The 277,320-nt window shown below is 40.6% G+C and overlaps 1 protein-coding gene and 2 pseudogenes across 11 annotated transcripts; 2 read left to right on the top strand and 1 right to left on the bottom strand.

The window, feature by feature from the left end:
• Positions 55,883–56,206, bottom strand: LOC102183167 (annotated as a pseudogene).
• LOC102182896 lies at positions 57,651–63,386 on the top strand (annotated as a pseudogene). The gene is made up of 2 exons (XR_001296624.2): positions 57,651–57,718; positions 62,955–63,386. The product of XR_001296624.2 is annotated as a cytochrome c pseudogene (transcript).
• Positions 106,604–268,364, top strand: ENAH (enabled homolog (Drosophila)). Of its 10 annotated transcripts, none has more exons than XM_018060211.1 (17): positions 106,604–107,047; positions 186,215–186,380; positions 195,280–195,457; positions 216,230–216,286; positions 220,664–220,675; positions 221,085–221,169; positions 237,029–237,333; positions 238,503–239,303; positions 241,237–241,541; positions 242,459–242,604; positions 242,769–242,826; positions 243,651–243,699; positions 246,530–246,596; positions 249,112–249,174; positions 252,319–252,397; positions 258,442–258,499; positions 259,065–268,364. In XM_018060211.1, the coding sequence occupies exons 1-17, from the start codon at positions 107,043–107,045 to the stop codon at positions 259,100–259,102; spliced, it is 2,472 nt and encodes an 823-aa protein (XP_017915700.1). In that variant the 5' UTR covers positions 106,604–107,042; the 3' UTR covers positions 259,103–268,364. The 10 variants fall into 10 exon arrangements, with proteins under 10 accessions (XP_017915700.1, XP_017915701.1, XP_017915702.1 ...); XM_018060217.1 differs by having other exon boundaries at positions 106,615–107,047; positions 239,193–239,303; XM_018060212.1 differs by lacking the exon at positions 220,664–220,675.

Raw genomic sequence — 277,320 nt, 5'->3', positions numbered from 1 at the left:
AAGAGGCTTTTTAGCTCCTCTTCACTTTCTGCCATAAAGGTGGTGTCATCTGCATATCTGAGGTTATTGATATTTCTCTCAGCAAGCTTGATTCCAGCTTGTGCTTCTTCCAGTCCAGCGTTTCTCATGATGTATTCTGCATATAAGTGAAATAAGCAGGGTGACAATATACAGCCTTGACGTACTCCTTTTCCTATTTGGAACCAGTCTGTTGTTCCATGTCCAGTTCTAACTGTTGCTTCCTGACCTGCATATAGATTTCTCAAGAGGCAGGTCAGGTCAGGTTTCTCCATTGCTGCCCCACAAATAAACTCTTTGGTACCATCTTTCTAGATTCCGTATATATGCATTAGTATATGATACTTATCGTTCTCTTTCTGACTTACTTCAGTCTGTATAATAGGCTCTAGGTTCATCCACCTCATTAGAACTGACTCAAATGCATTCCTTTTAATGGCTGAGTAATATTCCACTGTATATACGTACCACAACTTCTTTATCCACTCATCTGTTGATGGACATCTAGGTTGCATCCATGTTCTAGCTATTGTAAACAGTGCTGCAGTGAACAATGGGATACGTCTGTCTTTTTCAGTTTTGGTTTCCTCAGGGTATATGCCTAGGTGTAGGATTGCTGGGTCATATGGTGGTTTTATTCCTAGTTTTTTAAGGACTCTCCATACCGTCTTCCATAGTGGCTGTATCAATTTACATTCCCACCAACAGTGCAAGAGGGCTCCCTTTTCTCCACACCCTCTCCAGCATTTATTGTTTATAGACTTTTTGATGATGGCCATTCTGATCGGTGTGAGGTGATATCTCATTGTAGTTTAGATTTGCATTTCTCTAATAATGAGTGATGTTGAGCATCTTTTAAATATTTTAAAAATAGAATTATAATTGATTTATAGTATTGTGTTTTAGGTATACAGCAAAGTGATTCAGTTTTACATATATATGTATGTATATTTTTCTTTGATTCTTTTCCATTATAGTTTCTTATGAGATATTGAATATAGTTCTCTATGCTGTACAGTAAATTCTCATTGTTTGTGTATTTTATATATGGCCATGTGCATGTTAATCTCATACTCCCAGTTTATCCCTCTCTCTTCCCCTTTGATAGCCATAAATTCACTTTCTATGTCAGTGAATTTATTTTTGTTTTGTAAGTAAGTTCTTTGACTATTTTGTAAATATTCCACACATAAGTAATATCGTATGATTTTTGTCTTCCTGTGTCTGACTTACTCCACTTAGTAGTATAATCTCTAGGTCCGTCTGTGTGGTTGCAAGAGGCACTGTTCACTCTTTTTGTGGCTGATGTTCCACTGTGTATAGATATACCACACCTTCTTTTCCCATTCGTCTGTCAATGTACTGTTAAGCTGCTTCCATGTCTTGGCTACTGGATATAGTGCTACTATGAATAGTGGGATGCACATGTCTGTTTTAATTAGAGCTTTCATCTTTTCTGGATATATGACCAGGAGTGGGGTTGAAGGATCATATGGTAACTCTGTTGATCGTTTTTTAAGGAAACTCCATACTGTTTTCCATAGTGACTGCACCAGTTTACATTCCAAACAGTGTAAGACAGTTCCCTTTCTCTACATCCTGTCCAGAATTTATTGTTCCACTAAGAGTCGGACACGACTGAGCGACTTCACTTTGACTTTTCACTTGGAGAAGGAAATGGCAATCCACTCCAGTATTCTTGCTTAGAGAATCCCAGGGATGGGGGAGCCCGGTGGGCTGCCGTCTATGGGGTCGCACAGAGTCGGACACAACTGAAGTGACTTAGCAGCAGCAGCAGATTTTTTGATAATAGCCGTTCTGACCGGTGTGAGGTGATACTTCATTGTAGTTTTGATTTACATTTCTCTAATAATTACCAATGTTGAGCATATTTTCATGTGCCTATTGGCCATCTGTATGTCTTCTTTGGAGAAATGTCTATTTCTCTGGTCGTTTTTTAATTGGGCTTTTTGTTCTTTTGCTATTGAGTGGTATGATCTATTTTTCTATTCTGGAAATTAAGCCCAGTTGTCAGTTGCATCATTTGCAAATGTTTTCTGCTAGTTTTAGGTTGTCTTTTTGTTTTTGTTTATGGTTTCCTTTGCTGTGCAAAATCTTATAAGTTTGATTAGGTCTAATTTGTTTCTTATTGCTTTTATTTCTATTATCTTGGGAGACTGACCTAAGAAAACACTGCTACAGTTTATGTCAGAGAATGTTTTGCCTATGTTCTGTTCTAGGAATTTTATGGCATCATGTCATATTTAAGTCTTTAAGCCATTTTGAGTTTATTTTTGTATATGTTGTGAGGCAGTGTTCTAACTTCATTAATTTACATGCAGCTGTCCAGCTTTCCCAGCAGCGCTTGCTGAAGAGACTGTCTTTTCTCTATTGTATATTCTTGCCTCCTCTGTCAAAGATGTATTGGCCATGGGTGTGAGGATTCATTTCTGGGATCTTTATTCTATTCTGTTGATCTCTTTGTCTGTCTTTGTGCCAGGGCCACTGTTTTGATTACTGTTGCTTTGCAGTATTGTTTGAAGCCTGAAAGCATTATGCCTCCATGTTTGTTCTTTTTCCCCAGGACTCCTTTGACAATTTTGGATCTTCTGTGGTTCCTTATAAATTTTAGGATTACTTATTCTACTTCTGTGAAAAATGTGATGGGTAATTTGATAGAGATCACATTAAATCTGGAGATTGCTTTGGGTAGTATAGCCATTTTTACCTATATTAATTCATCCAATCCAAGAGCGTGGGAAATCTTTCCATTTTTTAAAAATCATCTTTGATTTCCTTTATAGATGTTTTATAGTTCTCAGCATATAAGGTCTTTCACTCCATGGTTAGGTTTATTCACAAGCAAGGAATTTTTTAATGCTTTTTTAAATGAGATTTTTTTTTACTTTCTCTTCCTCATATTCCATTGTTAGTGTACAATATATGTATGTGTATATATACACATATATGTATATATATGTACACATATATATAATCTTGAATAATTATGGCCTTGGTTTGTTCCTTTGCAGAGTGGGGATAATAATATCTTCCCTTCCAACCTCAGAAAAACCAGTATTTGAATCTACTATGTACCAGAAAGTCTTCTCTCTACCAGCCCTCCCCACTTCTTACCAACCAATAGCCTGGGTAACTGGAAGATGATGGAGAAGGCAGCACTTGTGTCTGACTTTAATAACAGCAGATATTGCTCTGCTCCTGTTTTACCTCCGTGTGATTCATCTCATTTCCATGCTGTTTGGTTCCTGGTTATTAAAGCCTTGTGACCCCATGGGAGGCTGGTGATTTCCCCAGAAGGAGGATCTGGGAGTGGTAAGAAGCGTCGTGAGAAAAGCTGAACTGCTCAGAGGCAGAGTTTCCTGGATGATATGATACAATAGGTTGAGCACACATATTCCCCTGTGCAGACTGGTCCCTCCGGATCCTGGAGAAACTTCTGGCTTCAAGGAGCTTGTCTGTGCCTCGGGGCTTCTTGTGAGGCAGGATGCATAGGACACAAGCTTGTAAATGAAGGTGGGTGGGGAGCATTCACAACCCTTCACTGAGGGGAGAGGCCGGATTGGGGGTTGGTAGTGCAGGGAGTATGGGAGCCTCGCTGTTATAATAATATTATAGTGAGCCTCTCTCATTATCATGAGCTGCCTTCATGTGTCCTGGAGAGACTTCTTGGCGAGGTTTCAGAGCTTGCCACCAAGACTGCGCCCCGGCTGGCCTGGCAGCCGTGTGGGGGAGGAGGAAGTCTGCCGCAGATCGAGCATTCTGGCCTGATTGGGAGACTGGCCAACTCTAACGGGATTACCATCCGCTGCCCTGATATCTGCCAGGAAGTTGTGAAATGAAATCTCAAGTCCCCTACCACAGAGTGTGTGGGATGACTTGGCTGAAGCAAGAATCCTTGGGGAAATCGGTCTATTTCCCTGGCAATCCATTAGTCTCTTTTCCAGAACAGAAGCTCTGCCTCAGAGACTAGCATTGGGCAACTCTTAGCTCCCTGAGCTGTTTCTTCTCCGCATGGCAGCCTGTGGCACGGGGGAGGAGAGAGATGGTACCCTGGCGGGGTGATGGAGGTGGTGTGGTGACATGAAGAAATGCTTAGGCCGGACCCCAGGAACCAGAAAGCGATGCCCGGCTCTCTTCTCAGCCTCTCCCACACCTCTGACAACCCCCATGCTGTAAGGTCAAGAAGGACTACCTAGGAGCAGTCATCCAGCCCTCTGCATGGATGAAGAAAAGGAACCCTGAGCTTGGTGTCCACATTCCGGGTTGGAGGTCCTGCCAGGTCACTTAATCTATCAGTTAACCTACAAGGCCTCAGTGTAATCTGCTTCTCTTGAAAGGTTCTTGTGAGGATATATTGAAACCCTGAACGTGGAAATTCTTTGTCAACTTTAAAGTGCCTTGGCAGTGGTTTAGTTGCTGAGTCTTGTCTGACTCTTGTGACCTCATAGATTGTAGACCGCCAGGCTCCTCTGTATTCCATGGGATTTCCCAGGCAAGAATACTGGAGTGGGTTGCCATTTCCTTCTCTAGGGGATCTTCCTAATCCAGGGATCGAACCCTTGTCTCCCGCACTGCAGACAGTCTCCTGATGCAGGTGAATTCTTTAGCGTCTGAGCCCCCAGGGAAGCCCATAAAGTACCTTAATCAGAAGGAATTGTTCCAGGCACAGAATCCTCTAGGAGTTGCTCCCAGGGGCTCAGAGGAGCTGAGTGGAGCCTTTTGGGCCTGAGTAGTTCTCTTCTACTGAAGACAGGGAGAAAGGACCTTTCCACATAGCCCTTCTTTCTGCTTTGTCTGATAGGGACATCCCAGCTCTTGCTGGTAGTCTAGGGTCTTAGAGAATAAGAGTTTCTGTGCAAAGATCACAGAGCTGACTGGTTTTCCTGTGAGTACAGGTTTACCTGAGATGCCACCATCACTCGTCTTGGGGCAGCCTGGAGGCTCCCCAGCCCAGGAACCCACAGGGGTCCTGTTTTCAGCAGGGTTTGTGTTTATACATGACAATGTCTTTACCTTTTATCTAGCAAGAGTGAGTAATCTATTTGGGATATTTAACAAAAACCAGACATTACCTCACTGGTGTCTTATCCAGAGCTGTTCCAGTCTTCCCATTAATTCCAGCGACTCGGGGTCCTTGCTGTGTTGAGCAGTATAGAGAGAAATCCGTAGACTCTTTTTCTCTGAGTAAAGGGATTCACAGAACACACTGTTCTGGTAGTTGTATTCATGCCCTTTCTTTCCCCAGTGAACGTCTGTTTTCTTTATTCCGAGAACATAGCGGAGGAATTAACCCAGCTCATCCTCCAAACCGTACTGACTCTGGGCAGCTTTCTCTGGCTCCCCTCTCCCCTCAGGAATATGAAGAATTTATGTGTGAAATCACAGCAGCCTCACAGAGGAGCATCGGGAAATGCTAGAAGCAGGCAGCCCACCTTCTCTGAGGTTGATGGCTGTTTTCTAACAGAGGTGTCAGAGACAGTGGCTCAAGTCACCACAGCCTTGTGAGCAGCTCCAAGAGTACAGCCTGACAGTGCTCACATCTCCTCCAGGTGTGCAAAGGCCTGCTTGCTCCTGAAGGACCTGCCATCGGTCAGCATGGAACCCCTCATGGGTCATTCTCACACAGGAAAGACAGCTATCATAACACCAGGCCAGGCAATGGTACATCTGTGTCTTGCAGTAGAAAAATTGAGGCCCAATTAAAAACTTCCATGTATCCAAAATCAGCATATATTAGATGATATGAAAGAATGATCGTTAATTTTGATAGGTATCATATCATGGCATGATAACATAAGAAAATGTCCATAAGATTGCCCTGGTCTGGTGGTTAAAACCCCAAGTTTCCAGTGCAGGTGGTCCAGGTTTAATCTCTGGTTGGGGAACTAAGATCCTACAGGCCACATGGCCCAAGAAATAAAAATAAATACAATTTTTTAAACAAGGAAAATACCATAGTTGTGTAGATGCTTACTGAAGTATGTAGTAGTGAAATGACGTACCATCTTGGCTTTGCTATAAAATATGTTAGCAAAAACATATATAAAATGGATAATCAACAAGGACCTGCTGTATAGCACATGGATCTCTGCTCAAAGTTATGTGGCAGCCTGGATGGGAGAGGAGTTTGGGGTAGAATGGATACATGTATATATATGGCTGAATCTCTTTGCTATGCACCTGAAACTATCACAACGTTGTTTACTAATCCACTATATCCCAATGCAACATAAAAAGTGTAAAAAATGTTAGTAGAAATATAAGAAAGAAAAAAAGATTTATGATGAAGAACACAAAACCCTTTTAATGGTTGAGTATTTTCTTTTAATTTTTATGGGTGATTGGACATTTTCATAATTAAAAAATTAAAGATACTGTGAACAGTGTTAAAAGACAAGACATAGACTGGAGAAGATATTTAGAACACAAGCTAAATAAAAGGATTTATTATCCAAAGGATTCCTATCCAAATAAAAGGATTCCTATCCAAAATATACAAAGGACCACAAAGCAGTTTTAAAAAAATCATCAACCTCATAGGAAAAAAGGGCATAAGTTAGAACAAGCAATTCCATTCCCAGAAGGGAACACTTGGATGACCAATGCCTACACTCTTTGGTGATCAGAAAAATGCAAATTAGAAAACAAGACACCAATTTATGCCCATTAGATGAGCAAAATATTTTTAAGTCTGGTAATACCGAGTATTAGTTTGTCAACAAAGGTCCGTCTAGTCAAGACTATGGTTTTTCCAGAGGTTATGTATGGATGTGACAGTTGGACTATAAAGAAAGCTGAGCGCAGAAGAATTGACGCTTTTGAACTGTAGTGTTGGAGAAGACTCTTGAGAGTCCCTTGGACTGCAAGGAGATCCAACCAGTGCATCCTAAAGGAGATCAGTCCTGGGTGTTCATTGGAAGGACTGATGTTGAAGCTGAAACTCCAATACTTAGGCCATCAGATGCAAAGAGCTGACTCATTTGAAAAGACCCTGATACTGGGAAAGATTGAGGGCAGGAGGAGAAGGGGACGATGGAGGATGAGATGACTGGATGGCATCACCAACTCAATGGACATGGGTTTGGGTGGACTCCGGGAGTTGGTGATGGACAGGGAGGCCTGGTGTGCTGTGATTCATGGGGTCGCAAAGAGTTGGACACGACTGAGCGACTGAACTGAACTGAATACCAAGTATTAGTTGCTGTGTAGTTTAATACATATACTTAGAAAGCAGTTTGGCAATATCTGCTAGAAATGTTTATATTAATATTCTACAACCTAGGATTCTGCTTCTAAATATATACCCCTCAGAAAGTCTTGGGCAAGTGCACAACATATACCTGGAACACACACTTGGATGTCCATTACAGCATTGTTTATAATAGTTAAAACTAGAAAAAAAATGGAGAAATAATTCATGACATATTCATATTAATGGCACACTACACAAAAGTTTAATGAATGTATTCCATTATTATATATATATAATTATACATAATTCATAAATATAAGTCACATATATACTCATAACTATATGTAATTATGGATAAATTTCCAAAACATAATATGAGTGTTGAATGAAATGAAAATTGCAAAAGGACATGTATGTTATTATATCATGTATATAAATAAAACATCTAACATAATATTTTTGGCTCTCTCATCCTATGCCATAAAAGTATAGAAATAATTAGAAGGGCTTCAGAGCAATAGGAGAAGAGAGCTTGTCTCCAGGAAAGAAGAGAAGCAGTGAGGATGATCTCAGTTGTATCTGTCTGGCTTTTCTTTAGGAGAAATGTTAAAAAAGAATCTGAGCAAATATATAAAAAATTGACTTTTGAAATATTTGGGAGGTGGGTAAGACGTCTGTATTATATTATTATTTGTACTCTGAATATTTCAAATATTTTCTAATTTAAAAAACAATTTCTTTTTTCAAATTGAATTATAGTTAATTTCCAGTGTTGTGTTTCTGATATACAGCAAAGTGATTCAGATATATACATATATGTATATGTATTCTTTCTCAGATTCTTTTCCATTATAGGTTACATGATACGTGAAGTCGCTCAGTCGTGTCCGACTCTTTGCAACCCCATGAACTGTAGCCTGCCAGGCTCCTCCCTCCATGGGATTCTCCAGGCAAGAGTACTGGAGTGGGTTGCCGTTTCCTTCTCCAGGGGATCTTCCCGACCCAGGGATCGAACCCGGATCTCCCGCATTCCAGGCAGACACTTTAACCTCTGAGCCACCAGGGAAGCCCTTATTACAAGATAATGAACATAGTTCCTTACGCTATACAGTAGGACCTTGTTGTTTATCTATTTTATATACAGTAGTTTGTATTTGCTAATTCCATACCCCTAATTTATTCCTCTTTTCCCCTTTCCCTTTGGTTACCATAAGTTTATTTTCTATATCTGAGTCTATTTCTGCAAAAAACAATTTATTAATTAAGATCCTAAAGTGCCTCCTTTCTAAATATTACCTTTTCTTTTTTCTTCCCCTCCCCCAATATCGTCTATTTTAACCAACTTATGAGTGATTTAGACATCTGTGGACGCCTGTGGAACTCCAACCAACGTTTATGTTTGACTCTGGGGGACAAAGCATCCCAGAATTTAAACAACCCACTTCCTGTGTTCTTTTGGAGCTCCTCATTTCTAAGTTGGGAAGTGTCTAAATTCTATCTTTTTCCCATGACTTCAGAACACCCTGACTCAACCTGCACTTCTATGAAAAGGATTCCCAAATGTGATCGAAATCCTTTCTTTCCCCAGTCATTTCTGTGTCTCCAATTTACTTTGTGGCTATTTCTTCCATTATCTCAAGTTCATCCTCCAACTCAATTATCTCTACCACTGCTGTCTCCAAACAGCTCTTTCCTTTAATTTCCTGTTTCTGTCAATAGTGCACTCAATAAATGTTAGTTTTCAGAACCAGACTCACAGACACAGACCGGTGGTCGCCAAGGGGCAGGTGGGGTGGGAGAGCAATGGCCTGGGAATTTGGGATTAGTAGATACAAACTATTACATGCAGAATGGATAAACAACAAGGTCTAACTGTATAGCACAGAGAACTATTCTCAATGTCCTGGGATAAGCCATAGTGGAAAAGAATTTTTTTAAAAAATGTATATATGTGTGTGATGGAGTCACTTTGCTGTGCAGCAGAAATTAATACAACACTGTGAATCAATTACACTTCAATAAAAAATAAAATTTTAAAAAGGTGACTTTTAAAATTTTCATTGGTTCTTTCTACTTTTACCTTTTCAAATTTGTCACCTACAAATTTGTCATCTAAAATTCTGCTTTTTTTCCCTGAAATACTGTTTTTCCGCCCCTGAAATGTTATTTTGTATCAATTATTCCCAAGCTCAAAAACCTTATGGTGGCCCATGGCCAGCCTAAAAAGGGCCAAAATTCTTAACCCTTCGTGTGCTGCTTTGAGCCTGCTGCCTTCCTTTTTCTCCAGCTTTGTTGCCTACTGTCTGCTGTCACCAACGAGGTGGAACCAAGCGCCCAGCCATGCCACGTGTCTTCCTGTCTTCCTGTATTTTTAGTCTTGAGATGCTTTTACCTTCAAGCTCTGATCAGATGCCTTCACCACAAAGCTTTCATCCGGCTTGACTGCCGGAACCATTCCCGTAGCACAGCCCACACGCCGCCCTGGGTAGAGGCAAATCTTTTTGTAGAAAACAAGTCAAGAAGGCACCTCCTTTCCTTTCGTCAGATCCCTTTCCATTAATGCTGAGTTCAATTATTTGGCAGACCCAGAAAGCAGAGGTGGGATGAATAGACATGCTTATCCGTCTAGTATCTCATCCATAGAAACATTAAATTCATCTTTCCCCCTTCCTTCCTCCTGGTTTTTCTTCGGTGAGATTAACCATAAAGCAGGCTGGCCTTGCATTGAATTTGCTCAGAGAGTGAGGTGTGTTTCTCTGACGTACGGCAAGAAGCTGATAAAAATGAGGTTTCGTTAAGCCTAATATTGTATCAGGTCTAATATTGTATCAGATGCATGTTTTTTTCACATGTTGATATCTCTGAAATCAAGGTGTATTTTTCAATCAGAAGTTTTTTTCTTCCTTTCTGGTATACAAAAATAAAAGTGCACCTTCTATTGATGGTATCCACAATCAGATGAAATAAGATATATGCTGCTGCTGCTCCTAAGTCGCTTCAGTCATGTCCGACTCTGTGCGACCCCATAGACGGCAGCCCACCAGTTCTATGGGAGGGTATTTAAAATGCATATAAAAGCAAACAAACAGCTTTTACCATTTGATGTGAATATTAACTAGAAATGTTAAAAAGAGACTTTTGAGCACTGTTCTAGGGGTACACACTTTTGTAAAAATGACTCCAGAAAAGCATTCTAGTACATTCCCTCACAACAGCAGCACTGTGTACATGTCTTATCTATTCTGCCATATTTTGTAAGCTGTTGGAGGGCAGAGACCCAGAGGAAGTTATTTCTTGAAATTCTCTGTGTAACGAGCAATAAAAAGCAGACACAAAGACCTGCAAGCAAAAATCCTGAACAAAAGGTTCCTATGAAGGAAGTGACTGACCAGTCCCCAGGTAATATCTGGCACTCCAGATAATAAGCTGGTGATAAAGAACAGAATCCGAGGTGTTCATGGCCTTAGTCTTAGGCTAGACCTCTTTATACATCTTGTTCTCCCAGAGCCCAAGTTTGGGTTATCAGGAAGCCACTCCAGGCATGTGTTGTCATAACAGAGGCTGCCTGATAGCTTGGTCAGGAATTCACTGTTTATAGTTCTCTACCTTCCTGGCATCCCTCCCACTGGCTTCCTTATCACTACTACTGGTAAGTTAGGCAGACCAGACTCTCCCATTGTCCTCTGTGACCTCCTCAGACCACTTCTTCCCAAGCCCTGATGAAGCTCAGAGTACCATCTTAGGTCACTGTCTCTTACTGTTCACCTATGACTTACGTGCCCATTCAGTCCCAACGACGTAGGCAATAGTCTCCCCGGAGCGGTAACAATCCAGGTGATCATGGGAGACTCTGAATGCAGTGTGGTACTCCATAAATTAGGTACCCAGGGGGAGCAGTAGTAAATAATCTGCCTGCCAATGCAGGAGATGCAAGAGAGACGGGTTTGATTCCTGGGTCAGGAAGATCCCTTGGAGAAGGAAATGGCAATCCACTCCAGTATTCTTGCCTGGGAAATCCCATGGACAGAGGCGCCTTGCAGGCCACAGTCCATGGGGGTCACAAAGAGTCAGACACGACTGAGCAGGCGTGCACCCCATAAATTATTAGCTGTTAGAAGCAAGGAGCTCTGAGTATCTGGAGAGGGAGGGCAGAGAGAGGTTGGAAAACACACACACACACATTGACACACATCCAGGATGAATTTCTTCATTGAGCTTTGTTACATGGTTTTCTGACTTTTCTGTTTTGCTTTTTCCTGAGCCTAACTGCTTTTGCAGTCATAAATAGGGCTGTCGCCAACTCGGCCGCAGGATGTTCAGGCTGCTGAGAACTTTTCCTGCTTTTGGAAGCAGCGAAGGCATTGCGGGGTCCTTCCAAGGAGCTAGTGTGACTGCTGTGATGGCAGGAGGCAGCCAAGGTTGAGAAGGTGTTGATGCAGAAAGGTCTGAGGTCAGGGAGCCGCTTTCTGCCTGTCCGCCCTTCCAGCGGCATTTCCAGCGCTCCCTCTCTTCCTCTCACTGGCTTATCCTGGTGAATGGAGGTCAGGGAATACTATTTTGAGTGCTTAGAGAAGGACAGGAGGCTGCTGGATATATCAGCCTGCTTGTGGGAGGATGAAGGAACAAAAGCATCATCAAGGCTGGGCTAAACACAGATGCTGTTCTTTGACCTTCACTCCAGTTGCTACATCACTCCTATGTGTTTTATCTTTGCCAAAACCACATTGGGAGGAAGCTAGTGAGACAAAGAGGTGATCGTGGAGCCAATTTCTATTTCTAGCCTGTGGTTGACCCGGGCAAGTAACCTTGAGCAGGTCATTAACCCCTCCCGAGGTTGATTATATTGGATTCCAACTTATGGCAAGGAACTCCTGTGAAAATTGATAAGTTGAGATTTTAAAGTACTTCAAGATCTTAGCAGAGATAAACAATATCACTGTGTTTGGGGCCAGTGTTACGAGCTGCCATTGACATCTAGCCCTCCATGCACTGGCCAGGCTCTCTCCTTTGCTTGGTGACCAAGTGCAGAACACACTTAGGACTAGTAACAAAAATAGCTAACGTTGATTAAATGTTGACTGTGTGCTGGGCACTTTAGTCTAATGTTCACAGCAACCTCATGAGGTACTGAAGGAAAAGAAAAAGTCCAGAGAGGTGAAGTAACCTTCCCAAGGTTACACAGTCAATAAGCCACCACGAGTTTCTGAACTCTGGCCCCTGAGTCTAGAGTCTGCTTTTATCCACGACATTGAAGGGTATTTAATAAGAAGGCAATTCCTTCAGTTCAGTTCAGTCCCTCAGTCGTGTCCGACTTTGCGACCCCATGAATCGCAGCACACCAGGCCTCCCTGTCCATCACCAACTCCCGGAGTTCACTCAGACTCACGTCCATCGAGTCAGTGATGCCATCCAGCCATCTTATCCTCTGCCATCCCCTTCTCCTCCTGCCCCCAATCCCTCCCAGCATCAGAGTCTTTTCCAATGAGTCAACTCTTTGCATGAGGTGGCCAAAGTACTGGAGCTTCAGCTTTAGCATCGTTCCTTCCAAAGAAATCCCAGGGCTGATTTCCTTCAGAATGAACTGGTTGGATCTTCTTGCAGTCCAAGGGACTCTCAAGAGTCTTCTCCAACACCACAGTTCAAAAGCATCAATTCTTCGGGCTCAACCTTCTTCACAGTCCAACTCTCACATACATACATGACTACTGGAAAAACCATATCCTTGACTAGATGGACCTTTGTTGGCAAAGTAATGTTTCTGCTTTTGAATATGCTATCTAGTTTGGTCATAACTTTTCTTCCAAGGAGTAAGCATCTTTTAATTTCATGGCTGCAGTCACCATCTGCAGTGATTTTGGAGCCCAAAAAAATAAAGTCTGACACTGTTTCCACTGTTTCCCCATCTATTTGCCATGAAGTGATGGGATCGGATGCCATGATCTTCGTTTTCTGAATGTTGAGCTTTAAGCCAACTTTTTCACTCTCCTCTTTCACTTTCATCAAGAGGCTCTTTAGTTCCTCTTCACTTTCTGCTATTAGTGAGCATTTGCTATATATTCTGCACAAGCTGAGTGGTGTGAAGTACGGGACTGTACAAAGAGACAGGAAACACCTGAAGGTGGTTGGGTGCTGAACTAGTGACATGGAAGTGTTTTTGGCCGTTTGGGCAAAGAGGGATCATACGGGCTGAACTTGCAGGGGAAAATTCATAGACAGAATGAGGTATGAACTTTTTTCTTGGCCTTCTAAACAGGGTTAGAAGTTCTTGGGCTCAGCAGTAAGGGGACCTTATACAACATTATATGTCAGTTGCATCTCAATTGCAAAAAAAGGAAATCTGCATGTCTCCCAAATGTTTTTGGCCAATGGAACACCTTTTTCACAGAATTAGTGTCATTACTGCATAGACTTTCAAGTTTGGGAACCACTGATGTAAAGGAAAGCTTCTCCTTGGAAACAGAAGTCGCTGACAACCCTCAAGCAACTGTAAAGCAAACTCCCTGAACACTGAGTGTGAAGCTTGCCTTTTCAGAGCCAGCATTCATCACACAGCACTTTGGCCATTTGGTTTTTTTCCCTGTGTGTACAGTGTTACTACCCTAGCCAGACTAGGAATCTCTCAAAAGCAAACACTTGGCTGCTGTATCTTTTTAAGATACAGTCCCATAACTTCATGGCAAATAGATGGGGAAAAAGTGGAAACAGTGACAGATTTTATTTTCTTGGGCTCCAAAATCACTGTGGACGGTAACTGCAGCCATGAAATTAAAAGATTCTTGCTCCTCAGAAAAAAAGGCTATGACAAACCTAGACAGTGTATTCAAAAACAGAGACATCACTTTGCCAACAAAAGTCCATATACTTAAAGCTATGATTTTTCCAGTAGTCATGTACAGATATGAGAGTTGGACGATATAGAAGGCTGAGTGCTGAAGAACTGATGCTTTCAAATTGTTGTGCTGGAGAAAATTCTTGAGAGTCTCTTGGACAGCAAGGAGATCAAACCAGCCAATCCTAAAGGAAATCAACCCTGAATATTCACTGGAAGGACTGATGCTGAAGCTGAACCTCCAATACTTTGGCCACTTGATGTGAAGAGCTGACTCACTGGAAAAGACCTCAATGCTGGGAAAAATTGAGGGCAGGAAAAGGGGTGACAGAAGATAAGGTGCTTGGATGACATCACCGACTCAGTGAACATGAGTTTGAGCAAACTCCAGGAGATAGTGAAGGACAGCAAAGCTTGGCGTGCTGCAGTCCATGGGGTCGCAAAGAGTCAGGCACGACATAGCAACTGAACAATAACAAATGCAAACACTTGGCTGGTGTATCTGTTTATGCTCTGTGGCTCCTAGCCCACTTTGACTAAAGAAGGTCAATAAATATATGTTGGTTTAAAAACAGAGACAGAGAGCACAGAGGAGAAAATGAAGAAGGAAAAAAATGCGCACTTGAAATGGTAGCATTTATTGGCGATTTACAACTGATTACTGAGCTGTTAATTGCTGCTCATTAATCAGTACTCTTTGAAAGACTAGTAGATTGTTTAAACTGCACAATAATATTAATTTTTATCTCAGCCTTGGTCAGAGCTGGATCTGCAGTTGAATGGAGCCAACTTTGGGGCATGACCTCTAAAATACATCTTCCTTTATTAGCTTCGGCTGCTTTCCACTGAACTGAGTGTGCCTACGGTGAGACTCCAACCCTAAGGGGTTTGATGCCTGGTCCGAGAATCTCATAAAGCCTGAGTATCCCCAGGTCAGCATGACTACAGATACCAACCGAAAGACTGCTGGTAATACCACTGCTTGAGGAACGACTAACCCGTGGAAGGGTCATGGGGGTGGTACTGCAATGAAAAGTGCAAGTGACACTTTGATCTCAGGCATGGTCCCAGTCTGAACATGCCTCGTGCTCTCCCTACCCTCGCACCCAGTGCCCAGGCTTAAAGAGGGCACTGTTTGTGAGGTTTGTGACTTTTAGTCTCTAAAGATACATGTCTTTTTTTTTTTTTACAAAAATTTTTTTATTATTGATTTATAACTGACCCACAGTGTTATATCAGTTTCAGGCATATAACATAGTGATGCAATATTTTTATACATTATGAAAGGATCACCAAGATAAGTCTAGTTATTACAGTCTTATTGAATACACATTTCTCATCCTAACTCCAGTTTTTTCTTATTTGCTGAATGACTTTCCATCTATTTTATTTTATTTTGAAGTATAATTGATTTATAATGGTGTATTAGTTTCAGGTGTACAGCTAAGTGATTCTGTTTTTTATACATAGTATAAATATATATAATATTCTTTTTCAGATGCTTTTCCATTATAGGCTATTACAAGATATTGCACATAGTTCCCTGTGCTTTACAGTAGTTCCTTGTTGTTATCCTAACAGGAGTTTTGAAACTAGCTCACAATGGGAGAAGTAATTCATAAGCCATTTATTGCTGATACCTGTGGCTCAGCAGGTAAAGAATCCGCCTGCAATGTGGGAGACCTGGGTTGGATCCCTGGGTTGGGACGATCCCCTGGAGAAGGGAAAGGCTCCCCACTCCAGTATTCTGGCCTGGAGAGTTCCACGGACTGTATAGTCCATGGGGTCGCAAAGAGTCAGACACGACTTTCAATTCAAGTTCAATTTAGGAGGGTTTCAGCATGAATGGGGAGGGACTTATCTCCTTTTTTTTTCCCCAGGAGGAAGGGGAAAGAAGACTACTAAAGAGGGTGGGGTCCTTGCACAGGATAAAGGTGTCTCTGAACACATAAACTTTGGCTGATGAAAATTCTGTCTTCTGGAGGAGTAGGGGGAATTGATTTTGTTTGCTTTTTTGTTCTTCTTGGTTGAGTTCCTGGTGTGGATTTTGCAGGTGCTTTGTCCTTGGAGTCAGAACCATCTAGGCTTGCTCCTCAGAACACCTGGAGGCTCCTACAGACTCCTCTGTCTCCCCGACTAAGGAAAGTCAGGGCTGCTCCCAGGCCCCACCAGCAGTGGGAGCTGGGTGGGGCTCCGAGAGGTTCCTGCCCTTTGTGCTGAGGGCAGGTGGCCACCTCCCCTCTGGGGTTCCTGTTCCTGCAGCTATTGAGAAAACACTGGAAGTAGGAGGTGGAAACCCAAAGCCTTGAAATCTGATCTGTGGTTGTTTTTCTGCTAACAACAAAGGATCCCCGCCCACCACCTGGCTCACTGGTGCTCTTTAAGGCAGGGCCGCAGTGACCCCTGAGGAGAGCCTACTGATGGTTGGGCAGGGTGAGCCTGTGGATCAACGTGAACTCTGTATAGCCAGGGACCAGCCCCGACTTGGTTCCCCATTTAACCTCCCGCTGGCTCCCCAGGGTCCAACGCAGTGGGCCTCCAGTGAAGGCTGCTGATGGGGCGGGGGAGGCTGTTTGAGCCTGTGGATCAATGTGAACCCTGTACAGCCAGGGACCAGCCCCGACTTGGTTTCCCGTTTAACCTCCCGCTGGTTCCCCAGGGTCTACGCAGTGGGCCTCCAGTGAAGACAGCTGATGGGGCGGGGTAGGCTGTTTTGAGGGGTGTGTCAGAATTCTCAACCCTGTCCTTAATTTCTCTGATGCCTGCTAAGAAGCCAGGGTGTGCACAGATCAATTTCTGTTCCTAGCCCCCTGGCCAACTGTCACACCCACTGGAGCAAAGAAAAGCAGCCCTCGGGGTTGTGTGTGGAGGGCTTGGCCTCTGAGGTTTTGGCCTCACCCTTGGAGCCCCAAGCTCTCTTTCTTGTGACGCCCCTCATCACTGGTTCCATCTGGTTGCCTCCACTTCTCCTGCCTGGAAGGGAAATGCTCTCTGGTAGGGGTAGTGTCTCCCTGGCATTAAAGTTTGAGGCCAACGGGCTGGGGAAGCAGGTGGCCAAATGGGCAGGGTTCAAACAGCACCATCGGTGAACTCAAGGGGGCCTAGCTTCCCACCCAAGAGCCCCAGGGCAATGGGACCAGACAGACAGGCTGGGACCTGAGACCTGGGGCCTTTTGCTGCTATGCTTGTACCTGGACACATGTCTCCTTGAGCAACAAAATACAAAGAAATTATGAGGAACTAAAAATAACTGCGTGCATGAGCAGTGAGGGCAAATATATCTTGGACCACAAGATATAAAAAGACCAAAAACCCAACTGCCATTTCTGAAGAGCTGGGAACAAAAAAGCAGGACGTTGGGAGTGAAGGAAGAGTACTGCGCATGTCCCCTGCACTCATCACCACCGAAGGAGTGAGCAAACCACCTAAGCCACCCCTCTGGACTGACCCCTGGACACACCTCATATGAGGAACCAGCTTGCCCCCACTCAGGGAGCAAGCAAAAGAAACTGTTATTTGTTTTTGCTCCCTCCTGCTGCAACAGGGACCCCAATAAAGCGTTTCCTGAATTTCTTGTCTGGCTTCTAATCAATTTCTGTGGATTAAGGAGGCCAGAAGCCCTGGTCAGTAACAATATGAACTGCAGTCAGTGTTTGTAGCCCACATGCATCCAGAGACTTCCCAGACTGAGCAAAATTATTTGACCCCTGCCTCATCTTGGAATTACAATGGTTTCAACCTTGATAGTGTGATTAACCAGACATCTTTCTCACAATTCCTTTACTTAAAATATGTATAGAGGCCCAAGTTTACCGTGATCTTCCTGTGTGGCCAGCAGTATGCTGAGTGCTTACAATGTGTTATCTCATTTAGTCCTCACAACAACTCTACGAGGAAGGTTCAGTTATCACCCCAATTTACTGATGAGCTAACTGGGGATAGGGAAGCTAAGTAACTTGTCTAAGGTTATACACCCAGTGAAAGTAGCTCGGTTGTGTCTGACTCTTTGTGACCCCATGGACTGTAGCCCACCAGGCTCTTCTGTTCACGGGATTTCCCAGGCAAAAATACTGGAGTGGGCTGCCATTTCCTTCTCTAGGGGATCTTCCTGACCCAGGGATCGAACCCTGGTCTCCTGCCTCCGAGGCAGATTCTTTACCATCTGACCCACATTATATACCCAGCATGTGGCTATAAGTCTGTCTAAGGCACCAGTCTTAACAACCACACTATTATCTCAAGTATATGATGATTCTCCTTTGTCCTGCCTTAAAGCCTTTACATTTTACCAAATCTGGGTCTTATGTGTATTGATCCTGCAGGGAGGGTCAGCAAACTATGTCCTATGGGTCAAATTTAGTTACAGCCTGTTTTATACATAAAGCTTGCACACCAGGGATGGCTTTTTACATTCTTAAAGGGTTGTTACACATGTGCACATGCACACTAAATTGTACACTTAAATGGGTCAAACTAGTTAAAAAATTTTTTCTGGCAGGTCCTTTAAATTATTATTTTTTAACTGTGGTAAAAAGACATAACATACAATTTACTACCTTAACCATTTTAAGCTTTCATCTCTTGAGTATTGTGAATAGTGCTGCTATCAACATGGGTATGCAAATATCCCTTTGAGATCCTGCTTCAATTTTTTTGGATAAAGGAGCCTGCTGGGCTATAGTCCATGGGGTTGCAAAGAGTTAGACAGAACTGAGAGATTAACACTTTCATATCAAAAAATGAGATTTCTGGGTCTATTTTAAGCTTTTAAACTTCTTTTTAAAAAACAGCAATAGGACAAATCAGCCTTATTAGCATCTGTTTACTCTTGGGCTTGACTCCGAAGAAGCATTGGGTGGTATGTTTCTGGACCAGAAGAACCTAGAAGCTGCCTCCTATGTTTGAAGGCAATTCATGACTTAATTTCACAGAAGCTCAATAGTTGTAGCGAATGGGCTTAGTGGCTTCATGACATGTGGGATCTTCCCAGATCGGAGATCCAACCCATGTCTTCTTCTGCAGGTGGATTCTTTGCCACTGAGCCACCAGGGAAGCCCCTGCAGGTTTTTTGAGTAATAATTATTCTAATGAGTGGCTTCCCTGGTGGCTCAGCGGCAAAGAATCCCCCTGCAGTGCAGGAGATGTGGGTTTTACCCCTGGGTCAGGAAAATCCCCCAGAGAAGGAAATGGCAGCCTACTCCAGTATTCTTGCCTGGGAAATCCCATTGACAGAAGAACCTGGCAGGCTACAGTCTATGAGGTCACAAAAGAATCAGACATGATTTAGCTACTAAATAGCAACAATATTCTAATGAGTGAGGTGGTATCTCATTGTGGTTTTTAATTTCCATTTCTTTGATAATTGGTGAAGTCGAGTATTTTTTTCATATGTTTGTTGGCCACTTATATATCATCTTTGGAAAAATGTCTATTCAAGTCCTTTACCTATTTTTAATTGGGTTATTTGATTTTTTGTTGTTGAATTCTAGCATTTCTTTATATATCCACCCTTTATCAGGAACGTGACTTGCAAATATTTTCTCCCACTTCATAGGTTGCCTTTTTAATTTGCTGATGTGTCCTTTGACGTATAAAAGCTTTCAGGTTTGATGTCATCCCATTTGTGTACCGTTGCTTCTGTTGCCTCTACTTTTGGAATTATAACCAAGAAACCATTGCAAGTCCAATGTCAAGAAGCTTTCCCTTATGTTTTTTCCTAAGGATTTTATAGTTTTGGGTCTTATGTTTAGGTTTTTAATCCATTTTGAGTTCATTTTTGTGTATATAAAAGACGCTTACTCCTTGGAAGAAAAGGTATGACCAACCTAGATAGCATATTCAAAAGCAGAGACATTACTTTGCCGACTAAGGTCCGTCTAGTCAAGGCTATGGTTTTTCCAGTAGTCATGTATGGATGTGAGAGTTGGACTGTGAAGAAGGCTGAGCGCCAAAGAATTGATGCTTTTGAACTGTGGTGTTGGAGAAGACTCTTGAGAGTCCCTTGGACTGCAAGGAGATCCAACCAGTCCATTCTGAGGGAGATCAGCCCTGGGATTTCTTTGGAAGGAATGATGCTGAAGCTGAAACTCCAGTACTTTGGCCACCTCATGCGAAGAGTTGACTCATTAGAAAAGACTCTGATGGTGGGAGGGATTGAGGGCAGGAGAAGGGGACGGCGGAGGATGAGATGGCTGGATGGCATCATTGACTCAATGGACGTGAGTCTGAGTGAACTCCGGGAGTTGGTGATGGACAGGGAGGCCTGGCGTGCTACAGTTCATGGGGTCACAAAGAGTCGGACACGACTGAGCGACTGAACTGAACTGAACTGAAGTTAAGGATACAACTTCATTCTTTTGCATAGAGATATCCAATTTTCCCAACAGTATTTTTTGAAGAGAGTATCTTTCCCCCTTGGGAAAGATGGTGAATTTTATGTTATGTGTTTTTTAACACATTTTTAGCGTGTTGAAAAAATAATATGCAGTAGAGTTAGTATTTGGCCAACAAAGCCTACAATATTTGCTGTTTGCTGTTTGACTTTTTATAAAAGTGTTGGTTGACACCAGAGCTATCTCCCATGGCATCATAGTACAGTATACCAGTGTTCTCTGTGTTGATGGTAAGCCCCAGTGTGACGCCTATTGTTCTCGAATTCTCTGATTCTCCTTGGATTATGCCTCTTCTCAAAGTGCACTTAACAATTGAAAACTTAATGAATTTACTGTGTGCATGACGATGGGGGTGCCAGTGTCTGCACCTTTGAGTCTGTGTAGACCTGGGGCTGGTTGCAAGGCAGGCCAACCAGCGGCCTGTGTCTTAACTTTCCTGGTTGTTAAATGAGGATGAGAAATTTTGCCCTTGTTAAGGAGGAAATGAAAGAGGAGAATCTGACCAAATCTCACTGAGACATTGTCAGGGAGCTCTGAAGTCTTCTTAGAAGGAAGAACCAATATAAATCATGGGCAACATTGTTGTCTTAGCAAGTCTTTGGGCTCCTGGTCTACATGTGTAAAGTGATCTGCTTAGGCTCAAGAAGATGCCTTTTCTCCTTTTACACTGAAGGTGTGAATGCATCTGTGTTAGTCACTCAGCCATGTCCAACCCTTTGTGACCCCGTGGACTGTATGAATGCATGACCAACAGACTACCAAATTCATTCTTGTGTTCCTGTCTCACTTCTCTACCCAGGTGGTGAGTTCCCCAAGGCTTGGTCAAGATACAGATTTCACTTGTATCTTCTCTGAGCACTTGGCACCATACTTAGCAACAAAGAGCGGCTCTTCTTATTTGTTTACTGCCTGACTCACTTGTTATGAAAAGCCCCTAAATGGAAACAGGCCTCCAGAAGAGTCTCTTAAGGAAAGAATGGCCTTCTGCCTGCCTCTCAGAGCAGTCTTGAGGCCCTGAGAGCAGGTTCTAGCTAACTGGGAGGGCTCTGACTGCCCAAGCATTCCCTCCCTCACCTTCAGAAGACTTCATCACTCCCTGCATCTTCAACATTAAACCCAATTCGGTGCTCCAGAAAACATCCGGAGGGTTAATTATTTCTGAGGGCTGACTCAGAAGGCATTTTTCTGCCAAAGGATTCTGTCAGCCAAGTGCGGTCCTGCTGTTACCCCTGGTGAGGGAGCCTTTGTGAGTCCTGTCAGGGAGGAAGCCCCACTGGCTGGGAGGCCCCAGGCCCTGTCGCTTGTGGAGTCCGGACCTGATCACCGCCCAGGGCGGGCGGGGCTGGTTGCTGGGGAGGGGGCTGTCGCTGGGAGTGAGGGAGGCCCCGCGTGTGAGAAGCTGAATCCAGAACATTCTCACCAACTGGCTGCCTTTCAGTCGGTCCCCGTGGGGCCACCGCTTGCCTTTCATTTTGTTGATTGGAGATTGTGTCCCTGAATAGAGCTTAATGTCCTTTTGAAATTATCTGTTCTTTTTTTTTCTCTGTTAAAAATTTCTCTGGTATTCTCCATTGGGTTCAGATTGTCACTGTGTCCCTAAGGGCTGGAGGTGGATAATGGAACATCCAGAGGAGAGGGATGACTCTCAAACACAAACTGGCTGCCCTGTGAGGCCAAACTGAGGGACGGAGGGAGGGAGGGTAGCGGGGAGTCTCTGGGGGAGCAGGGCCTGGGACACATGTTTCTCAGGCCAGTGTAGGATGAGGGGGTGGGGTGGGGGTGGTGAGCCCTGGGAGAGTTGGGAGCAGGGCATCAAAACCAAAACAGAAGAGGCAGTGAGGCTGTGGAAGGAGGGGAGGCAGGAAGGCAGGTCTGAAGGGAATCTGAGGGATGGAGGTGGCAGGATCGGGGTCACAGAGGGAGATTCAGAGAGGCTGAACTAAGCTTGAGAATCCTGGGACCAGAAGCCAGGTGGGGAGGAGACAGAGTGAATGAGGCCAGGAACTTGCTCCATAGGCGCCGTTAGCTCCTGTCTGCCCTCTGCCCACACTGTGGGTAGGAAGGAATCTGTGGGCAAGACAAATGCCATCATCCCCCTCACATGGCGCATGCTGCGTTTAGGGCTCCTGCTGACGGACCAAAGCTTTGCCTTCATTCAGAAAGAACAGCATTTCCACAAAAGGAATCAGGTGAAGGCAGGGCTATTCTGTGTGAGAAATGCTAATTATACCAGTCAATTCCATCTCCTCTAAGAACCCAAGGCCTATAGTAAATTACATAGCTACTGTTCTACCCTATTCCCAATTTACCCACCACGAAACAACACAAAACCCAACACCATGTTTTGCAAGAGTCAATAAATATTTATAGAACTGCTTGCATGCAGTACGTACAAGGCAGTATTTAATATGTTAAATAGTTTTATCTCAATAACCTGGTGGTCTATTTACTAGTAAACTATTTTAAGCCTCAGAGAGGCTTAAAGGTAGCCAGGAATCACAGGACCAAAGAAATAGTAAACTTAGGCCTGTCAATGCTGACACAGGTTTGGCATCTAGCAAATGGTGTTTACCTTCTCAGAGATCAGGACTTGTGTGCTGCTTCATAACCACATTCAGAGCCCAGAAACTGGGTAGGTCAGTGCCTCCAGCAGGGCCACTTTCAGAGATTCTGTTCTGATCTTCTCTCCTGTGCATGCCACTCCTTGGCTGTCATCCTGTCCCCCTTCCCCTTCCAGGAATGGAGATGTTAATTTCATTATTTGATGTCCCATGTGCTTGAGTGCCTCCCAAGGTGCCAAGCATTATTCTAATTTCTGGGATTAAGTGAACAGGACGGATTGAAACCTCTGTCCTTATAGAGCTCATATTCTAACCAGGGTACAGACATTTGTCTGAGAGATCAGGTCCTGACTGCATGGATCAGAGAGGACTTACACAAGAAAAGTAGGTTCTGGGACCCCTAGGCTGCCCTGCAGAGACTGGAGTTGATATGTGCCGGGCTGTGTGCTGACCTTCCTCACCAACACTGCCTGTGCCCCAGACGGGGACTCTGCAGCTCTGCCTGTGGCCCCCTTCCCTGGTTCTCATCCTAGGATGGGCTCCTAAGCCATGCTGTGCTAATTAGTGTCACTGCCAGGGGGTTTAGAATTGAGACTAAAAGAGTCAATCTGGGCTGAGCTCCTGAACCTGTGAAATAACCAGGAGCTAAGGCAAGGCCTTTGGGGTATTTCTTATTACTTTATTCTTTTTTTCTTCTCTTTAAACAATGTTTATTTCTCACAATTCTGGATGCCGAAAAGTCCAAGATCAGGTCTTCAGCAGATCCAGTGTGTGGTGAGGGCTCTCTTCCTGGTTTGTGAATGGCTGTCTTCTCCTTATATCTTTACATGGCAGAGAGCAGACAGAGATCCACCTGCCATCTCCTCTGTCTGCTTCTTGTTTGTAGAAAAAAAAAATGTAGTCTCCTAGGCTTTCCTTAAGTCCCAAAGAATAGATTTAATCAGAGAAGTGAGAAAATGCAGAACCAAAGAAAAACAGTCAAGCAAGACAAATAATCGTGTGTGTGTGTGCAAGCGCTCAGTTGCTCAGTTGTGTCCAACTCTTTGCGACCCCAGGCTCCTCTTCCCGTGGAATTTTCCAGGCAAGAATACTGGAATGTACTTTTTTTTTCTTTTACCATGTGAACTGGAGAGCATAAAAAGTCTATTATAGAGTAAGAGGACAGAAATGGACATATTCATAGAGGTGGGTGGCTCAGATGGTAAAATTCTGCCTGCAATGCAGGAGACCTGGGTTCAATCTCTGGGTAGGGGAGATCCTCTGGAGAAGGGAATGGCAACCCACTCCAGTATTCTTGCCTGGGAAATCCCATAGAGGAGCCAGGCAGGCGATCATCCATGGGGTCACAAAGAGTAGGACACAACTGAGCGACTAACACTTCCACTTCTTCCATAGAAAGGTGACATGGACAGATAGATATCCCAATAACTTCTAGGCCCCAGTGTTAGGGGTTTTCCTAAGACCCGGCTGATCTCCTGCAGGGACTGTAAAAAGAAAACCTCCCTCATTCAATGACTTACCCTTCTGTGCTTAAGCTGGCTTGAGTTATTTCTCCTAAGTGAAAGTGGAGAGTGAAAAAGTTGGCTTAAACTCAACATTCAGAAAATGAAGATCATGGCATGTGGTCCCATCACTTCATGGGAAATAGATGGGGAAACAGTGGAAACAGTGTCAGACTTTATTTTTCTGGGCTCCAAAATCACTGCAGATTGTGACTGCAGCCATGAAATTAAAAGACGCTTACTCCTTGGAAAAAAAGTTATGACCAACCTAGATAGCATATTCAAAAGCAGAGACATTACTTTGCTGACTAAAGTCTGTCTAGTCAAGGCTATGGTTTTTCCTGTGGCCATGTATGGATGTGAGAGTTGGACTGCGAAGAAGGCTGAGCACTGAAGAATTGATGCTTTTGAACTGTGGTGTTGGAGAAGACTCTTGAGAGTCCCTTGGACTGCAGGGAGTCCAACCAGTCCATTCTGAAGGAGATCAGCTCTGGGATTTCTTTGGAAGGAATGATGCTACAGCTGAAACTCCAGTACTTTGGCCACCTCATGTGAAGAGTTGACTCATTAGAAAAGACTCTGATGGTGAGAGGGACTGGGGGCAGGAGGAGAAGGGGACGACAGAGGATGAGATGGCTGGATGGCATCACTGGCCATCCAGTGATGGCCACTCACGACTCGATGGCCATGAGTCTGAATGAACTCCAGGAGTTGGTCATGGACAGGGAGGCCTGGCGTGCTGCGATTCCTGGGGTCGCAAAGAGTCGGACACGACTGAGCGACTGAACTGAACTGAAGACCAATTCAGTCTCACCTTCAATGTAAACAAAAACTCTGAACTTCTGTTAAAGGCAGAAGCAGCAGACTTAGAACTTGCCTGAGAAGACCAGGTCTGGGAGTGATGATCAAACTGATCCCTGGAGACCGTGGATCACTCGGGAGGCTTTCCTGCCTGGCACCACCACTCTTCTAAGGTCAGGGCTAAGAGCACAGAGTGAACGTGCAAGTCGATCTGGATACAACCAGAATCTGACCTTCCCCCAAATCTACTCTCAGTAAAGGATCAGATTTCTGATCCACATGCATTTTCCCCCCTAGGCCCTAGAAGGGAGAAAAGACTGTGGTAAAAGAAAAATAAGGAAAATGATGAACTACCTTTTAAACTGTCGGTCCAGTAATGGAGTGGCTGTCAGTATTGATCATTGCAAGATCGCTGCAAGCTTAGCAAGAATCAGCTGCTGGGTCACAGCCTGTTTGGAAAGACAAATGTAGTCCATTAAAAGGGATTGCATATCCGCTATAGAAAGCTTCTTATTTGACTATCTTTACTCCTAACTGGTTTCCACTAGCCCTGCAAGGCCCCAGTTCTCCCTGGGAAGCCTTCCCCAAGGTTAGATGAGGGATCTCCTCTCTGTTATAGGGCTTCCTTAAAGTACACAATTTAAGTTGCCTGTTTAAATTCCTAAGACTAGAGGCCATGTCGCGTCGCTGGTGGTTCAGCAGTAAAGAATCTGCCTCATAGCTGGCTGGCTATGTGGATTCGATCCCTGAGTCAGGAAGATCCCTGAAGTGGGTAAATGACAACCCACTCCAGTATTCTTGGCTGGAAAATTCCACGGACAGAGGAGCCTGGTGGGCTATAGTCCACGGGGTTGCAAAGAGTTGGACACAACATAGTGACTAAACAACAGAGACCATGTGTTTTAGCTCAGTACCTGGTGCATGGTAGATATTTAATACAAATGTATACAGTAAATGATTGAATTCAAGCCCCAAAGTCTCATTACCTAAGCTTTTATAGATAGCCACATACTCTGTGATTTATCAGGCTTCTCAGATGACTCAGTGGTAAAGAATCTGCCTGAGATGCAGGTCATGTGGGTTCGATTCCTGAGTTGGGAAGATCCCCTGGAGAAGGAAGTGGCAACCCGCTCCAGTATTCTTGCCTGGATAATCTCATGGACAGAGTAGCCTGGTGGACTACTTCCCTTCAGGTCGCAGAGTCGGCACGACTGAAGCTAAGCAACTGAAGTTCACTAAGCCACTGTGATTCATCGTGGTATAAGGTAGACTTGAAAGTAAAGTCGCTCAGTCGTGTCCGACTCTTTGTGACCCTGTGGACTGTAGCCCACCAGGCTCCTCCTCCATGGGATTCTCCAGGCAAGAATACTAGAGTGGGTTGCCATTTCCTTCTCCAGGGGATCTTCCCGACCCAGGGATTGAACCCAGGTCTCCTGCATTGCAGACAGATGCTTTAACCTCTGAGCCACCAGGGACTTCAGTTCAGTTCAGTTCAGTTCAGTCGCTCAGTCGTGTCCCACTCTTTGCGACCCCATGAATCGCAGCACGCCAGGCCTCCCTGTCCATCACTAACTCCCGGAGTTCACTCAGACTCACATCCATCGAGTCAGTGATGCCATCCAGCCATCTCATCCTCTGTCGTCCCCTTCTCCTCCTGCCCCCAGTCCCTCCCAGCATCAGAGTCTTTTCTAATGAGTCAACTCTTCGCATGAGTTGGCCAAAGTACTGGAACTTCAGCTTTAGCATCATTCCTTCCAAAGAAATCCCAGGGCTGATCTCCTTCAGAACGGACTGGTTGGATCTCCTTGCAGTCCAAGGGACTCTCAAGAGTCTTCTCCAACACCACAGTTCAAAAGCATCAATTCTTCTGTGCTCAGCCTTCTTCACAGTCCAACTCTCACATCCATACATGACCACTGGAAAAACCATAGCCTTGACTAGACGGACCTTAGTCGGCAAAGTAATGTCTCTGCTTTTGAATATACTATCTAGGTTGGTCATAACTTTTCTTCCAAGGAGTAAGCGTCTTTTAATTTCATGGCTGCAGTCACCATCTGCAGTGATTTTGGAGCCCCCAAAAATAAAGTCTGACACTGTTTCTACTGTTTCCCCATCTATTTCCCATGAAGTGATGGGACCAGGGACTTAGGCATGTTTATTTAGGAGGTAGATAGAGCAGACGGGGCTCAGGGCCCTTGACTAGCTAGAAATTCTATTAAATAGGATCCATCAGTTAGAATTAAGTTAGACTTTATGCAACAGAAAACTAGCGTTCATTTTCTCCTGAGAAAGAAGTCCAGAGGAATTCAGTCCTGGGCAGTTACCAGTCCCGACATTACCAGGAACCCCAAGATACTCTGACTTTCTCCAGCACCATCCTTAGCACTTTCCAAGGTCACTTCATGATCCAAGGTCTATTCATGGTCCAAGAGGACTGTGGCATGTCAGCCATCACATCTGCACCCAGGCAGCAGGACAGAAGGAGAAAGCCAATGGGCAACAAAAGGACTTCTGGCCCATCTGAGTCTAGGCAGGCTTTCTGGAAATGGTACACATGACATCCTCATTTATCTAATTGGTCAGGAAAGTTTGGAAATGTGGACTGTAGCTGGGCACGTTGCTGCTGCAAATAAGCTTGGAGTTTTATAATTAAGGGGGAAGAGGAGAACAGATAGTATGCAGGAACCTGAAGCCTCTGCCCCAGTCTCCAAGCAAAACTGTCAAAACACCCCCCCTCCACCTTTAATATGTTAAAATATCAACAGATCTATAGGCAGCTCCACTTTGCTCTGTATCTCAGTTCCTTTTGTTAGAGAGGCTAGTAATCAAACTTTTCATCTCTTTGTAGAGAACTAAGAGAAGCATGGACAGGGCCATCTCCTGTGCTCTAGTTTTCATTTGCACCCATCGCTTGCCTTCGCTATGAGATGGCACTCCATGAAGGGGTCACCATAAACAAGCTGCAGAAAGGCTCTCTAGCAAGTGGGCAGATCTCACAAGCCTGGATGACTCAGCTGAAATGGGAATTGCCGACAACATTGAAACATAGGCCACTGGGGGCCCTGCTATGGGGTTGACAGCCTGGATGCTTTGTATTTCAGATCTGAAGCTTATAGAAAGTGCTCTCACTGCCTGCAGGTCTGTGCACTGGCCTCCAGGACAAGAAGGAGGAGGAGGGAAAATTTTCCTCCACCCTCATCCCCCAAGGCAGATGGTTCCCAGAGGCCACACTTAGCGTACCCTCACCAGGACCTGGGCAGAAGGCCCCGCTACCTTGCGCTCTCTAATTAGCGTGCTCTCCAACTGCAGCTTGATTTTCTCTTACATTGGAACCATCTGAATGCAGGACAACCGATAAAGGAAACATGGGAAGTCATAACGTGTGCTGGGGTGGAGTCCTGGCCCTGCCCCTTGCTTTCTGTGCTATTTTGCTGACTTGTGTGACTACCTCCAACATGCCTACTTCCTGAGGTGAAATAGGAGTGGCAACACCACACCTGCCTCACCAAGGGGCTCTGAGGAGTAAGCTAGATAATGTTGGTGAGTTTATTTAGAATAGTGCCTGAGTACAATAGGTTCTCAACAGAAGATAGTTAAGTTTACATCTGAGGATGCAGAATGGAAATAGATGACCAAAGTCATTGTAGAGACTCAACCCCTGAACAAAGCTTCCTCTGAAGCTAGAGAAATATGCAATCCTGGTATCTGGGCTGGAATTCCAGGAAGGGATGGGCAGTTAACCTTGGAAAGCCAGCCCCAGTCCCAGACACCAGGCTCCAAAGGGCAGGGGCCCCTCCCTAGCGCCCAGAGAATGGATTCATATCTTGTTCTGGTGACACTGCACTTGGAAAAACATGATTGATTCTGTGGTTCAGGTTGAAAAGGGAGGAGACAAGGACTGAGTGCCCTTGCATAAAGCGTGTATCCTCCCTGTACTTTCTGGTTAGGCACTTGGTAATCATCTCATTAGTGTCTCTTAAAACAAGAGATAGCTTATCCCTATTGATGAAGGCAGAATATAGAAGTAACAAGCTGAAGAGCATGAGATGGAGCAGCAAAAGCTGAGTTGATGACTCCCAGATTTCCAGGATGTTGCTTACTTAACTCAGCAAGCTCCAGCCATCCACTGGGTGAATGCCTGGTAGGGCCTCTGCGGTCCGTGCACTCACCGCTCACAACAGCCACTCATAATCCCAGAAAAAATGCACACGTGGAATTCTAGTATATGGGACTGTTTTCACTCACAGCTTAGGACAAGAGGTGAAAAATGACTCATCCAACCAGATCACAAGCGGATCTGACTGCCAGCAAGTCCTGGAGCGGGCAGGTGGGATCTCTTCCAGGACAAATGTCACACTATAGAGCCCTGGAGATGCAGTGGGACTGGGATAGGGTTAAGAGAGCCAGATGCAGCCCCATGTTTTCAGCACCTACAAGGAATCATGGCTGGAGTGTGGCCCCAGTGCTGAGGAGGTTGAGGCAAATCTGGGTGTCGAGATAAAGGCAGTTCACGCTTACGCTGCACCTACCGTGAGCTGAGCCCTGTCTCATTACATACATTAGCTCATTCTTGGCTATGACTCTAGAAGCAGGTATGATCATTATCGTCTTTACAGAGGCTGGGCCTTGAGCTCAGACAATCAGGCTCCTGATTCTGGAATCTCCACTGTTCTTCCTTAAGCTGCCTCTCAGGACACAATTAGTGTGAGCTGAGTGTTGGGCTCTGGCTCCGGGGACATGTACCTCTCAGGGACGAGGCCTAGCCTGCTCCCAGTGGGGGCCAGTCTGCCCCCTCACCCAGGAGTCTCAGGTCTTCAATCAAGGCAGGCAGTGTCACGCTCTGTCACTGGCACCACAAGCAGAATCACTCCTGGCACACGTCCTCCTGGTCGGGTCAGTTTTCAGGGGACAGGAGGCTTCATGAGCTTGTCTGAAACTGTGCCAAAAATGTGGTGAGCCCATTTGGCCTGATGGGTGAGGGAATTAGGAGCAGGGGGCCAATGGCTTTTCCTTCTTTACTGAAGCCTGTGGGCACTTGAAACCAGCCCCAAAGCTCAAGCCTGACTTCATGCCTTCCTGGTCCTGGGGAACAGAGCTTACAGATTCCGGAGAGCACATCTCATTTCGTTTGAATTCAAACACTGAAGTAGCTCCCTCTGCTCATTGAGGCAGAACTCCTTCCTTTTGCTTCTCCAGAAACCCCCAGAGCTGTTATGGATTACTAAGCTGAATCAGCATGGAAGCTGCTGGTGTGGCCCCACTCACTACGGGTGTTCGGACAAGGAGGCCGCCTGAGCTGGAGCTTCTGGGAGGACTCCGAGCGGTGGCAGGTCTGCCTCGGCTGCGTGTTCATTGACTCCTGGGGGAAAACTGACTAGTCACAACCATCCCATGCCAGTTGTCAAGACAGGCCTCAGCAAGCAGGCAGCATGGTGGGAGGCGTCCTGAGTCAGCTGGGAGGGGAAAGCTACCTGACGGCTGACCTAAGTCAGCGTGTGTCATGCCCTTTCTGCCCTCTGGCATCCTCTGCTTCATCCTAACGCCTTTTCTCCACCAGGTGCCCTGCGGGGTGTGGACAGCGAGCAGGACAGGAGGATAAGAGCCCCTCAGCAGAGCGGGCAGCAGTCCCTTCCTCCCACCACACCCACTGGCTTACACGTCCAGACGCAGGTGACTGCCCCTCCCAGGGGGACACCACCAGCTCTTTTGTGACATTTTAAAGCAGCCATGGAAGTGCCAGATGACAACATTTCCCTTGGAGATTGAGAAATTGTGATTTGGGTGATGGCAGGATTCTGAAACTTGGGACAGTTTGGCTTCCCAGGGGCAGAGAGGGTGAGGTCAACCAGGCCCGCTTCCTAGGTTAGCCAGAGGACCTCGACCCTCTTGTTTTCTATACTGAGGTTGGGTAAAGATTTCATCTGAAAGAGTTCCTTTTCTTCAAAAATGTTGACAGCAGGGGACTTCCTGGGTTGGTGCAGTGGCTAAGACTCTGCACTCCCAATGCAGAGGGCCCAGGTTTGATCCCTGGTCAGGGACCTAGATTTACACACACCACAACTAAAGAGTTCACATGCTGCAACTAAAGTTCCTGTGTGCCACAGTGAAGGTTGAAGATTTCAAGCACTGCAATTAAGACCAAGCACAGCCAAGTAAATCAGTATTTTTAAATGTTGATAGTGGGACTTCTCTGGTGGTCCAGTGGCTAAGACTCTGTGCTTCCACCGTAGGAGACACAGGTTCGATCCGTGGCCAGGGAACTAAGATGCTGCACGCCATGTGGCATGGCCAAAACAGAAAATAAATAAGTAAGACTTTTTAAATGTTGACAGAGCCCTGATGTACATTATCCTCACCCTATTCCTTAGTAGCTGTGAAGAGTTTTGAAAAAGGAAAAAGCAAAGAGGGAGAGACAGTCCCTGGGTGTGAGGAAAGGTGACAAAATCATTCAGGCCACAGCAGGGCACCTGTGAAGGAGTCTCTACACCTCCCTCTAAAAGACACAGATCCTGGCCTAACAGGCTCCTCAAACTCTCTTTTTTGAGACATATTTATTATTTTAGTCGCTCAGTCGTGTCTGCCTCTTTGTGACCCCATGGACGGTAGCCTCTGTCCATGGAATTCTCCAGACAAGAATATTGAAGTGGGTTGCCATTCCCTCCTCCAGGGGATCTTCCCGACCCAGGGATTGAACCCAGGTCTTCTGCATTGCGGGCAGATTCTTTAGCGTCTGAGCCATCTCCAAGGAATAGTAAGATCACAATATGAAATAGTAATCTGAGGTAACAATCACAGAGGATTTCTACATAATCCAGAGCTTAAAAGAGAATGTGAAATTAAGTCATGAATGCCTTCAAACACAGGAAGCAGCTTCTAGACTCCTCCGGTCCTGACAGATACCACCCAATACTGCTTCAGAGTGAAGCCCAAGAGTAAACAGATGCTAATTCCGCTGATTTGTCCTTTTCTCTCGTTTCCTGCGCATTTGAACCTCTGAATACAGAGAAGCAGAAAGGAGCATCTCAACCCATTTAGGTGATGGCCTCCTTTGGAGTGAAATGTGAGGCCAGGGCTCCAGCCTGCTGCAGTCCTGAGAATTCCCATGAAGGTTTTGTGCTCTGACCTGGATGCCTGTCCAGAGCACCTTGGCTGGGCTTCCCCTCCCTTGGGGTCATGCAGCTATCAATTCACTGGAAATGTTTCCTTTCACGGCCTTTTTCAAAGTGCCAGGTGAATGCCAAGCGCTAATTTTGCAACGTTCATTCACCCCCGGGCTGAAGCTTTTCAAGCAGTGTAGGAAGGTTATGTGTTTGCAAACCAGCATAGTAGGGCAGAGTGATTTGGAAGCCATTTCATTTTTTCAGTTCATCAAACTCCTACTCACTGGGAAACTAAACCAGCGATACGAAACCTTTCTGGAGTTGTGACACCCTATTGTCACTCATTTCATCTCGTCAAACACCCACCCCTCTTAAAAATGCCATGAGGCACGTATTTATTTTTAAGATGAAGGTGAATTAAAATTGGAAAATTACCCAAGAATTTTCTGGCACTCTAGCAAAAAAAAAGGTTTACCAGAGATGTTTGGATATCAGAACTAGGGATCAGTACTATATACAGGGAAGACCTTTGACCAAACTGAGAAGTTGGAGGCGTTTTTCTTTGCTGCCTCCCCCCTCCCACTACACAATTCCTTTCCCCTGTGGACATCTCCTCCACAACATACGTGTTCTCTTACCGCCCTGCGCCTCACGCAGGACTGGCCTTTACCACCCCCTTCACCCGCTGCTTTCAATGTCCTCTACTGTTTCGGTCAGCATTTATCTAGTGCCAAAACCTGCAGGTTTCTCTTGTAGGCTAGTCGTTGGGAAAGAAAAACCAATAACTTCAAGTTCTCTTCCAGCGTGAAAATTTTAGTAGAGTTAATTTTGGTAAAATGCATCTCTCTCGGGGATAATTGTAATATAACTAGAGCTAGTATCATACACAAAAGAATTCATTTCCAGTGGAATTTTAACAGGTAATATTGATAGAAATGGCTGTTGGAGAGTTGAGAGATTAGCCCATTCTAGTCATGCCAACCTTTGCTTTGGAATAGTATAAAAGGCCCTGGATAAGAGGTGACCTGAGTCTATTTCTGACTGCATCCAACTCAACCAATATTTACTAAGCACCTACGATATTCCTGGCATTAGGCTAGGTCCCGGGAATCCAAAGATGAATGAGACATACTCCGTGTCCTCAGTGAACTTTTAGTCCATTAAGAGACAGCTAATATCATGATGAATGTTTCCCCGGCAGTACAGACAAAACACTATGGGAACACCAAGAGAGGATAATTAATTCTGCCTGGAGAAAGCTACAGAGAATTAATGTTTGCATAGGATCTTTAAGGATGAGAAGGACTTCAGCAGACTGAGCAAGAGAGTGAGGACAGTGAGGGAAAAACGCTGAAACAAAAGCATGAGGAGGAGGCGACTGGGGTGGGGGTGGGGGTGGGGGTCCAGACACGTGTCTCAGGAAGGGAAGGGGCAGGGGTGACGCTGAAAAGCAAGGAATGGGTCAGATTTTGGAAGGGCTGTCAGGAGTGGAAATGTTACTCTGCAGCCTGTGTGGAGCCATGACAAGCTGTTTGAATGTTCATGGAGAGACCATTCAGGACGCTGCCACCTCCTCATAGGCAAGAGGCATGGCAGTTTTACCCAGGGCTATGAGGATGGAGTGGAGAAGGCAATGGCACCCCACTCCAGTACTCTTGTCTAGAAAATCCCATGGACAGAGGAGCCTGGTAGGCTGCAGTCCATGGGGTTGCTAAGAGTCGGACACAACTGAGAAACTTCACTTTCAATTTTCACTTTCATGCATTGGAGAAGGAAATGGCAACCCACTCCAGTGTTCTTGCCTGGAGAATCCCAGGGACGGAGCCTGGTGGTCTGCCGTCTCTGGGGTCGCACAGAGTTGGACATGACTGAAGCGACTTAGCAGCAGCAGCAGTAGCATGAGGATGGAGAGGAGGGAAAAAGATGCTCTGAGGATGGAATGACTGCAAACAATTGGCAGCTTAGATGCTTGAGGTCAAGGTGAGGGAGCAGTCATGAGTGACAGATGAGGCTTCCTGCACAGGCTTCAACGTGGTGGCAATGCCAGTACGTGAAGACAAGTGTGGGAAATAATAATGAGCTTGGTTTGGTGCCTGTTGGGTTAACAGACCAGGGTGTGGAGTGAGGGTGGTGATTGGTATTCTTGCAGAGGATTCTTCTGTTGTTTATGATTCAGGTCTTCCTAAGAGGACACCAAGTTCTCTTGGTGTCTGTGCCAGCCACATGTCCACACACATCCATCTTTGATGTGTGATATGTGGCATCTTCTTCCGATGTCATCACATCTTCTGTCAGTCAGCAGGAATTTTGTGTGCTGGAAGGGAACTTAGAAGGTATTATCTCCTTCCCAAAGCAACAACAAGCCAAAGAGAACCACCTGGACAAGGAGTTGGCATTGGATAAGTGTTAACAAGAGTGTTGGAAGGAGACAGGCATAAATGTAGACAGGTGCAAACAAGACCCCTGGGACTGCTGCTACCATTAACCAGAGTCAAGGCCAGATAGAAGCTTCTGGAAGCTCAGTTCCCCCTTGAGGACAGACCTGCTTCTCCACTTTCTAGATGTTAATATATGCCCTCTTCCTTTATCTCTTGTTTTCACTTCATCTTTCTTAAGTAACATCCTTGCCTGGGGAACTATCTTTCCAAAGAAAACTTGTGACTTCCTTCTGATTATTTCAGCAGGAACATTGTATAGTGAAAAACCAATGTTCATTTATGAGCTAGAACTCTGTTGTGATGATAAAGTGGTTTGGGAAATGTTTGGACAATTAGAAATACATCTTGAAAATCCTAAAAATGCGCATGCTCTTTGACCTGGTAACCCTTCTTTGACTTTACACTAAAGTAATAGTGGATGAGTGTAAAAATATGTATATGTAGAATTATGGATCTTGCTTGTTATAATATTAAAAAAACTAAGAAATAAGAGATTAAATAAATTGATCACAATTATCCACATAACAAAATTTTATAAAAATTAACTTATCAAAAATGACAATATATCGAAGTTTATTGACAACTAGAAAGCTTAGAAAGATGTTCAAGTTTCATTCATTGAAAATAACAGCTTACATAAATATATTATGTAAAATTTTAATAAAACTATCTGGAAACAAAAATCAGGAAAATGTAAATAATAATTATCTAAGAGAATGGTGGGAGGAATTTCTATTGGTTTAATTATTTTTCTTTCTGCTTGTCTTTATTTCTTAATCTTTTTACAACTAGTATTGCTGGCATGACTAAGTATCTATACTTCTCTCAAATATGCAACAGCCAGTTTAATCAGCTGTCTTTCCAGATGGAAGAGCAAAGGAAGAACAGAAAAGCTTTTGGAAAAAAACTCTATTGAAAAAAAAGTGGCTGACTTGGAAATTATGGGCTACAAAGTATATTTTACAAGGAGATCTCCTTTCTTTTGCCCATGCACCGTCTGGGGGATTCTTTGGCACCCTCTGAAGAGGAACTAAAAAGCCTCTTGATGAAAGTGAAAGGGGAGAGTGAAAAAGTTGGCTTAAAGCTCAACATTCATGGCATCTGGTCCCATCACTTCATGGGAAATAGATGGGGAAACAGTGGAAACAGTGTCAGACTTTATTTTGGGGGGCTCCAAAATCACTGCAGATGGTGATTGCAGCCATGAAATTAAAAGATACGTACTCTTTGGAAGAAAAAGTTATGACCAACCTAGATAGCATATTGAAAAGCAGAGACATTATTTTGCCAACAAAGGTCCGTCTAGTCAAGGCTATGGTTTTTCCTGTGGTCATGTATGGATGTGAGAGTTGGACTGTGAGGAAAGCTGAGCGCCGAAGAATTGATGCTTTTGAACTGTGGTGTTGGAGAAGACTCTTGAGAGTCCCTTGGACTGCAAGGAGATCCAACCAGTCCATTCTGAAGGAGATCAGCCCTGGGATTTCTTTGGAAGGAATGATGCTAAAGCTGAAACTCCAGTACTTTGGCCACCTCATGCGAAGAGTTGACTCATTGGAAAAGACTCTGATGGTGGGAGGGATTGGGGGCAGGAGGAGAAGGGGACGACAGAGGATGAGATGGCTGGATAGCATCACCGACTCGATGGACGTGAGTCTGAGTGAATTCTGGGAGTTGGTGATGGACAGAGAGGCCTGGCGTGCTGTAATTCATGGGCTCACAAAGAGTCGACTGAGCGACCGAACTGAACTGAACTGGGGGATTTTTTGGCACTGGGTACTCTCATGTCATAGTCACATACGATATAAAAGGTCATCTATAGGGTCCTGTTGGGAGAAGGAAATGGCAACCCACTCCAATATTCTCAATATTGCCTAGGGAATCCTGTGGACAGCGGAGCCTGGTGGGCTGCCGTCTATGGGGTTGCACAGTCGGATACGACTGAAGCGACTTAGTATGCATGCATTGGAGAAGGAAATGGCAACCCACTCTAGTATTCTTGCCTGCAGAATCCCAGGGACAGAGGAGCCTGGTGGGCTGCCGTCAATGGGGTCACACAGAGTGGGACACAACTGAAGCGACTTAGTGGCATAGGATCCTGTTAGCACACAGTCCCACCTTGTCCTCCAACTTTTCCTAATATATTAGCTCTTCCAGAGTCTCTCAGATAAAAAAACAAAAACCACCCAAGAGTTAATTTCTAAGCTATTATTAACTTTTAATTCTATTTTCTCTGTGCAGTTTACATTCTAAACTGGACACGTTGCCACAAAGGATAAGTATTCATGATGAGAGTGGTCAGATGAGGGTGACCAGTTCTGAGAATGATAAACCTCAACAGAAGCCAAGGAGATGCTGGGAAATGGACTTGTAGAACATGGTCAGTTCTAACTGGTAATCATACAGATGCAAAATAAGATATTATTATTCTTACCTCTACCACTGAGGGAGAGAGCAAAGATAGGATCCAGTGTTGGCAATAATACAGGGAAACAGACTTCATAGGCTGCTGATGAAAATGTAACCCTCCATAACATTTTTTTTCAGGGCTTTGGCAATGCAGATTCAAAGCTATGCTCAGGTACCTACCTTTTGACCCAGGATTTCTACCCCTAGAAATTTATTTTAAGGAAATAATCAGAGATGTGATTATATGCTTATCTATAAGAATATTGATCAGCTCTATTAAGAATAAGTAAGCTTCTATCACACAGGTCTGTGCTCAAATCACAACTTACTAGCTGAATGAATCTAAGTAATTTCCTCAACTTCTTTAAACCTCAGTTTCGTCGTCTGTAAAATGGGCACAATAATATAGTACCTTCTCCTAACTATTTCCTGTGCCACTCCTCACCATTTTTTTAACTTTTCTTGTTAACAAAACTCCTTAAAGGAGTAGTCTATCTGCACTCTCTTTGAAATTCACTCCCACCCATTTCTTGCCCCTGCCACTTCAGTGAAACTGATATTGTCAAAGTTACCAACACTGACTAAATTCAAAGAATAATTCATAGCTGTCAGTATATTTACCCTTTGGGCATAATTTGACACAGTCGGCCCCTCCTTCTTGGACATACATTTTTCTCTTAGCTTCCAGGACCCTGTACACTCTTGATTTTCCTACTGCTTCACATTGCTCACTCCTCCGTTTCCTTGGCTGGATCTTCCCTTTTCCCTGCCCTGTTAAGGATGGAGCACCTGCAACTCAGTCCTTGGTCTTCTCCGCCTACACCCCTTCACCTCGCCTGATGGTCTCATCCAATTTCAGTAATATCTGTATGCTGATGATTCTAAAGTATTTCTCCCTCCTGATCTCTCCCCTGATTTTTCCAACTGATGACACAACATCTTAGGGTGTCTAATAGTCATCTCAAAATGAATATACAAAATAAAATTGACATCTTTATTTTCACTCCCCAGTTTGTTCCTCTCCCTGGTATTCCTACCTCGATTCCGCTCTTCAGGTTGTTCAGAACAAAAACTTTAGAGTCATCCTTAACTTCATTTTTCTTTCCTTGTACCCTCCTACATCCTATCTTAGAAAATCTGTTGACTCTACCTACAGAACATACCTGAAATCAGATCAGTTTTTACCACTGTCTCTGCTACTAGCCTGGTCTGAGTTACTGAAATAGACTCCTAACTAGCTGCCCTGTAACCATCCTTACTCTCCACCACTTTTTTAAAAAATTTGTTATTTATTGATTTATTTATATGGCTGCGCCGGATCTTCATTGCTGCTTGCAGGATCTTTCATCTTCATTGTGGCATGTGGGATCTTTAGTTGGCATGCGGGATCTGGTTCCTTGACCAAGGATCGAACTGGGCACTCCTGCATTGGGAGCACGGAGTCCCAGCCACTGGACCACCAGTGAAGTCCCCTCACCACTCTTTTCTCAAGACAGCAGCTTGAATGATTCTTTCATGTTTTAAGTTAGAGTATGGCACTTTTCATATCAAGTCCTTGAAGTGGTGCCCTCTTGGAGTAAAAAGTCAAATCCCAATGAAGGTTCTCACGGTCCTCCATGATCTGGTTTCTTACGATCACTCTCATCTCATCTTTCACGACCCTCCCATTCATGCCCTCCGTCACAGCCACTTTGGTCTTTTTGCTGTTTCATTACCACAGATAGTCCTGTCTTCAGGGCTTTTGAATTAGTCACACTTTTGCCTGGAATGATCTTCATTTTTCTTCTTTTCAAGTCTGCTCAGATATCAGTGTCACAGGTTGGGTTCCCTGGAGGCAGCCTTGGAAATGGAAATTGGTCTTTTTGTTGTTGTTCAATTGCTAGGTCCTGTCCGACTCTTTGTGCCTCTATGGACTGCAGCACTCCAGGCTTCCCTGTCCTTCACTGTCTCCCGGAGCTTGTTCAAATTCACATCTGTTGAGTCGGTGATCATCAAACCATCTCATTCTCTGTCATTTCCTTCTCCTCCTGCCTTCAATCTTTCCCAACATCAGGGTCTTAGCCAATGAATCGACTCTTTGCATCAGGTGGCCAAAGTATTGGAGCTTCAGCTTCAGCATCAGTCCTTCCAATGAATATTCAGGATGGACTTCCTTTAGGACTGACTAATTTGATCTCCTTGCAGTCCAAGGGACTCTCAAGAGTCTTTTCCAACACCACAGTTCAAAAGCATCAGTTCTTCAGTGCTCAGCCTTCTTTATGGTTCAATTCTCACATCCATACATGACTGCTGGAAAAATCATAGCTTTGACTAGACAGACCTTTGTTGGCAAAGTAATGTCTCTGCTTTTGGAATACGCTGTCAAAGTTTGTCATAGCTTTTCTTCCAAGGAGCAAACGTCTTTTAATTGCACGACTGCAATCACCATCTGCAGTGATTTTGGAGCCCAAGAAAATAAAATCTGTCACTGTTTCCCTCGTTTCCCCATCTATTTGCCATGAAACGATGGGACTGGATGCCATGATCTTCCTTTATTGAATGTAGAGTTTTAAGCCAGCTTTTTCACTCTCCTCTTTCACTTTCATCAAGAGGTTCATTAGTTCCTCTTTACTTTCTGCCATAAGGGTGGTGTCATCTGCATATCTGATATTTCTCCCAGCAATCTTGATTCCAGCTTGTGATTCATCCAGCTCAGCATTTCGCAAAATGTGCTCTGCACACAAGTTAAGTAAACAGGGTGACAATATACAGCCTTCATGCACTCCTTTCCCAATTTTGAACCAGTCTGCTGTTCTACGTGTGGTTCTAACTGTCGCTTCTTGACAAACTGGTCTGCAGCAAGTTTATTAAGGAGTGTCCTTTGGGTCAACTCCCACATCAGGGAGAGGAAGAAGCAGGGTTTATGTGTTTCAACAATGCTGTCAGCCAACCCCATGTGGAGTTCTGAAGCCTGCAGGCCTTTTGGAGCTGGTTGGGTTAGGATAAGGGGCTAGGATAGTCTTTCCCTGATTCACCTAGTTGTTGGATTGAACTGCCCTTTGGTGGGCAGCTGTAGGGAAGGGACCATGTGACTCTCCTCAGCAGAGGCACTTCCAGGGCATAGCTGACAGCTGAGGCCTGTCTGCTGGCCGCACTCCCAATAGGGTGAATAAGGTCATCAGCTCTGATGGGGATCATGGGCAGTGCATTATAACATCCATTATAATCCAACCCTTCTGTGCTAGATCTACTGCTTTGTAGAATTTTGGGGAGCAGCTCTTCCAGAATTCCAGGGGCCTTCTTTCCAAGAGGAAACTTACAATAGGAAGGTTAAGGGGATAAACTATAGCCCTTGACATGGCAGACCGCCTGGGGGCAACAGTTGAAATGTATTTTCTCTCCTTCCCCCTGTTATCCATTCTAGACCCCAGTCATGCACAAATAGCACTTCTGCTGGTCTAGGTGGTTGACCCGGTGGGTGACCCAGACCCTCGTTTCCGAGGGATATGTTCCCTGTAACCATGTCCTTCTCATGCAGAACTTCTGGATTTGTCCCTATCAAAATTGGCTGGGGAGTACCAAGGGTCACCCAAATGGATCTCCTGCATGCCACACATGTTCTTTCTTTCTTGCCCCAAATGTGTAACAGCCATCCAGCCTTTTCCGCTGATCAGTGTCTGTCACCCCTGCCGAGACAGTGACTCCTCTTCTCGCATGCTTGTCATTCGGCACCAAAAAACCAAACTCCCTGAGTGGCAGCCATAGCTTATAGTTCAGGGAGAATTGTTTATGCCCCTAGTAGAAGTATTTCTTCTTTTATATTCAAGATCTCTAACCCTGCAGAGTCCAGCATTGCAGAGACAGGAAGCATATATTCTCTTTCTGCTTCAAATTCTCTTGTGCTTTGTGGATCATTGAGGCTGATGGTAAAGGGAGTCATTCTTGCTTCTACTTTTTGGTTCTTAGACCAAGAAAGTTTGTTGCCATCCTCACCATGCCTCCAAGTTGATGCCCCAACAGCCTATTTCTTCACTCTCTCTGATTAGATAGTATGATGTATGTATACGGTCATGGGTCTTCAGTATCTCTTTTGCTATAAAGTGAGCCCCTTGGTCTAATACAATGTTATGTGGGATCTGATGCTGATGGGTTGGAATACTCTAGAAGACTTGGCTAGCAGTACTGGCTCTGCATGGAGAAAAGGTAAAGATATTCCATCACTGGACTATCTAGTTCTTGCAACATTAATTGAAAATAAAGAAGAAGAAAGAAAGAAAACTTTCAGTAAAATAGAGTGTATTTCCTCACCAATAAAATACTTTGCAACTACTAAAAACTATGTTCTAGAGACTGGTTAGTAACACAGTCTGTGCTGTCCTGTGAAAAAAAGCTGTTTATAAAACATTTTATGCACAAAACAACCCATACCATCTTATTTTATAAATCTATGTTAGCATAGAAAAAAATTCAATAAATGGTAGTTGTCATATTCTACATTTATCTATTAGAGTCCCAGCACTTTTCTTATATAATGAGTAAGTTATATATTAAAGTCATAACATATTAATCATTTTTGTGTCATAATTTAATGCAAATTTCCCCAGTCTGTTGTTCCCTCATTTGCATAAAAGTTTTAAATTTTAAAAATTCAAATCTGTTCATCTTTTCTTCACTGATAACGTCTCTTGCTTTAAAGCCATGAGAATTGTCAATCCTGCTCAGACTTCATAAATATCATATTTTCTGCTAGTTTTTCTACTTAAAAAATTTAATTGCTACTTCTCGCAAAGTAGCTAGTTGGTTTCCTCAAGGATGAGAGCAAAAATAAGACTCAGAGTTGGTCTCTGTGGCTGGCTCTGATGTTGGACATGCAGCTCAGTAGCTAGATCAGCTTTGGTGAGGGGGAGCCCAAGCTTCTGGACTCAGTAACAGCCTCTCTCCCCCCGTATGTTTCCTCTACTCATGCAGCCAGCGTCCCAGTACATATGACAGACGTGGGTTGACTCAGCTGGCTGAGTCATTCACTTACCTGGTTGTTTAGTACTTCTTTGTAGAAGAAGGTATTATTGTGCTAGCCAGTCCTTGAGTAGAAACGGCAACCCGCTCCAGTATTCTTGCCTGGAAAATTCCGTGGACAAAGGAGCCTGGCGGGCTACAGTCCATGGGGCTGCAGAGAGTTGGACATGACTGAGCGACTAAGCACGCACACACCACCTTTACACTGCCTGCCAGCTCCCAAATGTCCATCCAAGCGTCTCCGCCACAGGCTTCCTTGTCCTAATCTTCAGCTCTTTCTCTTTCAAGGCCAGTGACCAAGCCATTCACCACAGCCCACGAGTTTTTATTTATTCCAAAACCCAAAGCCACGTTTTTTTCCACACAAGTTGGATGACAGATTCAGTGCCTGCAGGTCTGGCCACGAAGAGGACTTTTGCCTCCGTTGTCTCTGGAGATCACCCTGAATGATGCTGTAGTACAGCTAGCATCCATTCTCAGCTTGCACCCACGTATCACGAACCTCACTAGGGATTGTCCCTCTTCCGTTAGCCAGTCATCGCTAGCTCTCCAGAGATCTGCATGGAGCCATGGGAATGAGCTGAGAGAGAGGGGCTGATGCAGCAGGGATGGGCAGCCTGTGTGTGTGTGTCACTAACTTGAGTAGATCACTGATACCCATCAATCCTTCCCATGGCTGATTCTGCATGGAGCATTTCTGTCTTATGATGAACTACTTCTGGGACTGCCTGACCTTATGATTCCAATGGCTCTGGCAGAACCCAGCTCATTCTGAGCAGTTCTGGCTGCCTGGACACTCGTTGTCCCATGGTCAGGTGCTCTGTCTCTATTAGGGCCTAGTAGCCTGCCAGAAGCTTTCTAGAAAGGTATTTAATTCTCTACTGCAGATGGCATGGCCTTGCTCCAGAACCTTGTGGACTGGCATTGTGATTCTCCCATCGGGACTTGTCATAAATTCCACATGACATCTTTTTCTAGCACTGATGCTGCTAGGAACCCAGGGTCTACCAAATCATATGGCCCAAGCAGCAGGACTGCCTGCATGGCAGCCTTGACACTCTCTGCAGAGCCCTTTCCTGCCCTTAGCTGCACTTAAAGTTGACAGGCTTTTGTGTCACCCAGTATATGGGTTGAAGTGACATTTCCAGGTTTGGAACATGCTGCCTGTAAAACTCAAAGAGGGCTACCAAGTATTGGATTTCCTTCTTTGTGGTGGGAAATGTAAGAGCCAAAATTACATCTTTTACTGTGGGGGAGACGGAATGTCTCAGCATGCCCCAGGCCACTGGACCCCAAAAAAGATTCACACCTCTGAATCTTACAAGGTTTTTCTCCCACTCTCTGGAATACATGTGTTACAGAGGTCTCTAAAATGCTAGTCACTTCTGGCTCAGCGGCTCCAATTAGCATGATGTCATCAATATCCAACCAGTCCAGGTCTTTTGGGAAGACATTATACCAAGAGTGGGAGCATTAACATAGCCCTGAAGCAAGATTGTAAATGTATATGTTATCTGTTCCAAGTGAACCAACTGCTCTGATTCTCCTTCCGGTAGGGGTAGAAACACGTGTGCTCATTGGTTCACTGGACACAGATTACGGACCCGAGGACAAGACAGTCTGCTCCAGCGAAGATAGCACACCTGGCCCGGCAGCTGCAGACAGATCTACTCTACTACAGTAATCTCTTGTGATCCTCCAGGATCTGTCTGACTTTTTGCAGGGTGTAGACTAATGAACAAATGGAGACGTGATGGGGACTGCCAGCCATATAGCCCTTAAGATTCTGAATTATTGTACTTTCATAATTACTTTGTATGAATTGCTCTCATCCTCCCTGGGATGTGCCGTTGCTTTTGATTTACTATCTTGGCTCCTGGGGGCAGGAGTGGTACAAGAAAGGGAGTTTCAAAGACTTTTTCACTAAATAACTTTTATTCCACAGGCCAAGAAACCAAGATATGAGCATTCTAGGGAAACGAACACTTGGTGGGCCCACAAGCCCAGTGGACACACCGAGTGCCAGACCTGACCCAGTCTCCACTTACTAACTGGCGCCTATATGTACCCACTGTAAGAGGGGTCTCATGATGATACTTCAGCATCTCAACTCGGCCCCCATACTCAACTGTCCTTGAAAGAGTATTCACTTTACTCAGTATCTGATGACCCAAATAAGCAGCCACAGTTCCTATTAGGGAAAGACTTGGGAAACGCCTACCATGTACATCATCATGGCGTTACAGGGTACTTCCTACTGGGGACCTGACCTCTCTTTCAACCTCTGAGTTCTAGATCTAAAAACTAGTTCCTTCCTGGAAACTGAGCAAAGGATCGTGCCTTTTATTGGGACCCTGTCCTTGGATTACTGATCATCAGAACAAGTGGAACGCTTGTGCCAAACCAGCTCCACAACTCTCTGAGGGCCAGGGTCCCCTGGCTGCAGCTCCAGCCTTGCTGCTCATCACAATAATCGCATCCACCTGGTCACTGAGGGTGACATACCACCCCTGGCCCCTGCTGTTTCAGGGCTCTCATCCCCGTTATCATGAGTAAGCCTGGTTCTGTAACAGCATCTCCTACCGTTAGCCCCGGCCTGTAGACTCTTAGTGACGCTGGTACCCTCCTTTCACTCGCCATACACTTCTTACACTTTGAGGTGTGCCCCAGGCCTCCGGTGGGACATAGCCACCTGGTAGGCTTTTCTGTTGCACATAGCATAGCAACTCTAGCGTGCCACCTTCTCCGAGCCTTTTTATTTTCTTCTTCCATCATCTGCCAGGACCATCCTGGCATTTCTACCTCACTTAGTGAGGGCCATCATTTTTCCCATGCTTCTAAGAACTGTCCTAGGGATGTCCCTGGTGGTCGAGCGGTTAAGACTCTGTGCTTCCACTGCAAGGGGCACAGATTTGATCCCCAGCTGGGGAACTAAGATTCCCCCATACCATGTGGCCAAAAAGAAAAAAAAAAAAGGAAGAACCATCCCAGCTAATCAACAAGGACCTACAGTATAGCACAGGGAACTCAGCACAATAGTATGTGACAGCCGGGATGGGAGGAGAGTTTAGGGGAGAATGGTGAAACTATCACAACGTTGTTAATCAGCTACGCTAGAATATAAAATAAAAAGTTGAAAGAAAAAAATGTTCTTTTTGTTTTTAGCAGTGTGTTCACACTGTCACTCTGGAATCTTGCCGGGTATTAAATCTTACGTCCTGAAAGTCTGCTCCCAAATTAAAAATCAGTCTCGTTTGCAACTTCCTGTGCTGCCCCTGTTGATCCCACGGCTTCAGGATGCAGTTAGTCTCCTGTGTCCTCTCACAGCAGCTCCTGCCATGTGTTGGGAGCTTTGGCTGCTTCTCTGGAGTAGGAGCCCTTTCCTTCCTCATCAGGCCCAGCTTGTCTCTGTCCATGTTACGCTGTGACCGTACCTTGGGTATTGGCTTAGTGATCAGGAGGGCAGGTAGTGGCAGATTCTAGAGCAGGTTTGTGTCCTGCTGGAGAGAGTCCCCTGCATCTTCTGTAAGCATGGGGGCAGGACCAGCCCTTCCTTGGGAAAGGCGGGCCATTTCTGCAAGCTCAGAGGGTTCAGGTAACCTGAAAATTTAAATTTATGGGGATATATCAACTCAGATATTCACATTACATCTATGGAATTTCCATTCTTCCCCAGTCGGGGCTCTGTCCTACCCAGGCTGGGAGCCTGATCATCTTTAGTGCTCTGCTACTCTTGTGATTAAGATCCTCTGCTTTCCCCGTCCTCCAAGCATAAGGGAGTGTCTCCTCATACGCTCCCAAGGAGGTCCTCTGGCCTTTGCGCTAGGCTTTAAATTGCTGATTATTGCTGTTCAGTTGCTAAGTTGTGTCCGACTTCTTGTGATCCCATGGACTGCAGCACACCAGGCTTCCCTGTTCTTCATTGATTCCGAGTTTGCTCAAACGCATGTTCATTGAGTTAGTGATGCCATCCAGCCATCTTATCCTCTGTAGTCCCCTTCTTCTCCTGCCCTCAGTCTTTCCCATCATCAGGGTCTTTTCAAACGAGTAGGCTCTTTGCATCAGGTCATCAAAGTGCTGGAGCTTCAGCTTCAGCATCAGTCTTTCCAATGAATATTCGGAGTTGATTTCCTTTAGGATTGACTGGTTTGATCTCCTTGCTGTCCAAGGGACTCTCAAGAGTCTTTGTAAGCATACATAACTCAAAAGTATCACCAAAGAAATTACTGATTACTCCTTCTCAAAACTGTGAAGTGTTAATTATTCTAATTCCACTGTCCTTGCGATTATTATGTCTCCCATATTTCTCAAATGCCTGATTTATCACACCCACTAGTGCATTCCCCTCCACCAGAACACTATCCCAGTTTTACAACAGTGAAAAATGTTAAAAAGGTCACTGTTACCTCCTACCAGGGCCTACCTGTATTCTACCACTGATATCAATAGGGTTCTTTCTGTCAAACTGGATGATGGGTGATCAAATTCCAAAATCCCATCTTAGCACCTTCTTTCTTTAACCACTGCTGGTACCAATAGTCCCAGGGAAGAAGATTCTGAGGCAAACATCCGCAGAGAAGAAAAGAAGTGCTCTTGATATCAACACCTGTGGATGGGAAGTGAAGAGGCAGGGTTGTGTACAGGGAGAAGTTGTTTGGAGCACAGTGCAGCCTGAATGAGGCCTCAGCCAGGCCCATGAGAAGAGTTAAAGCAGGGGTGACCCTTCACAGTAGTGTCAAGTAGGGGCAAGGAGGCAGGTCTTTGAACACCCGTATTAACCAGCCATTGGATATGGGCTGCCCCAGAAGACTTGGGTGAGATGATTTTCTTCACCCAAGGCAATTTCTACAAAAGATTGACAGCTGAAGGCTGTCAACACTCTGAGCAGCTGGGGGAAAATCTTCAGTCCTGAAGGGATATCTGGACAGCATCAGAACATCAGCTATAATCACAACAAATAGATAAACAGACCTGATTATCCTATTTACATACTCAGTGAGCAACCCATGCCACTTCTCCATAGGCTGTGCCTGCATCCCAAGCACCTAGAGTAGGAGCAGAGACCACATAACAGGGGCTGAAAAGATATTTATTGGACAAATGAACAATTAATACCTAACTCATTGGGTTATTGTGAAGATTAAATTGAGATGATAAATGTGAAATATTTAAACAGGTCAGACATGCAATAATCACCATGTTACCTACTATTATACAGTTATTAATAGTAAATTTTCCCTTCTCCAGGGGATCTTCCCAACCCAGAGGTTGAACCCGCATCGCAGGCAGATTCTTTACCAGCTGAGCCACCAGGGAAGCCCAAGAATACTGGAGTGGGTAGCCTATCCCTTCTCCTGCAGATCTTCTCTACCCAGGAATCAAACCAGGATCTCCTGGATTGCAGGCGGATTCTTTACCAACTGAGCTATTAGGGAATCCCTGCTATTATGGAGCTAAGGATCTTAGACCAGGCTGGTAATCATGATTGTCTCTTACTAGCAGGATTATGGGTAATTTTTATTTGTTATTCAGAATTTCTAAATTTCCCATATTTTTATGATGAACACATTTAATTTTTTTCAACAATTTCAATTTTTAGTACAAGATTATTTAACTTATTTTCAATATAGAGTCATTCAGTTCAGTCGTTCAGTCATGTCCGACTCTTTGCAATCCCAAGGACTGCAGCACGCCAGGCCTCCCTGTCCATCACCAATTCCCGGAGCTTACTCAAACTCTTGTCCATTGAGTCAGTGATGACATCCAACCATCTCATCCTGTCATCCCCTTCTCTTCCCGCCATCAATCTTTCCCAGCATCAGGGTCTTTTTAAATGAGTAAGTTCTTCGCACAAGGTGGCCAAAGTATTGGAGCTTCAGCTTCAACATCGGTCCTTCCAATGAACACCCAGGACTGATTTCCTTTAGGATGGACTGGTTTGATCTCCTTGCTGTCCAAGGGACTCTCAAGAGTCTTCTCCAACACCACAGTTCAAAAACATCAATTCTTCAGTGTTCAGCTTTCTTTATAGTCCAACTCTCACATCCATACATGACCACTGGAAAAACCATAGCCTCGACTAGATGGACCTTTGTTGGCAAAGTAATGTTTCTGCTTTTTAATATGCTGTCTAGGTTGGTCATAACTTTTCTTCCAAGGAGTAAGTGTCTTTTAATTTCATGGCTGCAATCACCATCTGCAGTGATTTTGGAGCCCCCCAAAATAGTCTATCACTGTTTCCACTGTTTCCCCATCTATTCACCATGAAGTGATGGGACCAGATGCCATGATCTTAGTTTTCTGAATGTTGAGCTTTAAGCCAACTTTTTCACTCTCCTCTTTCACTTTCAAGAGTCTCTTTAATTCTTTGCTTTCTGCCATAAGGGTGGTGTCATCTGCATATCTGAGGTTATTGATATGTCTCCTGGCAATCTTGATTCCAGCTTGTGCTTCATCCAGCCCAGCATTTCTCATGATGTACTCTACATAGAAGTTAAATAAACTGAGTGACAATATACAGCCTTGAGGTACTCTTTCCCTTATTTGGAACCAGTCTGTTGTTCCATATCCATTTCTAACTATTGCTTCCTGACCTGCATACAGATTTCTCAAGAGTCAGATCAGGTGGTCTGGTATTCCCATCTCTTTCAAAAATTTCCACAGTTTATTGTGGTCCACACAGTCAAAGGCTTTGGCATAGTCAATAAAGCAGAAATAGATGTTTTTCTGGAACTCTCTTGCTTTTTTGATGATCCAATGGATGTTGGCAATTTGATCTCTGGTTCCTTTGCCTTTTCAAAATCCAGCTTGAACATCTGGAAGTTCTCAGTTCACATAGTGTTGAAGCCTGGGCTTGGACAATTTTGAGCATTGCTTTACTAGCGTGTGAGATGAGCGCAATTGTGTGGTAGTTTGAGCATTTTTTGGCATTGCCTTTCTTTGGGATTGGAATGAAAACTGACTTTTCCAGTCCTGTGGCCACTGCTGAGTTTTCCAAATTTGCTGGCATATTGAGTGCAGCACTTTCACAGCATGACCTTTTAGGATTTGAAACAGCTCAACTGGAATTCCATCATCTCCACTAGCTTTGTTTGTAGTGATGCTTCCCAAGGTCCACTTGACTTCATTTTCCAGAATGTCTGGCTCTAGTTGAATGATCATACCATCGTGATTATCTGGGTTGTGAAGATCTTTTTTGTATAGTTCTTCTGTGTATTCTTGCCACCTCTTCCTAATATCTTCTGCTTCTGTTGCTGCTGCTGCTGCTAAGTCACTTCAGTCGTGTCCGACTCTGTGTGATCCCATAGATGGCAGCCCACCAGACTCCCCCGTCCCTGGGATTCTCCAGGCAAGAACACTGGAGTGGGTTGCCATTTCCTTCTCCAATACATGAAAGTGAAAAGTGAAAAATGAAAGTGAAGTCACTCAGTCGTGTCCAACCCTCAGCTACCTCATGGACTACAGCCTACCAGACTCCTCCATCCATGGGATTTTCCAGGCAAGAGTACTGGAGTGGGGTGCCATTGCCGTCTCCATCTGCTTCTGTTAGGTCCATACTATTTCTGTCCTTTATTGTGCCCATCTCTGCGTGAAATGTTCCCTTGGTATCTGTAATTTTCTTGAAGAGATCCCTAGTCTTTTCCATCCTATTGTTTTCCTCTATTTCTTTGCATTCAGTTCAGTTTAGTTCAGTCGCTCAGTTGTGTCCCACTCTCTGCGACCCCATGAATCGCAGCACGCCAGGCCTCCCTGTCCATCACCAACACCTGGAGTTCACTCAGACTTACGTCCATTGAGTCAGTGATGCCATCCAGCCATCTCATCCTCTGCCGTCCCCTTCTCCTCCTGCCCCCAATCCCCCACCAGCATCAGAGTCTTTTCCAATGAGTCAACTCTTCGCATGAGGTGGCCAAAGTACTGGAGTTTCAGCTGTAGCATCATTCCTTCCAAAGAAATCCCAGGGCTGATCTCCTTCAGAATGGACTGGTTGGATCTCCTTGCAGTCCAAGGGACTCGCAAGAGTCTTCTCCAACACCACAGTTCAAAAGCATCAATTCTTCGGCGCTCATCCTTCTTCAGTCCAACTCTCATATCCATACATGACCAATGGAAAAACCATAGCCTTGACTAAACGGACCTTAGTCGGCAAGTAATGTCTCTGCTCTTGAATATGCTATCTAGGTTGGTCATAACTTTTCTTCCAAGGAGTAAGCGTCTTTTAATTTCATGGCTGCAGTCACCATCTGCAGTGATTTTGGAGCCCAAAAAATAAAGTCTGACACTGTTTCCACTGTTTCCCCATCTACTTCCCATGAAGTGATGGGACCGGATGCCATGATCTTCGTTTTCTGAATGATGAGCTTTAAGCCAACTTTTTCACTCTCCTCTTTCACTTTCATCAAGAGGCTTTTTAGTTCCTCTTCACTTTCTGCCATAAGGGTGGCGTCATCTGCATATCTGAGGTGATTGATATTTCTCCCGCAATCTTGATTCCAGCTTGTGTTTCTTCCAGCCCAGTGTTTCTCATGATGTACTCTGCATATAAGTTAAATAAGCAGGGTGACAATATACAGCCTTGACGTACTCCTTTTCCTATTTGGAATCAGTCTGTTCCATGTCCAGTTCTAACTGTTGCTTCCTGACCTGCATACAGATTTCTCAAGAGGTAGGTCAGGTGGTCTATTATTCCCATCTCTTTCAGAATTTTCCACAGTTTATTGTGATCCACACAGTCAAAGGCTTTGGCGTAGTCAATAAAGCAGAAGTAAATGTTTTCCTGAACTCCCTTGCTTTTTCGGTGATCCAGCAGATGTTGGCAATTTGATCTCTGGTTCCTCTGCCTTTTCTAAAACCAGCTTGAACATCAGGAAGTTCATGGTTCATCTATTGTTGAAGCCTGGCTTGAAATAGAAACAATAGAGACAAGTTATAGTATATACATTAGCAAATTGGTTTAACACTTACATCCAGACTTGAACAGCACTGGAAAGTCCCAAATGACAGCAACCTGGAGTTCCAATGGGAAAGGGTCCCAGGCAGTGAGTCCACTCCGTGGGTAAGACTTTAAATAGTAATTTGGGGGGCTCCCACATATAATACCAGGCCACAAACTGATATCATCACCCACTTACTTGCAAAAATGCAGCTGGTTTTTCTTTAACTTTTACAAAGTTTCACCTTGTGAGTCATAAGATTACTTAGACCCCATGGGACAAGCAAGGTCCCCAGAAGCTTAAGAAATTCCAAGACCCAGTGCTTTTCTTATCTAAAGTGAGCAGATATAATTTTGCAATCAGGAAAACAACGGTAACTTTTTAAATTAAAAGAAAATTTAGTTGGGATTTTCTGTATGGCACAGAGCATGAAAATGGCTTGGACATCACGTCTCTGTATCAAAAATAACAATTGGTTTGACTGCAAACTTCAGATGGTTCTCTCTTAAGCTTGACTTCTAAATTTTTGCATACCTAGAACTGTGCCTGGCACAGAGCAAGCACTAAGTAAATATTTGAACATTAACAGAGAAGAACAGAGAAGGAGATAGGCACCACGGGGATTAGGAGGTATCCGTTCCTAATAGGTAGCATTGTCAAAGTGAGGAGTTTTTTAAATGCACTGTTTTGGTTCCAATTTTCCTGTCTGTCAAGTAGATAATAAACACCTATGCCCTTCTTTGACCTTTTAGTGAGCTCATGAAACTACTTCAAGGATAAATGACTGCTGTGACATCCCTGTTAAAATTGCAACTGCCTTTTTTTTGCAGAAATTAACAAGCTGGTCCTAAAATTCATATGGAAATCCAAGGAACCCAGAATTTAAAACAATCTTGAAAAAGAACAAAGTTGGAGGATTCCCACTTCCTGATTTCCAAACTACTACAAAGATCAAGAAAATGGAGTATTGATATAAGAATAGAAATATAGACCAATGGAACAGAACTGAGGGTCCAGAAATAAACCTTCACATATGGTTAATTGATTTTCAAAATGAATGCCAAAAACTCAAGGGGGAAATAAAGAGTATTTCCAACAAATAGTATAGGACAACTGTATATCCTCATGAAAAGAATGAAGTTGACCCCCTGTATCACACCATATAAAAATTAATCCAAAGTGGATCATAATCTAAATGTAAGAGCTAAACTATAAAACTCTTAGAAGATATATAAATAAGTTTTCATTTTCTTGGATTAGGCAATGATTTCTTAAATACACACAAGCACAATTAACAAGAGAAAAAAAATAGATAAATTCATCAAAAGGAAAAACTTCTGTGTTTCAAAAAGATGCCATCAAGAAAGTGAAAAGACAGCTGCAGAATGGGCCATATATCTGATAAGGGATTTATATCTAGAACATATAAGGAAGTCTTATAACTTGACAGTAAAAGACAACTGAAAAATGGGCACAGGATTTGAATAGACATTTCTCCAAAGAAAATATACATATGGCTGATAAGCTCATGAAAAGATGCTCAATGTCATTAGTCATAATGGAGATGCAAATCAACACAATGATGTACCACTCCACCTTTGGATGAAGCTGTAATGAAAACAAGGTAAAAAATAAGTGTTGGAGAGGATGTGAAGAAATCAGAACTGCTGCACTGCTGATGGGAATATAAAATGGGCCAATCGCGTTGGAAAACAGTGTGGCAGTTCCTCAAAAAGTTAAACATATAGTTACCACATGACCCATAAATTCTGCTCCAACATATATACCCAAGAGAATTTAAAGCCCGTGTTTACACAGACACTGATACACAATGTTCATAGCTGCATTATTCCTAACATTCAAAAGATAGAAACAATCCAAATGTCTGTCAACTGAATAATTGATAAACAAACCTATCCAACGGAATATTCTTGAACCATCAAAAGGAATGAAGTACCAATACATACTTCAACACGGATGAACCTTGAAAACATGCTATGAAAAGGCCACATATAGTATGACTACAGTTATATGAAATATACAGACACGTTTATCGAGAGAAACCAGACTGGCGATGGCTGGGGGATGGGGAGAGAGGCAAGAGTAGGGGAAAGAGGGGATGAGAAGTGACTTCTAATGGGGTCAAGTTTCTTTCAGGAGAGATGAAAATATTCTAAAATTAGATAATGGTGATGGCTGCACAGCTCTGTGAATATATTGAAAACCACTGAATTATATATTAAAAGAATGAATTTTACTGTATTGGCCAAAATGTTTGTTGATTTTTTTCTGTAAGAGGCTCTAGTAGCGCTTACTTGGTGGTGCTCAGTTGTGTCCGGCTCTTTGTAGCCCCATGGACTGTAGCCCGCCAGGCTCTTCTGCCCATGGAATTTTCCAGACAAAAATACTGGAGTGGGATGCCATTTCCTACTCCAGGGGATCTTCCCAACCCAGGGATCGAACCCACACTCTTGGATCTCCTGCATTGGCAGGAAGATTCTTTACCACTTGTGCCACCTGGGCAGCCTCCTAGTAGCACTTAGTTGTCTTTAGCTTCATTCGAAACGATTTTTGTTAGAATGTGTTATGACAGCTCTTATATCAGCGTGCAGTAAAAAAAAAAAAAACACATCAAAATTGGTGAATTTTTGTGTAGCTGTTTTAATATAGAAGATGGAAGAAAGAAAGCAATATTTTTGACATATTATGCTTTATTATTTGAAGAAAGGTAAAAATGCACCTGGAATGCAAAAAAAAAAAGCTTTGTGCAGTGTATGGAGAAGGTGCTGTGATTGATTGAACGTGTCAAAATTAGTTTACATAGTTTCATATGGAGATTACAAACTTATGTATGGAGATTTTTCTCTGGATGATGCTCCATAGTCAGGTAGAGCAATTGAAGTTGAGCGAGATCAAATCAAGATATTAATTGAAAACAGTCAACTTTATCATGTGAGAGAGAGCCAATGTATTAAAAATATTCAAATCAAGATCTGAAAATCATTTGCACCATCTTGGTTATGTTAGTTGCTTCAATGTTTGGGTTCCACATTAAGCTAAACACAAAAAACCTTGACCCTTTTCTCACATGCGATTCTCTACTGAAATGAAATGACAATGTTCTGTTTTTAAAGCAAATTGTGATGGGCAATGAAAAGTGGCTGCTGCACAATAATGTGGAATGGAAGAGACTGGGGGGTAAGTGAAATGAACCACTACTGCTTTTGCTTGTCACACTGCTCCCCAGTTAGACCAGCTGAAAGCAGCACTGGACAAACAGCATCTGTAATTTGTCAATAGAAAATGTATAACTTTCCAGCAGGATAACATAAGATCACACATTTCTTTGATGACCAGGCAAAACTGTTATGTCTTGGCTGGGAAGTTCTGATGCATCCACCATGTTCTCTAGACACTGCACCCTCGATTTCCATTTATTTCAGTCTTTACAAAATTCTCTTAATAGAAGAAAATTTCAACTCCCTGGAAGACTGTAAAAGACAGCTGGAACAATTTTTTGCTCAAAGAGATAAAAAGTTTTGGGAAGACGAAATTATGAAGTTGCCTGAAAAACGGCAGAGGGTAGTGGAACAAAACGGCGAACAGGTTGTTCATAAAGGTTCTTGGTGAAAATGAAAAATGTGTCTTTTAGTTTAACTTTAAAACCAAAGGAAATTTTTGGCCAAGCCAAGTGAAAAAGTGAAAGCTGCTCAGTCGTGTCCGACTCACTGCGATCCCATGGACTATACAGTCCATGGAATTTTCCAGGCCAGAATACTGGAGTGGGTAGCCGTTCCCTTCTCCAGGGGATCTTCCCAACCCAAGGATTGAACCCAGGTCTCCCGCATTGCCGGCAGATTCTTTACCAGCTGAGCCACAAGGGAAGTAAACTATAATTCAACAAAATAAAGGGAGAGATTTGGAAGCAATTAAATTTGAGGCCCTGAGCAAGAAACAAATCTATCAATAACCAAAATCCTGGCTCTGTGAGCCTAGAGTGTCCTTTTCCTCTTTAGAGTAGAAAGATGGACACAGAAAGTATTAAAAAACATACAATCTAATAAATGTACTGCAATTTTAGGAAACAAAAATACAAATAATAAATAGAAATCCATGTTATTAGCAATTCTGTAACCAGTTTGGCCCTAAATATAGCAGTCGGTTTTGGGATTTAAGGTTTGATGTCTACTTCTTAAGGCATTTAAAACACTGAGAAGGTGATAACAAGACTGCTAACTTTAATTAAATACTCAGGATAAATTTCGATTAAATAAGTTTGCAATTAACAGTTAAATACTGAAGGGCATCTAATGTACTAAACTAATAAGTTTTACTTTATTAGTTGTACAAACAATGTAAATATTAAAGAGTGTTGGCTGATGGTAGGAGAACATCAATTGCCCAATAAACATCAAAGAGGAAGAACAGGCCCTTAAACAGGATGCACTCAGTGATGGATACTCCTGTCCACACACAGCATGGGCAGAATTTGGACATCCTGGACATCAAGGAGTTAATCTGCTGACTGGGAGGCGGGCTATACTTCTGATCCCCTGGGCAGACACCCTTATTAAAGGGTCAGCTTTCCACCACACCGGCCGAGACCCTCAGGACACACAGTTCACATTCGCAGCTGGGAATACGCCCTGGGCAGTAAAGCACGCAGACGCTGACGCAGCTGGGCCATCCTGGCCTTAGTCCCGCCAGCGGTGTCCACACTGAACGTCGCCGCACTTGTAGCAGGTGGTCATGGGCTCATCTGCAGAGCGGGTCTGAAGCTGCATGAAATAGGCTCGAGGATGTTCACACTTGGGACACGGCTCTGCAGTAGAGTCAACATTCTCCCAGGCAGCGGCTCCACCAAGCACATCATCCGCTTCTTTCAGCTTTGGATACTTCCGATTTGTTACCTTGCGCGTGACGTTGGGCACGTAGGGGCAGGTGTTGCAGGCGAAGCGATGGCAGCACTGCCGTTCCTCGACGATCAGCCGGTTCCCGCAGCCCAGGCAGAAGAGCCAAAATATGAGTTAAATCTAAGTAATGTTTTTGTTTTTGTCTTAAGGTAAATGACACAAGGAACTACCTCTTAAACTAGGAGAATTGGAGGCGAGACTAAGGCCAAACTTTGGGGGATGGCATGTCCCTGCAGGGTCATAGGGCAGCCTGAGCCTTCTCCTTCCTGCTCATACACAGGTACTCACACACCTGTTCCCTGCAAAACACACCTGGCTCTGTGCCTTCTGTCAGGTTGTTAAATGGCTTTCAGAGTCTGAGTTAGCTGGCGGCCTTATGGACTGCCAGCTACGCTGAGTGACTTCTAAAAGGGCCTGTAATCTGTTCAAACAGTCCGTCTAGGAGGCTTTTGTTTCCTTGCCCGAAACATCCCCTCTGCCTGCCTCCATCCTCAGCTCCTCCATCTCATGCAGTCTCCACCATAGGACCTTCCCTGTCCCTGCAGGCTCTTTATGCCTCCCTACCATCACAAAGATCATTCACTTCACCAGATCCGGCTGATCAAAAACACGGCCAGGTTGTGGTGTTGTTATAAAAGACAGATTCCTGAGGTTCACCCCACTGAAATTCTGAGTCACTAGGTCTGGGGTGGGCCTGGATGTCTCAAAGCTGCCCCAGGTGATGTGATGATAAGCCTGACTTGGGAACTTTTGATCCAGTTCACCCTCTCCCAACCCCCACCCAGACAGCTTCCACATCCCTGCCAAGCGGTTGACTCAGCTTTTCCAAAGAACTTTCCCTGACTCGCCTCCAGAGTTAGGTGCTCCACCCAAGTGCTTCGAAAATGCTGTGCTCATCACCACCCCCATCTTAGTACGAATCTTGGATTGTCATTGCCTATTTAAATGTCTCACTTCCCCATGAGCCTAAAAGCTCTTTGAAGAAGGGGACTGTGTCTTGTTTAATGTTTTACCCCCCAGTGCCTGACTCATAGTAAAGATTCAATACGTTTATTGAATGAATGAACAAACGAATGAATGACCACCACCAGAAATCTAATAATAAAACCATTAGCTAAGGTGTAATGATTCTGTTTGTAAAGCAACTAGTAAAGAACTTGGCGGTGACAATATTTATTTGGCTGTTATGTATAGGGTATTAGAACTTGATGGCTATATCAGCTCTAAAGATGTGATTGGAAGCTCGCTGCCCTTTGGTGAGAAGTCTCACAAGAGCATCATTTAGGAAGACGAGCCATTTACTAGCAGGGTCTGATGTCTTCCCTGGGACCAAAAATAAGGTATGAACTTAACTCTATTGTCCATAAGAACTAAAGACAAGTAAAGTAGGAGCTCATTATTTCTCAACCCAAGAGAACTTAGATTGACCCTTTCATCTACCCAAGGGCAGATCCACATTTTGAGGGGCCTGAAACAATTTTAGAGGCCCCCTTTAAGGAAGACCTTCTTTCTCTACCACATACAACTTCCAGTGCCAGGAGCCTAGGGCATGGTCGTTTTTGTGACACCACATCAGACTCTGCTCCTTTGTGACATGCTGGGCAAGTCTTCAGAGTGGTTGGTGGGAGTGTTCCTCGAAGCTGTTCCTATACTAGGACAGCTAGCAATAATTCCACACTTAAATGACAGCATACCATATAACTGTGTCCCCCACACCCCATACTAAATGTATTTCCAGCACAGCTTCCTCTTAGCCCAATCCCCAAATGCCTGTGGCCATTCCAATATCCCTTGACAGGAGGGAAAGGTGATGGAGGGCAAGTTGGAGTAGAAATAGGTCTTAAGGAGTTAAAATATCTTTCTTTGGTAACTTTAATAAAAACTTATAACTACAAAAGCACATAGTAGGGTACCTCCCAGAGCCTTGGAAGGGACCAGTGAAGGAAGGGGCTTAAGCTTCAACTTCTTTTCCTCCACAGTTAAAAGTGCTTCTGAATCCAACACCTGTTAGTTGATTATCTATTGCATGCCAGGCACTGTTGCCAATACAGTGGTGAGCAAAATAATCAATCCCTGACCTTGCGGCACTTACACTCTGGTTAAAATAGGTTTGTTTCTCTGGCTTTGGAGGACAGGGAAAATGGATGTGTTGGCCACTACTGCTTCCCTGGTTGCCCAACTGGTGAAGAATCTGTCTGCGATGCAGAAGACCCCGTTTGATTCCTGGGTCGGGAAGATTCCTCTGGAGAAGGGATAGGCTACCCACCCCGGTATTCTTGCCTGGAGAATCCTCATGGACAGAAGTGCCCGGCGGGCTACAGTCCATGGGGTGGCAAAGAGCTGGACACGACTGAGCAACTAAGCACAGCCTGACTTTCAATCAATATTTGTGGAATGAATAAATGAATGATGAAATAAAGGAAACATCTGAGAACTAAAAACTGTTATGCTACTGAGACTTAGTACCTCAAAAATGAAATTGAAATGAAAGTTGCTCCAAAAGCCAATGAAAAATTATAGGGGTGGTAATGACATGGGCGTTGCACCACGATTTTCCAGACCTGGCAGGACTATTGTTCTGACATGCCTTGGCAGGTAACCAGAGATTCCTGCCCCTTTCTCTCTACATTGGCAGTCTGGCTAGTACACCTCCAAGGCAGGTCCTCCCTCAGGTCTGAAAGGTGAAAAGGGAGAGACAAGTGAGAACCACTCCTGTGTGGCCGCTGCCTCTGCTTCTGTTCCCTGGCTTCCAGGAGCTGCTGAAGACATGGCCCTATCACAGCTGCTTATCTGTCACAGAGCTCACAGAGGCGGGCAACCTCTCCCTCCCCTCTGGCCCTTCCACGGCCCTTCCCCCGCCTCCAATTCATAAAGATGGAAGACAATGCACACGGATTCCTGTCACCAAATCTGCCTGCATCTGAGTCCATGTTCTCCTCTTCCATTCCTGTTGAGACTGAAGTCCCAGCTCCGTCACTAACTAGCTCTAAGGCAAATTATGTGGGCCTCAGTGAAACACTGGTCCCCACTTTAAAAATCGGGATAATGATAGTACCTATTTTACTGGATGATTATGGGCATTAAATGAGATAATGGACATAAAAGGCTCAGCAGAGGGCCTGCCATTGTGAGCATCAGTCCAGGCCCCTCCTTGTTGTCCTGAGTTCTATTCCGTCCTGCCTCCTCAGGAACTGCTTTTCTATCAGTTAGTCACTCTCTCTACTTCTTCAGCGTTTCTTGTACAGGCTCCTATCCATCAGCATTTTTTAAAACTCAATTTATCCCAATTTTTAAAAATGACAATGAAATTAAAAACTTTCCTTGAGCCCACATGCCCCTCCATCTGTCATTCTATTTTATCCTCTACTTAACCTTCTTTAACAGTGGTCCCCTCTCACTGTCTTCCCTTCCTCCTTTTTTTTCCTGAATCCACCCATCACTCCTCCAAGCCAGTCTTACCAAGATCACTAAAATCTTCCTGTGGCTGCAAGACCCAACAGACAGTCTTGAGTCTTTTCTTCCTTGACTTCTCCTTGGCTTCTAACACCCTTGATTGTCCCTTCCTTGAAATGCCTTTTCTTCCCTTGAATTCTGTAACTTCACACTCTTTCAACTTTGCCTCCTATTTTCCCTTGTCGGTCTCCTGTGTGAGTTCCTCTTCTGCGGGTCCTTCAGCCTCTGCCCTCCCCAAGTGGTTAGATTCTCTCCTAGTCTAGGCTCTGTCTGCTTCTCTTCTTATCCTCCTCTCTCCCTTGGTTCAGCCCAGTGACTCTGTGACTTTCTTTATCATCCAGTTCAGTTCAGTTCAGTTCAGTTCATTTCAGTCGCTCAGTCGTGTCCGACTCTTTGCAACCCCATGGATTGCAGCACGCCAGGCCTCTCTGTCCATCACCAACTCCCGGAGTTCACTCAGACTCACGTCCATCGAGTCAGTGATGCCATCCAGCCATCTCATCCTCTGTCGTCCCCTTCTCCTCGTGCCCCCAATCCCTCCCACCATCAGAGTCTTTTCCAATGAGTCAACTCTTCACATGAGGTGGCCAAAGTACTGGAGTTTCAGCTTTAGCATCATTCCTTCCAAAGAAATCCCAGGGCTGATCTCCTTCAGAATGGACTGGTTGGATCTCCTTGCAGTCCAAGGGACTCTCAAGAGTCTTCTCCAACACCACAGTTCAAAAGCATCAATTCTTCAGCGCTCAGCCTTCTTCACAGTCCAACTCTCACATCCATACATGACCACTGGAAAAACCATAACCTTGACTAGACGGACCTTAGTCGGCAAAGTAATGTCTCTGCTTTTACTGAGGACCAATAATCTAGTGTCTCTAGGCCAGACCTCCAGATGCATATACTATGCATTGCCTTTTCCACTTGCATTTCCCACAGGCCTCTCAAAGTCCATATGTTCAAAAACAAGCTTATCATCATTCCCCATAAACTAACTTTGCCTACTGTTTCCTCTTTGAGTGAGTGACCTCACTGTACCCAGTTGTCCAAGCTAGAAACTTGAGAATCTTTCATTTCTCCCTTATCCAATCAATCAACAAGCCTTGTCAATTAGTCCTCCTATAAATCCCTTGAAGCTATTCATTTTTTTCATTTCCACCGTCACTACTTTCTTAACTGGCCTGTTTCCAAACTCCCTCCCTGCTTGCAGGATAAAACCAGACTCTGGAGCGTGTTGGGTGGACACTGGTGGGATAGTTTGGGCTCTTCGTGATCTGGCTCCTCCCACTTCCCTGACTTTTCCACTCTGTTCATCTTCTCTTCCCTCCAGGTACATTCGGTTCCACTTTCAGTTTCCAAAAATGTGGGGCTCTTTCTTGCCTTTGGGTCTTTGATCCTGCCACTCACCAAGGCTGGAAAAATCTTCATAGCCTTTGCATGTGTGTGCTTAGTCGTGTCCAACTCTTTGCAACCCTATGGATGATAGCCCGCCAGGCTCTTCTGTCCATGGGATTTTCCAGGCAAGAATATTGGAATGGGTTGCCACTTTCTTCTCCAGGGATCGAATTTCTTGCATCTCCTGCATTTGCAGGTGGCTTCTTTACCACTAGTGCCAGTTCTCTATTAAGACTGGAGTTATCTCCACACAGTCTCCATATTGATCCCCATTGTAACATTCCCCACGTTCTATCCACAAACTACCTATTTGCTTGTCTGTCTCCCCTCCAGCCTACAAACTCCTTGAGAACAGAGTGGAATCTCCTTGCTCACAGCTGTATCCCTAAAGATTTAAGTAAGGCCAGCAGAAGATAGATACCAGACACATAACTGCCGGATGGATTAGGGACCCACTGGGTCTGACGCACACCTCTGGCAGCCAGTTAAAGCAGGGTCCTCAGAGTCTCTGAGTAAACATTTAAAACACCTCTTTGCTGACATTTCAGCACCAGCTTCAACATTCTTTCTACTATTATAAAGCCCCAAACTGTAGGATAGAGGTGAGAAGAGGTGAGATGCTCTCCCTTGAAGGGGACCTAGATCCTCAATTTTTTCCTAAATTTACTTATTTTAATTGGAGGATAATTACTGTATTGTGGTGGATTTTGCATTATGAAGAAACCATCAGTATCAGTATGAATTGGCCATAGGTATACATGTGTCCCCTCCATCCTGAACCCCTCCCTCACTCCCCACCCCTTCCCTCCTGGTTGTCCCAGAGCACTGGTTTTGGGTGCCCTGCACCATACTTCAAACTGACACTAGTTATCTGTTTTACATACGGCAATATATATGTTTCAAAGCTGTTCTCTCAAATTGTCTCACCCTCTCCTCCCACTGAGCCCCAAAGTCTGTTCTTTACATCTGTGTCTCCTTTGCCGCCCCACACGTGGGTTCATCGGTACCATCTTTCTAGATTCCATATATATGCGTTAATATATGGTATTTTTGTTTCTCTGTCTGACTTACTTCACTCTGTTTAATAGTCTCTAGGTTCATCCACCTTATTAGAACTGACTCAAATGCATTCCTTTTTACAGCTGAGTAATATTCCATCATGTATAAATATTGCAACTTCCTCATCCATTCGTCTGCTAATGGACATCTAGGTTGCTCCCATGTCCTAACTATTGATCCCCTATTTTTTAAGAAGATCAAGTCGGCCAGCTCCTTCCCTCATCCATTTGCTTTTCCACCTCTCGGTGTTTCTATGTCCTCATTTACCCACTTTTCCTTCCCTTCTGTCTCAGAAGAACAGGGGTTGCTCCTTTTAATCAAAATGAACCCCTCTGTTGAGACCCTTGATTCCATACCTTTTGGGGACTGTATTTCGCCAACTCTCCCTTTCTCTTCACCTACAAATGCTCCTTCTCTGTGGTCTCGTTCCTTCCTGCTGTCTTTTCTCTTGAAAACATCCCTGTTTTTGGTCTCTTCTAATCACCTTTACTGAGGAACTCTTTTTAAAAGGGGCTATCTATTATCAAAAAGAAACAACAGGTGTTGGTGAGGAGAAACAGGAACACTTGCGCACTGTTGATGGGAATGTAAATCGGGGCAGCCACCATGTAAAACAGTATGGAAGTTTCTCAAAAAATTAAAAATTTCGATTTTTAACTGAAAATCAAATTTTGATGATATAATCCAGCAATTCCACTTCTGGACGTTTATCCGAAGAAAATGAAAACACAATTTGAAAAAATATTGGTACCCTCATGTTCACTGTAGCATTATTTACAACAGCCAGGATATGGAGACAACTAAAGTGTCCACAGAGGACGAATGGATAAAGAAGCTGTCGTGTATATGTACAATGGAATATTATTCAGTCATAAGACAGAATGAAAACTTGACATTAGGTACAACATGAATAGACCTCAAAGGTACTGTGCTAGGTGGGGGAACTTCTCAGTCGCGCACAGAAAAAGAACGATTTAAAAGTAGGTGATATTGAGAAGGGCAAGAAGATTTTTGTTCAGAAGTGTGCCCAGTGCCATACTGTGGAAAAGGGAGGGAAGCACAAGACTGGGCCAAACCTCCATGGTCTGTTTGGACGGAAGACAGGTCAGGCTGCTGGATTCTCTTACACAGATGCCAACAAAAACAAAGGTATCACCTGGGGAGAGGAGACGCTGATGGAGTACTTGGAGAATCCCAAGAAGTACATCCCTGGAACCAAGATGATCTTTGCTGGCATTAAGAAGAAGGGAGAGAGGGAGGACTTGATAGCTTACCTCAAAAAAGCTACCAATGAGTAATAGTTGGTCACTGCCTTATTTATTATGAAACAGAAGTGTCTCATGACTTTTTATGTGTACCATATTTAAACTGATCTCATACACTAGAATTCAGATCATGAACGGCTAATGGAATAATTCTGTTGGACAGTCCTGATTTAAATAAGATTGGTCTGTGGCTAAACAAATATGGTCAGCTTTTTAAATTTGGGTAGTAATTCCGGTTCAACAAGTACTATCACTTTTCCCATTCTAAAGAGATGATTGAACTTGAATAAGGAACATTAAACTTTCTAGGGAGATGGTGCATTCCTTCTCAAAACCTATAAGAGATTGGTTTTGTATTTAGATTTCTATAACTGGCTACATTAACATATTTAAATACTGAAACAGTCCCTTCACTGTCTCATAGAGCAGAGGAGGATTCACACGTGTTTCAAGTTGTGTTCATTAGCCTGTTAAGGCAAGGATTGAAAATACACTGACAAAGTCCACTTTATCTGTTTGGTTTTATAAACTATGCCAATTTAATTTAAATTCTCTATCTAAAAAAAAAAAAAAAGGTACTGAGCTAGGTGAAGTAAGCCAGAGAAAGACAAATAATGTGTGCTGTCTCATATATGAAATTTCAAAAGACCCAAGCTCATAAAAAGAGATCACACTGTGGTTACCAGAGGCAGGAGGTGAGGGAATTGGAAGAAGGTGATCAAAAGGGAACTTCCAGTCATAAGTACTATGTAATGTACAACATGATGGTTATAGTTAATACTGCTATGTGGTATATTTGAAAGTTGCTAAGAGAGTAAATCCTAAAAGTTCTAATTACCAGGGGAAATTTGTATCTATATGAGATGACAGATAACTGTGGCAATCATTTCACAATATTATAATTCAAGTCATTATACTGTATACATTAAACTTGTATAGTGCTATATGTCAATTGTATCACAATAAAACTGAAAGGAAAAAAATAAACAGAAAGGAGTCAGCAAAAAAGACACAGGAATAAAATGACTTTCTGTTACACATCTTGCCTCCATTGTATCCTCCATCCTTGTGCTCCTTTCTCCTAGCCCCCAGCTTCATCTCCCACTGACAATGCTCTTTAAGGCGACAACTACCTCGTGCAGCTCCAGATCCAAGGCTTATCCTACACTCTACTGACACAGACGTCCCAGGTTTTCTACCTCACCTTCCTTGTGATCCAACAAGAGTCTATGGAGGACCATCCAGGTGATGCTAGTGGTAAATAATCTGCCTGCCAGTGCAGGAGATGTAAGAGACACAAGTTCCACCCCTGGGTCAAGAAGATCTCCTGGAGGAGGAAATGACAATACACTGCAGTATTCTTGCCTGGAGAATTCCATGTACAGAGGAGCCCAGTGGGCTACAGTCCATGGGATAGCAAGGAGTGACCAAAGTCACTTAACAAGCATACATTCTGTGTGCAGCCCTGTTTGGAGGAAGGAGGGGCAACCCAAAGTATAAGACGTGGTCCCTGAACTTGGAGATTCGATTAAGATAAATGCCTTAAAACAGCATGGAACAGTGCATGGCAGAATTTAAACAAACAAGTGCTCAATTTTGTGGCACAGCCTGTATCTCCTATCAGGAAAGTGGGAGAACAGCGAGGCTGGACAGCCAAGAAAGTGTTCAAATTTAAGCACTGAGCAAGGCTACACGGTGCATAATGGGCAAGATTTGCTGATGGGAGCAAGGGCCAGATTAGGATAAGACATGAGCAAAGGGATCCCATCCAAGCTCCATTCAGATTTTTATTTCATACTAAAGTATAGAGAAATATCAATAACCTCAGATATGCAGATGACACCACCCTTACGGCAGACAGTGAAGAGGAACTAAAAAGCCTCTTGATGAAAGTGAAAGAGGAGAGTGAAAAAGTTGGCTTAAAGCTCATCATTCAGAAAACGAAGATCATGGCATCTGGTCCCATCACTTCATGGGAAATAGATGGGGAAACAGTGGAAACAGTGTCAGACTTTATTTTTTGGGCTCCAAAATCACTGCAGATGGTGACTGCAGCCATGAAATTAAAAGACGCTTACTTCTTGGAAGAAAAGTTATGACCAACCTAGACAGCATATTCAAAAGCAGAGACATTACTTTGCCGACTAAGGTCTGTCTAGTCAAGGCTATGGTTTTTCCAGTAGTCATGTATGGATGTGAGAGTTCGACTGTGAAGAAGGCTGAGCGCTGAAGAATTGATGCTTTTGAACTGTGGTGTTGGAGAAGACTCTTGCGAGTCCCTTGGACTGCAAGGAGATCCAACCAGTCCATTCTGAAGGAGATCAGCCCTGGGATTTCTTTGGAAGGAATGATGCTACAGCTGAAATTCCAGTACTTTGGCCACCTCATGTGAAGAGTTGACTCATTGGAAAAGACTCTGATGCTGGGAGGGATTGGGGGCAGGAGGAGAAGGGGACGACAGAGGATGAGATGGCTGGATGGCATCACTGACTCGATGGATGCGAGTCTGAGTGAACTCCGGGAGCTGGTGATGGACAGGGAGACCTGGCGTGCTGCGATTCATGGGGTCACAAAGAGTCGGACACGACTGAGCGACTGAACTGAACTGAACTGAACTGAAAGTGTAAATGACTGATGAGAGCTTGAAAAGTAACCTATCAACTGTATTTGCATTTTACTCTAAAGCCTTCAAACTAAGAGGCTGCAGCCTCATGATACAATTCATCCACCCTGAGTTGGAGCAGAATATTAGAGTAAAAAACATAAACTCATCCCTGCTCCCTGACTGTTCCATTTGCACGTCTTCCTGTATAGGAACCACGCGTGAATATGCCAGCTCCGCTGTGCAAATATTTTCCTTGATCTGAGGTCAGAGCCCGGTCTCAGCCTGCCTCAGGCACACACAGCCTCACATCCTCCCAGCGGGCTGTTTGTTCTCAGTGTTTGATATCAATCTCTGTTCAGTGTGCTTTTATATCCCAAGTGTTATTTTAATCCAAACCGGGTTTTATTTTTTAAGAAATCTCTCTTTTTTTTTTTTTGCAAAATGGCTTTCTCATTTTATTATTGCAAGTAATAATGATAATATCATATACTCATGAAAGTGACTGCAAATTCTTGGCATATAATTGCAGAGCTTAGTCTTTCACAGCAACCCCATGAAGTAGATTCTGTCCTTATCCCCATTTCCAAATGAGGAAACTGAGGCACAAATGATGAAAGACTGTGTTCAAATTAAATAACTTGCTGTGATGTTAGGGAGACAGGGTTTCTCTTAGGAGGTGGAGGCGGGGTTGTATGGCCTTCTTGCTGGCAATTCACGCTGATCTGCCTGCTTGATGGCTGCTGGCATAAGCTGTGGAGCTCCTGTGCCTTCATTTTATCTTATATTTTATTTTTTCTAAGGTGAAGTATAGTTGATTTACAATGTTGCGTTAGTTTCAGGTATGCTGCTGTTGCTGCTAAGTTGCTTCAGTCGTGTCCAATTCTGTTCGACCCCGTAGACAGCAGCCCACCAGTTTCCGCCATCCCTGGGATTCTCCAGGCAAGAACACTGGAGTGGGTTGCCATTTCCTTCTCCAATGCATGAAGGTAGAAAGTGAAGAGTGAAAATGAAGTTGCTCGGTCGTGTCCAACTCTTAGCGACCCCATGGACTGCAGCCTACCAGGCTCCTCTGTCCATGAGATTTTCCAGGCAAGAGTACTGGAGTGGGTCACCAGTGCCTTCTCCGAAAGTTTCAGGTATATGGCAAAGCAATTCAAGTCTATATATATATATTTTTTATTTCAGATTCTTTTCCCTTATAGGTTATAACAAGGTGTTGAATATAGTTTCCTGTGCTAGACAGGAGGTCCTTGTTGGTTATCTATTTTATGCAGTCTGCCTCCAGCTTTAGAAATGCTTGCCTTTTTACTAGTGTAATGACAGTTTGTAGTATAACCTATAACAGAGCTTCTCAAACCATCTGTGTTGAAGGACAAGCTTTATTTTTTTAAAATTTTCAAACCATTGAGTGACAACATTTTTTAAATTGCTATAAAGTTTCTAAACACTGACTTTCAATTTCTATAGTTGTGGTGGATTAACAAGGAACAACTTGCAGATTAGCACCAGTTTGAGGACTATATTTTGAGTAGCGCAAGTACATATTATCAGCAAATTCAGTTTCATGCTTTTAGAATTTCATCTCATTCATTCAGTTATATTTGCTAAATGCTTACTACACAGCAGGCAATAAACAAAGTGAAGTAAATAAGAACATTAGGGCCTTCTCAAAGCTAACATTCTAGCAGGGGAAGCAAACTTGGAACAACTCACTCCAAATTAGTTTTTAATTTTTTAAATTTATTGTCGGCGGCACTGGGTCTTCATCTCTGCGTGCCAAGTTTGTCTAGTTGCTGTGAGCAGGGGCTTCTCTCTTGTTGCGGTGTGTGGGCTTCTCATTACAGTGGTTTTTCTGTCTGCGGAGCATGGGCTCTAGGGCATGTGGGCTGCAATTGTTGTGGCTCGTGGACTTAGTTGCCCTGAAGCATGAGGGGTCTCCCTGGACCAGGGACTGAACCGGTGTCCCCTGGCATTGGCATGCAGATTCTTAGCCACTGGACCACCAAGAAAGGCCCAATTCATTGGTTTTTTTAGATAAATGCTAAGAAGAAAGTTAAAATGCTTGGAATTCATATCAGAGTGTCCTAAGCTAGCCTGACAGGCTAGGGAATGTTTCTCCAGAGACTCTTCAATCTTAGAGCAGAGCAATGAGCAGAGGGTGCTAAGCTCATAGTGGAGGAAAAAGATTTCTGGGCAGAAGAAAGGGTATGCAAGGGTCCTGAGGCAGAGAGAGGCTGCAGAAATAGACAGACTGTGTCTTGTAGGTCTCTAAAGGTCAAGGCATGGGTTTAACACTTTATCTTAAGAGCTCTAAGAAGAAAGCTCTAGAAGAGTTTTAAGCAGGGTGGTAAAATGGTCAGATTAACCTTTTAAAAAGGACAGGTTCCTTTCTTTTTTTCTATTTATGGCTGTGCCATTTGGGATCTTAGTCCCCCGCCCAGGGATCAAACCCATGCCCCCCTGAATTGGGAACATGCGATCTCAACCACTGAACCACCAGGGAAGTCCCTAAAAAGAACACTCTTACTTTTCCATTAATTTAAATACAGTGAGTTTTCATAAGAATTGCAATGGGGAATTACCATTGAATTTGGTAATTGAAATTACCAAATTTCACATATGAACAATAAGTTTGGGGCTGTTCTCATATAGCAAGTGTTATTGTGATGCCTTTGCCTAGAAGAACACGACACGGGGACAGTCACATCTCCAAAGAGGTCAGTATGTTCTATCTCTGGGCCCTTCCTTCAGCCATGCCACCCTCTAAGGAAGATCTTAAGGCAAGCAGCTGTGTGAGGTGTGTGACTAAGCTGCACCCATTCCTCCCTCTTCTGGACTAACACAATCACACTGTAGGTCAAATCAGCCACGCTCTCAGCTAAAACTCATTTTTCAAGCCTACTGAGAGTGACCATGTGACCCTGTTCTGGCCAATGAGAAGATAGCAGAGATCTGCTGATTTTCCAGGTAGAAGAAGACCACCTGGCTGGTATGGCCCTTTTCACTTCATCCTACATTAAAAATGAGTCCCAGAGGTGCTGCAGCTACTTTGCCACCATGAGGCAACAAGCACATGGAAGAAATCCAACATTTGGTAAGTTTGGTGGAGCAGAAAGGAAAACCTGAGCCTGGGATGACTTGGCCTGCACAGCCCACTTTTGGTCACCTGGTTCTGTGAGAAAAATAAAGCTCTATATGTCGATGCCACTAGGAGTCTGGTTTTTTGATTCTTGCAATTGAAAATAATTGAGCTTTCCAATTGGACACGGATGGTCCACAGAATCAGATCAAACGGCATAGCACAGTATTCTCCCTGCTGTGGCTGTTCCCATCTTTGGACATTTAGATATTTCAAATGAAAAAGGCTTTTCTTTTTCTTTCTGACATCTCATCACCCTTCTCACCGGGAGCTGTAACAGGATAAGTTGCTCTGCTTTGGATCCTTTGTTTCTTAAAAGGGGAAGGGCAGGCAGCAAGGCTTCGGTGGAAAATGGTGATATACTACACCACATCAGAATGTGCTGTTCTCATTTATTTTTTAATACAAACCCGTCTTTGCATGTGGGTACTGGCAAAGAGTTGATGGTTACGAAATATTGGGCGACAGTGGTAATATAGGAGGTAAGTGACACACAGCAAAGGAATCTTGTCTTCAAATTACACAGAACGCAAACCCATTGTGGTTCATGACATAGTTCCCACATTTTTTCCATATTTATCCAACAAGGCCCCAGTCAAATAGATCGTGTGTTCCGTTTGTTAAGTGAATATGTAAAAATACTGGACGAGTTTTGTAAAGCAGCATGTAAAATCATGGGAAGGTACAGCTGCTACTGCTGTCTGCTGATCGCTTCCTGTGGCACCATCGAGCTCTGGTGAGAACCAATAAAAATGGTGTGTACAGCATTCAGGGATGAAGTTCAGGAAGCGGTTGTCACAAGTGATGGATGCAACAGTTACCGTATTTAGCACCAAAGCAATTCATTTATCTTTACACACATACAGGAGCAGAAAGGGTGAATTCAAAGGTAGTCTTCTGGGCAGCGAGGATGTTGCCACTCTAGACACAAACTGTCAAGAAACCTATATGCCTACAGTGTAAAGAGCTTTTTTAAGATTATAAGCGGTCTTCCAAGCAAAGCAGTCTCTACTAAAAATAGCTCTATTTGATCAGACAGCGTAGGAAGAGTGCTACGGGTTGGTCTCTTGGGGGCAAAGATAGAATAAAAACACAGTATAACCTCTCATAGCCACAAAAGGACCCCCCATGATGGGCTGTCTGGCAAAGGAGAGATGTTTTAAAGGAACACATACATTACTGGGGCTGAAAATACAAACTGAAAATACAAAATACTCAAATATATCTAAAAGGAAGTCTCCTTGGCTTATAATGAGGGTGAAATCCCCCTGAAGGGGTCTGGCTGAAACTCCAAATTAAGAGACTGAAGCTGAAATCCCGATGACCTTGAAGAAGCAGCTGAAGACTTGAATGTATGTTCATTTTCAGTCACTAAATTTCTGTAACATCTGGAGCATGATTAAGGCCTAAAAAGATTGAAGAACTCCTAATGACACCAGTAGCCATTGGTTACAGTGAAGAATGGTCCTGCTGCCAGAAAAACAAATGACCAGGCACTTAAAGCCTCTATCAGGGTGGAAAAAGGCATTTTGCCAACTTTAGTCATGTCTTGGAAACTGTGTGGTCAGTTTTCTGAACTACATTTGAACTTCAGAAGTCCACAGTTGCTTCCCTGGGTGCAACAGGCTTCCTGGTATTTCAAGGAAACTTAAACATCTTTGGAAAGTCTAAAAAGTTTGAAGATCCCAGTTTGGAAAAGGAGAAATACTGTAAATATATATACAGAAAAACATATTAGGAAAAAATTTTAAGTTAACAGTAGTTATATAGGGTAGTAGAATTGCTACTTTTTAATGCATCTCATATTTTCTGAATTTCCTAATATAAACATATATTATTGTATAACCAGAGAAGTTTATAAACCATTAAAGGAGAAAAATGACTCCTTGTAAAACCTTCTACAGAGGTGAAAGATGAGTTTGTTCAGCTTGCAAGATTGAGATGTCTGTGCAGCACTACAGTACTTGGAGGCATATAGTAGATCCTTCATAAGTGGCAGTTTGCATCATTATTCCTGCTCAAACCATATTCAGTGTTCAAAACTATATTCAGATAGCACCAGGCATAAAATTGTACTTTGATGAGAAATTTACCTGAACTTCACAGTGAAAGAATATTGTCCTGAAAACAGGGTGAAGGGATACAGTATTCCTTGTGTAGCTCCAAAGCCTGGAATTCCATGGCAAGGAGAGAGATCACTGGAGGCAGATGTGACCGGAGGGTGCCAGTTTGGGGGAGCAGGATCTGGCTCCCTTTCACCTCTCACTGGCTTCCAGACAGAGGAGAACCACGAGGCTCTCGTGACCATTTGTCAGGGATCCCCGTGCCTGGGGTCAGGTGCAGTGACGTGGGACACAGCAACTGCCATGGCTGCAGCTGTTGGCCATCAGCCCTGGCAGGGCTATTTCAGGTTTTGACAAGCGTTCCGTGCCCCACTAGCATAGCTTCCAGAAATGCTTTGAACTATTCAAGGACCAAAAGGCCATGACGGCCTCCATTCCTAGGAGGCCAGCCTTCTGCTAACCTGGCTACAGTGAGGTAGGGTTTCTCTCCCGGGTGCGGATAGGCTGTCTATGCCCCTAGGCCACAGCTTTCAGGGAAGAAAAACTTAAACATCCCCTCCCCCAACTCTAAGCCTTCAGTGAAGATTTTCTGCTCAAATTTTCCCATCGTTTCAGCTAAGTATGTCTAGTATGTACTCTTTCCTTGCAGTGCAGGTAATGAGACAGTATCTCCAAAGCTAAGTAATAGTAATACTGATGGATTGCCCCTTATGGAGTGCTAAGCAGCTTCCATATTACTGCATTTATTTCTCACGACAAACTTGTGAGGTCAGTACAATTATTGTTACTCTGATCACTGGCCCCAAATTACTGTCAGCCCACAGTCACCTTGTAATGCATATATGCCTGGAAGCATCCTCAGTTTACTTTCTCTTCTAAAATTTCTCAAATGATTACCAGTTTAAAATGTGCACAGTGGGGACTTCCCCAGTGGTTAAGGATCCACCTTGCAATGCAGGGGACGCAGGTTTGACCCCTGGTTGGGAAACTAAGAGCTCACATGCTGGAGAGCAACTATGCCCATGCCGCACCCAGAGAGTCCGTACGCTGCGCTAGAGAGCCCACAGGATGCAAGAAAGACTTAACACAGTCAAATAAATAAATATTTTCTAAAATAAAATATGCACAATTGGGTCTTTATGGATTCCAAAGAACAATCTCTGTTAGTGTCTTCTTTTTCTCAACAACCCTGCCCTACTGAGCCCGAGTACTTTCCTCAATGACCCTGCATCCAGGGTTCAGATATGAGTTCTTTATATCATGTCCCTCAAGACTGAATCTCTAACTTGTTGGCCTCAATTCTCTTCTAAAAGCTGTAATACCCTTTTTTTATGGCCCAGGGAACAAATGTACTTCCATAATGACCAAAAGATAGGATGGGAGCGAGAACCAGCCAGAACCATATGCACTGAATTTTTTAGTGTAAGAAGAAGCCCGTGGCACCATTATTCATTTATCATGCAGGCGTCCACCCGGCAACAGCTGACAAGCGCAAAACGATGCTCTGCCTATTCCCAGACTGTCGGGACACTCAATGCAGACTGTCCACGGCGGCCCCTCCTCTGTTCTCCCTTCTACCCCCACCCCCAAAGGCTGCTCTCAGCAAACATATGGGAGCCATTGGGGCTTACTCCTTCCCTTCCGTTGTCCAAGTCACGTTGATAACTGGGGATTTACGACTGCCCAAAATGGAGCGCTTTGCTTTCTTTTGGGTTATTCCAAGTTTGGGGCCTGTTGAAAGTTTTGTAACTACATAAATATTTATCCATAGCTTTTGGTTACTATATTAACATAACAAACATGACACCGGACCCAAACACTGTAAGTCACACCAAAGTCTTCCAATTAAGAAGCGGGGGAATGAATAAAGGACTTCAGAACTGATTGTTTTTATCATGAAATATTCTTACTGCTATTTTTACGCCGGGCTTTTAAAGTACCAAAATGTATTCATCTTTGACTCTATAAATGTTCAGACTTCATTTATTGTCCTTCAGCCAACTTGCTGAAACATGTCCCTGGATCACAGAGACCTGTGGGAGAAAGTGCATGGTGCAATACAAGGTTTCACCTTTATTTTACTGTATTATCCAAAAGTTTCTAACAAACCTAACAAGAAAGTTTTGTTAGAAGCTTTTGGTCAACCCAATATTTTATTTTGTGCTGTGAGGCTTGTGGGATGTTAGTCTGCTAACCAGAGATTGAACCCATGCCCTCAGCAGTGAAAACTCAGAGTCCTAACCACCGGATCACCAGGGGATTCCCAAGCCCTCACCTTTTTAAACAAACTTGCTAACGATAGAAAGCTGAGGATGAAACATGCTACTCTGAGCTTTGTCACCTGTGAAGGCAAGAGGTATGACTTTGTGTTCAAGTCTCACCAGTTTACATTTGTTAATGGGTTCTGGCTGACACAACAGATACCAGGTAGAAAGAGCTGAAACGTTTAATTTCCCGGACAGTAATTATTCAGGGAAGGCACTAAAGTACTCAGACTTCAGAAGGGACAGCGTTGCTAATGAAAAATGTGTGTGTGGGGGAAGATATTATTGTGAATTCTTTTCTTAACCCTTTGTTTGCCATGAAGTTAACCCTCTACATCCAAGGGGTGAAGCTTATACTTTATGCTCTTCAGAGTTGTGGTCTTGGGAGGGGGTCTTTGGCAGGGCTCCCAACTCTTCTGTGGGAAGCACTTGGTCTCTGGAGAGGGTAATCTGAAGGTTAGAGCCTGATTCCTCTGCCCTGGCTTGAATCCATCTCCTCCATCTTTCTCGGACTCCTTGTCACCACATCCTGTGGACAGAGCAAGGCAGGAAGCTTTTTACTGCTTTGCAGATGATCAGACTGGAACCAGTTTTTCTGTATTTGATGGTGTATCATCAAAGGGAGCAAACTCTGCAGCTTTAGCTCAAGGTGAAATGGAGCAGGTTTGTTGGCTTCATAAATTCTGGCACAATTTTATGTATTGTCCCAAGAAGGAGATAACAGAGCAAGCCCTGGAAATTTTTTAGAACACTGCTCTGGTAAAGCTTATAATGGCTGTACTGGGTCTTCCTTTCTTTAAGGGACTGAGCCAGTGGGCAATTGGTGTTCTTGGAATGTGATCATCCCCATTCTGTACATAAGTAAATGTTGACAGCAAATGGTTTAACGACTTGCTCCGAATTTCATAGCATGCCAAGAATATAGTTAGAGAAAAAAAATAGTTGGAATTTCTGATTTTCAAACCCTTGCTTTAGCCAGGAGACTCAGCTCTAAATAGACATGCTTTAAATGCACACTAGCAAAATCTGACAGAAATAATGTTACAGAATCTAGTATCCTTTAGAACCTTTGGCTGGAAGTTATCAAAGCTCACTAACATTCTAAGTCTCTTCCCTCTGCAATGGACCTCCTAGGAGGTGATGAATCACCTTTTCCCATCTGTGGACCTGCCAGGCAGAGAGGTCAAGCAACCTAGCTAAGGACAGATATTTAGAGGTAGAACCATCCCCGACTCATCTCTTGACTCTAGATTAGAACTTTCCCAGTGATGCCAGAAACTGACCCGATGAGTTCAAAGAGACTATTGCGCATCTGTGATAACTCTGTACTGCATTGTGTAACTTGGTTCAGCTGGAGGGGTTTCCCAGAATCCCCTTCCCTGTATGATTCTGGGTTAGAGTTGACCCAAAGAGAAATGGGGGAAAGATTTGGACGGTGGAAGTAGAGCGATAGCCACTACTTTTTGAAGGTTATTGTGGTTTTATGTGGTAACACACAGATGCAAAAGTGCTGTTGGGCTCCAGTTTGTCCTTGGTCTTTTCCATTCCACATCCAGCAAATCTCTCTTCCTTCCTTTCTTTCCTTCTTTCTTTCACCATTTTATTGAGGTAAGAAAGTGAAAGTGAAAGAAAGTGAAGTTGCTCAGTCCTGTCCGACTCTTTGCTACCCCGTGGAGTATAGCCCACCAGGTTCCTCTGTCCATGGGATTTTCAAGGCAAGAATACTGGAGTGGGTTGCCATTTCCTTCATCCAGGGGATCTTCCCAAGCCAGGAATCGAACCTAGCTCTCCCACATTGCAGGCAGATGCTTTAACCTCTGAGCTACAAGGGAAGCCCTATTGAGGTATGATTAACATACAAAAATCTGTACATATTTAATGTATACAACTTGATGAGTGTAAGAGTAAGTATATAACTGTGAAACCTTCCCAATAAGTGATGTCATAAACACATCCATCCCCTCCAAAAGTTTCCTCCCACCCTCTTTATTAGTAGTAGTAGCAGTGTTGTTTTATGTGATATTTGTACCTTTTGGCTAATGTCAGCCACCAGCCCCTGGCAACTACCATTGGACTTGCTCTAGTAATTCTTCTGACAGTTGGTCCAGTGGTCCCAGGCCCACCACCAGATTCAAAGGCAATGGTTTTCCATGGACTTCTCTACCAACTTTGCTTTCACAGTCCCACCCCAGCAACTGGATGTGCCTGGCTATTCTTGGCAGACTCTGACTGTTCCATTCATGCCAGGGCTTCAAGAGAACTGGTTAATCACCAGTCCTCCAGCTCCCAGTTAGGCATCTCTACTTGCCCAGCTTCTCCCACAATTGCCTGATACATCCTGTGATACTCATAGTGGTTCTGCTCTCCCCAGTGAACGCTGGCTAATGGAAAGTCAACATGGCCCAACACAGGAGCTGCAGAGGAATATGAGGGAGTCCTTGACTTCAAGGGACTTCCAGCTCAGTGGGAAGGTAGGACATTTTCACATAACCAGCTAGCTGGGGACTCGTGGCAGCTCACGAATTAAGTGACAAGTTCATGATGTTGCTTGAAGCCCTTGCAGCCAGAGATGTCCAGTGTCTTTTAGCACTAGGCACGAGGAGCTGACGGGGAATGGCCACAGTCAGCATTCTTAATGACCAGTGGCCACATTTAGTCCAAGAGAATACAGACCTTTTTCTCTGTTCCATTCAGGCTCTAGGCTCCTGATTAACATAAGAATGGAAAGAAAGTTACTTACATACTGGGTTAAAGTGTTGAGTACAGTTGAACATGAATGCTGACCTTGAAGATTTCCCATCCAACCAACAGAAATTCCCCTGGCCTGCCACAGTTGGGTAACTTGAGTTCTGGAATTCCAGCCTCGGTTAACCCCAATCCACAAATTTGCTGGAGTTATGAAACTTAGTGAGAGTACTGTTTTTCTATTATTCATTCCCAATATGTTCTGTCCTGAACCAACACCACTAAATTTATTTCCCCCACATGTTTAACCCTCTGCATGTTGATCCCCTTTTGGTATCAACCAAAAGAAAAAGAGATCAAAGCATGTGTTCCTGGTTTTTACTCAAAATGAATTTTATTTCTAACTTGGCTGGACACTTCCCCATCCACTCAGTCTATTGTCTTTTTTGTTGTTGTTGTTGGACCTCAGTTTCCTTCTGTTAAAAGTAATTACTGGTGGCTCTGTGGGGAGGTACGAGCATCAATGCTGGGCTAGAAACTCCGGTAAGATCCCTGGATGAAAGGTGATAGGGAACACAGGAGCAATCTGGATGAACAACCCCTGGAAAAGTCCAGTCCTCAGCCCAAAGCAATACCACAAGCTTCCAGAAACTGCCTGTGAGCTGAGGTTTTATTTTGCAAATGTGTATCTACATGCCCGTGTGTCAGCAGTGTCGACTCCAGAGACCTAGGAATACAGTAAATGACATTGTAGGTAGCTCTGGAAAATGAGGATTTCTTTTCAGTTCTGACCCTTGTCTGTTAAATGATCTGATATAAAAATGAGGAGGAAAAAGAGAGAAGAGACTGAAATCTAGGAGGCAACGAAAGGATGTGGAATTTCTGCTGGATCTTAAAAAGGATCAGTGTGAAACTCAAGTACAGTTTTCCCATTTCTTTTCAATCCGAAAGGTGTTGACAGGAAAAATGGATGAAGAGTGGAGGATGTGACTTCTTAGGAGACTTTGGTCCTTTCCCTGCAGTCATTCATTTTGAGACCCTGGCTCTAGGTGCCTACGGTGGAGGTGGTGGTCTTTTTCAGATATGGAGCCTTTAGCTTGTCACTCATTTAATCCCTGAATATTATAAGATTGTACTTCCAAGAGATCTGTCCTGTTTGTCTTGATGTTTTATGGGCTGTCTTCCAAAGGGCTCCTGCCTAGTCTCTGTTTCTATGCTCTGCTGAAATGGAGCAAAAAGAGAAAAGAGGCCAAAGAGTAGGATCGGACAGAAAGCTGAGTCTGCTCAGTAAAGAGAGGGAAATCGTAGAGATGCAGAAGGATGGAGAAGGTGAACTCTCAGATAAGGACAGGGCTTGAGCTAAGAGACTTAAGAAGGAAAGCAGGAATCTGATCAGCAGCACAAGAACAGACAAGAAGCCAAGATCAAGAGACATAACTCTTCATTTCTATTGTAAAATGTGGTCAAACATTTTGTCATGGTGCATGGACAGTCTTATGCTTTAGGGATATCTGAATTCTAGTCCCGGCTTTGCCACCATATCTCTGTGTGACCTTGAAGAAGACACCTGAGCACAGTTTTCTTCTCTATAAGCCACTGAGGTTGAATTAGAATGGGGTCTCCAGGGAATTCTCTGGCAGTCCAGTGTTTAGGACTCAACGCTTCCACTGCCGGGGCACGAGTTCGATCTCTGGTTGAGGAACTAATATCCTGCATGCTGCAAGGTGCAGTGAAAGAAAAAGATGGGGTCCCCAAAGTAGAGACCCCCAGAAGAGTCAAGACAGAGCTAAGACTTGTGTGAGAACCTAAGATGGTTGCTTCCAGCAAGCCAAGCCCTCCCTCTGTCCTTCCAACACCCAGAGCTGTCGGCTGGAAATCCTGGAGGGGAGGGGTGCTCTCTCCAAGGCAGTCTGCCTTCTCAGTCTCTACGTAAAACGTGTTCCCACCCCATACCCCAACTCCCTGTGATCTCAGGACCTCAGAAATCCAAAATAACTTCTCTCTCTGAAGGGATGTAAATCCTAGAACTGGTTTCAATGATTCTTACTCTTCTCTCAACTCCGAAGCTCTTAGATTTGGAGATTCTATTACAGAATAAGGTTGCAGACCACTTACACAGCAGTTAACTATAGACCCTTATCACAGTCTGGAGGCAAGCTGTCCCACCTGTTGGGACACTGAGCTTCACCCAGGCCTAGGTCCTGGGCCCTTTCTATCTGCTGCTCTATCTTCCCCCAGAGTTGTCCTTATCTGCACGTGGGATTCAGGGTCATCATCACATCTGTGCTCAGCTGGTGGGAGAGGGGAAGAATGAAAGAAAACTCCTGGATAAGCAGTTTCCTTTTAAACAAGTGATGGGAGAATTACACACATCACTGGTGCTCACAGTCCACTGTGAAAGCATGGCCACAGAGCCATATTGCACCATAGGGAGCTGGGAAATGAAACCCTTGGCTGGGTGAGGGTGTGTGGATTGAAATTCCATTACCAGAGGAGAAGAGAAACACAGATTTGGGAAGACAAGGTCAGTCTGATGCAATAAGGAACCAGAAGACCACACTAGCCGGTGAAGCGAGGAGTTATGGATGCTTGACCAGCCATCAGAAATGTCATGGGAAGGGAAAAGAAAAAAAGATGTTATCCTTAGGAACTGTGTGTCCATTTGAAGGAAAAGACACGGTCAGCAAATACCAGCCTGCCCTTCCTCTTTGGCTACAACCCACTATTTAAGTTTTGCTTCAGTGTTAACTGTTGCAGTGGTTTCCAAACTTCTAGAAAAGAAGTTGCATTTATAAATGCATTATTACATGGGATTCTAATTATAAATAAGAAAACAAAAAGACTGCTCTGGCTGAAACAGAGGAGAGGGCCTAGAATTCTGGCCACCTGCTCTGGTGGTCTTTGCACATTAGAGGCGGACACATTAGAGGGGTTTGACGTCCACTTGAAGGTTTTCCCCCAGAACAGTGAGGCTCCAAGAAACCTAATCTGAGGATCCCTGATCTGTGAGAAGGAGGTCAAAGCTACTATCAAGGATAATGTCATCAAAGCCAAACTAGGACCACTCTGAACCTTGTAACAATGAAATCATGCTCCAGATCCTAAAAGTGAGAAATCTGAACTTCACTCATTCCCTAAGTAAGGCCATTCCATAAACCCTATTCTGTGATAAAATGACTCATTTCATTTATTATTACAGAGCCTTGTGCATTTTAAAATTTTTATAATATTCAGGTGGCTATATTCATGATTGATTTAGTCAATGACACAAACCCCAACTATGACCTGGTTACTGTGTGGAAATTTCATCCGCTAGATGAAGTGGTTTCATGGACTACACTGCTACAAAAACCCTCACAGGACAAGGCCCACCCTGACTGAGAGGCAGGAGCAGATTCAGGCAAAGGACATGAGCTCCCTGGTCAGAGCATCATAATTACCAATACCCAGTGGCCAGCGATTCTCTTACCTCTTGTGATGAATATCACGGAAGAGAGGGATGTGTGAAAGAGAAGATCCAGAATTTCAACTCAGGATTACATTATGAAAGTGTAAAAGTGTTAGTTGCTCAGTCGTGTCTGACTCTTTGTGACCCCATGGACTGTAGCCCACCAGGCTCCTCTGTCCATGGAATTCTCCAGGCAATACTGGAGAGGGTTGCTATTTCCTTCTCCAGGGGATCTTCCCGATCCAGGGAACGAACACTGGGTCTCTTGCATTGCCAGCGGATTCTTTACCATCTGAGCCACCAGGACTACATTATGGATGACCTCAAAAGAAGCTTCCAGAATGTGCAGGAGCCCCAGATCCCAATGCCAGATCGGCAGAAATGCAAGCCATCCAGTTAGGGTAGAAGAGAAACACAGCAGGGAAGGGGGAGATGGACTGGCATTCCTCCAGCAGTGTCAGTGAGGAATGACACCCGCATCCCGAATGTCTGCAAGGCTATTACACATTGAAGAAAGCAGGGAAGAGGTCCTGAACCTAGCTGAGAGAGCGGGGTATTCCTGATGCAGGTTTACTCCTGACAAGGGCAAACAGGAGGTCTCAGTAGTAAACCAAAAATAAGGTACCAATTTTCTCCTTACACCTCCTTCATACCAGATAAAGTTTCTTGAATCTCAATCCATTCTTAAAGAAATAATCTTCCCATTTAAGCCCTGCATTAAATGAACAAAACATTATAGAGTGTGTTGCAAATTGTTCAATAAGCACCTTGTAAAAAACCCAACGGAAATATGGGCAAAAGACATGAACAGGCAGTTCACTGAGACTGTGAAAATGTAATCAAAAAGGAGTCCAGGCTAATTATTCCTCAGGAAATTGCAAGTGCAGACCACACTGAGATACCTTTTTATACACACCAGATTAGCAAGAATGAAGAATTGTAACAACACCGAGCGTGGGAGAGAAGAGGTAAAGCTGCAGGAATTCTTTCACATTCCTAGTGGGAGTGTAAACTGCTATAATCACTTTGGAAAACCATTTGGCGTTTCCTTGTAAAGTCAAACATTCATATAACTGGCACTTAGTAGTTTCACTCCTGAGTACCTATTCTAGATCAGGTTTTTCTCAAAGTTGCACTTTTCCTGGGTCATGAACTTATTTTAGTGGCATACAACGGACATTTTTAATAAACAAAATAGAATACAGCGACTTCCCTGGTGGTCCAGTGGCTAAGACTCTGCACTCCCAATGCAGGGGACCTGGGTTTGACCCCTGGTCAGGGGACTAGATCCCACCTGCTGCAACTAAGAGTTCACAGGCTGCAACAAAAATCAAAGATCCTGAATACAGCAGCTAAGACCCAGCACAGCCAAATAAATATTTTTTAAAGAATACAATCGAGTAGAAAAACTTAAAGGACATTGTAGTAAGGAGAGGTTTTGTTTCATAAATTGTTTCATGTATGTGTGTATGCCCGTGTGTGTGTGAGTTGTGGTATAATTTTCACGGTTGCTAAATGAGTCCCCTGGGGAGGAGCAGAATATTTATTCCTGGGATCAGCCTTTGAATGTTAAAGCAGAAAAGGTTTCCAAAAAAAAAAAAAGGTTTCCAGAATAAATTCACCCAAGTTAGTACCAGGTCACATTCCCTGATTTTCTTGACTAAAATAAATTATTTTCTTCAAACTGTATTTTTGCACAAACCCCTTTTGACCAGGGGACAGCTTGTGCCATCTGGACCAGGCTCTTCAGTGGACACAATTCATTAGCTGCCCTCACTCTCAAAATGCAATTGAAATGGATGCATCCTTTAAACTGAATACAAACAATGGGTTCTCCACACTCATTTGACTCAATAATTCATGTAGTACTCATGATTACTTACTGAGAATAAAGTAAAATTAGCCACATAGCAGCCCAGGAAATGTATCTGCCCTAAGGCATTAAGTGTCTGTGTGTGTGTGTACTCAGTTGTGCCCAACTCTCTGCGACCCGGTGGACTGTAGCCCGCCAGGCTCCCCTGTCCATGGGATTCTCCAGGCAAGAGTACTGGCGTGGGTTGCCATTTCCTCCTCCAGGGGAGCTTCCTGAACCAGGGATTGAACCTATGTCTCTCGCATCTCCTGCTTTGGCAGGTGGATTCTTTACCACTAGTGCCACCTAGAAAGCCCATTAAGTGTCTCTATACAACAGCAAATTTTACTGTCTTAAAAACCATTCTTTGTCCCAAGGACTACTGGGAACAAAAGCATCAATTACGAACTGTTGGGCTTGCAAAGGTGGAACAAATTTTCTTATCTTTGTGCTGCTATAGGTTGAATTGATCCCCCTCAGAATGTATGTGCTAAGCCCTACTGCCTCACAAATGTGACCTTATTTGGAAACAGAGTCACTGTAGACATAATTTGTTAAAAGTCATACTGGAATTGGTAGGACCTTTGTTCAATATGACTTTGTTCAATATAAAGTTTCCTTTTGTAAAGGGAAATTTTGGACACAGGCGTGTACACAGGCAGAATACCACGTGAACATGAAGGCATGAATTGGAGTGATGCAGAAATACTAAAAATTCCAGGAAACCACCAGACGCTAAGCAAGAGTCATGGACTAGATCCCCACTTACAGACCTCAAAAGGACTCAACCCTGCTGACATCCTGATGTTTGGATTTTAAGTCTCCAGAAAACGACAATGATTTCTGTCATTCTAAACCACCAAGTAGTGGTATTGTTATAGTAGTCCTAGCAAACTAATACACATTAAATCATTAAGATTTAGGCAAATGCTTTATATCCTATTTAAATACTAAATATTATAATTATGATTCTAGGTTTACACTTCCCTGGTGGCTCAGTTGGCAATGCAGGAGACCCAGTTTCGATCCGTGGGTTGGGAAGATCCCCTGGAGGAGGAAATGGCAACCCACTCCAGTATTCTTGTCTGAGAAATCCCATAGAAGAGGAACCTGGGCTACAGCCCACCAGGTCACAAGTGCAACATGACTGAATGACTAAACCACTGATGGTTTACAGTCAACATGTGATATCAGGAAACTTGGAATTAAGATTCCACTTTGCATATTAATGGGCTGTTTAACCTCAAATATGTCACTTACCCTCTTTGGGCTTGCATTTTCATGTGTGACATAGTCATGACAACAACATTTACCCTACTTACCTCTCACAGTGGCAAATGGGCCCAGTGAGATAATACATGGGAAAGTGAAAGTTGCTCAGTTGTGTCCAGACTCTTCACTACCCCATGGACTATACGTACAGTCCATGGAATTCTCCAGGCCAGAATACTGGAGTAGGTAGCCTTTCCCTTCTCCAGGGGATCTTCCCAACCCAGGGATTGAACCCAAGTCTCCTGCATTGCAGATGAATTCTTTACCAGCTGAGCTACAAGGGAAGCTCATACATGGGGAAGTCTTTGGTAAATTGTAAAGCGTTAGATAACTCTGCAAAACATTGTATTTCCCATCCATTAAAATGACAATAGTGATTATTGACTAACCTTGTAATGTAGATTGTATGTTAGTATGTCCAGAGCTGGATCCCCACATAACACCAGCACAACCTGTTGATAAGACAAAGTTGAGCTGATTACTCACTGTTGAAAGGGAGGACACCACCACACAGAGTTTCAGTAGGGATTAGAGGGGAAAAGGCAAGGTTGAAATTTATTGAGAACTTGAAATTTGGTCTAAGGCCAGTCTTTCAGTATAGAGGCTTGAGGATGGTTAACAAAGACTGGCATATAACGGTGGACACAGCAAGGCAAGGATTTTGACACTGGATGTCAAAGAGTCTTTGAGCATGAACAGTTGATGTTTTCTAACTGAAAGAGCTGGAATTTCTTCTATTGAACAATAAGGCTATTTGCCTGTAAAAGTGGCTCCTGGAATAGTAAATTATATAAATAGTAAATTATTCAATTATGATAAACACATTGAATAACAAAGTCATACTAAGGCAGATGGGTAGGTGGTTTTGGTTCTTGTGTCCAGCGTGGATGGGAATGGGGAGAGATGGGCTCAGCTCTCAAGCATAAAATGTGGGTAAAGTGCTGGACTTCGTGGCTGATGTCCTCTCATTCCCTCTCCTTCGGGCAGGCTCATGCTGCTCTTCTCCATCTGTGTTCTTTCTCCCAAGGTCAGTTCCTCATTTAAACTGGCTCTCTGCCAGCACTGTCCCTCACTGTCATCCAAAAACGAATTTCTTCCTAGCCTAAAACTCATTGCTAATTTTCAATTTGGTTAATCCGTGTAATATTACGGATTTCTCGTTGCTCTAAGTCCCCCTGCACAGAGTTGCCTAATTTTAAGGAGAATTCAACCCACAGGAACAAGGCAGTGGAGACAATTCCAGAGGAAAAATTGTCTTCTGAAGAGGTGATTAGATATTCTCCTTCCACCACCTCCATGCCTATTTCCACCATGGTCTCAAACAGAGGGCAGATGGTCACTTGGCCCACTAGCTTTTGCTGCTTCTGTTGAGATGATCAGATAAAGTCTCTATCAGCATCAGCTGCTTTCAATGTGCTAGAAATTTCTTTGCATTCAAAATAGACATAGAGCCAGCAGTTTAGAACTCAGATTGTTGTTGTTGCTGTTGTTGTTTGGTCGCTAAGAGGTGTCCAACTCTTTTGTGAACCTGTGGACTGTACATCGCCAGCCTCTTCTGTCCATGGGATTCTCCAGGCAAGAATACTGGAGTTAAAAAAAAAGAATACTGGAGTGGGTTGCCATTTCCATCTCCAGGGGATCTTCCCGACCCAGGGATCAAACCCATGTCTCCTGCATTGCCAGGCAGATTCTTTACTGCTGAGCCACAATTTGGAACTGGCTTCTTGGTCCTGGGTGGCCCAGGTTGAATTAATCTAGATCCATTTTCCTACCCCCTGCCTGTTCCCAGCCTTCCTCACCCCCAAAAGGCTAATTTCTTGCTTTCAAAAGCTACTTGGAAGAACTGGTAATTCTCTTCTGGTGCAATCACAAGGGAATGAATGGTTCATTGTTAAAGAAGTCATTCCCCTGAATAAGGCGATCTTTCCTTCAAACAAGGTTAGGGGTGTTGGACCAAATGTTATAATTAAGCCAAGTATTTGTCTGCACTTCTTGCTATGCAGCCCAATGTATATAGACGTTTCAAATAACTGAATTTAGGGTTCCATTATGTTATTTGCTATTAAGACAAATCAGTTTAGAGACAGGCATGTAGTAAAGCACAATAGCTATCTTATTTTTAAAAGGTTCAAAGATATCTGAGATTTTTGAAAACTTAGACATTTTATAGGGCATAGAAAAAGCAACTAGCAATTTCCTGAATTGCAAAGAGTATTTTATAGAGTTAAGTTACAACAATTATGCTTTCACTAGATGCCCAAATTCTACTTATCTGCTTAGAATTTCTGTTGATTTGTGAGTAAGAAATAAAGATATAATTTACTGGCTAAGCCAGTCCTATAATGAATGGAATAAAACAGGATACGCTTGAGAAGTAATAAGCACTGTTGTTGATTTCTAACACTCTGGTCAGGAAATTTGAACTGTCTGTGTGAGTTAGGTCTTTTGGGAAAAAAAAAAAAAAGTCACTAGGGTTGCCTAAACTTTCTGAAGAGAGACGTTGGTTGGTTGGTTTGTGGTAAAATATATATAAAATTTACCATCGAAACCATTTTTAAGTGATAGCTCAGTAGCATTAAATAATGCATACAATCACATTGTCGTACAACTATCACCCCCAGCCATCGACTGAACTTTTTTATCTTGCAAAATCGAAATTCCCTATGCATTAACAATAACCCCTCATTCCCTCCTTCCTCTAGCTCCAATAATCTCTATTCTACTTTCTATGCCTGTGAATTTGACTATTCTAGATACCTTTTATAAGTGGAATCGTACAATATTTGTCCTTCTGTGATTAGCTTATTACTTGGCACAATGCTTTCCAGTTTCATTCATGCTATATGTGTCCGAATATATATGCGTGTGTTAGAATTCCCTTCCTTTTAAAGGCTGAATAATATTTCACTGCATCTAGATGCTGTATTTTGCTTATCCATCTATCTGTCAATGGACCCTTGGGTTGCTTCCACCTGAGTTGTTATTTTTCATATCTTGTCATTTTCTGACAACTCCCATCTTTGGAGCACTGGAGAAAGTCAGACACAGTTGGAGAGGGGGCAGGTGATGGGCTTACCTGCCTCCTGAGAAACCTGTATGCAGTTAGAACCGAACACGGAATAACAGACTGGAGGTGAGGCAGGTGAGGGGAAAGATGAGGCAGAGTGGGCAGCCCAGGGCCTGTGCAGAGGGAGGCAGAGGGCCAGGTGGCTTCCCCAGAGGCCAGGCAGACAGCAGCATCATCTGCCAGAAAAGTTCTACCAGCAGTGCTTCTTCTTGGTTTCAGGTGTCCTTTGACCCCTGTATTTAGAACCCCTGGTCAGGTACAGCCTCTGGTGTAATCAGGTAGGTGATTCTAGAATGACACTAACATTTCTAAATCAACATTCACTAAGGCTTAACAGGAAGACCCTTACCAGAACTAAGCAAGCCAGGGAGATCATTTTTGATCAGATGAGTATTTAGGAAGTCTTCGTGTGTGCTCGCACGCGCTCAGTTATGTCGAACTCTTTGTAACCCCATAGACTGTAGCCTGCCAGGCTACTCTGTCCATGGAATTTTCCAGGCAAGAATATTGGAGTGGTATACCATTTCCTACTTCAGGGGATCTTCCGTCAGGAATCCAACCTACATCTCCTGCATTGGCAGGCGGATTCTTTACTGCTAGCACCATCTCATAGGAAAAGGGAGCTCCAAATTCCCTACTAACTCCAAACAGCAGTTTTAAACCTGGGTTTTACAAACTTATGGTTGCCTGGTGGAAGGCGGAGGAGGGGGAGGGAAGGGATAGTTAGGAAGTTTGAAAAGTTCATGTACACACTGCTATATTCAAAATGGATAACCAACAAAGACCTACTTTATAGCACATGGAACTCTGCTCAATGTTATGTGCCAGCCTGGATGGGAGGGGGTGCTGGGGGGAGAATGGATACATGCATGTATGTATGGCTGAGTCCCTTCACTGTTCACCTGAAACATCACAACATTGTTATACCACAATACAAAATAAAAAGTTTAAAGTTTAAGAAAAAATAACCCGAGTTTTAAGTTTGATTGACATGGGATCACATGACAAGTTCTTCCTGAATTAAAAATAAAAGGGAGTATCTGGTCTTGGGCAAATTAGGCTGTAAGACTAAGTAGAAATATTGATAATTTCAGTACTTCGACATATTCAACATTAATATTTAAAAATTTAAACACAAAAACTGAGTCATCATTTGGTTTTTCATACTAATGCTGAAGAGAGGTTAAGGCATATATTAACAATTGTACATGTGAGTAAACAAAATTTCAGGAAAGCTATGTGACATACCGAAGAAGTAGCAGTATTGAAACTGGAAACCAGGTTTTCTGAATTTAAATTTTAAGTTGTTTCTTTAAGTCAGAGGTGTTTAATCTCTGGAAATGAGATAGAGGTAGACTGAGTCGCACTGTGGACTGGATAAAATTTTAATAACTTACAGTATGCCAGTTCTGGCTTTGCTATTAACAAGTTACCTCATGTGAGAGAAAGAACATTGTCACAATTTCTCCTTCTAAGAAACTAGGATTCAAGTCGGTGACTTGTCCAGGGACTCATGAGTGTAGGATTTGATCCCAATGATTTCATTTGATATGGTTTTTCCAGTAGTCACATATGGATGTGAGAATTGGACCGTAAAGAAAGCTGAGCACTGAAGAATTGATGCTTTTGAACTATGGTGTTGGAGAAGACTCTTGAGAGTGCCTAGAACTGCAAGGAGATCAAATCAGTCAATCCTAAAGGAAATCAGTCTTGAATATTCATTGAAAGGACTGATGCTGAAGCTAAAGCTCCAATATTTTGACCACCTGACGTAAAGAACTGATTCATTGGAAAAGACCCTGACGCTGGGAAAGATTGAAGGCAGGAGGAGAAGGGGATGACAAATGATGAGATGGTTGGATGGCATCACCAACTCAGTGGACATGAGTTTGAGCAAGCTCTGGGAGTTGGTGATGGACAGGGAAGCCTGGCGTGCTGCAGTTCATGGGGTCACAAAGAGTCAGATACAACTGAGTGACTGAAGTGATCTCGATTGAAGAGTCCTCAATCTTCACTTCTATTCTAGAAGCAGAAGCACATTTTTATTTTTGTTTATGGATTTCTAAAGAGAAGTGTACTCATTAAAGTAAAATAAAGTAAAAATAAAAATTTAAAAAAAAATAAAAAAATAAAAATTAAAAAAAAAAGAGAGAGAAGTGTACTCAGGATTTAAAACTAATCAAGGCAAATCTGCTCTGACTGAAGGGGATGAGGAGTCCATAAGCTCCCCCAGAGGGTGCTGTCCACAGGGTGACCTGAGGAATCCAGAAACTGCCCATCAGATTGGTCAGAACTTTCTAAATCTTTACAAGTCTTACTGAGCCAAACCTGGACCTTCTCCCTCCTTCATTCTCTCTCCAACCCTCCCCCCGCCTCCCGCCACACATAAAACTGTACTGCTTACATTTTGAGAGGTAAAACTGGTAATTTCTCCAATATTTCAAAACTGATTTCTCTCACAAAGTCACCCAACCTCAAGTGGGGTTCTAGCTCTCTGTCTCTATTGACCAATTGCTGTGGACCAGCCAAAAGTTATCTTTGGACAGTATTTAAAATACTATGTACTAAACATGGCTTCCCTGTAGCTCAGATGGTAAAGAATCTGCCTGCAATGCGGGAGACCTGGGTTCGATCCCTGGGTTGGGAAGATCCCCTGCAGAAGGGAATGGCAACCCACTCCAGTATTCTTGCCTGGAAAATTCCCCGGACAGAGGAGCCTGGTGGGCTACAGTACATGGGGTCACAATGAGTCGGACACAATCGAGTGACTAATACTACACTACACTAAACATGGTTAATGATCCTTGGCCTAAATAGAGAGAAAGCAGAAAGGGCAGGATTCCCTTTCACTGAAAGGACTAAGTGATAGCGCTTGCAGTCCGTGATCTCAACACATCCGCGAACATCCCTGCCCGACCTGCTGGAGAGAAGCCCCATGCAGTTCGGCTCACTCTGCACCTTCCTGTCCCCTGAGAGGGCTGGCTGCCGCGGGGGAGTCTGAGTGCAACAGTTCCGAGACCCGAGTGCAGAGGCACGTGCCAGGAGAGGAAGCCCGAGAGCCAGCCGTAATGAATGAAGCTTTGCTCCAGAGACTGTAACCGAGGCGATCGTGAGGCTGGCCTGGTTGTGGGATGAATCGTTTGAATCACGATGGCAAACGATGGCAAGCAAATGAACACGTAACACCTCTTTGTCTAGCGCAGGGGAGGCCAAATGAACTTCTCGAGAATGGTGAATTGTCCAGGTAATGGAACTTATTCCTTTAAGAACCCCAGCTGCAAATCTGAAAACATTTGGTGTTGTTTTTGAAACTTTGTAGATGTATTCTCTTTAATGTACCGGGATATAGCTCTGGGTCTTCATTCCTGAGACTCACATTTAGGACCTCTAAGGTCCGTGGGGCTCCTCTTCTGTCCCCACAAGCACCTGTCCCCCACCCCATACAGGTGCTGGCTTGCCATGCTGCCACACCGCAGCTGCCTCTTGAGGCCCTTTTCTTTAATTTGTATAGGGCCAGGGAGCCAGAAGCTGGAACTTCTCAGAACAGGTTAATAAACAAGGCTGAAAACAGTTTCCATGACAGCCTGAACCATACAAATTAAGTACTTGCCTGAGCTTTGGTACATAAGTGTTTTTTAAGTTATTCCTTTTTTACATTTAGTTTTGAATATTTATTTATTTATTTGGCTGTGTGCGATCTTAGTTGTGACACTGGGCATCTTCAGTGCATAGCATGGACTCCAGTTTTGGCAGGCTTAGTTGCCCCCAAGGCATGCAGGATCTTAGTTCTCCAACCAGGAATCAACCGGAGTCCCTGGCATTGCAAGGTGGATTCTTAACCACTGGACCACCAGGGAAGTGGTTCATAGCTATTCTTTTCAGTTGCAGTAAAGTGCACATAACATGAAATTTACTATCTTAATCATTTAGTGGCATTAAGTACATTCCCATTGTTGTGCCGCCATCACCACTATCCGTCTCCAGAGCTCTTTCATCTTGCAAAACTGAGACTCTACACCCATTAAACAGTAACTACCCTATTCCCTGTCCTCTCCAGGCCCTGGAAACCACTATTCTATTTTCTGTCTCTATGAATTTGACTGCTCTCAATACTTCACGTAAGTGGAATCATAGAGTATGTGGTTTTTCGTGACTGGCTTATTTTACCTACCATAAAATCCTCAAGGTTCGTGTACGCTGAAGCACGAGTCAGAACTCCCTTCCTTTTTAAGGCTGAATGATGTTCCGTTGTGCATGTGCACTGTATTTTGTTCATCCACTCATCTGTTGATAGGTACCTGGATTGCTTCCTCATTTTGGGTGTTGTGAATAATGTTGCTATGAGCATGAGTGTACAAATATCTTTTTGACTTCTTGCTTTCAGTTCTTTGGAGTATATTCCCCGAAGTGGAAGCTGGATCATGTAGGAATTCTATTCTTAATTTTTGGAGGAACTGCCACACTGTTTTCCATAATAGCTGCACCACTTTATATTCTCACCAACAGTGCGTACAAGTTCCAACTTCTCCACATCCTTGCCAACACTTGTTATCTTCTGTCAAATTCCTTTTTTTGCTTACTTATTGGTTCTTAGTTGTCCTTATGTAGTGAAAAACTACCAGCTTTCAAGACCTCTGGATCAGTGGGGTGTTTACCGTATGAAGCAATAAGTTAGGCAGGTATGTCTCACAGCATTTGTGATCGTAAAAATCATCCTTTAAATGAAGTATAGAGGAGCTAGCTATTTTTAAAAAGCTTACAATCGATTATTTTAAAAGATTTTTTTTACCAAATAACTTTTTATTATAAAATTATATTCATTGTAGAAAATTTAGAAATTATAGAAAAGGGAAAATAATGTCACTGTGTAGAGATAACTTCAGTTAATATTTGTGTTCATATTCCCTTCTCTATACACTTGCCGTCTGCACATATATGTGTGTGTGTCTGTATGTATACATTATGTATGTGTATTTTGTATATATAAATATTTTATATATATTTCCTGTCATTTTTCTTCACTATCTTTTCTGCCCTGGCCCCCAAAACACTCATATACTTGCACCTTAGACTGTTGATTAGCCTCTAATCCTCCCATACATGCTCATGGACTTGTAGCTTATCCACTCTTATTCTTTTAAACTGGCCTTATTGTATCCTTGCAGTTTGGTAGTCTGTAGCATTTTCCATATCATCATATTTTTAAATCAGCTTCAGATACATGCTTTTTAATAGCTGTATAGTAAGAATCCTTAAAAAATAATCACCTCTTATTATCTTTTGGGGAAGTATTCACGTTCTGGACTTTCTCAGGTATACTTTAGGGTTTAAAAAAAATAATCAAACCTGTTTTTACAGGAGCCCCACTGGGTAGACTCTTTCCTAAGAGTGTTACTCCCATTTTATAGATGGTGAAAGATAGACACCCACTGGGTAGACTCTTTCCTAAGAGTGTTACTCCCATTTTATAGATGGTGAAAGATAGACACCCAGAGAGGTATTTCTGGTCTGGTATTTTTTTCAAATGGGAAGAATATTGATCTGTTACATATGGGAAAGAGACTTGCAGAATGGGCCAATTCAGTGTGGCACTCAAAGATTCCTAAAAAATATGAAGGGGTCCTGAAGATTACTGTGTAATTTCATGAGCAGCTTCTCCTTCAGTTAATTGACAGTTAACAATAATTCTGATGATGCTTTGGTGTTGTCAGACCTTCGGGGTTCATGCTTTCATGTGTGTGTGCCTTTTTAGAGAGCAATTAATAAGTGTTGGCAGTGTGCTTGTGATCCTTCTGAAATGCTTGGAAAGGCTATTGTCATTGCTGTAGCTTTGTATATTTTGGGTCCTACAAATGATTTACCACTTACTAAATTCGAAATCCAAGTCATAGATTTGGCTCTGGCTGCTGCCAGCTAACAAATGCTATAATACTGGGAAAAAGTTAAGAAGCTATCAGACTGCTTAAATTTCTAACTTTTTCCAGGGTAATCATGTGGAAGAGAAATGTCCAGGTTTATAGGTCAAACAATGATAATTTGTATTGTTTAAAACAATAATTGTCATATTCCCATATGGAAAAAATTTCTTCATCATGTATTTTTAACTTGATACATTTCAGTAAACAACTTTTAAAAAATATTATCTATCTATAAGTTATAATTTAAGTACTAATTACTAGATTGCTTTAATTGTGACTATAGAGCTAAATAGTAGACTATATTTTCCTAAGTATTATCATTCCTTTTTCTATTCTGTCCCTTGAGATGTAAAGAAAGAAAAAAATACAACATACAGAAACATCAGTTCAGTTCAGTTCAGTCGCTCAGTTGTGTCCAACTCTTTGCGACCCCGTTAACATGCCAGGCCTCCCTGTCCATTACCAACTGCTGGAGTCTACCCAAACTCATGTCCATTGAGTTGGTGGTGCCATCCAGCCATCTCATCCTCTGGCGTTCCCTTCTTCTCCTGCCTTCAATCTTTCCCAGCATCAGGGTCTTTTCCAATGAGTCAGCCCCTCGCATCAGGTGGCCAAAGTATTGGAGTTTCAGCTTCAACATCAGTTCTTCCAATGAATACCCAGGACTGATCTCCTTTAGGATGGACTGGTGGATCTCCTTGCAGTCCAAGGGACTCTCAGGAGTCTTCTCCAACACCACAGTTCAAAAGCATCAATTCTTTGGCACTCAGCTTTCTTTATAGTCCAACTCACATCCATACATGACCACAGGAAAAACCATAGCACTAGATGGACCTTTGTTGACAAAATAATGTCTCTGCTTTTTCATATGATGTCTAGGTTGGTCATAACTTTTCCACCAAGGAGTAAGTGTCTTTTAATTTCATGGCTGCAGTCACCATCTGCAGTGATTTTGGAACCCAAAAATTGAAGTCAGCCACTGTTTCCACTGTTTCCCCATCTATTTGTCATGAAGTGATGGGACCAGATGCGATGATCTTAGTTTTCTAAATGTTGAGCTTTAAGTCAACTTTTTTACTCTCCTCTTTCACTTTCATTAGGAGGCTTTTTAGGTCTTCACTTTCTGCCATATGGGTGGTATCATCTGCATATCTTAGGTTATTGATATTTTTCCTGGGAATCTTGATTCCAGCTTGTGTTTCTTCCAGCCCAGCGTTTCTCATGATGTACTCTGCATATAAGTTAAATAAGTAGGGTACCATATACAGCCTTGATGTACCCCTTTCCCTATTTGGAACCAGTCTGTTGTTCTATGTCCAGTTCTAACTGTTGCTTCTTGACCTGCATACAGGTTTCTCAAGAGGCAGGTCAGGTGATCTGGTATTCCCACCTCTTTCAGAATTTTCCACATTTTATTGTGATCCACACAGTCAAAGGCTTTGGCATAGTCAAAAAAGCAGAAATCGATGCTTTTCTGGAATTCTCTTGCTTTTTCGATGATCCAGTGGATGTTGGCAATTTGATCTCTGGTTCCTCTGCCTTTTCTAAAACCAGCTTGAACATCTGGAAGTTCATGGTACACGTATTGCTAAAGCCTGGCTTGGAGAATTTTGAGCATTACTTTGTTAGCGTGTGAGATGAGTGCAAGCGTGTGAGATGAGTGCAATTGTGTGGTAGTTTGAGTATTTTTTGGCATTCTTTCTTTGGGATTGAAATGAAAACTGACCTTTTCTGGTGCTGTGTCCACTGCTGAGTTTTCCAAATTTGCTGGCATATTGAGTGCAGCACTTTCACAGCATCATCTTTCAGGATTTGAAACAGCTCAACTGGAATTCCATCACCTCCACTAGCTTTGTTTGTAGTGATGCTTCCTAAGGCCCACTTGACTTCATATTCCAGGATTTCTGGCTCTAGGTGAGTGATCACACCATTGTGATTATCTGGGTCATGAAGATCTTTTTTGTACAGTTCTTCTGTGTATTCTTGTGACCTCTTCTTAATATCTTCTGCTTCTGTTAGGTCCCTACCAGTTCTGTCCTTTATTGAGCCCATCTTTGCATGAAATGTTCCATTGGTATCTCTAATTTTCTTGAAGAGATCTCTAGTCTTTCCCATTCTATTGTTTTCCTCTATATCTTTGCATTGATCACTGAGGAAAACTTTCTTATCTCTCCTTGCTATTCTTTGGAACAGAAAAATCAAGGCACACATTTATGAGAAAATGTGAGAATGTACTGTTGTTGCTGCATTGTAGATTTAGACTAAAATGGTGCAATTTTTCATGATCACATCTGCTGCTGCTATGTCACTTCAGTCGTGTCTGACTCTGTGCGACCCCAGAGATGGCAGCCTACCAGGCTCCTCTGTTCCTGGGATTTTCCAGGCAAGAGTACTGGAGTGGGTTGCCATTTCCTTCTCCTTCACATCTGCTAGCAAAGTTAATTGTGAAGAATCTCACTATTTTCCTCCTATCACTTTAGAGTGAATAAATTCTGCTCCTTAAGCATCAAAGTCAATGATAATCCGCTATTCTGTAATTAGCACCACTTCATCCATCATGCAGTTTGAAACATGTTGAAATACAATGTTTTGCTGGATTTCAAATAATAAATATAGAATTTTAAAAACATTAGATCTGGAAAGATATTATTCTTTCTCAATTTAAAGAGAAAGAAACAAAGAAAATAAACACCTTGCCTAAAGGCAGATTTTTTTTTTCATTTATTCACCTAGTCCTTCATCCACATATTCAAGCAACCACGGTTAGCAGGCTGGAGTCAATGTGAGGCCCTCCGAATGCAAAAAGAGTGTAATAAGACAACAAGACTGTTTTTAAGGATTTAAACTCCAGCAAGAAGAAGCAGGCAACCCCACAGTTAATCACTACAGTGGACTGTGCTCAGGACCTTGTTGGCAGCATGGGCTAAGTGCTACCAAAGCTCAAAGATAAAGGTTAATTCTACCTGAGACAGTCAGGAAGGTTTCCCAGAAGAGGAGACTTTTGAACTGGGCCCTAAGGAATGAAGATTTCTTGTGTTCATGTAGAGAAGAGCAAAAGGCAGCCCAAGCAGAATATACAACATGAGCAAAGCCTCAAACTCATGAGCATCTGTGGCAGGACTAGGGAATGGAATCAGCCTAAGGTGCAAGGGTGTGGGGAGAAAAGGCAGGGGGGAAAACGGCAGAAAATTGATATTAAGGAATCTCATGTGGTTAAAGTGGTAAAAATTTTGAATGTCCTGCTGAGTGTGAATTTTATTCCAAGAAAATAGGGGTTCGTGAAAGGCTTATAAATAGGGTTGGGAGATGATCAGAACTTGGTTTGCACTGGGGATGAGTTAGAAATTTACATCCTAGACAGGAGATGATGAGAGCCTACATGTGGAAGAGTGGCAGTGGTGGAACAAAGAAGATACATGAATATCCAGTAAGCAAATAAAAAGATACTCAACTTACTAGTCATTAGGGAAATAGGAGTTAGAACCACAATGAGATAATATTACATATACTAGAATGGTTTAACTTAAAAAGGCAGACCGTACTAAGTGTTGGCAAGGATTCTCATATATGGAATTCTCATATGGTATTGTAATTCTCATATTACATGCTGGTAGGAATGTAAAATGGTACAATTTTGGAAAACAGCTTGGCAGATTTCTATAAGGTTAAATATATACTAATTACATGATCCAGCCCTTCCAAATCTAATTCTTTACCAAAGAAAAATAAAAACATATTCATTTCAGTATTCAAAATCCACAGAGTCCACAGAGACTCGTAGATGAATGTTCACATCAGCTTTAAATGTATGTCAGCACAATAACCTAAACACTGGAAACCCTAATGTGTATCAGTGAATAAACAGCATAAAATGAATACTGAAAAATAAAAAGTAATGATCTATTGATACCTGTAACAGCATGGAGGAATCAAGAATGCATTACATTAAGTAAAAGAAGTCAACACAAGAGTACATACTGCGTAATTACACTTATGAAAGACTCTAGAAGAGACAAATCTAATCTACAGTGATACAAAGCAGACCAGTGGTTGCCTGGGGCAGCGGGAAGGATTGACTAGAAAGAGTCACAGGGGAATATTTTTGGAGTGATGGAGTTGTCCTATACCTTAATTGTGATGGTGGTCATAGGGTATATAAACTTGGCAAAACTCAAGTAAATGTGGATGCATTTTATTATATAAAAATTATGTTATAATAAATTTCATTTAAAAATAATAAATTGAACTTGGTGAATAAAATTAACTAAAAACATGGCAGTTGATCTGATTTTACAAATTTTTCCATGGTGTATATGCATGTGGTCAGTCATGTCCTACTCCTTACAACCCCATGGGCTATAGACCACCAGGCTACTCTGTCCATAGAGTTTTCCAGGCAAGAATACTGGAGTGAGTTGCCATTTCCTACTCCAGGGGATCTTCCTGATCCAGGAGTTGAACCTGTGTCTCTTGTGTTTCCTGAATTGGCAGGTGGATTCTTTACCATCAGCACCACCTAGGTTTTTCCATTGGTTCTATTTTAAATTGATGTCTTAAAATAATCAAAAAGATGCAGACAGAAACAAATACAGAAAGGACTTCCCATTCCATTTCATTCAGTCAACCAGAAGGAGAGAGATATATAGTAAAATTCAGCAGCCAGTATAATACAGAGTCCCAGCTCCATGTGTTAGCAAAAAGCAACTTAAGTAGATGTTAATGTGGTATTAGTAAACTCCACTAGATTGGAAATAATTTATTTTATGGATTCATGAATCACCTTTCACCCATTTGAAAAGTCATTTTTATATTTTTCTACATTTTGAATGCATCTCTTCTGTATGTACTTAAACTCCATAAAATAGTTGAGCTATCTTTAATAATGCTGATCTAGACATTTCTTTATTCCTTTGTATTTTCATTTTTATTCTTATTTTCACAATTTTTATTATACATCCAGGGGAAAAGAAGTTGTGGAAAAGTAAAATATGAAGGAAGATAAAGTAAAAGGAGAGAGACATTGCACAGAACTTGTTCCATAACAACTCTACCATCATTCAGACTTTTCTCTATTCTTTTCCATGTTACTCCTTAAAGGAATGATTGCCTGGTAAGGAGAAGAACTTGGAAAGGAAGCCAGAAGGATTAAGACCTGCTTTATCTCTATCTTCACGGGAAATTCCCTCCCTTCTTTTCAGGAATCTCTCTTTTCCTCCCTCCAGAGGTGTGGTTCTCACGCGAGACATGGACCTAAGCTGGACCAATCCAAGTCCTTCATCCCTGGCCAGTGTTTCGGTCAGGTATGCATACATGACCCAAGCAAGTCAATCAGAGCTTATCTCTGTTCCTCCCACGTACAGTTTGTTGGGGTAGAACATGTCCCTCCTTGATAACCAAGTAAGAGGTGAGCCAAGAGCTCTGGCAGCTGTTTATAGCTTTGTGAAGAAGCCAGTCTGAGAGAAAGAAGCCATTACTCAGAATTAGACACAAGACAGAGAAAGAGTCTTGACTGTTTGGCACGTTGGTCATCCCTGCCTTTCCTGAGATTTTATGACATGAGAAATAATTCCCTCAGTTCAAGTTGGTTTTTGTCTATTATAATCTTTTAAAAGGAGTGATTAACGTAGGAACGTAGGAACTCTTGTCCTCCGACTTGGACTACAATGCAATCGATCTTTGTAGGGCAGCAGAGAGCGGCTGGGGGCTCTAATGAAAGAAACATTCAAGGGTCCTCCAACAAGGGCATGTGTGTATTGATATATTCAGGACTGCTTCCAGAAATCTGCACTCCAGATATTTCTTAAGGGCCTCCCCTCTCTCTGACTCCCTTCCTGACCCAGATTAACACTTCTAATCAGACCTAAGCGTCTTGAGCTCTAAGTTCCCTTCTTAGAGCCTTCTCAGATCTCTTACGTACTCTAGCTTCACTGAAGTCACTTAACTGGACTGTTGCCTAGTAAGTCTGGAGGCCAAGATCCAAAATACTGCTATGAGACCTCCAGGAATCTCTGCTTCATTCCTTCTTCCCTCTTTGGAGAGAAATGGCCTTCTTGAACTCTTCTGAAGAATCACTTCAGTGTCTTTTTCAAGTTGGAGAGAAACATGGTTTTCATCCCAACTTCTGCCTGGCTCCTTAGTCATGATATACCGACAATGGTCCCTCACTGAGAACTCTGCCAAGGGTAACTGAGCAGGAGCTGATTCCTAAGAGTTGGTGGATGAGGGGAGGAGCTTTTTCCTCAAACTTAGCTTTGCCACCAACCTGATGGCCTAAGAGGGGTGCTTTCCCCCATAGAAACTTGAACTTGAGCATGGACAGATACTTTTCTTTTAAGACCTCGTGGACCCACCGAGAGCAATTTGGAGCATTCAAGTAAGATTTTGTTAACGATCTGTGGATAACAAAAGAAAAACAAGCAGAGGGAAACAAGAATCTAGATTACCTGGTTTGTAAGTTACTATTCTTGCTCATGACCTCAAGTGCTCCTGTCTTATCTGCTTATAATTTTGTATCCTGCCTTTTTATTATCCTGTGCATTCTTTCCCATTTCGCAGGTTCTGTCTTCTTTTGGAGGAAGAACTTCCAAATATCAATATAATAATCAACCAACTAGTGAGGACTTCTGATGCCTAAAGGTGCATAGACTCTGAGAAGTCTTCAGAGCATCTCTTGACAAGACAACCTGGGCAAAAGTGAACATCCTTCACCTAGAGCAACCATTTCCCTCACAGTGCAGCAGCCAACACTCTCCTCAAAGAATGTGGGAACTTCTTGAAGAAGAAAATTGGTGTATCAGCTAACTTTGTTGTATAACAAACTATCTCTTAACGTTAGCCACCTTGAAACAATAACCATTATTTTTTCATGATTTTGTGGGTTGACTGGCCAGTTATTTTGGTCTGGTAGCTACTTTGAATTGGATTTCTATCAGCTGCCCCCAGAAACCTAACCAAAAATATAGGTTTGACCTCTGTAGGTTTGACCTTCTATTGACCTCAAATAGAAGGCCAAGGGAGAAAAGCTCCTTTCCCTTGACAGATTTTTATAAAAATTTTTATTTTATATTATTTAACATTTTATAGTAATTTAACAGTGTTATATTAGTTTTAGGTATACAGCAAAGTGATTCAGTTTTACATATACATGTACTTACTCTTTTCCCATTTAGGTTATTACAGAGTACTGAGGAGAGTTCCATGTGTTATACACTAGGTCCTTGTTGGGCATCTATCTTTTAAGTATAGTTCTTTGATACGTTGATGGGAACAGTGGACATAATTACCTATGGTAGATATAGCACCAGGGCCCCTTGTTACTATATTCCACTGAGTGTCCTCTCACTAGAAACCCCATCATTAGGAGAGGATTATATGCCTTATAGTTTATGAACTGATGTCAGATGAGTAGGAGTTAACTAAGATATCAAATTGCTGCATGTCAATAACTTCTATGCACTTTTGTTCATCACTTAGACTGCTTTAATTCTTCCTTCCCTACTTGTCTCATCCCAACCAGTTTTAGAACAGAGTTATTCTGGAAAGCATTCATTGAGTCAAACCTGACATAAACTATGAACTTAGCTCGTTACATCAACTTTCAAAATTAAACAGACTGTCCAGTGTTTGGGATACCAGAAGAACATGAAGAATCACAGACCAGCTTTCTTAGGAATTGTTTCTTAACTTAATTTGGGCATCATTCAGTAGGAAAGGCATGCCTAACCCGACTTAATATTAAACAGAGGTCTGAAGACATAAATAACTCAAATAAAGCAAATCAAGATCACCATCTCATTAGTAACAGGAGAGAAAATAAAATGAAAAGTAAGTAGGAAAAGACCAGACTGTGAACTTTTGAAGGGAAATATTTGCAAGTGACAGACACTGAATAAAATCAAGTACAATGAGATGCTTAATGAAGGCAACATTGCAAAAAACCACATAAACAGGAGCTATTTAAAGAAAAATTATTTATCAGATGCTTTATGATATAAAATGTCACCTGAGTTAGACAAGAAAGCCTGAACAGGAAGCTCAGATGGCAGAGTTCTATTCAAGGCCTTTCCCTAAAATATTGTAAAAATACATATTGGTGATAAATTTGCAGTGAGTACTTAAGTCCTAAAAAAGTTTCACAAGAAAAATGAAAAAATACATGATTCCTTTTCAAAGATTTTTGTTAAGTCTCATCTAGACTAAGACGTTTATGGTCAATTGCTTTGCAAACAATCATAGCTAAAGATAGCACAAGTCACCAAAGGGGTATGGTATTTCCTATCTAGTCTCTCTGATATTAGTTAGAATATTAATGAAGAGTATATAGACACTTCTCTTAACACCTTTGAAAACACACTTGGGCTTGGCTTCATTTCATTTATTGCTCTGTTTTCAACGGAAAATGTTAGCCAATATACTCCAAGGATTCCTATATGAGTTTTTGCTTCACTGAATTGATTTAAGGAAACTAAAGCTCAACATTCAGAAAACAAAGATCATGGCATCTGGTTCCATCACTTCATGGGAAATAGATGGGGAAACAGTGGAAACAGTGTCAAACTTTATTTTTTGGGGATCCAAAAGCACTGCAGATGGTGACTGCAGCCATGAAATGAAAAGACGCTTACTCCTTGGAAGAAAAGTTATGACCAACCTAGATAGCATATTCAAAAGCAGAGACATTACTTTGCCAACAAAGATCCGTCTAGTCAAGGCTATGGTTTTTCCAGTGGTCATGTGTAGATGTGAGAGTTGGACTGTGAGGAAAGCTGAGCACCAAAGAATTGATGCTTTTGAACTGTGGTGTTGGAGAAGACTCTTGCGAGTCCCTTGGACTGCAAGGAGATCCAACCAGTCCATTCTGAAGGAGATCAGCCCTGGGATTTCTTTGGAAGGAATGATGCTAAAGCTGAAACTCCAGTACTTTGGCCACCTCATGCGAAGAGTTGACTCTTTGGAAAAGACTCTGATGGTGGGAGGGATTGGGGGCAGGAGGAGAAGGGGACGACAGAGGATGAGATGGCTGGATGGCATCACCGACTCGATGGACACGAGTCTGAGTGAACTCCGGGAGTTGGTGATGGACAGGGAGGCCTGGCGTGCTGCGATTCATGGGGTTGCAAAGAGTCGGACACGACTGAGCGACTGAACTGAACTGAACTGAACTGAACCTCTATAAGCGTAGTTAACCTCTGCTAGTTGTATGGCTGGGATATCTAAGGGAAGGAGGGTGAATGAATGAATGATTACTGGTCCATTCTCAGTAGCATTATTATGCTGAAAAAAAAATTTAATAGAAGTTTCCTAATTTGGAGATGCAGTTAACTCATATACTGAGTCCCTGCATGATACAGGGTATAAGCATAGGCCCTTGATATATAGATCTCTGGCTAAGGGAGGGGTTTATTCATAGTTTGGGTAGTCCATGTCCTGATTTACAAGATGGGCTATTGCTGTGGCACAATTGGGACTTAAGTGACTTGTGTTTTGTTTGCTTTGTTTTTAACTATGTTTGTTCCGTTTCCTAAATGGAACTTGAGTCTTTTGTTCCTTTTCTTTAATCAGAGAAGTGAAGTGAAATAGAAGCCACCTGGTGCAGAGCTGGAGTGTGGGCTCATGGAAATGGCCTTTCTAGCTTTTTCTTTCCTAGCTGGGTGGCTTTGGGTTAATCTCTCCACCTTTCTGTACTTGACCTTCATGAACTACAGTATGGCAAGGATGACAGTAATGGTGTGCAGGTTCAAGGGATATTGTAAAGATGGACTGAATGAGTGTATATGAGTGCCTAGTAGATTAGCACTCATCATTATTGGCTAGCCAATCACTTACATTCATTTCTTACATTCCTGTGACTCAAAGGACACTTCTTCCCTCAAATGTAAAGCCAATCTTTGCTGGCTTCCATCTAAAGCCAGCAAATTAGTACAGAGAGGAGAGGGGAATCAAAGTAAATTTGGCCCTTAATTGCCTAATTTTTTGATTTGCAATTCAATTCATTTGCCACTAGAATGGGCTTCCTCAGTGGCTCAGCAGTAAAGAATCTGCTTGTCAGTGCAGAAGATGTAGGCTTGATCCCTGAGTCGGAAGATCCCCTGGAGAAGGAAATGGCAACCCACTGTAATATTCTTGCCCGGGAAATCTCATAGACAGAGGAGCCTGGTGACTTACAGACCATGGGGTCACAAAGAGTTGGGCATAACTGAGTGACTAAACAATAATCTTAGAATAGTTAGCCACTGGCTACTTTGGTCCAAGCACTCAACTTCTTCATACACAAAATACAGTGTCACCAGTCTATTTCACCATAAGTTGGTAGCAATGATAAATGACTTGAGTACTAGAATGTTTCAAGGCCAAATGAAAGTATTACAATTAGTAACATTAATAATTATTTTCTGATAATTGCTGCTTATCTTTTGGCTTTAGCAAAACTTGATTAGAGATTGAATTTTTATGTTAAACCCAGGAAAATAATCTCTCAACCTGGAATTTGGCCAGGTTACCATGCTGAGCAATAGTTTCAAAGAAAAAGATAATTGGGATTTTTAATGAGCTTTGAAATTTTCCTGAAAGGTGGGCTGAAAGCTACAAAAGACATGGTGTTAGGCAGTGTGACTTTAAACAGTTCATTCAGGATACATTCTAGTGATAATATCTTTCTTCTCTACCATGATTAGCCAGAAAAATAATCTTTTATTAACTCTTCCCCTGATCTCCTTTGAGGAAATACTCCAAGGTCAGTTGTTGCCCAATCATAATGTCCCTAGGATAATTGACTGGTATTCTCAAATTTGATTAAGTCAATGGGACAAGTAAATCAATTCAATGGAAGAGACAGGGCAACCACTCATTTTTCTTGCCAAGCTATCAGCCAGATTTTATAAGAGATAATTCAGAACAGGGTTATGGTGATGCTTCTTTTCAATCCAGTTACTAAAGCATCATGACTTGATTGTTATCTAGAAACGAAGCCCACCTGCTGTACTCTTTAAATGGGAACCATGGCTGAATTTTGTGGAAATAATGCCTTGCATTGTATAGAATGTGGCCTCTACCAATTGTTACTCTAATATCATTCAGGCTTTAGAAATCTTCTGCCAAGTTTAAACACTGTGGCAGTAAGAAAAGAAAGAGACTCTGGGAAAGAGGAAATGAAATTAACTAATTTGGAAGGGAGAAAAATGACAAATGGCAGAAAAATGCAAATGGCAGAGAGGCAAATAGTTTGCTCTAACGTCTTTGCCTTCTGATAATATTTTTGAATCAAGATTATATATGGACAGCTAAAGTTGAAAGATGAGTAATAAAAATATCTTGAATCCTGCTGGAATATCATGTTATATATTATTTTTTTTCCCATTCTTGGGGAAACAAACAAAAATTACATTAATTGCCACAAAAGAAAACCCAATCCCATTACATCTAAGTGAAAGTATACAATTACATTCACTCCAAACTACTTTTTGTCCTCACCCATCCCTATGTAACTCTTGGTTTTTCAGGGGAGATCCCTTTTTTGGGTGATGGAGGAGACTGTGCCTACAATCCTTAGCAATGATTTCCTGACTGCTGAGCAGCATTAGTCATGCATCCTCCTCATGCCCATAAATGGAGGACAAGCCTACACTGATGCTATCAGACGAATTTAAACAAGGCCTGTTCTGAGAGAACCCTCAGAGCCAGACTGACAACACTCCTGCAGCAAACCCATCTTCAATAGAAGTGTGTTTTGTTTCATCTTACACTTGGGCACACACTACTAATAGAGGCACAGAACAACTTGGGATCGTGAGGATCGCTGTGCATACCTAGGGCTTGGAGCAGACCTTCCATTGTGGTGTTAAGTCGGGGTGTTGCTCTGTAAGCCAAAGTTTAAGTCCATATACTCAGTGCTAAGAAGAGATTGTATTTCTTTTGATGAAGAGTTTCCTCTTCATCTTTGATTAGAGCAGTCATTCATTTATTTATTCATTTATTTGTTTATTTCCAAACATCCAGGTGCCTATCTCAGGGCCAGATATTGGGCTTCAGGCTGAGCAACCCTTGTGAGAGAAAAATGCAAGCGGTTTTCACCATTCAGCCAAGCCAATATAATCATCTAATTTTAAAGCAGCTTTACATTTTACTAACTCACTTATGCCCTAGGAAGGCAGTATGATGTGGTAGAAGGAGCAATGGCCCAATAATTAGAAATCCTGGGTTTCAGTTCCAGTTCTACCAGAAAGAGACTGCATGACTGTGGGGCAGTTTACTTAACCTCTCTGGGCCTCACTTTCCTTTTTTGAAAAAATGAGTGGGTTGGACTTAAGATTCCTTCCATCTCTAAAATTCTTTTATTCTATACAGTAACACATTCCACAAAGTTTCCTTTGTGACCAGAATTAGTTGGTGAATTCCCAGCGCAAGTTTCCCTTTTGCTCTCTTTTATTGTTAAACCAAATATGAACAAGAAGTAATAATATTTTGTCACAGCCAACAAATTGCCTTTCCACTGAATGACCTTTGGAGGTCAGGGCACCCATCACAACAGCTAAATCCAAAGGCAATGGTATGATCAACTTGTGAGCTGGCGGGCTGCCATCCAAAAGTATGGAAATGGTTGTAGCCAGCCAAAATTCTTGGCTGGTACATTTTTAATAAACATAGAAAATAAGAACAGCATTTTCCACTTGGATTGCTTAATTTGGTGCCCATACCATTGGAACACTTGCTGGAAGGATAAAGATGATGTGATATATCACTTATTTAGCGCAGGATGGATTAACTTGCACAAATGAGAAGTAGGTTATGGAGTCATCTGTAAGGCATTTTTATCCTTGCCTCTTGTATCTGGCAGGAGATAGCTTGAGTCATTACAGCAACATCTCCACCCCTTTTGGCCCTTTGTAAGAGTTTTCCCTGAAACATAAGCTCTGCTGGATTTACTGTATTGCTATGAATGGACCAAGGCAAATTGGTGTGAATTCTTTGTGGTCGAATACCTCTTAATATTTTTGCAAGATGGTTCAACATGTCTTATTATTACTTTTCCAAGGAAAAAACCTCCACAGCAAATGTTCTCTGGTTAATTTGGAGAATATCTGAGGTGCATGTATTTTAATTATATAAATAAGAGTTGAGTACTTGGGATAGGACAATGAGCTTCATAGTTAGTAGCTATGGTTTTTAATTGTGGTGATTGCACAAACTCATCCAGTTCTCAGATTCTGTATTTCTCTGTCTATACCTGTAATATGGCAGCGAGGACATTTGATGGGCAAGACTGTTTCCTTTCCAGTGCTTGGAGATCCCTGAATAAAATACACTGTGATAGTTAAGATGTAATTAGACATGTGGGTGGAAATTAGTGTTCAAGCACATCATGTCTAAGCAGAGTCACTGTGCCTTTTTACTACCTGAGGCCACCCTGGTCCTATGCCATAGCTCCAGGTCACTGAGTATACAAGGCTGTTGGTTAGAGGCTGCAGGTTCCAAAAAGAAAATAACTTGGTATTGAATCTGAAACCGGGAACCTTTTTATAGTTAAAACTGGGCCACACAGTTCTACTATAGACAAGTCAGGCATTCACCAAGTATGACTATAACCTGTTCACTTTTCTTTTGGAAGTGTACACGATCTCAGTTATCAAAACTATAATTTGAATTGTACCTCCATCTTATAAAACACCAAAACTTTCGACTGGATTTCCGGAGTTATGGCTGGTCCTCCATTTTGGTTTAGATTCTCCAGTCATACGGACCCAGTAGCAACAGACCTTTTCCTTCTCAGTCATCTTAAAAAACACACACTTCTCCTTGGGACTGCAAAAGGCCTGCAATTTGTCCAGTTTAATTTTTCATTTGATTTTTGGATTTGCTTCTGGATACCTAAAAACTCCCACTACTGTTAATCCTGGCTTTCTGGATGGACTCCCCCCTCCCCCAACGCCACTGACTTTAAATGAGTTTGCTTCGCCAGCATTTTACATTTTACCTTTTAAAGGTGATTTCAAGACCAAACCAATGACGGAAAATTTAAAACCATCATTACATCATTCATATCCCTTCCCGGCCTCCCTGCCCTCCCGCCCCCCACCCCGAGTCTCCCACCCTTTATCCCCCTGTTGCGGCCGGAATTCCCTTTTTGCTAATGACGACAGAAAGCGGTTTCCCGAGCTGCGTTTCTCTTCTTCCACTCTTGCTGCTGCACACGATGCCTCGCGCGTCTCCCGGCGACTGCGTTTCCCCGCAAGTTGGCCGCGTTCTTTCGGGGATGAAGTCATCCCTATACATGGTGTGTGCCTATCAGTTCGTTACATCGGTACAGTACACTGGGATTCCTCGGAAAGAAAAGGAGCGAAGCGAACAATGATGACCATATTTTACATGTATACGCCACCCCTCCCCCCAGCCCGGAGGAATCGCCGGGAGCCGCGCGAGGCGGGGGCGGGCCGTGGGGCTGGCCGGGATGCCCAACGACTGGCAGGTCCGGGTCGTGAGATACAGCAACAGGGCGAGCTGAGGACAAGCCCCGCGCGAGTCCCCCCGGCCCGGCCCAGTCTCACGCATCCTGATTGCCGCCTCCCGGCTCCCCACGCCTGTGCCCGCAGGTTCCGCACCGGGAGGTCCTGGCGCCCCACTCTGGGCACTCAGCGCTCCGGCGCGGGGGAGGCCCGGGAGCTCCCCCAGGCTCAGGGGAGCGGGAGTAGACTGGGGGCGGGGGGGGGGGGCGACGGCCAAGGACAACCCGGGGCGGGGGTGTGGGCAGCCCTGATCCCAGGGGGCCGGGGCGCGGGGGCGGGGTGGGAAAGCAACAAAGAGACTTTGCTAACCCGCCGTCGCCGAGCCCGCTCCCGCCCCTCGCGGCTCCCCGCAGGCCCGCGGGGTCCCGGGCCGGCGGCGCGGCGCGGGGAGCCCGGCCCCCCTGCCTCCCCTCCCCCCCGCACCGCCCCCTCGCCCACGGGGGAAGGAGGGGAGGAAGGCGGCGCCTGCGTGCTCCTCCGCCGCGCGCCCCGCCTCCTCCCGGGCTCCTCGCGGCGATCCCGACTCTCCTCCCGCGGCTGCCGCAGCTGCCGGTTGCACACGGCCTCGGCGGCGGGCGCGGCGGGGCGCGAGCCTGTGGAGCGGCGGCCGGACGCGCGGCCCCGGCGGGCACCCCTCCGAGGGCGGCCGAAGAAGCTCCCGGGAGAGGAGGAGGTGAAGGAGGAGGAGGTGGGGGGCTGCGACGGCCGCGGGACCCACAGTCGGCGCCTCGGCCTCTCCGCCCCCTCCCCAGCTTTTCTTTCGCCCGCTCCTCTCCGGCTCCGGACCGGCGCCTCGCCTTTGTGCGAGGAGATGGTGTAGCCCCGCGGCCGCCCGAAGGAGGAGCTGGACACTTGTCTGCCGGCCCCGAGCTGCGTCCCCGCCCCTGGAGGAGAGACCCCCCCGCTCGGCTCGGCGCCTCCCGCGTCTCCCGGCTGCTGGGGAAGCCTCGGCGCGGCCGGCACCATGAGGTGAGGGGCGCGCGGGGCGGGGGCCGGCGGGCCATTGTGCCGCGGGAGCCGCGACCCCTCTCTCTCTCTCTCCCCCCGGACCCCGCCTTCCCTCTCCCGGCCCGGCGCGTCTCCCAGGTCTCCGGTCTCTATCTCCCCCCTCCTCCTTTGTCCCTTCTCATTTCTTTCTTTCTTGTAATCCTCCCCAGCCCCTCTTATTGGGGAGGGGGGGGGTGTTCCTCTTTTCGACGTTCTCCCGTTTTTCCTCAAATGCTCCTCTTGCGTCCAGGATTTCCCTTCCTAAATTTAATGTGCTCCTGGCTCCCTCCCCCCCAGCCCTTGCGAGACAAACCTGGGAGATGGGGAGGGGTTCGAGAATCGAAGCGTGCTTGTTGCTGGGAAACAGGTATTTTTCCGTCTCTATGTAAAAATTTCGTTCACTTTTATAACAAAACTCCCGTGTTTAACTAAAAAAAAAAGGATAAAAGTTTGAAAGACCTGAAATTTCTGTGGGGAATAAAGTGCTCTGGTAGTGGTAGGTGAAAGAGCTTAGAAAGGTGAAATTTCACGGTGGTGGGGGAAGGGAAAGAATTTATTACGTTAATATGAGGCGGGGGAACACAGTGAAAGACTGCGATAAGTAAGTTGTTCGGGATGTGTAAACGGGGGCGGGGGAGGGATTTGTTTGGAAAACCCTTTTCTCTTCTTCCTCTAGCAGCCTGTGTTGCATTGCAGCAGCTGCCTTTTTCCCTCTAATCAATAAAACAGAAGCTAAATTATTTCTTCGGCCCCAAAGAATTGAATGTACCGTCGTAAAAATGTTACTTTAATTGATACGATGAAACATATGGTGTGATATTTTTCGTGTTTGTTTCTCCAATTGTGTTAGAGAATAAACCATGATGTGGTGTGTCATTCATTGGAGATTTTTTTTCAGCCTTTCCTATGTTTTGTGTCCATAACCTTCTCTTTTCGGATTGGTGCAAGACTTCGTGAGAAATGGGACTTGGGAGACTGAAGGCTGATCCATTTTGCGTTATCATCCTTAAGGCCTTCCTTTTAGGTTAAACAATTGTGGATAAAAGTAAATTACTGCATTTCTGTCTTCTGGAAGAGATAGTCTTACAGTTCGTTTGGATTTGAATCTCCTTTGTGTTGAAAGATTAATGGCTAACCATTGCCAAGACCCTTATAATGTAATACAATGAGATTTGAATGATATAATCTACGTTTTGGCAAGAAAATGTCATGTCATTGGAATTCTTTCTCAAGTAGTTTCTACTTTAAACTTTTTTTTTTTTTCTATCAAGATTGAACACTACTTTCCCATTTTGGTTTATATATATATATATATATATATATTTGTGATATAGTTTTCAGCTTATTGTGAATTTGAATTGTTTATCTCTGATTCAAGTTATGGAGGTTTATTTGAAGGCTTGAAAAACTGTATTTAATGCTGTCTCTCTAAGTGACCCCTTTTCCTTAGTGATTTCACAAGCAAGTTATTTTCAAGTATAGGTCAGTGCAAAATGTAATTATGGCATACTTTGTAAAATATGGCTTGAAAAACTTGAGCCATGCCTTTGAACATAGTTTTTTTTTTTTAAATCAAGTTATTGATGTCCTTGAAAACTCTGGAACTATAATAAAGCATTGCTAATGTTAAGTCTTGTGATAAAATATATTGTTGATTTCTGCTGTAACTTTTAATGCTTATTATAGGGGTCTTGGAGATGAAAATTTATCAAGTTTTTCCAAACTTTGGTTAAACTTCCCAACATTGAAAAATGTAAAACAATGAAAGTGAATTATTTTAAAATAAAATGATTGTAAAGTTGTCAGATTCAAAGAATGTGAACCAAAAAGAAAAAAAAACTTAAAAAATATTCAGTGAAGTTTGATCACTATCATGTATAGTTATCAACCTGTCAAAGGTAAATTATATCTTCACTTAAACATTCCTTTTCTAATAAAAAGTAATTTGTAACTTTTAAGCTGTTTTCCTGCTCTGCTCTGTTCCTTATTAAATGTAGAAAGGGAGGAATTACACCGATGCTTTCCAGTAGCTTAAATAAAGAACATGGTACACAGGTCTGAAAAGTTTGTTAAAGTAGTCTACAGTAATTCTTTGTAGGCTAATTGTGAATAATTTACAAGCAGAAAAGAGGATCAGCTTTTCACTTTGGAAGGCATTGGATTATTTGGTAGGTGGTTTGTGCGACTTATATGTATTCACATTTCCTTAGATAGCTGTAAAAGCAGGATAGTTGGTAAGGAAGTAAAAAGTGCTGGTTGCAAAAAGCTCTGGCATATTTTGGTGCGTAAGAAACGGCTTTTTGGGTTATATTCATATTGATTTGATCTCAATGCTTTCCAGTATGCCAGGACGTAAATGTTATACTATTAAATTGAGTCTCTCTAATTATGAGTAGTTCTGATGCTTTAAAGGCCATCCAGAAATAGGAGTGCATGGGTTGGAAATTTCCCCTTAAGTTGGTCATAATTCTGAAGAGGGGATGTGATAAATATGTTGCGCTTTAGGCATTTGTGATAAGATCTTTCAGATTACTTTAGTTTCAGAAATGGCACTCTCACTGTGGTATAATGTAATAACTCCTTTGCAGAGGGAATGGAATAATACCTTGTGCTTAGTTGGTTGGTCATGTCCAGCTTTCTGAGATCCTGTTCCTGAAGCAATCTTCATGGCGTTCTACACATTTAAAAAGCTGTGTATAGAATTACTTGTTAGTACTTTTTAAAAAAACAGATGAGAATTAAAATGAGAACATGTATTTCTTATACAAAACAGTGAGAGGGTTGAGACCTAAAAAAGTGGTACTTTTCTTAGTGGAACATCTGACTTTTTGTTCTACTCTTATTTTTCATTTATGTAATGATTGAAAAGTAATAGAGGTAGGCGATTATGTGTAATATTAATATAATATATACCTTTTAAATGATAACATTTTTGCTTAGTTGGTTAGTTACCAAAAAAAATTTTTTTTTTTTTTTGATAGAGGAGCTTGTCTGATATAAGATAGTTGCATGTATCTTAGTGGCTAAGAAGAGCTCAGAAGATTTTGGATTGACATTCTTAGATCTGTATTAAATAGTCCAGGATTCCACTCACTCTTCTGTGACCTTCTCATGGAAAAAAGGTGTAGCTGAGTTGTGAGGATTCAGCCAAGTCATTTATTAGCTGGATGACCTTGAGCTGGTCACTTTATTTCCCTGATCTATATTTAAAAACATGGATGCTTCCCTGGTAGCTCAGACGGTAAAGTGTCTGCCTACAATGAGGGAGCCCCGGGTTCGATCCCTGGGTTGGGAAGATCCCCTGGAGAAGGAAATGGCAACCCACTCCAGTATTCATGCCTGGAAAATCCCATGGACCGAGGAGCCTGAAGTGGCTACTGAGCCACTTCACTTCAAAAATAGGGATAATTCTTTACTGGGTATTAAGGATCAAATGATAATATTGACTAGGAGAGAGTGTGTATTGTGTACTTGTAAACCTTACACAGTTACATTGCTCACCTTGTTTTAGGGCTTAGTTCTGTGTCAGAATGGTAAGGTAAATCTTTTGGGGTAGTTTGCTTCACTTCATTAGTTCAAGGATGGCAAGTTCAAGGATGGCAAGTTCAAGAATGGTTACATTTTGCTTATCTACTCGCAGTTGATAGTGGCTGCCATGTTGATAAGGGCATAGCTACATTTCTGGGTTTTGTGAAAAAGGGCCATGATGTTTGATTGGGATGAGGGTTGTATAGAGTGGCAATATAGTGTTTCCTGGTATGCTCCTAATTTAACCATCTGTGATCTAGTCCAGTCTTATTTTATAGGTGAGGAAAACGATCTTTGTTTCCTTTCCTTGTGTATCTTTAGTCTTTGAAGTAGTTTTTGTGATTTTGTTACCTCCATTTATAATTTTAAGAGTGTGGCATAGCTAAAGTTCAGAAGATCCAGGTTTTATATGCTGACTTGTTAATGGTGAAAACTGATAAATATGGACATTATTTTATTATTTCAAGTATTGTTGTGTCAATGGTCAAGTGAGAGCCCACGAAAGGATAGTAATAGTAATCTGTCTGTTCCCATGGATCTTGCTTTATGCTTGTAGATTTTGGATGCGTGGCTTTTTTACAGAGGTTAATTTTAGGGGCAGGAGCCAAATTTGCATTTTTTAGAATGTCAGTGCTTTGTATTTAGGCATTGTTTTGCCTTGTAGGTATTAAGGAATACACCATGAATAAGAATGTGGATTGATGAAGAAAATGTACTGGTTTTTACAGCAGTCAAGGTTTTCAGTTAGTCCAGTTGGAATATCTGAAATAACTGGCAGGTCCATTTGGCTGGTATAGAAGAAATTACTTACTCAACTAACAGCTTTGGTTACCCTACACACAGCTTAAATCTGGGGTGAATATATAACTTGTGAAACTCCCAGTCTTTTTTGTTTTTTTAATGTCCCCTGCCTCTTGAACCTCCCTTGCCATCCCACCCCTCTAGGTTGTTACACAGCTCTGATTGCGTTTCCTGAGTTATATAGCAAATTCCCATTGGCTATCTACTTTACATACGGTAATAGATGTTTCCAAGTTACTCTCTCCATACATCCCACCCTTTCCTCCCCCACCCTTGTGCCTAAATCTGTTCTCTTTGTCTAACACCCAGTCTTTATCATAAGTGTAAGAAGGGTTTGGAAAAATGTGACTTCAATTTTTCTGCAGTTGTTGGGGAGGAAAAAGATACTTGAGTTCTTCCTGTGTGCTTCTCCCCTTTCTCTGAATTGATGGATGGAAGTGAGTGAAAGTAAAAGGCAAAGAGAGAGTCTCAGCTGAGGCTGTACTTCAGTGAATGCTTCCTCAAATAAAGGCTTACAGAGTTTTCTGGAATAGAAATCAGGAAGCGAATTCCTTGTCAGACCTGAGAAGTAGTCCTTGATTTATCTACATCCCAGCTCTCTTCTGTGTTACTGTGTCCTTTGCATATTTTTTTGCCATTGTGTTTATTACGCCGTTTTATAATGATGTGGATTTTTCTGTCTCTCCTCGCTGTAGGACAGCGCTTGAGAGTAGGACAGTGCTTTTATATTCATGGTGCCAGCAAAATGTTTGGCATAAGGTGGGTGCTTATGTAAATGCTTGACTTGGTGTCCTTTTCCAGAGTCTGTTCACTAACAATAAGCACCACTGTTTCTGGAGCACCTAATGTTTTGTAGCTATACTGGTATTTGAGGATGTAAAATAGTAGTCAGCATATAATAAATGTTAATAAAGTTATTTAATTCAAATAAAACAAGCATCCTGAACACAAGAATAGGTAGAGAGCTTGTTTCTTACTCAAAGACAAAGTTCTGTTGCTGCTGCTGCTGCTAAGCTGCTTCAGTCGTGTGACCCCATAGACATATGACCCCATAGATGGCAGCTCACCAGGCTCCCCCGTCCCTGGGATTCTCCAGGCAAGAACACTGGAGTGGGTTGCCATTTTCTTCTCTAATGCATGAAAGTGAAGAGTGAAAGTGAAGTCACGCGGTTGTGTCCAACTCTTCGTTACCCCATGGACTGCAGCCCACCAGGCTCCTCTGTCCATGGGATTTTCCAGGCAAGAGTACTGGAATGGGGTGCGATTGCCTTCTGCGAACAAAGCTCAGAAGTGGCCAAAAAGAGTCAGACTCAGGTTTGTCTAACTCCAAAGCCCTTTTGGAAGATACTGGGTTTCCTTGACTTTCTCATTAAATTCTGAATTAACAGAATGGTCATCATTCTGTTTTTTAGTTTCTTTGATCATGGGAATTGCAAATATTTTTGAGCAACAAGCTCAAAATGCATACATGTCTTTTGGCTTAGCTGATTTCTACTCTGCTTAATGACTGCTTTGTTTTGATCCTTATTAGTGCTTAAAATACCAATAATTGGATAGTTTGTGATATTCATGAAGAAAGGTGTATTAGCTCAAGGTGCTACAACAAAATCCCATAGAGATTTATTTTCTTAAAGTTCTGGAGGCTGGAAATCTTGAGGTCAGTGTGCCAGTATGGCCAGTTCTGGTAGAACTGCCATCTTCTTGGACACTTTCTTGTTATGTCCTCATATGGCAGAGAGAGGTCTCTCCCTTTTCTTAAAAGGCCACTGATCCTTTTGGATTTGGACCTCACCCTTATGACCTTACTTAACCTTAATTGGAGAAGGAAATGACAACCCTCTCCAGTACTTTTACCTGGAAAATCCCATGGACGGAGGAGCCTGGTAGGCTACAATCTATGGGGTCGCAAAGAGTCGGACACGACTGAGCGACTTCACCTTCACCTAACCTTAATTACCTACTTAATGTCCTGTCTCTGAATAGAGTCAAAGAGGGGATAGAGCTTCAATATATGGATTTTTCTGGGAAATAATTCAGCTCATAGCAGAAGATAGCCCAGTTTTTTTGGTCAGTGGATACAGCTTTGATGGAAGAAGTGAATCTGTATAATGCTTAGGTGATTTTTAGATTGGTTGGTTTTAAGTAACTCTACATGAAGAAAGCATTTACTGACGAAATGCTGAAACTGATTTATGAAAGAGACCTGTTACATTTTCTAGAAATTTCTGTACATTGAGAAATTTTTGTTCTAATGACTGGTAAACTTACATTTATTTTTTCAAAGCATTCCTTTGGTATGAAACTATGCATATGGCTCAGTGCAGAGGTTGCACCAGTTCAATTCAGTCACTCAGTCATGTCCGACTCTCTGTGACCCCATGGACATCAGCACACCAGGCTTCCCTGTCCATCACCAACTCCCGGAGCCTACTCAAACTCATGTCCATTGCATTGGTGGTGCCATCCAACCACCTCATTCCTGTTGTCCCCTTCTCCTCCCGCCTTCAACCTTTCCCAGCATTAGGGTCTGTTCCAGTGAGTCAGTGCTTCGCGTCAGGTGGCCAAAATGTTGCATATGAGAGGGTAAAAAGGACAGGCTTTAAAGTCAACCTAAATTCAAAGTAAGTTATAAACCTACTTTGAGTAGATCACAATTTTTGAGATACAAATTTTTTCTATAAAATGGAGATACTTTATTGCATTATAGAGTTGTTAAGGAAAATTAAATCAGAAATTATTTAAAACCCTGGCATAACATTTGGCACGTAAAATGGGCTTGGTGAGAGTAAATCCCCAACTTCTCTGGAAGTCTGACATCTCCTAAGTTTATGTTAAGAATGTGAAAAATGATGTAAAGTGGTGCAGCCACTTCAGAAAACAAGTGCTAAACATAGAGTTGCTAGATTACCCAGTAATTCCACTCCAGGGAGTTTGCGCAAGATAAATAAAAATATATGTCCATACATGCTGTACACAAATGTTCATGGCAGCATTACTCATAATAGCCAAAAGGAGCGTGTTTGGAAACATGATAAGTGAATGGAAGTCGGACACAAAAAGCCACTTTGATGACAGGAAGAAGATTAATAGTTGCTATGGTTTTCGGAGAGTAAAGGAGGATTGGGAAGTGAGTATGTGCAAAAGGATTCCCCAACCCCATTCCACTGTGTATGTGTGCATGTGGGTGCCCTCAGGGTGTCTGAGAATTCAGCTGAATTCTGACACTGCCTGCCTGGAGATGGAATCGGATTCCACATGTGAAGGACTCGGCCCCACAAGACCCGCCTTTTGTTTCAGAATGCGTGTGTCAGTGTCCGACAGTGTGTCCCCAGGTACTCTAGCCCACCAGGCTCCTCTGTCCCCAGGATTCTCCAGCAAGAATATTGGAGTGTGCAGCCATTCCTTTCTCCAGGAGATCTTCCCAACCCAGGGAGCGAACCTGGGTTTTCTGTGTTGCAGGTGGATTCTTTACTGACTGAGCCACCAGGGAAGCCCCTTTCCATTTCAGAGATGAGTCGCAAGTCCAGGCTGTTACTTGTACTTCTGATTGGCTGTGACTCAGAGGGCCCCATAGCGCCCTCCTCAGGTGTGAGTAATTTTTTAGAATGGCTTCCAGAACTCTGGGAGAAGGCAGTGGCACCCCACTCCAGTGCTCTGGCCTGGAGAATCCCAAAGGACGGGGGAGCCTGGAGGCTGCAGTCCGTGGGGTTGCCAGGAGTCAGACACGGCTGAGCGACTTCACTTTCACTGTCATGCATTGGAGAAGGCAGTGGCACCCCACTCCAGTGTTCTTGCCTGGAGAATCCCAGGGAAGGGGGAGCCTGGTGGGCTGCCATCTGTGGGGTCGCACAGAGTCGGCACGACTGAAGTGATTTAGCAGCAGCAGCAGCGGCAGCAGCAGCAGAACTCTGGAAAGCTCGTTTACTCACTAGATTCCTCCTTTATTATTAAAAAAGATATTAAAAAGGATGAGCCAGATGAAGAGCTACATCGTTTCTGAACAAAGGAGCTTCTGTCCTTGCGGAACTTGGGGCATGGTACGGTGACATATGGAAGTGTTTGGTTCCCTGATGTGGAAGCTCTCAAAAAAGAGCCTGAAAACTATTCTTATGGGTTTTTGTAGAGGCCTCTTCACATTGTCATGACTGACTGAACCATTGGCCAGTGGTGATTGATTGGACTTCCAGCCCCTCTCCTCATCTTTGGAGACAGGGTGGAGTGGGTAGGGGGTGGCACTGAAAGTTCCAACCCTGTAGTTACGTGGTTGGTCCTTCTGGCATTAGCCCGAACCCTTGGGTGCTTCTGAAGGTTACTTCATTCACATAACCAAAAGACACCTTTATCACTCTACTTCAGAAATTCAAGGGTTTTGGGAGCTGGAGCCTGAAACTGTGGAGGAAGACCAAATATATATCTTAAAAATCACAGTGTATATTGGGTTTCCTTCTGGGATGATGGGAGATGTTCTAGAATTAAACAATGATGATCATTGTTCAACCTTGTGAATATACTTTGTTGTTCTGTCGCTCAGTTGTGTCCGACTCTTTGCGACCCCATGGTCTACAGCACACCAGGCTTCCCTTTCATCACCATCTCCTGGAGTTTGCTCAGACTCATGTCCGTTGAGTTGGTAATGCCATCCAACCATGTCATCCTCTCTTGTCCCCTTCTCCTCCTGCCCTCAGTCTTTACCAGCATCAGGGTCTTTTCTGAGTCGGCTCTTTGCATCGGGTGGCCAAAGTATTGGAGGTTCAGCATCAGTCCTTCCAATGAATATTCAGGATTAATATCCTTTAGGATTGACTGGTTTGATCTCCTTGTAGTCCAAGGGACTCTCAAGAGTCTTCTCCATCACCACAGTTCAAAAGCAGCAATTCTTCTTGGACTAATATTTTAAATTGACATCTTCATGTTTTCTAAAGAAGAGAGAATGAAGATAGAGAACCATTGGGCTTTTCTCTTTAGGGAACCAGGTAGGTGGGAATGCTGAAGTGGAAATGTTAGTTAATGGTGCCTCTGAGAGGCCTGAGCAAATTTTGGAGTTCTTTATGCACAAGTAGCAGCCATCTCTCTGGTAGCTCTGTTACAACAAGGATGACTCAAGTCACTGATAATATCAGTGAAACAAGTCCATCAGAATCTTCAGAAACCTGTTTAATCCGGATAGTGATTTTTCTTGGGTCTGTTTACAGTAATCACGAGTACCAGAGAAAGTTTTGTCTTTGGTATCATCAACCTTGATATTTTTGCCCTTCTAGGACATCTGGTCTTGATAAACCTATATGTCTAATGATAATGAAGTCAGAATGACTAACTGTGCTGCCCAGGTCCTCACTCCTATCCTTTTTGGTATCTGTTGTTACATGTGTGAACGTGGTAGGGAAGAAGATTCATAAAGAATCTCAGACCATAAAGTGAAATAAAATGAATAGCTCTTCAGGTCAAATCTCAAGGGAATCCAAATTGCTGTCTTACAGTGCAGTGAACTTTCCTTTCTGTGCAGGTGTTGTGATATAAAATATTGTTTATATTTGTGTGTCTGCTTTTGCTTTGAGAAGTCCCCGCCTCATCTCCTCCAAATTCTCATTTCACATTAGAGTAGTATTGCAAGCAAATTGTTTCTGTTAATTTTTTTTTTTTTAGCAATTAAAGGTTTATGGATCAAAAAAGTTTTCATTTCATTTACTTTCATCTCTTTTTAGTCTCTTATTTGCCTTGGTTTAAGAAAATGAACCCAATTTACTATTACCGAAACAAAGGTTTGGTCATTGTTTGTTTTAATTACTTTTTTTCTTTTCATTATAAAGCAGTACAGATTCTACATAGATTTAGGAAGGTATGGAAAGTATAAAGATTTCAATAACTTAAATCTAAACCATCTAGAATTTTAATATTTTGATATATAGCTTTCTAGACTTCTCATAATGCATATGGCATATGTTGTGCATCCTCAGTCCTGTCCAGCTCTTTGCAACCTCATGGACTGTAGCCTGCCAGGCACCTCTGTCCATGGAATTTTCCAGGCAAGAGTACTGGAGTGGGTGGCCATTTCCATCTTCAGGGGATCATCCCAACCTAGGGATTGGAGCCACCTCTGTTACGCCTCCTGCCTTTGCAGGTGGGTTCTTTACCACTGGGGCCACCTGGAAGCCCCCATGGTGCACATAAATGTGCTTGTGGGTGTATGAGTGTGTTTTAAGTAAAAGTGAGAAGCAAAATTATGTATTTTGTAACTGGCCGTTTTCCACATCTTGTCACTAAATAGACATCTAAAATAATTTTAAGTGACTGCATGGTATTTTCACTATGCTTTAGCTGACCTTAATCTACTTAATCTCTTGAAAGTGAAAGTCACTCAGTCCTGTCTGACTCTTTGTGACCCCATGGACTACACAGTCCATGGAATTCTTCAGGCCAGAATGCTGGAGTGGGTAGCCTTTCTCTTTTCCGGGGGATCTTCCCAACCCAGGGATTGAACCCAGGTCTCCTGCATTGCAGGTGGATTCTTTACCAACTGAGCCACAAGGGGTAGACGTTTAGATTTTTTCCCCTTGTTTTATAAAAAATACTGCTATGAACATCTTTGGGTATATATATCTTTGTGCGTATCATATTTTATATCTGCAGGGATACTTCTGTTTTAGGATAAATTCATAGGATTAAGTTGAAGAGTATTTATTTTCCCCTTTTCTTTGACTCTTTTCTATCAGCAGGTCCTGTCAGGTCTGCTTTTGCTTCTCTCCATCTCACCAACACTGCTGAAACCCAGGCCACTGTTACTCTAACTGGAGCAGTTGGTATCTTCTCATTTCCGTTCTTGTGCCCCATTCTCCATACATCAATTAGAATGGTCTTAAAGTGGAAATCTAGTACTGTTCTTTGCCTGCTAAAGTCTTCAATGTCATCTTAATGTTGTTGGGATAAAACTCAAATTAATAATAAAACCAAAATTATTAATAGGTCCAAAATTATTAGTAGTAGCATGATCTGACTATATTCTGGTTCCTAGAATATGGGAATTCACAGGCTTCTGTGAGTATGCAATGTTTGAGTGAATAATAAATGAAATTGCCAGACCGAAGGGAATTTTCTTAGCTTTTGGCACACATTACCAAATTAACAACAACGGATGAGAGTGCCAGTTTCACCTAACTCCAACCAACTCAAGCCATTGTCAGCAATTTTAATCTTTACCTGATAGGCAAAAGGTGTTATCTCATTGTTTTAATTTGTGTTTATTTGATAGTACATTTGAATATTTCTTCTTGTGTTTCTTTTGACAGAGTTGTCTCTGTGTCCTTTGCCTGTTTCCCCAGTAGGATTTTAATTGTTCTTGTAATGATTTATAACGTCTTTAAAGGGAACCCTTTGTGGTGTAGATATTTTATGCCAGCTATCTAATGTGGTATTAGAAACTGCCTCAAAACCTAGCAAAACGTGTGAGTGGGCTGGTCAGTTCCGCTGGACTCACCTGGGCTCACTTGTATCTTTTCATTTCTTAATTAGGTTTATGTGCTATGTCTTTTTGTCTCTCACTTAGTAATAGCAGCCTTCCTTGAGATTATGCCCCAGGTTGCAAGGTCTTTTCGAATTTCTGCCTGCATCCTCTTCCCTAATGCCTTCTTTGACAAAGTCAGGCATATGATCAAGCCCAGAGTCAGGGTGGGAGGAGACTACACACAGGTGAATCAAAATCAACCATATGTATCTTTTTTTTTTTAAAGTTCATCGGTTTATTTATGGCTGCACTGCATCTTCATTGCTGTGTGCAGGCTTTTTCTAGTTGTGACAAGCAGGGGCTACACTGTAGTAGTAATGTGTGGGCTTCTCATTGCCGAGGCTTCCCTCGTTGCAGAGGACAGGCTCTCGAGCTTGGCCTCAGTAGTTGCGGTACACTGGCTTCATTGCCCCAGGGCATGTGGAATCTTCCTATACCAGGGATCAAATCGTGTCCCTTGCATTGGCAGGCGGATTCTTAACCTTTGGACCATCAGGGAAGTCCAACTGTATGTATCTTATAAAGAAATTTAGCACTTATCTTTTAATTGTGCTTTGGTATAGAAGCATTAAAGTTTCATGTCAGCAGTTAGTGTTTACTTTTATGGTTTCTGCCTTTGGTGTCAAGCCATTTGTTCACAAACTAAAATGATACAGGTACTCACCTTCATTTTCTTCTGTTACTTTTGGGTTTCATTTATGTTTAAATTTAAGCCACTTGAAATTTATTGTGGTGCAAGATGGGGGGTTAGTACTTGACTAAATATCAAACATTTAGTTGTCAGCATCATTTGTTGAATAATCCATCTTTTCCCATTTATTTGAAATGTCATACTCATTGTATACTGAATTCTCATAAATACTTAGTCCTGTTTTGTTATGTGTTAACATTATTATTAATGTCATAATAACACTTGTTATTTGACTCATTAGTTGTTTGTCTAATTTTAGGCTATTACCTCACTGTCTTAATTACTCTGATTCTATAGTATATTTTAATATCTAGAAAGGAAAGTTACTGTTCATTTATTGTTTTTCAAAATTTTATTTGCTATTCTATTTGATACATTCCTTTAGATTAGTTTGAGTCATTTCATCAATAAAAGCAAAAATGAAATAAAAAATGGCAGTCCCAAACCTATTGGAGTTTTAATTAGAATTGTGTTAAATTAATGGATTAATATGGCTGGGGGAATTGACCCCTTTATAATATGGAATTTTCTGTTCTTTTTTGTCTCTATGTATTCAGATTTTAAAATTTTATCTTTAGTAAAGTGCAGCAGTACTTTAGTTTATAGTTTAGTAGGTTTGATATTGTACCTTTAAAAACTTCTATATTTAGAAATTAAATTTTCAGCTCATTTTTGCTCTAAGTATATATCTCTCCTCATTTTTCTTTGTCTTAATTTTATTTAACATATATACTTACATTTAAACGTAAAGCTTTTGATTTTGAGTTTTTCCTTCTCTAATAACTAATTTCCAGTGTTGGCATTTATATTCCTCAGTTTTCTTAGATTTTGAAATGTAATAGCTAACAGTTACTGAGTACTTACTGCCTGAAATACTTCCCATATAATCATTTAATACTCCCCTTTACAACTTATAAGGCAGAAACAGTTGTTAGCCTCCTTTGGTAGGTGAGAAAGATGAATCTCCGAGGGCTGAGAGCCTTGCCCAGGGCTGCCCGCTGGTAGACAGTGAACTGGGATTATGCCCCCGGCACTGAGTCCAGAGCCGTGCTTTTAACCAGTGTCCTAGGGTCTCTCTGTAATGATTTACTTTTATGAACTGAGGTCTGGGTTTGAATTTTCCTAAATGTTGATGTGTGAGTGAATATTTTTCTTTGTGATTTCATCATATAAGGGTTCTTTATTTTCTGAAGAACAAGGCCATGTAGAATGAATTGACCTAGAATAGGAGGAACATTTCAGAGATAGCAGGGGTGGGGAGAAAAGGCTTTATTTGGGTTTAATCTTGAAAAATGAAACAAAATTATGGAAACATTCATGTTACGGTTGCTACTGTGTGTTAAATTCTTAAGATGGAAGAAGAATAAATCACGTGTTGGTTACTTGTTTCACATAATTTTTCTTTAAAAATTGCAAGATGGTATGAAACTGTACTATATAGTTCATGTTATGATGGACTTTTCTAGTATGATCCTAAAGAAAGTCATTTTTGTGAAAATATTCAAGGGCTTTATTAGCAGAGCTCAAGGGCTTTACTTATATTTTCAGATTTTTTGTTTTTGACCTCCTATTATCTCGTCTTGATTAGTTTTCTCCAGTTATTTGCTGATGGTGTCTGTTCAGATGCTTTTAGCTGCAAGTAGCAGACTCAAAGTACTTCAACATGAAGAACATTTACCATCTTATGTAATTGAAAGTCTAGAGAAAGAGTGGGGTCCAGGCCCACTCCACTCAGTGGCTCACAGATGTCTTTGAGAACCCAGGTACATTTTGCCATCTTGAGTATCTATTTAATCTTCATACTGGTAGCAAGCAGGGCACGGGATTTCTAGGCTTCACCTTCGGAACCACTGATTTCTTCATGGGAGGAAGGATCGTCTTTTGCTTCTTTTCCGCGTTTCTTTAGGTATTATTTACATACAGCTAAATTGTTAATCATATGTATATCTACAGGTTGATGAATTTTTACTACATATACTCATCTGTGTAACTACCACCCAGGTCAGGATACAGAACATACTTATCACCCCATTAAGTGCCCTTAACATTCCTTGCAAGTCAGGGTCCCTCTCCAGCGTTCATTTCTGCCAGTGGCTTTGCGAGTAGTTGGAAACAGTTCTCATCATTTTTAGTAACTTTGAAGAGCCCTGCATCTCTTGGAAGGCTTGCATTTCAACTTTGTCCTTAGTACTCATTGTGTTGCTTTGTCATTGAAATACCTGCCGTCATTGAGAGACTGACAGGTAAAGAAAGTGAACTGACAGGGGTTGCTGTTACCTTAGGAGGAATGTTTGACAGGGTTGAATTTTATAAGTGGTTATTAGTTCATTCATTTTTCTGGTGTGTATGTATTAGGATGATTTTGCTTCCCTGGGCAGCCTGGCAAATTAGGAATCAGCAATGAATCATATTAAGACCCCAAGCCTTATTTGTCCTGTATTACATTTTTACATATGTGCTGCTGGATATTCTAATTTATTGCATTGGTGTATTACCCCATGCAATCTGTGATCTATGCAATAGTCAGATCTTTCTGAAATTTAGATTTATCAGCTCAGTGTCTTGTCTAAAACACTTCAGTGGCTTCATGTCGCTCTTAGAATTAAGACCAAACTCTTCCTTTTCATTGCCTACTTCCTGTGTGAATCTTCTTGCTCTGTGATTCCAAAGTTAGTAAAATGGCTCAATAAGATGAATCCTCAAAAGCCAGTTATAAAAAAGTAAAAGATGTACATGGACATACCCATTCCCTTATGCTTACAGTTAGTGGGGGTGGAGGCATTAATCGGTAGTGGTAAAGAACCCATCTGCCAATACAGAAGAACTAAGAGGTGTGGGTTCAATCCCTGGGTTGGGAAAGTTCCCTGGAAGAGGAAATGATAACCCACTCCAGTATTCTTGCCTGGAAAATCCCATGGACAGAGGAGCCTGGTAGCTATAGTCCGTGGAATAACAAAGAGTTGGGCACGACTAAAGCGACTTCACACATTGTGAAGGTAGACTTTCATCTATTTTTGTTTGATTCCTTTCTAAATAATGTCATGTGCAAATAATGTTTGAGGTTTTTCTCTAGTATATATGCCTTTTATTTATAGCAACTTGCCGATGTTATTTTGTGTTGCTTTAGTGAAGTATTTTGTTAAATCCATCTATTATTTTGTTCAAAGCATCTACTTTAAGGGAAATTCCTCTGTCATCTTTTTATAGTCCTCTGGATATGGAAGCTTTTCAAGATGTTTTCATTTTAGAAGGAGATAGGCAGGTCTAATAGAATCATCATTGGCTTCAAAGACGTTTTGCTTTTTACTGACTTTGGGACCTTGGCTGTCCCCAGTCTCAGTTTCTCTCTCTGCCATATGGAGTTAATAATCCATTGCCTTGTTTTGTGGTTTGCCTTAGTGCATTTAGAAAATTTATGGATTTAGTGTATTCTTGTACACTCGATTTAGTGTATTATTTTCTTTGTATTATACCATAACCTTTTTTAAAAAATAAAATTTGAGCTGCTGAATGTTCTTTTGCCATTTTAACTTTTTTTTTTTTTTAAAGAATTTTTGGCTGTACTGGGTCTTTTAAAATTTTATTTTAATTGGAGGCTAATTACTTTACAATATCATGGTGGTTTTTGCCATACATTGACTTGAATCAGCCACAGTTGTACATGTGTCCCCCTGTCCCAACCGCCCCCCACCTTCCTTCCCATCCCATCCCTCTGGGTTGTCCCAGTGCACCAACTTTGAGTGCCCTGTTACATGCACTGAACTTGGCCTGGTCATCTGTTTCACATAATATAAATATTTCAACGCTATTCTCTCAAATCATCCCACCCTCGCCTTCTCCCAGAGTCCAAAAGTCTGTTCTTTACATCTGTGTCTCTTTTGCTGTCTCGCATATAGAGTCGTCATTAACCATCTTTCTAAATTCCATATATATGCGTTAATGTACTGTCCTGGTGTTTTTCTTTCTAGCTTACTTCACTCTGTATAATAGGCTGCAGTTTCATCCACCTCATTAGAACTGACTCAAATGTGTTCTTTTTAATAGCTGAGGAACATTCCATTGTGCATATGTACCACAACTTTTTTACCCATTTCTCTGCCGATGGACATCTTGGTTGCTTCCACGTCCTAGCTGTTGTAAACATGCGCTGGGTCTTTGTTGCTCCCTGAGGGCTTTCTCTAGTTGTGGTGAGCAGGGGCTACTCTGGTTGCTGTGCTTGGGTTTCTCATTGTGGTTTCTTTTCTTGTTGCAGAACATGAGGTCTGGGGCTCATGGGCTTAATAGTTGTGGCACACGAGCTTAGTGGCTCTGTGGCATGTGGGATCTTCCTGAATCAGGGATCGAACCTGTGTCCCCTGCATTGGCAGGCAGATTCTTAACTACGGGGCCACCAGAGAAGTCTGTTTTTAAGAATTACTTGTTTGGCTCCATTGGGTCTAGAGTGTGGGCTCTAGAGTGCACTGGCTCAGTAGTTGTGGCATAGCATGTAGGATCTTAGTTCCTCGACCAGGGCTTGAACCCACATGCACTGCATTGGAAGGAGATTGTTAGCCACTGTGCTGCCGAGAAAGTCCCTTTAACTTTTAGTGTGAAAGACTTCTGATTTTAGGCCCTCTAAAAGCAAGGAGCTAGTTAAAGTCTTAGAGAATGTGTTATTTTAAAGTGTTTTAAATTTCTTAAGGTGAATTTTTAAAAAACAGACCCCCTGAACTGTGGAACTGTTATTTGCATCATTGGAAGCAAGCCTCATTTCTCCCCCAGTGGCCACTCTTAACCTTCCCTCCATATGCTTGGTCCGTACTGGGCCAGCTATTCTTCCCAAACTTCTAAGAAACTTTCACTTGCACTCTGCAGCACACAGCTGTCTCAACCTGGCATTCAGGGTCCTCTGCAAAACATTCCAGCTGTGCCTGTCCATACTCATGTGAATTCATTTCACAGTGGTCTGCTTTTTGTTCCCCAAAGGTTCTGGTGGAATTTTGGTCTCATTACTTTTGTTCTGTCTTCTGGAAAGCTGCCTTCTCTGTGCTCACTCAATCTCACTCTTGTTTCAATTTCCTCTGCTAGTTTATATCTTTTAGTAATCACTCCTGGCTAAGTCTTTCTTATTGAACTCAGATCATCTGTTGACCAGTCAGCTTGTTTGGTACTTCAGACCTAAAATTTTTCCTTCAAAAATCAAGTGTGGGCTCCCTTTACTCCTTGTACATTTCCATAAGCACTTAATAGCATGCTGGGTACAATCAGGGACTTCCAGTAACTTAAAAAAAAAAAAAAATATATATATATATATATATATAAACTAAGCTCATGGTTATTGATTGTTTTAGTCCTCATTTTAGTTTTCTAGATAAATCATCTGATTTTCAAAGGTATTAGGGTACTTTGAGCAACTTAATATTAAACTGTGTTTTTATAAAGTTAAGTAGGTATGGGTATGGGTAAGTGATGGTAATGGTATTTGGATAAAACAATATAATATGTACTTGAAACTATAAGGAGCAACACAAGTTGTATGTCTGTGTATCTGTATGTTTTCCTAGCTGGAAACCTTATGTAAATAAGTATTCTATCACCCAGTCAGCAGTCCTGTTTCTCTTTAACAGATTAACTGTTGTATTTCTTTCTGACTCTGTAAAAAGTACTAAATTAGAAGCTAATTCAATAAGGTTTTAATACGGATCATGAAGTACAATGATGAAGTAGACAGTGTATTTTTTGTGACTGCCAGATCTCCTCTTTCCCTCATTTTCCTAAATGCTTCCGTAATTTCTGTATCAGTCAAGATTCTCTAGAGAAATTGAACCAATATTTATTTATTCATTCATTTAAAGGAATTGACTTCCATGACTGTGGGGGCTGATTAGAAGGAAATTTGTAAGGCAGACTGGCACACTGGAAATTCAGACAAGAGTTGGTTTTGCATCTTGAGTCTGGAGTTTGTAGGGCAAGCCAGTAGTGTGGAAACTCAGTTTCTATGTCACAGTCTTGACGCGGAATTCCTTCCCTTCCTCTTCTAGCTTCTGGTGTTTGCTGGCGATCCTTGGCATGTCTCCTTACTCTAATCTCTGCTTCTGTTGTCATAAGTCTGCATTTTCTGCGTGTGTCTGTCTTCACATGGCATTTTTCTCTTTTTAAGGAGACCAGTCGTACTGGATTAAGGGCCCAGATTACTCCAGTGTAATCACATCTTAACTAATTGTATCTGCCGTGATTCTGTGGTGTCACTGTCTGTGGTACTGGGAGTTAGCACTTCAACATTAGCTTTTGCCTTAGTCTCCCATTTGGGTATAGACCGTGACTTTGGTCTCATTCATCTCTCACTTTAGTCAGTTGAACAGAGGAGGATAAATACATGCAAAATATCCACAATGAAACTGCCAGAAGTAATGAATGAATTCAGTAAAATTGCAGGGTACAAGATTAATGCCCCCAAGTCAGTTGTTTCTATACACCAGCAGTGAGCAATATGAGCAGGAAATTAAGAAAGCAGTTCCATTTACAGTAGTATCTGAAAGAATAAAATACCTCAGGATAAATTCAACCAGTGAGATGGAATTTAACAAAATATTGCTGAAACAAATTAAGACCTAAGTAAATGAAAAGAACTTCCGTGTTCATGGATTGAAAGACTTCCTGTGTTTAAGATGATAGTACTATCCAGAATGATCTACAGATTCAGGCAATCCCTGTCGAAACCCCAGTGATCTATTAAAAAGATTTTTTATCTATCGGTTTGACTGTGTCTGATTGTTGTGGCATGGGGGAATCTTTCATTGTGGCATGTGGACTGTCTACTTGTGTCATGAACGTGGGCCTCAGTAGTTTTGGCACTTAAGCTTAGTTATCTTGTGGCATGTAGAATCTTAGTTCCCTGACCAGGGATCGAACCTGCATCCCCTGCATTGCAAGGCAGGTACTTACCCCCTGGATCATCAGGGAAGTCCCCCAGTGGTGTAATTTTGCAGAAATGGAAAAACTCATCCTAAGGATCGTATGGCATTTCAAGGGACCTGGAATAGCCAAAGCACTCTTGAAAAGGAGCAAACTTGGAGGACTCATACTTCCTGATATCAGAACTTATTCCAAAGCTACGGTAATCAAAACAGTGTGGTGCTGTCATAAATATAGCCCTATAGAACAGAATAGAGAGCCTAGAGGCAAACTCATGTTTACAGTCAATTGATTTTTGATTTTATTTTAACAATTAAAAAAAATTTTTTTTTTTTGGCTGTGTGGTAAGGCTTGTGGGATCTTAGTTCCCTGACTAGGGATCAAACCCAGGCCCCCTGCATTGGGAGTGTGGAGTGTTAGCCACTGGATTAACAGAGAAATCCATCGATTTTTGACAGGGGTGCCAAGATCATTTAATGGGAAGAGGATAATCTTTTCAACACGTTACTGAGAAAACTAGATATTCTTAGTTCTTTTGAAAGAGTTTGGGATTTTTCTCTACAGTATGAATGTCTTGGTATCATTGATATTTGGGCTCAGAAAATTCTGTGTTGTGGGCGCTGTCTTGTGGGTTGAAAGGTGTTTAGTAGTACTCCTGCCTCTATCCACTAGATGCCTGTAGCTCACCCCTAGTGAAAATTTCCTCCTAGTGAAATTTTGGATGGGGGAAAAAATCACCCTAGTTGAGAACTGCTACTCTGAATTCTGAAATGTCAGGAATTATTGTATAACTTTTAAACATTGAAAAAATATGTTCTGTGTATTTTAAAACATTAAAAATTTTTTTTTTCCTTGCTGTGCCACGTGGCTTGTGGGATCTTCTTCGTTCCCTGACTAGGGATTAAACCCACGTCCTCTGCAGTGAAAGCACAGAGTCCTAACCACTGGACCACCAAGAAATTAATTCCCTTAAATGTTTTATGTTTAAGTGAAAAAAGGTGACTCCTGTTTTGTTTCCTACTTTCGCTACCAAAGATTTGTATCTGGTTACTTAAACTTTAGTTTTTGGTAACCCAGCCACAGAGTATAAAGTGGTTCAAAACAGAAAAACGTGTTCTGCACATCAGTCAGTTTAAGTCTGTTTGTAAGTTAGAAACTATCTGAAGAGGAGAAAAATCAGCCTTTGAATTTTAACATAGGTGAAAAGGAAAGGAAAAAAAATACTTTGGAAAAGATTGTTGTACCTTTTCATAATTAGTTCAGTAGTAGTGTTTAAAACAAACTTAACTCATTGTTTTTAAAGAAAATTTCATGATTAACTTTTGTGTCCCTAAAACCTGATAAATTTTCCTCATTGATCCAGAGGCCCAGTAACTGGAAACCCATCACGTACCTGGCACAGGACACGAGTCCTTGGCTGAAGATTGTGGTATCTCCGAGGCTAACCTTTGTTCATGCTTCCTACAGGCCATATGGGCTAGCCAGTTACATACGACAAGTTTTAATATCCTCCACTTATCCAGAGTAAGTAGATGTTTATAAATATTAGCTATCATCTGTTGCACATTTAAAAATGAGCCAGGCAACTGCTAAGTGCTTCACGTGAATCTTTTCATTTAATGAATTAGAATACATGAGATTCGTGTCATCATTGCTAATTTTACATTAGAGGAAACCAAGGCTTAGAATGCTGAAGTGACTTGTCTGAAGTCACACGGTCTAAATGACAGCTGAGGTTCAAATCAAAGTCCTGCATCATTCCAAAGACCTTGCTCTTAATGTATTACTTTGGCCTCTAATTGTCCTACCTTTTAATGCTGCTTCTCAGATTTCAATTTCCATCCTTAAGATCAAATCCAAAACTGTTGGAGTTTGTATAGGAAGTATGGGAAATGCGGCAGGTTGGACTGGATTTTACAAAGGCTTTGAATAACCAGAAAGGAATGAAACTCATGTGCTTCATACTTCTATACACTGTTTCTTCCAATCTTTACAGCTACTCTCTAGAATAGGTATCACCCTCATTAGTATCCTTGCTTGCTGCTGCTGCTGCTAAGTCACTTCAGTCGTGTCCGACTCTGTGTGACCTCTCCCGTCCCTGGGCCTTGCTTGAGGATATGGCTAATAAGGGGTGGAAGGAACCTAACTTTGTTTCAGAACCCTAAACCCAACTTTGTTTCACTTCCAAACCTGTATGTGTTTAGCCCTATGTCTTCAAAGTGGTTTGAACTTTTCTGGAAGATTAATGACTTCTAATTTGTGGTCACTGGGGACAGCTGTGGGATTATTTTGAGGAGTTAGTTTGAACCACTTGGTGCACCAAGCTTTGTCTGTAACCCAGAGATACCTGCCTTTGTTATATTTCAAGTATGTAGGTGCTTTTATGATAAGATATAGATTAACCTAAAAGGTAGTAAATTCTAAGTACTTTTACATCGCTTTTTCTGAGTCAGAATATGTTAAAGGTAGAAGTTATGAATTTATAGGGCCTTCTTCAAAAAGGCTGAAAACCACTGTTGTAAATTGATTTTATCTGTATTTGATCTGTTTTTTAGGTGGGGCTTGGCAACCATTTAACTTTCTCAAAAGACAGGGATATCCCAAAATAATGCAAGTATTTATAGATATGGCAAGAAAAACTGCAGACTTTGAATTTTTGTTCTTTAGATGAAGAATTTGGGGGAAAAAAGTTACTAGTTACCTATATAGGCAAATCCATTAAAATATTTCAAGTAAATTTCAAGTAGGAGAAAATTTAAATTGTTAGGAAATTATAGCCCTTGTTTTATAAATTAGGATTTTTTGAAAATAAACTGAGAGGATCAAATTACTTTTTTTAAATTATGGAACAAAAGGCATGTGGTATGCAGTTACATAGGATTTTAAAAATGACTCTTCTAAATGATGCTTTCAAAAGAATTTAAGTAGCAGTTTTATCCTAGTACATAGAGAATCATTGAGAGTGAAAGCATACCAGTACATTCAAGATGTGAACAGGCTGGAATTTAGGCTTATGATTCTATAGTTTTAGAATTTAGAATATCATTGGAATTCTGATCGTAGTATTGTGCATGCGTGATCATTTGTGTCTGACTCTTTGTGACCTCGTGGACTGTAGCCTGCCAGACTCTGTCCATGGAATTTCCCAGGCAAGAATACTGGTATGGGTTGCCATTTCCTCCTCCAGGGAATCTTCTTGATCCAGGGATCGAACCCATGTCTCCTGAGTCTCCTGCACTGGCAGGCAGATTCTTTACCACTGTGCCACATGGGAAGCCGATGTTGGTAGTAATCTCTGTAAATTTGGTTTCTCAGCCTTGGTGGGGTTAATCAAGCCTTGGCAAGTCAAGAAAAGGAGTTCTGTGCTGTTTTCAGACTGCAGAATCTTGTTGCTATGCAACAGACGTTGTCAGTCAGCACAGGGTATAGTAAATTGGTGTTCTCTGTCCCTTTCACCACATGCTCATTTTGTAATCTGAGAGAAGTGGTTTCAGGCTATTTTGCAAGGTTTTATTTTAAAACAGGCATTTGAAGGTTTTTGTTGCTTTTTGTAATTGGTTGCATTTAAGGTCTGTGAAGTCTTTGTTCTTGTGTAGAAGATACACTAAAATGCTTGTGTTCAAAGAAAGGGTTTATAGATCTGTTTCCAAGTAGTTTCAGTTTAGAGCAGTATTTTTGTTCTGTAACTGTAAGAAGGATGGTGCTGCCACTTCCACGGATTCAATTTTTGCTTGGAAATTCAAGTTAAGTAATTTGAACATCAGAACTTTTCAGTAGCACAACATATTATTTTAAAATTTAGTTTTGAGAAGTATGGACCCAGATGTTGATATCAGCATCCCTTTGTTGATAAAGATTTTTTTTTAATAGAAATCCTAAACTTACATAGACTCTCCTGTAGAATCTGTTACTGTATTTTCTCCCAGGAAAATTAAAATGTTTTAATAGCAAGTGGGTGGTTGATAAAGAGCCTTTTCCTAAAAAAAGAGGTAAAATATTACAAAAAAAATGTTATGATTTTAGCCATTTTTAAGTGTACGGTTTCATGGCATTAAGTACATCCACATAGTTGTACAAACTATCACCTTTCTTCATCTCTGGAACTGATAGCCTTTTGCATCCATTTAGTAACTTAATCCAGGCCCTCTTGTAAGTGCTTTAGATAAATTAACTCATTCAGTCATCATAGCAACCCTGCAAGGTAAGTATTTCTGTTATGTTCCAAGTGACAATACCAAGGCACAGAGAAGAACACGCACTAGTCGTGAGTGGAGCTGGAATTCACACACCCCAGCAGTTTGCTCCGCTGTGCTCTCAGCTGCTATGCTGTGTTGCCCTCTTTTGGAATTACTTTCTTTTTAGTGGTAGGAGCAATGTTTTTTTTTTTTTTTAAATTTTTGTAGTTTATTCAAGTGAAATTAATATGCTTTAACAGTGTTATGGACTCTTAGTAAATTTAATTTGGCCATATTTTAGACTTTTTCCCCTGAATATTTAAAAAGGATGTAGTTTATGTTATATTATGGTTGTGTATAAAAATTATATACTTTTTGGTTAATCATATAGAAAGGATTTCATTCCCCTTTTCAGCTTGTTTCTGGGTCAGTTGCCTTGCTGTTCTTTCCAATAGAGTGTATGGAATATGCAGATTATTTTCTGATTGTTTGATACAAACATACAGGAAGGTGTAGTATTATTAGAGAATTTTAATGTGATGCCATTTAAAGTCTAAAGCTAGTTCACATTGGATCATCTACTTCTTAGTATTTTCTAAATTCATGCTCTTCTTTTCCATGGATACTATGGAGTTAATTGTAGTATTGGCCATCTACAATAAAAAACAGTGCTCAAGAGTGAAAAGGGAGAAGAGCAGTGCAGGTGGTCATTTGAACTATCAGTTGATGCAAAGAGATGGGTTTTTTTTTTCTTTTAATTTTGCTGTCTTTCTGTCAGGTACTCTTATGTCTGTTTTCATTCTTTAACTGAAGTACTTACCTTTCCCCCCATCCTGCACTGCCCCTCCCCCCATTCCAGTAGATTTTTGCCTTGAGAACCCTTGATCTTGATTTTCCCTGTTTTATATGGTCTCATCCTGCTCAGACAGATTTATTCTATAGTCAGTTTGCTTTTCATTTCTTTTCATAGTTGCACCATCTTAAAAGTTTTTTTCCTCCTTTTATTTTTGTGCATTACTATATATGTTTGATGATGCCTTTTTTCATTTGTTCACTTGATATGTTTTGCATTCTCTATGCTTTTAAAAAGCTGTTCAGAATTTTTAGTAACATATTTCACTGTAATTTACCTGTTTCCTTTTAAATGGCTATTTGTATAGTTTAAAGTGATTTTATATAATGAATAATGCTTTCATGAACCCTAAGAGTTTTTTTTCCTCCTAATTGCAGACTAATTCCTTAAGATAGATTTCCAGAAATAGTATTAGATCTCTGAATAAATAGAAACAGTTTTAAAAGCTCTTGAATCATATTGCCAAATGTTTTCCTGAAGTGTTGTACCAGTTTTCATGCCAGCCTGCAAATATATGGAGTGTCCATTTTACCACAACCAGCAGCAGCAGAGAATGTTTTGATGCTGACCTTTAAATCTAAGAAGAATTGGCTTACAGCTCTGCTGGACCTTTATCCTAAATTACACCTAGAATTATAATTGTGGTTGAGATTAGATTCGAGACAAGGGAGGCCTGGCTACTAGTTTCTGTCCTTCAACTGCTTTTTGATTTCTGTTTTAATGCAGTCGGTGCCCAGATGAGGTTTCATTTACCGCTGTACCCTTTTGCATGCGCGAATGACTGACCTTTTCTGCTTTTTAGTCCCTTAATTATTTTGATAAGTTGGATGGTATGGAACAATGTGGTGTGTATTTTAGATGACATTTCCCTTGAGAGCCTGGGCAAGAATAGGTTTGGCGCTCTCCTTCGCCCTTCAGGGGGCTCCACCGGCAGCAGAGGCATCTGAGATCAGGTTCAGTGGCTACCTTGTCCAAGGGGGTGCTTCTCAGATGTAGCCTGAGTTACTGTTACTTCTTTACTTAGAAAATAATGAACATCTCTGGAGGTAAAGTGGCTTTTCCCTAAAAATTTTTATAGAATTCAGAAGAACTAAGAGCTGATAGAATGTTTTCCCTGAGTAGAAGAAAAGTCAAAGGAAAAGCATTCCTGAAAGCTGATAATGTAGAAGCTGCCTCTGGGTTCATAACAGCATTCGGTGCAGTTGACTGTCCTGGCCTTGGACCACTTGGGCTGAGGTGGCTTTAAGTTTTCTTGGTTCTCCCCTAATGTCACTGGCTGCATCTCTTAGTCCTCTCCTCCCTTTTCTTTCTCCCCCTTGACTTGCATTCCTGCCCAGTCTTACTCAGCCCCTGGACTTGACCACCTGTGTACTTCTGATTCCCAGATTCGAGTTTCTGGCTAGTTCTGTGAGCTCCACATAAGCTCACAACTTTATTTGCTTAACTAATGAGCACCTTAAACATCACGTGTCCAAATCAGTGTGTGATATGAACATACAGATTTGTACTTACTGATAAATACGTATTTCAGTGACATTTTTCCCTCAGACTTTCAACCATAAAAAATAACATAAGGGGCTAAAATTAAAAATAATATCAGTATAGGACTTGTAACATTGAAGGAATGCCTTTCACTCTCATTCCGTAAGCTTTAGATCCGTGATTTCTTCTGGTAGGCAAGAAGGAAGTTTCCCTATTTTGTTCTGAATGTCTGAACAAAGAAGGGTTCTTATTAAAGGTTTTTTTTTAATGTGAGCTTCCATAATGCTATATACCTGTACCGTTAAATATTCTTTTTTTCCTCAGGTTATCATTTCATATGTGAGCTGACAGACATAATTTGAACTATTGTATGGTGGTACAGCTTACTCAGCAGTTCAGTTCTGTCAGTATCAATGCCTTTGTAGATTATCGTATGCGTTTATTTATTGTATTTTAACTCACATTTATTTTTGTACTGTTATTTGTGCTCATAAAAACGAGGAGGAAACAGAAGAAACGAAATGTTAATAATACAATGGAAATAAATGTGAAAGTCACTAGGTATTCTGAAAGTGGTAATGGGATTGGACCCCTATTTGTACTTAAACTGGTTGCCTATGTTTGTATATCATACGTGATAATTTTGACACTGATGAAAAGTCAGTGTAGCTGAAGAAGGACCCTAGTATAGTTTACAGCATCACAGTGAGAGTGGCTGAAGCCAGGACTGCTTTCAAAGCTGGCAGTATCGGTTAACTAGTAGTTACCCATTCTTTGCTAGACTTTATTCTTTGCCCCGTACTCTTTCTTCACATGGCTTCTCCAGAGTCCCTTTTTCCAGATTTTGTCAATTTAAGTCAATGACTGTTTCTTGGTGATCTTCAGGTAGAAAAAAGTCCTGGGTGAAGATTGGTAATAGGCCCTACCTAGGGCACTGTGCATTCTTCTCCAGTCGGGGGTGGAATGCTGCGATGAGCATCAGTGGTAGTAGGGAGAAGGAATGCTGGCAAACAGAAATGCATTATGATGCTCAGAAAAGGACAGTAGCAAAAGCCAGTTACATGTACAAAAGAGAGAGACAGGTCTCAAAGATAAAGTTTTATGATGTGAGAAGTTAGAGATTAATGTGTTAGTTATCTGCTTGAGATACAGAGTCACAGAGCTTGTCAAAGAATGTAGCTTGCAACACTCCTTTCCCTTTACAGTAATTAAAAAGTTGGGGTTTCCTAAGACAAAGTTTAAAGAAAATTGGTAAGACAACGTCTCATTTCTTATAAGATCTCTGAGCAACTAAACAAAAAAAAAATCACTTTTGTCCGCTAAGTATTGCTTTAAGTAAGCCAAGAAATTAGAAATTTGAGGTGAGAATTATTTAGAAAATTAATTTTAATCTGTATTTTTTATTTAAGTGAGTGTTCGTACCTTAGTTTTTAAAACTAAACATGCATCCCCTACCCCACGAATTTCCTGGATTTTGACTCTTAGAATGCAAACTCATTTTAAAGACTATTGCTCAGCTCATGGACATCCTGCTTCCTGAAATGGGTGATGTCTGAGAGTAGAAGTCCTGGAGTTCCACGTCCTGAGTGTCCATGTCCAGTATGTTGACCTTCTACTCCACCATCAGCAAATGGACTCAAGGAGGAGCTGCTTGGCATCCCACTGGGCCAGGGTGTCCTTACTCCTTAGCTCTCCTATTTATTTGTATCTACCATGTAAGATCGTGGCCTGGAGAGAACTTAACCTGTGACAGGTGTCACAGGGATCTGGATCCTGAGGTTTCCCCCTCAGGAGGCCTTGATCTTGGTTTCTTTATCCCCTGTAGCTAGAGTCCAGGTGTTGAGGAAAACAGAGCATCCTTTCATTGTCTAGGACAGATGGTCTGCCTTCCACTAAATAGGAAACTTTCAACATTCGAAGCTTGTCTATTTTCCAAGAGATTTGTTAATGGAAGTATCATAGTACTTTGGATTTACATGTGACATTATGGATTTTTGATCTCTGATAAAGAGACTCGTTAGGTATTCCCCCCCACCCCCGCCCCCCGCTCCCATCACCAGGATAACACAAGTTGTTTTTTTAAAAACGCACTGACACAAAAGAGTTAACCTCTAAGAGCCCTTGATGAAGTATTTGACTGATATTAATAATATTAGTAAGCAAAACAGAAAAACTGGAGGAAAATAGAAAACAAAGGGACTAATTTGCTAATTAGCAGATATAATGCAAAGAACAGAGTGACAGAATATAAAAGCTAAGCGCAAGAAGCCATGTGTTGCTAAAAGCAAATAGAAAATAAGCAGGGTGACAGTATACAGCCTTGACGTACTCCTTTTCCTATCTGGAACCAGTCTGTTGTTTCATGTCCAGTTGTATTAAATATAAAACTATGGCAGAATGACAGAACTACAAGCCTCAAACATTTGAAGACAGCGTATAAGAAAAGGTTGAAGGTGGAGGACCCTCTGTGCTCCTTAAAGCCACTCAAAGGGCAAATTGCCAGAGGAGGGAACTATGGGGGAGGTACTCTTCTAAAGAGGACCCCCCACCCACACACATGCCCAGTTTGCCGAAGTCCTTCTCACGTCAGGCTGTGGTGAAGAAGCATGCAGCGTTTACCGTGAGGCGCCACACAAATAGTCCAGGAGTGCTCATGATAGCCTGAGGTCCCCGATGGGTGTCAGGGAGGCATTTTTAAAGGCCAGGTGGTGAGATCCCTGACTGTCCAGCGATGTGATCTCACTGCTGGACTCACTGCTGAGTTTGATCCCTTGTTGGGGACTAAGATCCTATAAAGGGTGCGGCCAACAAAGAAGACCAGGTGAGGGATGGAGGAATCACGGAGTGTGTGATCAGCTCACACACAGTTCTCTGATTGGTTGATGGGGAGGTAACAGGGCGGTGAGGGGTTGACATTACCAAGCCTTGGGCTGGGGCCTGTGTGCTCATGGTCATCAAGTCACTTAACATCTTTGATTTGGTGGGGGTTTTAGCAGCTGTGAAAACAACGCAGGAACTGTGCCTCGTCTGCTATTATCCAGGTACTTCACAGAGGAGCAAAAGCAGATGAGGTGGTCGGGGGGTCTGTCCTGGGAAGGTCCCATAGGCTTCTGCTCATTAAAAGGAAGCATGATGAGAATGGTTGCTGGTACAGCTTTAGATGATTGGTAGGAAATAAGGGAGTGTTTGGAAAGTTTTTTGGTAGACAAAGTAGTTTTGATATAGTAATGACTCCAGTGAGTTAAAGATCCTGTGGTGTGAAAGGACAGCCAGTGTTATGGAATTTGCTAGTACGTAGGATCATTGTCACTTCTCAGAAGATTTTAGGCAAGTTGAAATCAGGCAAAGATTTTCTGGAGAAGATCGGTTTTAATTCAGGACACATTTGATTGTGTACAAGACTGCAAAGAAGTGGGTTTTTAAAGATTAAAAGGGACTGTCTCTACCATTAAGGAGCTTATGATCAGTTGGTTTGAACTGAACATACTTTAAGAACATCAGATAGAGCTGATAGAAGCATTGAGCAGAGGTTGAGACCCCAGATTTGATAATTGTGTGAAAACAAGAATGAACCATGGAAAAGTTCTGGGCTTTTAGAGGCCTGGGGCTTCTCTGGTGGTTAAGAGTAGAAAGCAGTAGCAATCGTATTGAAAACGCTTTCAGAGCTACCAGATCACAGCACAGCTTAGTTTCAGATAGTCTCAGCTTTTGAAATCAGTTGTTTGGTAGGAATTTAGCACATGTCTTTCTGTGGAAACTATGTTGTAATGAGGGGTGATTAGGTCCTCAGTCCACAGGCCATTTAATGCATCATGTCTTTGAGGTATGTATTACACTCTTCAGTCAAAAAGCATCAGTTATTAGCAATTGAATATGATTCAGCCCAGTACATTTCATTCTCACCAGATATTTTGGATGTCTATAATTTATTTGATAAACATTGGTACTACACAATTGACCTGATAGACATGTCTGAAAACATCTCTCTGGGACCATCCGTGCAGAGTTTCAGATCGAGATGCCCAAGATCAAAGATTCTTCATTCCCCAAGATGTTGCTCTTGCTCCTTCTCAGATTGGGAGAAGGGATCCTCCTTGGTCTTGAGGTTCTGATGGGTCTTCTCTCTAGTAGTCATCTTCTCTTTCCTTGTGTCTAAAATAGGAGAGAGTGAGAGGAGAAAAGGGGTAAGAAGGGAGTGTTTTAGGGATGGTGGTCTTCAAACTGGATTTTTAAACAGTGTTTATCAAAATTGAAAGAGTAGAATAGAAAATAACAGAATACATTGCACTTTGTTATGGCAAGTATTGTTCCAAGAAACTGTTTCAGTTCTCTTTGTTTGTATGTACTTCATCATGGTATGTACCATGTATTTATCACTGGCTTCAAAAATTTGATGCTGTTTGGGTTGATGAATTGCTGTAGGTTGGGTTTCAGGTATACTGTTGTAGGGTCCTGGGACGTTGTTAACTTTGTTTCTACTGTGGGCCAAGTGATAGGCTTCTTCCCTTTCACTGGGCTATCTTTACCTGCCATATAATGAAATATAGTTTTATAGAGGGTGGAATCCTTTGGGAGTCTTTTTTTTTTTTTTCAAGGGGCTTCATAGTAGTTGCTGGTCTAAAGGCAGTTAAAAATAGAAAACCTAAGACACAGAGGTCGATGCCTTTCTCCTTTCTTCATTTCAGTGTTGTAAGTAGAATGTAAAACTTCCTGGTCAAGGGACTTTGCTGGTGGTCCAGTGGTGAAGACCCAGTGCTCTCGCTGCAGAGGCTGCGGGTTGGATCCCTGGTCAGGGAACTAAGCTCCCCTGTGGAGTGGCCAAAAACCAGAAAAACTTCTTAGTTGAGTTTTGTACAGAAGTCACCAAGGATTCATCTGTGATTCAGAAGAAAACAAGATAGAATAGTGACATTTAGCAGGCACTCAGTAAGTCTTTGTGGGCTGGCTAAGTGAATGGAGAAAGTCTGGACATTTGTCTGGGATCATTGAACTACTTATTAGTGAATATGAAGCACAAGTGAACAGAGGTGATTATCTTTCCCTTATTTTAATACTGTGCTCTTGGAAGGGAGAGATAAGAGGAGAGGAATCCCAAATTGGCAACTGGTTGATTAAAAACAGTCCCTGTGGCCAGTTCTGTATCTGGATGGCCTTTCTGTTTGAAGAGAAATGGATAAACCATTCATGCAGAGAGCTACTGGGTGGTGGTTTTAGTTTTGAGGGATATTGGCCCATGGCTCACTTTTTCTTTCTCCCTGGTTATTGGAAAAGTTGATTGTGAGGAAGGCTGATTGCTTTCAGGGAGTTGTCATTTCCCTCCTGGGGGATGTTTGGATGAGAATGGAGGGACTGCTTTGGTAAGGGCAACAGCTGCTAAACGGTCTGTTTGGGGATTAGGTACAAGTTGGTATGTAGTTGAAATCTGCCTCCTGGTTCCTGAAATTATGCTTCTTTGCCTCAAGGGTAAATGTTTTTCTGCTTATTCCGGTTACATTCATTTAATTCTGGCTGGTAATTTTTCTAACTGATAACCTTCCTCTTTAGTGAGGTGAAAGTCACTCAGTCGTGTCCGACTCTTTGCAACCCCATGGACTATACAGTCCATGAAATTCTCCAGGCTAGAATATTGGAGTGGGTAGCCTTTCCCTTCTCCAGGGAATCTTCCCAACCCAGGGATCGAACCCAGGTCTCCTGCATTGCAGGCGGATTCATTACCAGCTGAGCCACATGGGAAGCACTCTTTAAGGGCGCTTCTTTGATAGTTTTTGACAGCTACTTACTGTGAAGCAATTAAAAATGTTGCTTCTGTCTTCCCTTAGTTTTTGCTCAAAATTTAATCACAAGTTGGTCGTAGCAGGATGTTTGAATTAAAAAATTTGCTATTTATTACTTAACCGTTTTGGTAATGGTAGAGATGGAAGATGCCTTTTGATCCTTTGGATGTCAGTATCAAGCAAGATTTACCCATACTTTGGGTTGGAATTTAAATTCTAATAACCTTTAGAAGCACTGTGTGTGTGATCAATTGCTCACTTGTGTCCAACTGTTTATGACCCTGTGGACTGTAGCTCTCCAATCTCCTCTGTCCATGGAATTTTCCAGGCAAAAATACTGGAGTGGGTTGCCATTTCCTACTCCAGGGGATCTTCCCGACCCAGGGATCAAACCAGTCTCTTGTGTCTCCTGTGTTGGCAGGCAGATTCTTTACCACTGTGCCACCTGGGAAGCCCCTGGAATTTACTTAGCTGGTTGAATCCTAAGCTTGATAGTGTGTTGGAGTTGCATACATGTGTCATATTTCTGACCAATCATGGTATTAATTTTGCCAAACGTTTACAGAAGAGACTAAATTATTGCCAGCCAATTGCCCATTGCCTATTTAGCACTGTTCTGTTCTTTTTGATTATCTGAGTAAATACATTTTTTAATACTGTAGAGATAACCTGCTGCTGTAGGTGCTTTTGGGGCTTCATTTGCTGTGTGTGCTGACTTCTGTATACCAGATAATAATTTGATATCTAAATATCCTGAGCTAGGGTCTTAATGCCCCAATATTTATTTAGGTCTGGCCCTGATGGCTCAGATGGTAAAGAATTTGCCTGCAATGCAGGAGACCCTGGTTTGATTCATGGATTGGGGAGATCCCCTGAAGAAGGGCTAGGTTACCTACTCCAGTATTCTGGCCTGGAGAATTCCATTGACTTTTTAGTCCATGGGGTTGCAAAGAGTTGGGCAAGACTGAGCGACTTTCACTGTCACTTACAAGTTGTCGGTAAGCTGGAAAGTCTTCTGTGCTATCTGGGATCCTGGAAGATAGGCACAAGGATTTCTAGGTGTATTTGCATATTTGCATATTCAGTTTGTTGCATCTTTGTGAATAGAAATTTCTACTGGTGAGTAGAAACTTAATGACAGTAAATTTTGAATGCGTATATTTTATCAGAGTCTGGAATTATTCCCTGCGAACGGTAGTTTCACTTTAGATTCTTTTCTCTTTAAAACAAGGATATTTTTCTCTTCAATTTTTATATATGGATACAATATAAATATAGTTGCAAACACTATATATAGTTAGGTTCTTGTGGAACTGCATTTTAATTACAGATCAACAGAAGAGTAAATGTAGTTAGGACACCAGTATATTTTAATTCGAAATTCACTCACATGAGTAAAATTAAATTTATTTAATTTTTCTCAATATTGTTTAATATTAGCGTATTGATTCCAGTGAATTCTGAAATAATTCTCATGTGTTAGATGTGAATCTATTAAAATACTACTCAACGGGTTTGTATGTGTATGGGGGAGGGCATTGGGATGGTGGGCGTCGAATTGGGGTTGGGAGAAGGATTATTGTAAGTACCTTATGGAATCAGAAATTTGAGAGAGGTCTCTAAATTTCTGAAAGTTGATAACATGTACTATAAAATGTACTAGAACTTTACCCTTTATTAGGAAGAGTATATAATTAGTGATTTTGTTGTTATGACTGAAAACCGGAACCTTGCCTTGTCCTTAGGGAATATCACCAAAGTTATATGTTTTCATTGACTTGATAAGTGATATTTGCCCACCAAAGTATTTTATATTTAAAAATAAGATTAGAGGGAATTCCCTGGTGGTCCAGTGGTAAGGACTCTGCACTTTCACTGTGGAGGGCCTAGGTTCAGTGCCTGGTTGGGGAAATGAAATCCTGTAAGCTGTGCTCCATGGCCAAAAGAAAATTAAAAAACAAACAAACAAACAAACAGAAAATTAAAACATAAAAATAGTGTGTGCTATTATAGAAAATTGATGAAGTATGGAAAGAACAGGTTAAAGTCAACCAGTATTACTGATTAGCTTCACAAGTATTCATTAACACTGCCAGGTACAGCTCTCTGGGCCTGGAGATGTGTAGATAAATAAGGTAAGAGTCCTGAGGAGTCTTTCAAGATGGTGGAGTAGAAGGACCCTGGTGCTTACCTCCTCTCGTGAACACACCATAATCACAACTAACTGATGGAGAACCAGTGATTAAAAAAAAAAGTCTGGAACCTACAGAAAAAGATCTTCTGCATCTAAAGGCAGAAAGAAGAAACCGCAGCAAGATGGTAGGAGGTGTGTACTTGTAATATGATCAAGTTCCCCAGCCCCACCCCATGGGTGACCTTGCAGAGGCTGTCCCATGGAGTCAGTTCTGAGGCCTGTATCTGGCTTCCAGTTGAGGGGACTAGCATGGGAAAAAAAGACCATCCCACCCCCCACCTCCCCCAGAGTACTTGGATTTGAAGGCCATGAGGGCTTATTACAAGAGCTCCACAGAACTGAGGGAAATAAAGACTTAACTCTTAAAGGGTTTGCACAAAATCTCACATGCACCGGGACCAAGGGCAAAAGCAGTAACTTCATAGGAGTCTGGGCCAGACCTACCTGCTAGTGTTGGAGAGGGTCTCCTGGGGAGGCAGGGGGCACCTGTGCCTCATGTGGTCATGAAAGCTGGTGGCAGATTTATTGGGGATTATTTATCTGCATGAACTCTCCTCAAGGCAGACATCTTGCTTGGACCATTAGCACCAAGACTTGACTGCCCCTTCGAGAGCCTGTAGGCTTCTAGGCCAGATGCCTCAGGGCACACATCTAACTGGGTGGGGAACACAGCTCCATCCATTAGCAGACAGGTTTCCTAAAGACTTCCTAATCCCACAGCCACATCTAGACACAGGCCCTTAGGCATGGTCCTGCCCACCAGAGGGCCAGGACCAAGCGCCACCCACCAGTGGGCAGGCATCAGCCTTTTCTGCCAGAAAGCCTACACAAGCTTCTAGATTAGCCTCACCCATCTAGGGCAGAACCCAGAAGGAAGAAAACTATGATCCAGCAGCCTGTAGTCTGCAAACACAGGCCAGACACTACCTTGGCACTACTGGTCCCTGGCCCTTGGGTGACAAGAGAGGCGCACACTCTTGGGACCCATAGGAGGTCTCCTAAGAAGGCTCCTTCTCCAAATTTGAGACAAGTAATTAATGAGGTGGCAGAGGAATGTGTTTCAGATGAAGGAGCAAGATAAAACCCCAGAAGAACTAAGTGATGTGGAGATAGGCAATCTACCTGAGAAAGAGTTCAGAGTAATGATTGTAAAGATGATCCAAAAACTTGGGAGAAAAATGGATGCACAGATTGATAAGTTAGGGGTTTTTAACAGAGAAAATATAAAGAACAACCAAACAGAGTTGAACAATAAAATAACTGAAGTGAAAAACACACTGGATGGAATCTAGTAGAGGAGATACGGGAGAACAGATCAGTGAGCTGGAAGACAGAGTAGAGGACATCACTAATGTGGAGCAGGAAGAAGAAAAAAGAATGCTAAGAAATGAGGGCAGTGTAAGAGGCCTTTGGAACAGCATATGCGCACTAATATTCGCATGATAGGGGTCCCAGAAGAAGGGGGAGAGAGAGAGGGCCTGAGAAATATCAGAAGATAAGATAGCTGAAAAATTCCCTAACCTGTGAGAGGAAACAGTCAACCAAGTCCAGGAATCGTGGAGTTCCATACAGGATGAACCCACCGAGGAATATTCCATGATACGGCGTAATCAAAATGACAGAGAAAATATTGAAAACATACAGGGGAATGCCTGTAAGGTTATCAGCTGATTTTTCCACAGAACGTCTGCTGACCAGACTGGGGTGGCATGATACATTTAAAATAATAAGGTACGAGTCCTTGTATTCAGGGGGCCTACATTCTAGTCGGGGACGGAGAAGAAAGATGGATGTATGCGAATCAGAAGTTCAGTTATTCTCATGTTGTGGTAAGTACAAAGAGAAAGATAAGATGGGTGGTGAGGGGAGGGGGTGCGCCAAGGCTTGACTTGATTGGAATGGTTAGGGAAGGCCTTTCTTGGAGAGTGACGTCTTGAGTTGACTTGAAAGATCAGGGAAGCAGGCCTGTGGAGATCAGCAGGAAGAGCATTCTAACAGAAGATACCATGGGTCTGAAGGCCTTAAGAGAGAAGGAGCTTGCTCTGCTCCCAGGGGCAGAAAACAGAAACGGTGGCCATAGCAGGCCCACAGTAAACATCCTTTTGAGTCTGTTTTTTTTTTTTTTTTTGATGTATAGTTCGGCTTGTGTTTATAGAATTGGTATTCTGCTTTTGTCACATTTGCTTCATAATATAAACATTCCCCCATTTCACAATGAATGCTTTTAGTAAACATTTTTAGTTCTGGCATAATTAATTTTGTAAGTGCTTCATGATTTTCTTACCCGTTCCTTGATAATTTGACGTTTAGATTTCTTTTCTTCCTCTCATTCTTTCCTTCCCCTTCCTCTTTCTTTTCTTTCTTTCTGTCTTTCACTATTATAAATGTTACATGAGTGCTTTTCTGTTGCTTAGGATTGTTCTCAGAGGGAGAAATGTGAATTCAAAGATATGAATTACTTACTGCAAAATAACTTTGCAGTAACCAGCGTATGGAGAGTTCTTACTATATCCTCGCCTATATTATTATCTTGTTAAAATTTTTTTTTTTAAATTGTGGTTAAGTATATATGATGTAAAATTACCATGGTAACCATTGAAAAGTTGCAGTTCATCGGCATTAAGTGCTTTCATCATGTTGTACAACTATTCCCACCATTTCAGAACTTTTTCATCACCTCAGATGGCGGCCTGGTACCCACTGAGACTGAACAGTCACTTTCCACAACCCCCCAACCCCCTGTACCCAGTTCCTGACAGCCACTAATAGGCTTTCTGTTTCTGTGGATTTCCTTATTCTGGTCATTTCCTGTAAAAGAAGTCATAGAATATGTGGCCTTTTGTGTCTGGCTGCTTTATTCAGCTGAGGATTTGAGGCTCATTAAGCCACAGCAAGTGTAAGGTGCCGTGTTCCTTTTTATTCCGTTGTTTGGGATGTGTTTGGTTAGACCACATTTTGGCTCGCCATTCATCTGCTGATAGACATTTGGGTTATTTCTCCCTTGAAGTTATTGTGAGTATGTAGAGTTGCTATGTACATTTACGTACAGATATTTGAGTACCCATTTTCAGTTTGTTTGAGCATTTACCTAGGAGTGAAATTACTGGGTCAAACGGTAATTCTGTTTTTAGTCTAATGACCAGTTAAACTGGTTTCCACAGCTGTGCCATTTTACATTCCCACTAGCAGTGTATGAAGGTTCATCTTTCTCTACATTGTTTTCCAACAGTTGATATTTTTGCCTTTTATTACAGCCATCCTAGTCTACTGAGTGTGAGTGAAGAGATAATCTCATTGTGATTTTTTCTTTGTTTCATTTATGGCTAATGATGTTGTATAATCTTTTCATGTGTTTGTTGGCCTTTGAAAATTTTCAGTTTTCAGTTTTAATTGATATACAACATGTATAACATGTACAGAAGTATACCTGTTCTAAGTGTTAACTCAGTTTTCACTAATTCAGTAGACCCATGTGACCAGCACCCAGATCAAGAAACAGAAGCCAGCTCCCCTCATGCCCTCCTACAATTAAAACGTCTTCCCAAAGGGTAACCACTCTTGTAACATGTTTCTCCTGTTTTAGTTCTGCAAATAGAATTATCCAGTCTGTATTCCATGTCTGGCTTCTTTGGCTTGACTTTCAGTTGGGCCCATTCATTCATCCGTATTGTTCGTTCTATTCCGTTGTGTGAAATGCTAGCTGTTATGCATTCTGTTGATGAACATCTGCTTTTGTAGTCTCTCATGTGGGGATATGATAGTGTTTTGAGAAGCCTGGTATTTGTTTTTGTCTTGAGCATGTGTGTGCTGCCCATATTCAGTCTCCAAAGTGGCTGTGCTAGCTTCAGGTTTAGGAGTATTTTTGTAGTGTTGCCGTTGGTGTAAGTATTTACTTTGTTGGTTTTTTTTTGGTTTGCTGATTGGTTTAATTTTAGTTCTTTTTCGGACATAAGGAAGTTTTTAGTGGTTTCCTTCCTCCCCCTCTTTGGTTAATTGTAAGTTTAGAAAGTGACCACTCCATCTGGAGCTTTTGATACGGAGAGTCAGCTCTCTGAGTCGGGTAATCTTGGTATGAAGTTGAAGAGGGATCAAATGTAAGCATGCTTGAAAAAAAAAGAGTATTTCTTGACCTGGGGATCTGGCATTGTTTTATTTGCTTATTAAATTTTAAGAGTGTTTGCCAGTGTTTTTACAGTAATTATAAAAAACACCCATTTATATTTAACCCCCACACTGAGACCTTAAGTGACTTACTGAGGCAGGAATTAAAAATTACTGTAATTCTTTGATCTTTGAGTTCTATTAATCTTCTATTCCTACTTGAAGTACTTTCTTTTAAAATTATGAAATAGCATACATGTGATGTAGAAAATTTGAAAAATACAGGAAAATTTTCTTAAAGTGAAAGTAATACCACTACCTCTAGAAAATAACCACTTTTGTGTGTATACTTCCTGTATTTTTAATGCAGTATTGGTTTTATGTTGAACATAATGTTCTATAATGTGATTTCTCCCATAATAATGTACTATGAATATTTTGCTCTATATTATTCTGAAGCTTTTTTTTTTTTAATGCATGATGTAAAATCTAGTTTCTATAAAAGTAGCACATGAGTTCAACTAGTTCTGGCAAGGTTTGGGATTGGGGGAGGGGGGTATAGCTTTTTTTTTTTCCCTCTACAATCTGACTCTGTGGAGGGATGACTGCTGTCTTTTACTTGTTACTGCAGTTTTTTGGTATTTCCAGATAACACACTTAAACCAACATTTCTTAATTTGTTCCAGTTTTAGAGTTTATTTCTTAACTTGCCACTGTGGAAGATATTTTAGTTTTTAAACACTGCGTCCCTCCCCACAATATGTGCTTTCTGTACTCTAGGTGTGGCTGTATGGCAGACTTTGGTTAACCAAGTTTGCATTATTATGATTGCATAATATTTACATCTGTGCCATGTTGCATGTGCTGTGATTATATTTTCTTCTGAAACAGCATTTTGTTTTATCCAGACTTAATGAATCTTTGTGTTCATTTACTTAATAGTTTTCCATACACTCATCATTTTTTCAGCTCCAAACTCGCCTTCTGATGTTTAACTCTCCTTTCAATATAGTCAGACACATCAAGTAATCTTCCAGTGTTTTTCAGTTTTTCCTTGGATACCTTTAACCTTCTATTCCATTTTGGACCGGCTTCTTGTAGTGGAGTTTTTTTCCCCCATCATCATGGGAATTCTCTTTGGCTTTTTCTGTGTGCTTATTACCACTTGTAGCTGCCTCATTATTGAAGCATGAGAAGCAAATAGCTTTAGACCTAGACTACAGGGGCTCTTTATTAGAGCCTCTGACCAACAATATGGCTGTTAGTTTAGAAGTCAAGGTTGGAAATTGTTTTTCCTCGGAATTTTGAAGGCATTGCTCTTAAGTGTCTTCTAGTTTCTGGTGTTGTGGAAAATCTGGTGGTCATTCTGACTCCTGGTCCTTTGTAAGAAACCTTTTTCTTCCCCGAAGCCTTTAAAAGAGTTCGTCTGCCAGTGCAGGAGATGTAGGATATGTGGGTTCGATCCCTGAGTTGGGGAGATCCCCTGGAGGAGGAAATGGAAACCCACTCCAGTCTTCTTGCCTGGAGAATCCCATGGACAGAGGCGCCTGGCAGGCTATAGTCCATGGGGTCCGCAAAGAGTCAGACATGACTGAGTACGCACACAGCGTAACTTTATTCCTAATGCTGTGAAACTTTTTAGAGATGAGTCTTAATGTTATTCTGTGGGGGGCAGGAAAACCCCCAAAACTCATTATACTAGACCCTTTTAATCTAGAAATATGTATTCTTCAATGCTAGGAAATTTATTATTTCTTTGATAATGGGCTCTGAAAAGGAAGAATGCCTGTTAATGGGTTTTTTTTGACTTCTGAACCAATTGTCTTTTTTTTTTTTACTTTCTCTTTTTTTTCTTCCTGTTTCCTATCTTGGTTGTTGCTGTTCTTTGTGTTCTAATTCTTTTGCTGAATTTGAAATTTTTAGCATCTGTTTTAAATTTTGAATTTTTTGACTTGTTTTATGAATCTCTTTTAATAATATTTTTATTTCACTAGTGAATATCTTTTTTCTGAGGATATTAATCTCACATTACTTGAAATTTTTCCTGTACCCTGCATTATTGTATTTGTTTTTATATTAAAATTTATTTCCTCCTTCCCTCTGTTTTGCTTCTTGGTTTTCAAATTAAAGTCTTAAATGTTTGATGATCCTTGGCTGTCCAGATTCATGTGTGAAGCTTTTTTTTTTTCCCTTTTAAAGTGAACGGGAGGGTGTATTTTCATGGAAAGCTTATAGTATGATATTCCTCTTTGAAGGGTAACTAGTTGATCTGATTTTCTTTGAGAGACCTTCAGTTGGCAGTGTTGGTAGGTCTTTTTTCTTGTAGGCATTTGTTTTCCGTAGATTTTCCTGCCTCAGGGGTAAGCTTTCCTGCCAAGATTCTGTGCTGTGTTGGGAGAGGAGGATGGTAGGTGGTGGGTAGTTACCATTCAGTGTTTACACTTGCACTTCATCCTTGTTATACCTTCCCTCAGAATTGGCCTTTGCAGTCTCCCTAAGTGTAAAATTTCCAAAATGAAGGGCTGGATATCTGGTTGGAATTCCTGGGTTATGCTGTCTGGGAGTTGCTCATTATATAGTGTTTTTAACCAGTTCCTTTTAGCCTACCCTGACTCCTGATTCCTGAACCTTTCTAGGCTTTTCTGGGCGCTTACCCTCAACAGCCTCACTAGACAATGTTTGTTGTCTTCATCCATTTACTTTCTAGCTTCCAAAATTATAGTTTGCTACAATTGTGTGTGTGTGTGTGTGCGTGTGCGTGTATGTATATGTAAGTCTTATTTTTTTTTGCTTGTGTATGGTCTCTGCCTTAAAATAATTATTATTTAATGTTGGACTTCCAGGAAATGGCGCTGCTCCATTCTGCTAAGGAGAGGATAGGTGTTCTGGTGAGGCCTCCTTTGGTCTTTGTGTTGGGACTGTCAGCTGCATTACTCGGGACCTTCATGTGTACTTATTTTATTGGATAAATGTCAGAAGTTTTGTGAGTGGTTAAGGTGATTAAAGTTTACTTATTTTGAATAGACTATCAGTGCTTTTCAACTTATTTTATTAAGATACAGTAATTCTAGTAAGTTAAATTTCAGTAGAATATATTTTTAAAGTGATTAACATTGCATTAAAACTGTTTGTTAAAAGATCTCTCTTGGTGCTTTATGGATAATCTTTCTGAAAGGAGTATATTCTTTAATACAAGGGGGATGTGGGATTTAGGTTTTTAAGATGTTCAGTATTTTTAGATTAAGAGTATTAGTTCGGTAGGGCTGCCATGACAACATGCCACTGACTGGGTGGCTTAGACAACAGAAATTAATTTTCTCTCAATTCTGGAGGCTGGATTGGAGACTGAGGTGTTGGCAGGTTTGGTTTCTTCTGTGGGCCCCTCTTTGGCCTGTAGGGGGCACCTCGCACTGGCCGCACATAGTCCTCCCTTAGTCTGTGTCCCCTTCTCTAACACGGATACTGGTCGTGTTGATTAGGGCCCCTGTATATGACCTAATTTTACCTTAATTGTCTCTTTGAAGATCCTGACTCCACATGCAGTCACATTCTGAAGTGCTTGGTGTTAGGACTTCAACATATGAATTTGGGTGAGTGGGGGTGATAAAATTGAGCCATTAAAAAATATTTTTATTATCTCTTATGCTTTGAAAGCAGTATTGTTTCAAATACAGTTGAGAAAGGAATGTACTTGTGTAGCCCAGTAGAAATATTACTAGTATGGTCTTCGTGGAGCTTCTCTTGTGGCTCAGACGATAGAGAATCTGCTTGCAATGCAAGAGACCCAGGTTCAGCCTCTGGGTCGGGAAGATCCTCCGAAGAAGGGAATGACTACCCACTCCAGTATTCCTGCCTGGAGAATTCCATGGACAGAGGACCCTGGTGGACAATGGTCTGGGGTCGCAAAGAGTTGGACATGACTTAGTGACTAACACATGGTCTTTGTAGGCAGATATATAGGCCTGGCTTGAATCTTAGCCTTGCCTCTTTATAGTTCCCTAATTAACCTCTTTGAGACTTGCTTCCAAATCTGTGATCTGGACGTAACAGTATATCGCAGGGTAGTTGTATGAAATTAAGGACTGTGTTAAAGTGCCTGGACATAGAGTTGCCTCTCAAATATTCACTATTGGATTTTTCTCCCCCTAAAATACTGTATTTTGTCTATTCCCCCCCCTTATTTAATATCAAAAAAAAGTCAATTTCAAACATAGATACATATTATTTTAAAAATTACCATATGCTTTTGTATTCACAAGTGATTTTGAATATTGGCAATTTCATAAGGTTCAACTGAAAAATGTATTTAAGTCAGTCCCTCAGTGAAATTTCCTGTCAGCGGTTGTTGGTTTAACAATCTTAAACATACATAATATACTTACTTGGGGTTTCTTGGGTGGCTAGTGGTAAAGAATCTACCTGCCAATGCAGGAGACGTGGGTTTTATCCCTGGGTCAGGAAGATCCTTTGGAGAGGAGGTAATGGCAACCCGCTCTAGTATGCTTGCCTGGGAAATCCCATGGACAGAGAGCCTGGCAGGCTGCGGTCCATGGGATATCAAAAGAGTTGGACAGGACTGAGCATGCAAATACTTAAGTGAAACCTACAGAAATGTAATCTGCTTGGTAAGTGCACATTTCAAAGACTTTTGATGTTTAAGGACAAACAGCTTTTCAAAATGCTTATTTCACCTTTATCAATGAGATAAGATAGTGCCCTATTCCCATTCTGACATTATCAAAGTTAGAAAAGATATCTTGTTTTAACTTGCATTTCTTTGTCTATTGAGCCTCAGTATTTTCCATATCTTTATAAGGTTTCTCTAAATGTTTTGTGAATTGTCCATTTTTATATTGGGGTATTTGTGTTATTTTTTTTATCTTTTCCATTGCTTCTAGATTTACTTGTGTAAAAGTTGAAAATTCTGTTTTCTTACTTGTTAATTAAACTAAAGAGAATAGAATTTTTCATTTCCTGGTTGAAGAAGCTGAAACTAAAAAGACCAAAATGCATACAAACTTGGTAGTTAAAGGAAGGATTCTAGGTTCAGATAGCTCAAGTTTGAATCCTGATTTTATGCTTTAGTACCTTAATAATCTTAGGCAAGCTCTTTAACTTCCAAACCTCAATTTCTTCACCTGAAAAATGGGAATAACAACAGATGGTACCTATTTCATATTACTGATACAAGAATTGGAGAAGGCAATGGCACCCCCCTCCAGTACTCTTGCCTGGAAAATCCCATGGACAGAGGAGCCTGGTGGGCTGTAGTCCATGGGGTCGATAAGAGTCAGACACGACTGAGCGACTTCACTTTCACTTTTCACTCGCATGCATTGGAGAAGGAAATGGCAACCCACTCCAGTGTTCTTGTCTGGAGAATCCCAGGGACGGGGGAGCCTGGTGGGCTGCCGTCTCCGGGGTCACACAGAGTCGGACACGACTGAAGCGACTTAGCAGCAGCAGCAGCAATGCAAGAATTAGCTGAGATAGTGGTTGAAAAGCTCTTATCCAGTGCAGGTTGCATAGTAAGTACTGTGTGGAAGGGAAGCTATGAGGGGTAAGATTAGTTAATGGTTGTGGGAGTAGAATCCTTGATTCTAGTGCCCTTTTGGCAATCCTCGTCTTTTCACTAGAAACCTCATCTGCGTTAAATAGAGAGTAGTACTTATTTTAAATAGTATTTATAATTTTAAAATTCAAGACAGTATGTGTTTCCAGCTAACTGTAATTAGTCTTAAAACAATCTCGAGATTTCTTGAATACATCTGTTTAGTTGCTTTTTCTAATTTTGTGATAATAGTTAAGAATAAAACTAACAACATTACAACTCTACTATAGTTCAGTAAAAATAAAAACAATAAAATATAGTACACCATATTTAGGAGGGATTCCTATTGTAACTTGCTGTTGGTTTTCAGTAGCAGTCTTAACTGACCCATGATTATGACAGTGCTGGTTTTGCTTTGAACCTGGTTTTGTTACAACACAAAGCACAGGGTGCATAGATGCACACCCTGGATGTATCTTGATTATTGGGAAAGTTAAGGCTTGCACATTACAAGAACTCTTTTGACCAAAAGGCTAGTAGATCTTGCTTGGTTAAATACTAAGATAAAATGGTGACTCCCCCTTCACCCCCCTCACCACCCCAGTAGAGTTTAAAAGCTAGATCTTTGTGCCCAGTCTTTTGAAATTAGATTATAATATAGTCACTGTTTTGCCATCATTCGTAGTACTTTTATCTGTAGCAGGACTATTTAAAGGGCAAATGTCATTCTTTGTTTTGCATTTCAGTCTTTATTTTGTAACGTTCTTACTGTCTTTTCAAAGTAATGTTACGCTGTTTACAAGCTGAGTGTGTTTTAGATTTTTAATTTAGTATTTATTTCCTACTTGCATTTCAGAGATTAACAAACAACTTGATTGCTCCAGGTTCATGTTTTTGAAATTGTTCTTCTGTTGTACAGATTTTCTTTCATACACGCTGTGAGCAATCAATACGATATAGTGACATACATCCTTACTGTGTATAAACTGTTTAACCCTTCATAATCCCTACTGTAATGTCTAGTTAAATGTTGATTGAAGTATTCTTGCAGTGGCTTGTAATCTTTTCTCTTAGGGTTTATCTGAATAATGTGAATTATATTTATTTTCAGATCTTGTTTTGTTTTTCTAAGTACTTGTTGCTTTTTTTGTGCTGTTTAGCAGAATAAAACAGGGTTTACGGTGTTTGGTATTTTTTATTCTGTTTTTACTATCCAATGTTTTAGGTTTTGGATAGTGGTTGTCTGTTTTTCTTTTTTATTGACGTTTAGTTGATTTACAGAGTTGTGATAGTTTCAAGTGTACAGCAGTGTGATACAGTTTTACACACATATATATCTGTATCTATTCTTTGCCATTATAGCTTAGGTTATTACAAGATACTGACTATAGTTCCCTGAATATAGTTTACTGTGCACAGTAAATCTTGTTACTTATCTAGTTTATATATAGTAGTGTGTATCTGTTAATCCCAAACTCCTAATTTATTCCTTCACTTCCACCTTTGGTATCCATGTTTGTTTTCTGACACCTGCAGTTTTTAAATGTTGGTGTTTATTGCTTGTGGACAAATCATTTGGTGAGCCGTCTTCCTCTGTAACAGCCACTCAGTCCATATTTTCCCACCTACTTATTTAGCCACTCTTGTGTAGTTAGCCCCATTTCCGTATTCTCTTACTTGCCCATCCTCTCATAAGTCATTGGCATTATCCAAAGAAAAACAAAGCAGTAGTAATTTCACTGGCTAAAAATGGTGAAAGAGCGTGGACTTTAATTATGCCTGGATTACTCCCTAAGAGTTGGGTGTTTTCAAAATGGACCAAGACAAGGAATTCCAGTTTTTATGTCTACCACCGAAAGTAGCTTGAGTTTCTATGTTTATTTTGTGGAATGATAGTGTTATTATTTTTACTTATAATGTGTACTGTTACTGAAGATTTTTTGACCTATAGACAAGTTTTGTTTATTAGAATTTTCTAGCAGAGATTAACCATACCCACAAAAAGTTTTACAATGTAATTGAATAAATAAGATTTAGAATAAGATTGACACCTTAAAATCTGATCTTTTAAAGGCTATTGGGTAGTACTTCCATGTTTTTTATAATACATTTCTGATTTTACAGTCTTTTCTTTACAATCCTAACTAATGAGCATTTTTAATTTAAACCCATAGCCATATGCTACTTAAATTTGCAAAATTTTATGTTAAATGGTTTGTTTTACCAATTTGTATGTTGGCTGATAATCTAAATTTTAAAACTTTACATTTGGTAAATTGGCTCAGATGGTAAAGCATCTGCCTACAATGCAGGAGACCCGGGTTCAGTCCCTGGGTCGGGAAGATCTCCTGGAGAAGGAAATGGCAACCCACTGCAGTATTCTTGCCTGGAAAATCCCATGGACAGTGGAACCTGGTAGGCTACAGTCCATGGAGTCGCAAAGATATGGACACGACTGAGCAACTTCACTTTCACTTTCAATGTTTTTCTCAATATGCTTTTTCACAGTTTTTTTGATTGACATTCCCTTCATGTTGTCTTTGAAAATAAGCATGACTCATAGCACTTAGGTAGCCAGGCATGCCTGTAATGAATGCCTCTATGTACATTTTGAGGCTGTGGAGGCAATTGCTTCTTTTTTGGAACTGAACTTGATACTAGGGTTAAATTTAAAGATGAATAGAATTGCAGTTTTGGAGGAAGAAAGCAAAGGTTTATATTTGAAGGCATGCTTTTTTTCTTAACTTAATTTAGAATCATTTCAGTTCAGTCACTCAGTTGTGTCCTATTCTTTGTGACCCCATGAACTGCAGCATGCCAGGCCTCCCTGTCCATCACCAACTCCCAGAGTCTACCCAAACCCATGTCCATTGAGTCGGTGATGGCATCCAACCATCTCATCCTCTGTCGTCCCCTTCTTCTCCCACCCTCAATCTTTGCCAGAATCAGAGTCTTTTCAAATAAGCCAGCTCTTCGCATCAGGTGGCCCAAGTATTGGAGTTTCAGCTTTAACATCAGTCCTTCCAGTGAACACCCAGGACTGATCTCCTTTAGGATGGACTGGTTGGATCTCCTTGCAGTGCAAGGGACTCTCAAGAGTCTTCTCCAACACCACAGTTCAAAAGCATCAATTCTTCGGCACTCAGCTTTCCTTATAGTCCAACTCTCACATTCATACATGACCACTGGAGAAACCATAGCCTTGGCTAGATGGACCTTTGTTGACAAAGTAATGTCTCTGCTTTTTAATATGCTTGCTGTCTAGGTTGGTCATAACTTTCCTTCCAAGGAGTAAGTGTCTTTTAATTTCATGGCTGCAGTCACCATCTGCAGTAATTTTGGAGCCCCCCAAGAATAAAATCAGCTACTGTTTCAACCATTTCCCCATCTATTTCCCATGAAGTGATGGGACCGGATGCCTTGATCTTCATTTTCTGAATGTTGAGCTTTAAGCCAGCTTTTTCACTCTCCTCTTTCACTTTCATCAAGAGGCTGTTTAGTTCTTCACTTTCTGCCGTAAGGGTGGTGTCATCTGCATATCTGAGGTTATTGATATTTCTCCTGGCAATCTTGATTCCAGCTTGTGCTTCTTCCAGCCCAGCATTTCTCATGATGTACTCTTGCATATAAGTTAAATAAGCAGGGTGACAATATACAGCCTTGACGTCCTCCTTTTCCTATTTGGAACCAGTCTGTTGTTCGATGTCCAGTTCTAACTGTTGCTTCCTGACCTGCATACAGATTTCTCAAGAGGCAGGTCAGGTGATTTGGTATTCCCATCTCTTTCAGAATTTTCCACAGTTTATTGTGATCCACACAGTCAAAGGCTTTGGCGTAGTCAGTAAGGCAGAAATAGATGTTTTTCTGGAACTCTCTTGCTTTTTCGATGGTCACTAATGTATAATTAAAAATAATCTTGTAGGAGCTAAAGATTACCATATCATAAACAACTCATTTAAGCAATTATTCTTCATTAGCTTGTAAACATGTACTTTGAAATCTTAAGGAGGAGGTATATATGTAGTTAAAATTCTTTAGAAGTTTCATATCTAGTTTTAAATGTTCATTTTGTTAAATTTTCTATTTTTAGAAATGACTCTCTTAAGGTAAGGTCCTCATTTTGGATGGCCAAGAGCCATTGCCCTTTTACTCTTTATTAAATTATTATTTAAATTTTTTGCGTCATGTAGTAATTTCTTATTTAGTTCTGTTTGGCCATTATTCTTGTGCACATACCTTCAGTTCAGTTCAGTTGAGTTGCTCAGTCGTGTCCGACTCTGCGACCCCATGGACTGCAGCACGCTACGCTTCCCTGTCCATCACCAACTCCTGGAGCTTGCTCATGTGAAATTTCTTTATTTTTTTACTTGATATAGTATTCAGTATATGTAACCTTTTCCGGTTAAGGAAACTTCCTTCTATTCCTAGTTTGCTAAGATAAAAATTAATGAAGAGATGCTGATTTCTTTCAGCTTTTCTGCTTCTGTTGAGATAATCATATAATGTGTATATTTTAGCCTTTAATATGATCTTATTTTTTTTTAAGTACACTATTGGATTTGGTCAATCAATATTTTATTTAGGGTTTTTTTACACCTACTTTTATAAGTGGTGGTGATGTTCAGTTGCTCAGTTGCATCTGACTCTTTGTGACCTTTTGGGCTGCGGCATACCAGGCTTCCTGTCCTTCATTCTCCTCTGGAGTTCACTCAAACTCATGTGCATTGTGTCGATGATGCTATTCAACCATCTCATCCTCTCTTGCCCCCTTTTTCTGCCATCAGTTTTTCCCAGCATCAGCGTCTTTTCCAATGAGTCAGCTCTTTGCATCAGGTGGCCAAAGTATTGGAGCTTCAGTGTCAGCGTAAGTTCTTCCAATGAATATTCAGGACTAATTTCCTTTAAGATTTTCTAGTTTGATCTCCTTATTGTCCAAGGGACTGTCAAGAATCTTCTCAGAAGCACCACAGTTTGAAAGTATCAATTCTTTAGTTCTCAGCCTTCTTTATGGTCCAACTCTCACACCCACACATGACTACTGGAGAAACCATAGCTTTGATCATATGGTCCTTTGTTGACATAGTGACATCTCTGCTTTTTAATATACTGTCTAGGTTTGTCATAGCTTTTCTTCTAAGGAGCAAGCATCTTGTCTACAGTGATTTTGGAGCCCAAGAAAATAAAATCTGCCACTGTTTCCAACTAATAATAATATTAATAATTGTAAAAAATAAAACAGTAAGCAGAGGGAAACTCTTAAAGTGATTAAAAGCGGAGACCTAAATAAAAAGTTAAACAGGTTGAGTTCAGATTTGGATCTCATTAGAATGGAGAAGGAAATGGCAACCCACTCCAGTGTTCTTGCCTGGAGAATCCCAGGGATGGGGGAGCCTGGTGAGCTGCCGTCTATGGGGTCGCACAGAGTCGGACACGACTGAAGCGACTTAGCAGCAGCAAGCAGAGGGAAACTCTTAAAGTGATTAAGAAGCAGAGACCTAAATAAAAAGTTAAACAGGTTGATTTCAGATTTGGATCTCATTAGAATGTGATATTAGTATATACCTGGTAGACATTATACTTTATTTTTTAATATTTTGTTCAGTTTTAGTATAACAAAAAAGAAAACTGTATTTTTTCTGGTTCAGGGTTGAGTTCAGGTGGCATGCTGGGTTTTGTTGTCATGTCTCATTGTGGAATGTTCTTCAGTCTTTCTTAACTGACCTTTTTGATGAGTTAAAGATTATTTATTTTGTATAATGTCTTCCACTTTTAGTAATTTTTTGTTTCAGCATCCACCTTGTTCCAAAGCACTACCATTACAAAACATGGAGTCTCTCTGGATAGTGATTTAACATGGTCTTAATGTTTAAATTGTTATACTTCATCACTGGTAGAATATTGGTTTCTTGGCAGAACAGAAGCATAACTGGTCACTTTGGGTATACGTCCCACATATAAGAATTGTGTCCACTGGTTGACTGGAGAACTTTTACTGTATTTTTCAAGAGAGTGTTAGAAGAGAGGGGTAGGGAGTTTAAGTCTTCTGACCTAGATTTCTCATCGGAATGAGAGAAACACTGAAGCTTGCAGCTGTGGCCACTTGTTCAACTTATGTACCATTTATGTTACTGGTGAAATGTTTTAATTTTTATTTGAATATCTTAGAGAAAAACTGAAGTCTTAAGGTAGCAGCTGTGAAGAATAGCCTAACGAATTGCAAGAGCAAAGTAAGTTTTAACCCTTCGCTGCCCAATTTTCATCTGTATCACTTGATGATGATGTGATTTTATCACCTCATTTTATCATGTGTGATTTGTATCGCCTGATTTTACTGACTTTTGAAATGGTTATCTGTACGATCAAGTTTTCAACTGTTTTCCTAGACTGAATAAGTCAGATTTCCTGGAAACTGTAAAAACTGAATTGGAATAATATACCTAAGCTAAATCAGTCCTTTTAGGCTTAATAATTGGGGAATAATTATAATCTTTTTTTTTTTTTTGGTTGTTGTATAAGTGCTATTTGATAAATAGTTAAACTTTTTGAAAAAGTCCTTTTTGAAGCCAGCCTTCCCCTCCACCCCAACCCAAGCTTTACCAAGGCTATATGTGGCTTTGCTAGTTTTGTAATATGGCTTGGGTAATTCCAGGGACCGTTTTACTTTTACAGGTCAGGAGGGTGAAAACTCCAAGAGAGCTGAACTCAACTGGAGTTCACAGACTCTGCTGATCAGGTCTCAGGGCTGATTTGCAGAGGGATCAGTCAGGTGGGTTTGCCTGGCAGGCTCAGCCGAAGTAAAACGTAAGTCCCTATTGCAGTTGTTGCTGAGGTGAGAAAAGCATCTGAAAATTGAGTTTTTCGATGAGGAGTACTCTGTGTTAGACAGAGCTGTATATCTCATTAGCAGTGGGACTTCTGGGAAAGCGTATTAAAAGATAGCATGAGCCTTTGGCAGCTAAGTGGCTTATGAGGTCAGTCAAGGAAAGACAAAATAAGCCAGCTTCAGAAAAGTCTTTTTCAATTAAAGTTGTGGGAGGGCATAGACCTATGTCAAGAGACTGAGGAAACTATAGATTTCTAAATTTTTAGCCAAAGAGAATATCCTCTTTAGTAGTACTTGAAGTATAGTTGCAGCCATTACATATCATGAGGGAAAGAAAGAGGACACTTCTAAAATTAAAATGTAGCCCATATACATTTTAAATTTTTGTGAATTGAATTACTCATCATTTTGAATGTTCCCTTCTGCTAAATTACTCCTTTAACATGAATTGAGTTTGACTGTTTTGTTCAGCCATTCCTAAATGTTAGATGAAATTTATTTAATGTTTTGAGCTATATATTTTTAGATGTACTATAAAAATTACACAGCTGTTGCTTGGCTATGTATGTGAATTACTGTGAGAAATAGGATCGTGGTTTAGGTCCTATGCCTGCTGATAGTCGCTGCCACAAAAATAAAAGATGAAGCTAATACATGAGAATATGGGTATTAAATCATGCTTTTGAATGTTTTGAATAGTGCCTACCTTGTTTTAGGTACCCAGTAGTCATGACAAGGAGCATTTCATGGTTGAGAGCCTGGCTTTAGGATTTCTATTGAAAAGCTGGGAATATTTCCCGTTCATTTTGTTAAGAATTAGAGTAAGTATGACCAACTAACTACTCATGTCAAGATATATTTAAGTCAACTTCAGTTTCAGATTTCATTTGATTAAAATTAATTGATTAGTAGAAATATTTAGTTTGAATATTTGTGCCATGATTAATTTGATGGTTTTAAGATAGAATTACTGCCAAACTTCAATTAAATAGATCTGCCAGTGTAAGTGTTGTTTTTTATATGCCCATTTCCCCTCAGTTGTATCAGTTCTGTGTATTTATTTAGTATATAAATATATAAATGTACAGAATCTAGAAGGTTAGGTTCTAACCTTCACTGACATGCTTTTAGCAAAGATGTCTATAAAAAGAAAATTTCCCATTGACTTCAAATACAAAATTGTATATTATTTATGTGGGAGATGATTATTGCTAATTTAAAAACCAAGAAGATTAAAATAGTGATTGTCCATGTTTCATGCTGGGCATTGTGATCCATTTGCTCACTTGACATTCAGCAAATGCTTGAATACGCTTCAGGTATTAACAGTGCAGAGGTGATGCTGTTCTCTGAACCAGGATGAGCACTGCCTAATGAATTGTTACACTACAGAAAGAATCGCACCGTGATAGGAGTGTTCCTGGAGTTCTGCGGTGCGTGCAGGCCTCCTTGAGGGGTGGGTATGGGAAGGGGCCTCCCAGAGTACTTGGATGTGAACTGTGGGGTGCTGATTGAGCAGTCACAATTAACAAGGTGATGAAGGCAAAGAAGGCTTTTGAACACTCAGGAGTAGCCTGATCAAAGGAATGGAGAAAAGAGAGACTGTTGCCCCAAGTGGAGAACAAAATCTAGTAGATGGTGATGATGTCATTTCACTGAAGCAGTTCCAGAGACAAACTGTTCACTGCTTGAAGATGTCCTTACTCATTGAAAAAATAAAAGATACTGCATATGCTTATGACTTTCCACAGCTATTTAAGAAGAAATACCCTTGACTCTGAATCTAGCAACACGAGAGTAAAGCAGTGTAGTTGGTTCCCAAGATAAATAATCTCTGCATTTCTAGCCTCCCCTCAACATTTATTGCATGCACACTCATTTCGGCTTCTTCTTATGGTAGACTGAAAAGAATTTTACAGCTGATACCACGTGAGAATAATTGGTATATCCTCAAGGCACATTAGCTTGGCTACTTCTTCAGCAGATTCCAGCAGGCAGTTTTCATTGCACTTGGCTGTTGATTGTTATTAACTTCACTTTGTTGATTAGAAAAGCACGGCATTAAGGCAAAATTCTGAAAGAGATGGGAATACCAGACCACCTAACCTGCCTCTTGAGAAATCTGTATGCAGGTCAGGAAGCAACAGTTAGAACTGGATGTGGAACAACAGACTGGTTCCAAATAAGAAAAGGAGTACGTCAAGGCTGTATATTGTCACCCTGCTTATTTAACTTCTGTGCAGAGTACATCATGAGAAACGCTGGACTGGAAGAAACACAAGCTGGAATCAAGATGGCAGGGAGAAATATCAATAACCTCAGATATGCAGATGACACCATCCTTATGGCAGAAAGTGAAGAGGAGCTAAAAAGCCTCTTGATGAACGTGAAAGAGGAGAGTGAAAAAGTTGGCTTAAAGCTCAACATTCAGAAAACGAAGATCATGGCATTCTGTCCCATCACTTCATGGGGAATAGATGGGGAAACAGTAGAAACAGTGTCAGACTTTATTTTTTGGGGCTCCAAAATCACTGCAGATGGTGACTGTAGCCATGAAATTAAAAGACGCTTGCTCCTTGGAAGAAAAGTTATGACCAACCTAGATAGTATATTCAAAAGCAGAGACATTACTTTACCGACTAAGGTCCGTCTAGTCAAGGCTATGGTTTTTCTTGTGGTCATGTATGGATGTGAGAGTTGGACTGTGAAGAAGGCTGAGCGCCGAAGAACTGATGCTTTTGAACTGTGGTGTTGGAGAAGACTCTTGAGGGTCCCTTGGACTGCAAGGAGATCCAACCAGTCCATTCTGAAGGAGATCAGCCCTGGGATTTCTTTGGAAGGAATGATGCTAAAGCTGAAGCTCCAGTACTTTGGCCACCTCATGTGAAGAATTGACTCATTGGAAAAGACTCTGATGCTGGGAGAGATTGGGGGCAGGAGGAGAAGGGGACGACCGAGGATGAGATGGCTGGATGGCATCACTGACTCGATGGATGTGAGGTCTGAGTGAACTCCGGGAGATGGTGATGGACAGAGAGGCCTGGCGTGCTGTGATTCATGGGGTCGCAAAGAGTCGGACACGACTGAGCGACTGAGCTGAAAGGCATTCTAGTCAAGCAACTTAAAAAAAATAATAATTATCATTACATCTTGTTTGAACATTTTGTAGAAGTACAGAACAAGAAATTCAAAATTTTCTTAAATGTCAAGCTGTTTATATTTGGCTGAAGATGAGTGATAAAAGTGGGGCTGCTGTTTTTCAGATTATGGTCAGCCATTCTCTTTGATCATGCTGTGCTATAATTACTTTCACAACACACCCCCAAGGTGCGTGACAGAACATCCCATGCTAGTGATTCCTGAATCACTGTCAGCTTTTAACTGTGTTTATTGTGTTGTCCGTGTCAGTCACGTGACTGCTGGCTTTCCGTCTATTGATACAGACTCCCTTCCACTTGCCAGCGCCCGCGGGAAGCCTTGGTATCCCCTGTGCAGTTCAGGCTTCCTTTTGTAGGGCTGACCGCACTCTTGGTGATTGGGTCCTCTCACACTGCCGGAGTCCTTGTCTGTACCCCAGGGACGTGCTGCAGTATGCTTGTGTATGAAGCAGATCGTCAGACAGATGTGGCCTCTCTACCTGGAACATCAGTTTCACTGAAAAATATTTGGGAAGAACATCGTGTTAAAGTAGGCTGGGTGATGGCGTGAATTGCAGAATACTCAACTACATTTCATCCCTGGGTTGGGAAGCAGAGTGGCTACCCACTCCAGTATTCTTGCCTGAGAAATCCCAGGGACTGAGGAACCTGGTGGGCTGCAGTCCATGGGGTTGCAAAGAGTCGGACACGACTGAGTGGCTTAACGTTTTCACTTTCACTACATTTTAATGCGAAACTTCCAAGAAATTTGTTTGCTGTAGGCTCTGTAGGGCTCCTAGACTCCTTTAGGGTGTGTGTGTTGAAAGCCTGCTGTGTGGCATCTTGTAATCTTCAGCTGCTTTTTCTGGAATATTTGTTTTTGGGTAGTCATCATAGTCTAGTCCTCAGAACTAAAGTATGCTGATGTTTGGTTTAGCTAATTTGTGCCAAGGATGATATGGTCTATCATATTTAGGGGCTGAATTCCTGGTCTGTGTGGAAGAACTATATATGGAGAAAGAGGAGAGAAGTATGTTTTCCCAGCTGTAGTGGACAGGCTGTTTTTCAGGGCAGAATTTCACCACTCAAAAAAGTAGTTTTGAACAAGACTTGGCAGCTGGAGGATGTTGAATGTATTTGCCAAACTATATAAATATCTGGTCTGGAACCATGAATGTTCAAGAAACACTCTTGGGAAATTAAGAGTTTCCTTAAAGTAATAGGTAAACCAGACTTTCCTTGGGTGATTGTTTTTAAGCATAAGAAATGTTTGTGATTGATTTAGTGTATTTATAATTAGTTTAATTGACTAAATATCCTATTTACCTGAATATCATATTTATATGTATATCTTATTTTAAGTTAACTTTTAAATCAACTGTTAAAATTAACAAAAAAGCAACTTTTTAGGACTTGAATAGTCCATGTGCTATGTGTGCTAAGTCGCCTCAGTAGTGTTCGAATCTTTGTGACTGTAGCCCGCCAGGCTCCTCTGTCCATTTTCCAGGCAAGAATGCTGGAGTGGGTTGCCATGCCCTCCTCCAGGGAGTATTCCCGACCCAGGGATCAAACCTGTGTCTCTTATGTCTCCTGTATTAGCAGGTGGGTTCTTTACCTCTAGTGCCACCTGAGAATCCCCTGAGTAGTCCATAGTCCTTGTTAAGTCACATGCAGAAGCAGCTAAATTGAAACATGAAGCTAGAATTATATTCTAGCCCCATAGAGATGTGCTAAGCAACAGCCACTTGCAGCAGTATACTTGTGATATTCCAAGGCTATTATGAATTCCCAAATCCATAAATAACTACTGTAGCCTGTGCTGTGGTTTTTCCAGTAGTCATATATGGATATGAGAGTTGGACTGTAAAGAAAGCTGAGCGCCGAAGAATTGATGCTTTTGAGCTGAGATGTTGCAGATTCTTGAGTCCCTTGGACTGCAAGGAGATACAACCAGTCAATCCTAAAGGAAACCAGTCTTGAATATTCATTGGAAGGACTGATGCTGAAGCTGAAACTTCAATACTTTGCCACCTGATCCAAAGAACTAACTCATTCAAATAGACCTCGATGCTGGGAAAGAAGGCAGGAGGAGAAGGGGACAACAGAGAATGAGATGGTTGAGTGGCATCACCAACTTGATGGGTGTGAGTTTGAGTAAGCTCCGAGAGTTGGTGATGGACAGGGAGGCCTGGTATGCTGCAGTCCATGGGGTCGCAAAGAGTTGGACACGACTGAGTGACTGAACTGAACTGAGTCTGTAGTAGTCACCAAAGTAAATAGGTACCCAGGGATGTGTAGAAATGAAGACAGCCCCATTGGCATGCAGGTGATAGGAATCTGATCAAGCTCACTCTTACTGCACCAGACTGGAAGAGTGGGATGTTCTGAGTCTTATATTGGTTGAAGGATGACTCCGTGAATGCCGTGGATCTTTAGGTTTGTTTGTCAGCACATCAAATGTTAAGGGTGCACTTCAGTTCTTTAGTAGTGTTGCCATCAGGTGTGATTCTGGAATCCCACTTATTTGCTGTCCTCATTTACTAAAATGCTGTTGCTAATGCTGCTATAATAATAATAATGGTAAAACATTATTGAATGCCAGTGATGTGCCGAGTAGTGGAAGTACATGGTTTTACTCTCACAGCAGTTCTGTGACACAGGAACTATTATCATTCCAGTTTAGAAATCAGGAAAGTGAAGTGAGAGTGTTAGTTGGTCATTTGTGTCTGACTGTTTGAGACCGCGTGGACTGTAGCCCACCAGGCTCCTCTGTCCACGGGATTCTCCAGGCAAGGATACTGGACTGAGTTGCCGTTTTCTTCTGTAGGGGATCTTCCCAACCCAGGGATTGAAACTGGGTCTCCTGTATTGCAGGTGGACTCTCTACTGTCGGATCCATCAGGAGGCTTAGTCTAAACAGCAGCTTGTTCAAGGTTACATGTATGTGTTCATTGGGAATGACAGAGCTGGAACTGAAGTTGATTCAGCTTCAACTTCACTCTTAACTCCCGTGCTTTAGCACTTTTAAAGATACCCTGTGTGCCCTGTAGAATCTAATGCTGACGTTAAGGTCTCAGAAAGAAATTTGAAACCTTATTGAAGTACAAGTTGATTTGGGAGCAGGGAGGGAAGTATAGTTTGTAGATCAATGATTTTGGTAACTTAAATAGGCTTAGTAACAGTTCTGTAGTGAAATCTAAGATCATCACTGTCATCTGGTCTTAATGATTAAAGTGATGTGGTAATATGAATAAACTATTTTTATTAGTTTTAATGGAAAATGAAGATTAGTGAAACCAGCAGAAACGTAAATCTGTTTTGTAAAGGGTCCTAATTAAAATATTCTTAACTGGAGCCTCTTATGGAGAAATAGTGGGACATTATATTTTCTAGGTAGTGTTAAGATGCTTATTCTTGTGCAGAAAGTGCTGATTATCGGGCTTCTACCCAGAGGGGGTATAGGTAGGAATGCTATTTTGGAGGGCCCTGTAGTAATTCAGGAGATAATGCATTAAAGCAGGGGCAGTGGGACAGATTTGGGGGAAGCGGTATTGGTAGAGACTTAGCTGGTGGAGCTGACTAGGCTTGGTGACTGATGGATGAGAGCAGAGGAGCAATCTGGAGTGGCACTTGGGTTTCTGGCTGGCACCAGACAGTAGGACTTCTGTGTCCGTTCCTGGGAATTGTAAATAGGGAGGAGCAGATGTGTGAGGGAGGAAAATAGGTTGTATGCTGACATGTGTTTGTGATATGTAAGTAGAAATACATACTAGGCAGCTGTCTATATGGGTTTAGTGCTGAGAAGTATGGGCTGGAAATCACTTTGTGCTGGCAGTTTCTAGCAGGTATCATTTGAAACTGTGAGTGTGGACTCTGATTTAAGCTTTGGTGATGGTGGTGGTTGTATGTGTGTATTTTGAGTGAAGGGGGAAGGGATTAGTCACTACACGACTTGCCAAGTTGATTCTTTTCATCTGCACATTGTTTCTCAACCCATTCAATTAAAATTTTAGAGTTCTTTCTTGAATGAACGTGGAGAAGTAAATCATGCCAGTCTTTTGTCTTTCCCTTTTATTACTGAAAATAAAAAATGTACTATATTACATAATCATAATTTTTATTATAGGTGTTGAGTCTGCATAATTAGCTTCTTTATAGAGGAGACTACACAGGAATGAGCGTTTAGTTAATTTACCTCTCAACCCCCAACAGTTTATTATGAAAAATTGTAAACACGCAGGATAATTGAAAGCATTGTTCAGTGAAAATTTATTAGCCCACCAGCTACCAGATTCTACCTTTAACACTTCAATAAACTTGTTTTATCACATATCTATCTAGTCGTATGTCTGTGGAGTCATCAGTGCACTATTTCCTGTATGTATATCATTACCTAGGGCTCTATAATACAGTTTTTTCCCTTTTGTTGTAAAATATATACAGTGAATTGTACAGACCACCTGGTAAATTTTGAGAGATGCACACACCTGTGTAACCCAAATCTTTTTTAAGATACAAAACATTCTGGGACTGATTGCAGAGTTCGCTGAAGCCTCTTCCCACATCATCCTCATTTTCACTGTCTGCCCCTCCCCCCACCCCCAAACAACCACTGTTTAATTTCCACTGTAAGTATTTCCTAATCAAGAACTTCATCTATTAGGAATCATAAAGTACACATTCTTGTGTGAGGTTTCCCTCCTAGGATGTTTTTGCTATTCATCTATATTGTTGGTGCTTCCCTGGTGGCTCAGAGGGTAAAGAATCTGCCTGCAGTGCCGGAGACTGGAGTTCAATTCCTGGGTCGGGAAGGGAATGGCTACCCATTCCAGTATTTTTGTCTGGAGAATTCCGATGACAGAAGAGCCTGGTGGGCTATAGTCCATGAGGTCGCAAAGAGTTGGACATGACTGAGTGACTGATGCTTTCAACACTATGTTGTTGCTTGTTTCTGTTGTTTGTATTTCTTGCTCAATCATACACTGTTATATAAATTGTATTGTCCTTGGTATTGGCGGATACCTGGGCTTTTTCTAGTTTTTGGCAATATCTAGCGTTGGAATTGAAGGGTCAGAGGGTAAGTGTGTGTTTTGTTCTGTATCTTGAGTGTGACGGTTTTGTATTTCCATCAGTATTGTATGGGAGTTACAGCTGCACCACATTCTACCTCTTCTGGTGGATGGGTAGTGACATTACACTGTGAATTTAATTTGTATTTCCCTAATGGTTAATGATGTTCAACACTTTTACATGGATTTACTGAGCATTTGTGTATCACCTTTTGTGATGTTTGTTCAAATTATTTGCCCAATATTTTATTAGTTGTCTTTTAGTTATTGAGTTTTGAAAATGCAGCCTAGATGCTTTTCAGATTTATGTTTTGTAAATTTTTTTTTTTACGCATCTGTACCTTCCCTGTCCATTCCCTTGTGGCCTAAATCTCCTAGTTTCTTTCCTTTCTGTAGCAGCTTTATTGAGATGTAATTTCTACGTCATGCATTTTCTTAAAGGTGGTTTCTAATGAGAGAACATTTTAACCTGCCTACTTTTTTTTTTAATTATTGCTGAAACCTTTGCTTACCCTCAACTCATGTCTCCTTATGTTTTCTTCTAAAAGTTTTGAGTCTAGGTTTTATGGTAAAGTCTGTGATAATCTCGAGTTAATTCTTTTGTATGGTGTGAGGTCTAGGTTGAGAGTTACGTTTTCCTGTGTGCATATTTGGTTGTTCAGTACTTATTAATTGAAAAGACTCTTTGCTCTACTAATACGTCTTTGCGTCTTTGTAAAAAACAAAATCAATCCATGTTTTTAACTCCTGTTTCATTGATATATTTGTCTGTCTTGAAGTCAGTATCATACTCTTGTTTGCTAAAGCTTTATGTATTGAAATCGGATAGTGTTAGCCTTCTAACCTTCTTCTTCAGTGTTGTTTTGGATATACTGTGTTCTTTGTATTTCCATGTAGATTTTAGACTCAATTTCTGCAAAAATGTTTCCTGGGATTTTCATTGGAATTGCATTTAATCCATAGATTAATTTGAGGGAGCCTTTATATTATATCATTATTGAGTCTTCCAATATATGAATGTAGTATACTTTTTAAAATCTAAGTTGTCTTTAATTTCTCTTACCAGTGTTTTATAATGTTCAGCATAGAGATCTTGCGTATTGATATTAAATTTATTACTAAGTCAAATATTTGAATCCTGCAGCCTTGCTAAATTCACTTACTAGTTATAGTAGCTGCCTTTGAGGATTTAGTAGGATTTATCTATATAAATATTTGTCATTTGCAGTTAGAAGGCATTACTTTTTCTGGTCTTTCTGTTACTTATGTGTCTTGGTGCAAAGGCTGGGATTGCCACTGCAGTGTTGAACAGAAGTGGTGAGAAGGGCCATCCTTGCCTTGTACTTCATCTTAGGAGGAAGGAGTTCAGTATGCCACAGTGAAGTATAATGTTAGTTATAGCTATTCCTGTAGATGCTCTTCATATCAGGGAAATTCCCTTCTGTTCCTAGTTTGCTGAGTGTTCCTGTTATGACAGATACGGCATTTTATCCAGTGCTTTTCCTGCATCTTTTGCAGTGCACAGTTTTTCTCCTGGATTCTGTTAATGTGTGAATTACTTTGGATTTCAAATGCTAAGTCAACTGTACATTCCTAGCATAAAGAATATTTAATTATTCTCTAGATATACTACTAATTTTGACTTTGTAATATTTTATTCATTGTCAAATCTGTATTATGGAAAGGCAGCGTCATTTTGTTTGTAACGTCTTTGTCAAGTTTTAGAATTAGAGTCATGCTGACCTCATCAAACCAACTAGAAATGATTTCTCCTCTGTTTCCTGAGAGTTTGTGTAAAATGGATGTTGTGTTTTCCTTAAATATTTGATACAGTTCACTAGAGCACCCCTGTGTCTGGAGTTTTATTTGTGGGTAGCTCAGTAATTTCTTTAATAGATAAAGCTATTTAGATTTTTTCTCATCTTATGTCAATTTAGTTTTTAGAAAATTTTCCAGTTTGATCTAATTTGTCAAATTAGGTGGCATAACATCTTCATCAAATTCCCTTAGTATTATTGAAGTATTTATAGAATCTGTAGTGATAAGTCCTCTTTCATTCCTATTAGTAGGTATTTTATTTTATCTCTTTTTCTTCATAAGTTCAACTAGAAATTTTACTTTTCTTACTGTTTTCTGTTTCACTGATTTCTTTATTTTCTTTGTCCTACTTCCTTTGGATTTTCTTTGCTCTTTTCTAACTTCAGTTCAGTCACTCAATCATGTCCGACTCTTTGCGACCCCATGAATCGCAGCACACCAAGCCTCCCTGTCCATCACCAACTCCAGAGTTCACTCAAACCCATGTCTATCGAGTCGGTGATGCCATCCAGCCATCTCATCCTCTGCCGTCCCCTTCTCCTCCTGCCCTCAATCCCTCCCAGCATCAGAGTCTTTTCCAATAGTCACCTCTTCGCATGAGGTGGCCAAAGTATTGGAGTTTCAGCTTTAGCATCATTCCTTCCAATGAACACCCGGGACTGATCTCTTTTAGAATGGACGGGTTGGATCTCCTTGCTGTCCAAGGGACTCTCAAGAGTCTTCTCCAACACCACAGTTCAAAAGCATCAATTCTTCGGCACTCAGCTTTCTTCACAGTCCAACTCTCACATCCATACATGACCACTGGAAAAACCATAGCCTTGACTAGATGGACCTTTGTTGGCAAAGTAATGTCTCTGCTCTTGAATATGCTATCTAAGTTGGTCATAACCTTCCTTCCAAGGAGTAAGCATCTTTTAATTTCATAATCATCATCTGCAGTGATTTTGGAGCCCCCAAAAATAAAGTCTGACACTGTTTCCACATCTGTTTCCCATGAGGTGATGGGACCAGATGCCATGATCTGATGTTTGGCATGAGACCTTCTTTTCTAATACAGCATTCATAAGCATTAACCACTAAACAGTGCTTTAGCTACATCTCATGATTTTTATTTGTCATATTTTCATAATGATTTAATTTGAAATACTTTGTAATATCCTTGTGTTTTCTTCTCTGACTGATGAATCACTTATGTGTATATTTTTAAAATCCCCCCTCCCAGTTTTTTTAGGAAGCCTAGTGTAATTAACTTCAAATTTAATTCCATTGTGGTCAGAGGTTATACTCTGTATGCTTTCAGTTATTTTACATTTATTGAGAATTTTTTAATGGGCTTGTATAGCATCTGTTTTGATGATCATACTGTGTACTTGAAAAGAATGTATATTCTGCAGTAATATTCTGTATATTGTTCCAGTAATGCTTTTGAAATATCAGTTAAGTCATAGTGGTTAATAGGTTTCAGATTTTCTGTGTGTTCAGTATTTTTTTTAATGTACTTTATAAATTAGTGTCTAGTTTTAATAGTTAACTGAGAGGTGGTGTTAATATTTGCAACTAATTGTTGTGAAAATTGTTGTCCTCTGTTTATGTCAGTGTTTTTCTTGGCTGTATTGAGATAAACTTAACATACAAGATTGTGGAAGTGTAAAGTGTTGATTTGATGCACTGATACAGTGCACGATTCTCTCAGTTTTTGCTTAATGTGTTTTGAACATTTATGATTGTATTTTTTGGTGAATGGAACCTTTTATAGTTTTTACAGCCTGATGAAAATATTGTGAGGCAGAAAAGTTCAGGAAATGGGGACATTTCTAATCAGTTGCTTCAGTTCTTATTAATGGGAAGATTTGCTAGGATAGGGAAGCAAGTTGTGTTGCCAAGTGAAGTGTTTTCCTGTACTTCCCTTCCTGTCGCTGACCATTTCTAAATGTACTTACTTTTGTGAGCTATCGGGCTATTAATGAAAGTTTAGTAGATGTGCTCATTCACTGAGAATTGATGTTTGAAAACTTAAGGTCAGTTAACGGATGAGTGGGTAGATACAGTATATGAGCCCTATGTGTATGTGAAATCTGAGATTGTCTTGACTTGTAAGTTTACATAAAATACCATATTGTATGTTTGCATGTTGGTGAGAGAGACCTTAAAAGTTCTCATCACAAGAAAAATAATTTTAACCGTGGTGATGGACTTAATGTGGTGATCATTTTACAGTATATACAGATACTGAATCATTATGTTGTATACCTGGAACTTAAATAATGGGGGGGAAAAGAAGTTTAAGATCTTGGGGGACAGGCAAGAGGGGCTGGGGTGGTGGTATATTAGTTATTTATGGCAACACAGTAAAATTACAGCAATACTTAGTAGTTTAAAACAGTACCTATTCATTATCACACAGTTTATGTGGATTAGACAGAGTACAGGTCCCCTGCTTCCCTGGTGGCTCAGATGGTAAAGAATCCGCCTGCAGTGCAGGAGACCTGGGTTCGATCCCTGAGCTGGGACGATCCTCTGGAAGAGGGCATGGCAGTCCACTCCAGTATTCTTGCCTGGAGAATCCCCATGGACAGAGGAGCCTGGTGGGCCCCAGTCCATGGGGTCGCAAAGAGTTGGACATGACTGAGCAACTAAGCACAGCACATAGGTCCCCTGGCTCAGGGTTTCTCAACAATTGCTGTCAAGATGTTGGCCAGGGCTGTAGTCTTAACAGAAGTCGTCATGAGGGGAGGGGGCTTCTATACTCACTCACATAGTTATTGGTTGAATTCAGTGCTTGCAGGCATGAGTACCAGGTGGTGGTGGTCATTGGAAGCCATCTTTTTTTGTGTGGTTGGGAGGAGGAAAAAAGAAGCAAATTATTTCTTGTAATTGTTCTTGTAATGGGAGCCAGAAACATACAGCTGGGGGAAATTATAAACTAAAGTTTATAACCAGGAAGCTAATGGTTGTTAGTACAGCCCAAAGAAATGTCTTACAGAAAGAAGAACGAGTAGCAAAGCATCTCAAATAACAGGACATAAGATAACGTTAAATATTCATTATAACATGTTGGATTAATTCTAGACAATGTCATTATTTGTGTTTTCTGCATTAATAGAAAAATTTTAAGATTTGTGTTAAGGTACAACCTTTAACCAAATATGACTGGGAATAAACTAATAAATAAAGTTTTATTCCTTGAAAGACAAAAATACTTTAAAAAAATGTTTTCACATTTTCTTAATATTTAAAGCTATTATATATTTTTAATAATGGTAAAGTATACATGATACAGTTTTAGGTATTTTAACCACGTTTGGTGTGCACAGTTCAGTGATCTTAAGTACATTCACATTGATGTGTAACTGTCACCACCAGCCATCTCGAGAACTCTTTGATCTTCCCAGCATTTTAAAACTCTCCCTTAAATAGTTACTCCCTCTCCTTCCCTCTCCGCAGGTCCTGGCCACCACCATTCTGCCTTCTGTCTCTAGTAGTTTGGCTACTGTAGGTACTCTATATAAGTGGAATCGTACAGCATTTATCCTTTTGTGTCTGGCTTATTTAGCTTAGCCTAATGTCATCAGGGATCTCCCTGGTGGCTCAGACGGTAAAGCGTCTGCCTGCCGTGCAGGAGACCCGGGTTCGATCCCTGGGTTGGGAAGATCCGCTGGAGAAGGAAATGGCAACCCACTCCAGTAATCTTGCCTGGAAAATTCCATGGACTGAGGAGCCTGGTAGGCTACAGTCCATGGGGTCGCAGAGTTGGACACGACTGAGCAACTTCACTTTCACTTTAATGTCATCAGGGTTCATCCATACTATATATGGATGATATATATCATGGTATACATGTATGTCATGTTATATATATAGGATATATGTGCTGTGCTAAGTTGCTTCAGTCATGTCCGACTCTGTGTGACTCTGTGCAACCCTATGGGCTGTAGCCCATTGGGTTCCTCTGTCCGTGGGATTTTCCAGACAAGAATACTGGAGCGGGTTGCATGTATATATGGATGATATAAATGTAAAATCCATGTGTCAGGATTTTTTCTCTGTCTGAAGAATATGTTTTATATACCACATTTTATTTATCCATTCATCCATTCATGAACCCTGGGGTGGTTCCACCTTTGGGCTGAAGAGTGCTGCTGTGAGTATTGATGTACGGATGTCTGTTTAAGTCTCTGCTTTGGGGGTGGGCTATCTCAGAAGTTACCTAGTCCAGGTGGGCACAGAGAGCAATTAGCTTCAAGTTTTTTGATTGAAAAGACATCTGTAGCAGACAAGAGAGATTTCTGCTAGTTAAAAACACAAATACTAGGTACCCAAGTAATTGTTTCATTAAACTTTGCCTAGTTACAAGTGGTGTTAACACATCTTTTTGTGAAAGACTGAACTTTTCATACAGAGTTTTCATTAAAAGTCTCACCAGAAGAAAACCTTTTCATAAGAGTTTCATCCTGTTTTAATGACTGGTTTAAAGAATAATTAACAATATGTGTACACTTAGTGTAATTTAAGATGCTGATGTTTATGGTATTTTAGAAAATAAGCCATACACCAGATGTTACTGGGTCTGCTGACCGTTCACATTTCTATAGTAATTTTGGATTTAGATTATAATTCAGATGTGTCCAATTTTAGGGGAGTCAGACAGTAAATCAGCCACTCATTTAAAGGTGAGATTTCTGGCACTTTTAACTGTCTAGAACTCAGCCATAAAATGGAGCTTTTTTGTCTTGTACTTAAAAAAGAATTATCACCTTCATTCTGCACCAAGTCTTTGACTCCGCAGAAATTTAGTGGGCTCCTAAAAGTAGGGGCTTTAATACCAGCTAATGTAAATATATTAGTAAAACAAGGCCTTACCATCCCAATTTAGTTGGGGAGACTTTAGTGTTACCCCTAGTCCTAGTTCTATCTGTATTCATATCTAACCCTCTCTTTGTTTTCATTTACTTGAAAGAAACTTTTTTTTCTGTAGTTTTAGATTAAAATTTTATCTTAACTTTATAGTCAGTACTTTACTAACTTGGATGAAAATCATTAACATTTCTTGTATTATTTCATTTTGTCTATTCATTTTTTGAAAAATGAGACTGTATTCCTCATTGGCTAGGATATTTTAAAGTTCACGTCCTCCCTATAATGTTAAATTCTTACATCGTGTAGTAACAAAATCAGAGTAGTTAAACATCATGGGATGGTGGGTGTATTCTACCATATGACTTGCTTTGAAAAATCATGTTATATTGATATTCTCCGTTTGTGTGCATGTGTGTTGTGTGTGTCTAGTTTGATGCCTACAATGCTTCCCACGGATTTTTGTCTTCATGAATTCTTTGAAGAACATTGAGGTTCAATTTGAAGGGAAGTTTCCCTGAAATACTTATTTTATGCATGTGTTTTGTACTGCTATCTTTTAAAAACTCTGTGATAGCTTGGTGGTGGTAGGGGTTTAGCGACCACATGGACTGCAGCCCGCCAGTCTCCTCCGTCCATGGGATTCTCCAGGCAAGAATACTGGAGTGGGTTGCCATTTCCTTCTCCAGGGGATCTTCCCAACTCAGGAATCAAACTCGGGTCTCCTGCATTGCAGGCAGATTCTTTACTGACTGAGCGACAAGAGAAGCTCTGTGATAGCCTTAGATATGTTTTGCTTTTTTAAAGAAAACCCAGAGATGGTTGTTTGGGGCTTTTCCAGACCAAGCATTGTCACGTGGGTTTTCTCAGTCTCCTGAGTTGTGTTGGACTCTTCGTAACCCCATGGACTTTAGCCCACTAGGTTCCTCTGTCTGTGGGATTCTCCTGGCAGGATACTGGAGTGGGTTACCATTCCATTCTCCAGAGGATCTTCCTGACCCAGGGATCAAACCCTGGTAGGCAGATTCTTTACCACCAAGCCACATGGTTAAGCCCCTCAGATATGTTTTTCTAATAGTATAAGGTATAGTTTTCTCTCATGAAATCTTCAAAAGAATCCTTGTTTATTTCTACAGGAACATCAATTTCAGCGAATATGTGTATTCCCTCCCTTTAGCTTCAAATTAAATATAACATGAAGAATAACACAGAAATAATAACTTCTGAGGAGTTAATTTTGTTGAGCTAATATCATCGGTAGTTAGGTAGACTTTAGCTCTCTTATTCGAGCGGTCATAAGTCCAAACTCTGAAGCAGACTGGCTGCGTTGAGTTCCATTTCTGTTGCTTCCTACAATAAGTTCTTTAAATTAATTTGGGCTTCCCTGGTGGCTCAGATGGTAAAGAACCCATAAAGAATCCTCCTGCAGTGCAAGAGACCTGGGTTCAATCCCTGGGTTGGGAAGATCCCCTGGATGCAAGCATGGCAACCCACTCCAGTATTCTTGCCTGGAGAACCCCCATGGGCGGAGGAGCCTGGAGGGCTACAGTCCACGGGGTTGCAAAAAGTTGGGCATGACTGAGAGACTAAGCACACACTTCTCTGTCTCTACTCCCTATGTGTAAACTGGGAATATTAATATCTCCCAAATAAAGTTGCTGAATAAATAAGTGAATTATAATATAGACAAAGCACATTGAACAGTGAGTGGCTCTTCTTAAGTATTATGTTCATATTAGTATTTGTTATTATTAGTAGTAAGATTATTATTGACTCAGTTACAGTCACTTGTCTCTGGGTTTTAGGTCTTTATTAATATAAGGAGATTTGGATTCTTTTTGACTATAACTGGGGATATGTCCATCCATACTGAAGACTGTAGATAGTAAAAAAAAATTAATACATTTTCCTTCATTGGTTTTTGTTATGGTTTTTGTGTTGCAGTTAAGCATTACTTTGAAACAAATTCCAGAAATATTTACCTGTGGATTCTTGTAGAGTGCAGTCTCCTGAAACAGCTGTAGCTGATTTTTTAAAAATAACGTTTGCTTTACTTTTGTTGCCCAGTCTTCTGTATCACAGGAAAGGCAGGAGGGGCGTGATTTACCTGGGCTTCTCAGCAGTAGACCAAGGTTCCTCTAGTACCCCGCCACCAGTTGCATGCAGACGCAGTTTTCCAGCCAAAATTTTCTTAGTAGTTTCTTAATTCTCTTTTTACTTCCTACCAAGTATCAGACATGACTGAGTGACTTCACTTTCACTTTTCACTTTCATGCATTGGAGAAGGAAATGGCAACCCACTCCAGTGTTCTTGCCTGGAGAATCCCAGGGACAGGGGAGCCTGGTGGGCTGCTGTCTCTGGGGTCACACAGAGTCGGACACGACTGAAGTGACTTAGCAGCACAGTGTGATTTCATTTTCTTTGCTCTCTGCAAACTGTTATAATTCCATCCTAGTTTTCTTCTCTCTCTTGTGGTTCTAAGAATACCGAAATTGTGTTTTTGTTCTATTATTCCCCTCCCTCCAGGTATATAGTGGGCAGAGGCAGGTCCTTTTTGTTGGCCAAGTCACATTTACAGAATTTTGCACATTCTATGCTTGAGTCAGCAGTATTCATAATTAAAGTCAAACAGTACCATAAAGATTTTTTAAAAAGATCATTCTTACTTCTGAACATGCAGGTGCCTCCTTTCAGATACTTCTGTATATTGTTTAATTTAACAATTAATTTCTCCTTTAAGAGGTTTTTGTCATCCTGTGGGATAACCCAACAGATTGGCTGAAGTGTTTTCTAAAACATGGTATTTTGCTTTAGATACACAGGTCATTTACTGCGGTGACTGTGGATCTGTTATTCGTTAGATTGCATTTGTACTTCAGTTCAGTTTAGTCACTCAGTCGTGTCCGACTCTTTGTGACCCCATGAATCGCAGCACGCCAGGCCTCCCTGTCCATCACCAACACCCGGAGTTCACTCAGACTCACGTCCATCGAGTCAGTGATGCCATCCAGCCATCTCATCCTCTGTCGTCCCCTTCTCCTCCTGCCCTCAATCCCTCCCAGCATCAGAGTCTTTTCCAGTGAGTCAACTCTTCGCATGAGGTGGCCAAAATATTGGAGTTTCAGCTTTAGCATCATTCCTTCCAAAGAAATCCCAGGGCTGATCTCCTTTAGAATGGACTGATACATAGATGAATATAGTTGTTACGGAACAAAAGAGTTAAGTAGTGACATTGATATTTTCGCTTTTTACAAAACCCTTTTAGTATCTCTTAGAAAGATGAATGGTTTACAACTGTGTGGCCTTTACTGGAAATGTTGCCTTTCTGTGTCTTTGGAACTGCCGCTTCACAGATGGTTTTCTTGCCTTGTAGAAAATGTTTGCTGCCATTATTTGAATCTGCTGTTTGTCAGTGGTATTCACAGTGTTCTTCCTTTATCCTTCAATCAGTGAGCTATGACAGCAGCACCAAATTGTTATTAGCAAGCAGCATCCCCCCATTCTTAGCAAGTGTTTTATTTATGAATGGAATATGAAAGGAGAAAAGCAAGTTAGCATTTCAAAAATGTACCCTATCGTAAGAAGCCCTTGTATGTAGTGTGATCTGTACTGATTGGTTAATTGACCTCAAGTTTGGTATCCTTAAAAATGACGTGTGCCTTTGAATGTTTAATATCCTTTATAATGTATGTGTTAATTCTGTGACCTTTGTTTTGTTTTCCAAGCAAGGCTTTATTGGGGCCCATATTATAGTAGGGGAGTGAGGACAAATGACAATTCCCTTGCTTGCTCACTCGCTTGTCGAGTTGGGGTGAGCTTGTTCCTTGTATGGGTTGAGGGTAGGGGTGTGCGGGGTTCGGGCCAGAGGGTGGCCCAGCGTTCTGCCCACTCTGGTAGTGTTGCGTGTGGGGCCATGCTCAGTACCCTGCTTTTGCTCCAGGCTCTTCAAAAGAGGCAGTTGGGTTTTTTGGTCTCTTTGTATCTTTTGTCCAGAATTTGTGCCGACGGCATATGCATGCAGTTATTTTTAGTCCCATATAGTTCCCTTGTATTTTGTTGCCAGAGGAGAGGTTTGTCCAGGTGCAAGCATTGCAGCACTGCAGAGGAGGATCCCAGGCCCCAGCCTGTCTCCTTCCCCCATGAGAGACTCTACATCCTTATTCTTAAGGGCAAAGGTGCTGAAGGTCTCTTCCTTTGAAACGTCTTCCTGGGGCCGCAGATCTTAGTCTAGCTGAGAGGTGTAGCAGTGCCTGGCTGACTGTTCCTGAGGACCTGTAGGGACCAGGGCCACCGGTGACCTTTATTGCTGTAAAACTTTAAGTGTTAGCCTGGTGATGAGAAGTCTGTTATTTTTCTTTGCTAAAGCATGCCTCTGTTTTATCTTCAAAATTTCAGCTTCATTTTCTTTAAAGTGGAGAGAGAACTTAAGATATATGCAGAGTGTTCTGAATATAGCATTCTGCCTTGTCTTTTATGTATATCTCACAATTTTTTAGTGACTCATCTTGATAGAAACTTAATTTTCACAGAATTTCTATATATTCACATTGTATCCATTTATAGAGTATTTAAATTGCATAATTACAGTATAATTGGTATGAGTACATTTGGTCACAAACACAGCTGACTCTTGCTAAGTACACAGCCTAACTGCTGCGAGCAGAAGCGTACAGGGGTATTAGAGTAGTCTACTGGCTCTTACTCCTTGGAGGAAAAGTTATGACCAACCTAGACAGTGTATTGAAAAGCAGAGACATTACTTTGCCAACAAAGGTCCATCTAGTCAAGGCTGTGGTTTTTCCAGTGGTCATGTATGGATGTGAGAGTTGGACTGTGACGAAAGCTGAGTGCCGAAGAATTGATGCCTTTGAACTGTGGTGTTGGAGAAGACTCTTGAGAGTCTCTTGGACTGCAAGGAGATCCAACCAGTCCATTCTGAAGGAGATCAGCCCTGGGATTTCTTTGGAAGGAATGATGCTAAAGCTGAAGCTCCAGTACTTTGGCCCCCTCATGCAAAGAGTTGACTCATTGGAAAAGACTGATGTTGGGAGGGATTGGGGGCAGAAGGAGAAGGGGATGACCGAGGATGAGATGGCTGGATGGCATCACTGATGCGATGGACGTGAGTCTGAGTGAACTCCGGGAGTTGGTGATGGACAGGGAGGCCTGGTGTGTTGCAATTCATGGGGTCACGAAGAGTCGGACATGACTGAGCAACTGAACTGAACTCAACTGAACTGGCTCAGAGCTCAGTGTCTTGAGTGCTTATGGTATGTATTACAGATGGAAAGGCGAGGGTCTGAGATTGTCCATTTGGGCACTCGAAGTCAGAAAAGAGCTTTTACTGGCATGTTTTAGGGCTTTTACTCAAAGCTCATAGATGTTTACCTTGTACAATTAATATTGCTCACTACTTTCCAACTCATTACTTCAACAAATCTTACTTTGGAGAGATAAAAAGAGGGGTTTAATATGATGTTGTAGAGATGATATGCGTAGTGTATTGTGAGAGCACAGAAAGGGAGGCCGTGTATTGAGCAGGAGAGGAAAAACCTTCAGGAGCATATGATACTTGTGTCTAACTTGTGTCTGAATCTTGGAGAACAGTCAGTATTAGGGAGGAGGTGTTTGGGAAGAGAAAATGTTATGTCGCAGGTAGTTTAGGTACAGAGCGTGTGCAGAGGCGCGGACATGTGGACAGGTATGGTGTAATCGTTACTGCTGTAGCGAACACTGTGTGCCCCAGTAGCAGGGTGCTGGACCATATACGTGATACACACTTCGTGCTGTCGGTGTTTGAAAGAGTATAAATGCTGAGCAAGAAGCCAAATCACGCTAGACCCCTGAAGCCACAGTCTATCCTGAAATGAGTTTTTGCAGTGTCTTAAGCAGAAGAGTCGGAGAAGGCAATGGCACCCCACTCCAGTACTCTTGCCTGGAAAATCCCATGGATGGAGGAGCCTGGTGGGCTGCAGTCCATGGGGTCACTGAGGGTCGGACACCACTGAGCGACTTCACTTTCACTTTTCCCTGTCATGCACTGGAGAAGGAAATGGCAACCCACTCCAATGTGCTTGCCTGGAGAATCCTAGGGTCGGGGGAGCCTGGGGGGCTGCTGTCTATGGGGTAGAACAGAGTCGGACACGACTGAAGCGACTTAGCAGCAGCAGCAACAAGCAGAAGAGTGATGTCTTGAGATCTGATTTAGAAAAATTTTCCCGCTGAAAGCATTGGGAGGAAGGAGTAAAATTGCAGTCAAGGATACTAATTAGGAGGTACCTGAAATAATCCAAATGAGACGCTAGGGAGGGCCCAGATTAAAGCTTGTGAGCATTGTGAGCAAAGGGAACTACTGAATTCAGGATGTAGAACTGACAGGCCTCAGTGACAGAGCACTTTGCGAGGTCAAGGGCAGGAACAGTTCTGGCATGACTTCTAGGTTTGCGAGATAGCTAAGAGTTCAGAGTGGTGAACTAAGGAAAAGTCTTTCTGTGTGTGACTCCTCTAGTGCTTAACACAATACAGAGCATGCTATTTATTGTTTACTTTCCTATTTGAAGAAAATACATGTTTTTTATTCCTGATTTCAATACATAGTCTTTTGAAATCTAGGAGGCCATGGAATGTAGATATGAAAAATAATTGTGGACTTGAAATCTTAACATTGTGTTTAACCCTCTTTAATGCTTGAAATGTTATAAAATTGCAAGCTTGAGTAAAAAAATTGACATCAGAGAATAAGATGGAAATACTGTCTTTAAAAATTTGCAACTTTTTTGTGTAGTTTTTTCCTTAATGTTTTATCTTCTGAATAACTGACATCTTGATTCACAGAATGACTCAGTATCATAACAGACAAGATGCCAAGTCTCTTAGGATAGATTCTCTAAGTGGTTGGTAGTATAATAGAGGTTATGATAGAGACCTTGATAACTTACTGCAAATTAGGCTCTGTCATTTGAATGACATTCTCCTTTTTCAGAGATGATGAAGACACTTTTATATATATGTAAAAATAAATTGGGGTCATGACTTCTATGCTGCACCCTTCGTAGCATGTCATTACTTTGGAAATATCAGTAAAATGCTAGGTGACATAATCGTTCTCTTGTCTTTGTCTTCTTCCTTTCCCTTCTTTTTCATCTTCAGTTCAGTTCAGTCCAGTCGCTCAGTCGTGTCCGACTGTTCGCGATCCCTTGGACTGCAGCACCCCAGGCTTCCCTGCCCATCACCAACTCCTGGAGCTTGCTCAAACTCACGTCCGTTGAGTTGGTGATGCCATCCAACCATCTCATCCTCTGTTGTCCCCTTCTCCTCCTGCCTTCAGTCTTTCCCAGCATGAGGGTCTTTTCCAATGAGTCAGTTCTCTTTCATCTTTCCTGTTAGCAAATCTTATCTCCTGTGCTTCTGACATGTATATCCCACACCCTTCCCTCTCCTTTAATCTAGACCAAATCTCATCATAAATACACTTCTCACACTAGTCTTCATGCTTGCTTCTTGACTTCCATGCCACCTTCCCGAATCCCTTCTCTTTATAGAAACTGGAATCATCTTTTAAAACTATAAGTCATGTTCTGCTTAAAGCCCTCTACTGGCTTTCCAGTGCACTTGGAGTAAAATCCCATCTCAGATATTACCTCTTCAGAGTCCTCCTTATGGAAAAATGAATGAATACTGTGGGAACTCAGAGGGGGGAGCAGTTGATTCTGACTTTGAGGACTCCAGAAAGACTTAACAGAAGGAATGGTATTTGGTCCAGGTCTTGAGTAGACTTTTGTTAAATGAAATTATGTACTGAATAAGAATTTAAATAAATAGTGGCTCTTTGTGTCTAGGCACTGAAGATTCATGCTTTGACACGTAATGATTACTTTGAAAGTAAGTCACTATTTTCAAAGAGTTGGCTGTATTTATTGTAACTTCAATAAATAGCATATTACAAGAGCCAAGGGATCCTTAAGTTCAGTTCAGTTCAGTTCAGTTGCTCAGTCGTGTCCAACTCTTTGTGACCCCATAAATCGCAGCACGCCAAGCCTCCCTGTCCATCACCAACACCCGGAGTTCACTCAGACTCACGTCCATCGAGTCGGTGATGCCATCCAGCCATCTCATCCTCTTGTCGTCCCCTTCTCCTCCTGCCCTCAATCCCTCCCAGCATCAGAGTCTTTTCCAATGAGTCAACTCTTCGCATGAGGTGGCCAAAGTACTGGAGTTTCAGCTTTAGCATCATTCCTTCCAAAGAAATTCCAGGGCTGATCTCCTTCAGAATGGACTGGTTGGATCTCCTTGCAGTCCAAGTCTGCTTAGATACCAGGAACCATTTCATTCATGGGTACCTATAAAAATAGAATCAGGCCAACCTTTTTCTATCATTATATATACACCTGTTCAGGAAATTTGAGTACATTCAGAAACAAATTTTGACAAAACCACAAAATTTGATTGTAGTGTCATGGTTTTTATACTTAAAAAAAAAAAAAAGGCAGCTGTTTCTAGCCTTCTAAGGCCATATATCAATTTTTTAAAAAGCCCAAATTAACATCAGGAAGATGAAGTATAACCAATTACATAATGCCACTTGCATTTGGTCATAAAATGAAGTTTTTATTGATAGCTAATTTTAGTGCCTGATTGTCACAGAAGTACAGCTTAGTAATTAACTAATTTAATCTTTTGCATACTTCCTTTACTGATTCAGAATGTTGAAGACTTTGACTAGGTGTTCATTTTGAGGCTTGTAGTGTAAAGATTATAAAATTATAAAATTATTGTCTTTTTTGCTGTGTTTGTTTAGGTCTTCATTTTCTTTAATTTTTTTTCCTGCCTTTTGGACTTTTTAGTAGCTGTGATTCTTAAATCTTTTCCTTCCAAATTACTTTTCCCTGAAAAACTGCACATAGTGAATTTGCAAAGTTTTATCATTTCAGAAATTCACTCATTGACTTTCTCATCTAAAAATCCTCCTAACTAAAGTTGGAAATTCCTGCCAGATAAAAGTATTTCACTGCGCTGGGGAGAAATGAAAAAAGAAAGTGGACAATGTAGAAAATTGTATAGAAAGCTAGTTATTATACTTACAGTATATTACATTGTATTTATTTTGAGATTTTTAAATTCCAAAATATCTTCATTTTAGTAAGTTATGGTGGTTCCCTCCCCTCTTCTGAAATCTCCTGCCTGTCAAGTAGGCCAAAATATTGTCGACCTTTTCTGTATTGATTCATATAGTTGGTTTTTGAAGTTTATGAGTCTGTGAAATCCAAAATTGGGTACCACTAGCTTATTTTGTGCACACTTGTAATTGGAGTGGTTTTCTTCTTAAGTCAACAATGAGTTCTCTTATTTTTTGATACGAGCTGAGTGTCCAGCAATTCGGCTGAATACAAACACTGACTCTCTGAAATTAGTAGGTTAAGGGCTCATTCCCACAAGACTGTCCCACTTTAGACCTAACTGCTGTTGACTAGGGAAAAAAAAATGCAGTGTGATGGTAGTGAGTTAAGTTTTACTGGGGCCAAATGAGAACTGTAGCCCAGAAAACAGCCTCTCAGAAAGCTCTGAGGAACTGTTCTGAAGAGATAAGGGGGAGGTCAGTAGATATGAGATTTTGGTGAAGGAGGATCGATCAAGCACAGGTTTTCTCAGAGGCTTGCTGCTAGTCACGAGAAGGTTGCTGCTAGTCACGAGGAGCAGATGTCTCCGTTAATGATTTTAGTGCTTTTCTAGATTTGAGAAGATGCAAGAAATCGGGCTCATCTGAAGGCCTGTTCTGCCAGTTTCTCCCACAGCACAGAGTGCCTCATTCCTGATCTCCGCCCCGAACTCCTTTCAGGGTGCATTGAAAGTCAGCGACTGCAGTGGCTAGTGGCTTCATTCTTGTAGAACCAGATGGCAGGTAACAGTTTTCAGTGGGCACTGCTAGTCAGGTACTTGGGTTACTTCCTTATGCCCAGCTGCCTATAAATTCAGGGGTTCCCACGACTCCCCTTTAGGCTCAGTAATTTGTTAGAATGACTCCCAGAGCTCAGAAAAGTGTTTTACTTACCGTTCCTGATCTATCATAAAGGACACAACTTGGCCTGATGAAAGAGATGCATAGGGCAAAGAATAGAGGGCTTCTTTCATGCTCTCTCCAGGCATGCCATCCAACCAGCACGTCCATGTGAGCTTCTTTGGGTGTTTTATGGAGATTTCATCATGGAGGTGTGATGACTATTTCATTGGCCGTGGTGAGTGAGACCAGTCTTTGGCACTTCTGCCCTCGCCAGAGGTGGGGGAAGGACCAGGACTGAAAATTTCTACCCACTGATCATGGCTTGCTATTTCTGGTGCCCAGCCCCCATCCGGAAGCCTGGAGTCAGTCATCTTATTAGCATACCAAAGATACTGCTTGGGAGATGCCAAGGGGTTTGGGAGTTCTGTTCCAGGAACCAGACAAAGAGCAAGTATTTTTTATTATACCGTAGGTTGTGTGTCTTGTGTGTCTCTAGTGAGGGACGTATGTGGAAGGAATGGAGAGATTTGACTTGGTCAGTAAGGCCCCACTGGACAGTGCCATTCTGTTTCCTGGCTGGGTCTTGCATGATGTGGCTTCTCTGAGAACTGGATGCCTGCTAGAACTCCAGGGCTGTCTGGGGCTAACTTGTGTCTTTATAGCTTGATACATAACCTGAATGGCTCTGACTACATCTCCAATAACATCTCAGCTCTTACCCATGTCTTATCTAGTTCCATTTAATCTTGATTTCTCTATGTGCTGCTTGTTTTGTTGAGTGTCAGATTTGTATCCTTAATCTCATTTTGAAGATGTCTTTTCATCTTCATTATAAAACATCAACTAGGGCTTTTCTTGGCTACTTTGATATGTTCATTTAGAGATGAATAGCTATTCAGTTAACGATGAGGGTATGATTACACCACCACCCTTATGACAGAAAGTGAAGAAGAACTAAAGAGCCTCTTGATGAAAGTGAAACAGGAGAATGAAGAAGTTGGCTTAAAACTCAGCATTCAGAAAAGTAAGATCATGGCATCCAGTCCCATCACTTCATGGCAAGTCGGTTCAGTTCAGTTCAGTCGCTCAGTCATGTCCGACTCTTTGCGACCCCAAGAATCGCAGCACGCCAAGCCTCCCTGTCCATCACCAGCTCCTGGAGTTCACTCAGACTCATGCCCATTGAGTCAGTGATGCCATCCAGCCATCTCATCCTTGGTCGTCCCCTTCTTCTCCTGCCGCCAATCCCTCCCAGCATCAAAGTCTTTCCCAATGAGTCAGCTCTTTGCATGAGGTGGCCAAAGTACTGGAGTTTCAGCTTCAGCATCATTCCTTCCAAAGAAATTCCAGGGTTGATCTCCTTCAGAATGGACTGGTTGGATCTCCTTGCAGTCCAAGGGACTCTCAAGAGTCATGGCAAATAGATGGGGAAACAATGGAAACAGTGAGAGACTTGAATTTCTTGGGCACCAAAATCACTGCAGATGTTGCCTGCAGCCATGAAATCAAAAGACACTTTTTCCCTGGAAGAAAAGCTATGAGCAACCTAGATAGCATATTAAAATGCAGAGACATTACTTTGCCAACAAAGGCCCATCTGGGTAAAGCTATGGTTTTTCCAGTGGTCATGTATGGATGTGAGATTTTTAAAGAAAGCTGAGCGCTGAAGAATTGATGCTTTTGAACTGTGATGTTGGAGAAGACTCTTGAAAGGCCCTTGGACTGCAAGGAGATCCAACCAGTCCACCCTAAAGGAAATCAGTCCTGAATATTCGTTGGAAGCACTGATGCTGAAGCTGAAACTCCAGTACTTTGGCCACTTGATGGGAAGAACTGACTCATTTGAAAAGACCCTGATGCTGGGAAAGATTGAAGGTGGGAGGAGAAGGGGACGACAGGATGAGATGGTTGGATGACTTGATGGATGTGAGTTTGAGCAAGCTCCGGGAGTTGGTGATGGACAGGGAAGCCTGGCATGTGCAGTCCATGGGGTCGCAAAGAGTCAGACACGACTGAGCGACTGAACCGACTGACTGATGAACTTCAATATTTGGAATGTCTCCAGCATCCCGTTGTAGAGCAACGGGGAAGAAAAAAGTGGAGGAGAAAGTTAGGACATTATATTTAACTTTCCTGGTTTTACATTTCTGATGTATCTTTCTTACCTTTTTTTTTTTTTTTTAAGGCATGGCAATTGTGTGTCCAAAAATATTGTTTTGTGAAAACTGGAAAATCTGTTCTATATTAATTTACAGATGGGTTTAGTGAATTGTTGTTCACTGTTAGTAAATTTATTTCTTGGATTGTATGCCGTAAAAGGCACTTTGCCTTAGCTTGTTTCTTTCTAAAGGGTTATGTAAATTTTGTCACTTAACAAGTATTTTTATTGTGAGTGATGAAGAGATTTCAACTGCTGTGCTGACAAAGACTCTTTAATCAAGCTTTTAAAAATAATTCAAGCTTTAGTCATTGCCTCATTTTTACTCCCAGAACTATTTTACTAAAAAAAAAAAAAAAATTCAGTACAGCATAAAAATTTCGACAGTACCACTGGGTTTATTTCAGTGTTTGTACTGCACAGATATTATTACCAGTTAGTTTTGGTGAGATTTCGTTAATGGAAAATTATGAACAGTTTTAACACTACCGTTGTGAGTGGTTTTATTGCTCAGTACTGTGACCTCTTTAGGTCTCCTGTGATCCTTCTGTCATCAAATCACCGAAGTCTAGCAAAGCACAGGCATATACTGTTGAGAGATGGGCCAGAGGGAGGGATGAAAGTGACATTTTGTTTCCCAGGATATTGGGGAAGAACCCACATGATTTACTTTGAGGCTGAAATTTGTGGAATGAGCAATGCTTTCTTTAAAGATAGGGTTGGGTAAGCTACTTAGCCATCTGCATTAACAACTACTTAAGCGTCAGATAAATCTATGAAAATTGTGAAGATTGAGTCATTTTAATTAGGTTAATAGTCATCATAGAGTTAATATACCTGTTTTCTTCTGTTCAGTTTTTGTGTTTGATTTTTAAGAAATAAAATATGGTATAAAGTAAAATTCCAACTAGTCTTTTTTGCCTGGTAGTATTTTGGAATAGTTGAAGTATGAAATTATTGCTTAATATGTAATGAAGATCATCTCTACAACAACAGCAACAAAATCTCATTTTCACTTGATAACAAAATAATTGAAAGGAAGCTGAGATTTAAAAATTCTATCATGGATTTGGTCTTTTTTTCCTTAATATTTATTTGGGAAGGCTAGAATTGAAAATCTAGAAGAATGCTTAGAAATCTCATTTTACTTTTTCATTTTTAAGTGAAGAAATTTGAGACATAGGATGTTACGTTATCTGAGTGGAGTCAGGGGCTCAGTCACAGTGCCACCCAGGGATCACTAGTGCCCCCCATATCTCACGGGACAGGTGGAGCCTAGCAGAGTTTGTTACGTAGACCTTGAAGCAAGCCTGATGATAAAAGTAATTTTTCCAGTAAAGATGGGTAATCACAAACAGTTCACCAATAGTATAAACGTATAGATACACGCACAGTGAAATGATGATTAATTTATACTTATAGTTCCATTCAGTTTAATGGATATATTAGATTAATTGATAGAAGAAAATGTTTTTTATATTGTTTATATAATGTACAATCTCCTTTGTGGACCCTGATCTCCTTGTTTCCTCATTACACTTCGTTTTTTGGTCTGTCTTCCCCATTAGAGTCTACTCGTAAGAGCAGGAAAGCCTCTGCCTTATTCACTGTCATCATTTCTAGCACCCAGTAAAGCACTGATTGTTGACCAGCCGCTTTGTTAGATACCTATTTTATATGGCCTTGTGGGAAACTGAGCATATTTAAGTATCTTAAAAGTTTGCTTTTTTTTTTTTCTCTTTCCCAGTGAACAGAGTATCTGTCAGGCAAGAGCTGCTGTGATGGTTTACGATGATGCCAATAAAAAGTGGGTGCCAGCCGGTGGTTCAACTGGGTTCAGCAGAGTTCATATATATCACCATACAGGCAACAACACATTCAGAGTGGTGGGCAGGAAGATTCAGGACCATCAGGTAAGGATTTGTTAATTCTTAAAGTTACCCAGTATTACAAAAGGACTCAATATATTCAGTAAACTAAAGTCATATTTTGTAGCCAAAAGAGTCTCTGTGGGAAAAACTGGGTATAGCTTTGCCATTCCACCCTCTCCATCTTTATAAAGCTTGAATTTAGATGACAATTTAGAAGTAATTGTTCAGGAATATAAATCTGAGTTTTTCAATTATGATGTTCACTAAATCCTCCAGCTAGGTTTGGGAATTTAAAGTAAATTTAAGACAAACTAAAATGTGAAGTATCACTTAGGTAGCAGATTGTGTTTAAGGAATTCATTTCCCACCAAAGGTAAGGGGTATTGGACTATAGGAAGGAGTTCAAAATTTAAGTAGTTTCATAAAGTATTGTTAAGTTCATATATGATAGAAAAATTGTATTAAGGTTGCTGGAATAGTTAGGCTTTTGTAATTCATGTCTGGCATGACAGCTAAGCTTTTGGTAATTCCCTGCTCTGGATTTCTTAGAAAGGTGACTGGATTATCTGATCACTTGATTTCTGGGGCCTTTCCAGATCAGGAGCCAGTAGACAGTGCAAAATGGAGATAGGGTTTTACTAGCATTAAGTATATACTAGTAGCAGTGAGGACTTTTTATAAAAAGAACAGATTGATGAAATACTTTTGAAGCTGGTAAGATGCTAAAGTCAGCCAGTGTTAAATATATGCGGGGGAAAAAAATCTTAACAGATATCCAGCTGAGTTCTTATGAGAAAGAGATAGTTCCCTGAATTTCCACTGGGAGACAGGCTGGTGTAGTGTGTGGTGAGATGCTGTGACAGTCCTGTATTCGGGGATGGAAATTATGAACTGGTAATATCCGGGGACTTAGATTTGGTATTTGTATGGTACACGTTGTGCCCTTTGAGATGCTGGGCCTCGAAACTGGTATCAAAGTTTCAAAACTGCCTAAAGCTGAACCTTTTCAAGGAGCTGCACACCATAAAAAGAAGACTAAGAACAATCTTCCTAAACCAGTACAGGTAGGCAGAGGAGTCTGAGCTAGTTTAGGAGCTCCTCTGAAAAATGGAAGCCTCCAGCTTCATTTACACATCTCCAGCCGAGAAATTAACCATTCCTGGTTGCGGGCCAGTGAAACTCCTACGGTGCCTGGCAAAAACAAATACATTGCTCCCCAGGAGAGGAACTTTCCAAGACCTGAATCAGTTGGCAGAAAGAGCAGTTCACTGAATGCAGCAAGTTTACCTATTAGTACTGACTGCCCTAGCCTGCTGCTCTCTGCCCTCTCAGGCTCCCTTCTCTCCCCTTTGCCTCCACCTCCACCCTATTCTTCCTTCTTCTTCCTCCCCTCTCTCCTTTTGCTCTGTGCACCTGTTGCTCAGCCTTTCTCTGGTTTCCCCAAGAGCCTTCTCTGCCTCTCTGTCCTCTTTGTCTTTCCTCCAACAGACTGTCTCAGGAGTGAGTTGGGCCAGAGACTGACTGAATACTCCCTAAGAGGCTGCTGCAAAGTGAAAATGGGAACTGAACAACTAGAACTTTATAGAAGTTATTGAACATTTTAAACACATTACAAACTAGTAGCTGTAAAATAAATTTTTGGTAAATTCAGTGAATTGGTCACTTGATATCCTGATGAGCAAACCTAAACATATCTAAATGTTGGTGAAAAAGATGATGAGTATTTAAAAATAAGGGGATCAAAACATTATTTTGTACACTTGAAATGAATATGTTAAATATCAGTTACACCTCAGTTGAAAACAAATGATTAGAAAGAAATCTATGTAAAGATGAAATACTGACATTTTTATTCATAAGAGAAGTTAACTATCCGATGGCTTCCGGTTTTTGACAAATGGAGTGTTTCTTAAAATGTTAGAAATTTAAAAACACTTCTAAATAATTTGTGAAACTAAGATGAAATCATTATGAAGATTAGAAAATGTTCAAAAGTCAAAAAAAAAAAGAACAAAACGCTGGATCTGAGTGACAAGATATGACATAGAAACCTGTGGGACGTCTAAGCTGTCCATGGCTAGAAGACGGTCCCTCCCCCGCTGCCTGCCTGCACTCTGTGTGTGTGAACCTGTTTTGTTATGTCTGTGTATTTGTTTTGTTTCACATACCACATGTAGGTGAAACCATAGCGTCTTTGTCTTTGTCTGACTTACTTCATTTACATAATACCCTCTAGGTAGATGGACAAATGACATAAAATAAGCAAACCCAAAGAAAGCAGAAGGAAATACTAAACATAAAAGAAAATAAAAAATAAATAGAAATTAACAACACAGGAACTGCTTCCCTGAATAAATTGACAGAATCAACCCCCCCCAAAAGTTACAAATAAAACAGCATTAGGGTTGGAAAGAGACACCACTGTAGTTACAGTAAGGAAATAAATCATAAGATAATATCATAAAACAGCTTTACACCAATAAGTGGGCCATCTTGTAGAAAAATATAATTTATCATAACTGGCAGAAAGTATAGAAACATAATAGACTATATTTTGTTTTATCAGTCATATATTTTTATCAGTCATAAAATATATCAGTAGTTAATAATCTACCCCAAATATGTTTTTGAAAGGACAATGTCCAGAGCATTTATAAACGAGATTAAAAATCTTTAAACTATTACCTGTTTTATGTAAACTGTTCTAGAAAAGAGTGTTTTGGGACTTCCTTGGCAGTCATTGGTTAAGACTCCACCATCCTGCAGGGGGTGCAAGTTCAATCCTTGATCCAGGAGTCAAGATACCATATGCCTTGTGGTCGAAAAAGCGAAACATAAAACAGAGGCAATATCGTAACAAATTTAATAAAACGATCCATCTCAAAAAAGAAATCTTAAAAGAGGAGTATTTTATGAGGCTAGTGTAATTTTGATATCTAAGACACACAGCCATTTCAGAGAGGAAAATTATAAACACATTTCAGTTATTAACATTGATAAAGAGATGAAAGTCCTCAATAAGATATTAGCAGGCCAAATGTAACAATGTATATGGGAGGAGGGGGTGGGGGGAAGATCACCTCTTATTCAAAGAGGATTTCTTTCTCTTTATCTCAGTAATGTAAAGGTAGTTTAACATTAGTAGCCTATTAATTTGGTAGGAGAAAACCTAGAAGAACAACACCGATAAAATCCATACAGAATAATGCTCAGCACTTTTGGCATAAAAATGAGTTTTCTTAAGCTGATAAAGATGAATAATGTAAACACACAGCAGACATCTAGAAGACAGTTCAGTGTTGGAAGGATTTCCATTAAACTCAGGAATAAGTTTGAGGATTTCAACTTTAGTCATTTTCATTTTCTATTGCAGAGATGGCAATCTAGTAATATAAAGATAAAGAAATAGAAGCTATAAGTATTGAAAAGGAGGAAACGGAGCTTGACGTTATTCACTGATGATATAATTGTATGTGTAAAAAAATCCCAATATCTGCAGTAAAATATTAGAACTAATAAAATTGTTCAGTAAGGTCTTTGGATATAAGATGAATATATAAAAATCAGTAGCATTTTTGTATAACTAGCAATAAACAATTTGAAAATATAATTTTATACAGATACTACTTAAAGTAACAGCAGTGATAAAATACCTAAGAATAAATCTCATAAATAACTGGTTTCATTCCAGAGTACCTTTTTTCATTGCTTAATGGTTATCAGTCTATTTTAAGTGGGAACATATTATTATAATTTATTAAATAATGTCTAAGAGCCATTAAAAAATTAACCACAGTTTATTTGTAAAATTGAATATGTACAAATCATATACATATATATGAAAAGCTGCCATTTTTCTCCTTAATACTTCAGTACTTACTGTGTTCTAGGGGGTGTGTTTAGGTTTTATATAGGTAATAAATTCCTGACGTTGAAGAACAATGCTGTGAAGAATGGGGATGTTACACATGTAAAGAAAGCACAGTTAGTTGTTTCAGTTATGATAAATAAATCATTGTGTAGCCAGGGCACAAAAGAATGATCAGTTTGTTGAGAAAATGAGGGAAAAGGTTGTGATGACTTCACAGACAAGATAAGCTGATGAGCCATGTCAGAAAGAAGCATAGATGTTATTCCATGGTTTAATCTGTTATGATCAGGCTAAAAATGGATGGATGTATGCAAGGTGTAAATCACTAATCTAGATTCAAGCTCCTTGCGTCTGCTGTATTAGAATTTTGAAGACATTCATACCCAATAGCATCCTTGGTGAACAGTTATTGTTAAATTAGGGTGTATGTGTCCCTCTTTACTTTTAAAGCTTTTTAAGATTATATAGCATTGTCTATCCTTGAAAGATAGAATTGAATGAAATAATTTGTTTAAAATTATTAAAATTTCTATATTGAAAAAACTGAGCTAATGATTTAGGTAGTATAATTTTAATTATAGTAATATTTTCCTCAACTTTTTCTAATCTGTCACTGAAGAGTTGAAAAAGTAAACGTAACTATCTTTTCTGTCTGCCCTTATAACCTCTTTGTCAAGCAAGATATACATTGCCTTAAAATTTGGTTCATAGTTTTCTTGTGGTATTAAATTCTAGTAGCTTTGGGTTTCTAGTAGCTAAGGATTTGTAACCCTCTCCCACTGTCAATATGTATAGAAGGTAAATGGTAAGACGTGACCATATTTTTTAAGTTGTAGTAAAAATAACATAAAATTTACCATTTTAATAAATTCTAAGTGTACAATTCAGTTCAGTTGCTCAGTCATGTCCAACTCTTTGCGACCCCATGAACTGCAGTAAGCCAGGCCTCCCTGTCTATCATCAACTCCTGGAGTCCACCCAAACCCATGTCCATTGTGTCGGTGATGCCATCCAACCATCTCATCCTCTGTCATTCCCTTCTCCTCCTGCCCTCAATCTTTCTCAGCATCAGGGTCTTTTCAGATGAGTCAGCTCTTCGCATCAGGTGGCCAAAGTGTTGGAGTTTCAGCTTCAACATCAGTCCTTTCAGTGAACACCCAGGACTGGTCTCCTTTAGGATGGACTGGTTGGATCTCCTTGCAGTCCAAGGGCCTCTCTAGAATCTTCTCCAACACCGCAGTTCAAAAGCATCAATTCTTTGGTGCTCAGCTTTCTTTATAGTCCAACTCTCAATCCATACATGACCACTGGAAAAACCATAGCCTTAACTAGACGGGCCTTTGTTGGCAAAGTAATGTCTCTTCTTTTTAATATGCTCTCTAGGTTGGTCATAACTTTCCTTCCAAGGAGTGAGCATCTTTTAATTTCATTCAGGGACATTAAATACATTCACACTGCTTTGCCGCAACCATCACTACTGTTCATCTCTGGACTTTTTCATCCAGACTGAAACTCTGAACCCTTTAAAGAATGATTTTCCATTTCCCTCCACCATAATCCCTGGCAACCTCCATTCTATGTTGTTTTTGCAAAGTTTGTTATTCTAGGTACTTCAAATAATTGGAATCATACAATATTTTTTCCTTTGTATCTAGCTTACTTCACTTATATTTTAAAAATAATGTCATGTTTGGATATTGGTGGATGAGGTAATTTAGATAAAGCTTCTCTCTGTGAACCAAAATAATTGGATGAATATTTAAAAGAAAAAAGTCTATTTGGAGAGCTGACATGACAGTGAAGAATTATGGGTCCGTTACTTAAAAGAAGAAGGAATCAGAGAAGTGAGCCTAGCTTGGAACCGGTTTTTACCCAGAAGCACATATTAGTTTTGAAAGAGGAGCCTGAGTAGCTGAACAGAACTTTTGGCAGACTCCTGGGACTAGTAGAACAAAAATTATAAGTCAGATCTGCTAATGAGAGGAGGTTGTCTTGGTAATCACCCAGGTTGTGATTTGGGACCCAGAAGCCCCATACCCTGGGGAAGAAGTTTGATTCTAAGTAGACTGGCCTTTAGAAGAACTGATACTCAGCCTCTAATCATTTTAATCACTTTTGGATTGAGGTAATTTGAAATTGTTAGTTTCCCTAGCTGCTTGCCAGAAACAAATGTAAATCTTCCCTGGGAAAATATAGCATCATTTTAGGCCTCACAATTTCCATAGAGTTATCCATAGTCAGTATCTGGTATTCAGTCAAAATAAACAGCATACAAGGAGACAAGAGGAACAGTAACCTACTGGGAATCCAATTAATGGGATTATCAGAAACTGACTTAAATAACTATGCTTAATGTATTCAAGGAAATAAAACTAAATTGAGAATTTCAGTAGAAAAAGAGCTAAATGGAAATATTGGAATTGAAAAATAAAATAGCTGGTATTAGTAACTCAGTGATGAGTTTATAACAAATTAGAGGCTACTGAAAAAAATTAGTAAACTGGAATATAGATCAGAAGGAAATATTCATTCTGAAGCTGTGATGTTTAGAGAGAGAAAATTATGGACATATGAAAAAGTGCTTAAGGGACACTGGAAATACAGTAAAAAGTGTAAGGTATACCCTTCCCTTACTGGCGTCTCAGAAGAGAGGCGGGAACGCGGTAGGAGCAATAATCGAAGACAAAACAGTGAACACAAATTTTCAGAAATGGTGAAAGAATATCACCTTAGAAACGCTATAAACCATAAGTGGTAAGTACAAAGAAAACCACATGTAAACATACCATATTAAAATCACTGTATACTAAATTCAAGTTGAAGTTCTTTAGTTTGATCCATGAGAAAAAGACAGCTTTAAAAAGCAGTAATAAACTCAGCTGACTTCTCAGTAGAAACAGTAAAAGTTAGAAAGCAAAGGATAAAAGAAAATAAATGACCACTTAAATCCCATACCTAATAGTCTTCGATAGTGAAGGTGAAATAAAGATATTATCTTGAGAAACCAAAATGGAGAATTCATTATCAGGAGGTCTGCTTTGAATGAAATTCTAAAAGGTGCTCATCAAGATCAGGAATGGTCCCCACAGAAGCTTGGAGAGGACAGAGGAATAAAAAACAACCAAAAAAGGGTAAATATTGGGTAAATCTTAAATGACCATCAGCTGTATACGACTACTAATAATGGTTTATGGGATTTAAAATGTAAATGGAATTAAAGATACCTGATAAAAATAGTGTAGACTTCTTAGGATGGGCATTGGGAACAAGGGAGTTTTATTGGAGATAAAGTATTGTAAGTCTGTGTATTGTTGAGGTGAAGACAAAAGTATTGGTTCCTGTGTGTCTTTGATAAGTTTAAGACGTCTGTTTCAGTCTCTGGGGCAAGCACTGGAACGACAGTGAGAACGCTGTAACTGGCAAGCTAATAGGACAATGGTAAAGAACTCTAAAAGAAGGTGTGATAGATTTAGGCCCAGGTTTATGTAGAACTTGCATTAAGTGTAAATGGATTAAACACTACAATTAAAAACAGAGACTGGTGAATTGGATAAATAATATGAAATTGACCATAAGTATAAAATTGTAGCTGCACACAAATGACTGAGAACAGCCAAAGCAATATTGAGCAGCTGCAAAGTAGGAGGACACACTAGTGGCTATCCAGACTGCCTATAAAGTTATAACAATAAGTCACTGTGATGTTGGCTCAGAGATAGGCATACTGACCAGTATGTAGAACAAAATAGAGCCATTTCGACACTTAGTTTATGAAAAAGGTAAACCTGCAGCAGGCCAGTAGGTACTGCCGGATCAACTGGACAACCATATTGGAACAAAAAAAAAAGCTGAACCTTATTTCATATCATAGGCATAAGTCAATTCCAGTTGAATTGGAGATGTAAATATGAAAGTTAATACAGTAAAGCTTCTATAAATTAACATGGACAAATATTTTTATCACTTTTATCATACATGAGAAGCATTTGTTAAACGGATTTCAAAAAGCATTGACTCTATAAAGGAAAAGATTGTGTATTAGGACTGAATAAAAGTTAAGAACTTCTGTTCATCAAAAGACACCATTAAGAGAGTGAAAAGGCAAGTCACAGAATGGGAGTAGATATTTGTAACATACAACCAACAGTGGGATCATCCAGAATATATAAAGGACTCTTAATAGATCAATTTAAAAAAAGATGGGCAACTCAGTTAAAAAATGAGCAAGGGATTTAATTTAAGCACGTATTCATAGAAGATCTCCAGATAGCCATTAAAATACAAGAAAGTGCTACATATCAGTAGTAATAAGGGAAATGCTACCATCGCTGAACTTGAGACTGACCATACCAGTTATAATGATGCACTGTATGTGTGGTTGTGCAAGCCATTGTATACTGCTGTGGAAGTGAAAATTGATGGGACCAATTTGGAAAGCTATGTGGAGTTTTCTGCTGAAATTGAGCGTAGTATGGCTTGTGACAATTCTACTTCTAGGTATATGCCCAACAGAAATGTGTGCAGTAAACCACAATTACATACAATGGATAGATGCTTCTCATAAATAATTTTGAGAGGAGGGAAAATTACAGTATATATTGTTTAACTCCTTTTACATGAAACCTCAAAACCTACAGAACTATTTGTTGATGTTGGAAGTGTGGCTAATACCTTTGGGAGGGGGTTTCTGATGTTAATGTCCTATTTTTTGATCAGGATTTGGCTACCCAGGAGCAATCACTAAGATACATGCTTATGTTTTATATGCTTTCTGAATTTATAAAACTTCAGTAAATGTTCAAATATATTTAATGAGGGATATAGATTTTCTTTTGTTTTGCTGATTTACTCTTTTAAGGCCAGAGACTTGTAATGACAGACAGCCTAACATCTATCAGGCTGTTAACTTCTGCAGACTGATTTTACTCCAGACACTGGTTTTAACCATTTTTGCTTTTTTAGCCGAGGTTGGTCAGGGGCAGGTTTGAATGAGCATGTCTAGTCAGGATGTTGACTTTGCTGATTTTGCCAATTATTAGCTTAACTTTATAAAGAATTACTGTCTTTTAGGTTGTGATAAATTGTGCCATTCCTAAAGGATTGAAGTACAATCAAGCTACCCAGACCTTCCACCAATGGCGGGATGCTAGACAGGTGTATGGTCTCAACTTTGGCAGCAAAGAAGATGCCAATGTCTTCGCAAGTGCCATGATGCATGCCTTAGAAGTGTTGAATTCACAGGAAACAGGTAGGGTGTCCACGGGTTACCTGTTTCCTTGAACTGAAGTGCTGTGTCTATATTAAACCAAGTCTTTTCTGACCAGCTTTTAAATCATATATATATGTATTAATATTTGAAGTGATTCTTGAATTTCTTTTGTTTTCTACAAAAATGTGAACTTTTGTTTGTTGATGATGAACATTTACTCTAGAAGGATACTCTTATGAGACTGGTTAGTAGTTAGTAATTTTTTAGTGTTTCATTTGAAGTTATTTAATTTGTTTATTCTGATCTAGAACCTCAACTTTCATTGTAAGAACGTGAGACTCAGAGATAAGCTGTGAACTGAATATGCATATTTGTCATCATCTTATTTTTTAAGATCAAACACATGTTTTCTGAAACATGTTTTTTAAGCCACTACTGAGCCCATGAATTTCAAGGTCTAGGACTAGGTCCTCTTCCTAGTAGGTGCAAATTCCATTCTAAAACTTGTTTAAAGATTTTCAGAGTGCCCTCCGGTGGTATAAGTTGTGAATTGCATGTCCTCTGACACTGCATGGTGGTCAGAAAGGTGTGTAGAAATAATTCACTTAAAAACACACAGGATTTGAAAGTGTGTATATGTCAGAGATGAGCTGGTTTTATTTTGACTTAAAAAATAGGAAAAAATATGCCAATTTGTAATTATCTCTTTGGGGAGATAGATTTAATAATCAGAAAATCAAGGTTATAATAAAGCAGACATGTATGGTTACTCTTGCTTGCCTTTGTGTATTTAGTAGCAATCTTACTGATGTAAGCATGCCATAAATAAAGTTTATTTATATATTTTCTGAGGAAGGACTTATATAGTTACATTAAAATTCAATATTTTGTTGAAAGTACAGAATTTCAAAACCTGTTATAGATAATTTAAATTTTATTTATACCTTGCCCTGTTCTAAAAATGATTGAAGCATCTAGCCTATGTGTTAGTCTATTTCAGATGTGTATTCCAGGGCAAGAAGACACTTTGGAATCTTACTAAAACTACCTTATTATACCTACAGGTGGTTTTTCTTTTGAGGAAATTAATGTCTCTATAAATAATTTGTACATAACTCTCATCTATTTTGAGAAAATAAACCACTAGAACTTCTTCTAGTCTGTCACTCAGGCTAGAAAACAGCACAGAAAAGTCTGCCCATGTGTACAGACTTGTATGTACATTGTCTAAGTCACTGTACTTTGCTTTCTGGCATCAGTATTTTATCAGCATTCTCTTGTAGGTATAGAATTTCTTTTCTGTTACTTAGTTTTACCATAAGGAAGCAACTCTAATTGTTGTTCTTAATATTTTATTGAATAGATCAACTACATAATAAATAATTGAAGAGCCAAACTTTAGAGAGCATGTGTGACAATAACGTCTAGCTTCTCCATGTTTGGAACAATCTAGCATTATTTTTATTTCTGAACTTTCAAAAGCATGTCCACTGTTCCTAAGAATTGAATGTTACTAGTTTAAAGTGGTTAACATTATTATTCATCTTGTCATCAGTTTTTTTAACCAATTGGAAAAGGTTTTCATCAGTGTATAGTCATATAGTTTGTTTTCAAAATGCAGATGCTAATTAACGATTTTTTTCTTTTGATCTTGATCTTTTGAAATTAATGAGTCTTAATGTGGAGAGACTCAATTACATTGTATATTGTAAAGTAATAGACATTTCCACATTATAGGAAGTTTAGTAAATGGGAAGATAGCCCATCATCTCATTAGCTATGCAAGCATTTTGTTAAGGCAGAAAAATTGAATAGATTCCTCTTAGATAAGTTTGAAGCTTATTCTCTTCTCTGTCACAGTCTCAACTTAGAATATCATGGGCTGAGGCAGGAGAGAGAGTGGTGGAAGAAGCTGGTCCATCCTAGCCATCTCGTTGCATCATGGCCCCAGTCATTGGCAAAGAAGATTTTGGTTCTGTGGCTTTTTCATCAGAGAAGGCAAAGCACATGAAATGTTCTTTATAGTTTGACTTAGAAAATGACTGTTTTCGTACATTAGTATAGTTAAACACTGTCTCCAATTTTTGATAGCAATAATTGGCTTGGCATTGGAGGCATAAGGTGCTTCCCTGGTGGCTCAGCTGGTAAAGAATCTACCTGCAGTGTGGGAGACCTGGGTTCGATCGCTGGGTTGGGAAGATCCCCTGGAGAAGGGAAAGGCTACCCACTCCAGTATTCTGGCCTGGAAAATTCCATGGGCTGTATGTATAGTCCATGGGGTTGCAGAGTCAGACACGACTGAGCGAGTTTCACTGGAGGTATAAGAAGATTTAGATGCTGTGAATCCGAAGTGTCCTCAGGAAAGGATGTAAACTTTTCTGTAGATCTCGGTAGAATCGGTAAGAACTCCACCCCCAGTTTAATTTTGTGAGTCCCTGCTATCCACATAAACAAACATACCCAATAATGTCACCTCTCATCTTGAACACGTCGTCCCCTTCCACAGCTGTTTGCTTTGGATTCATAGCCAGTTGCTTGCTAAAACCATCTATTCTCTGCCTGCCAAAACCAAGTTGGTAACAGGTAACTTGGATGTCCCCTCCCTAAGTAAATAATATACCCTGTAAATCTCTGATCAGAAGCAAAAGAAACAAACTTATTCATAAAGGTAAAGTACCTGTAGCTATTAGTCTGTTTTTACTTGGTGTCTTTCCACTTTTTAAAACCAGTTTTCCATATTGAATGCTTCTGGATTTTCTGTTTATTAGGTTTAATGTATTATTCATTGAATATTTGCTAGTCCTTCTTAGTGGTGTTCAGGCTTTTTAAAGTTATGGTCACCTTTGTACAAAAAAATCTTTTTCAGATGCTTAGTGCATAAACAGACCAAGTCCCCCCATCCCCCCACCTTCAAATAAAAACAAGAAACCTGCAGAGATTCTCTGATTTAATGTGGGAGTTGGGAGCATCTGACCCCTGGGGACACCCATGTGGTTCCCTCGAGCAGGATTTGGAAATTGCTAACTCATCTTTTCTGCCAAAATAAAAAAAAAATCACACTATTCTGCCTTCCTCTTTTCTTTGCCTCTCCACGTCTCTAATTCCTCAAACAAAATGTTCAAATTAAGGGGAAAAAAACGGCCTTTTCTTCAGCTAGTCATGCTGACCTTTACAAGGTGCTCTGTGTGCATGTTTAATATTTCCATTTCTTTTATGAAAGGAGTGGGTGGCAGGAATGTTTTCCTTTATTTTGTTTTTAACTTAGTGTGCAATTATCTAATATACTGGAAAGTACAGAAGGTGCTAAATACAGTGAGTTATATTTGGAATTTAAGAAACAAGTCCCGTGTTCTAACAGTTTTGAAAAGAAGTTGAATTTAGTGCTTTCTTTTATACCAAAAGCTAGTTTATCAGTTTCCTTTGCCTAATAGAAATGAACTCAATTAAGTACATTCAAAATGTGTTATCCAGCCTGGTATTTTTTATTTCTTTATTATTTATCAAGTACATTTGTAGCAGTTTTGCAGATAATAGTCATGGATTATATAAAATATAAAGTCAGTCTTTTTCGTGATCAGTAGATGTAAACTTCCACAATCTATTTCCTTTTGAAAAAGGTTTAAGTCACTTGAAAAGAGATAATTCTTAAAATCCATTTGTAAAAAAGGGAAATCATATTGGTTTTAGGTAAGATTATTCTACTCCTTTTGTTCTGCTGAACCAAAATTAAGCATACCTTTCTAAGAGGAAAACCTTAAAATATTTAACCATTGTCTAAGACTGCTTTTGCTGGATTTTATTTTGTATCTATTGAAAGCAAGAATATAGTCAAAGATAACCTCCTATTGGAAGTTTTCCTTAGAGCTTACAGTTAAATATTTATGAAGACTGAGATTCCATTCATTTTTTAATTGGTAATTTGGTCTGATAAACCTTTCATACGTGCATTTGTATGAGTTTTATCTCAGCATTTAAAAAATCTTTTTGACATATGTTTCAGAATTAACTGGATTTAAAATATCTCAAAGTTTCTAGAAATACTTTTTATATTTATAGTGGTACTTTTATTTTTCAGACATTCGAATGCCAGTATTCATGGGACCAATATTATGGTTATGTCACAAAAACCATCAAACATGTTTTGAGCATAGGTCCTGTGCTGGATACTGGAAGTGAAGCTAAGTGATGATAAGGCCTATCCTCTGCCTTTTAGGATTTCTCAGCAAAATTAGAGTACAGTTTGTGACATGTGAATGAAGTATGCAGAAGAAAATTCTAGGGTAAAGGGAAGTTTTGAAGAGAAGATGATGTTTGAGCTGTCTTTTGAAGAATAAGTAGATGATAGAAGAACATTCTGGACAGACTTGGAGGTGTGAGAGCCTGGCACAGTTGGGAAACAAAGCAGGGATGTGGTGGGCTTGGGCTGGAGGCTTTCTATCTATCTGGGCGGGGGGAGTCACAAGAGATGAGACTGGGAAGGGCCTTGTGTTCCTGCTGGGCACTGTGCAGTTCAGGATACTGGTCGGTGATGCGGTCTCTGAAGGGTGCTGAATAAATACTTTAGGACAGAAGTGATGGATTGCTAAGCATGTGTGTGTAGGCACGGAGATGAGTTTCAGATGCCGTTGTGATAATACCAGTGAGAGTGGTGAGGCCTGAAATGACACAATATGAGAAGGGAAAGGAGCAGCGTGGAGAGGAGGTGACAGACCTTTAGTGCCAACCTTGCCTGTGAAGGCATTGTTTTAGGCCTTCTGCTTATGTCCTCATTCAGTCCTTAAAGCAGTTCTGAGGCAGGAATAATAATCTGTTTTTAGGCACCAGCTTTGTGGCCGGTCCTAATTGGGCACGTTTATTACCGGTAATCTGTATAACAACACTACAGAGTTGCTGGTATTAAGCTTGTTTTAGACATAAGGTTGGGGCTTACGAAAGGTCTCTGGCCTGGCCCAAGAGCCCACAGCAAGACAGTGGCGTGAATGGCCATTTGTGCCCTGATTTACTTTTAGCATTAACCTTTTTTCCGCTGTGTGTGTTAGATGTTAACGCATAGGTCAGGAAGAAGAGGATGCTGTTCTAAGACAGTTACACAGATTGTGTTGTTTTGGGCAGTCAGGGAAAATGGATTCCAAAGGTGATCTTGGATACAGTACTTTGCACTTCTAACTTCCTTAATCAACAATCTTATCACAGAAGTAACATTGTGAAACATAGAACTAACTGTAGCTGCTCCTCAGGATTAAATGAGTAAGAGGTTTGGAGGTTGCGTGGGTGGGACAGCCTTTTTCTGGGTGCTTCCTTCTCAACTTACCTCTTCACACCCTTCCACATTTATAAATCCACAATCTCTATAAAAACATGAGGTTAGTCTATCAGTACTGCCACCCCCGGTTTCTAATTAAGAAGATTGGTACAGAGAGGTGGGACTTTGCTGAGGTCATATATACCTAGAAAGGGAGGCTCAACCGGGATTGGATTTTACTGACTTTCAGGAGATTTCTTTTTATTAAGTTTTTCTGCTTTTCAGCTCAAGATCTTCAAAGCATATTTTAAAAGGCTTTTGAGGGATGTCCATTTAAGCTGAGAAAATCAGAAAGAGAAAAACTTTCATTTACTTTTTGTTTTATGTATTTTGGGGGAGGGGTAAAATTTTATGGTCTTTCATTTTCGATTTAGTGGAAAGAACTTAGGGTTGGAGGTGAAAGACTCCAATTTTGACTCCTCCCCTGGTGGCAGGTTGCTTTCTCTAAAGCTGTTCCCTTCAGTGAGGAAACATATAAAGGGATCCTTATAAAAGGATCATGAGAATACCTGTGTTACTGTATCCTAGGGATTAATTGAGGTAAAGAGATTAGTATTTTTAAACTATAGGATGTTATTTTTTAATGCTAATACTAAAACATACACAGAAAATTCTGTGTGGATTAATTTTCTTAGAGGAATAAAAGTGGTAGACAGACTTTGAAGTTTTCTCCAACCTTTTTGTCTTTACTGCCTGGTAAAGATATACCATGTTGTTTCCTCATAGAAAATCAAGTAATTTATCCATCATTTGATACATACATGGCAGGGGGAAATTAGATTCAAATCTTGTCCTCAAGGATTCTTCTACTCTTGCAGGAGAGATAAGATACACTCTTAATCCAAAAGACAGAGTTGTCTGTGAGGTACAGATAAAATCCTTTGAGTATGAGGAGGGGAGTTGTTCCACTGGAACAATTGAGAAAAGTGTTAACAATGAGATGGATTTTTGAACTGATTTTGAAAGATAGCTAAAAGAGGGACATAAGGGGAAAGACACATCCATCCGTCCCAGGAAGTAGTGTAGGAGTACAAAAGTGGAAAAATGAGCTTGTTTGTAGAACAGAAGTTATTTGATTGGCCTGATAGGGAATAAAGTCAGAAAGATAGGTCTGACCAAGAAGGGCTTTTGAGAGCTGTGGGTGATAGAGATTGAGTGTATGTTTTTGAGCAGATGGAATGATGTGAACAAAGCTGTTCTTCAGAAGGCCAGCAGTGGTTTGAAAAGGGAGCTGCTGGAAACAGAGAGAAGCCTTAAATTGCTGAGTAAAGGCAGAAATAGTAGGCGTAGAGGAGAAAATTCCAGTAGGAGAGGGATCATGGTGATGGAATCAGGTGAGTTTAAATAGGAAATCAATATTGTGTGAGTACTTCCTCCCCTTACACAACTTTTCCTTTTACAAAAGAATTCTGGCTGCAGATTTTCACAAGAAAGCAATAGAAATCTCTGGGAGAGTATCATATCTATTTGCCGATAGTGTGGTACCTACAATAATTTCTACTTATGGAAAAAGTCAGTAGTTTGGGAGAAAGAGGTGAAAAATGAAAATGCTGTTCAGCATGAGTTTGAATTTTTACTGTGAACCGGAGTCCAAGTTTTAGAAAGAACGGTACATGGACACACAGATTTGTCTTTAAATAGCTTTTAGAGAGCAAATATGTTAAGCCCACAGTTTAGTAGTTTATTAACAGAGTTCGCATCCATGTTATATATGAATGTCCTTTTCTTAGGGAGATAATTCTGTTTGAGTTAGAACAATGGTTTTCAACTTGTTACAGAACTAATACAAAACAACTGATAAACTTTTGAGATAATTTTAGATGTTTTGGAAAGCTAGATAAACAATGTATATCATACATTCCAGTGATGGGATTATACCTCCTAAATCAGATATTAAACTTCTTTGTTGGGGACTAAAATTTGCCAGCTCTTTGTAGGGATGCTTATCTGAAACCAATCAGAAGTCCTAATTAGCTGTTGCTGACACTTTGAAGAATTTCTGGATCTTGTGATTGTCCCACGATGCTGATAAGCAATATTAAATAGTCCCAGTACCTGAATTGAGGTCAACCAATTATGCATCTTTGCTTACTTAAGAAAGAACAAAGATTAATGATAAATACAGTTTCTTTGGACAAGCTCACTGTAAGTATCGAGTCCAAGGGGGTTAGCTAAAATAATAAAAGGGTTTCTAGCTGTTGAAAATGTTGAGAACTACTGAGTTAGGCGTCTGGTTCATATGCCCAACCTTTCTCAGCCAGGGTTACCTGAGAGGGTTAAGCGGCTTATGCAAAATGACTTGGTGACTATTATGTTATAACATATGAATTATTATCTTTATAATAAAAAACTCTAAAATATTTATTTCTGTGACTTTTAAGTTCCTGATCATTAGCTTTTTGGGAAAGCTGCTTTGTCTTGACTGTAACTCGAGTCTAATACTGTGTTTTTCTTAAGCGCAGCTTCAGTCTTGTATTGTAGAATTGATTAAATAACTAAAACAGACAAGATTTTTCTGATGAATGTGTGTTTCATAATTATAGAAGGTTATTTTAGCCTGAAGTTTGTTGTCAGACAGACACTGTATTCTCTCTCATTCTTATTTCTCTGCTTCTCTGTCAGTTGGACCTTTTATTAATGTATCTGATACAGGTCTAACTGGTGACTTCAGTTCTTTAGGCTTACTTTACAATAAACTTGAAGATTAATTAATGGGGCTGTGGCAAACTGAGGATGTCATCCATGATTGTTTACACAGTTATTTTTGTGATTATTTTCCTGCATGAGAATAGTTATTTGTATACAGTTACTTTACTTGTCTTCTTGGATCGTAATCATTTGTTGCCCATAGGTTGGAGAAGCATTTGCTGGATGTTAGACAGTTGAAAGTTCTGATATCTTTTGGTCGGACGTTTTCATATTTAACTATGGATGTAAGAGATAGGGAGATGCTTTGATAGAATAGAATCTGTCTTGTTGTCCACTGATGTGAAGACTCAAATCGCAGGAACCGCTTCTGCTCTTGATGAGACCAGTTACACCACACAGTCGCAGCCAAACCTGTTTACAACTTTCACAGTTTAGTGTTTTTCCAATTGACGTATAATTGATTTGCAATATTGTACTAGTTTCAGGATCACAGCTTAATTTTGGACAGACTTTGATTAGTGTGTAGGTGATAGTGTATACTCTGTGGGGTTGTCCATGTTTGTATTCAGCAGAGAGCGTGTACGCGTTGGTGCAGTGCCTCTGAATTAACACTGGGCATTCCTGTTGGTATGGTCTAGACAAGATAGCAAAATTCTAATTAATTCTAGTTAATCTTATGAAGATGGTGTTAAATGGTGATCTCTTTAACATCTGCTGTACATATATAATGGAGTAGGAAATGGCAACCCACTCCAGTATTCTTGCCTGGAGAATCCCATAGACAGAGGAGCCTGGAGGGCTATAGTCCATGGGGTTGCAAGAGTCGGACATGACTTAGCGACTAAACCACCACCACCACCACCATACATATATAAACAGTGTCACAATATTAAATATGTACAGACAACATATCATTATATATGTAATATGTGATATTATTTTATTAACCCATTAAAAATTCCTAAGAGGTAGATGGTCTCATAATATAAAAGAGGAAAGACCACAATGAACTGAATTACTTGTACTCCAGATAAGGTAGTACGTTACATGATACTAGAGAAACAAAAATGAATGGCTCACAATTGTCGACCTTAAGAGGCTATTATGTAGAGAAGATAGGCCACGTCTCACCTGCAAGATGGCGTGAGTACCATGAATGGTAGAGTGGTGATTAGGAAGCGGAATAGGCAGATGCAGCATGCTGCTCGTGTAAGGGCACCAGAAATAACTCCTGTGACGTAGACTGCTGTTTCTGTAAGCTTTTGCAGTTTCTGAGATGATTCACCTGAGCAAACAAGTGGCTTCTGTTTTCTGGAAATTTTCAGTGATAATTTGGCTGTGAAAGTGCCATTCCTATAAGAAGAAATGCATCTTTATTGAGGAATTTCCTATGCAAATACTGTCCTGATCTTTACCATGATAATACTGTACTAAACACAAAGAATTACTTTACCTTGTTCAGACTTAAACTCGCACTGGTCTCCGTGGATTTAACATTTTTCTTAAGTCACAGAACCATACACCCTCAGTTTGAAGGTACTGACTGGATGACTGATGTCAGTTCCTGGAAACAGGTCTTTAGTGTCTTCTGCAGATAATACTAGGAAATGACCGTAGGCGGTAGGTTGGATTTTTGTGTATACCAAATGGCCTTGCAGTGGCTTTTCGTTGCTCTTAGAGCAGAATTCAGGCTTCTTACCAGGAATCCGGATTCCTTCATGAACTGGCCCCTCTTGACTCTGCCTTAACTAAACATGCTCCCTGGTTCAGATCCTTGCACCTTGTATTCCTTCTTTCACCATGGTGAGTGTTTTCAATAACTTTTTTTTTTGGTGATTTATATGTTTATTACTTAAACCAGTCTTTCCCAGTGGGCTGAAAATTGCATAGGGGAAAGGATTTTGTTGTCAAAAACACTTTACAGTGATGTGTATAAATAAATTTGGAGACAGTCCTAATACAGTGACAGTTACTGGCAGATTTTATTCGCATATAAAGATCAAATTATTCAAAGTGTCTTCTGCTGAAGGCCCAAAGATACATGCATTCATACATTTTTAAACGTAGCCTACAATCCTAAGATATGATATATAAACATCTCTCAAGTATATTTAATACAGTAGTAGTAATTTACAGTATTTTTACATGAGTAGATGTTTGAGTCTCTAGAGTTTTGTTCTTAGGAAGCTAGAACTATTTTTCTGCTCCAAAGGGTTGCTGTTCTTTTGGGGAAATCAGCTTGAATTTATATCTTTTCCTTCTTAAGTAGGTACTTTTGCCTCAGTTTGGGTAGTTCAGTTTTATTCTCAAGTTATCATAACCCAGGCAAGAGCTAGGTTTTCAGGACTCTGGTATTTCCACCTTGTCAGTTAGTCCAGCAGTTATTTCTCTGGCAGTATTTCCTCTTATATTCATTAAAGCATAAATTAGAACATGTATCATTTAAAAAACTTCTCATGAGTATTTCTTGTGTATTTCATCTTCCTGTGAATAGTGATGGTGTGGTCCCTGCAGCCAGCTTGTGGAGTCTTGACTTGCTAAAAAACGAATTCAGCATGAAGTTGTTGCCAGAGGAGATTCAGCCAGATTGCCTATCTAAAGCTACCTCCCTGTTTGCTAGAGTCACCCCTCCCTTTAATAGTTCTCCTGTGCCCTGCCTTCTGATGGTTCTTGGTCATGGAGCTTGTAAAAATAACTTGCCTTCACCTGAATGTCTTCACACTGGGTTTTTCCTTGCTTTTTAAAGAGTTGATTTTCTTTTTTCCAGAAACTTGAGGGGTCCCAACCTTATAATCTGTTAAAAACTTTAGATATGTATTTCCTGGGTATTGAAGGATTTCTTTATATTATACTGAACAAGGCTTTATAAGAATCCCCACTTACCCATCCACATAAAGATCGTTTTTCAGTTGAAGACAGTTTTCTTTCCCTGACTTTTGTTTAAATATTTCTGCTGCTACTGCTGCTAAGTCGCTTCAGTCATGTCCGACTCTGTGCGACCCCATAGATGGCAGCCCACTGGGCTCTTCTGTCCCTGGGATTCTCCAGGCAAGAATACTGGAGTTGCCATTTCCTTCTCCAATGCATGAAAGTGAAAAGCGAAAGTGAAGTCGCTCAGTCGTGCCTGGCTCTTAGCAACCCCATGGACTGCAGCCTACCAGGCTTCTCCGTCCATGGGATTTTCCAGGCAAGAGTACTGGAGTGGCGTGCCATTAAATATTTATGGTGTTGTGTAAATCTCCTGCTTCATTATTATAAAGTTATATACAGATTCATTCATTCTCATACTTGTTCTCTCCCATTTACATTGTTTAGATGGATTCCTGTATGTAAAGGTACTTCTAACATAGTAGGCCTTCAGCGAGTTTTGGTTAAACTACATTGATTTGGTAAAACTCCTGTTTAGTTAAACAGGTTTATCAATCACCTGTGTGTGTGTGCTCAGTCACTCAGTCGTGTCCAACTCCTTGTGACCCCGTGATCTGTAGCCCACCAGGCCCCTCTGTCCATGGAATTTTTCAGGCAAGAATAGTGTAGTGGTTTGCCATCTCCTCCTTGAGGGGATCTTCCCTGCCCAGGGACTGGACCTCTGTCTCTGCATTGTCAGGTGGATTCTTTACCATTGTACCACCTGGAAATCCCCTGTTGATCACCTGCAGTGTGCTAAACACCGTGCAGGTTGCTGGTAATTGGGAGGGTGAATATTACCTTTGAGCATCTTGAGGTCTAGTGAGGCACACAGCTGACTTCTAGGACATGATATAAAGGAATAATTCATCAGTCACACAGTGAATTGTAAAGACCTTAAGCTGGGCCAGTTTTGGTGTTCCATAGTGTGTTTCCTTCTGGGCTGTGGCTGGTATGGAAGTTTTCTTTTTCCCTTCCCCCCTGTTTTATTTTTAAATAACAGTGTATTGGTGCTGCTTTTGTATAATAGTTCATTGTTAGAGACTGAATAGTAGTAAAAGACTAAGGTTTAATGAAAAAAGTCTGATGAAGAAAATAAAAACTGTAGGGCTACAGGTTGAATTAAAATAACTAAGAATGTCATTTAAAGTATGATAATAAGTATTTTGTATACAGTTTTCCAGAAAAAGAAGTTCTTTATCGAGTAACATCTATGGATTCTTAAGACTGGGAATGTGGCACACCTAATTTAAAGCTTCCTAAATTTTTTCATAAGTTTGACAGCAAAGGTGTTGGCTTTTTTCATTTTCTTTGTTTGTCTCAGTACACTGATGGTTTGTCTAGATAACGTACCCTCATGCTTGAATTATATCTAATTTAGGCCTACTAATTATGAGATATTATCTTTTTAAAAGAGTAGTGAAATAAAGACACATATTGTTTTGACTATAATTACATTTCAGAGACTGAAGTTAATGATGTTTAGTTTGTAGAATATGTTTTTATGTCCTTACTGACAGCACACACCAGTAATTTTATATGTATTTCATAAACCCCATGTCAGGTTAACAAATCCAGTTTATTTTATTATATATTGAACAAAATTACTCTTTCAATAAAATTTTACTTAATTTTGAGTTTCAAAAAGTAAATGTGGACATCTTTGTCATTTAAGCGTCAGCTTTCCTGAGTTGTTTTAGATAGAATTTGCTTCTTGGTTTCACTGATGAAGTGTCATGAATTATTGTGCAGAGAAAATGAGAAGGGAAGGGCAGTAGGGTTGCCAGAGAGAAGGAGATAACTGTTCTGGCTTAACTAGGACAGGCCTGGTTTTGTATGAACCGTCCTGAATGGGTATGTATTCAAGAGTCATGGCCTAACAAATGCCTTTGACTCTGTTTATTCCTCCTGAAGGACAAGCTGATGGCAGGGGAATCTTCCCAGGCCAGCTCAAGTGTTTGGGAAGGATACCCAAGTGCTGGCTCTGCAGTCCTTCCAGACACCTGGGGTCACGCTGGTATTGTTAATCAAGTCACTTCCCTCGTTGTGTACATCCAGTTCTCGCGTCAGAACCTAGAGCCAGTTAGAGCTCCACCGATGGCAACTGCTCTTGGCAAAGAGCTCAAATTTCCAGCACAGCATTTTGCTCTGATTGTTTTTCTAATCAAGAAGGTATGTGCTTATTATAAAGTTTAAGCAGTATGGAAGGGCATAAAGAAGAAAGCAAAAATATCTAAAATCTTACCACCCCAAGGTAATCACCTTTAATATTATCCATAATAGAAAAGTAATAGGCATTGAGATACTTTTCAACTTTATCTTTTAGTTCTAAGAAGACAAGCATGACATGGCACTTTGCTTCCTCCCCCATTAACAGCTTTATTGAACTTTACTTCATATACCATACAGTTTACCCATTTAAAGTGTACAATTCGGTGATTTTTAGTATACTCGTAGAAGTTCACAACTATCACTATAATCCGTTTTAGAGCAGTTTCATCACACCATTAAGCATTATCACCATCCTTACCCCCCGCTCCCCAGGTGGCATGGTAAAGAATCCACCTGCCAACCCACTGCCGTATTCTTGCCTGGGAAATCCTAGGGACAGAACAGCCTGTATAGCCCATGGGGTCACGAAGAGTCAGACATGAGTGAGCATCTGAGCATGCACACATGCTTACCTCGCCCCATTCCTTCATCCCTCCCAGCTCCTGGCAACCACTAATCTGTTTTCTGTCTCTCTATATTTGCCTGTTCTGTACACTTCATATAAATGGACTCATACAGCGTGTGCTCTTTTGTGACTGGCTTCTTAGCACGATTTTTTCACAGTTCGTCTCTTTTGTAGCACATGTCATGCGTGGCAGTTTGAAAAGTAAATCATTAGCACATATTCATGGATCTAGGGATACTTTCTAAGTCTTTAACAGCTGAGTTTCTCATTTTAGCAATTTATTTTCTTGTGTTAAAGTTGTATACAGTGAAAGTAATGATTAATTCTGAACATTTTTAAAATAAATAGGTTATAACCAAAGCAGAAAGGCTTCCTCATACTTTTTATAAAACCCAACATTTTAAAATGTGGTAAACTGTGTAGAATAGAATCATGTAGTGGTTTTCTGTGTCAGATTGACTGTATATAGAGAAGAGAGCTGGACCATTTGTGAAATCTCTTAGGTGTTATTGTCCTGGCTCCCAGGCTCCTTGGCTGGGCGTTTTTCTTGCCCAGCGTTGTCCTGCCTTCACTTTCACCCCCATATCCAAGAGCATTAGCTTAGAAACTTCATACTTTTTTTTTTTAACTTCATGCTTTTTTGATTCTCTTCTGTTACAAAAGTAGGGAAGAACAGACATGGTCTTTGAAAACTTCTGTGTTACCCTTTTAGAGTGTAAACAGGTTTCTTAGTTAAAAGAATTTCACCTCTTTACTTAAGGATAAGGGAACGAAATTGTATGAATTTCCTTAAGAATGACTTGACGTGTTCTCATATTATTAGATGCTGCCTCTCATCCCCAGATGAGCCTGGCCCATGGAATTGGGTCCCTTTGTACTTATATCCGTCCTCCCTCTTCTCCCTCCCACTTCGCCTAATATTAATGTTGCCTAAAACTTTTAAGTCTAGGCAGATTCTTCACATTTCTTAGAAAATTTAGTATTACCCAATTTTATATTTATACTTATTATCTCCTCTCAAATTTTTGAAGTGAATAATCTTTAAAAACATAGGTAATTAATAAAACTTGAAACAGGAAAATTTTTGAAGTGAATAATCTTTAAAAACATAGGTAATTAATAAAACTTGAAACAGGAAATAAGAATGCCTAGTAAAGGAGGGAGAAATAATTCTTTCAGTTGTCTGGGGACTAATAGTAACTCCTGGTGTTGACTACCAGAAAGTTCTAATTTTCAAAAAGGGAGCATACTGGTTGACCAAGGAGATCACAGACAGAAGACATCCGCATAGGAGGAGCGTACAGCTCGTTTGAGAATTTAAAAGGCCAGTGTACCTGGAGTGTAGAAACAGGGTATGAGGTGGATGAGTTAGGGAACAGTTACATCATGGGGAGAAAGCCCTGGATTTTGGCATTAATCTTTAGATCAGTGGAAAGCTGTTGAAGAGGTTTTACTAAGGGAGATGATTTGATCTGGTTAATAACTAATACTGAGGTGTTACTGGTTTCTGTTGGAGGGGAGAGGTATGGCAATCAGGATGAACAGATTAATTAGGTGATGCCATGTATAGTCTAGTGATAGTGATGGTGTACGTCGCTTCTGTCGTGTCTGACTCTTTGCGACCCCGTGAACTGTAGCCCACCAGGCTCCTCTGGCCATGGAATTCTCAAGGCAAGCATACTGAATTGGGTTGCCATTCCCTTCTCCAGGGGGTCTTCCCGACCCAAGGATCGAACCTGAGTCTCCCACATTGCAGGCAGAATCTTTACCTTTTAAGCCACAAGGGAAGCCCCATGTAAAATAGTCTAGGCTGGTGTATTTTATGTCCCTAAATGCATGTGTATTTATAGTTTATGTTTAGTATTGACATGTTGAATACATTATAAAATGTGAAATTATAGAAATGTAAAAAGAATGAGGGAAAATGAACGGAAGCAGAAGTACTATTTTCTTTCCCATCCCAGGGTATGATCAGTATTCTGGGATATGAACCCCACTTTGCAAACCGAAAGATCCTGCATCAAAACAAGAGACCGTGGAACATGAACAGTGACAGTGGAGACGGTTTGGAGAGAGAAATGCAGAGATTGTGTTCACAGGACTTGGAAATAGGTTAAATAGTAGTAACAGGGGGAAAGGAATTCCCAGGTGGCTCAAGAACCCATCTGCCAGTGCAAGAGCCACAGGAGACTCAGCTTTACTCTCTGGGTTGGGGAGATTCCCCTGGAGGAGGAAATGGCAGCCCGCTCCAGTGTTCTTGCTGGAATAATCCCAGCCTGGAGGGCTCCTTCCATGGGGTCACGAAGAGTAGGACACCGCTGAGCACACAATAGAAAGAGGTGAAGAGAGCCCTGGATGTCTGGTTTGCATACCTGAATAGATTAGAGAGTTAACCAGATGATTAGTAATGAGCTAATCATCTTTGTTAAAGCATTCTGCCTGAACGTGCTGCTTCCTCTGAGCATATTCTTACTAATTTCTTAGGAAGGAAGGACGGGGTGGGGTGGCGGTTGGGGGGATGGAGGTGGTAAGGTTATTGATGGACAGGCCTTGATGTATGCTCAGGAGGAAGAAGCAGAGAAATGAATGTTGGACATGAGTTACTCTCGCCTTTGGAAGTGTCATATAGACCCTGCAGCTTGACTCTTCGGTTTCTTTAGCTGGAGGCAGTCACTCACTCCACATCCAAAGGGCTTGCAAAACAGGTGTTGGAATGATGCTGTTGCCAAAGCCTGATCAATTATCAGCAATTCATCAACTGTGAGCAGTCATCGTCATGCTTGCTTAGAAAGAAAGAAAATGCGTTTGAGGCCCTAATTTAGGGGAGCACTAAAGAAATGAAGAGGGGTGGGGAAACTCAGTCATACAAACAGTTTTACCTAAGACTCAGTAATTTAGAAAAAGAGAGCGGTGGTATTTTTTTCACTTGTGACTATGGACATGTGATGTTTCATTTTCTGAGATATGTAAGATTTTCCTGTGTTAAAAACTACATGTATTTCAAAACAATTTGAAATTCTTTTGAAAATGTTTTAAAATACCACTTTAAAAATACCACACTTTGAGTAAAATTTACCATTTGTAAGTCTCATGTCGTTTAGCACAGTGCCCTGCAGATAGAGTACTTTTTTCCTCCCATTTCTATTGAGGTATAATTGACAAAATTGTAAGATGTTTACAGTGTACATCATGATGATTTGATACATGTATAAGTTGTGAAAGGATTTCTTCCATCTGGTTAGTGCAGCTATTGCATATTTATCTTTTTTGTTTGGTTGATTGGTGGTTTTGTTTTGTTAAGAACATTTATGTTCTTTTCTCAGAAAATTTCAGTTATACAGTACAGTGTTATCAACTATGTTTTACATTAGATCTTCAGCCTTTATTCATTTTATAATTAAGAATGTGTACCCTTTTACCAGCCTATTATCGATCCACCCCACTCCCCAGCCTCTGGCAATTACTCTTCTACTCTCTGTTTCTGTGAATTTAGCTTTTTTAGGTTCCACATCCAGGTGATTCCATGCGGTCTTTTCTTTGTCCAGCTTATCGCAGTTAGCATAATACCTTCAAGATCCATCCATATTGCTGCTAATAATAGGATTTCCTTTTTTCTATGGCTGAACAATATTGGAGTGTGTGCATATTGATATATATATTAATATACATAGTGTATCTTCTTTATCCATTCATCTGTTAATGAACACTTAGGTTGTTTTGTACATCAAGTTTTGTGACTGTTGCTGCACTGAACATGGGAATGCAGATTATTTCTTCAGTTTCCTGTGTTCAGTTCTTTTGGGAATATACCGAGAAGTGGGATTTCTGGGTTATATGGTAGTTCTGTTGTTAATTTTGGGGGAAATTTCAATATTGCTTTCCGTAGTGTTTGCCCCAGTTTATACTTCACGGTACCTACTTTTTGAAGACAGGCAACCATACCACACTGCAGTGTCTTCCTCCATTCTATTCTAGATGTATTAGAACAAACACAAGCACGTTTGCTTTCAGTCAGTTCAGTTCAGTCGCTCAGTCGTGTCCAACTCTTTGTGGCTCCGTGGACTGCAGCATGCCAGGCTTCCCTGTCCATCACCAACTCCCAGAGCTTACTCGAACTCATGTCCATTGAGTCAGTGATGCCATCCAACCATCTCATCCTCTGTCATCCCCTTCTCCTCCCACCTTCAGTCTTTCCCAGCCTCAGGGTCTTTTTGCAGTGAGTCGGTTCTTCCCATCAGGTGGCCAAAGTATTGGAGTTTCAGCTTCAGCATCAGTCCTTCCAATGAACACCCAGGACTGATCTCCTTTAGGATGGACTGGTTGGATCTCCTTGCAGTCCAAGGGACTCTTAAGAGTCTTCGCCAACACCACAGTTCAAAAGCATCAATTCTTTGGTGCTCAGCTTTCTTTATAGTCCAACTCTCACATCCATACATGACTTGAAAAACCATAGCCTTGACTAGACGGACCTTTGTTGGCAGAGTGAGGTCTCTGCTTTTTAACATGCTTTCCTGCCCTCTCACAACTGCTGACAGTAGCTCTTTGCAGTCATGAGGATGATAACCTGGGCCCTCATGGGAGCCACTGCTAATTTGGGTGCTGGTGCTGTGCTCACTCAACAGACCAGCTTTCCAGAGAGCACAAACCAAATGAAAACCAGGTCTAAGCAAACTTTCATCATTTAATCCTCAGAAAAAATGCTGAGATGGGCAGTATCCTCATTACAAAGTACTTTGAGATTAATTGCTGTGACAGTGGAAACCTCTACGGTTAAAAATGTGAATATTAAGAATCTACTATACTAATTCTATATAGCAGTAACAGTAATACTGATCAAGTGACATCTTGTCATTTTCTCCTACTAGTATCTCACCCAAGGTTTCTGTACTACCCTGCTGGTACAAAACACCTAACAATAAAGTATGGTAAAGGGTGGAGAAAGCCTGAGGGATAGCTGTTTTACAAACTATTAGAAATGCATGAACAACCATGACAAGACTATTTCACGATCGGTGTAGCTAATAGAGATGGGTCATTTTTCTTTTCTTGAAGTCTAACACAGAGGTTAAATTTTGCTTTTTTGATACATCTTAACCTCCTCAGTTTGTGTTTTCCTTTAGGGTCCATTCTTATTTCTCTAAGCCCTGAGCCTATGCAGATTTAAAGAGAAATGTCCCTTTTTTCTTTTTCTAACTGAATTTCTTAAATCCAAACACTGAATGTTCTTTTCCCATATTCTGTGCTCCTCCCTCAGTTGAGCAAAGAGTCAGCAGCATCAGTATTAGGCAGGAAGTGCTGTTAGCCTTATGTATATGATAGAATGAATAATTTAGTATCTTCGGGAAATGCAAACTGCAGTAGAACTCAATCTAGCTTATCAGAATTTAGATCAGTACTTTACAGGATGGTATGAAGTAAAAGTCGGTAGGAAAAAGATGTTTAAAGATACCAGGTTGCATAGAATATTGCATAATTGTTTAAGTTGTCACGAGATTGGGAGTTTTGTGTCTTATGTGGTAATAATGTTTTACTGCATTCTGACAAATGTCAGATGACTTTTTGCCAAAATGATTGGTAATGGAATGTGGCAGTTTCTTTGCTGTCAGAGACGAGATAATTTCTCAGGTTATTCCTGTAAGTTTTTAATATTTTTATTTTTTAATCCTTTAAATATAAATGAAAGGAACTGAAAGGTAAAACCTGAAGACTAGGCATGTTTATTTAATAAAGGCTTTATAGAAGTAGTCATTTACAGACATCGGTAAGACAGATTTTTTTTTTTAAGTCTAAACTTAAAATATAATTATTGAAAATATTCTAAATGGTTTATCATCTTTGGCATGATCTGATTAGGTTAGTAGACATTTTATATGTGTGCCTGTGGTCTTTTTTTATGTCATTACTGTAAATAATTGTGCATGCTACTTTAATAATAATTGATTGGGTGGGTGGAAATACTTAGCAAAGGTGACATTCATTAGTCTTGTTTGTGTTTAAAAAATCTGCTGTATTTAATATCTTTAAAGCAAGGTTTAAACTTAATTGGATTGGATTAAATCTGATTTCTATAAATGATAAAGATTTTCTTGATTATTTAAGATTTATTACCGTTTGCAGGTGTGTATTCTTAAAATATAAATTGGTTTGGTTCTGATTCTATGCAGACATTTTTTAGTTAGCATATATTGCATTATTAAAGAATACAGTTTTAAGGGAAATCGAAAATACTGTCTTGTTTGCCTTTCTGCAGTCTTTCTTAAGTCAGTATATTTTTAACTTGTTCACTGTTTCTTGATTAATACTGATTGGAAGAGAAAATCTTTCCCAAGCTGAGAAGAATTTCTGTAGTATCTTATAGAAAAGTATTGATGTAAAGTTTTGAATGGTATTAATGTAAAACTAAAAGAAATTTAGGTTTGCTTTTCCCACCCTAATTTTGAGTGTCACCTTGCTTTTATAAAAGCCTTTTCATAAATTATCACCTCCTCCCCATTGAATTTTTTCACTTAAAGAGAATTTATCTCGTTAATACTCAAAATTTTAGTGTAGATAGCCTAAATACTAAATGGCCTTTTGATGTGGCCACACATTTTTAGTAAGATTTCTTTTCAAATGTGTATGCATATACACATTTGAAGAAAAAAGGAAAAATAAAATGTGGCTTGATAAAACAATAGTTTTGATGTTTTTTAAAGTGAAAAATGAAGATATTCTTACTTTACATCAGTGAATATGTAACACTTTAATTGCTGGAGGCTGTTTAAAATGGCTCTGGTCTTTTTCAACTAGGAGAAATGAGTTCAGCTCATGTTAAGCTAATCATAAGCATTTCCCTTAAATTTTGTTCAGCTGCAAATTCTTTTAAATGAGCAATACTGAAAGAGGGTGACTATCATGAAATTAACTAATGGCCAAAGGTTTGACTCCCTGTATCTCAGATCCATTTACGTTTTAAGATAAATTGTAAAATGCAAATTGATGCATTCTCTGATTGTGTAACTCAGGAAATAATTAAGCTTTAAGTGCATCATTTGATCTATCTGTGGCTTATTATAGGGTTTTTCCACCAAAAAAAAAAAACCACATAAAATTTTTTGAAAAAATTATGTTACAGAGGATACGTTTGTATTAATTACAGAGTTTCCAGAATGAGGGTCTAGCTAGGACGTATGTATAATACGTTTTGAACCTTTCAAAGCACCTTTTAGTTTATGTGAAGTTCTTCAGATGGCCCCGTTGTCTTTTGAAGCTTCTAACACCAAGGTGTCTGTTGCAGCCCAGAGCAAGGTTACTGCTACCCAGGACAGCACTAATTTGCGATGTATTTTCTGTGGTAAGCAACATTATGTTTACATTACTTTTTCAAGCTGTGGTGCATACTACTTGCGCATTTCCATAACTTTTGTTTCCTTAGGCCATGGTCTGGTTTGTGGAATTTGGGATATACAGCAAGCTACTGTTTTATGTTGTGATATTTGTTGTGGTTCATGTAGGTGATTTGGTCAGCTTTTGTTTGAGTTGGCTTCCTAGTGACGATTTAGTTAAAATTAGGATCTCAGAACTAATTCTTGTTCACTTCTTCCAACATGAATGAGAGGGGTTTTTGTTTGTTCATTTTTGTTTTTAACTATTTTGTTTGAGAGCAGTCTTTTAAATTAGAGTTTTAGAGGGAAAGTTTTATCCATCTTACTATGATATCAGGAATGTAACTGGGATTTACTGGAAGGGAGCTTTTGCTTAGCTTGAATTAGTTTCCAAATGTACATGTTGTGAGGCAGCTGTGAGCTCTTTCATGCTTTGATAGGTTGATTTCTGATTGACAGCCTCCTTGATTCAGTAGGTTAGATATCTGTGGCTTAGGAGTGAATTTAGGCTTATAGTGTGTTTTCTTTCACTCTCACGCCCATATACACATGTGTGCACATATATGTGTTGTTTGCATGGACAAATCAGTTATGTCACTTAGCCTTTTTTCCACATTACAGTTAATCAAGTATATGCATATCCTTCTTACACTAGGATATATCTGCATATGTAAACATTTACACACACACATAGACATACATCTGAATTCCTTTTAGTCTCATTTGATTCCAAAACTTTGGTTTTGAAAACCCCAGTTCAAAAAGTGACTTTTAAATCTTAAAGGCGCAGCATCCCTCCCTCCTTTGACTCAGATATGCCTTTTTGACTACTGTATATCTTAACTGGCCGGATTATTTTATGAGAGATAGAATGATAAATACTACTAAAATTTTATATGAACAGTTCAGCTGTGTATCTTTATTTTATCCACGTGACACAGAGTTTTTGATATACTCCTTCAGTACTACTATTGTTTCTTTACCTATAAAGAGAATTGTTTTAAGGTTGATATACTTGCTGGTTTAGGCAAGGAAATATGTGTTATAATTTGCCCCCGAAAATGAAAATTCTGATGCATTCCTTAATCACCTGAGGTTTTATTTTATGATTGTTCCAGGTGACAGTTATAGGAGTGGGCCTGTCATGCAGCCCTGTATAAACGCTTCACTCCATCTCATATTCCTCAGTTAATCGTTGCAGATTAAGTGTTTAATTAGTAACTTTTAATTTTGATTTTTCTGCCTCCTCCTGGGGGTTCTTCCAGGCCATCTTTTGGACCAGCTGCGAGTGTGATTGTTCTTGTTTGTGTCATTAGGACTCTGTAGCTCTTTTTGAAAACTTACTTGGTGTTCTATACTTTGCTACTTAATATGTGGGGTTTCACATGCAGAATAATAGATAGAGCTTATCCAGTTGCAGAATAATAGAGTTTACCCAGTTGCAGAGAAAAGATTTGGCTTTCATAAAGGTGAATTTTTTAAGCTATAAAATATGTGTTAAAAAGCAAATTTCCCCCATTATTACCTTTGATTGATTTAACTGTGTGCAAACAATATAATTACCACATTGCTAAGTTTAAACTTGATTGTATTGTGCATAATAACACTTATTTGTCTTTTAGTCCTGTGTTTTTAAATAGTCTGTGGCTAAGTGTGAAACAAGATATGTGAAAATTAGAACGTGACAATAAGTGAAATGTGCTTTAGCCAAAACTCTGTACTAAAGTCAAGACTGAAATGCCATTCATTCCTGGTTTAGAGAGATGTTCTGTCCTGATTTCCGTCATTTATAAGTTACTGTGTCAGCGACATGGACACATTTCCTTTATTAGAATCAGTGATTTACATACTTTGCTACATGAATCCTAGCCAGGACACATTAGGACCAACTATTGTCTCTGGCTCTGGTAATAAAGCAGAAAAAAACTTAACTCTCATATAGCTACTGTTCTTTATGATATTAGAGTAGGGACAAAGCAGGTTCACTTGTCTCTTCTCCCTTTTCCCTCCAAAAGAACTGTTGACTATCCTGTGATGCTCCTAAAATGTTGTTACTTAACCCATTTGTTAGTAAACTACCTTTTTTTTTTTGGCATTCTATGAGAACACAGATACTCATGTAGACATATGACCTGTGTGGAGTAACCAGTAGTTGTATTACAGAAAGTACAGTGGCAGCTGACAGCCTTGTACTCTTTAACGGCTGCTTCATGTTGTGTGGTGCCTTTGGTATAGTTTACCAACTGTGTAACCCAGTAGAGTGTTGGACAAGAAGAAAGAATGTAATTGTGTACCTAAAGTTCATAATTTACCTAGAACTCTTATTTGATCTCCCAGTACATTTATATTATTTTTAAATGCACATAAATTTCAGTGTGCTTGTTAATTGTCAGTTGACCGTATTGATAAAGAGGAAACAAAATAACCAGATTAAATATGGATGTGAGAAAATGCTGGGGGAGGAGGCTTCTCCTTTTCTGTTCCCACCCCCACCCCTTTTAAAGAAAGTTTTTGCAAAGATAACCCATTATCACCAAGAGCCATGTAGAAAAGAATTTTAGAGTGTTTTTTAGTTGTTCTTGGATTCCTCCCATTTAAAAAGGATCTTCCTTGTTGTAAACTGTTTTTATAATTAGCAATATTAGCCAGAAAATATTATGCACATTTTTTAAAGCTCCTTTTAAAACAAGTTTGCTGAGTAAACTTAAAACTCAAAACTTAAAAAAAAAATCCAAATTAGACCTTTCTCACATTCAGATTTTTTTCTCGAGTTATATCAGACTTCCGTTAGTTTAATTTAAAAAACCTTTAAATGAAATCAGCAGGATTGAGTTGAGGTATTGACATCTTTCTCTTTGTGTTGAAACTTAATATCGAGAGATTTTAATTGATGAATTTAATCTATTAATATTATTGTTACAATAATAATTATAGTGCCTGGTATAGATGTGTTAGGATCAAATTTGAGATTAATGCCAAACAAATCTGACATTCACCTGATTATTTGAGCTGCATGAGGTTTTAACTTAAATATCCAAACATTATTTTTGAAAATAGTTAAACCATGATGGTCTTATGAGTTGACCATGCTAAATACTCACATTTAATATTTTTTTGATGAATATAACTTTGTAAATACTGCCTCCGACTAGTTTATATATTTTCAAAAGTATCCACCCACCTTGTTTGTCCCCTTCCTCCAGCCAGAAGAGACAAGTAATGTACACTGAACATTAGCGTGTGGCTTAATGTGGCAGTCTATTTTTGTATCATTATCTTGATATCAGAAAGGAGAGAATTCCACTCTGTTTACTAGACACTATATATCTTCATTTATGCAAACATTTAAATGCATTTTTAATTTTAGAAGCTTTTTGATTTTTTGTTGTTGCTGTTACTGATGACATGGAATTAATATATTTTTATATTTCCTTTATGTGGCTCTTAAAATAGCAGAGACTTTTAGGAAATCTAGTGAAGTATCATTGCAGTTGTCATCTAATTTGTCTTCAGAGGACAAATTAAATGATTAAAAACATGTAAAGAGATGAGGGAAAAATTAGTAGGTAAGTTCAGATCAAATTATTTTTTTACACTTGGGATATAACAAGTACTGTATTACATTCTAATGAACCTTATCGTTCTCTTTGTGAAATCTCCACTAGTATAAAATAGATACTTGGGGCTGTTAACTCAGATTTACAAGAATTTATTAACTGTCTTTTATACTAGTGGTCTATAAAAACACTTTCAAAATATCTGCCAGGGCCCTTTGCTAGCACACTAGAATTCACAAATATGTATAGCATTATCATTATGCATATATTTCTCTCCAAGAGTGAAAGATAACTACTATTTCTTTATTCTCTTCTTTACTGGATTAAATTCAAGATTGTTCTATTATAACTATAAGCATTGTATATTAGGTCCAGTATTTTATTTATCTCATTTTGTGACAGTTTTTATATCCAGTGACATTAAAATGTCCCATTGTTTAGTGGCCTTCTTTATGAGATGCTAAAAATGGGTCTGCATTTTATATGACATGGGAATGAATGGTCATTAGTTTCTCATGACAGAATCGTGTTGGTTTGAATGCAGGTTTTTTGTTCTGTTTTACCCCAAGTGAAAAATTATTGCAGTTATCTCTGTTACATTAAAAGTTCAGATAAGTAGATTAATTATATGTGAAAGTTTAGCAAATGTTTGTTTTCACCAGTGCTGGAAATGCCAGGCCGTTAAATAAGAATGGCAACTTAAAGTGGGCAAGTTTGATAAATGCATTAGCGTGCATCAGTCTAGTAATAAGGTTCTCATGCTTTCTCTCTCCTGTTTTTCATTTCCAGTGTTCTATTTAGGTGAGTTTTTGAATTCTGATTTTTCATTTAAGTTCTCCCTCTCCACTTCATGAATAAGTACCCCCAAGAGAATGTCTCATTGTCTTAGAAAATGTCAAGCTTAGGTGCCTATTCAGATGCTCATTGAACACTTGTTTTACTCAAGCTCTTCATATATAAATGTTTATTTTTCCTTTATTGTTGATGTTTTCCATTTGTTTCAAGTAAGCCTTCTGGAAATAATGACAGTATTTTGTTGCAGTCTTTCATTTGCTGTGTGTTATATGAAGCTTATATTTTATTTTGCTAAACAAAAAGAAGATACATTTGTAATTATGTGATGGTTTTATGTTATTCTCATGATTTTACCTCCTCTATCCAGCACAATATAAAGATAATGTTCATTTGTAATGTTTCCCTCCCTTTTTAGGGCCAACATTGCCTAGACAAAATTCACAACTACCTGCCCAAGTTCAGAATGGCCCATCACAAGAAGAATTGGAAATTCAAAGAAGGTAAATTCTCAGGTTATTACTTGCCCCTGTCTACTGCAGAAGACCAGTCTGTAAACGTCTGATATTGAAAGTAGATTGTGTCTCATCATGAAATGTGTACTGTTAAGACTTAAAGACATTTTTATAGCTGTTATAAATTAATCTGTGATCATTACGGCTGTCAAGTGACTAATTTGGAAGCTTGAAATAGTGTTGACTGTATAAGGCATTGGACATTAGACAGGACTTAGTAATGAAGTGTATAGTCATTCTGATTTTGATTAAACTGCTGGTTTAATGAAATCAATAATATTATCTTCATTATTTTCAGTGCAGTGTAGAAATACATTTGAAATTATAATACAGCTTCATCTAGGGATTTTTTTTTTTGAATTAGCAAAATAGTCTCTCATTATAAGCTACTTTATAACAAAACAGTTTTATAAAGTTCAGGTACAATCAGTAACTAAAATTGAGCTAGTCAAACCAGGTGTCCTGCTTAAACAAAGGAAAACTTTTTTTGGAGATGTTGATGTTGCTTTTGGTTACTAGTAGATTACCCCTGTTTTGTTCTGGAAATTGATAGCCATCATGTAGATGGAATTTTCCAGTTGAAAGGCATTTGCTCCATGGCAGGCCAGTGTATTTTATTGTTGTCTTTGATTTGGACCTCACATTTGAGACATTCTTTATATTCTTTATCTTATCTTAATATATGTGCCATGTTTCCCTGACGGATGGTCAGGGGATCTCTTGCTGTGGTTCTTTGTTGGTTACTTTGCTGTGTAACTACTTAGTCCTTGAAGAATGCCCTCCAGGATCTCCCAAAATGAGTTTTGTTTTGGACCGTCTGTATCTTCAGATAGTTCCAGAAAATAGCCTCCACATGTGGTGAAACTCTGTCTGCCCTTTAGAGTGATGCTGTGACAGATATGAATAAAATGAGTTTCTGTAGAAATAAAATTGAAAGGACATAATCATTTCAGTTCTATGTTGAAAGTTTTAAACATACTAGGATAAGTCTAACAGAAATTGTAATGATCTGTCTCTCACACACACGAAAAGAAAAGTAGTTAATAAAAAATGATCATAGGGGACTTCCCTAGTGGTCCAGTGGTTAAGACTCTGTCTTTGCACTGCAGGGGGCACATGTTTGATCCCTGGCCAGGAAACTAACATCCCAAGTATTAGGAGTAGTAGATTCTTCCTAGCCTTTGTTAGCCTTTGTTAGATTCTTCTACAAAGGCTGGGAAGAACTGCAAAGGCTAGGAAGAACCAGGAGAAAACCCTGAACATAGTACATAATCTTTGGGTGATACAAAGTTGGCAAGCAAGCAGTCCCAGACACAGTTGCTGGAGGCCAGGACAGTAGAGGATAGAGACAGAAGCCATCTGCTAGTACTGCTGACTCGTTCAGGGTCACAGGTGGGACATCTGCTTTGCACAGGGCTGTCAAGAACTTGCAGCACACAGTTTTAGTTGGAAATGAGTATTTTAAGTGAATTTTTAGAAATTGTTACTGGAACACCATGCCTCGTATATTTTTTCTCTTTTCAAAGTGTTCATCTGAACTTGAAGTTTTTCTCTTTGTATATGAGTAGATACTTTAGAGTTTGAAAATTGAAGATGTTTACATTACTTGTTTAGTTGAAGACTTGAACTCAGTCATTTTGAAGCATGAAATCCAAACTTCTGAAAAGTTCATATAAATTTTATGTTTTTTGTCCACAGTCACGCATAGACTGCTTTCTCCTTCCACATGACACCAACCAATTTCCTTCTCTCTCCAGTATTTATTTCATCTTCATTCCTTTTCTTCATTCTCCACCCACTTCCTTTTTATTCTTATGAAATCTGCCTGTGTCTCCACAGATGTACTGGACATGCTGCTTCCATCATTTACTTAGACTAGTCTTCTCTTAAGAGTACCACTTCTCTTTCTTCCTTTTGATACTTTAGAATCTCTTTTTGCTAACCCTTCTCCTTTTCTCTCCTTTTTGTACCTCTTTGTTTTCTTACGTAAGGTTTTGTTTTTTCTTTCTGATGGTTTTTCTTTCTGATGGTTTTTCTTTCAAATTGATGGTTTGGTTGGGTCTTGTAGTTTTATGCTGGCGGCTTCAAAATCTACAGCTCCTAATTATCCAGTAGAGATCTAGACCCATATTTCCAGTGAAATGGAGTAGTGTCATGGGTCCTTTTTGAGAGCTGGACGGAAGTGGTGAACTACTGCCTCCTTCTATCCTGTCCCCCCCACAGACACACCCTTCAGATATGTGTGTGTGATTGTGCACACGTCTGCCCTTACATGGTCCAGAGGATCACAGACCCCCTTAATTCCAACAATGGATGCTCAGTGAGAATTCCTGTTGTAGAGCTCATCCACCTGGGTGGGTATCCCACTGATGCCTCATTTGTAATGTACATTCCTTCTGTCTCATATTTCTCCCAGAATTGCTGCGTGGAAAGTCTGTAATTATCTTCGTTCATGGTATCTGTTCAAGTACAGTTCGTCCTTTCTTTCTCTAAAAGCCTGTTGGGTTTACTGTTCTAATATTCTCATTGGTAGTAGGTTTCTCCAGTGTTTATTCTCTTATATACTACTATAGATTTGACTTTCTAGTTTTTCTGTCTTTAACCTAGATCCCTTTCAGCTATTCCTACTTTATTACTGCCAGATTAATTTTTTTTATTAAACTTTTTTTGCTCAAACAGTACAGGAGGGTCTCAAGTTAGGGAGGGTAATCTGCTGCACAGTTGTGCCTTCCCTCATATTAATCACCAGATTTAAACATTTTTAACCATTTCTACCTTAAGTTCTTTTGATGAGTTCTTCCATAATAATTTGTTTATATTTCTATTTTTTGATTAGTCACATTACAGAGAGTAGCTATTGAATCTTTGCTATGAGAAATGAAGATTTGTTTACTTCCCCTGCCAATTATGAGTAGTTATTATTTTTAGTTCCTCTTGGGCTTTGCTGATAGCTCAGCAGTAAAGAATTTGCCTGACAGTGCAGAAGACACAGGTTCGATCCCTGGAGAAAGAAATGTCAGCTGACTCCAGTATTCTTGCCTGGAGAATTTAATGGACAGAGGAGCCTGGCGGATCGCAGAGAGTCACATACAACTGAATGACTAGACAACGACAGCCTTAGACAATATGTCTTAACTCCTAACTCTGTAAGAGGAGTGCAGCAGTTCTGCACATCCCGCTGCCCCCTTTCTTCCGTTCTGCAACCTAGCTTTGGCAGACACATCATCTTTTTTATTATTTTCAAGGTTTATACATTTGCAGTCTTTCTGTTACTGTTATTAAATTTTTGTCTTTATGTTGTAGGTGATCTTTTTCCCCCCTTCCTGGAATCCATTTAACCTTCTTAGTAACCACAGTAGTCTGAGTTTTCACCAAGATGTGATTAGATTAGGTTTTGGGGTCCTCCCCTATTTATTAAGCTCAATACTTAGTGGACTGTTTCTGTTTGGGAAGACAGCCACAGCTCCTAATTTTTAAGAAATTTTAATTTCTTAAACCATTTCCTTCTGTTTCTTCTGTTCTCTTTTTGGGGAACTCCTACTGATCAAATGCTGGGCCTCCTGAGTTATTTCCTTATGATGCTTGTGTTTTCTCATTTCCTGCCTCTGTTTCTTTGTTCTGTATTCTTAGTGATATTTTTAAAGATATTTATTTATTTATGGCTACATCAGATCTTAGCTGTGGTGTACAGGTTTAGGAGTGCATGGGCTCTGTAATTTGTGTTGCACAGGCTTAGTTGCTCTTAGGCATATGAGATCTTAGTTCCCTGACCAGGGGTTGAACCTTTGTCCCTTGCATTGGCAGGAGGATTCTTAATCACTGGACCACCAGGGAAGTCCCTTCTTGGTGATATTTTTAACTGTGCATTCTAGACCAGAACTGTCCAGTAGAAATAGAAGCTACATGTTCAATTAAAACTTTGCTAGTAGCCATACTAGCAGAAGTGAAAAGAAACATAAAGTTATTTTTAATGATTAGGGAGCAGAGGGATGACTGGTGCATTTTCTTCAGATAATGTGTGTGTTTCTCGTCAGCTTGAGTATGGTTGTGTTTCACACTCCCATTCTCTCTTATCTGCTCATCTCAAGTTAGGTCTTCCCCAGCTTCTTCTCATGTCTGCTTCAGCCATCCTCCTTGTGTGTTCTGGACTCTGGATGCCTCCACTCTTCAGTCCAGTTGTGTTAAAGGCCAAGTGTTTTGTTCTAAGTGCTTACAGTACATGAAGGTGAGGAGCGGTGGACAAAAAGCCTCACCCTAATCAGAGAATAGAGGGAATGTGGCATGGTGTAATAGAAGGTGGTCAGTGCTGTGGGGAGAAGTAGAGCTGAATAAAGGGAATATATGTTGCAGGAAGGCAGGGGAAGTGGTTATAACTTTAAAGAGGTTGGTTGGAGTACATCTTCTAGAAATGAACAGAAGGAGTTAGCGGAGTAGATGTCTGGGTAAGTGCATTGCAGCAGAGAGAATGGTTCTGCAAAGCCTTAACACAGGACTGTGTTCGCCTGTGTAGGGAGGAACAAGGAGATGTTGAGGTTTTAGCTGAGAGAACAGGAGCAAAAAAGGAGAGTGTATCATGCAGGACCTTAAAGGCAATTATAAAGAGTTTATCTTCTATTCTGAGAGAAATGAAGTACCCATTGGATGATTTTGATGGGAATGATCTGGCTTAAAATTTTAACAGAATTAGTCTGGCTGCTCTAATTCTGTTAATTATGGGATTCCCTGGTGGCTCAGATGGTAAACAGTCTGCCTGCGATGCGAGGGAACAGTGTTCTATCCCTGAGTCAGGAAGATCCCTCGGAGAAGGAAATGGCACCCCACTCCAGTGTTCTTGCCTGGAGAATCCCAGGGACGGAGGAGCCTAGTGGGCTGCCGTCTATAGGGTCGCACAGAGTCGGACACGACTGAAGCGACTTAGCAGCAGCAGCAGCAGTGGGAAGGATGAGATTAGTATGAACTGAAACAGGCGAGACTGAGTAGATTTTTGGGGGAGAGATCAGATGAATTTTGAAAATGCTACACTTCAAGTAGTGATGTTGACTAGGTAGTTCGATGTACTAGTCTGTAGAAACTGGGAAAGAATTCTAGACATGTAACTCCTCCCTACCCTTTCTGTCTTCCGAAAATTTGATGATAAATTGGGTCCACGAAAGACCACTCAGTGTAATTTCCTACTTTGTAATGGGTTTGTTTATGCACACTTTTGATTCCATTAGAATTCTGGAGTGGGGAAAGATAGTATGACTGGTCCAATCTGCTGACTTGAATAAGAGTCCAGGCACTCCTGTCACTCGGCTGCCTACATTCCTGGTGGCCAGCTCTCCTGACACCCAGTTCAGTTCTTTGGCCTGGAGAGCCCCTCCATGTGTCTCTTTCCTCTGTATGACTGTTTCTACACCATACTCTGTTTTTCCCTCTGCGCTTCCCTGAGTAGCATTTTACCTCTTCTGTCCTGCCCTTCTTATTCTTTCTATCTTACCATTTTTCTGTAGACTCTTCTCCAGGTATTTTAATGATTTTCTTTTCTGAACTCCTACAATTTAACCACACCCTTTTTATGTTTTATTGTTTGTTATTTTACGTATGAGTCTTAATCTCTACAGTAAACATTGTTGGCTATTTGAGAGTAGGGACCTGAGTAAAGTTTTTAATAAAAAGCTATGGTACTGAATTCATTTACATGTAGGTGTTGGGACATAACAGGCAGAAAATAGGAGTTCATAAGGTTGTTGGGACCGTTAAGTAAGATAATACACACTATTTTCATGCTGCCTGGGCTCTTCCGTCTGTGCTCTAAGAGCCAGTGGGAGGTATTCCTGACGAAATGTTCTCTGAGCTGTGCCTTGAAGAGGGAGTGAAGTAGGAATCTGAATCTGATTTCTGAAGAATCTGCTTTTGTTTGGGACAGTCCATTGGACATTGAGGAGCTTCAGTTGCATTTTAGGGACATCAGTTGTACAATGTAAAGACAAGGAATGGCCATCTGCTTTCTGGTTTCTGCAGTTTTGTTGATGAGTGATGTTACAAATTGAATAGTGTCTCCCAAGAAATCCACTACCTCAAAATGTAACTTTTTGGAAATAGAGTTGTTAGTTACAATGAGGTCATACTCGAGTGAGATGGACCCCCTTTGTCCACAGTGACTGGTGTCCTTATAAAAAGATGAGAAAGTTACAGAAACAAGATAATCATGTGAAGACACAGAGGGCACCATGTAAAGACGGAGACAGAGACTACAGTGATCCTTCTGCAAGGCAAGGAATGCCAAGAATTACCGGGCTTCTGAGAAGGAAGAGGAAGGCATGGACAAGACTCTTCCCCTGGGGCCCTTAGAGGGAACCGGCCCTGCTGACACCTTGATCGCAGACTTTAACCTCATACTGGGGGAGTGAATTTCTGTTGTTTTAAGCCACCTGGTGTGTGGCCTTTATTATGGTAACCATAGAAACCAATATAGGTGGTCACTAACTTAGTAGACCAGCAAAAGCTAAACTTGATGCACGACAGAGAAGAGGAGATGTGGGTGAGAGGCCGTACTGGAGGGGGGATGAGTGAAAGCCGCCCTTGCTCCGTTGCCGTCATTGGCAGCCAGACCTGTAGAACTCAGGTGAGGAAGAAGAGTCCTCAGAAGAGTCCTCCTCCAGAAACTTGCTCAGCCAAGAGAAAAACCAAAGATGTTGACATCCAGGGTCTTTCCCCGTGAAGCTCATTTTTTTAAGGCCTTCTGAATCAGCTTTAGTACTGCTTATAAATGTGAGTGGACAGCCAGGGATCTTCATGTCTTTAAGGACAACTTCTACAACATGAAGACAGATCAAAACAAACAAAAAAATTGATACTGGAGGAAATAGATATAATAACAGGGAACAGAAGAAAACCTAAAAATATACTGTCATAGCTTCAGAGAACTAAGAACATATTTCATCCATAAAGCAAACATTTGTAGCTATTTTAGACTTCCCTGATATTCCAGAGATATTGCTCTCCTAATGTGGCAGGAAGTGGGAAGTGGGTTTGATCCCTGGTCAGGGAACTGGATCCCACATGGCAGAGCTTAAAGATTCCATATACTGAAACCAAGACCTTATACAGGAAGAAAAATATGTGTGTGTATCTATATACAAATATGTATATAGATACTTGTATCTATATGCAATATAGATATACACATATATATATTTTAAAAAGAATGAGTGTAAGGAAATGTACTTGGAAAATTTTTTCGAAACAGCGTTAATTTTAATAATAGGAGGTTTGAGAAATAAGATTGAGGCAGTTGTCCTGAAAATAGCAGTAAAAGAGATAGTGTATGAGTATATAGTGTATGAGATAGTACATGAGGGGAAAAAAATAAAGATCAGATTAGGTAGCACCCCATCCAAATAATAGGAATTTTAGGAGAAGAAAGAACAAAAATGTGAGGAAATGGAACCTGCAAACAAATAATATAAGGAACTTTTCCTGAAATTCAGTGGCCTGGTCATGGTCAGGGGTGCTGACTTCTTCTGAAAAGGGCCAGACAGTGAAGGACCTAGACTTTGTGGGCCACAGGGTCACTGTGCCATTAGTTATCTCTACCCCGGTAGCTTTGTGAGATGGGCCAAAATTTTCTGGGGGAAAGAAAAAGAGTAAGCAAACAAACAAAAATAGATCACCTGATAATATTTGACCCCGTTGAGAGGGTCTAGAGTTCTGATGGAGAGTTTGGGGTAGGTATGGAAAAAAGAATCAAATTCTGAAAATAGCCATTTTTAACACCACTGTTAAGAAAGGAGTTGTTCTGGAAAGTAAATACGGTCAGCATGAGTCAGTTAAGTGGCTGCTGATGTATCCAAAGTGCCGTCATGACTTTATTGGCAGAATAAGGAAGGTGAGATTTTTAGGAGGGTTAGAGAGTCTGGGAATTAAATCATTTATGTAGTACTAAGTCAGGAGATAACTTCTAAATCTGAAAGACTAAGAAGTATTAGTTCCAAACAAATATATTCGTTAGAAACATAAATATCAAATGTGTTAAATGTAGTTGTTTCTGGGGAGAGAAATCAGAAGTGATGAAGAGTTGAGAAGAGGATTAGTGTGTTGGATTCAGTTCAGTTGCTCAGTCATGTCTGACTCTGCAACCCCATGGACTGCAGCATGCCAGGCTTCCCTGTCCATCTCCCAGAGCTTGCTCAGACTCGGATCTGTCAAGTTGGTGATGCCATCCAACCATCTGATCCTCTGTCATCCCCTTTTCCTCCTGCCTTCAATCTTTCCCAGCATCAGGATCTTATCCAATGAATCAACTCTTTGCATCAGATGGCCAAAGTATTAGAGCTTCAGCTTCAGCATCAGTCCTTCCAGTGAATATTAAGGACTGATTTCCTTTAAGATGGACTGGTTGGATCTCTGCTATCCAAGGGACTCTTAAGAGTCTTCTCCAGCACCACAGTTCAAAAGCATCAATTCTTCGATGCTCAGCTTTCTTTATGGTCCAACTCTCACATCCATACATGACCACAGGAAAAACCATAGCTTTGACTAGATGGACTGTTGTTGACAAAGTAATGTTTCTCCTTTTTAATATGCTTTCTAGTTTGGTCATAGCTTTTCTTCCAAGGAGCAAGCATCTTTTAATTTCATGGCTGCAGTCACCATCTGCAGTGATTTGGAGCCCCCCCCAAAATAAAGTCTGTCACTGTTTCTACTGTTTCCCCATCTATTTGCCATGAAGTGATGGGACTGGATGCCATGATCTTCCTTTTTGAATGTGGAGTTTTAAGCCAGCTTTTTCACTCTCCTCTTTCACTTTCATCAAGAAGTTCTTTAATTCCTCTTTGCTTTCTACCATAGGGTGGTGTCATCTGTATATCTGAGTTTATTGATATTTCTCCTGAGAATCTTGATTCCAGCTTGTGCTTCATCCATTCTGACATTTTGCATGATGTACTCTGCATAGAAGTTGAATAATCAGGGTGACAAAATACAGCCTTAATGTACTCCTTTCCCAATTTGGAACCAGTCTGTTGTTCCATGTCTGGTTCTAACCATTGCTTCTTGACTTGCATACAGATTTCTCAGGAGGCAGGTCAGGTGGTCTGGTATTCCCATCTCTTGAAGAATTTTCCACAGTTTGTTGTGATCCATACAGTCAAAGGGTTTGGTGTAGTCAAGAAAGCAAAAGTAGCTGTTTTTCTGGAACTTGCTTCCTTTTTCTGTGATCCAACAGATGTTGGCAATTTGATCCCTGGTTCCTCTGCCTCTTCTAAATCCAACTTGAACATCTGGAAGTTCATGGTTCATGTACTGTTGAAGCCTGGCTTGGAGAATTTTGAGCATTACTTTGCCAGTGTATGAGATGAGTGCAATTGTGCAGTAGTTTGAGCATTCTTTGGCATTGCCTCTCTTTGGGATTGGAATGAAAATTGACCTTTTCCAGTCCTGTGGCCACTGTTGAGTTTTCCAAATTTGCTGGCATATTGAGTGCAGCACTTTCACAGCATCATCTTTTAGGATTTGAAATAGCTCAACGGGAATTCCATCATCTCCACTAGCTTTGTTTGTAGTCATGCTTCCTAAGGCCCACTTGACTTCTCATTCCAGGATGTCTAGCTCTAGGTGAGTGATCACACCATCATGGTTATCTGGATCATGAATATCTTTTTTGTATAGTTCTTCTGTGTATTCTTACCACCTCTTCTTCATATCTTCTGCTTCTGTTAAGTCCATACCATTTCTGTCCTTTATTGTACCCATCCTTTCATGAAATGTTCCCTTAGTATCTCTAATTTTCTTGAAGAGATCTCTAGTTTTTCCCATTCTGTTGCTTCCTTCCATTTCTTTGCATTGATCGCTGAGGAGGGCTTTCTTATCTCTCCTTGCTGTTCTTTCGAACTCTGCATTCAGATGGGTATATCGTTCATTTTCTCCTTTACCTTTTGCTTCTCTTCTTTTCCCAGCCATTTGTAAGGCCTCCCCAGACCCCCATTTTGCCTTTTTTGCATTTCTTTTTCTTGGGGATCTTGGGGATGGTCTTGATCCTTGCCTCATGTACAATGTCTCGTACCTCCGTCCTTGGTTCTTCAGGCACTCTGTTAAATCTAATCCCTTGAATATGTGTCTCTTCCGCTGTATAATCATAAGGGATTTGATTTCGGTCATACCTGAATGGTCTAGTGGTTTTCCCTACTTTCTTAAATCTGATTTTGGCAATAAGGAGCTTATTATCTGAGCCGCAGTCAGCTCCCGTTCTTGTTTTTGCTGACTGTATAGAGCTTCTCTATCTTCGGCTGCAAAGAGTATAATCAGTCTGATTTCAGTATTGATCTGGTGATGTCCATGTGTAGAGTCATCTTTTGTGTTGTTGGAAGAGGGTATTTGCTATGACTAGTGCATTCTCTTGAGAAAACTCTGTTACCTTTGCCCTGTTTCATTTGGTACTCCTAGGCCGAACTTGCCTGTTACTCCAGGTATCTCAACTTCCTACTTTTACATTCCAGTCCCCTGTGATGAAAAGGACATGAGCATGGCTCATAGTTTCATTGAGTTAGACGAGGCTGTGATCCATGCCATCAGTTTGGTTAGCTTTCCGCGAGTGTTGGATTAGTGTTTTATTATAAACTTTGTAACACTTTGACCTTTTAAACTATTTTATAAGTTTAATGTTAAAATTTTTCATGAGGGTTAAATTGAGTTGACAGAATGAATGTTTACCTTAGATGTTAAATCGTATTAGTCCAATACTTTTGCTATAGTAAGATGATGATAGTATAGTTTTCTATTCATATTTTGTGTGTCATTTGTTAATACCAATTTCTGATTCCTACTCATACTATTAATTTGGCTTCCTTGGCTGACTGATGAAAAAACATATTCTAAGAAACATGAGTCAGTCCTATGTCAGTCTCAGCATAGAACTTAATTTAGTTAGTATCTATAAATAGTTTACAAATCATCACTACTACCTGAAAGTTATAAGAGGGGAGTAATAACCCCAGCGCAGAAGCAGGAGTTGCAACGATGAGAGTGTACTGTCCTCAGGTTAGCCTTCAGAGGCAGGATGGACCAAGAGTGGACCGCCTTCTCTTGTGAGTATTGTCTCCTGTCTCAGGAGTTTTATAATATTAAAAACTTTATTATCTTGTTTAGTTTTATCCATTGTTTGTTTGTTTACTAATAGAGATTTGCAATGCCCACATTTTATTTATGCAGTTTTATTTTCTGTCAAATGTTAATAGCATTAGTGTTACTGAATGTTAGCAACCTGGAGCATTTTTCCTGATCCACCCTCCTACTTCATTATGTTGAAATTTAAATTACTTTTCATTTACCTAGTGCTATTTTTTTGATACATAAGGCTGAATGAAATGTATTTTCAAATTTTTATATAGATTTTGCTTGCTGTAAGAAAAATAAGTCTTTGAGTTAACATAAACTAAATATGTGTTCAAGTATATAAAAAAGCTGTTGATCTTATTGTTGCCTGGTGCTTTGTGCATTCTCTTTATATTTGGGGATAACTCTTCTCGGGAAGAAATAGATATTTTGGTGGTGGGAAGAATTTTTCCCGATAGTTTTAAATGCTCTTTATGGCTATAATATTAGTCATTTGCACTGTTTTTTTTTTTTTTAATGAAAAAATATATTTTCTCAGAAACTTTTAAATTGCTGTAAAATGCATGTCCAAAAGAAAAATTAGTCTCCAGAATGTTTCCATCATTCAGAATTAGGGCCTGTGTACTTTGAAAAAATTTTCAGTTGGAAACAGTCATTTGTAGTCAGAACTCTGGGAAGAAGAACCATGTGCATTTCCAGGGTGTGAGCTGGCTGTGATATTTCTAAGAAAAGCAGAGTTTATAAATTTGGAAACTGTCCCCCTAAAAAGATATACAAATGTCTTGCTTTAGAAGTCAAAACATGAAAGTCAGTAGATTTATATATACCATCCAGTTTAGGTGGGAATTATTCATTCCACTGTGGATTTGTAAGCCTGAGATTTTGACACACAACTTGGGAAAATAGGTTTAGATGTGTTTCTTTTCAGTGAGCAGACTAAAAATTGGAGACTTCAAACACTTTTTCTTTCTTGCATCTTTTTTCCTTTCAAATCAAAAAAATGAATAACAGAATCTCCTGGCGCTGTAGGAACCGCCTACTTCAGTCTTCTGTCAGTGAACTTGGATGATCTTTCCGGCATTGTGCTCTTTTCTTACATCAGTATATTCCTTTTCTTTCATAGCCTGAAAACTCAGATATTATGACGTGTGGAACTGTTCTTTTAAGTCAGGGTACATTGGTTGTTAATGCCATTATTTAATAATTCTTTCAGATTCACTTTACTCATACCTGGCCTTCCACCTGTGCTTTAAGCTTATTTTTCGTGTTAAAAGTGGTCTAGAGAAGCGGCCATTAACTGGGGGGTTAAAAAAAAAACCCAAGAATTTGGATGAGAGATGAAATGTAGTCTTAGAGTACTATGTGTTTCAGCTGTGAACAGCGTTTACATTATCATGTTAATAATGTAAACTCTGAATGAATATTGATATAACCAAAAATCAGTATTTTCCCATGGCTATATTGAGAAAAGCCTGTGTGTGGTGAGGGAGTTGCGAGAGATATCTTATGTCAGTAGACATATTTTATAAAATTAAAATATGAAAAGAACTGACATATCTAAAGAAACAGCCAAAAGAGTTGACAGTAATTATCTCTGATCTGTTGGAAACTGAGATGGGAGGGTTGGAGCAGTGAACTGCTGCTTTTTTCTTACAGACTTTAAAAACTACGTGCTTGTATTATTTTGATGGAATAAAATGAAAGAGGTAGCACAGGATTTTAACAGAGCCTAAATATTGAATATTTTAATCATATATCTTAGTACAGCTACATTAAAAGTTAAATACTTTCCCCTAGCTTCTGTTTTCAAATATATTCTAATTAGAATAATATGGGTATATCTTTTGTCTTCTGGACCCAGTAGGCTGTTTAGAGTATTACATTTAATATGCTCTTATTTTTTGATGAGTGTTGTGTATTTCAAATGCAATATAAGCCCTAGCTGAGTTTATTCATTAGATGCCGGTTATTCAAAAATAATAATTTTGTCTTATTATTAAAAACATTCTTCTGAATACACCTTATTTCTTGCCCTCATCCCTACAGTGATATTGTTATCCCTTAGAAACTTTGGCAGCTAGTATTTTATCAAATAGTAGAATGAAGTCAGTAATGTACCCTAAAAATCAGATTTTATTATTTGTCAGTATTTTTAAGCAGCTATTTCTCATAAGCAGGACTACCCTATGTGTCTTCTGTTTTTCTCCTGCATTTACTGAGTATGGTGATCTGTCCAGAAAGAAGCTCTGTATTTTTGTGCTAATAGGAGAGGGCTTGGACTTTTCTTTTTGTTTATCAATTAAGGAAACATGAAAGGTAGAGATTTATGGAAAGATTTTATTGGTTTATTGATACTGCTGGGAGGAATGAAAAACAGCATACACATTTCTGTCATGTAGCAGCACTTCCTCTAGTCAGAACCCAGTCAGCTTATCAGTCAGTCCAGGGAAAGTCTCAGTTTGAAATTCCCAAATAATTATTACTATAGCTCACATTTATTGAATGTTCTTATGCTCCAGGTACTTATTAAAGAGCTTTCACGATACTATCTCATTTCATCTTCCCGCCAATGCTTTGGAATATTTTATGTGTAAGATGAATATAACCTTTTATTTTAAATCTTAGGGCAGGTTAATTTTTATAGCAGTTTAATCATTTAAGTTGAGCTGGATACTTGGAGACATCTAAAGCAAACTATTTTAGAGCCACACGCAGGAGGCTTCTGCAGGTTTTAGTGTAATTGCAGATATTTTTATAGTCATCATTTGAAGTCCTAGAGTTGAGATTTTTAGTCAAATTGAATATAAATACTGAGACATTCTATACTTCCTTAGATAAGGAGAATTTTGACTTTTTCTAATTTAATGAAGCATTGATAGGATTGAAAGCATAGGTATAGGCATAAAGGGTAAATTTAACAAAGTGATTCTAAAATTTACCTAGAAAGAGTTAAATATCTAAGAATCATCTAGAAAAACTCAAAAAGAAGAGTAATAAGAATGGCTTCATCCTAGTAAATATTAAAGTATACTTTCGGCATCAAAGCATCAAGATGTTAGTGCCTTGCCAGACAAGCAGATCCATGCCCCAGAACATTCTGGAAGTTCAGTAATGCACATGTAGAGGTGACATCTTAAATCAGGGCTGTAAACTGTTCAATAATAGGTGCTGTGATATAGGTCACTTCTTCACATGTTAAGCCCAAGACGAATTTCATATGAACTAAGGCTTTTATTGTAAAAAATAAAAGTATGAAAAGAAAGTGTTAGCAACTATATAATCTTTTTTGTGGGACAAGGCTGCCTAAGAAGGGTATCGAAAGCAGGTTACATAAAGGAATAATATTACTTGATTTTCTATATAAAATTAAAAGCCATATTACAAAACAACACTTTTAAAATCAAAGACATAAAGCCATAATAAAAGTTAATACCTATGACCAATGTGTGGCAAAGCATTGTTACCTTTAATATAGAAAAGAACCTTTCAAAGAAGTATGGAGTATTAACTCTCCCAAGAAAGCTGATCAAGGAACATATGCAGTCAATACTAATATAAAAATCAGTAAACAAATTGTAAAATATTTAACATCAGAAGTAATTAAATAAATGAAAATTGTTATATGATATCAATCATATTAGCAGAGATTAGAAACAATGATAGTGTTCAGTGTTAGTGAAAGGAAAGAAAAGTGGATATTCTCATATACTGTTGGACTGCTGCTGCTGCTGCTAAGTCACTTCAGTCGTGTCCGACTCTGTGTGACCCCATAGACGGCAGCCCACTAGGCTCCCCACTGCTGGCGAGTGTTAATTGGCACCACCATTGCTGAAGACAATTTGGAACTGTATATCAAAAATCTCGATATTTATATATTTTCATCTAGCAAATCTGTGTGGATGGTGATGCTTAAGAAGCAGTTAGAAAACGGTTCAAAGATACGTGAGGATAAATGTTTATTGCCATATTAGTAATAGTATTAGGCTAACATATTGTACCATAGGAGACTGCTCAAACTGAACAACTGAACAGTGGAATACTACACCGGCATGAAAAGTAAAGGTGCAAAATTTTACTTAGTGCGTTAAATACCTTTTACAATATATCAAGTGGGAGAGAGGAAAACAGATTTTTTTTTTTTTTGGTTTATATTCCTCATATTCCTCATGTATTTTTACATGAGGAAAAGTCTGGAAGCATGAATGCCAAAATGTTAATTTTACTGACCTCTGGATATGACACTTAATATGATTTAAAATTTATTTCTTCTCTTGGTTTTTCCCCATTCACCAAACTTTTATTGAGCTATTGCTGTTACTAGCCATTGTATTTTCTGATATGATAAAGTATAATTTGTACAATGAAAATTTGATGTCATTTTAGGAAGGTAATTACAAATTAGAAATATTTTCATTAAATGAAATAATGTCTTGGTCTTTAAAGTGGTATGTTCAGTTACTCGTTTCTTTGGACCACTTTATTCAGGAAAAGTGCAGGATAAAATGTGACATTAGTTTAATGTCCTGAAACAGCGAAAATGATCCTAGTAAGAGAAATTTTTTCATTTGTATGTACCATAAGCTGTCTCTACTGAACATAGTCCTTCTTCACTTGGAAGGAGAGATGTTGATTGCATGGTCTACACCGCTTTGTATTTAAATCAGAAATAAGGTTCTTGTAGGTTCATTGTGAAAAGAATGGGTTTTCATTGTGAGTAGCCATAATTGCCTACTGTTTACTTTCTTAATTTCAGGCAACTACAAGAGCAGCAACGACAAAAGGAGCTGGAGCGGGAAAGGCTGGAGAGAGAAAGAATGGAGAGGGAGAGGATGGAGAGGGAGAGGCTAGAAAGGGAGAGGCTGGAGAGAGAGCGGCTGGAGCAGGAGCAGCTGGAGCGGGAGCGCCAGGAGCGGGAGCGCCAGGATCGCCTGGAGCGGGAGCGCCAGGAGCGGGAGAGGCTGGAGAGGCTGGACCGGGAACGGCAGGAACGAGAGCGGCAGGAGCAGCTAGAGAGGGAGCAGCTGGAGTGGGAGCGAGAGCGGAGGATATCAAATGCCGGTAAGAAGTTTACAGACTGTTCTGTGTTCCTGATGTCTGAGCTTGGTGGTGTTTGGTGGAGTCATAAATTAGGAAGAATATTTAGCATTTGAGATTCTTGGGATGAAGCAGTACGATTCGAAATTAGAAAAAATATGTGGCGATTGCTACTTTATCTTTTTTTTTTTTAATTTCTCTCTGTGTTGCTTTTATTGCTTGGAGACCTAAAGCTCTTGGAAAATTTTATTCTGGCATTCTAATTCTTCTAACTGCCTATAAATTGGCTATAAAGTGTAAATTATTTTCATGGGAAATTTTTTTGTGTTAGATGAATTTGGGATATATTTCCCTTTTGAGGTTGCTTCAATTTTCTTGAATACTGTAGCTATCCAGAAATTTGCTTGATTGTGTTCTCAAGTTTTTGAAGGAGGAATTAAAAACAGCAAGTTAAAAAATACCATCTCTAAAGCTGACTAGTAATGTAAACATATTTTAATATTGTGAAAAATTAGTGAAAATTACTAAATATGATGGAATTTTATTGAAGGATGTATGGGTAAAGATATGACTAAAAATTCGAGGTATTTTGACATTCATTAAAATTAACATTTATTATAGGATTTAACAATTTTTCTATTCCATATGATCTATATCTAAATTCTCAATGTGGGTTGATTAAATATTGATTGGTTTGTTGGGTTAATTCATTTGTTTTGATTGCCTAGTTATTTTCTGGGATTATAGTCAACATAACTTTTCCACAAATGATCATTGAATTTGGAGGCTTCTAGCCCTTACTGATGAACTTTTTGCTAGTTTCTCTATTATTTTTAAAAAGCAATTTATTCTTTGTGATCTTATTCATGTAATGTTAATGTCCTTTCAGTGGATAAAATAATGAAGGTTAAGACGACTGTATTTTTTTGCTGTAAAAATAAGCTAATCAGTTTGATTTACTGATCTGTTACTTGATTTAAAAAAAACATACTGTCTTTTGGATCTAAATATTTATAAGTTAAAACGTTCTTGAGTGAAGTCAGGTATTTGCACATGTGCTTTAATTCTCTGGAACTAACTGTAGTCTACGTTTGTACATTTTGTCTGAATGCTGGTTTTGTGGCTTTACTAGCTCCCTTTTTCTCTCTCCTTTTTTATCCTGTCTTTCGCCGCTGCTTTCTACCTCTGTCCAGCTCCATCCTCCGACAGCTCCCTGTATAGCGCTCCACTTCCTGAGTATGCCAGTTGCCAGCCTCCTTCAGCACCTCCTCCATCATACGCTAAAGTCATCTCAGCTCCAGTGTCAGAGGCCACTCCTGAATACGCTGTAGTGACCGCTTTGCCACCTACTTCCACACCCCCTACACCACCACTTCGACACTCCGCGACACGTTTTGCGACATCTCTAGGTTCAGCCTTCCACCCCGTTCTTCCCCACTATGCTACAGTTCCTCGTCCTCTGAACAAAAACTCTCGACCTTCTTCTCCTGTGAACACACCCTCTCCTCAGCCTCCAGCTACGAAGCCCTGTGCCTGGCCGACTTCCAATTTCTCACCCCTCCCTCCATCTCCTCCAGTAATGATTAGCAGCCCCCCAGGCAAAGCCACGGGTCCAAGGCCTGTCCTCCCCATTTGTGTTTCTTCTCCTGTGCCCCCGATGCCCCCCTCACCAACAGCGCCCAACGGGCTGCTTGACTCTGTCCCGCACCCCGTGTCTCCGCCGCCTACCTCAGGGCCAGCAGCGCCGCCGCCACCGCCGCCACTGCCTTCCCTGGCACCACTCTCACACTGTGGATCTCAAGCTTCTCCTCCTCCGCCTCCGAGCACCCCTCTTGCCTCAACTCCCTCATCCAAGCCTAGTGTTCTCCCTTCTCCCTCTGCAGCTGCCCCTGCCTCTGTGGAGACTCCTCTAAACTCTGTGCTGGGAGACTCCTCTGCTCCTGAGCCAGGCTTGCAGGCAGCCTCTCAGCCGGCCGAGACTCCAGCCCAGCAGGGTAAGGCTTCCCTGATCGCGACTAACCGCTAAGCCCTTGAAAATGTTCCACCCCAGACAGCTTCACTTCCCTAGAAGAATGGGGAGGATGATTTTGAAAAAGTTGAAGGTGGGTTTCTTTCTGTTGGATTGATTGCATTTGGAGGATCAGTAGGAGGAGTTTCCCTGTTGAGCTAGATTTGGGTTTTTGTGCAGTGTTGGAGGTGTTTTTCCGTGTTTCAGGGTCTCTGTACATTTCTCTGAATAATCACTGGGAAAACATTACTAGACACATTAATCCACACAATAAATATATAGTCAAACGTGTCTTCCTTTAATTTCTGGGAAATACAGAAATTATGTTTAGTGCCCAACTGTAGTCATTAGATCTGTGTCATCCAGGAGTCTCCTCTGGGACAGTTCTTATCTTGGACCCTGTTTCTTTTTGGCCCCTCCTGTATGCATTGGGCTTCTCATATCAGACTTCCAGGGGTGGCTGCCACCCTAAACCATGGGGAGCATCCCAACTTTGCACACGCTGGGGAGAGGGCAGTCGTGACGTTTGCCCCAAAGGATTCCATGGTCGGGATTGTAAGCCTATAGGGATAGTTGGGAGATGGTAGCATCCTCTACAGTCATCCCCCTACTCCCCATGCTCGAACTTTGCTGTCTCAGTGACAGGGAAGGGAGGTGTAATCTTCTAGGTATGGATTATTCCTAAGTAGAGAAGGACCTCGTTCTGTAAGTAAATAAAAAGATTCCTAGCAATCACTCCCTTTTTAAAATAGGATTTAATTAGAAATTCAGGAAGGAATATGACAAATTTGTACTTACGAAGGAGTTTTATAGTCTGGATTTAAGCACATCTTAAAAAAAAAATCTTAGTTCTAGGGGTCTTGTTATCTCCGTATATATATTTTTCATGTTGACTTGCTGAATTTTGTTTAAACGCTGCATCAGAATTCTAGTAGATGCAGTTCAGTATCACTGTGAAAGTAGTGCTGGACAAAAGAGGCACAGTTTGACACGGTCAGTCACCCCACCTCCTGTATCCTCAGAGTTCTGTTGGAAGATTGACAGCCTAGCACAGTTTTTCTTCCAGGAGTTCGTCGTTTCAGCTTGTGTCACTGTTCAAAGTTACCAGTTTTGAAAAACTCAACCTCCCAATATGCAAATAGCATTTTATTTGTCCTAAAACAGCCCTTTAAGGCTTCAAGGAAGCGGGAAGGACCTACAGGGTCGGCCTCCGGATTCTCCTTCTTATCCACTACTTTGTGATTTTACAAGACCTGGACATTCTCCCACCCCCATCTTCTGGGCTAAAACTCTGTACAAGTTCTGTTGTCTCCTGGTTGTTTTAATAAAGTAAGGATTCCTTTGCTTCAGTTAGTCTCAACACTCTTGATACACTGTATTTAAGTATGGAGTATTTTTGAGATGCTGGAGCCTGGGACCTGCCCTTCTTTCATGGTCTCGATTCAGCCATTTTGGAAAGCAAGTAAACTATATGTTTCATTAGTGTAAGATTTATTATCTCAACTCCGAAGGTTTGTCCAGGTTATTTTGGATCTGTTATTTCAAATAACACTAATAGCCGAACTACACATACATTTCTCTTTTCAGTGATGCTACCTCCATCCCGACCTTTATAAGCATTTAATTTACTAAATCCCCATGAATGAAAAAAAAAACCCTAATTAGACCATCTGTTTCAAAGTTCTGTTACTAAAACTCTACGTTTAAGTAGTTAGCTTAAGATTTGGCTTTAAATTTTAGCATTTTTTAAAAAATATTTTTTGTATCTTTTTAATACTGACTTGGATTTTAACTTATGTAAATTGAGCTCATAAATTTGTGATAAATGTTTAATTTAGCATGTCACTCTACATGCCTTTCCTCCTGAGATAGTGTAACGTGGCTCTATCATTGACAGTCTTAACATTTCTTTCTCTCAGGCATTGTCTTGGGACCACCTGCACCTCCACCCCCTCCTCCACTCCCGCCAGGTCCTGCCCAGGCACCAGCCATACTCCCTCCTCCCCCAGGACCACCTCCACCCCCTCCACTCCCATCCTCAGGGCCTCCGCCCCCGCCTCCTCCACCACCTCTTCCCAATCAAGTACCCCCTCCTCCTCCTCCACCTCCTGCTCCTCCCCTCCCTGCATCTGGATTTTTTTCGGGATCCATGTCTGAAGACAATCGCCCTTTAACTGGACTTGCAGCTGCAATTGCTGGAGCAAAACTTAGGAAAGTGTCACGGGTAAATGGATTTCCTAATTTATTATATTTCTTATGTGTGTCTGATTCTGTCTCAGCATCTAAAATATTGAAATTATTGTATTCTCACTGTATGAACCCTGTGTTATTAACTTCATTCACTAAAAAAATTTGAAATAACTTAAGTTGCAAGAATAGTGTAAATTCATTACTCGGATTGACCACTAAACATTTTACCATATTTATTCTTCGTATATGTTTTCTTCTGCATAAACTCACACACTCTTTCTGTCTGAATTCAGGATAGATCAGAGACACTATGCTCCTATTTCTCTAAATACTGAAGTGTGTATTTTGTAAGAAGAACATTCACCCACATGACCACAGTATAATTATCAAAATCAGGAAATTTAATTGATACAATGCTACATAATCTACAAATCTATTAAAGTTTCACCTGTTGTCCAATGATGTCTTTTATGGCAATTTTTTTCCTATTCCAGGGTCACTCCTGTTACGTTTTGTTGTGATATCTATTTAATTTACTTTAAAATGTAATAATTCCTAATTTTCCTCTTTTCATGATACTGACATTTTTGAAGACAATAATTAAGTATTTTGTAGATCTGATATATCTCTAAGATTTGATTGAGGTTATGCATTTTGGGGGACAGGTTTTGCAATTTTTACCACCAAAGTGATACATCCTTTTCAATGCCTTATACAAGGAGACATGTGATAGCATGTTATGCCATTACTGGTTATATTAGCTTTGATAAAACTTCACTGATACATAAAATTACTCCATTGGTTCTTAAGGTTTAAAAATAATACCTAGATGTTTTTATTGAAATTAATGTGGATATATCCTTCTGTTTTGAATGTAATATATTAATAAAAGATTGATATATTAGGATTGCCCCACATAGGAGTTTACTATGTGTTTGTATTCTCATCAAGATGGAAGATGCCTCTTTCCCAAGCGGAGGGAACACCACTGGTGTGAATTCAGCCTCGTCTAAAACAGATACAGGTCGTGGAAATGGACCCCTTCCTTTAGGGGGTAGTGGTTTAATGGAAGAAATGAGTGCCCTGCTGGCCAGGAGGTGAGTGAGAAATTACGTGGGTGTGTCCAGAATTGAAAGAATTGTGTTAATTTTGTTCTAAGTATAATTTAACGAGATGCAGGCCTTCCTTTTTGGTATAGTTTTAAACTGTTACATGATTTGTTTTAATTTTTTTATCTGATGTACCTTCTCCTTTTTCCTAGGAGAAGAATTGCTGAAAAGGGATCAACGATAGAAACAGAACAAAAAGAAGACAAAAATGTAAGTTAATAAGAAAGAGTCTACTTCATGAGGACTTCCCTAGCAGTCCAATGGCTGAGACTCCATGCTGCCACTGCAGGGGATACAGGTTGATCCCTGGTCTGAGAACAAAGATCCCACATGCCAAGTGGTGTGAGCAAAAAATAAATAAAAATTAAAATAGTCTGCTGCACCTGAAAATGTGAGATTCAAGTATAGCTCATGTCAAAGATTAGTTTGAATTTAATTAATTTCAACTAACAATATTTATTTTTAACTCTTCAGATATTAAAAATGGCATCACTTTTTATATATTTTTAATGACATTCTTAGTAAAATGGGTTGAATGTGTATAGTTAGGGGAAAATTACTGGAATTCTTACTTATATTTAATTATGTACCTAAGCCTGCCTTTAAAGGAGTGAAGGACTTTTTCCTGGGTTTTTAAAATATCTGAGAGTTTCCTTTTCCTTTCATTTAAAAATGAAGGAATTTGACCAAATACCGGTGGTTATTAGCTGTGCCCTCTCTTCCATTCAGCAGCACATTGGCAAGTGTGGTTCTCATTGAGTGTGCAGGTCTCAGTGAGAACACACGAGGAAGGGAGCCCCGAGGAACTGCAGTGTGGGAGGGAGGAGTTTGGAGGTGGGGCTGCTAGGATACATGAAAAAGTCTAAACTTAGAGCAGAAGAGAGAAGAGACCGATGAAGGCAAAAGTGGGAAATGGCCGAAGGTATAAAGCACCAAATGTATACAGCAGGTTTCTAGAAGGTATAAAGCACCAAATGTATACAGCAGGTTTCTAGAAGATACGATGTTATTAATATGTATTTCTGTATGTTTAGGAAGACTCAGAGCCTGTATCTTCTAAGGCCTCTTCAACAACTACACCTGGTAAGTTCAGGGGATACATTTTCATCTTTATGAACTTTATCTAAATATTAGTACTTCCCAATTAAAAAAATTCTCCCTTTCCCCATGTTTAGATTAAGTGACTGCTTAGCTACTAAAATGTTAAAATTCTTGGTTCACATTTGAAAGCACTGACTTTCTCCTCTACCTTTTGTGACCCTGAAGCAGCTGTTCATATCTTGATGACACTGGGAGATACTATTAAAATCCAAACTGTTTTTTCTGTGACTTTCTCTGAAAATCATAATTTTTATACCTTCTATGTATATTATTGTTAATCACTTGAAGTTACTCATTTAAACAAGGAAAAATATGTCATCTAGATGAAAGAGAAATACTTTTAGTAATTGATTCTTAAAGGCAAGGATTTTATATGTCATTTCTTCATATTTGACTAAATGACTAAACACTGAACTGCCTGTTTCTCTCCTACCTAATTTGGAATGAAGTTTGATCATTTTGATGAATTAATATTTAGAGTTAGCCATAGGAATCAACTATAGGGAAATGCCTATAACAACCACTCATTCTCACTGAATAGTGATTCTATAGTGGCCTGATTGCTGTATTATAATTATATTGTAACTGTGACTAATTTTTCCTCTAAATAGGACTCAAATCAGTTTATGTTACCTTAAGTAAAAATTCTGTTTGTGATTTACTTATTTTTACCTTTATCTTCCCAAAATCAGTGTACATGCTATTACTAAACCATAGATATTTTAGGACTCAGCTATAATTTAGAGTCACAGAACTTTTTGGAATTTGAAAAGAGCTATGAGCCCTCTCCCAGGGAAGAAAAAATCATATTTTTATACAAAACTGATCATCATTTCAAAATATTCACTAATTCCCTGAAGGTCATGTACAGAACCCTCATCTAATGTATATCCCCTGATTTAAAACATGGAAAACTGAAGCATGGGTTTTGTATGTATTTTTTTCATGTGTGTTTGCACATGTGTACCATTTTTATAAAATTAAGGATTCATTCAAAAAGTCTAGAGGCTTTTTTCAGAGATGGCAATGGCACCCCACTCCAGTACTCTTGCCTGGAAAATCCCATGGACGGAGGAGCCTGGTGGGCTGCAGTCCATGGGGTTGCTGAGGGTCAGACACGACTGAGCGACTTCACTTTCACTTTTCACTTTCACGCATTGGAGAAGGAAGTGGCAACCCACTCCAGTGTTCTTGCCTGGAGAATCCCAGGGACGGGGGAGCCTGGTGGGCTGCCGTCTATGGGATCGCACAGAGTCGGATACGACTAAAGTGACTTAGCAGCAGCAGAGGCTTTTTTACTTCACTTGATGCAGTCAGTTTTTTTCCCCTTAATTGCCGCATGTCAGACACCTGCCAGGCCAAAAAGAAGCGAAAGATGAAGTCACCCTAAGCATAAGAAATGCATGATTCAGCTTGGATGCTGAGACACACACACAAGTGAAAAGTTAATGTTTCATAACCACATGTTGAATATTTTAAAATGTATCAAGGAGAAGGAGATTGTATAGTTGGGAGTCACCTGGATCATCTTTGTAGGAGAAAATGACATTTTGCCTTGCCTTGAAGAGTATTTCGCTTAGCTGGAAGTAGAGAAAGGAGTGCTTTTTCAAAAGGAAGTGGGTATGGCATGGGCAGAGATGGGGAGTTGGAGCTGGAAGAGACTAGGAGGCATCACTTCGCCTGCCTCTTCTTTAGTGACAGTGTTCTTACGACCATCCACTGCCTGTCCAGTTGTCCTTCAGGAGTCCCCTCTTTTCCCCTACTCTGGAGGTATCTCTTGGATGTGTTTCTGATTCTGTCTGTCGTAGACATCCTCATCTGATTATCTGACGTCCACTGGCTCAGTCTGTGGTGGTCAGTGAGAGAGTGTGTTAGCTGTGAGAATACAGAAGGAGTATTGATTGACTGGTTGGTGGACAAGGAGTAAAGCAAGATGAATGATGACTTTGTTTCACTAGATGACTGAAGGCAGCAGAAATCTGGAACATAAGTGCTTCAGGCTTGAGTTGAGAGTTTAGTTTTGCATACGTGCACGTCCATAGGCCAGTTGAGGGGGCACAGTAGAACTCAGCAGTTTTTCAAGCTAAAATTCTGCACAACTTAGACTTGATTGTCCTATGGCCCAAGTTTGTTCTTCCATGAGAGGCTTCCACTCCGGATTTCACCTAGTTGTCTAGTGAGGCCAGTGACAGCATCAGCCAGGCAGCCCAGGTTAGCAAGAACAGTTTAGAGCTTCGTTTTTCAGAACACAGTCAACTGAAAGCTCAGAGAAACCTAATTTTATTTAACTGGAATTGTCTGCTAAGTCCTGACAATTGGTTGTTTGAAAATCAAGGAAGTACAGTAGAATGAGATGAATCTGAAATATATTTTGAGTTGCTTGAGTTTTTTGCCAAGAGGGCTGTTTGAATTTAGATTAAATGTAGAAGTACATGAACACATTGAAGATTCTTTTTATTTGTTTTATCATTGGCACTGAAAATAGTTTAAAAGAGTGTATAGTTCATACTCTCCCATTCTAATAAATTTAAGCTATCCTTATTAACTTAAAATAATTCCTATAATTTCATTGTAATTAATTAAAATTATCCTACCCTTATTATCCTATTTTTACTAGAGAAACTTTTTTTACCATCTGGTGTTTAGAATTACAGTATTATAAATTTAACAATCTTATGTTCTTCGTAGAGAAAGTTATCACACTTAGTTGCTTAGTAATTTCTTTTCATTTTGGGATCTGAAATTATACAAATTAGAATCCTAACTCTGGGAGCATATAGGATATTTAACACAAGTTCTTTAATTTTTAAAGAACCGACAAGAAAACCTTGGGAAAGAACAAACACAATGAATGGCAGCAAGTCACCTGTTATTTCCAGGTAATCAATTTTTTTTCTAAGTTTTATATTACAGTTGTATCTAAGAAGAAATTAACATCTGCATTTTTATCGGTCTGAATTCTACCATATGCTTATTATTATCACCCAGGTTGTCTGAAATTTCTAGATAGCTTTTATTCCTCCCAGTACTTATATTTTGAAAAAATTCAAAACAGCGACAGAAAATTGAAAGAATAGTATAGCAAACATCCATGTATCCATCACCTAGATTCACCAGTTATTAACATTTTGCCAACATTGGCTTGAACTCTTGTCTACACATCCACACTTTTTTCCCTCTGAATAGTTGGAAAGCAGTTTGCAAATATATATTGCTTCAGCCCTAATACTTGAGCATTTTTCTTAAGAAACAGGACATTCTCCTGTATAACCTCAATATCATTATTACTGTCAATAAATAACAATGAACTTTTGAAAGAGGCATAATGCTTCAAACTGAAAAGCGCTGGAGAGAAAAGGCTATAGTGTTTAAGAGAGAACAGAATACAACCTAAAATTTTGACTTTATAAAGTAGAAAGATTTATTTTTCAGCTGAAACTTCTAATTATAGTTGAGTGAAGAAAGATAATGCTCAGGGACAAGACTAGTTAATTCATGTTCCTACAAGTGGCTGTGTGTCGCATAGTCAAGCAAATCCAGTATGCCTTAGGCAGGTATACTTTTCTGTCATACCTAACTTTATATTGTAGATCTTAAACACAGATGAAACATTTTCTTGGTTTATGAGACAGTTTAAAGGACTCATATTTTTCCAAAAGAAAAGTATGTGTCTTGAGACAGAAAAGTTTTTTTTGCCTTTTGTTTCTGAGCTGTTCGCCTTATTTTTGCCTCATGAAAAAGCAGACTTAACATCTAATTATAGAAGCCTAATTTTAAAAAATACAAAAATAGACCTTATATTATCACAGGTCTGTGTACATGAGCTTCAGTCTAAATTTGGATTGGTTTTTTTGTGTGGTTCTTTCTGTTGGTGGGAAAGATTTGGTGATGACATAGTTAATTAAATTTCACAAAGAAGCTGGGCCTTTTTGAATGTATAAAAGCTTTCAGTTTCTCCGTCACTGAAAGATGAATATGTTTGACTGGAATTGCTTTTGGTGAACATGTTTCTTCAATAGAGTGGAAAAACTGCATTTGTGTTCCCAGATACCTAATTGATGTAGCCTTCTAATGTATCTCTAGTAGTAGTTACAGATTTTCTTCAGTAGCACTGTACCACACCCAGTTTGTCAAGTACTGTGCATATAAGAACAGACCTGTGATGTGTCGTGTCCTTTGAAGTTGCAAATTGTAACGGGGAGGAATGCCTCCTCTTTGTCACTACTTTCATCCCTGCCTCGTTGATAGGGATGCCATAGTGAGCTTGCCTAAAGCTAAGCTTAAATTCATGGCAAAAGTTCTGTCGTAGACGGGACATGGGAAAACTTCTCCTGGTGGAATGTATGTGTGCCTTGTTCTGGTTGGGTTCAGTTAATAAAGGAAAGAATATTCTTTCACAGACTTTTCACACTTCTAAAGAAAGTTTAATAAATGTTCTAAGCATCACTATTTTAAAAATATTTTGTATAGATTAATCAAATATGGGTTCTTATTATACAGTAGTATATTGTAATCATGTTCTAATTCTGGTAGATGGTTTTCCTCTCTTTTCCCAGAGTGAACTTTCTAAAATGCCCAATTAAAGAACTGTATTGCTTTTCTTCCTAAATTACTCCCCTCATTCCTTCTGAAAACAAGTATATTGGCCTTTTTTTTTTTTGCTTTTATTTAAGCATACTTTATCCTTGCACAGTACTGAAAGTATAAATACGCAGTGTCAAAATTATGTTAATGATAAGATGGATTAATATCCTGTAACATATATATGCTGTATTAAGTGAAGATGTCAGACAGTGGAATAAAAGCAAGAATGTTGACCTATGGCTGATTCATGTGAGGTAAAGCAATTATCCTTTAATAAAAAAAAATAAATTAGAAAAAAAGCTCTAAATCATGACTGAAACGTACATTGGAAAGTTTATGAATTCTTCCCATGGCATTTATTGGGAGCTTACAGATCTTGTATTCAAGATGGGAAAAAGTTCTTTACATGCCTCCTCAGAAGAGCTAATTTTGGATACTTCAAGCTACAGTGATTTTTACTGTGCTTTTTATTTGAGTCTGTAGTTTTATTTATATTCACTCTAATAGAAATGTCCTGTGTTTTGATACTTGTTGAATTTTTACCTAAGTAGGTTTTACAGTATGTAAAAGTAGCCACTACATAATGATTTTTTAAAAGAATTCTCTGTAATTATCACGTAAACAGTGTCCTCACATAACTAGACTTAGTCTCCAAATAATCTTTTCTTTTTTTACAAGTATTTTAAAGCTAATGGACTCCTTTAGTTCTTCTGTTTGCTATAACTAAAAACCTGTAAAACAGTAACAAAATGAGAATTATTTTTAAGAGTTCTATTGTGTATTCCTTTAAATGGTTTTTCCCCTTCATAGACGGGATTCTCCAAGGAAAAATCAGATTGTTTTTGACAACAGGTCCTATGATTCATTACACAGGTATCATCCTGATGTGACTTTGTGATTTGAGACTTTTAAATAACATTTTCAGGATAGGGCTGAGCTTTTTCTACATGGATTGGTAATCACCACAAAGGAGAAATGGCGATAACGTAAATCTTTTGTATTAAGCTGTATCTAAAACACTCTTTTAGAAAAAATTCTGAGTGACTTTAGTGAGAAAAATTAATAGTATTCATTTCCCTGCCATCAGTTGATATATGGATTATGATAAATATAAATGGTCAACATACCTGAAATACGAGAATGAGAATCGAAGTCCACGTGTATCGAGAGTGTCTAGCTTTTGCATTTTATTTTAAAAGCCATTCTTTTTATAAGACAAGGCTTTAAAAAGTTGAACAGAAGATCCTGTACTCTGTCACTGGAAGACAGGACAGTATTACAGCCACAGTGAATAGCCATTTTGAATAACTTATTATTTGAGGAAAATCTCTGTTTCCTACATACTTTGCAGTAAATTGAGTATCTTTAACAACCTAACATCTAATATCCTTGAGCAGATTATTTGTTTTCTAGGATGAGTCCTGTTATACCATTTTTTAATTAAGAAAACTTAGGATATGAACCACGTATTTCTTTCTTAATTAAAAAAATTGACAATTTCTTAAGATCCTCAAGTGCGTAAGCTATATTTAGAATTAATTTGGCAGAACAGGGACTTAAATAGTTGCAGTGTAGTTATTTTATAGGCAGTATCTAGAGGCAGCACTCTCGTTATAAAGTAATAAAAATCCCCCTTTTTTGTTATCAATTATGGTGAAAACCTTAATGTTAGAAATAACTGAGATATTATACTCATGTTACTATATGCATCTGTTTTTTAAAATACACATCAAGTCTACTGGGAGCATAAATAATATACAGGAGGTTGTCTTTGGTAGTGAGTAAGGAGTTCTGTAATCAGACTCTATTCGACCACATTGTTTGTTATTAGCTACAGTTATTTTCATGCCATTGATGATTAAACTATTTGGCAAGTTCGTTTTGTTAGCCAGTTAAATTTGCATAAAGTATTTATAATACAGTAGTGAAATAGTTCTTCCTACTTTTTTTGAGGTGGTTTAATTGTTTTGTCCAAAGACTTATTTAGAAAATTTGCTAACACATAGAAAAATAGCATTTAACGATGAGATTTTCTGTTGTAAATCTTTCCAGTTTGCAGCTTTCATACATAGTATCCCCCTGAGATAATGTTGTTGATAAACCTTTTTTTAAAAAGTGGTGATTACGTCTTTCCTTAAGTATGAAAAGTTCCCCCCTTTAGTTAATCATCATAGTGATGGTGGTGGTGGTGGCGGTCGGTGGTGGTGGTGGATTGCATGTTAGCATGAATTAAATTATTTACAAATTGCATGTTTCCATGATTTTTTTAATTATATAACAATAATTTTCTGGATTGTTTAATAAATATGGATATATTTATAACATACTCCCCAGTTAAGTAACAGACTATTGTTATTCACATGAATTTCAAGGATATTCATTATGTAAGTTTAGTAAAAGAAACCAAAACTGTGTGTGTACCAATTAAATGTGAAATGTAAAAGAAAAGCAGAATAAATAATAATTTACTTCTGGAGAGCAGGAACAGGCAGTATGGGTAAATGAAATGCATAAAAGTCAACGTTTATGACACTTACTGTATAGACCAGACTCTGCAGTGCAGTGTGACTTGCACACTGTGGATCTCAGTGCATCTTAAATGACTATGGAATTAAGTCACCTCCTCAACAAGGTGAAAAGGTATACTGTCTCAAGAGGAAAGGAAGTATGTCATATAAATCTTATCCAGCACAGGGCCTAGCTCAGTGCCTCTTGAATGAAATTTTATGAGTTATTATTTTTCTTGTTCATATAAACATAGCAGCAGATATGTAGTAAAATTGGTTGACTTTTTTCACAACAGTCTTTTAAGCTGTCATATGTTTCATATAAACCTAAATGACTCAAGATTTCATCTTCACACACAGTGCCTATGGGTTTGAAGTGTAATGTACCTTATAAGAATTGTAAGTTTGAAAAAGTTATGCCTGTTAAGTCTTGGTTCAGATATCTCACATTGGTATTCTGCAAAGTTGGAAATATATGGCCTACTTGTTTTCTTTTGCATTGATTTGTGACCCTTAAAAAGTGGCCATTTAATATATACTAAAAGCTGAAAATGAAGTATCATTCAGTTAAAATTCTAAATTTTCCCACTTAGTATTTTCTCTTGCCAGAATTGGAGAGGGAGTCATGATTGACTGACTTGATTTTGAAACTTTTTGCTTAAAATATGGCTAATCCTTAAGACTTACTTCTTCATGTAAAATTTTTTAACAGAAGCTCAACTTTTGAAAATGTAATAGTAATTGACAGTCTGCTTCTGTCTCCTTACCCTCCCCCCTTTTTTTAAACAAAGAAAGTTTGTGGAAGTAGTTAGATGACCATTCAGAGAGCATCTTTGTAAAAACTTCATTGGGAAATAGCCACAAAGCCAATTGGATAGGAACAGACATTTTTAAATTTTTAATAACTTATTTTTAACTTAATAATCATATTTCCAAGATGCTTACTTATTTTGATACTTGATATGGAATGGAACACATACAAAGAAATCATACTCATTAAGCAGTTCCTCCTCATGCCACCGGAAACCAAGGCATATAATTTGAAAATTGATTTATACAGAGTGAAACAGTCTGGTCTTTATCATTTCGCTCTTATTGGTTTGCCACATATTTAGATAGCGTACAGTTTCAAAAGGAGAGAACAAGATTGTGTTACTTGGGCTGGGTCGCTGCAGCTGGCCTCCCGTCTGTCCTGGTCATGATGCCACCTGTTACCCTGCCACCCTCCTCGTGCCCAAAGGGCATTGTCTTCTACTCTTTACTGGAAAAGTTTTGTCATGTTATCAACTTTTTCTAATTTCCTTATAAATACTGATAAAAAAACAAAAAATATTTTTGTACATCCTAATTATTTTTGTACATCTGCAACTATTAAGATAATTAACTCTTTAACACATGTTTTAAGAAATGTACTATAATCTGATGTTGGGTTGATAAGTTTGCAATTACTAATGAACTCATTAAATATGCTAAGCATTACTTACCTGTCCTGAAAATTTCATTTGTCCAGACCAAAATCTGCGCCTTCGTCACAGCCCAGTGCCAATGGAGTCCAGACGGAGGGACTAGACTATGACAGGCTGAAGCAGGTGGGTGCCCAGCAGCCGCTGCCCTTTATTTGTACTTGTTCTTTTAAAAAATAATCCCATGTACATATATTTGACAGGTGGTGAATGTATTCGAAAAGAATATAGACTTGATATTTTTGTAGAAATTAAACAGTAGCATTCATGCTGTATTACTTCTTTCAGATCCTCAGGTTTTGGTTCATCAGTTTTCATAAAGTGTCAGCAGTGGTAGAGGGTAGGGACAGTGGTTTAATGTAATAGGATAAATGTTAAATGTAAGTGCATGGTGTATAGTTGTTCAAGAGAAAAAATTGGCTTGTACTCAGCATTGGCCAAAACAGACCCACCAAGTTTGGTTTTAGCAAGAATGTAAGGAAGAAGAGTACTCTCACATATTTCTGTGAAAGGAAGCAGTTTGGGGGAAAAATCAATAAGAAAAAGATATTGTTTGTATTTTAGATACAGTATGCATTGTGTTTAATACCTATATACACAGAAAAAAATGGAAGGAGTAATAGGAAATTTTGGAACCTTAAACTGTTTTACTTCTAAAAGAGGTAAAAAAATTTAAATGATAGTGTTTTAAAAGATTGGAAAAGGAAGGCTAAAGACGTCTTAGTGAAACAGCTATCAGTTTTGTAGACCTGATAGTTATGCCTGTAATGAACAATTTAATCTTTGTCTTCTTATCCTGCACTTCAGAATAGCCTGTAAAGATAACAGTGGTACTGATCACTATAACAGGCATTTACCGACTGTCTGGCAGACCTCAGTGTTACGCATTTGCTAGGTTATTAGCGTGACATTGTCTCCTAATCCTGGTAGTAGTCAGATAACATAGTGTCTGTACTCGAATTGTGCACATCAGAGGTTCAGAGAATTTGAATTTACTCAGTCCCATAGTCAGAATCAGAATCCTGTCTTTATCTTCAGAGCGCGTTTTCCCCATTCCGTCACTCATTTTTTAAAATATCAGCAGTTCGAGTGGGGCTTAAAAGAGTACCAATAATGTTGTAGTATAATGAGTTCAAAGTAAAAGTTATATAGGAATTAAAGCAACAAATAGTAACAGTTTCAGATCAACCTTTTATACTACAAAGCTGTTTGAACAGTTCAGTTGAGTTACCTAATTTGAAAAGCATGTGGTCATTGATAAACAAGCGCTTGTTTCCCGTGTGTTAAACATGGCATTCTTTTCTTGAAAAATATCTTGAAATGGAGCACTTGCACACAATTAAAATATGGTCAGTTCTTGACTGTCTGAAGTAGGGGACTTGAGAGGAATAGATTTGATTTTAGGACTGATTTTAAATTAATTTGAAAAAGAATATCTATCATTTCTGTGTCTCAGTTTCCTCACTGGAAAATGGAGGAAATAAACTAATTGATGATAATTTTCAACGTTATTTTAAACATGAAAAGGTTTTTTTTAAAGATAAGCCTTAAACATAGAGCTATTTAATTTTACCTAAGGTGTGCACAGTGCTAAAGAAAGTCATAGAATTTGATAATCCTTCCAAAGGATAGTTGTTTTTCACCCATTAAAATTATCACCTTATTAGCCCTTTTAGCATTCATGTTCCTGCTGCTACTGCTGCTAAGTCGCTACAGTCGTGTCCGACTCTGTGCGACCCTATAGACGGCAGCTCACCAGGCTCCCCCGTCCCTGGGATTCTCCAGGCAAGAACACTGGAGTGGGTTGCCATTTCCTTCTCCAATGCATGAAAGTGAAAAGTGAAAGTGAAGTCACTCAGTCACGTCCGACTCTTAGCGACCCCATGGACTGCAGCCTACCAGGCTCCTCCATCCATGGGATTTTCCAGGCAAAAGTACTGGAGTGGGGTGCCATTGCCTTCTCGAAGCGTTCATGTTACACAGTCTTAATTTTTTAACTAGAGGGTGTATCCATTATTTCAAGTTGAACTTTATAAATAGAAATTTTGCAAAATAAGTAAAGACAGAGTGGTTATCATTGAGGAAAGAGGGTCTAGAGCATCACGATTAAATAGAAATATCAGGCTGGCCAAAAAGTTTGTTCAGTTCAGTCACTTGGTCATGTCCAACTCTTTGTGACCCTATAGACTGCAGAATGCCAGGCTTCCTTGTCCATCACCAACTCCTAGGGCTTTCTCAGACTCATGTCCATCGAGTTGGTGATGCCATCCAACCATATCATCCTCTGTCATCCCCTTCTCCTCCTGCCTTCAGCCTTTTCCAGTATCAGAGTGTTTTCCAGTGAGTCAGTTCTTCACATCAGGTGGCCAAAGTATTGGAATATCAGCTTCACCATCAGTCCTTCCAATGAATATTCAGGACTGATTTTCTTTAGGATGGACTGGTTGGATCTTCTTGCAGTCCAAGGGACTCTCAAGAGTCTTCTCCAACACCACAGTTCAAAAGCATCAATTCTTCAGTGCTCAGCTTTCTTTATAGTCCAACTCTCACATCCATACATGACTGCTGGAAAGACCATATCCTTGACTAGATGGACCTTTGTTTGCAAAGTAATGTCTCTTCTTTTTAATATGCTGTCTATGTTGGTCATAACTTTTCTTCCAAGGAGCAAGCGTTTTTTTAATTTCATGGCTGCAGTCACCATCTGCAGTGATTCTGGAGCTCAAAGAAATAAAGTCTGTCACTGTTTCCACTGTTTCCCCATCTATTTGCCAAGAAGTGATGGGACTGGATGCCATGATCTTATTAGTTTTCTGAATGCTGAGTTTTAAGCCAGCTTTTTCACTCTTCTCTTTCACCTTCATCTAGAGGCTCTTTAGTTCTTCTTTGCTTTATGCCATAAGGGTGGTGTCATCTGCATATCTGAGGTTATTTATATTTCTGCCAACAATTTTGATTCCACCTTATGCTTCATCCAGCCTATCATTTCTCATGATGTACTCTGCATATAAATTAAATAAGCAGGATGACAATATACAGCCTTGACATACTCCCTTACCTAATTTGGAACCAGTCTGTTGTTCCATGTCCAGTTCTAACTGTTGCTTCCTGACCTGCATACAGATTTCTCAAGAGGTAGGTCAAGTGGTCTGGTATTCCCATCTCTTTCAGAATTTTTAACAGTTTGTTGTGATCCACAAGTCAAAGGCTTTGGCATAGTCAGTAAAGCAGAAGTATATGTTTTTCTGGAACTCTCTCGCTTTTTTGATGATCCAGCGGATGTTAGCAATTTGATCTCTGGTTCCTCTGCCTTTTCTAAATCCAGCTTAAACTACTGGAAGTTCATGGTTCACGTACTGTTGAAGCCTGACTTGGAGAATATTGAGCATTGCTTTGCTAGCGTGTGAGATGAGTGCAATTGTGCAGTAGTGTGAGCATTCTTTGGCATTGCCTTTCTTTGGGACTGGAATGAAAACTGACCTCTTCCGGTCCTGCGGCCACTGCTGAGTTTTCCAAATTTGTTGGCATATTGAATGCAGCACTTCCACAGCATGACCTTTTAGGATTTGAAACAGCTCAACTGGAATTCCATCACCTCCACTAGGTTTGTTCATAGTGATGCTTCCTAAGGCTCACTTGACTTCTCGTTCCAGGATATCTGGCTCTAGGTGACTGATCACACCATTGTGGTTATCTGGGTCATGAATATCTTTTTTGAATAGTTCTTCTGTGTATTCTTGCCACCTCTTCTTAATCTTCTGCTTTTGTTAGGTCCATACCATTTCTGTCCTTTATTGTGCCCATTTTTGCATGAAATGTTCCATTGGTATCTCTGATTTTCTTGAAGAGATCTCTAGTCTTTCCCATTCTGTTGTTTTCCTCTATTTCTTTGCATTGATCGCTGAGGAAGGCTTTCTTGTCTCTCCTTGCTAGTCTTTGGAGCTCTGCATTCACATGGCTATATCTTTCATTTTCTCCTTTGCTTTTCATTTCTCTTCTTTTCTCAGACAGCCATTTTGCTTTTTTGCATTTCTTTTTCTTGGAGATGGTCTTGATCACTGTCTCCTGTACAATGCTTACAGTTCTTCAGACACTCTGCCTATCAGGTCTAATCCCTTGAATCTATTTATCATTTCCACTCTGTAATCATAAGAGATTTTATTTAGGTCATATCTGAATGGTCTAGTGGTTTTCCCTACTTTCTTCAGTTTAAGTCTGAATTTGGCAATAAGGAGTTCATGATCTGAGCCAGATGCTCTTGGTCTTGTTTTTGCTGACTGTATAGAGCTTCTCCACCTTTGGTTGCAAAGAATATAATCAGTCTGATTTCAGTATTGACCATTTGGTGATGTCCATGCATAGAGTCTTCTCTTGTATTGTTGGAAGAGGGTGTTTGCTATGACCAGTGCGTTCTCTTGGCAAAACACTGTTAGCCTTTGACCTGCTTCATTTTGTACTCCAAGGCTGAATTTGCCTGTTACTCCAGGTATTTCTGGACTTCCTACTTTTGCATTCCGGTCCCCTCTAATGAAAGGGACATCTCTTTTGGGTGTTAGTTCTAGAAGGTCTTGTAGGTCTTTATGAAAGTGTAAGTGTTATCGAACTGTTCAACTTCAGCTTCTTCAGCATTATCGGTCAGGGCATAGACTTGGATTACTGTGATATTGAATGGTTTGCCTTGGAAACCAACAGAGATCATTCTGTCGTTTTTGAGATTGCACCCAAGTACTGCATTTCGGACTTTTTGTTGACTTCTGGCTACTCCATTTCTTCTAAAAGATTCTTGGCCACAGTAGCAGATATAATGGTCATCTGAGTTAAATTCAGCCATTCCAGTCCATTTTAGTTCACTGATTCCTAAAATGTCAATATTCACTCTTGCCGTCTCCTGTTTGACCACTTCCAATTTGCCTTGATTCATGGACCTAACACTCCAGGTTCCTATGCAGTATTGCTCTTTACAGCATCAGACCTTGCTTCTATCACCAGTCACATCCACAGCTAGGTGGTGTTTTTGCTCGACTCTGTCTCTTCATTCTTTCCGGAGTTATTTCTGCACTGATCTCCAGTAGCATATTAGGCACCTACCGACCTGGGGAGTTCATCTTTCAGTGTCCTATCTTTTTGCCTTTTCATACTGTTCATGGGGTCCTTAAGGCAAGAATACTGAAGTGGTTTGCCATTCCCTTCTCCAGTGGACCTTGTTTTGTCAGAAATCTCGACCATGACCCGTCTGTCTTGGGTGGCCCTACATGGCATGGCTCATAGTTTCATTGAGTTAGATAAGGCTGTGGTCCATATGATCAGATTGGTTAGTTTGTTAGGGTTTTTCCAAATGAACTTTTTGACCAACTCTACGTAACATGGGTCACATACTTTAAATTTTTAGCAGGTACACTAAATAATAGAGAAATAGGTGACATTCAGTTTAATATATTTTTATTTAACCTGATGTAGCCAAAGTAATATTTCAGTATATAATCAGTATGTTTAAATTACTGATTAGTTATTTTACTTTACTTTCTTCATAGTAATCTTTGAAATCTGGGGTCTAACGTTTACAGTGCATCTCACCTCAGACTTGCCATGTTTCAAGGCTCAGTAGCTATGTGTGGCCGGTCTTCTGTCTTCGGACTGTGTATGTCCAGCAGGGTCCCATCCTCCTCCTTCCCACTGATTAGGGCAGCCCCCGAGGGCCCTCCAGGGGAATCCTTGATTCCGTAAAGTTTAGTTTGACAGCTCTGGTGATTCGTAGGCAGTCCCCATACTTCAGACCAGATGACAGATTGCCCAGGAGCTGATTATCCAGTTTGTGTCTTCTTCCTTGGAACTTGTTTATGGATTGCGTCTTAGCTGTCAAAAGATTAGATTAAAACCAAAGCTCTTATGTTTTACAGGGATTATCTGAATCATAGCTTTCACAGCATGACCGGGTAATTATTTTTTAGGTTTAGAAAACCTTCTGCTTCATATTTTGCTAAGCTAGAATAAGCAAGATTGGGAAGAGAAGACTATTAAAGCACAATTTACCAAAGTTGATCTTCTAAGTCATAAATTATGAATCTGGAAAGAAAAGACAGAGCTAACATTTTATACATTCGTAAAATTTTATGTAAGCAAGAATCTTTATTTATTTTCTGTATTTCTGATGTTTTTCTCTAATATTTTAGGACATTTTAGATGAAATGAGAAAAGAATTAACTAAGCTAAAAGAAGAGCTCATTGATGGTGAGTGTCTAAACAAATTTGCTACTCTTATAATGTTTAATAATACCCATTTTAAAGAAAATGAAGATTAAAAAAAATACCTAGTTTGTTACTTGAGGGCATAAAACAATTACTTTTCCATATTATCCTGCCCTTTACCTGGCTTCAGATGCCAAAGAGAGGGTTTCTCTCCTTCATATAATGGAAATTATTTGTGAAAGCAGGTAAACAAAATTCCCCTTAAGTTTCCGGTATTGAGTAGTTTTAAATGGAAAACTAAGTAAACCACTCTTTCTCTAGGTTACTCATTTTCACCCATCCCATCCCACTGAACTCTTGTTTTGAGCCCAGAGAATCAGTGTTTTCATTTTGTGTACAAAATGGAGAGAATGTATAAATATATTTAAATTGATGTTGTTATTGTAAAAATAAGAACATAGATTTCTTCAATGAAAAATGCACAGTTAGTGTATCTTTGTATTACTGTGAGTTTGAATGCAGTCATTAAGATTTCTTGAGAATGAATCACCCATTTATATTACCTTACCATTATATTTACTTTTAATACTTTACCTTTTCCTACCAGCAATCAGGCAGGAACTGAGCAAGTCAAATACTGCGTAGAGAAACAAACTAAAAGAGATAGGACTTTAATCTGGAAAAAAAAAGAAAATGAAAACCTGCAAAGAACAACTGTTAGCAACGACAAAACCCTTACATTTTGTGAGCTGTAAGAAGAAAATGGAGACACACAGTCGGAAGGAGGGAAAAACCAACATACTTTGAAAGCCTTCAAACATTATTACTCCGGTGGATAAGCTATTTCCCTCCCAGTTTGCTGCTTTTTTCTGACCTTTACAACAGGATGGAAGAGAGTCGTATAGGAGTTCCTGTGTCAGTTACGCAGAAAATAACTAAACCCGTCAGGCAAGATCACCGTACATTGAAAATATTTTCATGTCAAGAGACAGTTGCACATTTTCCACAGTCCATTGCTAAAATAAAGAGGAAAAAGGCTTGAGAAGTTTTTTTTTTCAGAGAATGCTGATGAAGAATTTAGCAAGTGATGCTATTGTATTGTAAATGTTTCTCTCAGGTTTGTCTTCCTATCATATTTGATATTCCATGGATAATTGAAGTCAGCCCCGTGTAGGTTAAGATCATAAAGTGTGGAACAAATGGAATTGTATGTGCTTTCAAAAGGTGACATTTATAAGAAAGTGTCCTAAAAATGATTTGTCCAGAGTGAGGAATTTTAGAATGATAGGAGGTCTCTCGAGTTTAGCCTTCATGCAATTTTGTAGATTCAAACATAAAATTCATCCAGAATTTAAAGATTTAGATGCCTTCCTAAATTGTTACAATGCTTTACCAAATCTATGACTCCTACATAACACAAACCAGTGGTCAAATGTAAAACAATATATTGTAGATTTACTGTAGGTTTTCAACCTTTTTTAGATTACTGCATGTGGACATTTTTATAACGTAACTACAACCACCACAAAAATTAGCTTTTTTAATTGCAGACTGTAATGCATGTTAAACTAATATGTAGTGGCCTTTTCAAGGCCTAGTCCCAGGGAAAACATTTTGTAGAGTATAGGGAGTGGGAGGAGGGGAAGGAATAATTTTTTATTTAAAGTTAATTTCTGCACTATCTTTTTTCTCAGTTATCTGCATGAATAATGATGAGGAATATTTTGTGACTTTAATTGGTAAATATGTTAACAGAACCAAGTACTTAATCTTTTACATCATGTCTTCAGCTGTTTGTATTTTAATTCAGTAACTTCAGTGGTCTGAAACATGATTCTGAGCTTCACATGAATTCTGTCTTACTGTGGAATTCAAACGTTCAATCCTTGAATCTGGCAGTTATTGTTACCTAGGTGCCCTGTAGTTACCCAGGTGTTCAGGTATACATTCCTGACTTCAGAGCTGCTTTCGGACTTTTACGTTGAAATACTAGAAAAGTAACGATGGCAGCGAGTAAGGTCACAGAAATCATCAGATAAAGGGAAAAACGACGAGGGGTCCTGCATAATTTTCTTTTAATAAATAAAGTGAGACTTAGGTGGTAGGAAGAAGGAACTAGATGCTCTGCTTACCACCACGTGCGTGTGCGTGTTTGTGTGGGCACTCACGTGTGTGTGTGTGTGTGTGTGTGTGTGTGTGTAATGCACTCCCTTTTCTTTGAAACTTCTAAGAATAAAATAGGGGAGCAATCCTGTATGTTACAATGATAGCATTTTTTGAGAATCTAGGAAATCAGAAATTCTCCAGGCTCTCCATCTTGGTTTATGCTTGAGTTGTTATGTGCCATATTTGCTTTGAAATCTTTGATTATCTGTAGTTTTACTAAAATTTTGAAGAAATAATCCACTGTTGTCTGCTTTCTGGATTTCTTAATCTACCTTCATAAGACAGAGCTTGTTGATGCATAGTTTTCTAAATGCAGGTTTGCAGCCATCACCACTTCAAAGAGGTTTGAATGAGGAAATTTTTTTTTCCTTATTAAAACAGTTCTTGTTTCTGTAGAAACTTCATTTTTAGATTAATCTGTGATGGATGAGCTATCATAATTCTAATATGCAGTTCTTTTTCTATCAGCTATTCATTGTCATCCACCAGGAAAGACATTAAAGATGCAGCAAGCTTATAGAAATAGGAGGCATTTCCATCTTTATTACCATACTTTTGGTTATGCAAACACTTTGGTGATAGAAATGTTTTATGTCCCCCATAAATCTGGTCAGAAATCATTTTTGATTTTGTTGATTAAGTTAAACAGTAGGATAGAATACTGGGTACAAGTGGTCCAAAGTAAGATAAAAGACTATGCTAAAAATGCTAGATCTTGAAGAAGAAACTGGTTTATGCACTGAACGTTTTGTGCCTTGGTCTAAATATTAACATGTCTGTGTAAAATGACAAAAAGAACCAGTGTTGAATCGTATTTTATTTCCTGTCACTCTGCTTTATCCCAGACTGCTAAATGTGTTCTTTCCAAGAAGTTTGGTTGAATTACTGTATACGTTTACTGTCCTGTGTGACAGTTTTGTCATTGTTAGAGATTTCAGTAATTAAAATGGGAAACAGAAGCTTAGGTTATTTTCCTTATCAAAACTCTGTTCTTTGGAGCCACGTTATTATGATGGCTTTCGTGCTCTTGTACATTGGATGTCTTAAGCTGAGTGCAGTTTAGGGGATCCTTTCTAATTACAGGAAGGTACTTCTTTCCTTTAACACTGTGATCTGACCTGGGACAAATCTGTACTACACACTATGTAAATGGCTAACAAGTCAACTGCAAACCGACTGAATGTACAAACCTTAGTGCTGGTGCTGAAATCTCTTCAGAATAGTCATCATGATCTCAAAGTTTGTTTCAGAATTTGCAAGCATCAAGTGTCAATCAAAACTGAAGATGAAACACTAATGAATGTTGAATTCTCATGCTTTAGGTGTACTTCCTTTATAGCGTTTTTGTTTCTCTGCTGTTTTTACCATACTGTTCCATTTAAATTTCCTACACGCTAACTTCGTTTGTGCGATTGAAATAAAATTGCAGTATATACATGTTGCTTGTTTGTGACACTTAGATAATCTGACATAATCTGTTGGTTCTAAATAAGTTGCTTTGAATGTAAAAAACACTCTTTAAAATCCATGGCTTCACTACTTAAAGTTTACATATCACGACACTATTCTTTAAAGATTTCATAAGTCATAAATACTAAGTAATGTATACAAAGGGAATATGTGGTCATGTATCTACTTTTTGCTTGGAATAGCTGTTGGGTGTTCCCTGTTTGTTCTTAGTTTCTCTTGGCCCAGCTTGGTATGGTGTCTTATAGGCCAGAATAATACGTGTTTAAGTGTACTCCATTTTGTTCTACAGCAGAGATACATTAAGCTCATTGATGGCAGTTAAAATTTTTCTTAATGTAGTTTGCAGCATAAAGGACATTGTATAGTCAAGGGCCTTATTGAGTACTGAATTTTACATGTAGTGAAATCTGTATCTGTAGTGTTTGTTTATACAGAATATTGAGTTCTTGATACCTGCGTATACATAGCAGTATGTTTTATCTGACTCTTATGCAGTATTAATTTTGAGTTTCGCTTTAAAATTCTGTCTTCATTAGAAACACAACAGCCTTTGTCTTTTCTCTGCCACCAGGTCGTAACTTTACCTTCCTTCATCTTCTCCACTTCTCATGGCCCCCTGTCCCTGCCACTCACTGACATTTGCAGTTATTACCCAGACTACAGGTGTACACATATTAACCGGCTTTTTTTCTCTATATCCCGTCTCAGGTTCTTGCTTCTCTTTGTGTAAAAATTAGAATGTATGTCTACAAACTTAAGAATCCCTTCCCATTTGAAAATGAATGGCGTACCAGGTGGTAACCTTTAAAATTTGCCTAGATACAACTTTGTTTCCTAAATTTGTATATACTGTTGGTGCCCTTGTAAAGAATTGCCCTTTAAGTTCTACAGAGAAGCGTTATCCTGTGAAGCACAGTTTACAGAGGTATGCCGCAGCTTCTCTGGATTCCTTTTTGTAGTCATCATAATTTTATATCTAACACCATTAACCTTTAAATTCTATTGACTATAAGCATAAAAGTGACATCACATAAAACATACTGTGTGCAGGAACCCTGTAGGAACTCTTCTCAATTCCTTTGTGAAGCTATTACATAATCCACTTTCCTAAGGACATCTACTCCAGCATTCACGTTAAAGCTCCAGACTTGTTCCTGGTAGTACGGTTTTTGTTTTTAACAGAAACGTGAATTCATATCTGTTCATTTCCTTAAAGCTCAATGGGATGAGAAAGGGATCCCAAGAGTATATTGAAATTACTGATGCTTAATACCTCCGACTTTTTGCTAAGAAGCCATTTCATATTTAGACTTAGACACTTCTGAAGTAGGTATAAGGAATCTTTGTCAATCTGGGCAATTAAAATTGTCCCAGGTACCTTTGGCTACAGAAAGGCACAGTGGAGAACGTTTATTCTTAAGGGTATCTTTCTCAAACACATTTGCTTAAGAAGCTAAAGTTGGCAACCTCTTAAGAAAGGACATTTATGTGAGCCAAGGACTGTTGAGGGCCTAGAATGTAGACACTATTCCAAACATCCAGGTAGACTATGGGTTAGGTTTGTTCCCTTTATGTTGTCTCTAGTTCCTTTTTGAGGCTCAGAAGGTTTTCATATCTGTTCATAATACTGGACAAGTGAAACCTTCAAGTTTTCAGAGTCTAAAATTGATGAGAAAGTATTACTACGGTAAATTTAAGGTGGTCAGGGATGTGCAGCATCAGTGTAAGTCGAGGTCTACGATAGCTCCCTCGTGATGCCAATGCTGAACTCACAAAAGAGGCAAGTTGAATCCGTAAGGAGAGATAATTGAGGGTCCCTAATGTGTAAATTATGTAAATTTATATCTTTCTAAATAGTTGTTTTTTTTTAAGAGTCCCTGTGAGAGGGTAACTAAATGACAGTCATAATGACTGAGGAGGTTAGAAGAATTACTGCCACATTTATTGGTTTTATGTTAAATCTGATGAAATCAATATATGTGAAGGTCAAGAAATTTAAAAAGGACTTTTCTTTCGGTTATTATAGATTTGTCTGTTGCACATGCTCTAAGCTAAAATGTTAGGTCAATTAAGGCATGGAGTAAGCTTCAAATACTTGCTGATGAATGTAACAGAATAAATAAAGCTGAAACCTCAGTGAATTGTTGGAGCCAAAAAGTCACAGTGAGCTGTACCCCAGAGACGCTGAGCAGAGAGCAGGGCCCCTGGAAGCTTCTGGAATTGGGTCAGCGGATTCCTAGTAAGAGAGAGGAGATGCAATGTTTTAAGAGTTCTACGTCTCTTTTTAAAGGCATATGTCTAGCAGAAAACTCAGATACGATCTTTTCTCAGCTGTGTTCCAAGAGAAGACAGCTTTCATTTTGATAAAAATTATTAGAAATTCTTACATATTTCATAAGAGGACTAAGTTTGCATTTATTCCATAAACTTAAAAATCTGTATACAAATCACAGCCTCATGGTTTATCATGTTTAGATTTAACTTTTTTCCCCTTTGGCTCCAAGAATGATTTCTTTAGCAATAAATAAAATGATTTTTAAAATATATTGAGAAATCACTAATGGGCAATGAATAATGTTATATGGCTATATTTGGTTTTTAGTTAATGGTGGTTCTTCCAAGAAGACAGTACATATTAAAAAGCATGTAGTTAGTTGGTCCTTTGGATTTTACAGGAAATGGCACTTAAAAAATTGATATTGAGGAGATAAACATTGGTAGGTATTTACATTAAAGGGTCTTTAATTATCAGGTCCCAGAATTTCCAGTCAAATCTATAGAAATTTCTGAGAAGATTGATTCTTGGCTTACACTTAAAATGCAAGCTCTTTTAACCATACAAAGGAAATGTGCCACAGAGGCTTTTAAAGGTGATTCTTAACAGTTGCTACTAATGTTTCATGCCGTTAGTCACAACCATGGACCCTTAGTCTGAGTCCCTTTAAAAATGAAAGGCATTTTAAAAGACATTTTTCAGTTTGTTTTGTTTCAGGTAAGAAGTCCCAGTCTGGAATTTTTATTGTCATTAACCAAGTTAAACTCGGGTGTAAACTTGATTTGTCCTGCCTGCCGTGGCACCAGCTGTGTTAAATGTTTCAGAGTTCTCGCAGGTGCTCACTCATACCCTCAAGTCTGAGGTTAGTCAGTTCTCAGTGGTGGACAGCTTAGTACTGTCATCCAACCCCCATGTGACCATGGGTGCTGCCAGGCTGTCAGTGCCAGTGGTCTGACAAGTGGAAGCTGGATGTGATGAACTCAGTAGACCGGAGTGAGTTCTATACCTTGAAGCATCAGTGGTAGGCACTGGCTTTGTCACTAAAGTATCCAGGGAGAATCATAACCCATGAGAAAAGTATTGGGAAGGTTTAGATATTCAGAAAATAGAGTGTTGTTAGTATTAAAATCTGGCTTAATTTTCTGTTCATTTTTCCAAGGAGATGGGAGTTTCAGGCCTGAGCCAAGGGGTAGTTCACAATTTGGTTTCCTTACCATAGGCAACTTGGCTTTGTAGGTTTCAGTTGCAGAAATTTAGCTGTAGAGGGTAGTGTTTGGTCCTCACATAAAACAGCCTTGTTTTTGAAAGTAAACATCGTTGAAAGATTGTTTTTTTAATCCACTCCTTCACCCTTTTCTTAGACTTGACAGTGTGTTTTCCTCCTCCTCCTTGGTGTGGGAAGTGGACCGGCCAGCGGCCTGGGCTCCAGTCGGCTTGACCAGCTGTCAGGCTGCAGGGTGATCCATGTCCTGCCTGGGGCCACGTCTCTGCCTGCCCCTAACATTTAGCTCTGCGTGTGATCATCCAGTGTGTGCTACAGCCACTGGATTGCTTACTTGCTTCCTTTTCGATCTAAGAGAAGAAGAGGGGCCTGAGTTTTACAGTCTGGTCTTAAAGATCCACTTTTTATTGTTTGAAACTCTTGATCCTGTTCGCTGGAATCCATGCATCCTAGGTGTGGACAATAAGGGAAAATCAGTGAAATGACCACTTTGAGGTCAGTAGTGCTGTGTTAGTGCTGGGGTAGCTGCTACTCCAGGGTCCACTGCTCACTTGTGGGCTTTCACAGACCGCGTTACGGGTGTCTTTATTCTCCCGGCCTTGGCCTCAGCCTGGAAGCACACACATCCAGCCATTCCCACAGACCAGTCTGGGATCATGTAAGATGTGAGACCTTGCTCCAGTTGCATACGTTACTGACAAGTTCCTTTTCGCTTTTTCTGGCCTAGCAGCTATTGTTAAGGAAGCACTGCAGAGCTGTTTCTAGGGGAGGAATGCACTCCTGCAGCTCTTGTTTGCCCTGAGCCTGCTGTGTGTGTTTTCTGTCAGTGTCATCTTGGGAGGAATGGTTCCCTCCCCTCTCTGCCCTTTTCATTATATACAAGTGGAGAAGCTTGTTTTTAATCCAAAAGACTGATAGCAATTCCTTGGCCAACCAGGCGACTCCTGTACCATTTGGGTGGAGGTGGTTCTTAGTCCTTGCTTGATCTTGAGAAGACTGGCTTAAAGCCAGAGGTTGAATGAATGGGAAGGTTTGGGATTAGGAAAGATGAGTCCTGTTCTGCAGACTTTCTTTTTCTTCTTGTTGGGCATCTGTGTGTTCTGAAATTCATCTTTTGTTCCCAGTAAGATACGCTTTTACATAATGTATGTGTTATGGGGGGTGGGGTGGAGAATGAAGTGTTTCTAAGAAAAGTGATTGAGCTAGAAAGATTCTGTCTTGAGACATCTGCAGTTGATGCAAAATATTCGAAACTCAATTACAGTATTTACACATTTTCATCTTTTTTTGGTTTGCTTGATAAGACTGAATGAGGAAGCAGTCTGTAATTATAGCAACATTGCAAGTTTCCGCTCTGTAGCTGGAGTAGAGAGAGTGGGTGAGTTGGGGCTGGCCGCATCTGTGCAGCAGCGGAGTGGGACTGCAGGCAGAGGTCAACCCAGGTAAGTTCCAGTGCAGAGCATTCTGTCGCCCCACCTATGGGAGGCGTTTTCAAAACCTTTTACTTGACCTGAACAAAAATCAGTTCCATTGTGCCCTCTGCTGACCTCTGGGGAGTTGAAATGACCATAGGTGTGAATGACAGGAAGTCTTTTTGGTGCTTTTTATCTTTTGAGAAGTGGGGAAGTCAGGAAGAAACCTTTCCAGTTGGACAGCAACCTACACCGTTTCCATTACAAGATTTAGTATGTTAAATACGTTTTCATTTTCATACCTTCTGAGTTGTTAGTCCATCAGCATCTTGTAGAAGAGCTCCAGTTGGTAGGATTTGAAGGTGAATTAATTATGGTCCAAATGGGTTAGTCTACCATGTTATCTTGCTTCGCTACACAATTTTAAAACTAGAATTATACATTTATGTCCTTAAAGAGTATACAGAGCTGTTTTATTTGCTAAGGATGTGAATATTTGCAGCCCATGGATCTGGGGCTTTATAATCTGGAGTTGAACCTCTTAGGGCAGTATGGACTGAAACAACTCTTTAAAAGTTAAGATTGACTTAAACATACTGAAGGCCATATTTTAGCTGGTATTAGAAATTAATGTCATGCAGAACCTCATGTATCTTGTCTCATGGAATTTCTGAGTTATTGGCCTCACTGAATGTCAGGAATAAAACTGGTAGCAGCTTTGTTTTCAAGCAACAGATTGTCAATTGCTGCTTGACTCCAATTATTTGTAAATCCAAATAAAAGGAGATCTTATCATCGTCAGGAAAACATTACCTTCCAGGCTTGGCGTCTGTCTTTAAGAAGGGAAAGTGGAAGAGAGGGTGAGACATGAAACCAAAAGAGTGAGTAGGCTTGGTGGGATTAGATGGCACCTAGGTTTTGCACCAAAGTTTTAAATATGAATAAAGAGGAGGACCACTTGCAAGACAACTTAGGAAGGACTTGCCAGAAAGCCGCAGCTCCTGCTGCACACTAGTGCCTTCAAAATGATTCTCTGTATGAATTGCATGCAATTTCATGTAACCATAACGTGTAACTTGTATGTGCATGACATGTGTCTAAAATGTGTAAAGTTCAGCAGAAAAGGGGTATAGCTAGCCCTGTCAGTGGTGGATCAACAAGCCTGCTGAAGCCCTTGGACTTAATGTGACTTAGGTCTGCCGCATCAGAGCCGTGTGTTTGCTTTTAGCAACCATGTCATTGAAATCAGATCCACTCCTCCCTTTCTACTTCCCTTTCCTACTTTGCAGCTTTGCTGGTTTTAACTGCTTCACTCTTCTGCTTCTTGGTATCCTCTCGTTTTGAAATAAAAAGATGAAATACTTAAGACAAAGGAGAGTTGTTTTTATTTTACCAGTTGCTCTTATCAAAGATATGTTATGTGAAAAAGAGTTTGTTTGGCTCTCTTGACTGTGATTCTGACCTTAAAAAATGCTCAGTTGTAAAAGCTTTCTCTGGGCCTCCTTCTGCATGTCTCCCCATCACTAAGGAAGGTGTCAGGCACTGCTTTCATCTTCTTGAATGCTGCTCTGCACTTCTGTCTAACCGTGTCTGCGGAAGAGAGCGCTGTTCTTGATGGAGCCACCTGAGCGCCACCTGGGTTTCCCAGGTGACGCTAGTGGTAAAGTACCCACCTGCTTATGCAGGAGGCTGAAGAGACATGGGTTCTATACCTGGGTCGGGAAGATCCCCTGGAGGAGGGCATGGCAACCCACTCCAGTATTCTTGCGTCGAGAATCCCACAGACAGAGGAGCCTGGCAGGCTACAGTCCATAGGGTCACAAAGAGACACGACTAAAGCAATTGATCAGGCACGCAAGCGCCACCTAGGCTCATCGAGCAGCCTGTCAGATAAATGCAGGGCTGTGGATACATGCCCCCTGATTTTCTCTGGGCTACTGAATACCCTGTACTTTTCAGTTGAGTGCGTGTTAAGTCACTTTAGTTGTGCCTGACCCTTTATGACCCCTTGGACTGTAGCTCACCAGGCTCTTCTGTCCATGGGATTCTCCAGGTAAGAGTACTGGAGTGGGTTGCCATGCCCTCCTCCAGGGGATCTTCCCAACCCAGGGATTGAACCCACCTCTCTTAACGTCTCCTGCATTAGCAGGCGGGTTCTTTACCACTAGCACCGCCTGGGAAGCCCAGCTGTGTCTCGTCTGTAACCTACCAGAGTCACTGCATGCAGATACCCGGAGCACTTTTGGAGTTTAGAAAGCAGAGGGCACCTGAGGCCGTGAGTTCCTCCCACTCTTCCTGGATTCCCTAAAGGCCAATTACCTTTCAGCCAAGAATATCCACAAGCCTGTGGTTTGTAAGGAGCTTGATGCTACATTCGTGCAAATGATGTGACCATTTAAAAGGCCTCGTTTAAACCTCTACATTTTTTTTTTTTCCAAACTATGGAGTCAGGGAAGTGAAAGAAGGCTTTTCATAGCCTGAGGTAGAACAGCTTGAGTGGTTTCCTTTTTCTCCAGCCTCATTTCTGGCTGAATTTCTTCACCTCTCTGCTCCCCTGTGAGCCTCTGAGGCTCACAGGGGAGCAGGGACTGGGGGTGGGGTGGGGTGGAGGTTGGGTGCACCGTGATCTCTGGTTTCCCTTGCTCCTGGAGACCATGATGTTCATTCTAGGTTCAATCCCGTGATATATAGCAAAGAGGTTATCCTAAGAGACTACATGATAAAAAGATTTGCCAGGCTCCTTAGTTGCAAGTAAGATGCTCTCTTGGAGTTTATTATCATGAGATATGATACCCTGAGATGCTGCACCGGCAGTCATGTGACACTGAGATGTGCCAAGGGGAAGGCAGTCATCCCCACAGTGGCCTCAGCCTTGGTTTGGTGCTTCTGCTCTCTTAGCCGGAAAGTTCAGTCTCTGGGTCTTTGCCACGCCATTCCAGCTCAAGCTTCGTGGCCTGGCTGCAGATGGCCGAGGGTCCCTACCACCGATGGGCCAGGCTGATAGTGACATTCAGTAGCAAGAAGTGAACACAACCCCGCTGACCTTGCCAGACCAGTGGAGGTCACGTAGGTCGAGTTCACAGCCCCTCTGTGGACCGGGTGTAAAGAGCCACTGTCCTGCTATTTCTCTTGGGCCACAGGGCCTGTCCTAGCAAAGGCTGAGGGGGTTATTGTAATGCTGAACTGATGTTGCTAACGTCTGTGATGCCATCTGTGGGGAGAAGACACTGCAGATCTAGCCTTCAAAGCTCTCTGATGGGAGTCCCCTGGGATGTGGCAGTGATTTCTGTTCTTTTATGATTACGTTTATCATCAGTCCCAGGCGCCCAGAACAAAGATTCATGTGGACAGCCTGGACGCTGGAAACGATGCATAGTGTGGAGTTGTGTTTCCTGTTTCTGCTAATGAAACTGAGCAGAGCTCTGGGACCCTGCAGACTGGTCCTGTCAACCCGGAAAGAGCAGCGCCTCCCTGCAGTGGGGCCTGATCCCTGAAGTGAGAGCAGATGACGCCTCCCAGGCCAGACGGGCTCCTGCCCTGGGGGCCGCCCAAGCCCACACCAAGGCTGCTGTCAGGAGTTCTCACAGCCAGCGTTCCCCACCACATTTTAGCTCTTTAAAAAAAAAAAAACTTGAAATAAAACACATGGGGGCTTCCTAGGTGGCGCTAGTGGTAAAGAACCTGCCTGCCAATGTAAGAGACATAAGAGATGCAGGTTCGATCCCTGGGTCGGGAAGATCCGCTGGAGGAGAAAACGGCAACCCACTCCAGTATTCTTGCCTGGGGAAGCCCATGGACAGAGGAGCCTGGCGAACCACAGTCCACGGGGGCACACAGAGTTGGACACGACCGAAGTGACTCAGGACTGGCAAAGTACATGGAAAGGCCACTTACATGTACAATGCGCTGACCTGACACAGTAAATACAGCCACTGGGCCAGCACCCAGATCAGGAAAAGACATGCCATGACCCCCGCGCCCCCTTGTATTCCCTTCCATCCACACCCAGGAGAAATATTTCTGACTTCTAACCCCATGGATGAATTTTGGCTGTTTCTGTGCTTTATTTAAAGGGATTTGTGCTTTTTCGTGTCTTAATATTGTATGTGAGTTTATAATATGTGTGGTGGTGATGGTGCTCACCGAGCTTGAGCAGCTCCCAGCTCGGGACCCCCAGGGCTAGCAGTGCTGTGAATGTCCAGCCAGCATGTGTCTTTGGTGACCACAGTGATGCGCTTCCCGTGGGCATGTGCCTGGGGGTGGAACTGCTGGCCATAGCCCACGTCTGTGGCCAACTTCAGACACTGACTCGCTTTTCAAGACACTCCTGACAGTGATGTGTCACCATTACACTTGTGCACGAGTCCATCACGTAGCCTGCCGTCCACAGGGAACGTCAAGGGGAAGCAGCAAGCTCGCCTCCCCAAGATTCCTCAGGAGTCTGATTTGCTGTCCTGGAAACACGGGGTTAAGGACTTTTCTCACACACCTTCCTTGCCCTCTTACCAAGAACACTATTCATGTCTACACTTACTGTAAGGAATTTGCTCTGAAGATGTTTTTCCCCCTTCTGATAAGTTTGTTTGTACCTGAGGGAATTGTTTTTAAGTTTTATTTCATTTAAAATTTCCACCTAACCAAGGATGGAGTAATTGTTTCCTCTTGACTGGCAGATTACGAAAAGGTCTCTCAAGGCAAAGAAGTAAGAGGTCCACGCCCAGCAGCCTAGAAAGTCACTGCCTTTAGTTGTGCTTATATATTTATGTAATTTTGGGCATCCCACTCCAGTACTGTTTCCTGGAAAATCCCATGGACGGAGGAGCCTGGTAGGCTCCAGTCCATGGGGTCGTGAAAAGTCAGACACGACTGAGCGACCTCACTTTCACTTTTCACTTTGCTGCATTGGAGAAGGAAATGGCAACCCACTCCAGTGTTCTTGCCTGGAGAATCCCAGGGACGGGGTAGCCTGGTGGGCTGCAGTCCATGGGGTCGCACAGAGCCGGACAAGACTGAAGCGACTTAGCAGCTATTTATTTATTTACTTACTTATTTATTCATTTATTTATTTATTTCTGGCTCTGCGGGGTCTTGGTTGCTGCCAGGGCTTTGCTCTAGTTGCCCTTCGAGGGCTTCTCGTTGCACTGGCCTCTCTTGTGAACACGGGCTCTAGAGCATGCGGACTTCGGTAGCCGCAGTGCGTGGGCTCAGAAGTTGTGGCTTGCAGGCTCTCGAACACAGGCTCAGTAGTTGCGGTGCACAGGCTTCGTTTTTCCACGGCATGTGGGATCCTCCCAGACCAGAGATCAAACCTGTGTCTCTTGCACTGGCAGGCGGATTCTTCACCACTGAGCCACCGGGGAAGCCCCTTGTTCTGTTTTTGCTTTCCTATTCCTCACATGGCAGAGAATTTGCTTGATTTGAGGAAGTAATCCCACCCTCTGTGCCCAAAGATTTAGGGCAGGAAGCGGATGTTAAAATACAAGTCTCTAGGGGTAAATGCCAATATTTTTTGCCTGTATGAGGAGTTAATATATTTTTAACTGGGAGCTATTCAAAATTCCAAACTCCTTTCCTTTCCTACATTTTCAGAAATAAGGGAAAGACATTCCACTTATTATCATCTGAGAAACTATCAGAGTCTCTCATTAGTAATTGAGACATGTTAGTCAACAAGGTCCAGAAGGTTTGGGCAGCGAATGGAACCGGAAGTGGGATGTTTTTCCTTGCAGGTCCCTTGTTTCCCCAACCACTTCATGGCAGGAGATCTCAGATGCTGCTTGTAACCTGGTGATGTGCCAGGATTCAGAGAGCTGTTCAGACTGCCTCCAAGTTAACAAAAGACCGAGAAGGATGGACCTTCTGGATTTTAGGGTATTTCTTTTCTGAAATCCTCGTGGATTAAGCGACAAGAATGGGTGTTACACAACAGGGGTGGGATTAGGTCTATAAACTCAGAAAGCATGACTATCAAGAGGAGGGTACCAAAGAGCTTAAGATTCAAGACAATTGTCTAGTAGAGTTTAGAGCTGGGGGTAACCAGGGGCGTCATCTACCGAAGCCCTGCCTCCACAAGGCAGTTGTTATCGGTGGAGCCAAGGTCTCCCTCACTCCCACCCTCTGCAAGCTGCATCTCAGGTCTAGACAAGGGCAGCTGTAAGTGCAGAGAGATGGGATATATTAATAACTGGAATTTAGCCAAGACTCAGACACAATTAGCTTATAAATAATGTGAATAAGCTTGAAAAGATCATTTTTCCCAAGATCGCGGCTCAGTTTAAAGTTCTCTTTTCACAATAAACTCCATCACAAATACACAGGTGCCTCAACACCCAGAAAGAAGGGAGTGAATTAAGTCACAGGGACAATTTCAGGAGGTGGCTGACTGGATGCTTTTGACCCTTTCTTCTCTAGAACTGTAAGGTGGGGAAGAGGGAGAGGAAGTATGTTTTGCCTCTGAAGTATGGCCCTGGGCTTCCCAGGTGGCGCTAGTGGTAAAGAACCTGCCTGCAATGTTGGAGATACAAGAGATACAGGTTCAGTCCGTGGGTTGGGAAGATCCCTTAGAATAGGAAATGGAAACCCACTCCAGTATTCTTGCCTGGAAGATTCCATGGATAGAGGAGCCTGGCAGACTACAGTCCATGGGGCTCCAAAGGGCTGGACATGACTGAGTGAGCACACAGCATGAAGCAAAATAAGGCCCCTGCCCTGTGTAGGGGGGAAGTGGGGAGAAGATGTGTGAACTATGTGGGTTTAAGTTAGTTTACAAAACCAAAAGCACAATATGTGTGTAACAAGTCATGTGTAATGACAGAAACAGGTGAAGAAATAATGCATGTTGCCTGAAGTTGGTGGGGAAGTCCATTCGCCTGGCATCCAGAGGACCTGGGCTTCAAGAAGGAGCAGTCGTTGTTACGTGGCAGTGGGGAAGGGGTTTCTAGCAGGGCAACCAGCAGGGCTTGGGGGTGTGCAGCACGGCTGTCTGATAGCCCCGAGGCTGGGGATGCGAGACGCACATGGTGAGAGGCGGAGTCTAAGGGGGCGGGAGAGAATTGGAGACACCGTGCATGCCACACCAGATTCCAAGGTTTCCAGAGAGGTTCAGAGGTCCTCACGAGAGAAAGAGGGGTTGATGCTGATTATATAAAAGAAGAAAAAGGCATTAAGGAGGGGAGGGATGGAGTAGGTGGTTGGGGTTAGCAGACAGAAGTTTTTGTATATAGAAAGGATAAACAGCCAAGTCTTACTCTATCGCACAGAGGACTATATTCAATATCCTGTAATAAACCATAATGGAAAAGACTGAAAAAAAAGAACATTTGCTAATGTATAACTGAATCGTTTTACAGCAGAAATTAACACAGCACTGTAAATCAACTATACTTTAATTTTTAAAAAATATAAAAAACTAAGATAAAATGAGACGCTTTCTGCCTAAATTGCTTTATGTGTTCAGAGAAAAAGTAAAAAGTATTGGCCCCTTTGGGAGACAAGATTGTGGAATGCTTCTCATTTCCATCCAAGGTGGAGCTGATGTAATAATAATAGGAATCAAGTTCACAATGAATGTCATGCACGTGAATCATCCCGAAACCACCCACCAACCCCTGGTCTCTGGAAAAACTGCCTTTCATGAAACTGGTCCCTGGCTACAAAAAGGTTGGGGACCGCTGCTAAAGACCAGGCATGTAGGTGTTGCCTGGATTCCTGCATATGCTGCCAGGACAGCGGGTGAGGAGACCTGGGATGCAGGTGATGAGTCCCTGGCCCAGCGCTTTCCTGAGTCTGTTAGAGGAAGGGGGAGACATTCGAGCTGGGGCTTACTGGGTGTCTTGGGGATACCGAGGCTAATCTGACCAAATGCTTCCAGCCTTAAGTAACAGGACACCTAACTTAAAAGCAGCTTAACAGGAGTTTTGTACTCGGCTCCTATTCTGGCTCAGTTGGTAAAGAATCTGCCTGCAATGCAGGAGACCAGGGTTCAATCCCTGGGTGGGGAAGATCCCCTGGAGGAGGAAATGGCAATGCACTCCAGTATTCTTGCCTGGAAAATCCCACGGAAAGAGGAATTTGGTGGGCTACAGTCTATGGGTTCACAAGAGTCTAACGTGACTTAGTGGCTAAACTACCCACCACCTATTCGCCCTGCTGGGCACTGTGGGATGCACACTCAGGGTTGTGGACACAGACAAAATACACATGTGACACTGGGCAGAGGAGGTGGGAGCAGGTATGGGTCACCCGTACTCACTGCTCAGGAGTGCACACCACGGTGCTGCAGTCGGGAGCAGCGTCAACAGCAGAGGTGGGGAGCAGGGGCTGGTGATGCCAGGAACGTGAGGAGCCCCACTTCCCATAGCAGGATGCGACCGGCAGGGAAGTGACACTTGCCACTCAGGGCCCAGCAGGATGCCGGGCAGGGGACCGGGATGTCCTCCCAAACACCCTCATGTGCACAACACACCCTCACCACACACTTGGTTCCCAAGGACGGACTCCAAAGAGGAAACGTTGACTCAACAGATTTGCTCATGTACGATATTCCTCCATATGCTCAAAGGACTTGTCTTTGCCAATGTGGGAGGGAGGAGAATATTGTGTTGCTCTTCTGATTTGGATACTGCATTACAGTTCCTCAGAGAGACAGTGCCAGTGGGGTCTGTGTATCAGTTCAGTTCAGTTCAGTTCAGTCGCTCAGTCGTGTCCGACTCTTTGCAACGCCATGAATCTCAGCACGTCAGGCCTCCCTGTCCATCACCATCTCCCGGAGTTCACTCAGACTCACGTCCATTGAGTCAGTGATGCCATCCAGCCATCTCATCCTCTGTCGTCCCCTTCTCCTCCTGCCCCCAATCTCTCCCAGCATCAGAGTCTTTTCCAATGAGTCAACTCTTCGCATGAGGTGGCCAAAGTACTGGAGCTTCAGCTTTAGCATCATTCCTTCCAAAGAAATCCCAGGGTTGATCTCCTTCAGAATGGACTGGTTGGATCTCCTTGCAGTCCAAGGGACTCTCAAGAGTCTTCTCCAGCACCACAGTTCAAAAGCATCAATTCTTCGGCACTCAGCCTTCTTCACAGTCCAACTCTCACATCCATACATGACCACAGGAAAAACCATAGCCTTGACTAGACGGACCTTGGTCGGCAAAGTAATGTCTCTGCTTTTGAATATACTATCTAGATTGGTCATAACTTTTCTTCCAAGGAGTAAGCGTCTTTTAATTTCATGGCTGCAGTCACCATCTGCAGTGATTTTGGAGCCCCCCACAATAAAGTCTGACCCTGTTTTTACTGTTTCCCCATCTATTTCCCATGAAGTGATGGGACCAGATGCCATGATCTTTGTTTTCTGAATGTTGAGCTTTAAGCTCTTTTTCACTCTCCTCTTTCACTTTCATCAAGAGGCTTTTTAGCTCCTCTTCACTGTCTGCCATAAGAGTGGTGTCATCTGCATATCTGAGGTTATCAATATTTCTCCTGGCAATCTTGATTCCAGCTTGTGTTTCTTCCAGCCCAGCGTTTCTCATGATGTACTCTGCATATAAGTTAAAGAAGCAGGGTGACAATATACAGCCTTGACGTCCTCCTTTTCCTATTTGGAACCAGTCTGTTGTTCCATGTCCAGTTCTAACTGTTGCTTCCTGACCTGCATACAGATTTCTCAAGAGGCAGGTCAGGTGGTCTGGTATTCCCATCTCTTGAAGAATTTTCCACAGTTGATTGTGATCCACACAGTCAAAGGCTTTGGCATTGTCAATAAAGCAGAAATAGATGTTTTTCTGGAACTCTCTTGCTTTTTCCATGATCCAGCGGATGTTGGCAATTTGATCTCTGGTTCCTCTGCCTTTTCTAAAACCAGCTTGAACATCAGGGAGTTCGCGGTTCACGTATTGCTGAAGCCTGGCTTGGAGAATTTTGAGCATTACTTTACTAGCATGTGAGATGAGTGCAATTGTGCGGTAGTTTGAGCATTCTTTGGCATTGTGTTTCTTTGGGATTGGAATGAAAACTGACCTTTTCCAGTCCTGTGGCCACTGCTGAGTTTTCCAAATTTGCTGGCATATTGAGTGCAGCACTTTCACAGCATCATCTTTCAGGATTTGAAACAGCTCAACTGGAATTCCATCACCTCCACTAGCTTTGTTTGTGGTGATGCTTTCTAAGGCCCACTTGACTTCACATTCCAAGATGTCTGGCTCTAGATTAGTGATCACATCATCATGATTATCTGGGTCTTGAAGATCTTTTTTGTACAGTTCTTCCGTGTATTCTTGCCACCTCTTCTTAATATCTTCTGCTTCTGTTAGGTCCATTCCAT

Source organism: Capra hircus, chromosome 16 (genome assembly GCF_001704415.2).
Source record: "Capra hircus breed San Clemente chromosome 16, ASM170441v1, whole genome shotgun sequence".
In the NCBI taxonomy this organism is placed as follows: Eukaryota; Metazoa; Chordata; class Mammalia; order Artiodactyla; family Bovidae; genus Capra; species Capra hircus.
The sequence above is the reverse complement of the archived record's forward strand: the minus strand, read 5'-3'. Positions and strand labels throughout refer to the sequence as shown.

Coding starts and splice junctions, on each gene's coding strand:
- ENAH (XM_018060211.1), top strand. Junction 241,542..242,458: donor AACTTAGGAAAGTGTCACGG/GTAAATGGATTT, acceptor ATTCTCATCAAG/ATGGAAGATGCCTCTTTCCC. Junction 249,175..252,318: donor TCCTATGATTCATTACACAG/GTATCATCCTGA, acceptor TCATTTGTCCAG/ACCAAAATCTGCGCCTTCGT.